Source organism: Lepisosteus platostomus, chromosome 7 (assembly GCF_059453375.1).
Source record: "Lepisosteus platostomus isolate fLepPlt1 chromosome 7, fLepPlt1.hap1, whole genome shotgun sequence".
Lineage (NCBI taxonomy): Eukaryota > Metazoa > Chordata > Actinopteri > Semionotiformes > Lepisosteidae > Lepisosteus > Lepisosteus platostomus.
The window spans coordinates 39659865-39889682 of NC_142617.1; the positions used below are offsets into that span (position 1 = coordinate 39659865).

The 229818-nt window shown below is 42.6% G+C and overlaps 12 protein-coding genes across 35 annotated transcripts; 8 read left to right on the top strand and 4 right to left on the bottom strand.

Moving 5' to 3' along the window:
- Window positions 1-778: 778 nt before the first annotated feature.
- Window positions 779-14156, top strand: LOC148658714 (uncharacterized). 2 transcript variants are annotated; one of them, XM_088640232.1, is made up of 5 exons: window positions 779-916; window positions 7917-8137; window positions 8634-8739; window positions 10811-10906; window positions 11383-14156. In XM_088640232.1, the coding sequence occupies exons 1-5, from the start codon at window positions 881-883 to the stop codon at window positions 12886-12888; spliced, it is 1965 nt and encodes a 654-aa protein (XP_088496358.1). In that variant the 5' UTR covers window positions 779-880; the 3' UTR covers window positions 12889-14156. The 2 variants fall into 2 exon arrangements, with proteins under 2 accessions (XP_088496358.1, XP_088496357.1); XM_088640231.1 differs by lacking the exon at window positions 779-916 and adding an exon at window positions 3960-5867.
- Window positions 14157-15817: 1661 nt separating this feature from the next.
- Window positions 15818-17929, bottom strand: tmem81 (transmembrane protein 81). Its single transcript, XM_088640235.1, has 2 exons — window positions 17326-17929; window positions 15818-16932 (listed from the first exon to the last, which is right to left on the bottom strand). Exon 2 carries the CDS (start codon window positions 16790-16792, stop codon window positions 15956-15958), a length of 837 nt encoding a protein of 278 aa, XP_088496361.1. The 5' UTR covers window positions 16793-16932; window positions 17326-17929; the 3' UTR covers window positions 15818-15955.
- An 827-nt stretch (window positions 17930-18756) lies between these two features.
- On the bottom strand, window positions 18757-31959 carry rbbp5 (retinoblastoma binding protein 5). Of its 2 annotated transcripts, none has more exons than XM_088640234.1 (14): window positions 31800-31959; window positions 31286-31311; window positions 30560-30732; window positions 29763-29903; window positions 28947-29109; window positions 28340-28449; window positions 27897-28016; window positions 27409-27562; window positions 26674-26745; window positions 26141-26258; window positions 25604-25673; window positions 25056-25300; window positions 22427-22504; window positions 18757-19606 (listed from the first exon to the last, which is right to left on the bottom strand). In XM_088640234.1, the coding sequence occupies exons 1-14, from the start codon at window positions 31816-31818 to the stop codon at window positions 19554-19556; spliced, it is 1542 nt and encodes a 513-aa protein (XP_088496360.1). In that variant the 5' UTR covers window positions 31819-31959; the 3' UTR covers window positions 18757-19553. The 2 variants fall into 2 exon arrangements, with proteins under 2 accessions (XP_088496360.1, XP_088496359.1); XM_088640233.1 differs by having other exon boundaries at window positions 22313-22504.
- An 862-nt stretch (window positions 31960-32821) lies between these two features.
- Window positions 32822-40393, top strand: LOC148658717 (ras-related protein Rab-29-like). The gene is made up of 5 exons (XM_088640236.1): window positions 32822-33467; window positions 34172-34243; window positions 35442-35623; window positions 36475-36596; window positions 38919-40393. Exons 1-5 carry the CDS (start codon window positions 33305-33307, stop codon window positions 39025-39027), a joined length of 648 nt encoding a protein of 215 aa, XP_088496362.1. The 5' UTR covers window positions 32822-33304; the 3' UTR covers window positions 39028-40393.
- Window positions 40394-42361: 1968 nt separating this feature from the next.
- Window positions 42362-86874, top strand: cry3b (cryptochrome circadian regulator 3b). 4 transcript variants are annotated; one of them, XM_088640238.1, is made up of 15 exons: window positions 42362-42817; window positions 46971-47134; window positions 66680-66788; window positions 67303-67445; window positions 67792-67976; window positions 68378-68466; window positions 68957-69097; window positions 69983-70294; window positions 71779-71930; window positions 78305-78507; window positions 78877-78978; window positions 79399-79500; window positions 79799-79894; window positions 80687-80820; window positions 81906-86874. In XM_088640238.1, the coding sequence occupies exons 2-15, from the start codon at window positions 46977-46979 to the stop codon at window positions 81942-81944; spliced, it is 1965 nt and encodes a 654-aa protein (XP_088496364.1). In that variant the 5' UTR covers window positions 42362-42817; window positions 46971-46976; the 3' UTR covers window positions 81945-86874. The 4 variants fall into 4 exon arrangements, with proteins under 4 accessions (XP_088496364.1, XP_088496366.1, XP_088496363.1 ...); XM_088640240.1 differs by having other exon boundaries at window positions 80687-80799; XM_088640237.1 differs by having other exon boundaries at window positions 42363-42817; window positions 81903-86874.
- A 2171-nt stretch (window positions 86875-89045) lies between these two features.
- LOC148658719 (26S proteasome non-ATPase regulatory subunit 13-like) lies at window positions 89046-105776 on the top strand. 5 transcript variants are annotated; one of them, XM_088640244.1, is made up of 14 exons: window positions 89046-89139; window positions 96640-96752; window positions 97385-97463; window positions 98317-98351; window positions 98504-98559; window positions 98849-98892; window positions 100323-100409; window positions 100848-101019; window positions 101511-101590; window positions 101865-101989; window positions 103991-104057; window positions 104303-104383; window positions 104717-104833; window positions 105429-105776. In XM_088640244.1, exons 2-14 carry the CDS (start codon window positions 96649-96651, stop codon window positions 105522-105524), a joined length of 1143 nt encoding a protein of 380 aa, XP_088496370.1. In that variant the 5' UTR covers window positions 89046-89139; window positions 96640-96648; the 3' UTR covers window positions 105525-105776. The 5 variants fall into 5 exon arrangements, with proteins under 5 accessions (XP_088496370.1, XP_088496369.1, XP_088496367.1 ...); XM_088640243.1 differs by having other exon boundaries at window positions 89069-89139; window positions 96632-96752; XM_088640241.1 differs by lacking the exon at window positions 89046-89139 and adding an exon at window positions 95444-95953.
- On the bottom strand, window positions 91299-95265 carry LOC148658720 (transmembrane protein 263). The gene is made up of 3 exons (XM_088640247.1): window positions 94826-95265; window positions 92637-92715; window positions 91299-92327 (listed from the first exon to the last, which is right to left on the bottom strand). Exons 1-3 carry the CDS (start codon window positions 94832-94834, stop codon window positions 92041-92043), a joined length of 375 nt encoding a protein of 124 aa, XP_088496373.1. The 5' UTR covers window positions 94835-95265; the 3' UTR covers window positions 91299-92040.
- A 2388-nt stretch (window positions 105777-108164) lies between the features above and the next one.
- Window positions 108165-115937, top strand: lrif1 (ligand dependent nuclear receptor interacting factor 1). Its single transcript, XM_088640248.1, has 5 exons — window positions 108165-108262; window positions 108529-108997; window positions 110856-112344; window positions 112900-113157; window positions 113746-115937. The coding sequence occupies exons 2-5, from the start codon at window positions 108918-108920 to the stop codon at window positions 114628-114630; spliced, it is 2712 nt and encodes a 903-aa protein (XP_088496374.1). The 5' UTR covers window positions 108165-108262; window positions 108529-108917; the 3' UTR covers window positions 114631-115937.
- A 10203-nt stretch (window positions 115938-126140) lies between these two features.
- LOC148658722 (uncharacterized) lies at window positions 126141-132365 on the top strand. The gene is made up of 5 exons (XM_088640249.1): window positions 126141-126272; window positions 127165-127222; window positions 128162-129128; window positions 129730-129951; window positions 131344-132365. Exons 3-5 carry the CDS (start codon window positions 128385-128387, stop codon window positions 131743-131745), a joined length of 1368 nt encoding a protein of 455 aa, XP_088496375.1. The 5' UTR covers window positions 126141-126272; window positions 127165-127222; window positions 128162-128384; the 3' UTR covers window positions 131746-132365.
- A 4298-nt stretch (window positions 132366-136663) lies between these two features.
- igf3 (insulin-like growth factor 3) lies at window positions 136664-144237 on the top strand. Of its 2 annotated transcripts, none has more exons than XM_088640250.1 (4): window positions 136664-136834; window positions 141305-141452; window positions 142471-142670; window positions 142959-144237. In XM_088640250.1, the coding sequence occupies exons 1-4, from the start codon at window positions 136763-136765 to the stop codon at window positions 143157-143159; spliced, it is 621 nt and encodes a 206-aa protein (XP_088496376.1). In that variant the 5' UTR covers window positions 136664-136762; the 3' UTR covers window positions 143160-144237. The 2 variants fall into 2 exon arrangements, with proteins under 2 accessions (XP_088496376.1, XP_088496377.1); XM_088640251.1 differs by having other exon boundaries at window positions 136667-136834; window positions 142519-142670.
- Window positions 144238-161957: 17720 nt separating this feature from the next.
- On the bottom strand, window positions 161958-205607 carry cry4 (cryptochrome circadian regulator 4). Of its 7 annotated transcripts, none has more exons than XM_088640267.1 (11): window positions 205469-205607; window positions 173540-173991; window positions 172949-173065; window positions 169178-169328; window positions 168379-168519; window positions 167671-167841; window positions 167124-167264; window positions 165986-166137; window positions 165549-165646; window positions 164541-164651; window positions 161958-163842 (listed from the first exon to the last, which is right to left on the bottom strand). In XM_088640267.1, exons 2-11 carry the CDS (start codon window positions 173950-173952, stop codon window positions 163643-163645), a joined length of 1695 nt encoding a protein of 564 aa, XP_088496393.1. In that variant the 5' UTR covers window positions 173953-173991; window positions 205469-205607; the 3' UTR covers window positions 161958-163642. The 7 variants fall into 7 exon arrangements, with proteins under 7 accessions (XP_088496393.1, XP_088496391.1, XP_088496388.1 ...); XM_088640265.1 differs by lacking the exon at window positions 205469-205607 and adding an exon at window positions 180983-181140; XM_088640262.1 differs by lacking the exon at window positions 205469-205607 and adding an exon at window positions 180663-181140.
- dennd2db (DENN/MADD domain containing 2Db) lies at window positions 190463-226254 on the top strand. Of its 8 annotated transcripts, none has more exons than XM_088640254.1 (17): window positions 190463-190606; window positions 200443-200524; window positions 202291-202380; window positions 203616-203723; window positions 211200-211277; window positions 211468-211566; window positions 213355-213533; window positions 214437-214549; window positions 216785-216854; window positions 217282-217359; window positions 219662-219802; window positions 222448-222596; window positions 223173-223344; window positions 223711-223761; window positions 223965-224046; window positions 224829-225071; window positions 225664-226254. In XM_088640254.1, the coding sequence occupies exons 2-17, from the start codon at window positions 200455-200457 to the stop codon at window positions 225729-225731; spliced, it is 1791 nt and encodes a 596-aa protein (XP_088496380.1). In that variant the 5' UTR covers window positions 190463-190606; window positions 200443-200454; the 3' UTR covers window positions 225732-226254. The 8 variants fall into 8 exon arrangements, with proteins under 8 accessions (XP_088496380.1, XP_088496379.1, XP_088496381.1 ...); XM_088640253.1 differs by lacking the exon at window positions 190463-190606 and adding an exon at window positions 193320-193642; XM_088640255.1 differs by lacking the exon at window positions 190463-190606 and adding an exon at window positions 193320-193642 and having other exon boundaries at window positions 203619-203723.
- Window positions 226255-229818: the final 3564 nt, after the last annotated feature.

Sequence of the window (229818 nt, forward strand, 5' to 3'; positions counted from 1 at the left end):
TATCTTGCCTTTAAAGCAAAAAGCACCAGCCCAGAACTGTCTTACGTGTTTTACTTTCCATCGCCTGGCTGCAAATGACATGAAGATCTAAATGTGTGCTGCTTTTTTTTAAAGACCTGGACAGAAGTTTCAAAAGAACAGGGTGGATGACTTGATCTGGACGAATTCTTCTCCCTTCAGTATCAGTCTTATGACTTTGGCAGAGAATTGTAATTCTTTTTTTCTTGGTGGTTTAAAGTTGTGGTCAAAAAGCACTGTGCAGAATTGTGAAAGGTGCTCGCCCCCCTTCTCCTAGAAACACAGCCAGCTGGAGGGAGGGGGGTTGATGGAACTTGGGGTGATGGTGGCAGTGGGGTGGGGGTGCTGCCCTGCTGTAAGATTTCCTGTCCCTCCCTTCCTTTTAAACTTTTTATCCTTTAACGGAGGCTGAACAATGAAGAGTTGCTTGAGTGACGGACCACATAAGAAGGAGATTTCCTTAATCTCTTCCTAATGGGCTCCGTAGGACTCCTGGCATAGGCCAGAGCATGGGACATTGTCTGTTCAATCTGCCTTGAGCAGTGGGGGGTCCTGTTTGTCTGTTTGGAGGGGGGGGGGGGGGCACATTGTAAGGGTGTTTCGGGAAGACAAGTTTAAACATAACCTGATCCCTTCACGGGGTGAGAAAGCTCCCTCCCTCCCTGCATCCACACACACTTGAACAAATGCAGGACTGCCTCTCGTCTATATAAGCCTGAAGGATGAGCAGAGCCCGCTAGCTTTGGTTGTGTGTGTGAGACTTTGCTGCTGCTGCTCTTCACTGCTCGTTGGTGTCCTTCTCAGGCCCGTTCACCCACGCTGCGCACCCCGGGGACAACAGAAGAACACAACCTGAGCCGTCATGATCATCATCATCCCCCCATGGGCTACCGTCAAGGTGAGCAGCTAATGATGCTTTGCTTTTTGAAATATCTGTCCTTGTGTTGCAGGTGGTACCACACGATGGTATATTATCAGCCCCAGCTCTGACACTTGACTGTGGGTCATTCCGAGAAACTTCATTAAAGACTTTGTTTTGTGAGGTGACACGTTCTCGGTGAAATAAATTTGGACAAAAGAGACCGAGAAACGACTAGCTGTCATTATAGAAGTATAATTTGCTACATCCACTCGCGAGAATCTCCCACAGATGCCACATTTTGGGGAGGCTGCTGAAGTTTGCAAAGGGCTGTGAGGCAGGCTGGCAGGTGGGATTTGGGTGGTCAGGGTCCGAGTCTGGGTCAGGGACTCTTGATTGAGCAGCCTCGACCTTGAGAATGTAGGACTGGTCTTTTCCCATTATTGAAAACTTTAACTTCTTGCAACCCAGAATTTCCACTTGTCATGTGAAATACCTCATCTATTTTCTTTTTTAAAAGCTAACATTGGATCATAAAGTACTTTTTTTCTAAATTTGATCATCTGGCAACATTTCATTAATTGGCTCACATATAAGGAAGTGTCTGGAGTAACTCCTCCACCTTGCCCTAGCGGCTACCACTTCTCTGATGGCTTGAAATCCAGCACAGTGTTCTCCTGGATGTGGTATACAAAACACGAAGCAGAAAAGGAGAAGTAACCATAGCTGGCCATTGAGAAGTGTGCTGTTTGTGTGTTACGAGAGACTTAGCGATGGTGTGTGTGGGAGAGAGAGTGCTCCCTGATCTCTCTCCTTCTCCTGCAGCAGTTCCTCGGGGCAGCACTCCGTGAGCAGGCCTCGTCCTCACTTGCCCTCTCTCCTGCCTGCACCAGACCCGTCTCGCTCGATGGGCCCTCCATAAGATCCCTCCAGGCAGCCCACAGCATGAGCTGTGTTCAGCCACTCGGATGCCTTATCCTGTTCACCTTGGGATTTCTCTGTATTTTTCCTACATGCAATATGCCCTCTCTCAACCTTTCGAACCATATCCCTTGCAGTGCTGAGCTCTGTCTAGCAATGTCTTTACGGTGTTTTCCCATCTTTGATAATGCCTGATTGTGCGTTACCATCCCCGAGTAAGAAATTCTGTGCTCTTACTGTCCCTTACAGTGCCACCCCTCCACGCACTCAGTATTCATAGATAAGCCATGCTCATAAAAAAGAAAATGCCCTGGGCTTTTACAGCCAAATTTGAAAGAGAGTTTAATATGATCCTTTCAAGGGATGAATCACTGGTCAGGGCAAACAAGGATACTGCTTTGGACACAAAGTCCAGTGCATTTATTGCACAAAGAGAGGGAAAGGGTTAAATTGCTGTACCTTCTCTATTTTAATCTCCTATGTTTTATTCATGCCTTGTTTCATTTTGCCCTTGTAACATGAGGAGGAGGCCTCTACTGTTTAAAAATAAAAGGAAAAAAAACAGGTCAATTTCAATGCAGTCAGAGATGTTCAAAAGAAGAGAGAGGATCTCTGAGTTCTGGAAAAGTAGAAATCCTTGTTCTCTGTATAGGAGATGTATCCTGACCTCTCTAAGCAATACTGCCTGGAATCAGGGTTTTTCCCTCAACTGTTCTCTTCTACTGAAATATTTATTGACTCAATTGGAAGCTGTATTCTGAGAAAAGCATTTAACAATAGAAGGACTGCTGGGTTGCATTTTCAAAACTAATGGAATTAGCATTTTTCAGCCTTTTCTCTCCTCCTAATCTGGAATGATCAGTTTTTGATCAACTTGGCTTGACCATCATCCTTCTTATTGCTACAGTGAGGGAAATCATGCCGACTTTGCCTCCAAAGGCCTCTTTCATCAACCCCCCCCTGATTTCCAGGCTGTGAGCCCCACTGGAGAGACAGAGACATCATCACATCACAGCGTCAGGCAAGCCGCAGGCGATACTGCTACTTGGAAAGCCCAAAAAAGCCATTGTTGGCAAATCTCAGCCAAGTGTGTGCTTGGGGAATCCCCTTCCTAGTGGGTCAAAAACATGATTCAGACCTGATCTGACAATATGTGGATGACAGGGTTCAGCAATAATGGCAAAGCTGCTCTGGAGGCCATACTGTATGTGAACAGGTTTTCTAGGCTGTTTCCTCAGAGCAAGTCTTCAGAACAATCCTTGGATAGCAGATGGCAGTTAAACTTCGTCGTGTCTCCTGTGTCCCCAGGACTTTGTCGCCTGACCTCTCACGTGCTCTTTAGTTGTCATTAATTATTCGCCCACCTGCTCGTTATTGGAGGCTGGCAGTACAGTACAGCAATCAGTAACGTTACAGACAGAACTACAGTCAAAGTTAGGGGTCAGCAGAACCAGAGCTAGATTTTACCAGAGAGGATAGCCAACAGATCACTTGCGAGGACCAAGCTAAGTCTGAAGTGTTCTGATCTGAGTGGGCATCTTGCCCCCTTATGTAAGGGTTCGATATATTTGCATTCTGTCCAGTCACGCATGGACAACAACTTCCATATTTTCACACACATTCTTTGGAGGTCCAACTCTGGCCCTTCACTGTGGGACTTGCAATGCTTCTGGGAGGGATGGGAAACTCACCAGTGTGCTCTAGAACCTGACCCGGGGCGTAATTTATACTGTAGAAATATTTCAAAATACAAGCGGATCACTCTCCATAGTGCAGGCACGTCAGTGGTGACCCAGTGTCGAGAGTGGCAGGCTAACATCAATTTAGAGAACCTGTCAGTAACCTGTAAGTAGCCTTAAAATAACCTAAGTCACTGCGTCTCCTTTTCTCCATCCTGTCAGACAATTAAGGGCATCCAGCCTGCAGGAAAAGAAAGTGTGTGTGAGAGAGAGAGAAAAGAAAATGCAAAAGAACAGCAAAAACAAACAATCCAGAAAAAAAGAGATACAGCCTCTTTGCTAAGTCAGCTGTCAGGGGTATTTGCCGAGCAGAGGAAGAGAACGTGATCAAGGGTGACAGGCGCTCAGCTCTCCAGCTCAGCTCCTGGTAACTCCCGGCACTCAGCACCACAGCACAGAGGAATGGAGCAAGCCTTGGAGCAGAACCTGCTGCCATAGGTTCTTACGGGCAGGTATCTGGGTCACCTGTCATGGATAAGATGACCATATGGGCCAGCTTACCGATGGGTCACTTGTAGCTCCAGAGAATGCCAATCTAGAACCTGGTACCAGCTAAAGTCTGAAAAATTTAGATTTCCCATTCCAGAAACACATACAGCTAAAGGTTCTTTAAACTCAGAAAAAAAGGCCTTATTAAGTTACTTGACTACAAAAGGGGCTGCTTGAGGGAAGGTTCAGCAATGCTTGCAGAAAAGAAGCAAAAAGAAACTGGGTCATTCGAAATGCTAAATGCTAAATGCTAGCAGAAACTGAAACCCTGGTGGAATGACAAATCTTTCTTTGCAAGAGCAGGATTTCGAAAATTCAGTCCCTCAGTGCGGATTCGGTTAGGGCCACTGATCGAGCCTGCTGAATGATCCCGAACTCGACCTCCTGCCCCTCATCTCTCACCCTCTATTATCAGTGTGTTCTGCTCCTGCCCCTCATTTCTCACCCTCTGTGGTCAGTGTGTTCTGCTCCTGCCCCTCATTTCTCACCCTCTGTGGTCAGTGAGACCTGGTCCTACCCCTCCTTTCTCCCCTCTGTGGCTGAAGGGCCTAGTACCTCAGCTGGACTGGACCATGCTGCTCCCTGACCTTCTGAAAAGACAGTTCTGAAGAGACAGTGACTCACGCAGCTCTTCCAGCACTCATGCTCTAACACCCACTGGAACTAATGCAGGAGAATTATCTATAAGAAATACTGTTTCATCGAGGGTTGTTCTTCATATCTGGACAGACAGAAGGACAGAGAGATACACACAACCAAATAAAGAGGTGAAATAAGATGCCGCAAATACAGAAAATCTTCTAGCACCACTAGGCTAATTCCCAAATTCCCTAACCTCATTTGTCACTCCCCCCCCCCCTCCAAACCCTTCTCAAAACCCCAGGACAAACTGAATAAAAATAAAGACAACAAAAAACAACGCTGTGAAAAGACCAATGCCAACATGCTTAGAATAAGACTAATGCCTCACGCTCTCTGTGACTCAGTGATAGGAGCCAGGGATTAAAAAAAAACAAACACACTGAACAAAAGACGATAAAAAACACACACACACACACACACACAGAATGAGTCAAGCAGTTGCAGAGATGAACACATCTCTCTCACCCTTCTTGAAGTGCACACAGCAGCAGCCTCGGCTTTGAAAAGCAGTGCTGTGCAGTGCACTAATAATACCCCAAAGCCACTGTTTCCCAGTGACTGTGCACAAGGACCAGGCTTCTCTAACTCCTATACTTTTTTTTTCACCAAGCTGTCCTCCATTGCAGAAATACAGACATTCTGTGCTGGGGAGAAAGGGAAAAAAGAGAAAAAAACCATCTTCCGAAACCTGTCATGTACAGTACGTAATTCTTTTATTAGGACTAGGCTGGAGCTAAGCTGTGGAGTGGCAGTGCCCTCTCTCTCTGCAGGCCACAGGATTGGGAGAGTAGTAGTAGCCCCTCCACCAATGGGAGAAGAGAAAGCACAGGAGCAAGGTTACTATGCATGAGCAGAGAGGCTGGGCGAGGAGGAGCCTGAGTCGGGCTGTACACTCACAGTAGGCAGCTGAGGCTGAGCTGCGGCGCTAAGCTGTCACATCCACACACCGATCAGCAGCTTCGCACTGGCTCTGACTGGCACTGTGCTGCTGCAGTGTGCCCATGTAGTGCCTGTGCCACCACAGTGCCCAGATCAGTCTCCCTTTATTTTTGGGGGCCGGACTGTCTCTCTCTCTCTCGTTGTATTAATATATATCCCACACTGGACTGGACACCTAAGTTGGCACCAAAGGCTGGCACGGGTTCGGCAGGGCAATGGGCTGTCGGCTCTCTGGGCTCTGGCTAGGTGATGGCTTGGAGGTGAGTACTGGACTGGGGTGAATGGGGCTGGCTTGGGGGGAATGGAGGCTTTCGGGGTGATAACCTGAAATCAATGTGTGCAGGGAATGTGTCTGTGGAGGAGAGACTTGGGGGGGGGTGCATGCTGTTGGGGTTCTGTGTGGCTCATTGTGTGGCTGAGTTGTGTGTGAACTGCAGTGTCTGCGTGGGTCTGGGCAAAGACATGTATTGTGCAGGACTTTTCTCCTGAGCACTCCAGCAGAAGAAACACATGCAGTGTGGTGTCTTCGGTACTTACAGTCGTGACTGTTTTTGCACACGAAAGCAAACATGCTTAAAGGAACTGAACGCTCACAAGTGCAGTTAAGACTTCATTTCTACCCTGGGTGTGTAAAACAATTTTCTTTACACCATTCAGCTAGATTGATCAATCAATACACCAATTTGAAAATAACACATCACAAGAGTAGTCAGTTCCCACATGGGGTTTGCAGTATCTGATTGTCATATGCACTGTATGTGAGTATCTGGTCCATGTGGAAATCAGTGTGTGAATAGGAGATGTTCATGAAACTGAAACAGCCTGCAGACTATTTAGACTGAAGGCAGCAGTTCTAACATATCTTCCATTCTTCATTTTTGGGATTTAGTTCTTGGTCCATGTGTGGCTGGGGTTGCCTGAAGATGTTATTGATAAAAGCTGCATCCCTTTTATTGCTCGAAAGTGATGATTGCATCTTCGCTCTTTTTTCTCTTTACTTGCACCTTAAAAAAAATCTTCACTTGAGCCTTGAGCAGGGACATGCCATCTTATCAGGCTAGTTCCTAACAACCTCTGGTTGTATTTGATGAGACCTTGCCTGGCAGTATGAACACTACTGTTTCAAAAAAGTCTCTACAAAGATCCAAAGTGAAGTTTGGGTTATTGGCAGCTTGTTTACTGCTTCTTATTAAACCATTTGTTAATCTGTTTTGTTTCCCCTGTTTGAACAGATCCCCTCTCCATGCACACACGTTCTATCTAATGCTTTAGAGATAGGGTGAAATTGAATGAGTAGAGTGGTCAAAGGTTCTGCACATCCTTGCTTACTTACATCCACAGCTGTTGTGTGTTAGCCCTGCCTCCGTTTTCCTCCTGTGGTCCTCTAAGAAGTAAATGCCCCTGATACTACCAGTTTCCTCTTGTCCCACACCTTTTAAATCTCCCAGTGATGTTATACGTGTTGAATCAGGGGACACTGACAAACCCTGTCAATATTTTGACTCCTCTTGTGCACTGCCTTATTATTCAATGGGTCGTTGAAGCTGTGCTTTTGTGCTGAGGAGGTGTTTAAACAGTCATATCAGCAAGGTCTGACTGCATGACTATCCCAGAACAGCAAAGGCAATTTAGACTAACTTAGACTAAATGAGTTTGACTCTTTTTGTTCCTAAGACTGCAGATTTTTTTGGGTGTAAGATTAATGAGTTTTGCAGACAATGACTTACATAAATAATGAAACCAGTGGATGAGAAAGATTAGGTTTAGGTTACTGATGTGCTTGGTCTACTTAGTGCTGACTCGTAGGTTTTAATTTTCTCTAGGAGAGATTCTTTGCATCTTGTTCTGAACTTAACTAAGGGCCATTTAAAGATAAAATCATCACTAACCGGTGCTGTAGAAACCCAGTTCGATTTTTGTCGTGTTGATGTTCATTTGGATACATGCCACAAACATCAAACAGCTGTAACCGGGAGAACACAGAGTTTAAACAGCTGGCAGAAACTGGCACGTCAGTCAAAGCAGGACTCTTCCTGATGTAACCCTGATGTAAGCACTGTAGGGCTCTCAGTGTAAAAATATGTGCCAGTGTACATTTCAGAACAAACATGCTCTAATGCCCCATCGGTATGAAGGCCACATCAGTTTAATTAATCAGCTTGGCTTTACTAAGGGTTAGACAAAGCAAAAGAGATGGCAATTACGAATGAAAAAATCAAACCATCTGATTTTATATAATGTAGTATAATGTAAAACTAAGAATAAGTGCCAGGACTTTGAATTTTTCCCATTTCGGTGACATGTTTCAGATAAACGGGCAGGATTTTTCTCAGGCCAACCAGCAGGAGGCTCTGAGGATCTTTGGCTGCCGCCATGAGCCGGTCACTCTTCAGATAGATGGCTGGAAGACCCACCCTCAGAGGAGGCAGACATCAGACTGCAGCACCCAGACAGAGAGACCCTGGGACACCCTGAGAGGCCTTGGGGTCACCGTAGGGTCATCACCCAGGCTGAGCACTTATATTGACAGGTAAGACAACAGGTGTTTTGCCAAAGTAGAATTAAAAGCCCCTTTCAGACAAAAAGGGCATTTTACCAGTTCCCATTGCCCTGTGACAGCTGTGGTGCAAATAGCAGCTTTCTGAACAAGCATATCCGTCAGTCCCTGTGTGATAGACAAGGACAAGGTTGCAGATACTGATGGTTTCATGCCTGGCACTGTGCTGTACATGTATTAACTCAACATCAAAGCAAATTGGCTGGGGTGTCAATTTCCATAGTACATTAACAACAGCACCTCCCCGTGCAAAATACTGCTTACTGCATCTCCTGTGTGTCATACCAGAGTTTGATCACTGTAGCTGGAGCACAACCTGATGACCTGATGCAAGAATAAAAAGCATTACACATCCTAGGGGCCAAAATATGATATATTGAGACTGGCTCTACAATCTAAGGATAAAGTATGCCTTCTGTTACTGTGTTGGGTTCAATTCTGGACTCAGGGAATATCCTCTCTTGTGCAGGCCCTGCTGCAATCACATGACCCTGCCACGTGACCACTACAACGCCCATGAGTACCTGCCCAGCATTCCCCATGATGTAGAAACTATGGACCGACTGGGATACAAGGTAAGCTTCCGGCGTCTACTTATTTATACTACTTATTATAGTAGCCATATCACCCTGCAACTCACAACTGGCAACCCACTGAAGCTAAGCAGGTGTGAGCCTGGTCAGTACCTGGATGGGAGACCTCCTGGGAAAAACTAAGGCTGCTGCTGGAAGAGGTGTTAGTGGGGCCAGCAGGGGGTGCTCACCCTGCGGTCTGTGTGGGTCCTAATGCTCCAGTATAGTGACAGGGACACTATACTGTAAACAGGCGCTGACCTTCGGATGAGACGTAAAACAGAGGTCCTGACTCTCTGTGGTCATTAAAAATCCCAGGACATTTCTCGAAAAGAGTAGGGGTGTAACCGTAAAGCGTCCTGGCCAAATTTCCCATTGGCCCTTATCAATCATGGCCTCCTAATAATCTCCATCTATGAATTGGCTTAATCACTCTGCTCTCCTCCCCACTGATAGCTGATGTGTGGTGAGCGTTCTGGCACACTATGGCTGCCGTCGCATCATCCAGGTGGGGCTGCACATTGGTGGTGGTGGAGGGGAGTTCCCATTACCTGTAAAGCGCTTTGAGTGGAGTGTCCAGAAAAGCCCTATATAAATGTAAGCAATTATTATTATTATTATTATTATTATTCGACTCATTTGTGCCTTCTAGATCATTTCTGCATTAACATGCAAAGAAAAAAAAAGCCTTTGTTGGTTTCTATCACTTTTTTGGCAAAGACAATCACCTCTGATATTCATCTTGGCTTCATCTTGGCCTAGGAACAAGTGACTACCTTTCAGGAATGATTGTGTGTCAGGGTCTTGCCCTAGCCCTCCAGATGACATAAGACCATAAACAATCCCTCCCCCCTACTCTGCTCTTAGCTTACATTTTGGAAATTAGATTGAGATGCATTTGAGACTGAAAACAGAGGGCACTTCTTTGCACAATGAGTAGTAAATGTCAGGAGCAAACTAGCGTGAGTTGAAGCTGACTGTGATTGGTCAAGAAATGGGTACACAGACTCTTAGATTAACCAAACAGGCAGGATCATCTAAAATGGCCTCCCTTTCTCATGCCCCCTGCTATAACCCTTTGATTCCCGTCTAAGAAAATCTTCCAAAACTGATACACAGGTGGTAGTTTTCGACTGCTGCCACAGCCACACACAGCATGCAGGCTGCCTGGCATGTTGCACAGTGTGCCGAGCCTAGCGAATCGAATTTTTTTCAACTGAGAGCTGTGCTCACATGTGCAGTGGGAGGCTGCAAGGCAGATTTTAATGAAATCCCTTTTGAGAACACGAGAAACCGCTGCACAGAAGAAAAACACTTTCACAGCCTTCCGCAGCAAAAACAATCTACCCTTCACTAGCTGATGGAACTTAAAGTCTTGTACACTTCACTTCCAGGTATCAAAGAGCTGCACCCTCAACACAACATGCACTCTCCTGACGTATCACAGTAGACTGTCATAGGAATACATATTACTAAAAATAGATTAACCCAGCACTAAGCCTTTTTTTAGCAGTGTGAAGCAAAAAAATAGATTTAAATTTGCGCTTCATTTTCAGTAGAGGTAAATACTGTATTATTAAAAGTATTTAAAAACATAAACATTCAGCCCTCTCGCTACCTGGTTTAAAAAAGATGGGGAGGTCTCTTACCTGGTAGGGCTCTATTTGTTCAAAGCCAGTTGGAGAAACACTAGCCTCCTGGAGCTGGCTGAATTATTCTGCTATTATACTGTACATGATTAAGTCTACCTCTGCAATAGCTACAACAACGCAGTTTTCATGCACCAAATCTCGTCACTCTTGTACTGGTAGTTTAACCCTGTACCTTGCCGTTTTCTAGTTTAGATAAGCTAGATCTTGAGTTGGTTCTACCTACATACGCACAGCGGAGGCTCAGCTCGGTCCAGAGAGAGGACGTTCTGTATAGACCTGTATTCTATATGCTCCACAGGCTCCTTCTTCACATTGATTGGTTTTTCCGTGATTGATTAATTTACTGGGTAATCACCCACGTTTTCTTCTTCTAAACTTTAGCCAGGCTGACTACTAGTGGTTTCTTCTGCTTCCTCTCTCAGGACCCTGAGTTGTACAGGTATGCACCTAAAGGAAGGGGCTATCTGATTGGCTGTTGCAACACTAACATGGAGGATCCAAACAGCTTCCTGAACCAGGTAAAAAGATCTCCTTGGCATAAGTAGATCTGTGTCATGGTGTCAGTCTTACAACCCACCCACGTAATGTGTTAGCCTTGATGGTAGTTAATGAATGCAATAATTAATCACTTTACACAACAATGCAGTTTCCTACAAGTCTGTTCCAACAAGCTAAGGCTAAACAGTTAAACTGCCTTTGGGACACAACTGACCTATTAGATGAATCACTGTTTTTCTGAGCTTCATCACCAGGCCCTGAAAGCTGAGGGGCACAGATCTGTGAATTTCATTAACATATGCTATAGATATGTTTTTTTTAAAAAGAACATTTATGCTTTTAGCTAAGACAAACACAGACTGTATTATACTGTATTATGTCTGTATAAAATAAAAACAATACGTATTTGGCCTGATATAAGATTTTAGGAGAACATTACACATCACAGATGGAACATTTCACAATTTTGACCTTTTCCCTCCAATCTGTGTTGCAGACTGAAGAGGAGGAGGCAGTGCGAGAGAAACGACCAGGGTTCCCCCCTCCCCTGCACGAGCTGGACAGTGGGCTGGGCTGCACTGACGGCAGCTTCCACCAGGGGGAGCTGTCGGGGCTGGAGACGGAAGAGGGGGCTGAGGAGCCAGGCTCTTCCCCGGTGGAGCGGACCAGCCGGGGGTCGCCCTCCTCTGAGTCCCTCATCTCCTCCGAGCTCAGCGACTCCGGGTTCTACAGCGTCAGCACCGGGGAGTTCCGCCGCTTCCAGCGGCTGCTGGAGAAGAAGATTCGATTGTACCGTGCCAAGATGGCGTCCAGGGGTGCTGGCGACGGGGCCAAGAGGGATCAGGCAGCTCTGAGGGATGGCTTCAGGACACGCCACGACTTGGAGTCCATCCCCGAGGCTCTGACGTGCCAGCCAAGGGGTGGGTGGCCACAAGACGCAAGCCCCACCACTGTGGCTCGAAGGTGCATGATGGGGGTGTCCTCTGTGCAGTACATGAAAGCAGAGAGCCCTCACCTGAGCAGGTACGGCTCTAGCACCAGCCCCAGGCTTTCCCCTAAAACAGGGGCCTCCCCCTGTGGCTCCCCCTGCAGCCAGAACAGAGCTATGCAGGAAAAGGACTCACTAGCAGACGTGGGAGGGAGAGGCAGCCAGCAGGGGGAGCCCCCGAGCTCAGAACGACGGCAAGCAAGCCACTCTGCTGCGCAGGAGTACAAAACTCCCCCCGAGCAGCCCCATCACAGGAAACCTGCACAGGACAGCACCCACAAACCAAGCCAGGATGATAAAATCAAACACAGCAAGGTGGGCTGTCACAGTGGCTCCTGGCCAAGAGGCACAGCTGAAGACAACAGGGGAATACTTCCGGGGGACATTTGTAGACGTGGTTTGAGCGACAGGCTGGGCCCACTGGAATGCAGCAAGAAAACGGATAAGCTCCCAAGCAAGGGGGCTTCAGCTCGTGGGGAAGGGCGATGCCAAACATCGTATCAAACCCAACAAGACTGCGCTGCCGGATCCTGGCCCAAGGCTGCAAGAGGCTGCAGCCAGAAAGCTGGCCTTCACAGCACCCAGGAGGGGGACTTACCTAAGTCAAAAAAGGGGCTTCCCAACCCTCGGGTCCTGAGGAACCAGCTGCTGAAGGCTCGGGCCTCGCGGCTGGCAGATGAGCGAGGCGGGGTGACCACAGACGAGGAGATGCGCAGCGAGGTGAAGATGGGGCGCTACTGGAGCAAAACAGAGCGCAGGAGGCATCTCCTGACGGCCAGGGAGCAGAGGCAGAGGCAGCTGGCGAGGGGGTCGGGCGGGGAGGGGGCCAGGAGGAAGGAGGCGTCCAGCGTGGTGCTGGAGCTTAGCAACAGGAAGCGGACTCAGCTCCGCAACAGGAAGTTACTGGACAGCTGGACCACAATTGAGGAGCTGCTGACCCATGGCACCAAGACAGCTGTGGGCACCAGTGAGATCATGTGTCCCAGCCCTCTGCTCTCTGTCACCACCGTGTAACTCAGGGACATGGAGGGAATCAATTCAAGTTGCACACAGCCCTTATGAAGCCATGCCATGACAAAACATGGTAACTTCACACAACCTTACTGGGGATTGTCCCTATGTTTCCTCTAATTTAACCTACTTTTACTATGGTTTCAGTACACTTTCATTGTGTGTGCATAAAAAGATGGGACAATGTTAACACCACAATTTGCATAACGAGGCTTTAAAAGGGTAAGATCAAAGAGTGCCAACAGATTTCATGCACATTTATTACAGTACACTAGCATTTGAGATTCACAGACCGATTCTAACAGTGCTGTTTTATATACAATGATTTATGATTCTTGAAGCATATCTCAGATAGCCTGTTTTTAAAAACCCATACTGCTATTTTTACATGAAATGCTGCAAATACTATTTAACATGCTGTTTCAGAAGAGTCAATGGCTTTCAGCAGGCATGTGATGTTAAAATAGGATCAAATGTGACTTACAGAATAGCAAGGATATGAATTCTCAATAAGCCACTGATAAGATTTGATTAGAATCTCAGGAAAGCTTTAATGCGCTAGAGTAGTGTGTCTTGTTTGTGTATCTGCACAGGCAATCTATACTGTACAGATCTTACAAAATGACAACTGAAACACATCTGCACCTGGGTTAGCATGTAATAGTGCAGAATTCCACCACTGTCATGTTTAGTGTTATAAACACACATACATAGTCATGTAATGATTTCTAAACCAGACATGCATTTATAACTGGAGACACAGTTTGCATAGCCTACTGTACATCCATCACATTGTATGCCCTACAAAATATATCAATTATCACATCACAACTAATGACAATTATGCAATGTTTTCTGAGTTTGTAATATAGCTACTCTGCACAGTGGCTCCAATAAATATCCACACATCCTAATGCCATCATTTTTTAGCTAAATTGCACATGTATTCTACCAGTATCTAAGCAGCATAAACAGCAAGGATACACTGACATCCTCGGATGATTATAACATAAGTGGGCTGTTCTCAGTCCATCTCGAGAATAGCCCACTCTTGAAAAGTACTTATAATCCTACAGGGCGGTATTTAATGTAAAAGCCAGCAATGTACTGTAATACTGGTCTAGAACTTCTCATGCTGATGTTGTAGATAAAACCACCTCTTACTAATGGTCTGTTAATGGTATATGCTTTTGAAGACATCTTTGTATATATTGTACAAGCAGTTGTAATAAAATGAGATTTTAAATGATAAAATAAACTTGGGGACCGTCCATTTCATTGTCCCTCTACTTATTTTGCTAGAACACTCTACAGTCCTAGAAAAACCTATTTTGATGCAACAGGGTAGTGGTATTCAGTTTGATGATTGTCATCTGCTTTCTAATGGCTTTAAAAAAGTTTACATAAAAGTGCACCACAGAACACGTCTGGGACTTAAAAAAATAGTGTTGATCATTAATATCTCAGCTGAATCAACAGTGAAAACAGTTTCCCTTCAAATCAATCAGGGCCCAGAGCAGTAGACGCTTTTACCAAGAACTTAATCTGGAGTCTGATATACTGTATCATATCCTCACTTTATCTCTAGAGAGACTCCACTTGATACAAATTTCAATATCAAAACAAGGATGTGGGGACTATTTGGTTTTGAAACATCAGATATCTGTACTAAGGCTTGCATTATGCCCTTGAAGACAGAAATCCAGCTGGCCAGATCCTCCATCATAGTTCTAAGCATGCAGAGCTGCAAATAGCTGTAGGCACTCCTTTTAACGTAAGAGTGATGTGAAGAGTGCTGTTTTAAAGCAGGGATTTTCAATCTTTTAAAGCCCTTGACTGGGGGACTCCACTTCCAAAGAAAGCATCTCATCAACAAGGACGCCCAGTTAAAATAAGGACAGTCCCTGGGAAACCCAAGATTGAAAATCCTCGTTTGACCTCCTGGTATCATACCTGAGTGAAGATAAGCCCTGCCACAGCCAGCCTTAGCCAAACATCACCTCAGAGCTCGAGATGTACGAGAGGTTTTTGTCATCTAATGAAAGGCAGACCAAGGGATTTGTACTGCTCATCACCCTGTAATTCAGTTCCACAGACGCTTACAAAACAGCCTTGTTAAGTTGTCTTGTAGGGGGGGACAACACTAAATCCTCCACAAAGAAGTTTCATCATCACAGGTCCTTTCAATCCTGAAGGGATTGACCTAGCCACCTTGGAGGATTTCTTCAAGATCAGCATAACACAAGGGCCTGGGGACACTTAGAAGTAGAAATTCAGCGTAGGGCCATGTGAGGCAGAAGAAAGGTGACATGTCTTTACACAGTGGTTTGTGGGAGTCTGAAACCAGTTCCAGAGCTACTGTATGTGGTTTAAAACTGCCTTCATGTAATCCTAAGACAAACAAAAAGAGGTCTTACAACATTAAGCCTATTAGTCCTAGAAACCAAACAAGAAAGAAAAGTTGAACGGCTTCTCATCTGCAAGCTTTCTTGTGTTCTTAAGAAGAAACTTATGTGGAGAAAGGATGCTATTATTAATTACCCTGGCTTTGTGGAGAACCATGGGCTGTGCCAGTTCCGTTTCACAGAGTGCTCCTTATCTCCTCAGGTTGTTCAGCTTCTTATGAAAGCAATCATTATGTTCATCATTAGTGTGTAGGAAAGCCTGCTTGTGAATATTCAAACTATCTCAAGTGGCCACTATAAAAGCCCCCATGCATTATATACTGTATAGCAGTCTCCCCCTTGTTTAACTTCTCGGGTATTCTCGGTGTTCATTAAAACATACTTGTCTCTCTTTCAAGACTGTATTTGAAATTGCCTTGAGTGGCAAACCCTCAAAACAGACACAAATTGAGCAGGAAAAGCACTCCACACCACTCATAAACAGATTTTGCCAATCGATCAGAAATTAACCACTGTTTTTAAATCTGTGAATAGAACTGGTCAATTTATTGTGCAAAAGGGAGGCTAATGAGAAAGAAAAATGGTTTTGGTGTGGAAAATATCAGCCGAGCATGACCAGCACCAACCCACTACCTCCACCAGGTCTGGCTTCTGGTTTTAGGACCTTATGGATCTGCACGATTATCTCTCTTCTCTTGGAAGACGAAGCAAAGTAACAGAAACATGGTCGCTGCCAATCCTGATGAGATACACAGGCTGTACAGGATAATTTTCTCGACTTGAGAGAAGGCAAGGCTGTCAGAGGTGGCGATGGAGGTGCTGTTGAATCCGTCCCCAGTTTGGTTGTCTTTCAGGGCATCCCATTGAGAAAGAGCACCAGTGTACTGCAGGTGCACGACCTTTGCAGGCAGCACCTTGACCCCGAAGAAGACCCTCTTGAGCATCCTGTAGCGGCTGTCTTTCACGTCACAGCGGTAGGTCCCCGCGTCGGCCTCCCTCACCGGATCCAGGACCAGCCTGTCCAAGGGCAGCACCGCGTAGCGCCTGAAGAACGAGTCGTCCGTGGTGACGACGCCCCGGGCATACCTCCAGGAGAAGACGAACCTGAACCTCCCCATGGTCTCCATCACCTCGCCGAGGCAGTCCAGCTCCTGGGCGTCCCCCGCGGTCACTGTGAAGGTGCTCAGGCCACAGTCCCAGGACACCAGGCACTCCGCCTTCCTCTCCTCACAGCCCTCGTGCGCTCCACCACCTCCTAGCAGGCACAGCTCCTCCGTCCGCAGCCCCAGGCCGCACGTGGCGCTGCAGGGAGAGCTGCGCACCACCACCTGCGCCGTCACCGCCTGCAGCTCCTGCTCGAGCACAGGGGGCAGGGTGACGGCACCCAGGCCAGGGCGGCACAGGAGGCACCAGGTGGCCACTGTCAGCCAGGGCAACCTCAGAGAAGGCCAACAGTGTTTCGTCCCGACCCCTGGCATAGCACACAGCGGACGGCAGGGCATTTGTTTAACTGGAGCCCACAGGTTCAAAGACGGCAGAGGTGAAAGAGACAAGCGAAGTCTCGAATATTTTATTGCCAATCTCTGGCAGAGTTTATGACTGAGTGCTTGAGGGACTGCGAAAAAAAATATACGATGCCCTTCTGGAATTGAAAAACAAAATAAGCAAAATGGACAGATATTTTGAGAAGACAATAAAACAAAATCCCCCCCCCAGCATAGAAAAAGAGACCACAAAAAAAAATTCTGCGAGACAGATCCGGACAGAATTGAAAAAAAAAAACGGTTTGGGAAGGCTATGATTTTGACATGTTTGGCTTTGCTACAAGGAAATACCCTCAAAACCTGCCAGTTTTAAAATGCTGCAGCACATTCATACATTCATCTAGGCCTCACAGCTGTTTATTTTTCAGGGGACAGCATCTTTAAGATTCTATTTGATACTGTAAAGCGCCTCATCAAAGGAAATGCTTCAGTATAATTTAGCTCTTTTTTCCACAGAGATGCTGAATATTAAATCCTGTTATGCACCCTACCTACTTCAAGCCAAGTCCTTGATCTCCTTCTGCATAAAAAGGCTCACTGAGCAGAAGACAGAAAACGTGATTTCTGTTGTCTGACATTCTAGAATGCAATAGCTCTGTAACAATGGACGCCCGATTCCATGGCAGCAGCAAGATCATTCTTTTTCCAGCAAACAATAGCTGAAAAGCCCTGAGACAGACATTGTACACAGTATTCATAAGACTATCCTGTTAAGAGTAAAGACAGAGGAGTCCATCTGAATTGGATACAAGGCTAAAAGTTGAAAAGCAGACTAAGCTGAATGGATATGTAATAAGAGTTTGTTATTCTCTAAGTTTCTGAATTTTTTACTAACCGATATCTGAGAATAGACAACAGTAATTGAATTGTCTTATATAGTTTTCCTGAAGGTCACGTTATTTTTAAAACTGGAATGCAATGTGTTTGTGTGTAATTTGGCAAGTCAGCAGGGTTTGGAAATCAACTCCAAAGTCTTCTGGCATGCCTCATACATGGGCAGACCTTGCCGCTCACCCTTGGGCCTGTGGCTACACAACCACACTGACCGGGACATGCATTCACATTTCCAAATCTTGGCGGTAAAGATTTGGTTAAAACTTAAATGCCATTTATATCATATACCTTCACTCCAGTCTGACAACTTGAGCTGTTTACTGTAAACCTTCCCACAATTGCCAGCTTTTACTACTCACTATCCTATAAGTGAGCCACCCATCCAGCTTCAGAAATCCTCTCAATCCTCTAGTAAGGGCTGCAGAAACCTAGAGCCTACCCCAAAATCACATGACATCATATGGACACTAGTCCACTGCAGGGCACACATGCAATTAGCCTAGCCAGCGTGTGACCGGAAGTTGAGAGAAAATATCAGACATGGCTAATGACTGCCTTCTCAGTCCGTCAGAGCACCTACACAAGGAACACCTGTGCTGATCTAGTCTTTCCAACAATCATGACAGTGCGAGGAAAACAGAAGTCAGAGAACCATTCGATAATAGAGGTGTGGTCATAATATAGAAGGCTTCGATACTGTACAACCATGTGCAAGATCCTCAGATCAATTAGTATTGCTGAATACCCTCCTCGTTTGTCACCTTTCTAATGTTGTAAAGATCTTTTTCTTCTTTTGCAATGATTGTTATACTAGAGTTGAACATTATAATGTGACATGCAGAATTATAAACACAAAAAAATAATGGTATAAGGTTTGTAAAAAAGCACCACAAATCTTACTCTCACTGTATTTATAATATGTCCAGATTGCTTTCTAGAATCTCAGACTCTGCATGTTTAAGGAAATGAATCTTGATGTTATTTTGCCACCTAGTGGCACTAATACGCAAAGCAAAACCCCGATGAACAATGAGGAATGGAATCATGAGCTTTCTATTTGAAATCTCAATTTCCACGAACAGGTCCAGTTTTTTTATATATTTTTTTTTAATTTGCACTTGAAACCTTTAACATCTGCTACAGACATAGGTCCATGATAGATCCAAAAACATCCAAGCAGCACGTAAAAGATTTTCTCTGAAAAACAAATATTTACATACAGAAAAATACACAGTACACATTACCTTTATCTATATCAAAAAACAAAAAAAATGGACTTGCTAAAAATTATTAAACGTTCCCATGACCTTAAAAAGAAAAATAAAAACTGTTCTGGCTTCATGGTACAAAGTTCTTTGAAGGACTTCAAATATCCACAATGAAAAGGTTTCCGTTTTCAAAACCAAGAGGAAAGGGGAAATTTTTAGACAGAAGTTCACGCACCCTTATCAGGGAGAGTCAGCTGTGCTCATTTAAACCTTTTTGTTAATGGAGGAGTTTGGGGGAAAAGAAAAAAACTGCCATCATGATCTGCAGACTTGGAAACCCCTGCCTTTGGCCGTCAGCTGGTCAGGTCACACTGCATGAGTGTGAAAAAGTGCCTCCATCGATGGGCTGGGAAACCTCATCCTCAGCCACAATGGATTCTGTCGCTGAACTAAAACATGGTGGTTTGACCCTGGGTTCTGTTTTTGCAGTTCCTCCCAAGCATCCATCTGATCACCAATTTGAGTCTAGAAGGGGGAATAAAATGAGAGACCCCGGAGCCAGGAATGTCATCCATGCCAGAGCAAGAGAGATGTCTTTGTATTGCAGGTCCGCATAATCAGAGACCGGAGAACACCGATCAATTCCTCCTTGAGCTTGTTTCTCGGTGGGTGGCAATTCAGTCCAATCCCTGCACTTCGTGCTGCTTGTACTGGGGCTGCACCAAATTCCCTGTAACATGATTGCAACATAATGACAGAGAGTGGCAGGGGCAGAAAGCAACACACAGTAAAAGGCTATGCGAACAGTGTCTGCAGTAAGCTGGTCGGCACATTCTAAAATAAGGCCCAAAAGTGAAAAAGCACTTGGAATACTGCAGGAATACAAAAATGAAGCTGTTCTTTAAAGAACGAAGGAACTTTTGTCGGTATCCCATGATGAATTCCCTTAGTGTTTGTGCACCACCCCGTGCATCTCAGGGAGGTGGGAAGAGCCTGGACACGTGTAGCTCACACGGACACAAGGGGAACGTGTGAATTTCTCAAGAAAGACACCCCCGTTGAGTTTAATATGTTGAAAAGATCAGTTTAAATCTGAGTTTAATTTTGCAGTGCACTCAAAATTCACCTAAATGTTTTTTTATAAGACGCATAAAGTTAAATGCCAGAATATTTTCATCTTGTAAAATGTTTTTTTCAAATATTGTCCATTCCCTTTTTTATTCTTGATCCCAATAAGTGGTATGAAATGTTTTCATTTTTAAAATGAAAGAAAATTAAGATGACACGTTTGCCAGTGTCATCTGACAAATGACTTTATAGTTTTATGATATTATGTATCTGTATCAGTGTACATTGTGAACTAACAGGCCACACTAGGAGTTGACACGGGATATTCCCTTTAATAACTGGTTATATTGGCACAGTGATTTCCTGAATTATTTTTCATAGAGAAAGAATGCATTTAATTAATTAATATTGAATATTAAAAACACACTCCTTATATTTTACAACTAGTAGAAGCCAACTTGTTTTGAGGCAAACTAGATAAGTTGCACACAACACTGCGGAACTGGAGGGCTGGTGTTATTTCCGGTCTCTTCAGTAGTACATGGTAATGGCAGACTGTGGTAGATGGATCCACTTAAAACAATATCAAGCTAATTTAGGTCACATAAGAGCTCAGATTGAATGAGAACCTACACAGACAACACCCCCACAGAACCAGAGATAGACTATGCTAGTGTATATGGAAAAAAAAAAAATTTATGTTACATAATTTTTATGTTTTCCATTTTATGTTCTCATTTTAATGTGGCAGGGATCTGGAATTTAGCAGGGATCTTGAATTTAGCCTGCAGTTTCTTTTTTCAAGGAGTTTAGTGTTGCACTATGTCACCATCTGGTGGACTAGGCATGCCTCTGTCCATACCGACGTTTTATGATCCAGACCAATACAATTTGGTGAAAAATGTCTCACAGAGCTACTTTTTAAGGTCTGTATATACATTACATTTACAATTATTCTCTTGTGAACCACCTGCAATTCTTTGCCTACATTTAAACTTAAAATACAACCCTGCTGGCTGCCAGATACTGTATTTAAACATGGCCAGCTATGCATTTCATACAGTAGACAAATTAATGTATGATTAACGAAGCTTGTAATGAATATATAGACCTTGCAAAGTACCCGTTGGACAGATACACAAGACACTGAAATCCAGACTCCAAACCTTCGACGGTGCAAACAGCTGGGTAAAGCATGGCAGGAACAGAGCAGGAAGGGCAAGGAGCAAGCAGGAAGTAGGCAGGACCAGCCACAGGAAGTGACACGGAGAGGGAGGTATCAACTACCACTGGAGTCTAAACCTAAGCTGCAAAAACACTTGGGATCATTAAAAAAAGGTTTGACCAACTGCAGTCTGAGTGTGTCTATAAGGGTGCGTTTAAAAACAAAATTAGGGGCAAATGCAACAGCTTTGCGATCCTTGGTTTGGAAAATGTCAAATTACAGCAAATCTCAGACCTTGGGCATGAATATTGATATGCTACCAGGGGGACAGTACAACTGATCCCAGTAGATCTGATAATTAGGCTACCTTGTGTCAACAGAAAATGAACAGGATTTATCTCTAAGCAGAACTGTAAATTACTTCAGCTATCTGTCACAGTGCCCTGTTTTAAAATGAAAACAGCTTACAGCTTCCTTTAAGCAAAATAACTGGAGCTGGGTTTTCTGGTGAGTCTAAATCACAAATTACCACCTTGTTTAGAAAGACAGGGCTGTATGCATTACATGTAAATCTGGGGTGGAGTATTGAAGAATAAATATTCTATCACCTTACAGTGTCCTGATGGTGAACTAAGTCAAAATGCATGGCTCATTTCTTTCGGAAGAAGAGCAAATTCAATTTAGTAGCTTTCGACTGTGACATAATTTTACAATGCTACCAAACGGAGAGAAGAATCACTCTTCTGAGTGTCCTAAATGCAATATATTTCTCTGAATAGGAACTGAGAATTAAGAAACTGTGACTGTTCAGACAACGACATTTATTACACTTGGAACACAGCGAGTCCAGATCAATGGCAAGGCAGTGCACAGCTCTCTTACTGACAACTCAAGAGCTGAGGAGCGCAGGTTTATGCAAAATACTGAAAGACTCTGTCCGGCAACAAATATCTGCAAATACATTTTGCAGACGGAATGGACCTCTGCCGAGATCAACGCTCTGAAGAGAAGGAGGCAGAAGAGTTGCTTTCAGTATTCTACACACAATCTGTGGTTCTTCCATGTGCTGCGTCTGATCACCGCACTGGTAAGAGGGCGCAGGAGCTAGGAGGCAGGACCAGTTCCCAGTGAAAAGGCGTGGCAGCTCTCTACAGCGCAGCTAAGAGGCAAGCGGCTAGGTAAGAGTTTCTCAGGGGTCCTTACCTGTTGTGGGCTGTCCCATATCTGCCTGCGCTTTGCCCTTCACTCCTCCTTCCAAAGGCAAACCTCTGTCGCCCTTGTAGATTTTGGCTTTAAAGGGAGAATCTTTCTCTTTACCTTTTGATCCCTTTGGCCGACCGGCTGTCTTCTTCTTGGACTTGCCGTCCCCCTTTACGCCCAGCAACGGGTGCACTTCTGTGGGGTACAAGAGAGAGACACTAATACAGACCTCGGGTTCCTACAGAGTTCCACAGCCAAACGCCTTCATCAGTATCTTTCTACACGTCTCATTCTGCATCACTGTCACCCGGATTTGGCTTTGAAGCTGCACGCTGTTGTTAAATATGGGCCGGCTGTTTTAAAAACCACTAGCAAAACCCACCAAGGAGGAGCCATGGGTAATAATCAATTAATCAGAAAACCAAAACAAATCATTCACATTTTAAGTTTATCTGTGAAGATACTTCCTGTAAGCATCCCCGTAAAATGTTTTTTTCAGATTCCCATCTAATCTTATCTTTGAAAATCCAATGCATGAATCACTTAGGATTTGGGTCATTTTCCCCACAATGATCACCCACCGTGTAAATAATTCATTTCAGTTACAAATGTTTCCACTGAAATGCAAAGCTACGGAAACCCAAGTGACTTGTGTGGATGATCTTTGATTCTCCACAATCCCAGCTTGAATTCACTGAAAATACAAATGAGAGCGCATATGGCTGCAACATAACTCTCTGTTGCTCTCTAAATATGTGTGGCAGGAAGAAAATGATACTCCTTTGCACATGCATACACAGGGGGGTTAAACATGCACATACTATGCATGTAGGCTAAGTGAACATATGCTGTGATGTGCATAGAGTGTGCATACTGAGGACAAAGTGATGTGCACTGATTAACAGGGAACACATGCATACCTGCAAGTCCATATGCACGTACAAATAACTAATGCATCATTTCTATCAACCAATATTACATGTAGTGATACTGGACCATCTGGCTACCTGAGTTGCCACTACAACTTCCTAGGTGACCTAAGAAATACTTGTGGTACATGAAAGGCCAAACTGCATTCTAACAAGAGCGTAATACAATCACAATAGCATTTAGATGACCAGGAATATTAAAGTTAGATGACCAAGCTATGAAGTTAGGCAAACCCCATTGTTACTGATCAGATTACTTTTCCACCATTTTTAAAATCCTATAACATCCAACCTCCCAGATGAAAGAAAAGAACATTTTCCAGGGCTGTAAGGTAGTTTGAAAAGTAAAAATTACTCAGGTAGGTTGCATTGGTTAGACTTTTCACTTTGTTGTTCATGTTAAGCCACATCTACATGGCTGTGTTCATGGAAAGTTAAGTAGTTAGATGGTTAGTGGCTACCAACATGGATTTGGCAAAAGACACTTGACTGGATTCTATACCAAACATACTTTGCAGAATGAAGTTAAACCTGGTTTTCATAAAGCAGGGTGTACTAAAACTGTATCAATGGGTAATTTACATATACTGCACTATATCCGAATAGTGCAGAGTGGTATTCATGAAACTTCATTTTTTGTCTTAGAGCTCTCAGGGATCTACAATGAATATGAAAATGAAGCTGTTGAGTCTCATAATTTGGTCACATGGTAACCATGTGTTCACTGCCCTATATAGAAAGAGACACGTTTCTCACAGTTTTTTTAAAACCAATGAAAGTACAGATTTTGAAACTTGGTGCACAATGCCATATCCAAGATGTAGATTTGTTTGGTCAATTGGTCACATGGTTTGGTTGCAATACTGAATGTAAAAAAAGATTCAAATGTACTGTTTTCATTCAATTGGAATGGAATTTAGCGTATATAAACTAGAACAGGTTCTCTCTCAAACTCATACAACAAAACAAATTGTTAAGAAACATGACTGATGCAAGCTGAGTATATTCCAGGTGTGCTTAATTTGCAGATCTTTATGTTGCAACAGATATCTATAATTGAACGCTGAAGGATTGTCTATAATCTCTAAATTGTAGCACGATATGGAAATGATTGTTCCTGACTTAATAAAGCTGGCTAAATGATCTGATATTCAGTTAAGACTTCTGACAGATCATTCTGGATAAATAAAAAATTAGCTAATAGTTCCCTGAAGAATGCAGGTAATAAAAGTTATAAAAGACTGCTGCTCTTTTATGTTATTGATGCTTATCCACTATTTCCCATGTTCCATGGCATAAGTTCCTAGTTCTTTCACTTCCATTTTAAATCATTCACCTGATAAATATCTTGGAAGGTGTTTCGCATCTCATTTTACTAACACTGCAAGGCAGTTCAAAAGAAGTAGGCCTGTACTATATGCCCTATACTCTGTATGAGGATGCTTCTGCTGGGAACAGCCGGCGCTCACTGAGTATTTCACATGACCCTGTGAGTGTACCTCACCTTGGGTGTAAATGGGTGCACCTCAAAGTGGGATAGTAGAAAAAGGGCGGACATATGCGAATTACGGTCATGTTTTTGTACACAGTTCTGCCAAATAAAGATTATCAGACATGACAGATACAAAAGGGAGCTGGAACACACATATTTTCAGTGGGTTTGGTCCTGTGCATGAGCATGGCCTCATGCAGATGATCATGCAGAAGGCACAGGGATTAGAAAAAAGGAGTCGGATGCTGTGTGAGAAAATCACACTATACCACCGGGCCTCAGGGTCCTTGGATTAATATGGCACAGATGTGAACAAGAGGCATACCATCGCTGGGGACACCCTGTAGCTCGATGGTAGTGGTCCGGGCCTTCTTCTTCGGGGGAGCCCCTTCAGTGGAAGGTTGCCGCTGCTTCTTGTCAACCCCGCCTGTGCCAGCAGAGGGCTCGTCAGAGGCATTGGTCTGGCCGGCTGCATCTGGGGGCGGGCCGAAAGGGTTCTCCTCTGGGTCCTCCACCTCCGGGGCGATGGGGAGGTACAGCAGGGCCTTATAGTCCTCCAGCTCCTCGTCACTGGTGGAGACAGGAAGAGATTGACAAGATAGAACTGACATAGCCCCTTCTGTGGCGGGTACCCCAAAAAGCATTAATCAACGATACATGAAGGAGATACTGTTTTTCAATCCATATGGACAATGCTCTTTTAAAACACCAGCTGTGTTTAATAGGCTCAGCATGAGAACATCTTGCACAGGTGCACCTGAAGAACAAGTCCCAGTTCGTGGGAACACTATATATAGCGTGCCTTGTTTCTTTCTATGGTGCTGCTGATGGGCAAGAGTAAAGTAACCTGGAGGCGGGAAATTTGAGCCCCACCTGCTGCAAAAAGCGACGATTGGGTCCACAGAGGTCACATCTACCTCCTCGTCCTCCGCTGCATCAGCACCTGTGTGACGTGCAAATAAAAAAAAAAAACAGCACTTTAGCACTTTGCATGAAGGTTTACTGAACATACTGTTCAGAAGATGTGCCCTTTTTATAACTTTCTTCCCATAGAACTGCAACAAAGTATATCAAAGCACGTGCATTTATTAAGCCTTTAGATGCAAACAATGGCTCAAGATTGAAAACAAGCACATCCATTAGCCTTGCTGACAGTGTGACTAACTATTCTACACACAGCTATCTGTTCAACCATAACAACCTGCATTATCGTTTGTAATTTCTGAACCCAAGACCAGCAGATCCTGAAGAGTCATATCTGTGACTTCATATTTATATACGATATGCATCTGCAAGAACACTGCTGTGCATCACCTGAAGCTTTTGTTTCACAGTTAAGCAGAAACTTTACATTTTTCTCTGTGGGATGACAAAGCTGCTGCACGCTGCCACCCTCTGTCTGTACAGTACCTGTCTGTTCAGGTTCACTTTTGTCTTCATCCTCAATATCAAACTCGGACTCTCTCTCCTCATACTCCACATTTTCATCCAGCTCTTTGAAGTCAGGTGCGAAGGCACTCCAGTTTTCCTAGAGACCAGGAAAAACACGGCACATGCATACTGTAATCTAAAGTGGCCAAAAGAAGGAGCAAAACAGGTGTTAAAAATGCTCTTTGTGGCCTGGCTAACTGCAGCCCACTGGAATCCACCAGTACACTGTTTTCCAAGCTGGAATTGATGAGCAGCGGAAACGAATCAGCACTTAAACTCACCGTCAAGCTTTATGGTCTCTTCCAAAAATTCTGAACAGCTGTCATTTTGTTCCAAGTGTTACACAAAGGCAGTTTTACTTTAGTTTTCCACAGCTAATTTGTAAGTTGAAATATCTCCCTCACATATGCTCTGAATTCTTGCACACTGCACACACCTCTAGCCTAAAACTTTAAGCACTCCAGGTCATTACTCTTCAGCCCAGACTAGCAGGAATGACACTGCACACTTACCACCTGGTTCTGGGCCCAGATAGACACCACTCCGCTGGAGATAGAAGCAATTATGGGCCGCACCGGGTGCCACTGAAAAAAAAGGAGTGGTTTGTATGATTTCCAATGTCTAAAGAATATAATTGACATAGACACTGCAGTACTAATCATGTGTCTTAAACACTGCTTCGCTCCAGAAAAGATCTGGCAAATAAGAAGCACACTGTATCTTTCTGGAAAAGATTTAATAAATCATGAATTGATGCACATTTCTATTGCCAAGCTATACCCGCGGATAACATAGTGCAAAAAAACAAGCCATCCATTGTAAGCAGTAGTTCTTTACAAAATAAATTACTTTGTAGCATTACCTATGGAATTACTAAAGTAATTGCCTTTAATAACACTTTCATTTTATTTCAGGAAGAATAAAATAAACTTCGCCAATTTTTCTAGTGGAACTGCAGGTATTGATCTAATTTTGTATCGTGTCTGAATTTAAATTCACAACTAAACAGCACGTAGTGGAAATGAAAAAAATAATGTAGGTTAATTGGCTTCTGTGGAAAATGGCCCTGGTTTGTGTCTATCTGCCCTGTGTTGGACTGGCATCCTGTCCAGGTTGTCTCCCGCCTTGTGCCTGTTGCTTGCTGGGATAGGCTCTGGTATACCCGCAACCCTTAACGGGAAGAGGCAGTTAGAAAATGGATGGATGGAGAAAGAAGAAAAAAAACTCGGGAAGCCTTTCACGCTTACCGCTACATCCAGCAACAGCTCTCCGCGGGTGCCGTGAAGGATCTTGACCAGATTGCCGATGCTCTTCTCCCAGATGTAGAGGGCGTGCTGCCGGGCCGAGCCAGCCACAATGTACTCCCCGTCTCCCGAGAAGCAGCACTTCTTCCAGGGCGTCCTGCCAGAGACGGAGAGGAGGGTGAGACCAATGCAGAGATGTTCTGCAAACACACTAGACTTTACTGAGTCTTGAACAGCTGAACTGCTGTCATATACCATACAGCAAACGCCTTCAACCACTTGAGCAAAGTACTGAGTTCAAGACAGCGGCAGTTCAACGCCATGATTCTTCAGCAACACAACGGTTACAAAGGGCAAAGGCAGTCTAAAAGGCTAATAAAACTCAGGGGATTGCATCTCTCACAGACCAGTATTGTGCACCACTGTGCACTGATGAAACAGTGTTGGGACACAAGGGGATACCCTGCTTGCAGTAAGGACAAGCTACAGACCTGTTGACCAAGTCCTGGAGCTTCTGCATGGGCTCCGGCTCTCCGTCACGGCCACACGTCAGGATCTCCCTCCCATCGTACACCCGGATTATCCGGTCCGCTGTGTTAATGAGGAAACAGCTGGGATTGGGAGGGGAGGGATGGTGGAGGGGGGTTAGCAACACAAGTGTTGTTAGAATCAACAACTCTGATCAGCACTTAAAAACTCATCTTTTTTTTAAATGCCCTCGAATGGAAGGGGCACCTCCACAGAAAGTCACAGGAAAAAAAAACATTGCCGACAGGAGACACTGCAGAATTTGTATTTGTTTAAATTACTGATGCTGTTGAGCAAGAAACCCAACACATGGATAGGCTCAATGGTTTCTGAAGTAAAATACTGTATTTGTATTTACTGGCCATGTGACTTTGTGCATCAAGCAGCGCACGCTGCTAGCGCTTACCTGCCCTTGCGTGCAAACTCGATAGATTTGATTGCTGTGGTGTTGCTGGTTCCTGTTGTCACTCGAAAAGAAGCCACCAGATCCTGGGTGTCTGTCTTCAATACCAGAATCTGAGAGAACATAAAACAACTCAGAATGTACAATCACTTGTGGTCAATGGGGCCTTAGTTTAAACTAAAAAACTTTAAAAAAAACAACTATTAAAATTCCCCCACAGGTATTGTTAGTAAAAATAAAATGTATTTAATCCAAAGTTATATGCACCTGCAAGTTATATGCAAAGTACCTATCTATACAGCTTGGCTTTTTAAGCGTGTTGTTCCAGAGTGCAACAGCAGTGACCCACCTGTGATACAAACCCAGAAACTTTCCAATTCTAAGTCCAGATTTCTATGCCTTCTTCAAAACTGAAATTTCATCCATAAAATCCAACCCCAAGTAACAGAAAACGTACAAAGTAGAACACATCTGAAAGTAGTTTCATGCAGACATGCAACTACAGTTTAATCTCGGTATGTATTCACATAAGGAAGGAAGGATGTTTAATTTATCACTTCTTTAAAAGGCATTTAACCACCCTGCACACAGCGCTCTGGCGCCCTCTGACCTTTCCCTTGGCATTGCCCGTGTAGATGTACTCCCCACGACGGTCGAATGCTGCCACCACATTGAGGTCTGAGTCATCATCCACCGGAAGCACCACATGCTTGGAGTCAGACAGCGTAAGAAGTACTGGCGCCGACTTCATTGGGCACACCAAAACTCTGTTCCTAAAGTGCATAAATAGGGCAGACTCATACACATGCCAAGTGTGGTACCAATATTTATATATCTCACATCCACATCCAATGCCACTCTAATTTGGATGTAAAAATATTGATTTTACAGCTGGGTGGCTCAGTAGCACAGTGGTTCTCATTGCTGCCTCACAGCGCTGTTTCCCTGGGTTCAGTTTCAGGGGTGCTTTCTGTGTGGAGCTTGTATGCTCTTCCCGTGTTTGCATGGGTCTCCTCCAGATACTCCAGTTTCCTCCCACAGTCCCAACACACACTGGCAGGTTAACTGCCTTCTCGAAAAATTGGCCCTGGTGTGAGCGTGTATGTGTCTGCGTCTGCCCTGTGATGGACTGACATTCCGTTCAGGGGGTATCCTGGCTTTTCGCCTGTTGCTTGCCAGGATAATAGGCTCGGCATCCCCAGTCACCCAAGTTTTAAAAATGGATGGATGGATGGATGGATGCATATGTTAAGTTTCTTATTTACTCTACTCTAATCAAGAGTTAAACATAAGCAGCGGCCTTTTTCTATGTAATTTATTGCAGTGGTATCACTGGAATATCCTCCTTTATTAAGACATGTGACATCGATCAATAACACAGGTTGTCACCCCAGTGCAAGGTTTCAGGAGGAAGGGCTGTACTCACTGGTCACGGGGATGAAACTGCACTTTGAGGATGGGGGAGGGGAAGCGGAACCTCTGATCACAATCCCCGGTCAGGACGTCCCACAGGGATACAATGTTGTCTGTGGAGGCGCTGACTAGCTTGTGTCCGTCTCGGCTCCAGCTGAGGAAAAAAAGGGGAGCAAAAAAAAAAAATATCACAACTCTATGTTAGGTTTCAAACTTTTAATTACCTGGACAACGAATGGAAAAAAAAAACTCTATCCAGGGATCTATTGCTTTAAAATGAAATGACGTAAGTTACAAAAATATCTATTCTCAACTATTTTTATGCTCAGCATTTCCTTAACTGTTTATACCACCTGATTTTAAACATTTAATAAACATTTCAGGACAGATCATGGAAAAATAGCTTGTAATATTCATTTTGGCACACATTTCTGACAGAAACCCCTAAATTTCATAAAAGAAGGCAAATTTTCTAAGTCATATTTGTCTGATTTTTGCTCCCTCATAAAAATATATTCATAGTAAGTGCAAGATGCTGTCTGAAGCATGTGAGCATGCTGTGTGAATGACAAGCATACCTTCTACCCCCAAACAATGCATCACCCAAACCCCAAAACAAGCTGCAAAACACTATAAGAGACTGCCTTACCTAAAACAACATGTTTCGATATCTGTCTTCTAGGGTCATTTACAAGCACTCACAATGAACAGGTTCCATTCAGTTTCTAATTAAATTTAAAGTTTGTGTTTTCCCAGTGCAGCAGTTTGGTTTAGTAGACACAACACTGCCAGCAGGTTCAGAACACTCACCACAGTGAGCAGACAGGATGGATATGTGCGCTGATAATTTTGGCGATGCCCCTGGTGAGGAAGTCCCAGATGACGATTCGGCCATCGTTGCAGCCTACGGCCAGCAGGGTGCCCCAGCGGTTGAAAGTGCAGGTGAGCGCCATACTGATACAGTCCAGAGTGCCATCTGCCTCCTAAATGGGAATCAGCACAGAAATTATCATATATGCAGCACTGGGCAAACAGTTAACCTAATGCTTCCTCTTACCTGCTGTTGAGCATCTTCAAGCACTATAAGTACCTTAAACATGAGTGGCATTTATTTCAAAAGGTCTGGATACGTTTACAATCCAGTCCCATTCTATCCTCCTAAGAGGATTGCCTTCAGCCTTCAGGCTGTGACAAAGGTAATGATGTGCCAGACTGAATCACAGAAATATCCAGAGATAACTTCTTAATTATTGATCAACTTTCATCCAAGTCAGGACATTCTCATATAGGTATTTCACAAAGCCAAAGAATTGTACAAAGCAAATGTATGCTACAATATTATAAAAGTATATTAATGGAGGCTTGAATAAACAATAGTTAGAAATCTGCATGATAAACAAATGCAGTTCTACAAAGAAATAACTACTAGGACTTGGTTCAACATGCTTCTGAACTTCATGCTTTACCATGTTATTTAGCAGGAGAGAATATTTTAAAAATACTACGCTAGAATGCTAAGGAAATCCGTTGACTTACCTCAGGATAATTCTGCCCAAAGGACTCTGAAGAAAGACAAAGAAGATGTTAACAGCTCTGAATCTGACATTTGCCGTCTGATCAAGCATCACTTCTCATACTTGTGCACGACATATTCAAGACAATTAAACTAAAAAATAAGCAAATATAATTGCTTATTAGAATGTTGTGTTAAAGACTAGTATATTCTAAATATATACCTATATCAGTTTCTATCAAATCCGTTCAAATCAGATACTAGTTCCACTGTGAGACCAAGTTTAGTTCTCAACAACAACTATTTCCAACGTTTAAAAAAATACCTCTTTACCATTTGACGTTAATCTTTTTTCGATTCTGGCAATGTTTTTTCCAGAACTTACAGTGGGAAGGACTACATGTGAAAAAGCAGAGGTTAATTCCTCACCCAGATGTAAAGACATCGTTTCTGCTGTGGAGCTTTCCAGTACTCTACTACAACATCGGAACCGAGAAAATAAAAAACAGAAAATTAAATATATATATATAGACATACCAAGCAGTTCTAGATTCATCGTGAAGTCCTCGATTCCAATCCCAAATACGACAGCTTCAAAAAATAACAAATACAAACAATAAAGACCGCACCGTTCAGTCTCCAGTTATCCTTCAGCCATCAAAACAAACCAGAGCGACTGGCGCCTAGTTGCGACGAAGGACCCCTAGTTCGTGGGTCGTGTTAACGTTGCCGGAATGTTAAAAAAATGACAATAAAAGTAAATGACACAGTCGAGTTATCTACATGTAGAGCTGACAATTGTGATTAAAAATTGTTTGTTTTAGAATATAAAGCTAAAATATTTATCTTAATAACAAGATATTTCTGTCTGTCCAGCAGGCTTTCTCGAAGACAGCCTACCGTTCTAGTACGCTTACACGCCGCGCTTTCAGCATGGAAGTTATGAATAGCCAACTGTCATGATTGTCGAGCATAAAAATAGTATTTGCTGTACTGTCGTTTATCCTTTCCAATTTTTAACACATACTGGTAGCATCAGGTGTGGCATTGTAACAGTTTCGTAATCGCACAACAAACGATGTCACCTTGGAAAAGGATGTTTTGCAATTTGACATTAGTTTGTAGGATTATTTTAATACAGTATACGTATTTGCGTTTATGTGGTCATTTAAAATGTAGCTATAGGTAAAGAAGGGTGACTGGAACTTTTGTATACATGCTACATGACTCCGCTATGTACTGTATTTTTTTAGCTCAAAGTTTTCAAACGTGACTTAATAGTCGGTTTTATATAGTTGATTAAAATTTCATAAGCATTTACGTTGCAGTAGGTCAGCGTCACTTTATTGTGGCAGTTAAGAAAAAATGCAAAATACACATATTTTAAAGAGAACGGGCGTTTACATATATCTTCTGATATTATATTTCGTTATAGATTCTGGGACACTTAACTATTGAATTACAAGATTGATATAATGGATACAAATTTGGGAGAGACCTTTTAATTAAAAAAATCGTACACAGGTGTGTTGGGGATATGATCTATTTCATTTAAGATATTTCCTGATTAATGCATTTTATATTCATTATCACCCATTAATGAACTACCAGACCCATAATGCCTTTCGGTACTTACAGACCATGAAATCACATGATCGTGCTTGACTGGAGCAAACGAAGTGTTTGGCAAGTGCTCAAGTAGAGTTTATAACTTCTGCATTGGTCGAGGACGGGAGGCAATGAAGATGAGCATTTCTGCCACTTAGGCTACGTAGTCTGAAACTGACATTCCAGAGTGCAGGACCAATTAATTAGTAAGAAAAGCAAAAACGTTTTATTTCAACCGAGAGTAAAACTTGCGTAGTATATCTTTATAGTGAAAGTGAAATAGTATTTTTAATATGAGCATACTTTGTCAGCAAAGCCCGTTTTAATGGTGTGGGAAACTGAGAAGTTTTATACTGAAGATCCAAACCCTAATATTTCTAAACAAATTATACTCGAGTACAGTTAACTACTGTATAGCGATGTGTATTTGTTAAATGTTGAACGACGATTGTCGCCCTATTTCTGATAATATCATGGAAAGACGTGACTACCTATTTAAAATCCTGGTCATCGGCGACGGTCAGGTTGGAAAGACATCTCTGGTGCAGCGATACGTCAACGACCGATTCAGCAAACACTACAAATCGACAGTAGGCGGTAAGGATCAATAACGAATCGAGAAAACGTCTTGCCTGCTTTACGTCTCGGGCCTCTTCTGGCTGTTTGCCCACAGCACACGGTATCATTTTTATTGAGGTGAGGGTGGAGGGATAAGATTTTGTTTTAGCTTATCGAACACCCCATGCGTATTTAATAATCGAGGTTTTATTGCACTGAAGCTGAGAACGACAGGTAGGGCTGGCGCCTTTCTCTGTAATGCCGAGACCCATCAAGAATGGATGATTTGCATAGATCTTTCAGCAGCAAAGTGTAACCTGCGAAAACGTTCCTAAATTGATATCTATATTACCAGGAGGTGACATAACACATAGTCAAAAAATATCAAATCCGTTTATTTTTTTCTACTTAATCAGAATACAAATGTACTTTTTGTCTCCTGTGGATAGTTTATCACCCTGATAAGATGTACAACACTCCATACTGGCTGTTAGTGTGTTAACTGTAGATTTTTTGAAGATTCTGGTCTGTGATATGAAGGTGGCTAAATTCTGTATTAATAACAGTCAAAGCTGACATGACAGTAGAGAAAACAAGGGGAGCTCTGATGCTCATGACATATTGAAACTCCAGAATGTGTCTTAAGATGTCTTAAGACTTGTGTGCACATGATCAATTCAGTCTCTTCAGTCACACTTCTCACTTTTTGCTCTCTTTCCTTTCGGCGGTGTCTCTCCCTTCAGTGGATTTTGCAGTGAAAGTTCTGCAGTGGTCCGACACTGAGACAGTCAGGCTACAGCTCTGGGACATAGCAGGTGAGCACTCCTCAGGTGTGATGGAAATGACTTATGATAATGACATGCATTATAATTCATGATGTGTAATTTGGGCTCCATTCTGGTTGGTTGTAAATAGAGGAGGAAGCTACAATTTAACATGGAGATGAAGTGAAGTTCACATGGTGAAGTTATAAGAAGTGGATGGCTTTATTACAATAGCAGCAGGTAGGTAGGCGATTAATAGACATTCAGCATGGCTATGGTAACAGGTAAGGAGAGGTGACCCTGACTCCTGCCTCCACAGCAGTATAAAGGAGAGCTCTTTCCTTTGGCTTTTAGAAATTTAGATACAGCACAGTGGTTTTAGAGAGACCTTCTGCCATGAATTGATCAAGCAGGACAGTGTGATTGAAAAGCCTTTCAGTTGGACATGTTTGTTCACTTTGCATTTACTGTCATAAAGAAACAGCCATTTTGTGTGATGATAGTGCTCTGCTAGAGGAATTCAGTGTCACTCAGGTGGCGCTGTGTGTAATCAGTGGACTTTTCTGCCCTGCTACATTCCTAAGTATCAGAATCTGGGCTATGTGGGTGGTATGAAATGCAGTACTTTTGAGCTTTCTGCCTGGTATTTTTTTCTGTGTCATCCTTTACTCAACATACAAAGCATTACTGCCACAAGGCTCTCGGTTTCTAAATGCTGGATGAAGACAGAAGGGTATGATAACATTTGCCTTTGTGAGCCCAGAGCTGACAAGCTGATACTGCGTGTCTCATATCTCTTTTCTTACTCCCAGCTTTATCTACCATACCAGGTTCAATTGGTTCATAAGTGAGGATTTTATTCTTTTATTGCAGTTTTTATAATGATTTTTAAATGAAAGGAAGAGTTTTACTGAGCAGATCCAGCGGTAGTGCTTACAGCACCATAACAGCATATCTGATGAGTGGTGCTTGTTGGGTTTGTAAATAAATACTGATAGCTTGAAATATTACTCCTTGCAGGCACTGTCGATTTTTTTAGAGAGAGCAGCTCTTTATAACCATTGCCTTTGTGGGCATCAGGAAGAAGTACTGATAGAAACAGCTTTTGATGTTGATGAAGGATGCAAGTCATCAATAAGGGCTAATGAGCAGATCAGTAAAGATCTTCATTTGTTTGTTGTTCTGCGGTGGTGTGAGTGTTCTGATGGTGATGCCTCAGCTCTTCTCTGGTGTGTGTTGTCCCTGGCAGGTCAGGAGAGGTTCACCTCAATGACCCGAATATACTACAGAGAAGCTGCTGGCTGCATCATCATGTTTGACGTTACAAACCCGACCACTTTTCATAACTGTCTAAACTGGAAACGGGACGTGGACAGCAAGGTCATGCTCACGGATGGAAGCCCAGTGCCCTGCATTCTGCTGGCCAACAAAGTAAGGGCACAGATCACCATTATAAACTGGCTCTGTTCTAGGGTGCAAAGGGCATTTGGACGGGAGTTGAGACAAAGTACATGGCATTTGTTAGAGATTAACAACAGCAATAACATTTTGTGTTGTGTTAAAATGATCCCAAACTGCCTAATGGGAATGGAAATTAGCGCACAATAAAAAGACCAAAAACAATATCTTGCCAAATGGGAAGACAACGGGTCGTAGCATGAAGGCCAAGGTATAGAAGTGTATTTTCCATTTGGATTTAAAAGTGCCAGCACTACCACTGTGTCTTGTCTCCTTTGGAGAGAGATTTCTATGGCCTGCTCACTGAAAGTCCACCTGCTTACAGGTGTAGAGAGAATGCCGGGGCATGTCACAGCGCAGGAGATTATGATGAGAGTGGACAGTTCAAGACTCTGGAATAATTCAAATGTGCTAAAATTAGCTTGTGATTTTCAGAAGGTTTTGTTTAGGCAGCTGACTTGTTAACATATTTCTGCCTGTTAAGGACTTCTTAAAAAAATGCTTGCGTTGTTATCATTCCATATGAAGCACTATGGTATGCTATTCAGCTTGTGAAAAGAAAAAGATGTGATCGATGTTACACAAGTGAGGAAAAGGGCAGATTAGGCACATTTAAAATGTAATATTCAAAAGATTAGGGCTGAAGATAACACCAAGCTTCTTCACCTTAATGCTAAGCTGAATCTCAAAAGCTCTTGGTCTCCGCCACAGAGAAAGCTGGGGAAGTTGGTTGGCGTGACACACAGGAAAGATCACAAACCATGATGAGTGTGCGGACTCCTGTTAATTTCCTCTTTTTATTTTCTTCTGTCTTCGTGGGGCAGTGTGATCTGTCGTCCTGGGAAGTGACTCATGACAGCATAGAGCAGTTCAGCAAGGGGCATGGATTCATCGGCTGGGTGGAGACTTCGGCCAAAGATAACAAGAACATCAATGAAGCCATGAGGTACGAGACTGTCCCCTAGCCCAGGGGTCCCCATCCCTAGTCCTGGGGAGCCCCCCAATCCAGTCAATCCTAGGGTCTTCAACCCTGGTCCTGGGGAACCCCAGTCCACTCAATCCTGGGGTCTCTAACCCTGGTCTTGAAAATCCCCCTGTGTACGCTGCCGAGCTTCTAATCACTGGTGCTCACAGATGCCTTCAGTTGACCCACTTGCTTGTTTAGACCATTTCTTACCATTACCCATGTCTGCACTCAACTCTTGCTATATCCTTGCAGTACCCTGCTTCAAGTGCACTGTTCCACATACAAAACGTTATGCTGTTTCTACAAGAGTTTGTCCCTTATCTTGGTCTCAATGGTTCTTAATAAACGGCCAGCTCTTGAAGAACAGACATAGATGGGAATGTCAATGTATAAGATATTTCCCAAACTCAGTGATGTTCCTCCTGCAGAGGTGAAGGTGGATATATGTCTTTTTCCACACCTGGATCTGATCTTTTTTTTCCCCCAAAGTGATTCTTGTTTTTAAAGTTTAAATTAAGTTTCATAAGTGCTCCAGTTCTTGAAAGTCTTCTGTAATTTTACTGTTTAGATATACTTCTGCTTTTGACAGGGGAGTGCTGTCTTGTGCTGAGGAGATGATTTTGCTGCAGTACTTTAGATCACAAAGCAGTACAAATAATGACCCATGCTTGCCACATTCTCCCAAAGACAGATAATAGGGGGGGAAATATGATATCTCAATGAAAGTTGAAAATTTCCATTCTTCCTCGTGTGTCAAAGCATAATCCAGCTAAGCATCGAAAAAGCAGAAATTCTGAAACTCTGAAACCCTTGCACTTCCTCTCCAGCTCAGACCCGATCTTTCTGGATGGAGTTAATCGCCATCTGTGGCATCTGGGCTGCTCTTGCAGTTATTACTTGGTCTGGGCCCTCTGGTGTGGCGGGTTCCCTGCCCGTTGCCCGCTCAAAGTATTCCAAAAATAAGTGCGAAGAAGGAAGTTTGAGGAGTATTTGAATGTTGCATTGGCTGCAATATAGCTCTTAATAATAATATTATTATTATTAAAAAAATAAATAAAAATAATAATAATAATAATAGTGCTTTGTGCTTTTGACAATCCACTCAAAGTGCTGTACAGGTAATGGGCACTACCCTCCAATACCACCAATGTGCAGCCCAACCTGGTTGATGTGACAGCAGCCATAGTGCGCCAGTGCTCTCACCACACACCAGTTATCACTGGGGAGGAGAACAGAGTGGGCTCTGTACCAGTGGGCTTCAGGCTATCAATCCTCTCCTTCTCACTAATGGAATAATGTGTAGATTGATAGAACCTGGCACAAACACAGACTGATGTTTTCAGCTACAGTCTGTATATTCCGAATGACACCTTCTCAGGAAAAGTATCCAAGGCTTCTGCCATCTGCTGTTTGCTCACCCTGCACTTGAAGACTTTCTTTTATTAGACAGAGATTTCTGCGTGTCCACTGTCCCTCAGCCTAGCCGTATTAAATCTGTGAAGTTTGCTTGGACAAGGAGGAACCCTGTTTGCCTTATACCTGCTGCAGGAGAAGTGCATACACTTGGAGATTTGGATGAAAAAAAACTTTGGGGAAAAAAGTTCCTGGGAAAATACATGACAAGTGATGCAGGTCTGTGTTGACATAGTGATATGCAGTCTGTGCACATGGAATGTGTGCTGTCGCAGCCAGTACTGTAGAAGCTGTCCGTGTATAAAAAGTGTTCGGGAGAAATTTACAAGATGTTGAAAAGATATGAGGTGGGAAAATTACTTGCTAGTTGCCCTGTATGTTTATCCCACTTGATCCATTAAAATGTGTCACTACTGGAAGAAACTTAAAGGAGGTGAGAATCATCTCTCAATGTCCCAACAAGGCTGAGTTGCACAAAACTAAAGGCAAACTGCCAAAGTTGTTTTGGAAAGGTGAAGGAAAACTAGCCCAGAGGGATTGTAGGATACATGGATGTTATCACATTACATGTTGGGACAAAGCCTTATACCTTTAGTTGAAACATTTAACATCTCTACCTGTAAGATTAAGTGTCTTAAAGTGTCTGAAGTGTCTTGATTGCCATAATCATTTGGTCATTTTCATTTCTGTTACAGGTTATAAAAACATTTGCTGAGACTTTAATCAATATAGAATTCCCTGCCATTTTGACTTTATGAAGTGCTCAAGAAAAATACGCAAACAATCAAATAAGTAAAACAGTGGTGAATTTAGATTTAGCTAAGGCCGTAACATGATTGGACGGCCTTTTTCCTTTATCTCATGGCATCCCTGTGTGTGTCGCTGCAGTGTCCTGGTGAATAAGATGATGACCCAGCCTGGCGTGAGGAGGGAGGCACAAGGAGGACGCATCCAGCTGGATGTGCCAAAGGGATCCTACGAAAATGGTTGCTGCTGATCCCTGAGAGACGGTGACAGATCCCTGGGCTTCCGGACTGCTGCCTTTGTAAAAAAAAAAAAAAAAAAATCACTCAAATGTAAATAAAGACACATCCTTTCGGCACCGACTGCTGACGGCATACTTTTGTAAGTCGTGGGTAGGAGAGCTGGCACGCGTGAGTCAGCGGACTTCCAAGGGGATGAGATTCCTGGCTTCGTAAGAGGCTGAGACACGGACTGTGATGCAAAAGGCTTCTGCTACCTTGGAACAGTGAAACGGCGGATGAAATCAGTTGGAGACACTTGACTGTCATGTTGCACCGCCTTGGTCAACTTGTACTAAATGGGTGTTGGTCAGAACGTTCCATAAGGGCTAGTGAATGAGTAGGTTGGCGTGGGCATCCTTCTGGACACAGAACTGGAACAACGTACTTGTGTCCAGAGGGCAGGCCGGCTATGATGAGCTGCGACCGATAAGATGCCAAAATCATGGAAGGAAATCGCTCCTGACAGGGCAACTTGTAAACTCTTAACTATATCTTGCAGCCCACAATGATGGGTGAGCTTCTGAATTTTAATTCTAGGGCCTGCACCGAAATAACATGTACAGTAGTGGAAGACAGTGAACTTTCATGGTTTGGAACACAGGAGTATAATTTCACATTTGTAAAACTGCTCTTTCAAAACTAGGTCCTCCGCCTTTATAGTCTGGAATGAACTTTTTTAAAAGAATTTGAACCTTTTTAATCACAATTGCTTTGTACAAGATTTACAGTCTATGGGTGGGACTGTTAGTATTGATAAAGAGCGTTGTTTATAAAACAGGGTCAGGTCCTTGCTCTGAGCAGAGTTTATTAACCATGCAAGATCCTTTTAACCTGTGTCAGAGCAGAAGCAGGCATTCCCACATCATTTTCGAACACAAGCCAATTTGGGGTTTAGCCCTCAGACTTCAGGTGTCTTATTGCAATGCACTATTGAAAACATGTTACATCCACAATAATGTTTGTAAGAGCTTGTAAAAGGCAACAGATGTATTTTACTTTTTTTTTCTATCCCTCCTAGAACAGTGACCCTGGACAGACATATTTAAATGCTATAGATGTGCCCACTATACCTGTGCATATATTTGTATGTTAAACTAGTGAAAGTATAGTGGTGTGTACTATATGATGTTTTTAAGTCTCATGTTACATCTTATTTCTAACAAAGGTTGAACTGGATGAACAAGTTTGGCAAGAGTCTTGATTCACACTTGTGATTTGTAGAGTCCTTGTCTAACAAATTTGAATGTCCCCTCCACACACACACAAACGCACCTTGGTGTATAAAGGAGAATTTGTTAAAGGTGACTTTTCTCAATAAATATAAAGGTTAACTTTCAAGGCCTGATTTTTGACTGGTGCCTGGGGGAGGGTGTTTACAGCTTTGCTTGTCTGTTAACTGTTTTTCTCCTTCGTTTTTAAAATCAAATTCACACATTCTAAGTGTGGGTAAATATTGTCTTTCCATATGTGTAAATATATGCTTTTCCAGTCGTTTTGTTTCCATTAATAGAGAACTTCCACTACCTTTACCTACTATTAAAGGCTAAAGCACAGGCAGCCAACTTCGTTTTAACAATTTAATTGACGAATTAATTTAATAATGTATTTCTGTTAAATGTTAAAACATAGAAGCAGTGATTAAGAGCAATTTAAAGCTCCGCGTACGTGCACCATGTTTCTATTCTCCCATACATCCTGCACGTGTTCGGGATTAGTATTGAAGTCTGTTAAATCCATCGATTTCCCCCCCTCTGAAGTTGAAACGACGAAGCCATCGAAGTCACTTCAAATCTTTAAATAGCTTTTTGTTCCGGAAAGCTGGAACAGTGGATTCTTAAGAAAAGTTAGGAGAGAGTGATTACTCCCACGCACATAAAGCTCCTGCTAGTATTTTAACTCTGGATTTAGGTCACTTGCATGAATATAGCTTCCTCTAGTAAAGTAATAACGGTGAATACTGGCACTTTGTAGTTTTATTTTCGGCTTCTTGTATGTATAACGCCAACTGCTAGCTGCTAAAAAAAGAGAACCAATATATCGAGCTGATAAATTAGGCTCCCTGACGCTCGGAGAGGAGTTTTATCACGAGGCGTGGGCGGGCAGGAGGGCACCCGGCGGTCGACTCTAACTGCGTGTTAAAGCGCAGCAGCGCTGTGGGTGGGACAGGGAAACGTCACGCAGCCTGCTGTTCTGCTGGTGCGCAACAAGTTGAGGAAAAAAAATCACACGGTTTCATTCAGAATTGTGCTGCGCAGCGGCGTGATAAAAACCGAGCGCTAGTCTTTTCTTCTTATTTTAAATACAATTAATATTATTTGCTTATTACGTGAACGTGGAGTGAAAACTATAAATAAACAGTAGTAGTAGTAATAATAATAATAATAATAATAATAATAATAATAATAATAATAATAATTGCTTACACTTATATAGCGCTTTTCTTGACACTACACTCAAAAAGCGCTTATAATATATATAATATATATAATATTAATCTAATAATATACTTTGAAGTGTCAGTGTCCGCAAACCGCCACAGTCCGCTGTGGAAAATCGGGCCTCGGGTCATTTTTTACTTCTGCATATTTTCAGCTCGGGTTGAATTATTTACAGTTCTGTGTCTGATTTGGTAGGATAATAATATCCCCTTTTGTTCTTAGTAACTACTAGTTATTGACAGTAAATTGCGTTGTGCTATATTCTGAACGTAAGGTGGTCTTCGTTTTCTCGTGTTTCTCTTCTATGAAAAAGAGGTTTGAGATTATAGGCTATTTTCACTTAAACTCATGGTACCCCAGAATAATCCAGTCTCGTATGAAGAAAATGATCAATTTATAGCAACCTTTGTTATTTTGAACCGACACTAATATATGAATAAATATATATATTTATGAATAAACGTTTAAAAATAAATGTTATAGGGTTTATGAAACAATACTGCACCATACAATGAAACCACCGAATAACACTGAATTTAAAACCATACATTAACGGTGAGTTGAGACAGGGTTTGGAAGTGCTTACTAACTTGTTCCAACATGCAAGGTATAACGACATGTGATTTTTTTTATGTTTCTGTGACTAAGGAAAAGCTCTCAAAACGATCAGCACCATTTCTTCCGATGATGATTAGAAAGCTCCAAGCAAAAGCTTAAACTATCGCTGAGGTTCTGAAATCCTACGCAAGTCCAAGAACCGGAGCGCCGCTTCTACTTGCTCTTTAAAAACATACTACGTGAGCACCCGTGCTCATCCGGGACTTTGAACAGCGGCCCAATCCCATTCGCAATACAGCGGCTGGGTGGGGCCACGCCATGTTGAATGGGTCTGCAAGGACCTTTAAATTGTGCGTTTTTTGCGCCCTTTAGGTCTTAAAAGCATATCTGAAACGAGTCCCGCCAGTTGAGTTAGCATTACCAGGCGTCCCTAAGGCGGCGGAGAGTCTCGGTGGGTGCGCTGGGTCCATGCCGTATAAACGTGACTCAGTGCGCACCATGTGGGCAGAGACGCGCCTATGAGAGAGCGCAGTCTGTGAGCACGGTGCCTTTCACGCAGTAGAGCCCCGGCCGGCTGATAGGAGGACTGAGCAGGCGCACTCCGCTCAAGTCTTATGAAACCATCTGCGAGGAAGGAAAGCTGCAGGATAATACCGGTGCAGGGCGATTCACCATCACCCGCAATAAAATATAGGGGAGAAGAAATGGTGCGTCTACCGGGGAAAACTTAGGCATCACCCAGGGGATCACATTCCGAGGCCAAGAGGTAAACCCGCACGATTTACAACATTTCAGAGTGCCTGATTACAGCAGGGAAGCTGGGGGTAGAAAAACAATCATTATAGTTTTCGCGTTACATAACTGCTCTGGTGACCTCTTTTTGTTGTGGCCCTGTTTGGTTTCTATTTTTATTAAAAATACGGAGATATTTTCTGGTTAGGTAGCAGTCGGGTCCAAGAGGGACTTTTCTCGTTAAGTGCGTCTTTCTGTGGCCAGGCTCAGAAAGTTTATGTCTAAATGATCTTTTTACTTCGTGAGCTTGGCGTGACCCAGTTTTCATTTGGCATCCGTTTTAGGAAAACGTGATAACTTGTACGGTAACTAAGACTTTAGTAAATATTTTTTGTCTGTGATGCATAATATTAACATGAACACCTCTCATTTTAATTCATTTTGGTCTCCATTTTAGCGGACACGCGCGTTGAGTAAACTAGAGGTAGAAATCTTTTTGGTTTACTATTGAATCCCCTCGGAAGGATCAGCAACCGTGTCTTTTTTAAGGAAAGATGTGTATTATTATAGGTGAGAGCTCGGAACCTTGGAAGGGCAGACAATAGTCATGATATCACACCGATCCTGACTTGTATTGGATCGGACCGGTTACCGGGACCGCTGGTAGACAGACACATTTAGTATATCCCCAAAGATTTGTACATATTTAAGAATGAATAGAGTGTTATTGTACTTTAACTGATGGGACTTTTTATTGCGGGTTCGGAGTGAATCGTACTCGGATTGATTTTGAGATAAATACAAATATTATAGATGTATATTTACACGGTGTGCAGGCGTGAAACCTCTACTGTCTACTTTATTCCTACGCAGGTCTTTGCTCCAGCCGCTCCTTACTTATGGAAATAATGTGCACCTGAGTTAAACATTTTAGGATTCAATCAGTAACTTGCTGAACTCTGCAAGGAGGTGCTGGAGCGGTAGTATCCAGGGTTCATTTATTTGAGCCAAAAAGTGACGCGCTCTTTCCTTCCGACTGAAAGTGACAAGGAGTGAAGAAGTTCGGAAAAAAATGTTAAACGTGGCACTACAGGATAAAATAACGTTTTGTAAATATTCGAAGCACACACTATTTCCAAAGTTGATTATCCCTCCTAAAATATAGCAGGTGGTCAAAACGGAAAACGTATCGAGTATATTGAAATACCCCAAGGGTATGGATTACTCCTGCGTCCTTTCTTTAGCCCGGCTGCAGATGCTGAGATTGACCTGGCTTTCGTAGTTGCGGTTCAATCCGAGAGAAAAAGGCGCTAATAAGGGGTTTCTAAAATGAAAGCATCCGAAATCTTTCTTTAGTTGTTGCTTCTTGAGCCGCCACAGAATGCCGTAGCCTGTGCACTTGTTGAACACCTGTGACCTATAACTTTTTTCTTAACAGGTTCATTTTCGCAGCCAGCGCAATTAAACCGCAGCCCCCTTTTACGCAAAGTGTTGTTTGCTCTGTCCGTAGTTTCTTCGTTCATTGTGTCTGCCTTACCTAGAGGGATGAAAATACACGTTTTCGTCAAAAAGGGATTTTTTTTCCGCCTTTGTGAGTGTAAACTTAAACCCTGTTAGTTGAGGTAAGCTCCAGGCTGGAGGCGTGGTGAACACAGGCGTAGCGCTTGGGACGGGGGCGGGTAGTTCGCCCTCCGAATATGGGTATATCGCTTAGTACAGTACTGAGGAATGAGGAATTGCTACGTACTAAATATAAAAGTGCTAGTGTCGTAAGCAATGCTGTACTTAGTCCGTATTGCTAAAATTAGCAAGAAATAATTTTAATGCTATATATTACCTCCATCAGACGTCTTGAAACGCGTACTTAAATATGTGCTCTTTGCATTCACTCTTGAAACTTCTAGGCACGTCTCAATTTTGTCAGACCAACGAGCATGACAAGTAAATGTAGCCACGATTTATGCCGATTGCTTGTTGAGTAGCTGCTTGTTTAACTTTGCCTAGCTTTACGAACGGTGTGCTTGAATCAAAACCTTTAGTCTAACGATGACTTCTCATGTCTAAAGGCTTATTCCTGCAGTACTGTTAAAATGCGCTGAATCCTTGTACGGCGTTGCAGATTGGGCGTTATTGACACCAGTACAGTTCTGTGGCGCCCCCTCGTGGGCAAGTCTCAAATGCTGTACCACCTACAAGTCATCTTATCATAGGAACCACAGAAAATCTCAATGACCAACATGAGCGCGCACACATCTAATAGAAATAGCCCTGAGAACTTGGTTAATTTGAATCGTACCGCCTTGTAGCCGTTTTCCGACGCTTGCTAACACAAGCAGTGCTGTCTGTTTCAGGTTCAGCAGCAGAGCTAGTTTCGGTGGTCGTCCTCGAGTTTCCATACTTCCCGGACATATCCTCTATTTTGATCCTTAAATCTCCGCCCGGGGGGGGATTTTCAAATATCCCAAAATGTCCGGGATTCCGAACACTTTATTTTCACCATGAAGAATAATTAACAAAAGTTTTAAAGATAGTAGTTAAGGAGGTTAGAAAGAGAGCGAGTGAATGTATTAACATCTCTAGTTCGCTTCGCGACCTACGTTGTCGCTCAGTTTTCGCCCTGTACGTGTATGATTGTCATGAGAGAGCGAAATCAGGCGTCAATATCCGTGTCTTTACTCCGAGGACGGAGTTTGTCAACCAAATTAACAGATGATTTTGTAAAATCTGGCAGCAAAACAGAGGAGATACTGCTATTGCAGCAGAGGGGATTTATGCATTTCACGGAGTTAAACATCATCACAATTACTTTACCAATGAACAGAAGACGTGGGATATTTGGAAAACCCTCTCATTCCCGACCCCCTTCCCAGACAAGGCAATAAGAAAGTTCCTCAGGGTGTCCTCTTTTTTTGATGTACAAATATGGTAAAACCCTAGTGGCCGATGTATAATCCTCTTTCTCAACAGGTGTGTGTGATCTATCAGAGCTGGCATCAGTACTCTTGGCCTCTATTCCTTTCAGCCACGAGATACAGTCATACTTGATTTTTGTGGGGTATTCATTATTGATCACTTGTTCTGTTAGTGAATGTGGCACTAAGCTGTGTCTCTGAAAGCCCGAGAGGAGTATGAGCATGCTGTATGAGTATTAGCACATGCTGTATCAGCGTAGTTAAGTACTTAGGCTGCACAAATCAGCAGACATGTTTCTGTTCAGATTCAGATTAATTGAATTTAGAGCTCCTGCTTCAGTGTCAATTCATTTCCTGGATACTTTGAATTATGATACTTCTACTTGAAGATGTATTTATGTTATTCTAAAAGGGATTATAACAGCGAATAAAGACTTAACAGAGGAGGCAGTATTGTACATGAGCAAGGGTATCAAAGTGAGTTATCCTCACCGATACACACATTAGACTGGTTCCCCCCCCCACACACAGAAAGGCCATAACGTGACACATTTCATTTCAACATGCAGCAGACAAACAGATCTCGGCGTCTTGCTGCTCATGATTCAGCACTTCTCTACTTCTCAGTGTGATCTGACAAGTTTGGAGAAGTGTGAGTCATTGGAGATAGTCCTCATGTGACTCATTTTACATGAAAATGGCACAGAGACCCTCATTAAGTAACTTGTTGACAATCAAGGCTTTTGTTTTGCTTTTTTATTAGCACTACAGTATCATTTGACGTAGAAGAGCATTTCACAGGCAGCTCTAACTGCACAGCCTTCTGTGTCACCTTTGTCATCTTTCACATTTAAAAAGTGATTAGAGCATTGCTTTCAATACCAGTCTTTTCAAGACGTGGTTCGCGAATTTTATTCTAAAATTTAACTTTTCAAAGCATCTAATCTTCATGTTGATAATCTATTTGGGAACAAGATGCTGAAGGTGTTCAGACCGCTGAGTAAAATGTTTACTTATATCTAACTACTGTGTCTTAATGAATAAAGCCCAGCCCTGGACATCTGTATAGTAACATCTGGGTTTTCCTTGGATCCGTTCTGGCCTAAGATGCCTTCTGTATGGAACTGTGTATTTATGAGCCTTTACTGGACTTGGGGGGGTTACAAAGCCTGGAATAAGCCCTGCAGGACCAGGACTGTCAGCCTTGACTTTATTTCTTCAAAATGAAGGTGAAAAAATTGAGCATCTGCCTCTTTTCTTTTTTCCTCCCTCTAGTTGAGGATGGGTGCGAATTCCATCCACTGGTTCCGGAAGGGCCTGCGTCTCCATGACAACCCAGCCCTGAAGGAGGCCATCCGGGGGGCCTCCACAGTGCGCTGCGTCTACTTCCTGGATCCCTGGTTTGCCGGCTCCTCCAACCTCGGAGTCAACAGATGGAGGTGAGTGGTGCTGGGGGTGGCAGGGCAGTGAGACCTTAGCGTGCCGTAGGCTGTTGGATGTGGATGTGGCTGTGAATGAAATGAGTTGCTTGCATGTTTCCAGGAGGAGACTGACTGAGCTTCAGACTGGAGGAGAAAACTCCAACCTTCAGGTTAATTCGTTCAGAAGGCTTTGTAGTTACAGGAGGGGAGCCTGCTTCATCCAACATGAAGTATCTCTCATTCTAGTGGCAGTGCAGTGAGAGTGCCAAGGCACTGTTCCTTCCTAGGGTTCGAGCTCTCCTTTTATAACAGAGCGCAGTTCATGCGTTTCGGCCATGTGACCCAACAGCCTTGAGCTGTGGAATCCCAGTCCCAGATTAAATGTTTAGCTTTAAAACAATCAACGCATCTTTCTGGGGCTACATGAAAAGCTTTCTCAGAATACAAGTGCTTTGTTTTTTTTACAGGAAGTCCTACAGTGCAGTGCGCAGAAGAGTGCTCTAATGGCATTGCATTATGTATAATTGTCTACCTGCTGTGACATTGTTCTCTGTTTTATCTGAATGATGGATTACTTGGTGCACAACCCCTGCTAAATATAGTTGTTTTGCATTCGCATAGCAGCTAAAATTCATTCAGTTTGTCAGTTTAAATACATTTTGCATAGGTTTATGGATGTCATAAGCTGCATCATAGCAATTATTGTAATGGGCAAATTAATGATGTTCTTAAAAGTCTTTTGCATCATAATTCTCAATCGGTTAACTCTTTTTCATGTTAATGCTGAAAAACTGAAAGGTCTTGACATGTAATATCTTAGAAGCACGGCAGTTGAGGTAAATGATGCTTTTAAAATGATAAGATCCACTTATACAGGTCAGAATTAATGGAGCATGGAGTCAGAGGCAAAAAGTGTTTTTTGTCTTGTGATTCTTCCTTTAGAGTCCCAGTGTTTTGTTTCCTAGGAGCATATTAAGAGAATCATTGCACCCCCCTTTTCATTTTTTACTGTAAAAAAAGTTTTTCTGGATTTCTTGAGTTAAGGATCTCAATGAGTTTATAAATGTGGAAGCAGTTCAGCCCCTTTGGTTTGTAGTGTATTTGCTCTGTGGGTCTTGTCCAGCTGTATCTTGATGGAAGCTGGGGTGTCAGCTTGGACATTGTATCTGGGTAGCTTGTTGCAGACTCTCACACCTCTTTTTGCCTTGGGGTCATATTGACATGTACTTCTTCCTTGCTGCTTGCCCTTGTGTTCTGCAGTTGGTCTTCCAACATGTCAGTCTGCCTTCAAGGAATTTGAATTTTTGAATGTGGGCACCATTATAGTTTTGCCTTTGGAGGCAAGTACTTTGAGTAATCTCTCTCCCAGCAATGTGTGATGTGTTGGTTTTTTTTTAAATTGTCCATCAGAATTCTCAAAAAAAGTAATCTTTATGCTACTTTTGAGCCCCCAATGTAGTAGTAGTAGTAGTAGTTGTCCTAAGCAACATGGAGCTGTACACTAAGTTGTGCTGCCTGTGCCTGTGATCAGGCTGTGCAGCAAGCCTACAGGTTTGCTAAAGGGCCTCACACCCCTGCTCTGTCAATGATAGTCTCGGACCAAAGTGTTGTCTTCTCCTGATGACACTTGTACCTCAGCAGAACACCTGGTGCTGATGATAGGCTTTTCACATTTATGGTAGAGCCCAGTAAATGCAGTGACATTTTGGCCATTTTTCTTTGAAGTGAGACGGCTCTCTTGGCGTGTCCAGGCTTTTACCTGAACAATGTTTTTAAGGCATGCTGGAGTGGTCTGATTTTCCAGCAGGGATAGTGAGCGGGTTTCTGTCTTTAAGCAGTTCTGAGAAGTGCACATTCTCAAAGCTTGCACACTATATACCAGTGAGAGCTGTTACTCTTAAATGCACAGTTCTTTTTACCTTATCCGACAACAGGAAGGCAAACAAATTGCTTAAAGCAGGGCTCTTATTTATCCACTGTGACAAACTGCCTGCTTCCTCGTAAGTAAGTTAAACAATCGTCTTTCCATCAGTTCAGTTAGGATCCCAGGTACAGAACTGTAAAGATTCTGTGAGTGGACAACACCACGTTTTTATTTTGTAGGCATCAGTAAGGAATAAAGAGCTGATAATGCTTTTTTTTAAAGTGCATTTGCTTAATGCTTTCAGGTGATGAGCAACAAGCCTGAGATACAAATGTCTGCCAACTGGATAATCTTGATTTGACATTTCTTGAAGGACATGGAAACCAAGAGAAATTTGTCGGCTGTTTATTTTTGTGTTGCTTCTTAAGCATGTCTTTGTTTTGGCCCAAGTTGTGCAAGATGGGTGTCTTTTCCAGAAAGCAAGCTGGTGATTCTTTAATGGGATGTAGGGAGTAATTTGGAAGAGGCAGCTGTCTTCCCTTCTGTCTCGGACACCTGGAATGGAAAACTGACAGGCTGCTATCCTGGGAAATCTGCTCTTTAAACTGGTCGAAAAGCCTGTAAATAAACTTTGTCAGATGGCCAGTTTCAAAATAAATCCCGTCGTGAATACTTGACGGCCAGCCGCGGTATTTTTACAGCTCACGTGTGCTTCCTGGTCAGAGGAGCAGCAGATTAGTAGCTTGGAGGTACCGAGACGTGGAGGATTAGGTCTCCCGCCGAGTCCTGAATGCCAGAATCATGGGTGAAAAAGGGATCATTGCTGAAGCCCTTGGCTGTAATTTTTTCTTGTTCAATTCGGTCATCAAGAGGTCTTGGAAACAGTTCACGCCTATGGGTTAGCAGTATCTAGCAGATTGCAAACCACTCATCCATCCTTTTGTGTGAAGACACCGGGTGGAATGCTGCTACTGCTGCTTGGAGGTTAATCGCTTCTTTAGTATTCATTGTATCTGTAACTTCCCTTCTGGACAGTTTGTCAGCTGGCCTTTTTTCCTATTACCATGGCTTTAAGTAAAATAACACTGATGCTCAGCTTTTTCCAAATTATGTTTCTCTCGGAATGTCATTCCTCCCTGGCATGTTCCCGATTTTTCCCATTCACAGAGCACGTCGGGCTCAGGCTGTGATTGTGATGTCTGGCAGAGCTGCTTCCAAGTTTTTGTGCTGCACATCTGTCTGCTAAAATTCCAAAGCTCTGATTGAGTGGGGGGGGTGATGGGTTTAAGAAAATCATTTTTTGACATTCATGTTGTGTGTTGCTGGATTTTAATTGCAAAACCGAAAGCTTTTGAAATTTGTCGAGCTAAGCTTTTGTGTTTTAAATGCTGTGTGTGTGTGGAGAGGGAGGGAAGACGGTGTGTGGTAGTGGTGTCCAGCAGGAGGATGGGTGTTGATTCACTCCATCACACCCTCTGCTGGGATGTGTAAATGAATGCAATGTGCAATGCAGGAACACATGCATCAAAGGTTCTGGACAGCCCTGAGCAATCTGCTCTTCCAGAAAGGGTTCCTACAAATGGAAAAGTAGGTCAACATTTCTATAAGTGGTAGAGCTGTGCGATTTTTGGCAAATTGACCATATCCCCTGCACAGACATCACCGTCTGATATGCCAGCCAGCAGTGGCGCTCACCGATTTGGCTGGCATGTAAAAAAGCCGTGGTCTTGAGCGTGGAGCAGTAAAAGAGCAGCAGGGCGGTCATTAGGAGTTGAGTGCCTAAATCGAAGATTTAGCCTGGTCTGATCCAGGGCTCAGGTGAACTACAGCATCCATCCCTCTGATCTCCTTAACAAGGCTCCTGTCCATGTTTTTGTTTTATATTGATCCTGCTCATTGCTTAATGGGCATCTGAGGACTGGTACAAAGATTTAAGCCCGTGTTCTCTCGGTGCATCCAAGCTATTTTTATTCTGTGCTCTGTATAGTGCTTATTCTGCCTCGCATCTGGCCCTCAGTTGGGTTAAAGGCTAAAGTTTCAATCCCATCCCGGTCATTTTTTGAGACTTTACAGTAACAGCTTATCTGCTGCTACAGGGTAATAGCGGACACCTGCTATTCTTTGTGCCAGTCCTAGTCTTTTGGCAGGCTTGCCTCTTGCTGATGTTGCCACTAGCTTGCAGCTGTCCCGTGGGCAAAGCCATAACTCTGGCATTCACGAGCCCCCCCTCACACATACCTAGTGACAGGTGGGAAGTGCTGTGCTTTTTGGAAGAATCCAAATTAATAAGTGGGTCGCAAGTTGCTTCCACACATCCTTGCATACTATATCTGACCGCCTAGTAAAGTCCTGGACAGTCTAACAGCCATGTATGTAATCAAGTAGGTAGCTGTGTCGGCATGCATAGGCTGCAAAGGAACAAGTAAGGGCTTATGCCATGCTGAAAAGAATAGAAAAGCCCTGATCCGATATCATCATTTTTAAAAATGTATAAACCCCAAAGGCGGACGGGTCGATGACGGGTAATGTCAGGGAGAAAAATGCTACTGCAGACACCCTGGAAATCTCTATAGTAATGCAGTAATGACGTAAAAAAGCTGTAATGTCTTTGTTTATCTGGCTGGTGATTGCCTAGTGCTGGAAACGGATCAGCTACATTTTTCAGTGATTCAGTCGCTGTTGTTACATGTGGGTGTTGATGAAAATATTTGTTCAGGTTTTTGGCAGTTTGAAATTACACATGGGAGCCTAATAAATTTGTATCTCCTACACAGACCTTAATAATGTACGTAACAACTTCCGATTTATTTCTTTAAGATGAATAATGTTGTTTTGATGAGCTGTGCAAAGCTAACAAAAGGCTAGTGGCTCGTGATCTTGTGAAGTTAAGTTAATCAAAGAAACTAAGTTTCCTATATCTGATGTTTTTCGTTTTGAAAAATGATCATGATAGTTTTTAAATTTGGAGGTTTAATCACCTGATATTCCTGGATGACTCCTGTGGGATGCACAAGCATCTAGAATACTGCTGCAGGGAGACTTTCACCTGGACACAGATCTAGTTTCTCCAGTGTGATTTAAAAACCTCACGTGACTGCAGGTTGACAGGTCTTACTTTAGTGGAGGAGAAGAAAGCAGATGAGTGTTGGCCTGCTGTTTTCAGGCTACAGTAGGTGGTTGTGGTTTGCTATAACCTGCTTATAATGAAACTTCTGTAGTGGTAGACTATAAGTTGGATGTGGTATCTTGGCATTCTCAATTTCCAGATTGGTAAGAATTATTGCACCACTTTCAGTGTATTTTGAGGTCTGTTATTCCTGTGTATTATTGGTAAAACGTAGCGGTATATTGTCAGTAGTTTTGTTTGGTCAGTGCTTGTGTATAGTAATGGGTAAGACATACCTTTAATTGTATTAGTTTATGAATCATGAGCAAATAAAATAAATTTACTTTTTGAAGAGCAGGTCCACCTGGAACTGTATAATAACCTTTTTGTTATAAACTGTGTCTGTAAGATTTTTTTTCAAATGATTCCTCTTTAAGTGGCTTTTTTTGGTGTGCGTTTACGTTTGGATTACGTACCTTTTAGGCGTTAAAAAAAAAAAAATCAAACAAACGCAAAAACCCTACCATGTAGGGGATGTAGGTTAGTGTGCCAGAGCATCAGGTTTCTGTGAGTCACTAGTTGTTATGGTGATGACCCACTTTCCACAGGCTGCTCCCAGAGGCCTGTTACACAAGGAAGACACCGCCCCAGCAATCCAGTTACACTCGGGAGCTGTGGAGAGACTGGACGTTGAACCCGAGCTGTGAATCAAGTCCCAGTATTTTACTAAAAACAAGAAAAGTTTGCTTTTTGGGAGAGGGGGGGAAAAATCAAACATCCAACTTCTTCCTCTCTCTCCTATTTCAATGTATTTATTTCAAATTCCTCCTTTTCTCTCTGTCTTTAGTAGTGACACTGGGATTCACATCAGGAGGTACTAGTCTTTCAGTAGCCAAATGTCTGAAGGCGTGGTTTTCATTTTTTGCTTTTGTGGTAATTTTGAGTTCAACAGTTTTTTTTCCCCCCTACTTTTATTATTATTCTTAAACCCACACTGTTTTCTAGGCCTGTATTGCTAAACTAAAACAACCAACACTATAACTGGCTTTCCAACTCAGAATTAAAATGTTAACCTTGGTTTTTTGTTTCTTTCCTGTGTAGTTCAATCCACAAAAAAGAAGTACGCTTGTCTTAAGTGTATGTCTGCCGCTCGTGCCCTTTTGTCTTGTGGGGCTTCTTAATGATTTCTTGGCTCAGGTCTGTCGTTTGTCTCCCTGGTGAGAGAAGGGCATTTAGAACTAAAAGCATGCGGAGAAACTCTTTCACAACATCCAGTTCTCTGCAATGGCCACCATATTGGGCTCATTTCTTGGCATGAATCGTACAGGGGAAGTGGGCGTTGCTTTGGCACAGGGTGGATAAAGCCCAGAGTCCCTGGCGTGCTAGTGCAGGTACGCAAAGAGTGTTTGCTTAACGCCACGCCTGGAACTAGGGTCGCGGGTGCTGCTGCTGCAGGAAGGCCAGGCCTTGAGCGTTCCCTGCGAGTGCAGTGTGCTGAGGGGCAGGCGCACACACACTCCAGCGCCACTCCCTCTGCCACTTTTCCGAGCAGTTTCCAAGCCAAGAGCTTGCGTGCTGAACCACACTCGCCTCAAAAACCAGGCTCGCCATACGTGCAGTTGCGAAGTACTCAAAAAAAAAAAGTCTCTCTTTATGCACGTAGCTCTTTGAGCTCCGTCGGAGATCTTATTTTTCAGTTACTATTGTGTTGCGGCACCACTTTTGACTTTCCTGTGCGCTTCAGTGAGAAAATGCTGTGGAGTCCCATATTGTACAAGACATACTACAAGCAGAGCATAAAAGCAGAAGGGCCTAAGATCCAGTATGTTCTCTGAACCTGGAGAGAGCATGCAGACTCCCCACAGAAGAGACCCCTCCAGCCAGAATTGGGCCCTGGAGCTACAAGGCTGCAGTTCGAACCTCCACAGCATTGTATTGCCTGACAATTAATGGTAATTGATATCATTGTGAGGATACAACTTAAAAAAAAAAAAACTAGAGGTCAAAGAACATTAGTCTTGATAACTGTGTGGTCAATGAACCATAAACAAACAAATCCCAGAATGAACCCATGTTGGTATCAAACTTAACTGAAATGTTAAGAGAGCTTTCCTTTAAAGGGCAATAGGTACTTTTGCTCTTAAGCCCTTAGTGAAGGCCAACACTCATTTTTCAGTGTTTTTGGAAATGGAAAGCAAACTGTCATTTCAACAACTGAAAAAAATGCAGTCTGTTTCTTCCCCTTACAGCTTGTTGGCGCATTTGCTCATTCTTTTTGTTTTTATTGTCCTGTGTTGCTGTAATAAGGTAATTTATAGTGTGCTGTTGCCTGAAGAATATTCTTCACTCCTTGCAAGTATTAAACACAGATTAACCTTTGATGCCACCAGCCTTGTACTCCGTGTCAGCCATGATGTTCTGCACTAGTGTCCAGGAAAAGGCAAGCGTGCTTTCTTTCATCAGCATTATGATTTTGCCAGAGCTGACGCACGTTCTTTCTGGGAACAGATTTTATAATGTGATCTGATCAAGGTTAATTCTCAGAGTTCACACAACAGTTGTCAAAGCAATGCCACTCGGTACAAAACATGTTCGGGTTTTCATTCTCCAGGTGCAATCCCATCAACACTAAATTGAATGCTTTTTTGTTTTCCAAGCCTGTATCTTCTTGGCCTAGATTGAATGGATGTATTCTAAATGTTAGTACTTTACTTAACAGCAAATTGGGAGCACATTCTACTCTGATCAAACATGTTTTGCAGATCCCCCTGTAAATCCTTAATCTTTCTGACTCTCATAGGAGCCCCTGTTCCCCTGCATTATAGGAGCGAGTCTTCCTTCTTTCCTTGAAATCATTAAACTCAATCTCCCACATTGACAAAAACATTTAAAGGAGACTCACTACTGTCAGCAACCACCATCTCCCAGTTAAAGCCAATCTCATTCTTTTAATCAACTATGAACTAGGGGTGGGCGGTATAACTGGTATAGATGGTATGTGCCACGATATGGATGTGGCTTTACCTTTTATACCGGTAGAGAATGGATTTTGATGTTAACATAGATTACGCCGCCAGCACCGTCGCAAAACAGGGTTAGGAAATTTTTACTATTGACCTGTCGTAGTTAAAAAATTCTGCCGTATTTTACCCCGATTATATCATTCTGAAAATGTTCATCTTGCTGATATTTGGAAATGGGATAGGTTCAGAATTATTGATCTTTGGTGGTTCCGATGTCCGGTTTATTATCTGAGGTCATTGCAGCCAATAAAAACACGCGGGCGTCCTCTTCCCAAACGCACGTGTTCGGTGTGCCCGTCTGCAAAACGCCAATAAGTGGAGAAATGGAGAAAGGCAGCGTTGGCGAGATGGGAACAAGCAACGAAATTGTTGAAAAAGTGTCTACCCCACCAGCTGCCATGGGAGACGCTGCTGCAGCTGAACCAGAGGTAGTACTGGAAAAGAAAGGAAAGAAGAGTCTGAGCAGATTCTTCTCAAAACGAAATGTCCCAGGGTCAGGGCCATCTGCCTCTTCTGACAGAGATACAGTTGAAATGGAGCTGAGGAGCTACCTGCAGACACCCAAGGTGGTCTGTGAGACAGGTCCACTGGAGTGCTGAAGGCTGCATGAAGACAATTTTCCAAGAGTGTCCAAATTGGCCAAGAAATACCTCTGTATACCTGCCCCCAGTGCACCTTCTGAGAGGGCATTCAGCCCTGGTGGCATCATTGTGACTCGTCACAGATCTGCACTCAAGCCAGACACTGTTGACAAGCTGGTCTTGCTGGCACTTAATCTGTAACCTGAAGTACAGCTCTTTTACCAATTTTTACACCAAGCAGCTGTTTGAATACTTCAGGAGTTATTACTTTAATGCTTGAATATTTTTTAAACTTATTTTTGTAGTATTATTTGAAGTATTACATATTTACTTATTTAATTTATGTTCAAGTTTATTGTATTTTTTCAGTTCTGCAAAATAAAAATGTTCTTAATGTTCGACTTCTACTTCAGTTCAATGTGAAATTTCAAAAATACTATAGGAACAACACCGTAGCTAACCAACAGTTAATAATAACCTAATAGTTAACTCCAGGCAATAAAAACTTACTATTCAAGTCTTGTACTCCTCTTAAAGCATGTTCTATTGAAATTGAGAAAAAATTCTATATCATGATGTATATTGTTACCGTCCAAAATTAAAATTATACCATGATATCAATTTCAGGCCATATCGACCAGCCCTACTATGAACTGGTTTAACAGTGCTGGTTCCAATGAGGTCCAGGCAGCCCTGCAGCAGCAGCCTATGGGATGTGGTGAGATGTGGTTGTTTGAAGGGCTGGCCCCTCAGGACACTGTTAGCCTGGCTGAACTTCATTAGGAGTGCTTGATTATTTTGAGTGAGGGTTAGTGAAGTGAATGAGACCATGTTTCTTTTGTGCCTGTAACCAGGACTGTCTTCTCTTAAGATGGGCCCAATTGTTGTTGACTTCCTGGACACTGGAAAGAAAGTTAATGCTTTCTCAATAGTCCTGTACGCCTCCAAAAAATTGACAAACTGAATGTGTGAATATTGCTTACTCACCTGTCTGCTTTGGACCTGTTTGTCTTAGGATATAAGAAATGTTCACACCCTCCTTTGGTATTTTCCACAATGACGGTAGGCATCATGAGTACAATCTAAGGGTAAAATACTTGTGCCCTGGGTTTTCCAGTTTTATTCTTTTTGGACTCCACTCAGGCCCTGCCCCTACCCCCTTGTTTATGACTTGCTTTGTATTTATGGAATATACAGAGCAGTCCATAAGTATTTGGAAGGGGACACAATTTTTGTTGTTTTGGCTCAGTACTCCAGCACTTTGGGTTTGAAATGAAACAATGACCATGAGGTAAAAGTGCAGAATGTTAGCTTTAATTTGAGGGTTTTTATGTCTATATTGGGTCAACCATATAGAAATCGCATGCATAAATGAGAAAAACGGGTCAAAAGCTGCCAGACTGCACTGTATGTATTGTGAAAGTTCAGTAGCAATTAGTTAAAAAGAATTAGAAATACTTTGAACAAATTTTGTAGAGTAAAAAAAAAAAGTTGAAAGTTTAAAACCTCAAAGAATCCAGTTTTGGAAGGGTTTGCAAACTGTTTTTGTGTTTCACTGAAGGAAATGGTTGGATGCAGTTGGTTGGTAACCGAGATTAAATTGTCAAGTTCAGTGCTTTGCTCGATTGAGAAATATGCAACGTTAGTTTTTTTTAAGTCTGACATTTAATACCCATTCTTTTCCCATTTTGCTGGCAGTAGCCAACTCCCAGTGTTTTCCTCAAAGGTTGTCAGGCAACCTGCTGTTTGGATGTGGGTAAAGAAGTGGTCTACTCTAACAGCACCACTCCCTTTCCTGAATTATTTAGTCCTTTCATGATGGGAAATGAGAGACGGACTGGACTATTCAGGGAAGCAAATAGTCTAGGAGGAAGCAGTAAATGGGATTGATGAGGTCAAATGTTGTTTTCAAAAGCCAATTATTGCACCATTAAGTATGTGTAAGTCGCACAGTCAGGGCGGTCTACACATAACCTTGAATCAGAACTAAAGAGATTAGTTTTGTCCACCTGAGGTGTCAACCTCCAGCATACTGATGGCACACGGGCACTCTCGTGAGAAATCAGTTCCTGTCTGCATTTGTCATGTCTGGGGAAAGAAATTGAACCAGTTAAAACACCTCCTAACTGGCCACAGGTGAACTCTTACTAATGAGGTCATTTAGTGCTTATGCAACAAAGTCAACAACTCTGTATTATTAATGACTGACTTATGTTAATGAAAATAATGCCAAAAACATCACTGTGCAATGTTGTATTTCTATGAGATTTTAATGGACCACCTATTTTCTTTGCGATTTGAAAGCTTGATGTCTGAGGTGAAATGTGATCACACAGTGTTTGGGGGTGGGGAGTCACCTCAACCACTGCCAAACTCCAGTATGGTGTAATGTGGCTGGAATGTCTGATTTTTTTTCTTTGTGTCTGTTTCCAGTTGTGTGCTTAAATCTTTGCCCTTTTTTCCAGTCTCTCACACGGTTCAGACAAGGCTGTTTTGCCTGGAGTGTGTGTAATTTCCTTTGTTGTTTCTGGACACTGTTATTTTCTCTGTTTTCTTACTGGGTTGCAGGCTCCCCATTGAGAGGCTGAAATGAGGTTACTGGGCTAATTTTGCTCCAGTCTGAGGCTGCACCTGCGCAGTGCTATCTAGGACAGGCCTGTTATATAAGGGGTGAGCTATTGTTGGCTCTAGTCCCAGAAACGTGACTAATGTTCTTAGGATTGCCTTTGAAGGAATGTCCTGAACAGTCTGGTTCACAGGAGCATACAGTGTATTCTTAACACTTCGGCGAGAGGCAAACAGGACAGGCTACATCCTTTGGCCTTAATTAGCCCCTCTGTTGTCTGCTTCTTAAGATATCTTTTGTTTAGCCTTTGAATATCCTGGCCTATCCTGATTCCCAGTTAAAAGCTTGCAGCTAGAGGTTGTCCTAACACCTGTAGGATAAACACTTTTTTATTCTACATTGTTTTTTCCCAGAGGGCCTGCTGTTCCCTTGATTATTTTTTTTTTCCCCCAAGTACATCGCTGGTTATCTACCACACCCTTTCCCCAGGACTAACGACCATCCCCAGCTGTCTGTCCCTTTTACTGGATTGTGGGTGAAATTGCTTCTGATAGTTTATCCTAGAACGCTGTTGTATCTGCAGTAGTGCGACTGCACTACTGCAGATTAAATCATGTACACCTGGACAGCACCTTCAAATTAAGTAATGCCATATAAAACACCACTCCTGCAGTTTGGGCAAAAATTTTATATTAATTTTATATTAAAATATTAATTTTCTTTCCAGTGTATGCTTTTTTTCTGGGACCAATGTTTCAAAGTCTGTTTTTTACAGACATGCAGGGCAAATTAATTTTCAGAAATTAGCATACATACTGAAAGAGGCTTCCATGCAAAACAGTTGGAACTAGCAGTAACTAATGAAGATACTCTTGCAAAAATAGTCTGTTTTTTTTTAACTTATTTTACCCAAAACAGCTTAACATTGTTCCCCGATTGTACAGGTTGGTGTTTTTCAGGAGAAATCGGAGTGAGTGCACATCAGCAACATACTGCCCAGAATTCGAACCCACGACCTTCCAGTGGGAGGTCCAGAGTCTCTAAACAGCTATCACCCACTGCTTCCAGCAGCCATCATGGCAAAATAGTACATTTTTGTTCATGAAGTCCCTTCTGTATTTAGATGTCATTAAACGTTCAGAGAGCCTCCCCTTAAGAAAGATTCAGGCAGAGTCATGTTCTTAACCAACTCCTTGACAAGTGAAGTAATGTAGCCTTGCCATGTGCTCTTGCTGGCTGCACTTTGCATTCTTTCTTTTGTGAGCACCCAAGGAAAAATTTCACTGCACTCAGGTAGGCAAAACGGGACCAACCTTGTTTTCCCAGGGGTGTGTCAAGAGTTCTGGGGGAGTAGGAATAATCATCTTTTGCTTGCCTGACTTCTCGTTCACAGGATGTTTACGCTGGAGGACCGCAGCAACTCTTGTGCATCATAGCAGTAAATCAGTGAGTTGAAAAGTTGTGGCGAAAGCTAAAAATATGTTTTGAAATGTGTTTTCTTAGCAGGAATGCTGAGGAAACTAATCTTATAACTCCAGAGACTTTCAGGGCTGCTGTGAGAGTCCTTTAACCTTTCCCAGCCTCGTGTTTCTAAAGTTGGGCTCATTCCTAGGTAAGAGGGTGCTTGAGCTCCATGTGACAACTGGAGGGGTCTCGAGCAGGTCAGCGAGAGACATGATTGTGCACACACGTGCAGGTATCGTTTAAGAAAGTGTCCCCATAGAGACAGTAACTCCAGACTGACAAAAAGGGACATCCCTACTCTGTTAATTACTTTTTGTATACATTATCTTTACAGATCTACCCATCTTGTTTAAATTCTGTACTTTGGTCTTGAAGTATGAAATAGTAAGTTACAACTCCTTACTAGGTCTTGGGTAGATATTCGGATAATGAGAAAGAGGCACTGTGAGACAATCTGCACAAGACCAATTGATAAATCTAAAACTAACCTGTGCCTTTAAAAATTTCAGTGTACCTGAACATTTGGTATTTAGTAGAATAGAGTGGTAAATCAAAAAAGAGAGTCAATGGGAGATCCACATGACCACAGAAATAAAACATTTGTGTGTGTGCGCATGCACAGTGACTTTGTCCCAGGATTGGGAACACGGGCAGCTTTGTAAATCTTTCAGTAATCGGGGCTTGTGGCGGCAGAGAGTCACGGTCGAGCACGCGATCAGAAAGTAGAGCTGTCTGTCACTTTCCCTCAGCCGTTGGGGAGAAGGGGGTTGATCACCCTGTAAGCGCATAGTGTCCTGCTGGGGCTTTGCATTGCAGTCTAGACTGTGGGTCAGCAGCATGCAGCTCAGGCCCACTGCTGTCTGATACCCCCCCCTTTCATTGATTGACCTTCAGATCTCCCTGACCAGCATGGACAGGCCAGTCCTTCAAGGGCATCATCTTCTGCTTTGTGTTCCACCTGAGCTCCACATTAAATCACTACCTAATCACTAAGGTGTGAGTTTTCTTTCCCAGTTCTTGGGCTCCAGTGCTGTGGCCCTGCAATGAGACACCGAAAACGGATTGGTTCCTTCAGTAGAATAAGAAGTGCAGGACAACGCATGACTATTTTTAAAGCGCAGTTTTCTCTCTGTTTCCTGGGTTCCTGACGGCTTTTAAACTTGCACGTTTTCTGTGCCGTTTCTCTTTGGAACAGCCGCGTTTCTATTTGGAGTTCATTTTCCTTGCCACCTGTTTCCACCTGTGTTAATTAGATGTATTGTACAAATCTGGAATTTGAACATCTGCATCATAGACGCTTGGACTGATTCTTAATACATGCTTCGCCCTTGGTGTCTTATTTTTTTCCTATATATAAAATGTGTGGTTGTGTGTGTATATATACATGCACACCCAGGATGAGCTTAAAATAAGTTTTCCATTGTGCGTGCTGTCATGACCAGAACTCTGTGCTCTGCCAGCTCAGTGGCTCTGTCTGTGAGAGGAGCAGCAGGTCATTTCTAAATTCATTGAAAATGGAAGACAGGGTCACTAGAGAAGACAGCAGATTAAAATGACACCTCTATTCAAATGACCACCTGAGACCACGACCAGCAGTTAGAATCGCTGTATACACTGTGCTATCCCCAGTTTCTTTAGTAACTTTGGTTCCTTCGCATTTTAAAAAAACCCCGAAAACAGGTTATACAAAAAAAAAAGGCTGATGGAGATTTTTTTAGGACTTAACAGCTCTTTCCTGGTACAGCAGTGATGTTGGGAATTGGTAAGGTGGGCCCGGTTCCGTTTTTGGGTCTTGTGGGTGTCTGTTGACAGGTACTGAGTATTGACAGCTGTTGAGTACTGGTGGGAGGTATGAATCAAGCTCCACTGTTTCAGACATTTTGCGTTACCACTGTTGAAGTGTTTTTCTTCAAGATGAAATGCACTAATAGGAGTGCATGTTTTTAACTTTTTTTTTAACCCAGCCACCCCCATTGTGCCTTCAGTTTGAGACCAAGCATTGCGGAATCTGAGGCATCTAAGAAACTTTTCTGATTTTGCAAGACATACAGTATGAAGAGCATAAGGCTTTGGTGACCTGTAAACTTGCATTCTGGAAATGTTCAGATAATATTCTGGGATGATTCTTTTGCTCATGTGTGAAATGCCAAGGGGTATAACTTGCACCAGCAGAATATGGGCATGTTCTTTTTCTATTTATTTTTTTTAACAGGACTGATGTGCTTGTGAAAAAGTGAGATTTCTTACACATGCTTTACCCAAGGCTGCTTGTAGTGGCATTTCTGCCTGGTGTACTTTCTTTCCAAAATACACCCTCGGCAAGCTGACACTCAAAAAAAGTGTCCAGTGTCCTAACTTGTGTTCTCCACAAAAATACAAACTCCTTTTCTGAGAGTGTAAGAGTTAGGATTCTGGAAGGTGTGCTTCGCAATCCATCCTCTTGTTTGATTTGGAGAATCTATGCTGTTTGTACATATCTTTTTTTCTCCCAGTACAGTGTTCTTGTGCTGCTGATGGCTGTGCTGTAACAGTGTGGTCTTCATTTGCTCACACTTCTACATTCATTCATCTGGCAGATGTTTTAACCGGATGTGATTTTGAGTTACTTCTGGTAATGTTGGAAAGAGGGCAGGAAAACTGCAGTAAATGGAAGGTGCAGCGTTAATGAAATGCTGGGATGATGCACAGTGCTAAGGAGTTTCAGTGATGCTTGACAGGAAGTAAGAGCAGAAGAGCATACAAAGTCAGAAAGTGGGGGGTAAGGCAGGCTCTTCTGGGGTCAGGTGTATCCCGAAGGATTTTCCTGCTCCACCTGGAAAAGGACGAGCACGTTTGCAGTTCTGATTGTGGCAGGTCGGCTGTTCCATTTCCACCTGCAGGTCTTGGACATTTGCCATCCCTCCCACTTCAGCAGCCTCCGGTGGACACGTGCCCTGTGATTTTTTTCCCTGTGACGCAGTGCTTGTAGGGACTGTGTCTGGGAATGACCGGTCTCAGCCCCAGGAGATGCCTGGCAGCTTTCTGGTGTTTGATCTTTCTGCAGGACTGTGTGAGCCGCCTTCTGCCGTGAACAGAAGGTGGGGGTTTAACCCGCACAGAAATAGCTAGCATACATCCCCAGGCAGATGGGGCTATGAATGGGCTGCAGTTTCGTGAATGGTAGCTAAACCCAACACGTTGAGCTTTCCGAGAGGCTTGATTGGCTTTAAAAATCTGGATCCTGTACAGCTGAAGGGACTGCTGCTCTCATTTGAGATCAATGAGCCTCTGAGATAAGCTAGTATATTTTAAACTGTGATTTAAACATGCAGACTCCAAGTCCAAGGAACTAATGCTGCAGTTCTGAGGCTAAGAGTAGAGTTTGCCCATATAGTGAAGCCTTATTGTTTTTTACCTAGAGGAGTCCCAAAGCACATTACACTCAAGTACAGCCCCACTGTAAGGGACACCTAGCAAGCCCCATAACATGGCACATCAGGTGGAGAAGCAGCAGACTGCTAGCAGTCAAGGTAGACCAGATTGATACAGCCTGCATTCGTACTATTGTAGCTAGTGCCATTGGTAATTTTTAATTACCACAGTCAAGACCCTTTTTTAGGGTTTCAGACTAAGAACAGTATTTTTGTCCAGCATTCAGCGTGCCAGGTTAGAGTGTCACATACAGGCCCAGCAGCAACCTGATTTTTCCTTGGAGGTGTCTTTTAAGGGTAATGTCAATGCCTACCTTTGCTTATATATAGAGATCTGCTTTCAGGATGGCAGCTGACCTGTAGATTATGATGTAGGCCTGTAGCTAAATAAAACAGGCTTTGGAGATATTAAATAAGGCTCCCGCTGCCATGCCAGTATGATCCATTTCAGGTTTTATAAGATACAGGATTTTGTGCAGCCTGAATTGTTAAAGCACTACACATCTGTGTTTAAGTAGCAGATGGGCTTGATGTTCGGTGTCGAGTGTCAACATGGATAAGAGCTTGCTACATGTCAAGTCTTAAATGACTCAAACTGCCATGCAGTGAGAGTCTTGACTTCATACCTCGTAATATCTTTCTCCAAAGTGAGGATGAGGAAGAACATGTAGATGACCATCCTGTTAATGTTCACCTTCCAAACTCGAGCAGGTTCTTTCAGAGCAGACCCTGCAACACGCGCCTACCGCAGGCACATTGGTTTTTTTTTTCCAGTGGCTAAGATCGGATTGACTTTAATTCAATCGATCCCTTTGGATGATGCATTGCGATCTCCTCCTGTTCCAGGAGCACAGCTTGACTGCTCTGGTTTTATTGGAGATCTGGACAGAGCTAGTGAAGGAAGATTGAACACCGCTCCAAAAATAAATGGATAAAACACAATTGAAAGTCCCCGAGGACACGTTCTGGCCTCAAAGCTGTATTCTGTGGTCAATTACAGCTGGACGGGAGTTTCACTATCCATTGAGAGCATACTGCATGTAGTCTGTACTGCCATGGTGTTCATAGGTCGGTTGTCCTGGATTTCCAGTTAATGAAGTGAGATTGGGAGGTAGCTGTCTAGACTAGGGGGACGTGGCATGAAAGAGAGGCGCGTCACTGGCCATTCATCCAAGCTGTGCTCTCTTCACCCACTCCCACAGCCCTTGAGGTCTGGAGTGCAGCAGCAGTGGCTGTCGTTTTGAGATCTGAGCCAGATGTGGCCTTCATGTCATTGCTTCCCAGTGTCAGTAGAGGGCGCTTTAGCTAGCCATCAATTCTTCACAGAGATTTTTTTCCAAAAAGCTTGTAATGGCATCACATTATTACTTCAGCTGTTAATATTTTGAAAAAGACGTTATCCAATGCGACTGTGAAAAAGGGAAAAGTGCAAAAGGATAAAATGGAGAGGACTAACATGTTCACAATAATGCACAAAGCTACCACAATTCTTACAGTAATACAGTGATTCCTAAGCTCTAGAAGGACAGTTTACAATACCACCCTCTGGCCAAGAGCCAGTTGAATTGATTACCCATCCATCCATTACTAGAAAGTGGCTTATTCCTGCTACGTGTTGCTGCAACCTGGTCTGCCAGTCCATTGCTGGGCACACAAGCTCAAATTTGAGATGCCAGTTAACCTTTGAAACGGGGTCTTTTGAAAGGTTTGGGGGACACCAAAGCACCTGAAAAAAACGTGGAGTGGGGCATAACATGTGAACTCCACAGAGGTTGCCCAGTCCAGACTCAAACCCAAGTTTGAAGTGCGTCACTATGCTTCTCTTTGTTACTGGACACTAGGGATCCACTGGTCGAAGGCAGGGAATGTGGCACCTTGAGCAAGAAGAGAATGAAATGCCGTATTATGGAGCTGCAGAGGAGCAAGTGTGCTGATTTTAGACCTGCTGTACACACTAACTTAGTGGAAGGTTTCCAAGGTCCTCCAGTGCTTGTGCTGCTCTGCCTTTTTATTCCTAAATCTGAGACAAACAGCCCGATTGCATCACTACATGTTTTGTTCAATTAATTAACAGAACGCTTTCCTCGTATTGGATTTATTACTGAAAGGTCAGGGTTTGTTAAAAGGAACAAAAACACTTGAAGATTAAATAGATGGGAGAGTAAACAACAGATTATTGCTTTAAATATGAAACGTTTGGAGCTTGATCGTATGGGATGCTTCGGGGAAAAAGCAGGGCTCCGTTGTGAGACGCAATGTTTTTATGCAGGTGCTGGTAGTACTGTAGTGTGGCTTCCCTCTGCTGGTTGCTGGTGGTACTGCAGCATGTTTATTTGCAGCACCTGAAAAAAAAAGTTCTGCATGAAATCCTAATAGAACTCCGGGGAAAATCTTCAGACTGCTTTTTTAGTTTAAATTCAATCCCCTTTTTTTAATGGTACTGAATCCGAACACAAGCAAGTGGGTGTTTATGCATATATGTATATTTCTGAATGGGAAAGGGCAAAGATCCCTCATATCTTGGCCATTTAAGTTTTAAACTTGAGCGCCTGTGCTATTTCAGAGCATTACGTCTTTGGAACTAATGTGGTAAATAACGGAAGGTAGCGATTTCCTGTGGTCCCTGTATGACGCTGAGAACCAATTAGAGATCGCATTTGGACGGTCAGTGGCTGCCTGTTTCTAATAAAGACGCAGGCTAAAAATGGCAGGATGGTAAGGTAGCTCTGCAGGAATGGAAGGAGTGCATCCAGCGCTGTGAATATTAATGTTCTTGTGACGCACATCTATCTCGCTGGGAGCCGGTTGAAAGAGACCCAGCTGTGCGGAGACGCAGGAGACATGACGGCTCCAGTTCAGCCTTGCAGAACGCCTGCGCTCGCACCCACGACGCACTTCAGCCACCCACGTGCCGAGGGGGGAGTTGTTTTCCTCTCTCGTCCTCTCGTTTGCTCTGATTGTTGTTCCTGTTTTGCATCTCGGCAGCAGGCAGTGGGAGGAAGCACTGTGTGGGAGAGACTCTACTTAGGCTTTCATTTTGAAAGCCTTTTGTCAAAAGTTTTAAATGGGGGGGGGGGAGGAAAAATAGTCTTTTTTTTCCAAGTTTCTTTAATACTACTTCTGTTCCAAAGAACCGACCAAATTTCACATCCGCCTTGCACTCACTTTCCTCACTTCAGCAAGTGAAGTCTGTGCTGTTGTCTCGGGAAGCAAACTCAGGAGTTCCCCTCTCTCAATACTCTCAGGACCCTCGACCAATTATCTGCTGCTGCTTTCACCAAAGACTCCCATTGCGTGGCCCTTCAATCCTTCTCATGTTATATGAAGGGCAGGTTCGTTAATAAGCCAGTGCCTGGTACAGATGGCTGCATTTGGTAAACTTGGATTATTATACATGTGAACTCATCCAGGTTGCCTTTCTGTGTCATTTGTAAAAGCTGTTGCATCCTGTGAACACACTGGTGAGCCGGTGGAAGTGTTTGACGCAGAAATGGACAGAGCAAAGGGGAACTGAAGTAATTTAAAGCCATTTTTCTGCTATCGTTTCAGGTTCCTCTTACAGTGCCTGGAAGACCTTGATGCCAACCTTCGAAAACTCAACTCGCGCCTCTTCGTCATTCGGGGACAGCCTGCCAACGTGTTCCCCCGGCTCTTCAAGGCAAGTACCCTGTCCCCAGCCCCTCGAGCAATGTCAGGGCAAGGAGCAGCCCACGAGCGTTTGGTTAAAGGGAGGCTTACTGCTTCCAGTTACGGGCCAGCAAGCTTCGCAGACATGAGCTTTACAAGCATCCCTAAGATAGTAAAGAGAACATCATTCTTTTGAGTTTTTAAAATTTCGAGGTATAGTTTGAGCACTTTTTCTTACAGAATTATAACTGAGAAATGAGGAGCATCAAATCCTACTGCCCTTTATATACTCAGCACATCTCTAATTAAACCAATGAGAATGTCCAATAAATGCTTTACCAGTAATTCACAAATTAACACCCAGTGTGCCTATTTACAATGGCAGGTTGGTTGTTACTGCAGTCCCTTCATTTACTAGGCTGCCAGACTTGTCTTGCACATGAGTGGGATGCTACTTAGGAGCCATCGTTCTGACTGAAATGTTTGAAGGCAACTTTAGGATTGACTGACTTGACATCCCTGTCTGCCCTCTCCCTCATGGACAGGAGTGGAAAATCTCCCGCTTGACCTTTGAGTACGACTCTGAGCCCTTCGGCAAGGAGCGCGATGCTGCCATTAAGAAGCTGGCGATGGAGGCGGGGGTGGAGGTGATCGTGAAGATCTCCCACACGCTGTACGACCTGGACAGGTGAGATGCTCCCACAGACTAGGTCCATGTTGATGATGGATTCACAAACCCCATAGCTGGGATCCTTTTTTCCTGATAGTGTGCTGTTCCAGGCTTCAGTTAGTGTTAACATACAATGAGGTAGAGTTTTAATGTTGAGAAGGTTGTCAAGTCAGTGCTGAGCTGGTGATCCTGCCCAAGCAGTAATTCTTTATTACTCATTTATTATTAATTTATTCCTTGACTTTTGGGCCTGTAAACTTGGCTTGGCCGCTGCGCCGTGCTGTACGCCCGCTGTGTCTGGCTTGGCCTCTGTGCTGTGTTGTGCTATATTTGTGCATTCAGCCCATCTAACTCCACATTCCAGAATCATCGAGCTGAATGGGGGGCAGCCCCCACTGACGTACAAGCGTTTCCAGACCCTGATCAGCCGCATGGACCCCCCCGAACTGCCTGTGGATCCCCTTTCAGAGGTCTTCATGGGGAAGTGCGTCACCCCAGTCTCAGACGACCATGGAGACAAATATGGGGTGCCTTCGCTAGAGGAGCTAGGTGAGGTGTCAACCAATAAGGTGCCCAGACAGCCCTCTTGAACATTTAAGGACTGATTTATTGAAATATTGGGTAGGTCTTAGAACTGTTTAGGTTTGCTTTTAAAGAGGGTGAACGTGTAAATTACATGTATAATTACACAGTTTTTACATCTTTGAATGTAACCTGTCTTACAGTAAGAGAGTGGTCTCATTCATGGGCTTGGGTACAGTCAGTAGAAAAACATGCACGTCCATGTACTGTGTAATACCTGTTTCAAGGTGGAAAATCTGGCTTGCTAGATTTCTTTGGGAACTCTTTTCCTTCTGTGTGATTGTTCTCCTTAATGAGGATAGAGAACAGTTTTCTGTTATGCGAGTATGGTGCTTCAGGGGGGTTCTCTGATTTGTCTTGTGCTTCAGGGTTCGACACAGAAGGCCTGCCTTCAGCTGTGTGGCCTGGAGGAGAGACCGAGGCCTTGACCCGGATAGAGAGACACCTGGAGAGGAAAGTAAGTGTCTGTCAAATCCAGTGTCGAAAACCAGTGTCCATTCCTTTGGGAACTGTCAGGAGGCGCACTTCTGAGATTGGTGGTTAAACATCAGCACTGTGACACAAAACGCATTTAGCAGAGGACTGGAAAATGATGTACTTTTCATTCAGCTCCATTTCCTATGTGAGCGCCAGTTTAGGTAGTGTAGAAAATTCCCCTGGATCTTCAGAAAAATGTGATGCTTTTATCCACTCATTTTGCGCCCATATGTAGAGCTGGGTATTGTACTGGGTGAAGTCCCTTGCTCAGGGTTACAGCAGCAGTGTCCAGAGCTCTAGCCACACCTCAGTGCTACCCTTTTTTATAAGAATTGGCATTTATCTAGCCATGTCCTAATGTTTTTGATCTCTTTTTATCACTCTGGCTCTTTCAGAATGAGTCTCACATCTGCACTGGAAGTGTCCCATGGTGATAACATTAATTTCTCTCTTCCCGCTGTCTCTTTCAGGCCTGGGTTGCCAACTTCGAAAGACCAAGAATGAATGCCAACTCCCTGCTGGCCAGCCCTACCGGCCTTAGCCCTTACCTGCGTTTCGGCTGCCTCTCCTGCCGCCTCTTTTACTTCAAACTCACCGACCTCTATAGAAAGGTAAGGGGGAGGCCAGGTGGTCATTGTGAGGGAGGACTTGTTCTCAAATGCTGTGGGCAATAAGGGATGAGTGTTTGTTCTGTTAATGCACCTGGTCCTGTAGAATGGAAACATTTCTGGATGTGAAGGGTCAGAGTGACTAGCTACGTGGAGGCAATCGTGATTCTGACACTCAGATACTTGTGCCTACTTGCATCTTCTAGAAGCCAAACTACAGAGAAGCTGTGTAGTAGGACTGCTCTTTTTAAATAGGTTCTAGGTGTCCATGCGTTTTCTAAACAAAAGAGGAAATTGATGCCAAGAGGATTTAACAGGAAGAAGAGCAGCTCAAGCTTACGCTGTGCTGATCTTAGTGTGAACACATGGGAACAATTCAGCCTGTTGGACTTGGCGTTGAGGTTTTGTGGGTTGGGTTAGTTAATCCCAACCCAAATTAGAAATCGAAAGGGGGAGGCCAACATGGTCACCCTGTGTTGGCCATCTAATAGAGATGCTCACTCCAATCGCTATCAGACGCCTGTAACCAGGGCATCACTAGTTTGGCAGGCTAGTTGACTAGTTTGGGTGATCGGTTTTGGGGCGATTGTATTCGGAGTTGCTCAAGAGCAGACACATGTTGGCATGGAATTAGCTGACCGGTATTACCACTGAAACAGTGACCCCTGCTGGCAACCTTGGCGAATGCTATGCTGCCCTTCTTATAAGTTGCAAGCTGATGAGCTGATTTGATGGCTGAGCAGGTCAGAGGAGCTTCTCTGCCCTTCCTTGCTCTTCCTGCAGGGATGCAGGAGTCGGTACGGTGACCTGAGAGTAAAAAAAGAACTGTCCTAATTTTTAAAAACGAAGAGAAGGATGGGTTATGCATTTTCCCCTTGTCTCCCTCAGGTGAAGAAGAACAGCTCTCCACCCCTCTCTCTGTACGGGCAGCTCCTGTGGCGGGAGTTCTTCTATACGGCAGCTACCACCAACCCGCGCTTCGACAAGATGGAGGGCAACCCCATCTGCGTGCGCATCCCTTGGGACCGCAACTCCGAAGCTTTAGCCAAGTGGGCCGAAGCCAAGACTGGTTTCCCCTGGATCGACGCCATCATGACCCAGCTCAGGCAGGAGGGCTGGATTCACCACCTGGCCCGGCACGCGGTGGCCTGCTTCCTGACCCGGGGGGACCTGTGGATCAGCTGGGAGGAGGGCATGAAGGTACTGGCTGGACTGCATAGGGTTATGGGAAATAGGGGTACCAGTATGGTACCTTAGTCCTGATCTTTGGGGGAGGCACAAGGCTTTGTAGTTCTCTTTAAAGTTTGACCAGTAAGGCAACCATGACCACTTCATCACGTGGCAGAACAGGTGTCAGTGCGCTGCTAGGGCTCTTGATTGGCATCATTTGACCTTCGATCTTGGCATCTCCTGCAACTGAGGTACCTGCAGGCTTGCGGTGATGTCAAGGAAGTATGTGCCGCTCCTCACATTTTTAAGAACACAGCTGTAAGGCACTTTGGGTTTTGCAGAGTGCAATGTGTGGGCTGGGTGAAGTCTATCTCATACTGCATATTCATCGCTGCTGTCAAGTGAAATGTACGAGAATTGTCTGTTTCTAAACCAAGTGGGTATAAGTATATAGTGGGTATATATATATAATGAAAATCAAATAACTTCATTTCCACTCAGTGAAGTTTCCTTAGTTTCATACGTAGAAGGTATACAGTCAGGACCTTCATAAACCTTAAGCATTCAGAAGTCTCATAGAAACAGGTTCAAATCGAGAGGAAACCTTTCATTTTCACATTAAAAAGCGTATCCGTGTCTGTGTCCACTACTGTCTTAGCCTGAGCTACAGGTGATGAAGTAAGTTATACATCGCTTAGAATATTTCTGTGCAACACGTGAAAGTCCTTTTTAGGCAGCAACAGTGAATGATTTCTATAAAATCATTACCAGCTCAAGAACTCTGGAGGAGGACTATCAGTCCACCTGAATTGGACACATGGAGGGGTGGCGCAGTGGTTAGAATTGTTGCCTCTTGGCACTGGGGCCCTGGGTTCAATTCCAGACCTAGGGTGCTATCTGTGTGGTGTTCGTATATTCTCCCTGTTGAGAGACCTCCGGGTGCTCTGGTTTACTCCTTCAGTCCAGAACATACTGGTAGGCTAATTAGCTTCTGGGAAAATTGGTCTTAATGTGATTGTGTTTGTGTGTCTGTGCCTGCATGTTTAACCTGTGATGGACTGGTGTCCCATCCAGGTTGTACCCTGCCTTGTGCCCATTGCTTGCTGGGATAGACCCCAACTCTGGCACAACCCTGTATTGGAAGAAACAGTTAGAAGATGGGCAGGTGGATAGGCGCATGTAGGGTTTTCCAATCCATCTGAAGCTTTTTAGGAGTAATTTAGACCTGAATAGCAGACACCAGGATTAGGCTGGGGCCACATGTTTTATGCACCTAGTTTGGGAAAACAACAGTCTTTACACCAGTACTGTAGAAAGTCACCTGTGTCCCTTTCATGACTGCAGCTCCTTGAGAGAAATGGGTTTTACTGGCCATGCTGCCCAGAGATGGATGATCTTTGCGAAGGAGAGTGATGGAAGGGCGAGGGTACCCCATCTCCCATGCCGTGGTAGTAGCTCCAGTATTGGAGACCTCTGTGTGAGCCTGGTTTCCTCCATGTTGCCCCCCCCCCCAGGTGTTCGAAGAGTTGCTGCTGGACGCAGACTGGAGCGTGAATGCTGGGAGCTGGATGTGGCTGTCGTGCAGCTCCTTTTTCCAGCAGTTTTTCCACTGCTACTGTCCCGTGGGCTTCGGGCGCAGGACAGACCCCAACGGCGACTACATCAGGTGGGTTGCTTTCCCTTTGGACGTACGGAGTCCACCCGCCTGCTTGTACCTGCACTGCTGCTGCTCGCCACCCGCCGCGGGACTCGGCTTCGGGCGTCCAAACAGCACCTCCAGCCCCCCACCGCCACCGCCAAAAACCACCACCCGACCAAGCACACGTTGGCAACCGTACACGCTCCAGCAGCTCGACAAGCACCACGCGAGAGTGCGCTAGAAACACAAAATCTACTCCGCTTACCTGCATCGGAGCAGCCGAGCCGTTTTAATTACTGTAAACGACGTGCTGACATGCTGAACAGCTAAGCTGTCCTGTGTGTGTCCGGGAAAAGGGATCGTTTTACCTCAGGGCTGTGAAGGACAGGTGCTCGTCCTGGCAGTTTCAGTTGCAAGATTTTTTTTTTCCCCTGTGTTTGATGTTACAGGTGACACAGTGTGGGTCTTTTGAAATTGATTTTTTTAGGACGTTCCACGCGTTTCCAGTTTCCTCGGCTTGCAACAGTTTGCAGTTTGAATAAAAGGGGCTAGTCCGTTATTCGCTTTATCTTCCAAGACATGCTTTTGTGGAAGCACATTGTCCGTGTATTTAGGCTAGAGGTGTTTGTCCGAGCTACTGTGAGGGAAAAACAGGAAAGACTAGTAACACAAACTCATTTGTCACACTTTTCTGATGCAAGTCTTGTAGCGTTCCACCTGAATTTAATCGTACGTGACGCAGCTGAGCGTTAGGACTACAGATTTTCGAATCGTGTAGCTGTAAATATTTGTGAACGTGTGGCAGCTACAGAGGTTGTTCGGTGCACTGAAAGTTGCTTGTATTGGAGGAGAAAGTTCTAAGGAAGGGGGTTATTCTGAGCAGAGGAATGTGAGGATTAATGCTCTTAAATGTCAGTTCTGTATAGGAAACACCTGCATACTAAGAAAAGTTGGGGGTCATTTCGTTTACATTACAAATCGGACACGGGCTTTAAACTCGTTTGAGAAACTCTTGTTAACAGTATGGGATCGCCAGGTATCCTTTAACATACCAATCGTTTTCGTCATTGGATCACATTACAGAGTCACTCATGATACGAATGCAGTCTGTCGTGGCTGTGGTGCAGTAGGACCTTCGGCTCCAGTGAGGGAATAGGGGCATTTCTAAGCAGGTTTTAGGAGGACATTTCCCGAGACTCTGGCTTTGAGAGCGGAGAAACGGCGGCTTGTTCCTTCGGCATGGAAGAGCAACATGCCAGAGCCACTGGGAATGTCGCGAGCCCCTGTGAGCCTGAGAGGACAGTGTAAGTGGAGGTCGCGCCAAGGTAAGTGCAGCTCAGTGTGTCTAACAAGTGTGTGTGAAGTCTGTGCAACCACACGGAAACTACACACCAAAACAGAGTCGGTGGTGTTACGTAAAGGAACCCACAGAAAAAGCTCAAGTCCACTGTTCAGTGAGTGAAGAAGCACAAATTAAGCTGAAATCTCTGGTGCCAGGCTTAGTCAAATCGCGATCTTTTTCCCTCTTAACATTTTTTTTTCTTGTAAAACCTTGATTTTATTCAGGTTGCAAACATACTTAAAATAGGACCGTAGGCAAGGCTACTGAATTATCGGATCTCAAGCATCTAAGGAGCTGACTTGGGGCCTTAACCCTTTATGGCCTGAATTCTTGTTATTGTGTAAGTTGTAGGATTTCAGAAATCATACTTTTTCTATTGGGAGGACTTTCCCAAAAGGCCTCTTGCCCACGAAGGCTTAAAGGTTAACTGCCCAAGCTAATTGACAACACTTACTCATTTTCCAAGAACAGTTTGGCTGATAAGCATATAAGGACCGATTTTGTATTTCCATTTTGGATGGCTGCTGTAGCCCAGCCAGTAAAGGTGCTCACCTGGAAATGCAGGTTGAGTTCTTGGGGTTCAGACGCCACAGGTTCGACCCCGGGTCACGTCACTAGCTGACTGACCAGGATTCCCAGAGCAGTTGGGCACAGGGCCATTTAGCAAAGATGGATATCGGTCAGGCAGACTTCTCACAGATCTCTGCGCGGAGACCTCCTGCAGCGCCTGGGGAAGGGTGTCCCTCCAGTTGGGCGCTGGCGAGCTTCACGGTTCACCATGCAGTGAATAGATCTGCAGTTGGGCATGTCGGAGGAGTGTCTTGTTCTCTCTTGTGCAGGCAGCAGGAGTCGATACCAGAGAGCCATGTCTTCAAACAATTGCAGATTCAAATTTGGGGTAGTGTAGAAATAAAACTGATTCCAAATAAAAATTAACAGAAGTATGTATTTATAAGAGCTGTTAGGGTTAAATCGAAAAGCTTTATTTTAGAATAATCATCATATAAAAGTTCATTTCATGGTATCGAAACTCGGTGATCTATTTGGTTTTCCCTGTGATGGTCACCTGAGAAACCATATTAGTTGCAGCAAGTAGCTTTAGAATTTGGGTCCATGAGGGACTCGATAAAGGTAATCTACTACACCACTGTACTGACAGCTCATTTCTGCTGTTCTTAATGTGGGGTTCTGGGAATGAGTGAAACGTTCAGCTTTTCCCGTCTCCTGTTAAATTGTAATTGGTTGCTTTTAGGACGAGAGCTATTCAGGACTGAAGCTTATGGAAGCCTGTCAGCCGTGAAGCAGGTTTAAGCGTTTTCACTGCACAATGCGGTGGTCTGTTCTTGAGGTATAGTGGTTTCTTGATTTATCGAAAGGGATTTTAACTGCTTGGTGAGGAAGTGAAAAACCTGCCTTCTCGAGAGAGAACACAGGGGGCTGAGGTGAGACAAATGAGCCTGGCACGAATAACACTGCAGTGCTTCTTTTTGTGTCTGGACTGCCTTTTTAAACGATCATAAAGGTTTATGTAAAACTAGCGGTGTGTATATCATTTTGCTGAATTGTGGCTTTACTGTTTTAGGGATATATGGTGATTTACGAATAACGTTGCCTCTTAGCCGAGTTCGAGTTGGCGGGTTTGGAATATTCCCAGCAAAAGGGTTCCGGTCCCTTTCGATCAAACAAGAGGCTATCCAGCCGCAAAAGCAGACGATTGCATTACACAGCAAAAGCGCTCGACTGGTTTCGTGGTTAGCAGGTTTCTGTGCTTGCGTTTGTGGATTGCTGTCGTCTCAGAAGCGATCAATGACCGTTTTAAGGGCTTGGAGCGAACCTGAACCTCTTACTCAGCCCTGAGTTTGGATTGGGTTTGGGTGGGGGTGGGGGGACGGGCTGGGGGGGTTCACTTCCTCTTTGCCTTGTAACACGTTGTTAGTAGGATCTCCGTAGCCCTCAAAGCAGACAGGACTTCGAGTTTAAACCTCGCCTTTCGCCGCTCCGCGTCACCACACAGCCATGGTTGGGGTTCTGGTAGGTGGACGAGTAGGTAGGTGACTTTCCCTGTTCAGAATTCCAAAACCGACCTTGATGTGACCTCACGCCCAAAGCTGAGTGCCCTGCTCCTAAAAGCTGTCACACACAGGATCCTTCTGACTGTTTCACTTCCATAGGTCCAAACTGGTGAGTTCTTGCCATAGTGTGTCAAACCAGCCAGTCAGATGGCAGTAAGGCTGTGATGTAATTTTCTGCATTCAGAGTACGTATACTGCACACTAGTTGGAGAAAACTGGAGCAAAATCTCAAGTCAATTTTGCAAGTACCTGCTGTAAAATAATGGAATCTCATCCTTGCATAGATGCAGGACTAAAAATACAGCAACTTGAAACTTCTGAGCACAGAGTATCTTGCAGGCAACATTGACTGCGATCAAGAGAGCAGCGACTGAATGGATCCGGTGTGCGAGGGCCTTCACTAATGCAGTAGTACTGCTGAACTGGGCTGTCCAGAATAGCTTCCATGGTTTGCTGAATTTCATGTTATGTAATGCTGATTTCACCCTTACATTGCACTTTAAAAAAAAAAATCTCAAAGCGGACAATGACTTTTTCAGCACATGGGCCCGGATTCATGCAAATGTGTGTGCGCCTCTGGTCTCTGGATTTGTGGTAGTGTTCTCCTGCTCCCCCAATTGCTATGAAATTGTGCTTGTCCAGACTTCCTTTTCAAACCTGTCCACTAGTCCTCAAAGCATGCTGTACATCTCTCCTCTTGTGCCCATCCAAATCCAATCGGATAGTCCCAGGTGGAGCAGTTTACCCCTGGAGAAGGCAATGATGGAAAGCTTCACAGGCGTTGATTTGCCTGTTGGTCCCAGCTGTGGGAAGGATCTTCATTTTCCTTAATTGCCCATTAGGTTTGGTTAGATTGTGTCCCTTCATACTCCCAGAACAAGCATGCTATAATACTTAGTGAAAAGGGACTTATCTGCAGTTTCAGATATGTAGGTAAGAATTGCCCTGACCCTTGCTAGGAACAAGTAGCTTTCAGATGCATGAATGTTAGGATAGGAAAATATGAATTATGCCCATCTGTTCGGCAAAGTCTAGGTCTATTGACAATGCCCAAACTGAGGATCATAGTCTTGAATAGCGATTTTGGCTGCGGTACTGCTGTCAGTCCTCTGTAATGACAGCAGTAGAATGGCTGTCGGTTTGCCAATGGTTCCTCGGGCTCTGATAAATGAATGAGCTGAAGGTCTATATGATTTTCCTCTATACTTGTAACAGTTTTCAAGGCTCTTGTCCTGAAAATTCGAAATTTCATGTCTCTCGCCATTCTTCATTTAAATGGGTTGTCGGTTGCTAAGCTCCAAAACCTGGTAAACAAGGTGCCGATGTCCTGACCTGACTTGAGCCGCAAACTTGGGAGAAAAAACTTTTTTTTTAATTGGCCTGAAGTTCTTCATTGTAGACCAATCAGCTCTGCAGCAATTACAGGAGACATGAAAACACTACTTAAAATCCCCCCACAGGCACAATAACGTCCTGTGTGAAATGACGAGCCTGTTGACCTTAGCCTTGAGAGGCGGTTATGGGGACGAGAGAGTGTGATTATTATTGTGTCTGAGTGCAGCTGATTTGCCTGATCCAAGGGCTCTGCTTCGACACAAAAGTGGAACATGTAGCCTCCCCAGATCACAGAGCAGATGGGTCTGCCTACGCTGGGTTCTCAGTCACTGTTACAGTATTTCTATTAATCAGACGGAGGCTGAGGAGAGAGTTGGTGGCTTAATTAGAAAGCAGACGTCTGAAGGCTTAAAAGCCTTGTTGCAAGCTTGCAGCATTGGTTATGATGACGTGAAATGTTTGTTGCGTCTGCACCAACTTTATTCTTATCTTGTGTAGGAGGAAGAATTCGTGGGAACTTTGCGAATTTTTTTTCCTTAACTTTGTTCTTAATGAAATGGCTTCTTTCTGTTGAATGCCTTCCCCACAGTGGAGAGAATATTAGGTGTCATAGTTAAATGATTGCAGTCCTCTTGTATTGCTTTAATAATGTCTGACCACAGTGATTCTCTTTGCATTGATATTTAGTATGGTTCTGGGCTTTCCTGATGAACAACTTACTTGGAGACCATTCACTTATCTGTCTTTTCCTCCTGCAGAAATTTGTTTTTTTGGTAAATTTTTCCTGTTTTTGTTTACATCAATAATGGTCTCTGACTTGCTGGAATATTAGGCTGCACACTGGTGGCAAGGTACTTGGATAGGGGTGTGGGTGGTGTAGCAGAGAGGGATAAAGTGTCCCCCATCACCCCCTAGCCCAACTAAGGATTGCCTTTACAGTGGACAGGAGGTTTCCATGTCCTTGTGTAATCTGCTACCAATCCAGCACCAGCTACAACTGGTCTGCTGTGCTGCCTGTCCCTTTGGCTTTGGAGAAGAGCATTTAAAACTGAGGGCAGAAGTTACTTTTTTTGCACAGAGTTGTTGGAGTGTGGTACAGGTTTACTAGTTGCAAACTTCAGATCCTAGTGTTGCCAGACTCAGGAGGCCGGAGCTCAACTCAAGCAGTCTCTGCCCCCTTCCCCATTAAGCTGTGTATGAGCTACAGGAGTTTCATACCAGTGCTGACGGAATTTTCCTGTATTGATATATGGTGTACATCATGACTTAGACCTTGGGTTTTGAGCTGTGAGGCCCCTAGCTACGTCACATCCTACCTGGAACTGCAGCTAAGGAGCAGCTGGTAGCCATGCTGGTCCACCTCGTCATGAGCTTCCTGTTGGAAGCACTTCTGCTGCACCAGGAATAAGTCTGGGAGACCCTTTCCTGTGAGATTTCTTTGCCCAGTGCCCAGTATCTTTTATTCATCCCTGCAGCACCATGACCCAGCCCTGGGTGTCTTTCTGTTCGGCCCACACACGAAGCGGAGTAGCCCAGCCGGACTGGACACGGCCCGATAAACGCCCTGCACCAAGCTGCCCACCCCCAGAGTTCTGAGCATCTGTGGTATTTATGATGAGACTCTGCGGTTTAATCTCTCCCTATGCTTGCAGACGATATTTACCTGTTCTCCGAGGTTTCCCTGCCAAGTACATCTACGACCCCTGGAACGCCCCGGACTCGGTGCAGAACGCAGCCAAGTGTGTCATCGGCGTCCATTACCCAAAGCCCATGGTGAACCACGCGGAAGCCAGCCGCCTGAACATCGAGAGGATGAAGCAGATCTACCAGCAGCTGTCTCGGTACCGCGGGCTCGGTGAGAACCTTCGCCACATGCCTGCCCTTGCCTCACCCCCTCCTCTTGAGCGGCTTCTCCTCATGGTGACGGGACTCCCGTCGCGTAGAGATCCGCTCTCGTCTCCGCAAGTGCAAGGAGAACCTCAGTTGTTTGCGGATTTCCAACGACTTTCTCTCTAGAGCTCAAGTTGTTTTTGATGGGTTTGTGCTTTTTGCACTCTTTTATATTACAGCACTTGGTTCATCTGGTTTAAATGGCACCGCGTCTGTTTCGAGGTGCTCGGTAGCTTGTGTGAAATCCGAGGCTAGCACCTCGTGCCGGAGGCTTGTGGGACACGATGCTGACCACACTGATCTGATCACGCTTTGTCTCTCCCTCCCTCGGCAGGCCTGCTCGCCTCAGTGCCTTCCAACCACAACGGCAACGGGAACGGGGGGATGATGGCGTACTCTCCCGGGGAGCAGCAGCCTGCCCACGGCACCGCGTACGGTGAGTGTCCCTCCCCCTCCCCCGTCACAGGGAGAGGAGCTGTCCGCTCGATAGAGGCTCGAGATGCCCATTGATGGAAATGTCAGTCCTGTTCTGGCTTGTAAGAAAAGACATGGCGTGTGCAGGATTGTACATCTGTGCAAGCTTGCGGTTCACTGCAGTGCTATTTTACTCTTGTGTTTTGCATTAATTTCCCTTCACACCGTGTCCTCTTATGGTAGGTCCTTGTAAGAAAGAAAAGGCAAGGGTGCAGATGAATTATGTGGGGTACTGTGTAGAAGGCACAAGCTACGCTAGTCTTTAGACGCTCAGAAAAACAATTGCATTAAATGCATAAGGACACAGATGGAGAATTGCTCCGGGCTTTGGTGGTGCCCAGGTTGCCCCGACGAGCTCTGCCCTACCTTGCTCTCTCCACAGGGGCAGCGCCAGGCAGTTCTGTAGCAAGTGGGAACGGGAGCAGCAGTATTCTCTTGAACTTCGACGGCGAAGAGCAGCCTGGACCAAGTGGAGTGCATCATGGTGAGGGCGCAGCATGCAGTCACACCCTCGCGAGCGCGCTGCTTTTCTGTTTGAATCAACGTCAAACGAATGAAGTTTGTTAAATGGAATTGGTCATGCTGCCTCTATTGGGTTTATTGAAACGGGCGGTAGTGAAGGAAGTTACTTATGATACAGAGTGGACATACTGCAGTACAGAGTTTATGCTGCAGCTGTTGACTGGAAGTGTAAACCCAGGATCAGGTGCTGAAGCTGAGGGCAGCAGAGCTAAGCAGCTCTTTCCAGTGGGACTCACAGTTTGGCTTTTTTTTTTATATAGGCTACCACACAGTTTCTGAGCCTGGCCAGGGCAGTACCAGTCACCGCTTGTACCAGTCCAGCGGGTCCCATGAGTTTGCTGTGCCCCAGCACCCAGGTATGACCTTCTGCTTGCCCGAAGGAAAATTCAAATTCTGTTTCAGGTTGGCTCTCATAAGCTCTTCCACCAATGTAAGAATCAGCTGCCTCGTTTTTCAAAATGTTCAGATAACCTGAGAATGAACATTTATCTTCTACATTCTCTTGTTAAACCTGCTCATGTTACAGTTCTGCAGGGTGGCTTCCCCCCCCCAGCTCCAGGCTCCTTGGGTTGATTACTGATTACTGAGGTAGATGCCCCACTGGCTCAATGGACTGGGTGCCTGTCCCTTCCAGGGTTTGATCCCTGGAAGAGATCCCAGGGTTTGAGGAAGGGAGTAGCTCATTTGGAGAAGAGTATGGATGGCATACATAGACTGCACTACCTTGTGGGAAAAGGGGAGCAAAGCTGACTCTGGAGCAAAAGGGTTTGAAACTTGTGCCTTGAAAATAGCATTGTAGACGTGCACATCTCTGATATCAAGCAGATGTTCCTTTGCTTCTCTGGCAGCAGGAGCTCCTGCTAAGATGCCTTTAATTTTGCTTTATTTTTAGGTTATTGTATTTTTGATATTGTATTGTAAGTGGGTGTGGGGGACACCTAGAATTGAGGTGTTCAGTAGTTAAGAGTGTGGTAACTACATACAGGGGGAAAAGCATACAAACCTGAAATAAATTTGGGGGAACAACCTCTGTGGCTGGGGCTTATTCCCTGAGCGTGGCCTTATAGTGGGTGGGTGCTTCGGCGCCAGTTTGTTGGCATAAGGCAAGGGCCGTACCCTCTCTGACGCTTGCATGGTTTGGTGAGCAGGTCGCTGGGCACACGGCGGCGCCGGGGGCGGGAGCAGTGCGCCGGGAAAGCGGGAGCGAGAGACTGAGCGCGACACGGCGGGTGACGAGGAGGCCCGCTCCTCCGCGCTCAAGGTACAGCGCCAGTGTAACGAGGTCAGTCCGCCCCCCCACCGGGGGACAGGAGCCACCCGCTCCGTACCGGGCAGAGCGCGGGGCGTGGGGTTGGTGTGGTGGGGGGGCTGGGGGAGGCGGGAGCTCGCTGCATTGCGCTGCTGCTGCCCCCTCGGGGTGCCTCACCTGTACAGGCCTCCAGAAAAAACAGCCTTCGCTTCAGCCACCTCCTTTGTTGGCATCCAGATACCGTAGCCTCCTGTTTCCAAGGAAGACCATAGCAACGATGTGTAGAATTTCACTTTCGCCTCAGAATTTCGAAACTGAAGGGAGGAAGGCAGCAGGTAGAAGTCCACAGCTGTGTAATGTTAAAGAAATGAGGCAGTAGGGCAAAAGTCTAAAGCACGGTGTGTTGAGTGTAATTGCTTAAGAAGAAGGCTACCCTACTGACCTGCTGACAGCTCAGAATTGCTCCTTGTTTACCAGACGGGTCACGTGGGCTGAATGGTCTCCTCCCATTTTGTAATCTTTGTTCTTGGAAGGCAGAGTCCTTGTGTCAAACACCATTAACAATCATGAATGAATTGAAAGAAGCTGAAAGTTTGTCTTGAGTATGGAGACCATATTAAGGTACAAGGTACAAAATGCTTCTTTGAGGCTGTTAATTTCTTCATTGTAAAGGCAAATGCTCAGAAGAAAAAAAGTTGTTCAAGATTATTGGGCTTTTCTTTGTGTTACATATAAAACGTTCAAAAATATCTCAAGCTTCTCAGCGTCATGTTGTTGATAATGGGGGGGAAAAAAACCCAAAAAGGGCAAAATCACACTGATTTTTCTGGTCAGAAAAACATTTAATGCACAAAGTATCAGTTTCTTGCCAGGAAGTGGCAAGTTTCCTGTTAATCTGTCTTTGCTGGAAAAACTGTGAATAGAAATGTCAAAAGCACCTTTTACATGCTGAAGATTTTATCATCAAGTGCTTTGTAGGTTAAATTGCATTCTGTGGACAATTAGATTGAGGTGTGGGTTGTGAATTGGGGAGACATATGAAGCACAAACCTAAAATAACAGAAATGCTGGTGGTGGTGATCGGTTTTCTAACAAGTCTGTTTTTTGTCTTTCAGAAGAGTGAAGATCTGCAGGATGTGAACATGGCGTCTTACTGAGTTTCATCCCCTGATCAGCTAAACCTGGAAAAAATGAAAAAAAAAACTTTTGTATATTTGTCTTATTTTTCAAGAAAAAAAAGAATGTCGCAGATAGTATTTAATATTCTGTACACTTTTGTAACAAAACAAATCTTTTTATTTCTCTGTGAAAACCTTGCTGTCAGAGACCTCTCAGGTCAGGAAACACTTTTTGTTTTGGTTGTTTTGGAAACCCATGGATTCAAAGGTGAAAAGCTGTGACTTAGCTCTTCATTGATTCTATTTTTTTTTTACAAAATACAATAAGTTTCTTGTGAAGCAGTGCCAGCAGTTAATGAGACCTCAGTAGACTGGCCCAAGACAGAGTAGAACTGTGAAGTCCTGTGTGTTATTTTTATAGCGGGGTCGAAGCAGGAATCAAGAGTTTTCAAGGGAATCCAATGACAAACATGCAGAACATGTGTGCACCCTTCTTTCACTTGTGTCTATTTTGAATTGCATTTTTTAAGACGGTTCTTACACAGTGGTATGAGCATGATTTCATAATTGACCAGCTGAGATTCATAGTTTATAGTTTAGGCGTCGGAGGGGAATGTGCATTGCGATAATGAGTAGGACAGGGTTCGAAATGGTGAGAAGAGCCTCAGGCTGAAACCAGAGGAGGTGCTAAAGCCAGCAGGCCAGCAGCTAGAGGCCTGAAATGACAACCTCGGCGTTAAATATTTTTTTTGACCAGGAAATGGACTTTAATGTGATGGATACTTTTGTGAGATGGTCCTTCAATTTAGTGAAGATTAGGGGATCTTGAAAGGGGAAATTGATCGAAGTATAACCGCAGGCAGTTTTTCTCGCCAGAAACTATACAAGCCATCGTATATCACATGATTACAATAAGCCCCCGTTCGTACGAGACATTGCGCTTCTGAAAGATGTACAACTGTATTGGCGTTGTTCTTTTAGAAAACTGTTGCGTTCCTAACCAGTGAAGCTCCATACAAAAACAATCAAATGAATAAAAAGGTTGTGTAAGAAGAATACACTTTCATTGCTGGCATTAAAACTGTAGGATGGTGGTAAGCGTCAAAGTAGAAAAATCTACAGGTAGAGTGGTCATACAGAAGTTGAAAGGCAGTTGGTTTGCTATGCTGGTGCTGCCATCCAGCTGTCATTTTGTTTGGCTGAGGCCTGGTGCATGTGACTATCTTGCAGGAGCTTGGTTTGTGCTGTCTTACTACTTGATTAAGGCTCTTATGTACTGTATGAGCAAGTTAGTTAATGTTAGGTTTGTTGTTTGTTTTCTAATTTATTTATTTATTTTTTGTTAGTACAACGGGATTTGGGTTGCTTGAGTTGTGTTCAGCCACCAAAAACCCACACAGGACCTGCTGTCACCATTACCATAGCTATGATTTACATGCCGGGACTCAGAATCAGGAGGCAAGTGCTTGCACCAAAACTCAAAATTCAGCAGCACGTTTGCAGGGGTACGTGCCAGATGAAGGATGAAGTGGCTTTCCAGTGTTATTGTCAAGGCTTCTTCATCAGTGTTCTTAATCGTCAAAGCAGAACAGAGCAGCTGAAAGGCAAATCTTCAAGCACCAGCAAAACTTGTCTATGTGGCCTGCTGATTGCAGGGGGTCTGAAATAGCTAGTCTGAGGTATTGAAAGAAAACTCTATATCACTGCACAATTATGTATAGAGAGCAGGAAAGCTGAGTCAATTAAAGGTAGGAACCACCCTCTGAACTGATTTTCTTCACAAAACATGCTGTACAAACTAACTAAAATTTAGGCAATAACCTAAATTGGTCCCACAATTGCTGTTCCGGGAGGCAGTTCATTTCTATAGGGTACTGGGGAGAAGGGAGGAAAGGGCACAAGAAAATGCAGAGATGCGTTTTGTTTTCTGCAGTCAGCTAGTGGGATAGCTGTATTAACCAGAAACTGAGATGGGGAGGTTATTGCTGATGTCCCTCCATTTGTATGAAAACTGAAGTAGTTTGCATTGCAAACTGAGCTATGGACTTGAAGCAGATTAAGAATTTAAGAGCTACTTGGAATATTGTACTGTATGTCTTCTGACATTTTTTAAAATAAGATGGAGAATGTGACTGCCCCTAAGGGGTCATTTTCTATTTTTAAATTTGTCAAAAGGTCATGAATACAGTTGTGTAAATACATATGCAGTAATCTTTATTTTTTGAGGTTATCAAGTATAGGCTTTTTGTAGGATTAGTTTACTCTTAAGATGCCTCTCTACGGAGTACAGATGTCCCCACAGGAGCTCTGCCAGAGACTTAAAGAAAGATGTGAGGCTCTGATCAAACATTTACCTCACAGGAACATTACTGATTTATAAGCTCCCCGATTTTTCCACCCAGTGGAAAACTATATACATAACTAACTGCTTTATCTTCTGCCTTTTGCAGTGGATAAAGAAGTAATTTCAGGGTTCTTTTAAGAAGTCTCTTCACACATGGAGTAGTGTAATTTGAACATTTTTTGTTTTCCCTGTGTTGAAGGTGTTACTGGGCCCTTGTTCTTTTCTGCAGCTTTTTTTATTGTAGAGAACTTTTGAAGAATATCTTTCTTCACTGTTGTAAGATGAAAAATACCAAGAGATTTATACTATAAATTACATTAAGAGCTATGTAATATAGAAAAAAAAAAACAAATTGAAATGTAGCTGTATGATCAAGGGATCATGGCAAAAGTAAAATTGTTAGCACAGCAAAGCCATGAAAAAACACAGCCAGAAGGACACTGATGCAGAGAAAATGGGAAATTGGTAAATGTGAGAACCATATTCAAGTTCATAAAAGCTCTGTATGGAAATGTCATTATGTTGTATGTCTTTAAATTGTCTTACTGTCTGGACAGTAGATTAGTATATGTTTTAAAAAATTAGTCTGTGTGTTCTATTTTAAGAAAAACATTTCATGTTGTGAAGGAAGTCACTTTTCACCTTTTGTTTCCAGAGAGATAAAAGCAGCTTTTTATAAGCAACAAAAAATTTGAAATGAAAGTTAACTTGCACCAGTGTCACTGTAACACATTATTTAAAAACTGGGAAATTAAAGTGAATTATTTTATAATAAAAATAAAAGTACCAAAAATGTTTTCAGCAACTAAGAAAAAAACAACAAAAACTGTCCAATCTGGAAGAACAAGCTTTTAAAAAAATAAGTTGCTTTCCATAGCACAAGTGTGGTGCTCTGTTTTTGTTGCCCTTGACGACAAAAAATTCTCTAATTTGAAATGCTCCCCATTTTTATTTATTTTTTGCTCACAAGTGGTATTATTGAGCAACATTCAGTCTTTTATACAGTCTATACATTATATAAGAGAGATCACTTTATTAGCCATATACAATTTCTTGCATTAGGAATTTGTCTCTTCGCATACATCAGCTTGCTCTCCATGAGAGACACAGGCACACAGACAGGGAGAGAGCCCAGGGTCAGCCATTTATGCGGCGCCGCTGGAGCAGCTGGGGTTAAGGGCCTTGCTCAGGGGCCCAACAGAGTAGGATTCCTCTGCCCGATTTGAACCAGCAACCTTCCAGCCACAGGCGCAGATCCTTAGCCACAGTGCCACCGCTCCGCCTGGTATTGATGTAGGTCATCATACCTTAATTTTTTTTTAATTGCCAGTTGTTACTGTGGTGGTATAATATTGGTGACCTAGCATGGTGTTGATAATAAAGATCCAGTCTTTTTTAGCCTACCTGAACTTCCTGCATGAGTTGGACTTATGAGGGTTTATTTCTAAAAAAAATTCCCCAAGCTTCTAAAACACTGCATTCTTATACAAGTATTTACTTTTTGTTCCATGACGCAACATAAATTTGAGTATAAAGTCTGGCTTGCACTATGGTCCAGCTCTGAAAAGTTTTTTAAATAAAAATTAGCATATCAACTTTATTCCATGCAGTGAAAAAGTAAGGTTCCTTCATTTCTCCTTTAATTCATTATTCATCTATACATTAGTGAGAAAAATTAAATTTGCATGAAGTTATCTTTAATTTTTAGTTCTAAGAGTATATAGTTCATACAAGACACTACTGTATGTAGCGAAAATGATATAAGCCAGCCAGACATACAGGTGTAAACATAAAATCTGCACACTTCTCCTTTTGCTTTGATCTTCTCCAAAGCCACCTCTTGGACGATAGGAACATGAACAGATCAAGTATGCATGAACATCTGATCTGAAATAATAAACATTATTTCAAATACTGAAGTTTAAATCACAGCTTCTGAGAAAAGGTATTCTGATTTCTTGATGAAATTTTGTTTTCAGAGTATAGCCCTTAGTAAAGATAACAATAGTCATCATCAGGACAAAGGTGGCATAATGATTCCGTTTTGTGTTTTGTTTTTAAGATTTAATTTTCACAGTATTTCTTCAGAGGGCTGGAAAGGACTGAGCTTGAAGACATTTCTTGCTTTGGGCAGGCATACGTTCATGTCCTAAGGGGTGGTCATGTTGGTGGAAATACAAGCTCTGATAACGGAGTTCAAAATTGACCACAAGGCAAATTCTGCATTGTGAGGAGGGAAGAGTGTGCTATTCTTCATCTTCAACTGTATGTGCGTGGGAAGATTTAGGACAGGATGGTGTGTAACAAGTGAGACATGCAAGGTAGACAGTCACGGTAGAATGTTTCTGTGTCGTACTTCGTAGAGATACTGTATATACATCTGCTTGTGTTATTGAGACTGTACCTCATTAATGTAGATGTTTCTTCTTAATTTCCAGAAATAAAAAATCTGAGCTTTTTTTCTTGATTTTATTTTCACTTCTTCCATTTCCAGAAGAAGCACAATAAAAACAAGAAATTATTCTACTGTGTAAATAAGACATGATTCTCTGCCCTAGACTGTACTTTTGTCATACTATTGCTTAATCAGGTTGATGACACCAAAATAAAATTGTTGTAACAGCTGATATGTTTTATTCCTTTATTTTGTAATTCATTAGGTGCCCAATTTTATTTGTAGATTATAACAAGACATGTTCATATATTCTGATATAGTCCAGACTTTCATCACCTAAAATAATATGGGGGCATCAGTAATTTCTGTTAAAGAATTACTGGTCTATTGACACCTTTTCTGGCTGGTAAAGAGTAAAAATGCATTTTTAATTCAGTGTGGATATTTTCTCATCATGCTATTCCACCCTTCAGATAAATTATACGACTACTCAACTGCCTCTAGCTTCCCTGCCTGTGTGAATTGGATGACCAATTAAAGACGTTATCGGCCAAACAACTAATGAGGTGTGTCACATCACCTGTCAGGACGTGTTGGCTGAAAGGTCAAGTTTGAGAATCAAAGATAAACAACTTAAAAACATTAGTGACAGCTAGGGCTCTTCATAAAAAAGACATTACAGAAAGCAAGATCTGCAATATCATTTCATCTGCAGTCAGTGCACAGCGAGGGTATTGTATTTAATAAATTGATAGTAATACAATAGTAGTAGAATAGTTTAATTAAAAGCAGTAATTTGTTGTCTGTGTATTAATTTGGGTTTTTGTACTAGATTTTGATAGAATCGTTGCTCTATTAATGATGAAAGTGAATGAAACCGTAAAGATATTTGGTATCTTATTTGTGCAATAGGCAGCAGAACTGAATAGTCCTGGTGTAACCAGTGTAGGTTAGCAGATGCATAGAAACGCTATGTGAGCAAAACACACACATCGTAATCTGTGGATTTGATTTCAGGCATCTTCCATGTCAGTACTGGCTAGGTCCAACATTACTCAGATGCTGAGAGATGGTTACAGGGTGGTATAAATTGTTTAATTTATGAAGCTGTTTTTTCTCTGCACTTTCTATGAGCAAAAACAAAGTTACAGTGTATATATGATAACCTTTATCATTTCTTAAAAACCTGGGTTCCTGGTTGCATGGTTGAAATGGCTTTTAGACCAAGTAATCCAGAGATAACTCTTAATGCATCCAGTCTAATGATCTGACTGCGACCACAGCCACAAGTTTGGCTAGTTTGAGTCGACCTGTGTCTTGGTGCACAAAAGTGACCCCTTGTGACAACTTTGAGCATAACATTGTCAGTGATGGGGTTACTGAGTGGCTAAACTCTTAAAAAGCACACAAAGCTCAGACTGAAGATTATTATTAAAATGTATTGTATTTCTATAGCACTTTTCATCCTTATTTAAAGTGCTTATAGGTGGGGGCCCACTTCACGACTTTGTGACTAAAGCACAGCACCTACCTCGGTGACCTGTGACAGAGATTAGTGAACCACCTGCCCCATTACACAGCAGGTAGAGAAATTAGAAATTGCTTCACAAAATGAATTATGAGGGACCTTTAGGGAGATTAGATTGTACATGCCCAGAAGCTGTGACTGAATGAGACTCAGTTCAAAGTCTCATCTGAGGTTCAAAGTGACACCTTCTACAGCAGTGAATCTCAGTCCTGATCCTAAGGGAGCTTTATGTCAGCTGATTTTCATTTTAAATGGGTCCTTAATCACCAGTGCTAATGTATGCCTGTAAATTATATGGTTGTTTATTCAGAATTTTTTTTTCAGAAATACCCTTACTATAAAGTACATTATTGCCAAAAACATCAGCTAAAAAAAATCTCCTTTCTTTTAAACTAAAAGGCTCTTAGTAGGTGATTGTCAGATGAAGAAAGCTGCGAATGACAATTATGCATTAAACACTCCCACAATTAGTGTTTTGTGTAATTCCTATATATTTCAGCTAAGTCTTGTTTAAGGAGGAGTTCAGATTTATTGGAATTGGCACAGAACTGATACCAGTTGCTATTCACGTACAGATTAAGAACAGATAAAAATGATGGCAAGCATTTTTCACTCTTATGCAGTGTGAAATCTTCAAAAAGTCTTTAAAAATGTTTACTACACTTGCAATCCTTCCACATTCCTGTTGGAGGCACTGTTGCATGCAGCAGGGTACCAAATTCTGAGAACCCACCAAGTTTAGTTTTTAGTTCAGTCCCCAGTTTGTGTTGCTGAACAGAATTGTGGGCAATGTAGTCTTTTTCAGCCACTGGATGCAGGATGTTCATTTAGAGAAACCCTCTCCAGAACTACAACTCACAGAGTGCTTCTCTGCACAAAACAGCATTTATAACTCCACGCCAAACAGGTATTCAACCCCCCCAAAAGAAAGAGCCTTGGGATGAGGAGCTGCAGAGTGAACATCTAGGTATGTATCCTTCTGGGTTTTTTTAAGTGCTGTCTTCTTAAAGCAATATTTACAGCTGTGTGAGGCAACAGTAGCTCAAAGGTAGCTTTTTGCTGAGAAAGCTATTGATTTCTTTTAAAATGAAATTATTCCTCTGGCTCTACAAAAGCGCTGTGTCAGCGAGGCTGAGAAAGAAGGATGGCTGCTCACAGGGATGAATCTGCACGCATTTCAAATACCAACATAAAACACAGCAGTGTGTGTACAGTATACAGTATACGTTCCTGAGGCTGTGCACTTCATAGTTAAGTCAGTGGGGAAAACAGTCCTAGTTAAAATGCCTGTAGAAGGGGAAATTATAAGCATGGGTCGTTTTTGGAATATAGTCTGACTTATTTTAAAGTGGATTGCATAGAGTTACAGCAGGGTCATCTCCTAGCTTCTGTGCCTTACAGATACAGTTGTATTTTTCTCACTTACCATTAAAGCTTTAAAGGGAGCCTGCAGTGAAGCCTCTGTGAAGCGCACTGCACTAGAATCCTAGACTGAGCCCATGATTTAGATTCTTTTTCCACATGGTTGGAAATTATTTCTCCTTGTCTGCGCCAGCAATGCCAACCCCTGCAGAGGCACGAGGTTGTACTTTTATCAGGCAGCTGGAATGAGACTCCAGGACACCCTCCCGTACAAACGCTCACTCTTTTGTGGCCAGTTGTCTTGCCCTGTCATCACTCCTGATCGGGGGATTAATCACAGTCTTTCCACCGCCGAGCGCCAGACCTGGTGGGAGACACTGTGCCAGCTTACAACAGCGCATTCTGAGGTGCACTGCTGCAGCTGAAGATTCTTAACCAGCCCTTATTAGACTGCATGGCTTGTCCTTCCACTATGTTAACGGGCAATACTTAAAGCAGGGAAAGTACATTGTGACTCTAGGGTCACAATCAAGCATGTCTTATGAAGATTTTGATAAATGTATCAAGTCAGTTTATTCCTGTGAATTTGTTCATGGTTTGTTGTGATGTATAGTGTCCATATTCTGTTTCCAATTATTGATGACTGAATTTACTAATCCTCTCTTCATTTAAGGGTTCTGAATTGAGATGTGATAGCTATTAAGATAAGTGTGTTTAACCTTTTTCACTGGAGCACTACAAAAATATTGCTTGCCCAACAATGCTTAAATGAAACTTTTAGTTTTAATGTACTCTTGGGGGGGCAGTTAGAATTATATTAGCATTACTGGGTGGTCATTGTGGCTGCAGTTATTCATTCCAACACATTTATTCTTTTCCAATAAATATCCTTAATGCCAACATCTTTTCATTATTAGCTCAATTAAACTAATTAAAATGACCTGCAGACACATCAGATCTCTGGGACCAAGATCTGACAACCACAGATTAGATAACAGTTGCTTAGACCTGCAGGGTCCAAACCTGATCCTAGAAGGCTGGTGTGTTTGCAGGCTTTCTAGCTCTTTTCAAAACCCCAACATGTGAAGAGCTGTGACAAATTCATGAGTCCCCACTGAGCCAATAAACGAGTTAATTTAGGTCAGTGGTCCCCAATTCGGGTACTAGGGACCCACATAGCTGCTGATTTCCACTGCAGAGGAAGTCTTAAATGATTCCTTAATTGAACCAACAAATTGCTTGATTAGAACTGTTTATCCTCAAATGTTAAGTTAGCCTGTATGGACTTTGTACTGTATGTTCTCCCCATGTTTGCACGGGTGGGACAGCACCTTTAAAATGAGCATCTCAAAGCACTTGCAGGTGAATTGGCATCAGGGAAAACTGGCCCTACTTTGAGTGTGTGTGTCTGTGTCCTTCTACCCTACAATTTTCTGGCATGTCCAGGGAGTACCCTGCCTTTTGCCCGCTGCTTGCCTGGACAAGCTAGAAGAATTAGAAAGAAGCATTAAATTACATTAAAGCGTTAAATTAAGATGTGTTAAATTACTTACGAAGCACTCTAGTTAAAAAGCAAACTCCTTCAGGTTTAGGAACTGCAAACAAATAGTTCAAATCAAACCTATTACTGTATGTCCATTAAGGGTTTAATTATTTGAGTGGTCGGGTGGGGAAAAAAACAATATACTGATTATATGCAGGATCTCAGAAAAAAATGAAGTATGAATCTCAATCCCCTACCCAAAATGAAATCAACAAGCACAATTTTCTTCAAACATAATTCTTTATTATATTGACAGTAAACAAATGTTCACACAACTGTTTTAAACCTCCAGTATACACAATTGAAGATGGCTTTGCTTAAACAGTGTGCTCCTGCTGGAGACACGCAACATACAGTCTTTTCTGCATTCTGATAGTATATCAAAGGACACTTGCTACCAATGAAACCCGCGGACAACACATACTCAACAAAATGGCAGTCTGTAAGTAAATGAAAACTAAACAACTTAACACTGAGATGCAGTCTTTAAATAGAAAAAAATGAACAAAAAACAGAGACAACAGTAAAGTGTTAGCCCTTCGCAACCTTCAAATATATATATTTTTTCTCTCTCAGAAATTAATTTTAAAACCCAATACATGTTTAGTACACCACTCACTGATGTGCAACCACTGGCACCAGGTGGTGATGAAGGTCCTTTGCCCAACTTAAAACCCACACATCTGTGATTGAGCCTCGTTCACATCTCTAGAGAGGATGATAAACTGGTGCATTGCTTGTGCTTCTGAATTCCCAGTACATCCAAGCCTGGAGTGACTGTACCGTAAAACAATTTCAGTCTCATTCCCACAATCATCCTAACACTGGAAAAACACAAAAAAGAAAACTAAATGACACTATCCTATACATGCTCAAAAGAAACAGTTTACCTTCTATCTGTATTAATGTCGCAATGTCTTCAGTCTTTAAGGTAATGCTCTTTGGTGTCCAGATTTTTGTTCTTCACTCTGCTTTGTCTTTCCTCTTGCTTGTGAACGGTACTTTGCTGGCCACTGTTGAACCCACTGTGGACACGCCCCCGGCCACAGCAGACACGCCCCCCTTCACAAGGCCAACGCCCACTGCAGGTGCGGAGGTGACTGCCGATTTGGTGATCTCCAGGCCCTTCCCCCCCAGCCATGCCACGCCTCCCACTGTGGCACCCACGACGCCCTTGGTGGCGCTAAAAAGCCCGCCGGTGACTCTCCATATCATCCCTGGCTGTGGGGCTTGGTGCCCCTTCTCATCATCTACACAGAAACAATCACACAATATGAGCCTACACATTTGACTTCCAGATCTTACATCTTCTCTTCACTGATCTTATAATGAATAGGGATGTCTTTTTCCGCAAAGTCATTATACTAATATAACATGGATATTAAAATATTTTATGTAAAAAACAGGAAAATCAAGTTTTCACTGTATGTAAAGCTAGCAAGCACCACAGGGCGCTCTTAATTACTACCTAATACCTAGGGATCATCTTGCATAAGAGCATAACAGAAAATGTACCAACAAACAAGGTGAAATTAACAAATAAAGGCACATTTTCTTACCTCCCACAGGTTCGTTAGCAATGTACTCTGTGATGCTATCCTCATAGCTGGGTCCCCGCTGGGTCTCTGAGCTCACAATCTAACAAAAAAATAAAGAGCCACAATCACAATGAGGGACGATCCTGTTAAATTACAGACACAGTATTTTTAAGGTACTGAGGCCCTTTTTCCCCCCCAATATAGCAATGTCTTGGAGACAGGAAATTTCAGTTCACATTGAATTAGATGACTGAAGAAAACAAGTGGAGGCCTTCCAGCTTATCTGGTCAATAAGCAGCTTCCATGTCCACATCCCCAAATTGTCCGAAATAGCCACACACCAAGCATAAGAAAAATAATGAGTCAATGGAATCTACCTCTAGCCTTCAATACAATACAACAATGAAACAGCAGGTGCATTCATTCCTATTCCTGGAAAGCTGCTGTGACTGTAGGCTTTCAAGGTCTGTTTAGAATTCCTGCACCTGAAGACCCAAGGGAAGCTATTAGATCAGTCCAATTAAGCCAATAACGAGCCGGTGCTGGTTTAGAATCCTAGCCTTCAAGGAACAGGACTGGAGATCCCTGGACTACTGGAATTCTTTTCTTATGAGACAGCAGCCAGTCTCCTGGACCTGGAAGGTGTCTCTACAGGTTTCCATTCCACCCAGAAGGGCTCTTAACATCCAAAATGAATTACTGATTTCACTGGACCAGTTTGCTAGCTTTCCCCAGCTCTCTTGGAGCTGGTGTTTTCAACAGACGCCAGGCCTCCAAGTCCAGAATAGGGGACCCCTGATCTGAGACCTTCAATGACTCCAATGCAGGACTGTGTGCAAAATGTTGGCAGTGAGGAAGAGAGAGGGCAGTTTGTTTCAATCTTAAAACATTATCTCACATTTTCAGCAATTATTCCTTGTGTTTGAGAACATTGTATTTTTAACATCAGTCTGACGGTCCTACATTCTCTTAAAATTATATAGCATTTTCTTTGAATACTGTAAACTCTTGTAGAGTGGCTGAAGTTATACGTATCTTCTGCTTTGTTCGTCGTTCACTGCTATTGAGGCTGTGCTTAACTGAGCTTCTGTCTCAGGCTATTTTTAACTGGTGTATTCTGGTGTTTTCTAACTGCTCTGCGCTTGTGCTCGGTCTCCATAGAAATAAGTTAAAGCGCAGCCCTCTTTCTGTTCATCCCAGGAGGCGCATTTCCGACGAGAAAAGATATCTGGGATGAAAATGGAGATTGTGTAAGGCAGACGTCAATTGCAGGCTGGCGTCGTTAATGCAATTGCAATGTTTTGCTAAAAAGTTCACTTCTTGGCGCAAATTTTGCATTGCGATTGTGCAACCTATAGCGAGTGAAACTTGGCACTCTTAATTGAACTACTGTGCAATTTAAAAGTAATAGTGTTATGTACCATGTTTAATTAAACCATTGCTTCAGCTGCACTGCAAAATCCACGTTTACACATTTTTTATTCGAATTTTTGGTTGCGTTTTTATGGTGTACCCTATAAGTCCCGTTTAGCACACGAAAACGCGAAGCTGCCCAGCCAATGTAGATACATTTATAAACAACATACCCAACAAAAACTCTATACACTAAAATCCAACATTGGGAATATTCAATATAGTGAACATATTTACTAACGTAAAGAGCATTTTATCAGTGCTGAAAATGCTTTGTCACAGAAATTTAATCTTTATATCGATAAATTACTGCCGAGTGATTCGTGGCGGCGATGTACAAAAAATATCCTGGCTAAACCGGTTCAGAGCTGCCCTTTTTTTTAAGAGACAGCAAAACTTTGTGAGAGCGATACAGTACATCATCATTAAGCAGAATATGAGCTGTGACAAATGGCATTTAAACACTGCTGTCATTCTGGAATCTAGATTGTTCCTCGTAACTCCAGGAAGATCAGTCTTTAATCCCGGTGAAAAAGAACTGCTGTGATAATTAGAATGCGAACGTCGTGCTCCCCTCTTGGTAAAAAGCTTCGAGATTTTATTGCTACTATGACTAAAATCGAAATGTACAATGGCTGTAAATCCAGCTCCTTGCAGAGCAATGCCTTACATGAGCAAACAAAGTAAACTACATACTGTAGATCTCGTTAATAAAACCCGACCACGCGTCACACCATTAACTTAGTGCAGTAGTGCTAACCATTTTTAAACGAAGTAGGTGATCAAGCAACCCCTACCTTTACCATTGTTCCCAGAAATTTCACGATGCCTTCTCTCCCAACTCCTTAGTATCGCTGGCAGATCCGCTAGGACGCTTCGCAGACAGATGTGTTACGTGTAACAACAGTCCCAGGTGAATCCCGCTGGCAATTTAAACCCAGCAGGGCTCGGGTACAGACAAACGCGATAAAGCCCTTTATGTATATTTAAGAAAACAGCAGTAAAACAAAAGCGTTCAACTCCAGCAAAACAGTTTCATTCGCATTTGCGCTAGTATAAATGTGCCAGTGGACGCCTGCAACTCCGATTGCGCCTAAGTTTATAGTTTTTAGCCCCGTTTCTGCCAACGTGGCGCTGCTGCTCCGATTCTTCTCTCCGGATCTTGCGTCACCTGGAGCAGTTTTTTTGGCAGCGGCGATGAGCACAGCTTCGCAGTTTTGTTTTTTTCCAAAAAATGATCCCGTATTCCACCCCAACTCCGACATGCGTCATTCTAATTCATCCAAAAATAATCCTGTACCTAACCAGTCAATGTTGCTACTGGCAACATGTTTTGATTATTATCCTTTAAACTAACACGCACAAGATGAGTTCTGATTAACGATCAATATTGTTAAACCAAGATATTTCCTTTCCAAGAAATCATCATGCACTAGAGCATATTAGTCCTTTCAAATGTATAACGATAGTAAGCTTTCAAAATGCAATAGCAGTTGAATCCCCTTGTATTTTGTTAACCGTGTTCCCCTTTACAACGCCTAAATTGTATTGCTGTCTTCCAAAACGGAGGTTTATTCAAATAATGACACTGGAATTTAAGGATCCTAAAACTATAAATGTGTACAATTGTCAAATCTAAACCAGTTTTATAAAAACGTGTCCGGTAATAGCACGCGAAGTTTATTAAAATTGAGTGATACCTCACACTCAGTCCCGTACGAGAACATTTTAATAATTTGACAATTTTTCTATTTTTTTTCTTTTAATACAAGCAAAAACTATTCTGCATTTTAAAGTTTTTCAGCCCTTACATCCTATTTAAACGAAGCCCCGCTCCCATGTGTCATCGCGGTAAAACAGCTAGGCGGGTAGTTCCACCGTTCAGCACCAGGGGGAGATTTCTTCGGGTGGAGCAACGTGTAATGGTAAAGTGTTTTTTTCTCTTAAAACACGTAAATGAATCGGTGTTTAGAAGTGATTATTTTGAGGAGGTGGCGTATCTTGCGAGATTTACCGCTGTGTTTTATAGAAACAAGAAAATAAATACCTAGGCTTGCTTATTCTGATTAGCTTCAGGGGGTTACAGTATATTTTAATTGTACGTGCACTTTTCAGACGATTTGTACTTACCGTAGAGAAAACCGGGCCGATGTTCCCGTCTGTACACTTGAGCTGTTAAACGCGAAAAACAGACAAAAAATAACGGAATTACGATCACAATCAAAGACCGGAAGTAACCTAAAGTAAAAATAAATAACTAATAATATGTAAAGACAACTTATGTATTTTACCGAGTACCTTTACCTCACGAGTTCAAATCAGTTTTTTGTAACCGTTTCGTAGCCCGCAGCTCAGGTGAAACGCTGCCACCTACAGTATATATAGTACAGTACACAGTAAATACTAATACATTAAGTTAGGCCTAAACAGCACTTTCACGGCAAGTGCGATATTGTACAATATTTTTTTCAATGTCCAAGATATTCAGTCACAATTGTGTCTGGATCTCTATAATTCAGACACAAGCAAACAAGTAGAGGTCGAAGCTGAGTCAATATAGTAGTCATAAACACCAGTTGTTTTCTCTTCTCTTTTTTTGCAAGCTGTGTAGGCTGTGGCCATGTCTGGGAAGGATGTTACTGGTTACCTTCAGCAGCAGCAGGAGGAATTCGGAAATACTGAAGGCGAAAGATGGAAGAAACTGGAAACTATGTACAATAAGAAGTAAGAATCTCAACTGAAACAATATCTTTGTGTTTACTGGTTTGTAGTTAATTTCTGTTGCCCTGTACAATGGTAGTCATTCACGTTGAAAGTTGTCATAAATACATCAGTGCTGAATAAAATGGAGAAAAAAATCACCATGTATATCGATTTTCTCGTACAGCAAAGAATTCCAACAACTGTTTCCAAATGTGTACTAGCTCTTTGCAAAAGATGTTATTTCAGTGGCGCTTGTAGTTAGTATTTATGTTAATGTTTCCCACATCTCGTTGGTCTAGCAAGCACTGTTTTTCAGTCAATATATTTATATTCCTGAAAATGACATGCACATATCATCTGTCAACAGTAGCTTGCGTTAGTTTATTGCTCACCTTGTCTACATTAGCCGAAATGATCAAAGTGGGACAGAAGCACGAAAAAGATGAAATGATGTTGGACCAATTGTTAATGTTGGACAGGGAAAGAAAAGAGAGGAAGTGAAAGAAGGAGAAAAAGGACAGAATTTAAGAGTGCTAAACACTACACCATTGTGGGTGAGCTCTTGGACTTTTAGGTATCAGTACAGCCAATACTGTTTCCAAGAACTTGAGTACAACAGTCCTATATTAAAAACTCTTATTTCTTTTTCACAGATTTTGGCATCAGCTCACTATGGAATTGCTAGATTTTGTTCAGAGTCCAGCATTCGCCACTGGTGACAGGATCATCAAGGTATCAAAATGTATTTTACATAATGGTAATCAGGTCACAGTCGAGCCCCAATCACTACCAATACTGGACAGCTAATTCACACTTTGTTCCACTATAATACTAGGGTTGTTCTGACATGCTTGTCTACCATGAACCTAAAGAGACACTTGACAAACATTTGGTGGTGGAGAGATATGAATAATTGTGCCAGTTACTGGATATTAGATGTGAGATACCCACGTTGATCACTTTTCTCTTATTGTCCAACTACAACAGCTCAGTTACGAAGTCAGAGCTTGGACCATTGTGCAGACCTTTTAATGGGTGTGCAAACCAAACCATGAGGAAGATGTTTCTTGGACAAAGAGAACACCCCTCAGTAGATATTTATGATAATTTCCAGCATAGCATCCACTGTGTTCCCAATGTATAAATAATTGCGTTTTTGTTGCACTTTTCATTCCAATGGATGTCAAAGTTCTTCACGTATGGAAGGGGCACACCATCATCCACCACTGTAGTACAGCCCCCAACTGGCTAGTAACTCGATTAAGTTTTTTTATAACAAATGGATATATTCATATGTACAGTTCTTGACAGAAATAGGCATTCTTTGTTTGAAGTGGTTATTCCCTAAATTATTTGCCAAAGCTTTGCAAATTAAATTATAATCCAACACGTTTATGCTATTGAATATTTTTTTTAACTGGTTAGTAAATATTTCAGATGATTTGGTCTTAGCTAAGATGTGCTGACAAATAAATCTAATCTGTCTTGCCATTTATAATAGTTTACAATTGTGCTGTTCTGCCTTGAAACTGCATCCTTACAGTATTCATTTTCTAGTTTCTGAGTTTCCTTATTTCTCTTTCAGCTGTATGAGAATTTCGTTAGCGACTTTGAACACAGGTTAGAATTTTTATTCTCTTAATCAGTTGTTATATTCAGACAGTTATGAACTTCCTTCCCCATTGATCGTTGGTTTCCTAACAACAAAACAGCTTCTGTCTCTTTATTTACTTCTTCCTTCTTTTAATTTCCTCTTCTTTGGTTTATTCTAGAATCAATCCGCTGTCACTGGTAGAGATCATTTTGCTGGTGGTGCGTCAGATTTCTGGTAAATTCTAGCATTGTGCAAAATCGGGCCTTATAGGCATTTCTTTTTTATTTTTCTGCTTAATTAATGATCGCACTACAGGTAACTAAAACTCAAACTTAAACGTGTTTTAATGTCATCTGTAATTATTTTAATTTACTTATTCATTACTCTGTTTAGGATCCCATCAGCCTCAAGTTTGGCCTTATATAAATAGACTGTGTGTTTGTTTTTTATGTTGAAATAATTATGAAACACGTTGTGGCTCTAAGTAAAAGAACCTTATATTTATCTTTCTTTTGTAAAATAGAATCTGAAAATGCATTGGTTCTACTGGAAAAAACCAAAGAAAAGGTAAGATTTAAAATAAAAATCTTAATACAAAATGTTAGTCTTCCTGTATTTTTGTTCAGCAGATGTACAGACTCTCCCTGAAAAATATTCCAATGCAACAATACCAGTGCCTGCTTCTAGAAAGCCACTAGTTTTATAACACAATAATCACTAACACACTGCAGTAATTCAGACAAATTAACTCATTAGAAGCTTGGGGGAAACAAAAAACAGAAACTGTGGCTCTCCAGGAACAGGTTTTAAGTATGTCATAGTTCTAGTAACACAATCTTGGTGACATAATTTTAATAATACATCCTGATTCCTATGTAGAGCTTTTTCTGGACAGTCTACTCACAACACTTTATAGGCAATGGGGACTTTCCTCTATCAACCAACAATATGTATCACCCACCTTCATGATGCAATGGCAGCCACACATCAGCTATCAGTGGGGAGGAGAACAGAGTAATGAAGCCAATTCATAGATGGGAATTATTAGGAGGCCATGACTGGTAAAGGCCAGGGTAAGATTTGTCAAGGACACTGGTGTTACACCTGTACTCTTTTTGAGAGACGTCCTGGGATTTTTAATTACCACGGGAGTCAGGACCTCGGTTTTATGTCTTATCTGAAGGACGGCACCTATATTACAATATAGTGTCCCCAACACTATACTGGAGCATTATGACCCACATACATGGTGGGGTGAGTGCTCCCTGCTGGTCTACTAACACCTCTTCCAGCAGCAACCTAGCTTTCCCAAGAGGACTCCCATGCAAGTACTGGCCAGGCTCACATAGGCTTAGTGGGTTGTCAGTTTTGAGTTGCAGGGTGATATATTGTTAGCTTGTAGAATGTTGCATGCAAAGAGATTAAGCCAATAAAATGTATTTAACAGCCAAAGCCATCAAGAAATTGTGATAATATAGAATGGATAAATTATAAATAAGTAAAGATATTGGAATTTAAGGCAGCAATATGAAAAGCACGATTAAAGAATCTCTTGAAGTAAGTTACTGACATCTAGTGGCCAATATCGGAAAATCTTTTTATGACGCATGTTGCTTGAAGGTCATTTTAATCCTTGACAGTTGCATGATTTTAATTAGCACAGCAAGTCAACCCTCTTTTTAACCTCTATATCTAACCCAGATGTTTGCATTTTTAGTAAAAGTTTTAAAAAAAGTCTATAGTCAAGCTTAGAGACTCATCTGTCCAAACCTTATTCCAGTTTCTGTGGTGTTAAGTGTACTGTCCTAGATGGCACAGTTGTTCACTGGTGAGTTATCCCCAAACCTGATTAAAATTAAGGACTGCATTGTGTTTAATGGCACAATGTTATTAAATATTTCTAAAAGAATTATGTTTCTAATTTCCTTTCATGAGAATTAAACTCACTAAGAACCTATGACTGCAGTTTTTTTCACTAAAATCTCACTCTCTCATAGGTCAAAAATAACACTGAAGCTGTCATTCTGTGCTTCACAGCAATAGCAGCTATCAAGTTAAAAACCGGAGATCTGCCAGCAACCAAAGTAGGTGCAACAACTCCCATGTGTTATGTGTGACCCTGTCTTCTTGCTTACTTTAGCATATACATCAGGATTTTGGGTTTTAGTTTAGTTTAGTCAAGTGATTAATTTACTTATGTCAGTGTTCAATGAAATGTTTGTGCAAATGCTACAAAAAGATTCATTTTCTTGGTGAAAACATTGTACAGTAAATTTGTTGCAGTAATAACTGATAGTTTTTTTATGCTCAGTGCTGTATATATGCAATAATGTATAATAGTGTTGTATGTTGATTTAAGAAAATGTATATTAGTAATCATACATAAGGAAATAATATTAATGTAATTATATATTTGTGCTTCAATTGTTTTAATACCAATGGTATTGCATTCAGACTTTGCTAAGTGCAGGTACCGTAGTAGTAGTAAGATCTGCTTTGATTAAACTGTTTTTTTATATCAGAAAATCCTGAATGAAGTTGAGGAAATGTTGGATAAACTGCCTGGAGTCACCTCCCTTCACAGCCGTTTCTATGACACCTCCAGCAGTTACTACCAAGTCATGGGAGAACATGCTGCTTACTACAGAGAGGCCTTGCGCTACCTAGGCTGTATTGACCTACAGGAGCTTTCAGGTAAAATCTGTGAGCCTAGTTAAAGCCTGTGAATCAGCAGACTTCATGGGCTGCAGCGCTATTTGGTTTTCTGCCCATCAAACAAGTACTTTCCAGTTGCACTTGTGACTTTCAGCTGTGTATATCTAATTTTTTTTGTCAGATCAATTGAAAGACAGTTTAAGTGGTATTAAAGGGATACCTGCAAGTGGTTTTGAGACTCCGCTAAGACAATATTTAACATGTGACTTGATTGTGAGAATGGAAGTAAAATTTAAGTGCCGTGCACTGGGGGTATTTTCTATTCATGGTGAAATTTTGCTGCTCTTTTTCTACTTCCAAATTAAAACCAGATCTAATTATGAACCAAAACAAATACAACTGAATTTTAGCAAATGAGTTATAGAAAAAAAGTGTGAACATGGATGGTTGATCTCTACTCCCTACTTTGCAATGTTATTCCATATTTAGGTGAAAAATTCCTCTTTAATTTCCATGATCATGTTTTTCAGTGGATGCACAGCAACAGAAGGCCTTCACTCTTGGTCTGGCGGCACTTCTTGGCGATGGAGTATATAATTTTGGGGAACTGGTGAGGCTTGATTAGCTGCTTCAAGCTAGACACAGATACAGTTAATTACCAAGGTCAGAAATAGGGTAGAAAACAATAATTGATAACAGATAGTGCTGCTTTATGGCCACTGGAAGCTTTTTATAGAGTGGGCACTTCATTAAATATTGCCTTGGTTGTTATTTTGAAAGAGTTTTGAAAGTTGAGAACTTTAAGACGGCCGTAAAAAAGGCAGCCAGTAAGGCAAATATCAAATATGACCACATTCAAAGATAAAATTGTGCTGTTTTTTAAGCTGATGCACCCCATCTTGGAGTCACTACGGAGCGGGGATAAAAAGTGGCTCATTGACACACTGTACGCATTCAACAGTGGGAATGTGGAGGACTTCTGTGACCTTAAAAGCTTTTGGGGCAATCAGGTAGGATTGTATTTAAGTTAATAGCAAACATTGCGTAGCACTTAGAGCATCCTGATATGTTCAGTTGCCAAAAAGCCTCCAACCCATAACTCAAATTGTGTCTGAAAGACAGAAGCCGAGACAGATTTCAACTGCAGGTTTGGTAGGGACCTCTTTGTGGCATTTGTGTTGTAGATGCAAGTGAATGCCTTCGGCAAAGAGTGAAATGATGCTTGAACTCCTGTATATCGGTGGAAATAGTAGATATTTTGTGTAACATTCCGAGTCACCCTTTCCAGTAAAATTGACATGGTCTGCACAAAAGTGGTGGGACTGTCTGTCTGGCGAACTTAATTAAGCAGTTGCCTGTAAATCCTATAATCACCAATAAGAAAAAGAAACATGCTGACCAATGTCTTAAAAGAACATGGAAATCTTACCTTTAAGAAAAGGCCATTTGTTCCTATTGGTTATTTATCTGTTAGCATCTTAAATATCCAAGAGTCCTGTCTAGCTAGCTAATTTCTCGAATGACCTAAGGGAATCTGCTTCAACTATGTAGTTGGGCATGTATGCTGCTTCATTCCCTCATAATGTCTTGTGGGACAAACACAGGTGAAAGAGTATGTTTAAGGCAAAGAACTTTGTTCACTGTAAAATAACTAACTGGTGTTTACCACTAGATGTCAGTAGGTTGCAATATCCATACATTTTCTTACATCCATTCTCTTCATCCAATTCATGTGTCGGAGTCGGAGCCTATCCCAGCAACCAGTACATGCAAGGCAGGGTACACCCTGGACAAGATGCCAGTCCATCACAGGACACATATACCGACATGCACATACTCATACCAGGGGCCAGTTAACCTTCCAGTGTGCCACCATGCCACCTAAATTTCAAATCTCACCCATCTTATTTGCCTTCATTAAATGCAGTAAGTTTTATTAACAAAAAAATTAGAAAAAGAAAAAATAACTTAAGTTCTTCACTGAAGTCAAGTTGTATTCTTTATCATACACTGTATGCAAAACTAGTAAAGTTCCTAATCATATATTTATGAGTCTTCTTTATCAGCAGCCATATCACCCTGCAACTCACAACTGGCAACCCACTGAAGCTAAGCAGGTGTGAGCCTGGTCAGTACTTGGATGGGAGACCTCCTGGGAAAAACTAAGGTTGCTGCTGGAAGAGGTGTTAGTGGGGCCAGCAGGGGGTGCTCACCCTGTGGTCCATGTGGGTCCTAATGCCCCAGTATAGTGATGGGGACACTATACTGTAAACAGGCGCCGTCCTTCGGATGAGACGTAAAACCGAGGTCCTGACTCTCTGTGGTCATTAAAAATCCCAGGGCGCTTCTCGAAAAGAGTAGGGGTGTAACCCCGGTGTCCTGGCCAAATTTCCAATTGGCCCTTACCAATCATGGCCTCCTAATACTCCCCCTCTATGAATTGGCTACATTACTCTGCTCTCCTCCCCACTGATAGCTGATGTGTGGTGAGCGTTCTGGCGCACTATGGCTGCCGTCGCATCATCCAGGTGGATGCTGCACATTGGTGGTGGTGGAGGGGTCCCCATTACCTGTAAAGCGCTTTGAGTGGAGTGTCCAGAAAAGCGCTATATAAGTGTAAGCAATTATTATTATTATTATTATTATTATCAACTCCATCAATGAGACAATCCCATTTCCCTGCAGTTTCTATTTTAGTTTTGACTGACTCATTTAGGCTTTTTATATTTATAACCGTATTTGATAATTTCAATGATTGTTTACTTCATAGGAGCTCACTGTCTTCACAGGTAGGCAACTCCAGTCCTTAACTGATACAGTATGTTTAAATATTTTTTTTCACATCTTCAACCTTAATGGCTCAATTTCATCAGGTGGAAGTAATTTAACTAAATGTTTTCCAGGTATTAACTGAGTGTTAATTGAAAGGTACTGTACGTCTTAAACCTGCAGAACATGCCTATCCCTGTTCTACAGAATGATTACATTTCTCTGATTTGTTTTTCTTTTGGGAGACTGATCTGGCCTTGAATGAGAGCAAACTGATGGAAAAACTACAGCTGCTGTGCCTTATGGAGGTAATGGAAGACTTTGTTTTTTGAAAGTTTTTGCATGGTGAAAGGATTTAACAGAAGGTTATTAACAATATACTGTATAACTGTTTCATAATCTGTATGGTATTCCATAAATATTTTGGAGAAACGGCTTAACGACTGTCTTAAATTTCAAGGTAGACAGCACTAAGTAAGATATAGAAGTGCTGTAGTGACGTATAGGATTATAGTACGTCAATAGACAGTTAAAACACCTCTGTGCTCCCCAGATGGTATTTACCAGACCAGCTCATCACCGACAGATTACCTTCCAGGAAATTGCAAAGGAAACCAAGCTGCCCATCACTGAGGTGAGGCTGAAGAGACAGCGAGAGTCTTGAAAAAGGCCATGCTGTTATTTGCTGTTGTTGGTAACCTGTGAAAATCCAAGCACAGTCTGCAAAAATTATTCAGTGGTATCATGTTTCAAAGAAATATATTCTGCATCTATAAATGTATCTCCTTCCATGCCTAACTAAAAACCCAAGGAGAGGAGACCTTGGTGTAAGACATCACAAACATAGATATTACAGACAATATAATTAAGCCTATATACATGTCTCTTCAGGATAAGTGGTTTCTTCAGTGTCACTTCCTTTTGTTGATTTGGTTATGATGTCCCCTTGAACCATATGCCTCTGCAGGTCGAGCTCCTTGTAATGAAAGCCCTGTCTAATGGTCTAGTCAAGGGGAGTATTGATGAAGTTGACCGGAAAGTGCACCTCACTTGGGTTCAGCCTAGAGTAATGGATTTAAAACAGGTAAGTTGCCTAAAGAGACCTTACAAAGAAGAAAAAATACTCAATCATTAGAAGAATCATAATTTTCTGATTCAGAAGTTTTTTACATTTTCATGTTTTAATTTTTCAATTACTAAACATTGTGGATAAGAAAGAAACACCTTGTGGCACCATAAAGAAAATACAAATCTGGCACAAAAGTTATTTTTTCCTGTAGTGGAAAATGTCTCTTTTTGGTTTCCTCCTGTAAGTTTCTTTTGGGTAAGGGTTAGGGTCACTTGAAGCCATTTGAATTATTCATTTTGATACTAAGACAGTAGTTCCTATAATTCCCATAGTTAGGTATATGCATTGAATCATTTACCTTGTTAAAACAGTTATGCATGGAGATATCCTGGCATGCTTTCATCAGTTTTTGTGAAGGATTTTGTCTATTATTGCTCCCTGTTGTCTCATAAGCACATAAAAAAATTTGGAGTGCACTGGGTAATGTAGTATAAATTACACTCTCAAGAACAAGCTCATTGATGACATCACCACACGGCACTTCAGATCTGAAATTAATTTCACAAATATGTTTTGATCAAAGAGTGTTTTAAGGTGTTTCTGTCCTTAGATTTCTGAAATGAAGGACCGTCTAGAGAATTGGTGCGGGAGCATCAGGAAGACTTCTGTGCTGGTGGAGAACCATGCTCATGAAGTCCTTGGATAAGGGGTGATTGATCACAGATGTTTATGTTAGCAGTGTTCGGTGTTACCAGGAAATAATTAAGGGCTTTTCAGACATCAGTTTATACAGCTGAAGCAGATTAATGTATGTCCTGCTTTTTATTATTAAAGAATTAGATCCAAGCTCTGTCTTTCTGATTATTTGTTTGACGGTGTGCTCATTGTTCCCAGTGCTCCTTCTAAAGGTGTTTGAATTTAGAGTATGTTAAATAAAAACGGCAAGAAAACAACTGAATCTGTTGTGTTGGTTCTTCATTTCTACAGTGAATTTTTCATGGCTTCAAAGTTTAAATACTAATTTATACATTATTTGAATCCATTCGTTGCCCTGGGTTGTGCACTACATTCACATTTCCCACTTCAGCTGGCCAAGATAATTGTCGAGGCTGCAAGGTTCAACTTGAAGGTATGTTTTCAGATGTCAGTGTGAATCCCTCGTCTGACCATTAACACTACAGATTTCAATTGCAAATATTTTTGCATAACCTTGCTCCTGTAACTCAGATGAGGAGCATTATTCATAATTTATAGGGTCAATAATTTTCTATCTTATTTACTTTTACAGTTCCAAACATTATGACTGTCATAATACTGGTCAATTTCAAAAGAAAACAGAGTCTTGTGTGGTGTACCCGTGACTTCCACCTGGACATGATGGCCATTGACATTTTATAGGGTTTTGCTATACAGTAGTTATCACAATTCCACTTAATCTTTAAAGCTACATTAAGCTCTGAAAGGTGGGTTGTGTTTGTATGTAATCATTATTAGAGATATGATTGTCACAGTCATGCCCGCATAACATGAAAAAACAGTGAACTAATCTCTCTTTTTGTTATTGTGCCTTATCAGCAAAATTTTATTGTGACAGTGCCATGATATTGATACACTTTCACTATGACAAAACATGATGCCAGACTGCCGCCTTCTTAGATCGCCATCTTCTGTGTCAGTGTAAAAAAATTGGCTTTTCGGAAAACTTATAAGTATAATTACACATGCTGACACAGGTACCTACTCAAACTTCTAAGTATAGTTGGAATGAATGACGAGGAACAATATCAGTGTTTCACATTGTCTGCCTCGCTGAATCCTATGATTTTGTACTACATTGAAATGCTTCTTTTGTTACTTTTTCATTTGGTTAGAGAAGCTAGGCGTTAGAAAAATAGAGACCTGTGGAAGGCACGTATGAATAGAATCATTCAGAAATGATAAGCAAAATTCTTGAAGGCATGAGAATTTTTTTAAATTTCAGCAATTAAATATTTGTGAAACTGACTTTGGTTCTGGCAGCCTATGAAGGTTAATGGCTAAACCAGCCTGTGCTGTAGAATTACAGGCAGCATCTTTGCTTTTGTTGTTTGTTCTTATAAATAAAATAAGTATATACTGTACAATAAACTCTTAGTTTCAAGGACTAATAGGGGGAAAAGGTGTCTGTTTAATCATGAATAAAGTTTTGCCGCTACACAAAATGAGACGAGAAAAATATCTACATACAGTATATGCTCTCTGGATCTTTTTACTTTTTTTAACAATTGCAATCAACACAGTCAATGAAAATTGATTCGGTGCCTTTTTTACCATAAATTAACTAGCTCTTTATTTCATGTGTTGGATATATACTGTATAAAATTCACTAAAACATACAAAACAAAATACCCATTGTAAGCAACTGACCCACCATCAATATTTCTGAATTTTAAACTTGTGTATTATTTTATCTTGTTTTATTGTATGTGCATTTTAGTTTATTTAAAAAAATGGTTTATACAAAATGTACTACAGCATGCAAAACACAAATAACATCCATCATGAGCAATTCACCTATCCCTATACCACCTGCTCTACCCATAGGGGGCACCATTGATATACATGCCTATTCAAAGGTGTGCTGTTCAAAAGGTGTTGTTTATTATTTTAGATATTTTTTATTTTTCTAAGGTGTATTACATAATAGTCTTTTTTTCAAAACGCATAAAGCATTGTATCATGTTATGTTCAGTCTTTTATTCTTTTATTCAAACAATGTCAAACCACGATGCAATCACTGTTCAGTAAATGTACTTTTAACTGTGTTTCAGATTAATGTATTTTACCACTCACTTATACTTCTATTTCTTCTTTTTTGTCCCATTTATATGAATAAATCAAGATTTTTGTTCAGAATATCTACCAGTCTGATTGTACAGACAGAATTTATTTTAGCATATTTTGTCCTTTAAAGCAAAGTTAATTAAACTGAGTGTTAACAGTAATGTACAGTGTCATCATATTAATATTATTCAGTTTCCAGGAAATGAATTGTAAACTATCGACTGTCATATATAAAACAACTGTAGTAAAGTGTTTACTAGATGAGTAAATAATCACCTTCTTTGAAATGACTACTTTGTTATCTATCATATAAAATGAAAGTCGACGTTTTCTCATTTGGTTTCCTGTCCTAACGTCTAAAAATATGGAAGTTTTGCTGGTGGTCTATAGATGTCGCTGTTTCTGCCATGAAGAAATCTACTTGGGGATCTATTTTACCACCGGAAGTTAATGTTTTTGATCCCGGAAGAAATAATATAATTTCGATATAACATCCAGGTTAACCGGAAGTATAAATCAGTTGAAGAAGTCTGGTCTTTTTTTAGAGACTGGTTTGTATACGGCTATCCAATTAGAGAAGAGCATATAGTATTTACAGTCTGACGAGTGTAATATTGGGAGGTAAGTTAAGCTTCAGATAAGATGAAGTACATAAGTAAAAATATTACAAACTTAATGAGATCATCTGGAACCCCAATATTCTATGTTTTAACCCAATACCTCAATTTAGCTGAAGAGATATCATTAAATATGGCGTCTCAGTGGTTATGCTGATTTACAGCACTGGGCAAATAGTCCGTTTTTGATCTGTATTATATTTGTAGATTATGTATTTATGGGGGATTTAGTTTTTATTGTAATTGGTTAAGATATATTTTTCTTTTCAGGGATTCAATAGAAGTGGATCGAGTGAAACGGGGCGGGCGTTGCTCTCAGGTCCGCCATTTTGCTCCGAGAAATTTCTTCCTGCGCTTCACTGGTGGAGGTTTGCGGTACTGCAGTAGGAGTGGTGAAAGGTGGTCTGGAGAGGAAAGGACATGAGGGGAAGGGTTGCTTAATAGTGAATTCAGTATGTCCCAAAAGAAAGCCATTTATTGTCCCAAAAGTTAACGCAGTTAATGCTACAGGCATCCCTGGTGTTATTTTGTGATACAAATTCTAAGACGGTAAACACTGATCTTAACTACTCAGTTCACCCTTCTGGCTGTGAGAAACGGAAAACAGCGCTTCTACTGACAAAAGGTTCGCTCTCCCTTAACTTCAACGTAAATCCTACATGATCATGAATAATAACTTTGTGAGATTTTCAGTACCGCTTAAACCTAGCGATAATCTACCGGCATCTTCAAATCAAAGGTAAGGCGTGTGTATTTGATTAATATTTTAAATGTATTCGAATCATAATGTTCCTTAGCACTGTATCAGATGAGCAAACGAATATTATTTAGAATATGATCCAGAATAATTGGAACTGCGGGAAATACTGTCCAGATCGTGTGTGGAAATTGAAGAATAAAAATCTATGTGATCGGTGTGTATGTGACTGCCATCGCAATTATGGTGTGAAATGTACTTCTACAAATCTCTAGAGCAACCGCAAAGGTTTTATCGGTAGAGAATTTTCATGTAATTGAAACAAAATACTAAACAACACTTAATTTCAATCACACATTCAAGACTTACTAAATACCGTTTGTGTATTGACAATTTATCTCCACATTTTGCTGTGTAAAATGTTTTTTAAAGTCACTACAGTAACATGTTTCTTTCGTATTCGATGTTTCACCTACTATTCGCAAAATGATCGTGTTTAGCTGTACGGCCATGGACACTGATGATAAAGATGGATTGATCGCAATTTTATTTCTGCTCATTTAATTTTCGTTTTTATATGAGGCAGAAACGTGTTAGTATGACATAAATAAACGCTATGATTTATTTTAAAATGCGCTTGAATAAGCCTAAGAGTTACAGTTATTTACTTTGTTTTTCTTATTTAAAGTAAGGCAAAACTTTAAGATAAAACTCGAGGGTTTTATTTATGAGTGGATTGTAAATCAAGTTACATATAAAAAACACTGTAACTGAGTTTCTCCTGGCTTTATGTAGCTCTAGTATTTACACTGCAAAACCTTGATTGTACAGTGTTGTAAATTGATTTTGCAGAGTAAGATTTTAGAACATTTACTGTTAAGCCTTTTTTTTCCATAGGGTTTCCTAAAACGCTTTACATATGTTATTGATATTTATCCTGAAAATGAAAAGTCAGAGGGCATTACCTTTTTTCAGAGCGGTGAAAAAAACTTTTTCACCATGTGTGTGAACCGCAGCAGGGATGCAGAGCTTGGGTTTTAAAACTCTGTGAATCATGCCATCTTTGACCTAAGCAGAATGTTTTTGGCCATACTTTCTGTTGACTTATTCTTTTATACTGCAGTATAGTTTTAACAGTTTTGTATATAACAAGAGCAGTGAAGACAAATCAGAACTGTTTGTCAAAAATGACTATCAGACACTATATTTTTTTAAACTATTATGTTGCCAGGTTGTGTATTTTTACACTAATTACAACTGAAATTAGGCCTAAAAGCTAGATTATAAATGCTCCATCTGGAGCATATTGTCCAATCCATATTGGACACTATCTAAAAGAAATACAAAATGTCTATTTTTTCTATTTTATTTAAATTATTATAGTCGGGGTGTGCCCTACTGTCTGTACAATTGAAATCTTAAAAGTCTTTAAATAAATTAAAATATCAGTAAGGGCAGACTAACTTAGTAGACTGATTTTTAAGCAGGCCATCATTTAAATCAAGTTTTGGCTTTTAATATGGTGTAAATAGTTTATTTATGAAGACTTATGCCATGTAATTTTCTACATTTTTAATTAATTGTTATTGTTTTATTTTTATTTCATTTTTTATTGTAGCTCATCATTTTGGTGGCATTTGCATTGGATTGCGCTACATACAAAGTGTGCTCACTACAATACAATCTAATGTTTGGTTTTATGTCATTGTATTGCACAAACGACTATAATATAAAATGGGGGGGGGGTCAATATTTCCATAATTTGTAAATAGTTCTCTGTTATAAATATACATTTATTTCAGTGTATTGTATGATTGACTTTTGCAAGAGAAGTTTAGCTTCTGTACATGGACTTTCTTGTGGTTTCATCTATTGATATATTTCTCTTTTTTTATTTCAGTGTGTCACATGGATATTATCAAGTAATGCCTACCATATGCTCCAATGGGCAAAATATTTTAAAACTGATTCCAGTTCAGAAAGTTGGTGGGCAGTTTCTTCAGATGCAAGCAAAAATTAATTTGTCAAGCACTTATAAAAACAGTGATGCTGAAGCACTTGGGACTACCAACCAACCCGCCATCCGTTTCACCCCTACTACAGTTTCCCCTGGACCGATTGCTATTTTACAACAGACTAGCCCTGGCAAATTCATTCTGAAAAGACAGTCAGATGGGAATGTTTTAGTAAATCCAATTCACGGAATGGGACAAGTCCAGGAGAAAGTTACTTTTGCCACAACATGTTCTCCAGTTCATATTCAGGTTCCAGTAACACCACACAAGCCACAGCAAACCTCTGCTCCAGTGGAAGTGCTTGCTCTAAATTCTACTAAAACACCTTCTGTTTTAAATCTGAAACAGCTTCCCGTCACTGTTAAATCACCAGTACTCCCTAATGGCCATTGTCTCCAAATCCCTGCTAATGCAGAAGTTAAATCATTTCCAGCCTCTGCTCTTCCCCAGGCAATCAAAAAGAAAATATTACCTCCAACCATTAACTGTAGTGTAGAGGCTTCTGATCCTAGCAAAAACGCTCAGACAGTAATTTATGTGTCACCAGTCAATACTATTAAAACTATGAGTCCAGTCCAGACTATCCCAGTGTCCTCCGCTACAGAAGCACTTACACATTTATTGAAAGTTGCTAAGCACTCAGTTGGTAATGATCCTGTAACAACCACAGCTAAATCTGCTCTGCCGAAAAGTAGTCAAAATACAGCTTCTCCAATCAAATGGGTTGTTCAGGAAAATCCAGATGCACCTGCACCATGTCTTGTTCCTGTAACCACCAAAGACATAACTACTGATATTTTGAAAACACTGACACGAATTGAGAAACAAGGAAAGGATGAACAGAACGTAGCATCAAAATCAACTGTTTCCCAGGATATCCAGCCCAAAGTCACTGCAGGAAAAGATAATGCCTTAGTCATGTGCAATGGAAAACTGTATTTTGTAGCCAAGAAAACATCCGAGTTCAGTAATATCTCCTCTCAGTCACAGAAAGTGAGTGAAAACATTGGTAAGGATTCTTCTGTAGCAAGCCATCAAAATCCACCCTCATCGCAGAACCTACCTGCTGCTTCAAGTAGGTTGCGAACATCAGATTTGCATTGCCAACATATGGAGCCGATTTTGATTAATGATGGTCCAGATGATATTGTTGACTTATGCAATGAAGGATCACAGGATGAGCCTAGACATCAGAAGAATGTAGAAAGTAACAAGGTGCAGTCCCCTGTGAACCAGTCTTCTAGAAACGATGATGACGATGACTCAAATGTGATATTTGTGTCCTACATACCACCAAAAACAGCTGTGGAATCAAATAAGGACAGGGAGAGTGTTCCTAGAACTTCACCAAGTGCCTGCAGTAGACCTGAGAAGGTATTTGTATTCTAGTGTCCCATTTGTCATAGAAAAAATATTGTGTACTTTTGTACAGTGTGAACCTTAAAGTTTTTTTTGTGCTAGTTAATTCTTTGAAAGCTAAAATAATTTATGTTCAGTTCTCACATTGCATATTACTAATGAGGGGGCTCTCAAATCCAGTCATTATTTCCATGTTGTTACAGTCCAATAACACTTTATTGAGATGATCTGGCAGATTAGAGATCCCACGGCTGACACCAAATGCCAGATTTAATTGGTTTATTGCCACATATTTGAACAAGTTAGCTGGGCATCTATATCTAAAATGTTCTGTGGGATGTACTCTTATCGTAGTTTTTAAAATGGCATAAATTCACTACAGTGATCAGTTGTAATTTGTTTTATGGGGATGTATTAACTGCATCTCCCTTCAAAATTTTTACTTTCATAGAAGCTGATTTTAAAACTGTGTGAATTGACGTGTTTTATTATTGATACTTGTATTGTAAGTGCGAAAGGCCATGTTGGCTCCCTTGGTTTTCTTACAGTCTTTTTTTGTTGTTTTTACAGAGCACTGTGGATTCAGGTCAGCAGCAAAGCATAGGCAATTTCTCAGGAAAACGTAAATGTGAAAGTGATAGCCAACTGAGAAAGCAGTTTGGGATCACATCAGAAATTAAAATCTGTTTGCAAAGAGCTCCTTTGCATGATAAGTTAGTTCGAGATAAGAGTCAACGAAGTCCTTCCACTAGTAAGTGCACATTGGAGGGTATCCGGAAGTTAATCCAGGGATCAAGGATGGAGATGAAAACAAAGAAACATGTAGAGGTAAAGACCAAAAGCTTTTGAAGACTGAAAAGTAAATTCAAGGGGTTAATCATTTTAGTTTTCTTTTGTATAATAAATGTACATGGAGGTTTTGAAGTTATTGATCTGTTCAAGCTGCTGCATGGAGCAGGTTTTTCACAAAACAGTAACATCTATAGAATTTAATTGCTCCATGAGAGAATATGCCATAGAATACAATTCTTTGTATAGGCTTAGTCATTTAATCTTTTTGAGGTATTTATCATAATCAGTTAGAAAATGTACCTCAGTATATGATCGTTAAAATTTAAATTCCATATTCAACCTGCAAGGTAGAAATAAAAGATGATTACAAAGATGTACATCAAAATCGATTGATGCAATTTATATCATCCAAAACCCCCTCTCTTAGGGGATTTTCTGGTCAGTCAGTGAATCTTAAACCAGTGATATCTAGACTATATGACTGAAAATGCACAGCAAATAAGGATTTTATAGATTAAGCCGCTAAGGGATCATATCTGTTTTCTGATATTATACACTTATCAAGTTGTTGTCATTGTAGTATGTTTGAATAAGAACTGATAATAAATTCGAAGTATTTTACAGGTTGCGGTGGTACCTGACCTTGATGCAACCCCAAAAAGGGAGCTTGAAAGCAGCCCATGTGAGACCAAGAAAAGGAAACTGGAATTACCTGAAAATATTTCAGACACTGCCTCTACTTCAGGAGCAAACCCAATAGCTCCTTCAGAAGAAAAATTTGCATCATCAACAAGCACATCTTCTGGTGTACAAAGGCTGGAAAAGAAAGAGGTTCAGTTGGGCAAAGAATCAAACACTTTGAGATCAAGTGAGAGATCAGTACTAAATGTAACTATCTCAGATTCTGAAGTGATATCCAGCGGCATGGCATGTGCAGTGACAAAATGTGACACCTTTTCTCCAATGAAGGCGATATTACCTGCAATTGCAAATTCTGCAATGGACGAAATCAAAGAGACTGAAGAGCTTGGTCCAGCCTCGAGCAACAGTGTTACAGAGGTCACTGGGGTCCAGAATGCAGTGAAGTGTAATAAGCCTCAGGAATCATACACTAACAGTAGCGTAAGAAAGGAAATTCATGCACCAAGTAAGACAGACCCTATCATGGAAAAAGGAATGCCTAATCTATCATTGTCAAGTGCTATTAGAACGGAGTCAAATCGCATTGAGGCCCTGGTCAACATCAGTTTAGAAGCAGCAGCAGGAAAGAAAAATGTAGCTAAATCATGTGAAAGTTCAGACTGTTCTGTACCGATGGAAACTTGCAGCTTGTCGACCTCTTTTGAAACAACAGTTGAACACTGCACAAGTGATGACCTCTATACCGTAACGCCCATGGATGCAGAGGAAATTGTACGAGATGAGAAAATCAAAAGGCTAAGAGAACTTTTAAAACAGAAGGAAGCCGCTCTGGAAGTGCTGAGGAAGAACATCATAAAACAGCCATAAATGAGATCGATGTGGATCCTTTTTTACAAAATTTCACGGAACAGTTTCTCTTTATATTAAATGAAAATACGTTTTTTAACTTATTTTTTTGGTGGACGTTCTTTTAAGACTTGTTCCTCTTCATATATTGTGAAAGATGTTATTTATTCATTTTACCAGAAGATAACTTAAATATGATTTCTTTGTTATAGTACTTATTAGAAAATATGTACTTTAAAAGCAAGTTATTCGTTAAATGGTCACTAAAGCTCCATCAGCTTCCTTTACTCTCAGTATGGTAAAAGTTGTTACCATATATTTTTTATTCTTATTTTAACATGACCGTATTGATTTTCAATTGTCTGGATCTTTGTGCATGTAAAAACTCTTTGAGACTGGTATTTTTTCCCAAGGATATTTATTTTTAACTGGCAAATTCATGTGGTCATATATGCCGGCTGTTTGCAGAAATACGGAACGCAGGGAATCCAATGAGCAGAGGACTAAAAATGTTTTTTTTTCTATCCTTGTGCAGAAGATTGGAAAACTGAAATGTGTTCCGTTCGATATTTGTCACATCTTTAGTTTTTTCCAGAGATCTTGTAAGAATCTGCATTAACACAATATAACTTGGTAGTTTTCAACTCGTGAGTTCAAGAGCCTCAATCCAGTGTGTTTTATAGATAACTTCAAATTAACAATAAAGATACCACCTTCCAGTCTGATCTGATCTTCTCTGATGTCAGAAGCCAGACATTGCAGTGTAAGGAGTGGAATGGGAGACTGTAAGGAAAAGCAAATTGCTTATTTAGGTGGTGCTGATTGGCCACTAGGTGGCACACTTACGTCCGGACCAGAATTTCTAAACCAATGGTACCATGTTAATGGTAACTAGGGACATTGTGATATATGAGGTGCTAGTCCTTTGAATGAGATGTTAAATCATGACATCCTTTGCAGGACTTTGAACCTCCCAGTGTAATAATTGACTCAGTTGATCCTTAAATTGTTCTATTAACCAAGGTGCTTAAGATGAACTGTGTTGCTTATTATTTGGCCAGTAAAGATTCCAGGACACTATTTGTAGTTAACTAGAAGTGGTTAACTGTAATGTCATGGTCAAATATGATCTTTGGCTGGCACAATGTGGCTCACTTAAGGTTGCTTCATAGTTGAAGGTAGCAATATCTCACTTCTCTATGCAATCCTCTGGGTGGTAGTAATGCAGGCTCTTCAGTGGTTGATATATTGGGACCCCTTAATGTAAAATGGTTTGAGATCCTTTGGGATAAAAAAACATGAATTATTTAATAAATTTTTGAATAACACTTCCATGTTGTTTTTTTAAATGTTATTTGTTAAATTATACATTGTTTTGCATTGGCAATTTTTCTGTTTTATTTTAACTCAGTGGAAACATGCAGTTTCATCAGTTAAATGGTCTTAATGCTACAACCAGTATCCAGTAGAAAGAACATCACACAGCTCCACACAGGAGAATTAGGCACAATTCTTATGGACAATGTTGAATGTTCACTGGCACTTGTAAAGACTGACTTTTTTGCGGAAAACTGAAGGTACCTTAACCGAACATAAATACACACAACCCAGATTCCAGGTTGTGTGATGCTGCTTGCACTGCTTGCAGTGTCTAAACTGAGCAGCTGAACCTTGCATTTTGAGCAAGTACAGTATCTTTACAAGACAGGGTAAAGTGAAAGAAAAATTGTAAAAACAAACTTGTACTGTTGAGCAATTCCAGTTAGTTTACAGCGAAATTGCCTACAGTTGGGTTGGGTGACAATTCAAAATCGTCAAGGAAAAATGTACTTTCAGAATTCAATATTCATTTTGCTCTTTGGAATCTACAAATCCACTTTTTTGATTAAACAGAAGATCTTTGTAGGCTGAGACATCACTTTGTCAATTGCAAGTATGCAATCAAGTCTGTATCATGGGTATAACTTGCAGAGGTAAAGGCCATACTGGAATTTCTTTTGTGGGTGCAAGTTTTTTACTATCTACTTATAATAGTAAGTGTTTGATAAGAGGAAGAAGGATAGTGCAATATTTTTCTCTCAGGTACTGCTAGAGGGTGCTATTTTACCAAAAAGAAATTCATCACGTCACTACATCATATCCAGTAATAAACCTGTATATAGAGTGAAGATGTGTACATATACCCATACACCTTGAACTTTCATCCTATAAGAAAGTGTTTCTTATCCTATGTCCTCTTTGTAGTAAGTATAAATAAGTATTGGAGTGTTATTTAAAAATAGATTATGGGCATTGTGAGTATACACAGGATGTGTCCGTATCGAGACGGAGCTCTCACTAGAGAGTGACGCGCTGCCCTGGCAACTACAGCTGAGAGTGTGAGTGGTGTAAGACCACGCCAAACATTTGCCCGAGAGAGAAGCAGGATTCGGTCCTGAGTTGGCTGCAGATGTGAGAGGATGTGGGTGATGTCTCTAATATGCGAACGTTCTGTAGTGAGAGAGTCAGGCTGGAGCAGCACAACAGCAGGTCTGAGACGCTGCTGATGTGGGTGCTGTTAGGCGAACATGTCTGCCTTATGAGATCGAGATACAGGACAGTGCACTGGCAGGTATAGGTTCAGGCACAGAGAAGGTGCACCAGCACCTGCAATATGAGAAAGCAGAGGTGGCTGGGAGAGGGTTCGAGGTGCACCAGCAGCTGCAAGTACACAACCTGGCGTGTTCGAGTGAGATGTCAGTGAGGGACAGTGTGTTGAGTCTCAGCATGAGAATCAGTTGTCAGAAGAGACTCAGAATGTAGTTTGCGTTTGAGACCTGGCCTTGTGGCAGGTGTGGGCAGACAAGGAAGTCCAAGGGCTGACTAATTTAAGAGCCAGTAGCCATCATAGAGTGGAAGCAGGAGTCTCCTAGCACAGCACCAGATCAGGGTGTAGCTCGTTGAGCCCAGGTAACCACGAGTTAAAGGCTCGGCAAGGCAAGGGTCCCCAAACAAGACTGTGGTGTGGTTGTTGGGGAGACTCTGGGCCTGGAAATCCACAAGTGAAGGACCCAGTTCTCAAGTGAAGGACAGAGTTTCAGTGTATGTAATGCCACATGGCCGGGCTATCCCGAAAATGGGGCCAATGTCAGCACCACTCTCGGCACTTGGGCAAAGGGGGCATGTCTGGAGTGTCCATACCAAGTCCATCCCAAGAGGCGACGCCTACCTCCAGGGTATCACAGTATATAAAGGCAGAAATTTCCAAAGCCAAATAAGGGCTCTGAGGTATATTATAGCAATGGTCCATTTAAATCCCGATTTGTACACATAACTAAACATCCAAAACATATGTATTATTAAAAATAAAAGATAACCCAGAATATGACTCAACAATTAAATCAAGAGTTCCCAACTCCAGTCCTCAGGGTTCAACATCCAACCGGTTTTTAAATTGTACCCAGATCTTGGCTTGGGAGAGGAGTTAAATTGACCCAATTAAGGCATATCTGGACTGATTTATTCCTTCTCCACACACCCTCAGATGTTGTTGATTTAAAGAGACATACTGTAGAAAACCTGATGAATCTGGACCCAGAGTTAGGAACCTTTGGTATGAACTTTTAAGGAAATACTGTTGAGTCATTAGCAGAGAAGCAATGCTATGGCAGATTAAACATTGACTTTCAAATTTGGCTTAACATCTCTGCCACTGCAGATCTTTGTTGTATCATCTTTGACATCCGTCATTTACACTACCTGCTTTCCACCTCTTTTTGTGCTGCAAGACTGGGTATGAACAAGCAACAGACTGGTGAAAAAATCAACTTCATAAGCTAAAATCGTGTTTCATAAGATAATCGTGTTTGGTCAGCGACACCCCTCAATCCTGGAATCCCTGACAGTAGTAGTTCGTTTGGCAGTTGCACCTACAGAGGACCAGTTTCTTCAGCCTTCTGGAACATACTTACGCTCCTCACCGTAGAATATTTTTTAAATAAAACGTATTAATTATTTACAAGTCGAAGTATGTGTTTTATGGGACAATAGTTTGGGCCTGTGAAGGAGTTAAAAACAGCCCCCCCCCCCCCCCCCCCCCATACTCTGGTGCATTTGCAATTGTATTTGCATTTGTATGGTCTTCAGTTTGGGAATCCTGAATGCCCACTGATGTGTCTATTTTCATCCTGTTTTGCCTCTGAAACTGAATGTCTCATCGTTCACAGGACCTAATTTCACCAGGACGACTTGTTGTCCTTTCTCCTTAGCCTTTGTATAAGATCATTGTTCCTTTTTCCATTTTCTTTAGCAGTAGCAAATCCCCACTTGCAAACATCCCTTTTCATCCTTTCCCTTAGGTCTACAAGGACTATCCCCCCTTCAAGTCCTTGATTTCTCCCTCCATGTTGTTAAGTATGGAGGTATTCTTTCCATTCCAAAGTCCCTTTTTTGTAATGAACATCAGTAGCCAAAGCAGATACTGTCCTTTTGTCCACTACTGTCAATGCCATTCCCATCATTATACTGTGCTAAGTCAGCACTGTCTACTCTTTGAGAAGCTGGTTTATGATATCCAGTCTCCCACTCTGCACTCTGCTTTGGCATAAGGTCCTGTGTTTCCTCAGCTCAGCACAGGCTCTGAGGGCAGTGCGAGTTTCTGGTTAGTGATTGCCTGTAGAGGATCTTCCTCGCTGCAAGTCTTTTGTGAATTTCCATCAGTTGAGGTACTTTCGTTTATTGTCCACTTCCTTTGGTTGTGTTCTTTACCAGATTTCTCTGGGAACACTTTATCTCCCTGATGACCAAATCCTCTCTCATATCTTTATTAAGAGATTTATGGTTGTTCCAGAATGCTGCTTTTCTGCTGGCCTGATGTTTCTGACACCACTTGTCAGCTTGAGTGTCTGGGCACGGTAATTTCTCAGTCTGTGGTCCGGTGTCTGACTACTGGATCAAATGTCTCATCAGTATGGAGAACCACAGCCTGTTAAAGTATGGGAACATAAGCTTGAATGGGCTTTGTAATGCCTGGCATAGGTTACAGAATAAGGTGCAGTCCAGATTCAGGGGGAAGTTGGGTATATCTCTCCCTCTGTTTTCTAATGCTTGGCATGTCTGCTTCCTTGTTGTACACTCTTACCTTCCCAAACGAAAATGACAACCATTCCCTGTAACACTCATCTGAGTCTAGGTCATATAAAGTACACCAATGCCAGGTATACCAAAGCTAGTAGGATGTCTGCTTTTAACACCATCATTTTCCCTATGAGGGATAATGACCATGCATCACGGAGACCCATCTTAGAATTCACCTTGGCTATTGTCCCCATCCAGTTTGGTGATTTGTTGTCTTGCCTCTAAATAAAAATCCACAGAATATCGAAGAGCTCTGTCACGTGCCTCAGACCTTCTGAGTCTGTGTTCTTGTCTCTCCTAACCATGGAGTATGCCTTAAGAGATAGCTATCCATGCTTCCTCCCATCAGCTTTCCTTCAAACAACCAATCCTTTATAATCTCCAAGAAATTACTGTTACTCCAAATCAAACATTGTAGTATTTCCTTGGAGAACAAACTGTGGTTCCCTGCATATGATTTCCCTACTAAAAACCATAAACGCATATAACCTGAGACTCCTTTGATGAAGAGTTTAACCTAACCAAGAAAGAGACTGTTCTATCTGCTCTGTTACAGGGAGTACACCTCAGATGATACATTTATATAACACTTCTACCAAGGGATACGTTTTCATTTAAAACTGAAGTCTACAAAGTTAATGCATACATGAGATCCCCACCTGAAGATCTCAAAAACAACTGATTTCAAAACATGATCACATAGAAAGAAGATAAGTTCACATCCAAATTGTTGGTTGTCACCAGTGTTTCCAAGTTTACTGTTGCATTGCCATTTGAGGAGTAATGCTATGAGCTCCTTCTGCGGGGCTGAGGTGAGTCCTTCACTTGATGCAATGTAAAGGAGTGATGCTTAACTGTTCATCCATCTTCAATATTTCAAGGAAATTATGATGACTTCCAACAGAATCTACAACATTATTAACTGGTACATTTTTGATGCAATCAGATATATGTAAGATGACATGATGATGACAACTGGCAACTTCACACTTTATACTTTTTTCACAGTTTTTGACTGATGTACCAAGAGCACTCATACCTGTACTGTACTTCCACAGTGATTGCAAACTCTCTTCATTGGCAAGGATCAGCAAGTGGACTTGGTTTGCTCTGATTTGGTTGGGGAGCTGCTGTCTGATGTTTCTCGACTTCATTCGTGGTGAAAAGCTACAGGATCTGTCTTACCGACTATGGAGCAGTGTGTGAGCAGGAAGTCTACTTCTGTTGATGACACTGAGGACACCGAGAGTGGTATGCATCTGGTCTGCAGTTACATATATTTTTGCCAGTGTCCCTCACAGTGTTGGTGGAGTTGTGTTCACATCTGCGTTCTGCCTGTGAGCTGTCCCAACTTCCATCTTACTTCAGGATCCTTGCCACTTGTTGTGTGGTAATTGCTATACCTCTACCACTTTATTCATGAATTTGTAAACTGCACTCTGGGTACAGCACCCCTTTAAGAAAATATTGATAGACTAATTTTTGGGAGGTCTGTCTGGCCAAAGTGTTGTGTCAGCTGTTCCGCAACATGGAAATAGTAATCTCTAAAGTGCTCCCAGAGTGAACACGAGTAGTGGAGCTGGTCCTCTGACCACTTATGTAGCCAATCCATTCTTTCTGCACCTGTCCAGGAGTGTCTGTCCTCTTGAATGGGATGAAAACGGAGTCGGGTCCTCTTTGTCATTGAAAATAAGCAACTTCCCATTTACGAAGCATGTATCTTCGGAATGGTTTACAGATCAAGTTGTAGACTGTAGCTGTAGGAGTTACTCTGCAGTATTCTGTTTTTTCTTAACTCACAAAGAATGGGGAGATGGGATCATGTTGGAGTGAGTTGCTTTAGTATATCGACAGTCGAGGATAATGAGCAGTGGAGTTCTTCCTGCTCAGGTTGCAGTGTCACACACCAGGCTCTGTGGGGTTGTCTGTTCCAGTTTTGCATGCTGGGGTCTGAGCTGTGGGACCACTGGCACGTGTTTGCAGCACCAGAGTGAAATATTGCTCTGGCTTCGTAGGTACAGCCTTGGGTGTAACACCATACATGGATAGGGTCATGGATAGTCAGAGTACTCAGATACCAGCACAGAATGAAGCATTATGTCTCCATGCAAAGGAACCAACTTGTACAGTATGTATGACAATGACATGTCACAAACAGCCTTATGTGCCTTCTAACTGGCCTGTATTTACACAGTACAAATATAAACATCATAAGATGGAAGTAGCATTCCCTACAGTATTGAGTCACAAAGCAATCTTTGAAGCCATTTTCTAAAACATCAAACAAAGGAAACTAAAACAAGTAATCTTTGCATTTTGTTAGTGGGACGCACTATCTTCTTCTGATTTTACTGCCAATAGGGTAAATAATGAATAGCAAATCACATTTTGGCTTCATAGTTTTATTTATATGGAATACCTTTGGTGAACATATTATGTGGAATTTTCTGTTAACAAATATAATTACAGCACAACATGGGCTGACAACTTTAGGGATTGTTCAATGCCTAACCATACAAATTCCAGTCAGATCCCCATAATCAGAGAAACCTACACATTAACTGAGACATACTAGGATGTCTAGAGCAATGGTTCCCAGCCCAAGTCCTGAGTGACACCTGTGTCTGCTGGTGTTTAATCCAACTGGGCCCTTAATCACCAATGCAAAGTGATGGAATTGAAGTGCTTGTTTGTGCTTTTTTTCTGCATTCGCTTCCAAAAATACCCTAAGAAAAATTATGTCCAGCAACATCTGCTTACAGATCTTCATGCAACCCCTCCTCGTTATTCCTATTAACAATTTTCTGCCATACTTCTGACTTAAACACTCTTAATAAGAGGTTAATTTAGTTTGCACAGACACCCTCGGCCTAAATATGAGAACCACTGTTATCACTTCTCTATTGGCCGCTCCAGTGCAGAACTTGCTATGACGTTCCTTAACCTGGTGACATTTCTCTGCTTTGGTCACCCAGACAGCAGAGGCAGGTTTTCTGCAGAATCTGCTGCAGTGGCTGCAGGAGAGTGGCTGGGTGGCACTTATGACCAAAATACTGTAATGCAGAGACCTGGAGTGGTAGCACTGCCCATCAGTGGGCTATTTTTGTTATACACCTGTATAGTATAGCAATACGTTGTTGACCTTGGCACAGTGAAAATAGATTTTTGCATAGTGTTTTTATTCAATTAAAACATGATCTCCAACTGCCCAAAGCAGAGATTCTGAATATATTACTCAACAGGCTTTAATTTGCCACGTGTTGAATGGACACACAGTATACATCAAAAAACATTCACAGTATTATCGGCATTAGTCAATAAACGTTTGTTTCTGGGGGGTTAAAATTGCTAAATCAAACTACCAAAAATATAAATCCATTTTAAACACTTTATCCAATACAGGGCATCATAAGGCACTATTGTTAAAAATTTGCTACTTACCCTCTCCTTAATACTATGCATTTTACCCTCTCTCCCCCCCCTTCCCTCAATGACCAGATATTCCTTAACTGGCACCAAAACGGGGTTGTGACGAGTCAGGATCTGTTTGAAAATAGCATTTTTATGTAATTTCAACAACTAAGAAATGTAATCTATCCCAATTTCACTTTTTCAATATTTACAACTAAGGCACTTTATACAGTATGTGCCCAGTTTACCCAGTACCCACTATTCATTATTTCTTTCATTACGTTGTCTATCCTTGTCCTTAGTTAAAACTTTGTGGGAACAAGACCTGGACACAGTCAAAAGGGCCAGTGGGTGGTCCATTTTAGGACATGTTCACTCTTCCTCCATCTAAGCCAGGCAAGGTCTCATACAGGACAATTCCGGATCACCCAGACAGCATCTTGCACCTCCAGCAACCTTATTTACTGTATCTCTTGCAGTAAATCCCCAGCCATCTACATTGGAGAAACAGGAAGGAGACTCAGAGACCGCTTCAGAGAACACGTCAGGGCTGTGAAGATTAAAGATCTCTCCAAGCCCATTGTTTCTCATTTCACCTCTGACGGCCACGACCACTCTAATCTCTCCGTCTGTGTTCTCAAAGACGGTTTTCCGAACTCATACATCAGAAAGACCACCGAAACTAAAATTATTCTGCAGCTAGGATCACACATTCTCCCTTCCCTTAACGACAGACTACTGTTCTTTTAAATTTTCTCCATTGGAAGTTTCATTTCACACCTCTCTGCACCCATTCTGACTTCACACCTCTTGACTGGCCTCTCTTTCTGTCCCCTGCTCCCGCCTCTCACTCCTCCTCCCTCCCAACCTTTGTTCTCCCGCTACTTTACCTTTGCCTACTGCCCTGTCTCTCTCACACCTGAAGAAGGCTCCACGGCCGAAACGTTGTGTTCTCTTTCTTCTTTTTTTTAGCATGGAATAAACCTATTACTTGTTCCTTTGCAGCCTACGCATGCTGACGCAGCTAGCTACCCACCTGAACTACTAAGGTCTCATACAGTTTAAAATGATACACCACTTACATACTGTTTGTCTAAACTAAAGTGGGCACAACATGACGGATGTGGGCAAGCTCCTGCCACTCTCATACATATGTTTTGATCTTGTCCTAAGTTGGTTCAATTATGTACAAAATTCAGCAGCCAGAATCCTGACCAGGTCTAGTGCAAGTGTTCACATTACTCCTATCCTGGAGTCCTTGCACTGGCTTCCAGTCAAATTCCGTGTAGACTTTAAAATCCTCATGCTCACCTATAAGGCTCTGCATGGCTTGGCACCTCAGTACCTGTCTGAACTATTATTGCCCTACTCCCCACCTCGCAACCTCCGCTCTTCAAATTCTGCCCTCCTTACTGACCCCCAAGCCCGTCTACATTGTATGGATGACAGGGCCTTCTCCTGTTATGCCCCCAAGCTCTGGAACTCTTTGCCCAAGGATATCAGAGAGTCACCTTCTCTAAACTCCTTCAAATCCAGACTCAAAACCCTTTTTTTCAGAAAAGCCTTTACTTAACTGGTTCCATTCTCCACCCCTCTGCTCTTCTTAGTACCACCTTCCACGGTCTCCTCTATTGTTATTGTTGTATTGTTGTAATTGTATATTGTAATTGTGTCTTATCTTGTGTATTCTTCTTATTTATTGTTGTATTCTTCTTATTTATTGTTATTGTCATCCTGTAAAGCGCTTTGAGAAGCCACCTTTAAAGGCACTATATAAAATAAAGTTTATTATTATATTATTATTCTGGTCCTCCATTTTTTAAACTTCCTCTCATATTATCCAATTTGAAATTGAACCCACTTCTTTTATTGCTGTTTTTGGTGTACCAACCTCACCCTCTCAAAACTACAATCTGACAGCGTGGATTTTGCAATTATGCTCTTTTTTGCGTTCTCTGTCTTTTTCTCCTTTGTTTGACTTCTTTTTGTAAGGGAAGATGTGGGAAGAGATTCGGAAATGCTGTACTTTTTCTTTTCATAAATTATTCTCAGTTTAACATACTATGTTCTTTCTGCATCATGTATTTTTTGGTTTAAGAAACAATAAACATACTTGTAAAACATTACTACTTGTTGAAAGGAAAGGAAACTATAAGATAAGATTACTGACATAAGACAGGACCTCTCCCAGGACTGGAAACCAGTCCATCACAGAGCACTCATGTGCAAGCACATGGGATGAAATAAAACAACGCCTAAGCTAGTCATCTTTGTTAGGTGGGAAGAAACAGAAGCATTGAGAGGAATCCCACCTGAACAAGGCATTCATACTCTACATGGAGTGAGCATCAGGCCAGACGTGAACCCCAGACCCAGGAATTGTAGGGAAACAAGCCAACAACTCTAACCCCACACCACTAAAATGTGTTAGCACTTCTTATTGTATTTCCATGATTGTATAATTGCTTTTAATTAACTGCCTATTTTGTTATTTACATATCATATCATAATATATCATACATGTTTTATATACATGTATTATTAATGGACATTTTAAACGGAACAATGTGGATATGAAAAGATTTTTTCAGCCTTTCCATCCAGCTTATAAACAATCTTAAACGTACTCACAAAACCAATATTCAGCGCTTTTTGTTTTAAGAAATTTCTTTTAATCAAGCGAGGTCCCTTTAAACGTATTCTGTGCTGATCTTCGAAAATTAAAACCTCACAACTTCTTGATTAGGATAAAACTATAGAGTTTGTATATCAATCCCGTACTGTATTTTATTTCACTTAAATATTGTCTGCGTTTTCCTGTATAGACGTTTTATTAATATTTACCGGGCGAAACATTCTAACATTGATACAATCTGAGAGAAAGAAGGTCACTAACTGAGAGAATGAGACGTCTCCCACTTACTAATACAGTATAGTGTACTTTATGTCTATGATCCAAAGATTTTCCAAACATCTGTTTGAAAATTACCTCCGCAGAGACGAATCAAAATGCAGCTATTTGACACGTGTTCTTCCTGGGTCAAAGTTTATTTTAGCTTCAACCAATGAGGTTACGGCATACTCGCCATTGCTGATTTCCTATTATTTCTGATTACAAGATAAACAAAGCCTCTTCAGTGAGTATTATTACTATTGTTTTTTTTTTAAAAAAAGGTTAACCGGTATTAATCTGATGCGTAAGCGAAGAAGTGAACTTAGGCTAGTTTGTTTGAAAAAACACAAAGTTTCAAAACGGGTGGTTAGGACCAAACTCATTTAGGAACAGTATCCCTTTAGCTGTTTTAAAATAATCTTTCAGTTTTTATCAAGTAGCGACTTAAAAAAACCTTTACGACAGAAAACAAAATTGTGTTATTTTAATATTAGTTATTTTAATAAACTGTTTTAAATTACACAATAGTAAAATATTTTTCTTGGGTTGTAATCAAGCTATAACACCGCGGTGCCACGCTGTTTCTTCAGTAATCGTCTTTTTACGTTACGGTTACAAGTAATATTTGCTTCACATTTTGTTCTACAGCAACAAGCTTTTTGAAGTTGAAGCGATGCTTGTGTATCTCCATCCTCCATATTTTTTTCGTTTTCTTCCGTACGACAGGTGGCGTAGTCGGACTTTTATTAAGCTACATTATTTTTGTTGGAAGTAGGAAACGGTCATGTTTTGCTCAGAAGCAGAGTCTCGTAAAGTATTTTAGGTGATGCTATTCCTTGAAACTCGGAATAAGTAACTGTATAGTAATGCATTTATATGTGCCGCTGATATTTATGTTTTTTGTTCAGTTTAAAAGTCAGTTGGGGATGTAATCCAGAGTGTTGTCAATTTAAAACATTTAATTTTAAATAATTTATTTACTCGTGTGCGCTAACACTTAAAAAATATGTTTGTAAGCAATACAAATTAACAATTGACCCCTATACTTTAGATGAGAAAGCACTGCTCAACTGGCAAATGCATCTTGTAATGGCGACGTTTTTTAAATTAAAATATATATTTTTTTATTTCTGTAGCGGAGCCAAGAGGTAACCTCCAATTTGCCTTGAATGAAAGGGTGAGCGGAAGAGAAAGGTGAGAGCATTGTATATTCTAAGTTAGAACAGTTGAATTGGGTAGATGAGCCTTGGTGATCTTCTGGATCACTACAGTTGATCAGTGTGCAGGAGCAGTCAAGGGTCTGGTGAGTGGTTTGGGGTTCATATCCTGGGTGCTGGACTGTTTTATTCAGTGATGTGTACAGAGACACTGGAAGTATCTCTGGGGAGAATCTCCCTTAACACAACACCTTTGGTGTGAATTGTCTATGGTTACCAGATTGAAGTTTACCTTATTGCTCAGCAATGCATCAGTCAAGTCCCTGTACCAAAAGCTTTGAAGTTTCTGCAGACCAGTCCAGAAGCATCATTGTTTCACGGACTCAATCCAACAGGTATCTTTGCCTTAAATCGTTTGCAGCTTGAGTCCAGTAGTTCAAGTAGGTAGCTGCGTCAGCATGTGTAGGCTGCAAAAGAACAGTAAAGGTTTATTCCATACTGAAGAGACTTTTCTTCTGTTTTCAGCATGGAATAAACCTTTACTTGTTAATTTGATCCAGTTGTGCAATAAAAACAGAACAGAGCTGCTGAAGTGCAAAGCACACAGTGAGCCTAAATAAGTATAATTAATGGATCCTGTTACATTACTGCCCATGTTATGGAATTTATTTGTACCTGAACCCAATAATGAGGCAGAGAAGCAGCTATTTCGTTCATTAGGATCCCACATGTCATGAGGGTCTGTAGACTCTACAGCCTCACAGGACCAGCGCTGAGCCTCACCGGTTTGTCTAAATCCAGTTTACCTATGTATAGGATGATCATTAAGCAAGGCATAGCTTTGCTTAATTTACTCAACAGTTTACTCAGCAGTGTTGAGTAAATGATTTCAATCAGATGGGATTACTTCTGTTGAAACACCCTATAAGCCAAAAAAACAATCTTATTGACTTGTTTTTTTCTATATTTTTTTCAGCTTTAGAAAAATGTGAGCACTTCTCAATAGAAAGATAATTCTTCTTGGATTTGGGGGGAGGGGGGACCCCCGACTCGTAATCTGACCACATCCCCTTGAGATTTTTAATTTGCATTTAAGGAGAGTCTGTCCCACCCACCCCACCCTCCACAGAAAAGGATTGGCTGTGAATTTAACACCTGCAGCCTGGCATCTGGGACAGTTGAATAGAAAACTAGTTAAGATGTGTTCCAGCCCTGCAGACATTGTTCCCAAGCACGGTGGCAGTGGATGTCCTTCCGGTGATGTAATAGATGTAGGGGACAGGAGGCTCTTCATTGACAGAATGCAGATCCAGATCTCGGTAGAAGCAGAGGTGAAAACCATTCCTCTGAAAGCCCTGCCACCTTCCTTCATTAAGAGGATGGGTCTGTCCTTTAGAAGTGTCCAGGACCAGACGGGAGATCCAGACCCGATAGTGCTGTGCATTTCTCCAGTCCGCGCCATGGAAGCAGAGGAATTTGGCAAACAGTCTCAAGCCGTCGACAAGAACGCAGCTGGCTGTGGACTTGAGGGTGACTGTAAGCGGAGCATGTGCCTGCTTCCAGTTAAAACCTCCAATCTGATGGCTTTTAAAGTCTTGAAGAACCTCTATGACAACCAGAGCTCTGATGCCATTGACCCGCTTAAGGAGATTCTGAAATCGTGCGGGGCTGCCTGTGTCCCCCAGGGCAAAACGTTCCGGTTCAAGCAGGATGCGCTGATCATCCACAACAGAAAGGTGTACCTGTTCATTAACAAGGCAAAGGGGGTGCAGGAGAAACTGCAACTCGGGAACCCTTCGCAGGCAGGGCCCACGCCGAGCTGTGCTCCAGAATCCACCCATCCTGTTACTGCCCAGAAGAGTCTCTCCGTTTCCCCCACCAGTGAGACACAGCCTGGTCCAGTGTGCACCACCCCTCAAAGTTGCTCTGGATCCCCGAAGCAGGTTATCTTGAGCTACTTGTCTTCCTTTCTGTATTCATGTGTTTTGAATTCTGTAGTCATTTTAGTTAAGTAGGCTGGCGAGTCAGTCCCATAATCTCATTCAGATCCTTCTCAGGCCTGCGTTGAAAAAGGCACTTCTTAATCTTTCAGTGGTTTACCTCCAGTTCAAACATGTCACAGTCTGCTTCTTTTTTACGTTTGTCACTGCTTTGTGCATTTTACAGAAGTACATCTGTTAAAAAAGTTTCAATTGCAGATTGACACTAAAAGTCAAGTACTGTCTTGACATTTTAAACATTTCAGTGTCGAAGTATACTCTTCACTTTTTCCTACCTGCAGTTTCTGCACTATCTTTAAACACAGCATACAGAGTAATCAAATAAGTGTTTGCACTTGAAGTGAGTGAATAAGATATTGAAGGAAATTTGTGTCTGAAATCCCTTGATTTTAAAATCGAGTGACAGACTTTTGCATTTTATGTTTGGTGAGACAACTGACACGCTGTAAGTTTCTGTTTGTATAATCTGTGTAAATCTTTAATGCTGTTTGTCACTGCTGAAGCTCTAAAATGATATTGATTAAATGGGACTGTCTTGTTGCAGGGCTTGTCCAGTGTCTCTAGTGCCCCTGTAAAAGAGCACGCCAAGCCCTTTGACATCAGGGTTTTGAAGAAGAGGTTTGGAGTTTCCCAGGAACTGCAGGTTACAGTCGCCAGGCTTCCTAATAAGAACTTGCGGGGCCCAATAAAAGAACAGAGCACCTCCTCTGACACGGGAAAGGGTGGTGTGCAGCAATGTGAGCTACTGGAGCCGTGCCATGTAGAGGTAGGTGTGATAGCTTTGTGTTTATACCCCTCTCACCCCCAGCCCCAAATATCAGATCACCAAGTATCCAAGCCATCTGACATTCTGTAGCTGTGTGAGCCCTGGAAAACCTTGTGGCAGATTTATCTTCAGTAGGAGTAGTTTATTTCTCAGTGTCATTACAGATTACCTGTTACCTGGCAAACCTAAGAGGTTTCAAAACAGGGTACAGTATGTCACACAGTCATTACTCCATATCTTCACAGTTTCTTTAATCATCTTAGCACCAACAGCGCCTACATCAGGACCTCACTAGACTAGGACGTGTTTTTTCTTTTAAATCTCACTGGTTGTAATCACTTGATAAGCTGAGGGATCCTTTTGCTGATTCTTTTTGCATCCCAGTCAGATTGGCCTGGGTGAGAGGGCTGGACATTCCACTCCAAAAGAGTGCTTTTCCAGGCTCACCCCCCTGGGAGCCTGACCTCCCTCATCCGAGAAAGAATCAGAAGGCTTCTCCTTTTTTTACATCAGGTTGTGTTGTGTTATAATCAGCATAAGATAAATTAAGACAGGGAGGGTGAGTATGTTAAATAAACTTGGTCTTGGTTGCTTGGGAATATTTGGACAGTTTCTTATGGAGAATTAAGCTGTTACTTTCTAGACTATAATTACTGTATTTCGAAGGTGAGTGTATTTCCACTTCTGGCAGTTTGTTTATTGTATTCTAGCAGTTTTAATTTTAAAAAATCTTATTTATATATCCCAGTGACCCTCTGAACCAGCCATAGTTTTGTGCTTTTGAGCTGGCTTTGTGCACATCTTTGAAAATCTAATACTGTTAATTGTAATGGAGCTCTTTCCTAGTTAATAATTTGTCAGTAGCACAACAGAGCAAAATTCAGGTATGATGATGAGTATTTTGCAGTAAAAATGCAGGGCTGAACACTGCACTGGGCCAAAGACATCAAATATTCTGTCTCCTGTTTCCCATTAGTGCTTATTAAGTTCAGAGTATCTGGTATTATTTAACAGTGGAGCATATAACCATGTTGGGGAAATGGAACTGGTTATCACTGAGCATGAAATTCAGACAATGGTAATATACACAGTTGCACCTAATTGTGTTGTTGGAACAGCTAACTTGCTTTGAACTGAAAGCTTGTCATTAAAGAAAGACAAAACAAAAACTGGTCTGTACACCCCTAGTACATACTGTAGTGTGGATGGCTATTTTGTGTGTTGAAAAATCCTGATTTATGTCAAGTTTACTGTATAAGCACACCCGTTATTAAATGCCAGTGCCCTGTAAGAATTTATGATCAGGAGAAGTGTCTTGCTTGAAAGTCTGTTGTCTTGATATTAAAAGGGGAAGAGTTTGAGCAAAGCCTCAGATTCCGTTCTCTTTACCAGAGCCAGAGCCCGGATGCTGAAGAACCTACTGCAACCGAGGCGCCGGAGGCTGACGAAGTGGAGCAGAGCGCAGTGGAGGATCCTGCGGAACAGGCCAGCAGTGAGGATTTGGACGACGAGCCTCCTGCCAAAAAATCCAAACTGGACTCGGACGGACAGGAGACCTGCTTCCCTGACCCTGAGCCCCGGGAGGCGGGGGCTCTTTTGGCTGAGCAGGCAGGGGGAGACGGGGTGCAGGAAAGCGAAGTGGGGCTGGACTTCTCCTTGTCCGACCTGGGGTTCACCACGGTGTTTGATTTTGACCAGTCCGTACGGGATGAGAAAATCAGTCGCATCAAAGCCCTGCTGAAAGAGAAGGAGGCCGCGCTGAACAGACTGAAGAAGCCAGATTCTTTGCCGTGATCTGACCTGTGTGCAGCCTAGGAGACTTTCCTCATGTGTATATAATCGCAGAGAAGCTATTGAGATCCTAACTTATTTTTGCCTTTGTAATCTCTGCGTGAATTTAACATACACTTCAGATTCCTTCGTTAACCTAAAGACTGAATACAACATGGACAACTTTGAAAAACATAAAGGTTTAGGACAGAAGGCTAGCTGACGAAGCTATAGTTTGTCCTGATATTAATAAGCAATGTTTTTTTTCTTTCTAAGTTTTTTATTTTCTCTTCAAAGAATGTACAGTAAATGAACATAGTTAAACAGCGCAGCTCAGGCAGTATCTGCATCGTCAGGGTTTTTTACCCATATTGTCAACAGCATTCTTTTGTAAATACTTAAAAACTGGGGTTTAAGACGTGGCATATTTGTCTGCGGCTGCTAGCCCAGATCAGATGCTGTATTCACTGAGTTTTAAGTCTGTTTTCAGTTCTTTATTTTGGTGTTAAAATAGTCAGTTTTGTTTAAAATCAAAATTTCAGTGGAAAAAAAAAATTGTTCCAAACTTTTTTCTCACTTTTGAAATTAAAAAGAACCACTTCTTCACAGGCAGTTAATAAAATTAAACGGCTATTTCATGAAAACTATTTTTCCTCAGATACACATTTTTGAAGCATTATGTGATGTGAATGTGAACAGATGTCAAACCCATGTTCAAAAAAAAAAGTAGTATCTAACTTGGTCCTGGAGGCACAGTTCTTAAATGCTCTAAGTCAACTCATTTTTTATCTAATTGGACCAATTTAAGTTTGAGATCAACTTCAGAAGCAGCAGCCCTCCACAGACCAGGACTAGAGACCCCTGTAATTTGTCATCGTAGAGAAATTCCTATAATTTGTACTGTTTCTGGTTTGGTTTTTTTCATCGATCACTTCAGTATCAGTAAGCTGTTTACCATGGTGAAGGTCACGACAAAGCCAGAGCCCGTCCCAGAAGATTAGTGCTCAAGGCAGGGCTCGGAGTACACAACTGCTTTCCCCTGGATGTGTGCCAGTCCATCGCAAGGCCACAGAGAAAGACAATAGCAAATGAAACCTAGGAAACAGGAGCACCTGGTAAAAACCCACATTCCTGCTCGTTGGGGCACCTATCTGGCATTTATATGTGGTGTAGTTCACTAAAGAAGTTTGTGAAATGTCCTTAAGCACTGGACATTTGTGTCCTATTTCCAGACCTGTTCAATTGTTAACTGTGTTTCCCTCTGTGTTCAGTCTTGTTCCTTGAACATATACCAAAGTATATGCAATGACCACTCTAATCTCTCCGTCTGTGTTCTTAAAGAGGGTTTTTCGAGCTCGTACATCAGAAAGACTACAGAAACCAAAATTATTATCCTGCAGCTAGGATCACACCTTCCCCCTTCTCTAAGTTTCATTTCACACCTCTCTACACCTATTCTCACTTCACACCTCTTGATTGGCCTCTCTTTCTGTCCCCTGCTCCGCCTCTCACTCCTCCTCTCTCCCAGCCTTTGTTCTCCCGCTACATTACCTTTGCCTACTGCCTTGTCTTTCTCATACCTGAAGAAGGCTCCAGGGCCGAAACGTTGTTTTTTCTTTCTTCTTTTTTTCAGCATGGAATAAACCTATTGTTCCTTTGCAGCCTACGCATGCTGACGCAGCTACCCACCTGAACTACCAAAGTATGTCCATATGCCTTGCCATTTCTAGCTGGAACAGCGCTAGAGTTTCTCAGTCTTTAACTGTGGTGTAACTGGTGGCTTTGAAATTAGCTTCAAATTAGCTTAGCAAAATTCTGTAGCTATACACTAGCCGGACGTGCTTAGGACTCCAAAGCTATATCTTTGCCATTTCCAGCTGTTTCTGTAATATCTGACAGGCTCCTGTGAGGGTGGATTTTTACAGTGCCCTTTTGTTAGGTGTGTGGCTTGGTCGCTATAATAATGTTTTCATTAAACTAGGTGGTGATGTTCCATTAAACCGTTCTCCGGTCAAACACATTACCTTGAAAGTCTTGCCAGAAATTTTAGAATGTATTTTTTATGAGGAACTTTATGAGAAATTCTAAATATCATGTGTTCTCTCTAAGGATTACTGCTGTGGCTTGTTCAAAGAACTCTTTCATTAATTAAGCAAAAATTGACTTTTCCTAAATTCACCTTGTCTATCCCCTAGATTCCTAGAAGTCAAAACCGATGATCAGTAAACTGTATTGGTTAGTAAGTATCTGGTTTCATGTTTGCTTGTTTTATTCTGCAAAGGCCCTGTAGTGTAAACTACACAACATTCATTCTCCTGCAGCAATGAGCAAAAAAAAAAAAGGAAATGACCTCCTTGAGATCCTTTTTATTTTCTCATGAAATGAGCTAAACCAGGGGTTCCCAGTCATGGTCCTGAGGACCCACACATTTGCTGGCTTTTATTCCTGCCAAAACATTTAACTGTATCCTTATTGAAACTGCCAGCATGCTTGATTGGAAGGCACTTTTGTACTTGAGTTAGTTTTAAACACTGCAGTTTAAAGGTCCTATGTTTAGGAACTGACAAATCAAAATAAATTCAAAACACCTCTAATATTAGGTCAGTTTGAGGTTAAATTATGTAACGGGGAGCTCAGCTGGAAGAAAAACCAGGTGTAACTTCGGCTCCAGAGCTGAGAATCCCTGTGTTAGACAAACCTTTTTCAAATGGTAATGAGACATTTTTGTGTTGGTCACTCAATAGGCAATAACAGAAGATTGGAACCATGGTAAGTTTCAAGAAGTTGTTAGATGTGTTGTCTTTTAGATGCAGAGGAGTCAGCAGCTTGCAGCATTGTACTCCAGTCGTCTCTAATATCGTGGTAACGATGAAGGTGATGTCGTTTCATTTCTCTAGGTGTGATCACCCGGTGGCTGTTCTTATCTTCGGTTCCCCACAGAGAGCTGCCGTTTGTCTGCGGCCCTGAATGATTGTCGTCGAAGATGAAAGCAGCGCTGTATTGAATCATCCACATCTCATTGTTATCTGGTGTTTTCTGTACCCTGCATTACAATGACCTTGTTATGTAGTCAATCAATCAAGGAACATCTAAATGATGGCTACCTTTTGTAAGAAAATGATAGTCGTTGCAGAGCTCATCACTGTTAACTTTGACTTAATCTCTACAGATTTGCGTCCTAAACTGTGCATTCAAACATTCAAACTGCTAATCTTTCCAGGGTTAAAGTTCAGTACCTCCATTCAATTCCACCCCACCCCCCCTTTCAGTTTGAAACAGGCCTTAGTTTCTTTTGTGCATCTGAGTGGTGCAGCAGTTTATTTTTCAACCAACCAGAAATTTCAAAACAACATGCGTCTGCAGCTATGTTTTATGAAGTACTGAACACTGAGCAGATGTTTCACTGTATCTCTTTACAGATGATATAGGTGGTGCTATTTGCATGAAATAAATCCACAGGTACCAAGTAGCAAAATTAATTATCGCATTCCTAATCCTAAAGATGTTTCTATTGTGATTCAGAGGGACCACTTCATTGTCTGAATTGATGTGTCACAACATAAGAAAGCATACCAACAAGAGGGGGCATTTGATCCATTTTTATCATGTGGTCACTAGCTCATTCTTCTAATGCTGTTGTTCAGCCATTTCTTGAAGGAATTCAGGAGTCTGCTTCAACAACATGACTGAGTAGTTTGCACCAGATTTCTCCAATCTTTTGTGTGAAAATGTTTCCGCATTTCAGCCCTAAATGTGCCTCATCTAAGTTTCCCTTGTGTTTGCAAGTCAAGATCAATAAAGTTGTCTTACAGCTTCCTCTAAAGAGATTCAGTTCCTTTGACCTGTCCATACAAAGCATGTAAATAACCTTGTTGCCTTTCTATGGACTGAATCTAGAGCAGTAATGTCCTTTTTATAGCCACAATAACTGTTCTAAAAGAGGCCTTACCAATGTCCTGTTCTGACTGCAGAAACTTGAACTGTACTGTTCACAGTTAGTTATCATTAATATCTTTCTACATTACATTTAGTTTGCCAGGTAAATTCAGGAATGCCTTTGTTGCTTTTAAGGTGTTTGCTGTTTTGCCTGTTTTAGTGTCAGTTGACAATTTGTGGACTGTGGCAGAACATCAGTGTAAATCAGAAATGTTTTACCTATCGGGAAAAGATGAAAAGGGCTTTTGAGAGGCAAATGTCTGTAAGAGCCTTACATCTCAAACTTGTGTTCCAGGTTTAAAAAAATAGTTTTCTTTGTTAAACGTCCCTCCACCACCCCCATTGTTCTTGTCACTGCAGCAGCCTGTTATCACACATCGCAGTGACAGGGGGCTGTTAAACTGCCTTTTCCTCATACCCAGACTTTCTGTGGAAAATAATAAACCCCTCACAACATGCAAGCATCGTGGGGTGTTGTCTGTGCCTCCTCAGGTCCCATATTTTCTGTAACCCAAGTTAAAGAACACAATTGTTCTTTTTCAGTGTTGCAGGCCAGGCTGCCAAAATTCAGTCCAGACAAGGGGTAATTCCTCCATAATAACATTAACAACAAGCAAAGGGAAGCTTACTTTACGAAAAGCAAACACACAGAACACAGAAATGCCACAAGGCCTGTATCACTGGAGTTTACAGCCCCTTGGGTTAGTCATCTCTCAGAAAGCACTGCCAAGACATGCTTGACCCCATGCAGGTTGGAAGCAAATGGGCACCAAGCTGCAGATGAAGGAGATGAGTTAAACCACAACCCGGAGGCTGAGCTCAGTTTAATACAGACATTCTGACATGGAGATAGATTGAGAGTTGGAATGCAAAACAAACAGAAATGGGAAAAAAATGTTAAAAAAGTCATCTCTTTGTGTACATAGAAATGATTGGTTGTTACATTGTCTTTTTTTTATTCTTGTGAACAAGCAAAATAACCCTGCTGGGAGGGTACAGTTTGCTCAGGCCCTTCCCCTTCTGCTTAAAAGCTCCAGGACAGCCTGAGTGCTCTCAGCTCTCAGTGTCCTGATCTTCTGCTGGGGAGGAGACAGGAGTGAACAGAATGAGGTCTTCAGGGCATGCCTCCAAACCAGTCTGCATGGCATCCTCCTCCACAGGGCAACGTGCACTGAAGGTAGATCTCTTTTGCTGTTTGCCTTTTTCCTCCCCCCTCCTCCTTCTATCTTTCTATCAGCCATTGCTGACAAATGGCATTTGGTCAGGTTCCTGTCAGCTTTTTGATGGGCTGCAGTGTTTATTTATTGTCCTGCAGTGCTGTGGTTTGCAAGTGAAGCCACATCCTGTGGTCACAGTCAGCTTTTTGAGGTTACCCAAGCCTCTGTGGGTTTGAGTGCGTGTGGTTGATGGAATTCTTTTTAGTACAGAACAGTCCTGCTTCTAAATTGCAAGAACTCCTGTAAAGAATAAGATGGCAGCATACCAGGACACTTCTAAGTCTTGTCCATGCCTAAAAAATGTATGCATTAAGAAAATATTCATTTGGGTAAATATATAGGGATAGAGCTCATACTTTGCATAGCATCAATATTTGGTTAATGTGCACAGTTCAACACATGACATCTTGAGCAGCTTATGACTTTAGCTTTCCAGTACGTAAGATCATAGACACATTTATAAAAAAAACTGATGTGCTTGTAAGTCTAACACACAGGTCTTAAAACACAGTTCTAAAACTTGTCTTGTACAGTTTTATAACAGTGATAATTATTTACATGTGTTTATTTCTTACATTTGGAGGAAAAAAAAAACATTACAAGTCTTCCAGCTGAATTCCTTGTCAACAGTGTTCAAATTGCTTGGCAGTTATACACTACAAGGCTGAGCTGATAGAAAGCTGTTCATATTCACAATCTGTCTGTTTCTTACAACCAAGGAAGATGAGCCAAAACATGTTGCCAACAAAGTTAATTTGACAATTGCTTGCAAAAGACTCATACGAACAATATATGCTTCAAAGACGCAGCGCTCTCTTGATGATAAGAGAATGAAGTCTGACACACAGTGAAGAATGATGTACTGTATGTCATATGAACTACAGATGTGCTGTGAGCTGCATGCACTCTCAGCAAAGGACAGAAATTTGCATGTGCTTTGCATGAAACAAGAAAAGGCAAGATTCTGGCAACTTAGAATCCGCTTTTCTCCAAAAAGTAATTCATGTATGTTGTATGTGTATATATTTGTGTGTATGTTTTTGAGCTTAAAGAAAAAAGGGCATTGTTCAGTTTTTTTGGGTGATAAGGACAGATGATTAGCACATTTCATGCTCTACAAGAATGTAGAGTGGCTTACCTAGGACTGTTTGAATACATAGAATGCCTGTTTTTTGGATAAAACCGTAGTGAAACCAGTTGGGACACGTCTCTGTCCACTCAGCGCAGTCACTGGTTTTGTCTGGAAGAAGAATGTTGGAAACTGAATTCTGATTCATTCTTTTATCTGTGCAAGTGTGGCCCTGGTTAACTCAGTCAATTTCCATACTTCTAATTTTCTTGTCTGCCCCATTTATAATGAAATAGATATTTATATTGCAGCTTGCTATTCCTGACGGTTTTTCTCCGGTTAACCAACTTATCTCCCTCTACCATGCATTTCATAAACACCTAGTTCAACATGGGCTATGAGCATGCTGAAATAACTAGGCATATTGAGAGGAGTTTTTATTGACAACTATAACTAGAAGTTCATTGTTGGAAAAAGTAGTCTTGCAAAAACCTTTTTTTTGTCTTCTGATCACTTTTGCAATGTGGAGATCACCCATGTTTAAAACTACAAGACCCTGTTCTCAACATGTTCTAAGAATATAAGAATGGTTACAGATCCAAGGAGGCCATCTGCTCCATTAACCCCCTTTGGGTACTCAGTAGTTCATTGATCCAAGGATCTCCTCCCATCATTTCTTAAAAGAATCCAGGGTATGGACTTCAGTAGCTTGTTCCATACCCCCTCAACTCTTTGTGTAAAGTGCTTCTTGTTCTCAGTTTTAGGTCAAGGTCTCAGGTCTGGGTTTTAGGTCACTTATATTTCTTACCTAAGTGAATTTCTTGTCAGGTCCTGCAGTATGATGTTACTCTGTCAGATTATGGAATGATATTAGTGTTATAACAACTGGTAGGTGAAAAATTAAATTTTGCAAGCAGGGAGACATTTTTAACAAGCTCTTTCTCCATGCAACGAAATCTCGGGCTTTTGAGCTTCTGTTGTTCAGTAACCTGCAACAAGGCATCCACTCAACAGTGTTCAGAAGCGATGCACTGTGCACTGATGCTGTCAGGTTATGCAGGGAACTGAGACTTGGTAGTCAGTGGTTGGTGAGTGCATGGTTTTTGAATTTCTCTGCGTTTGTCCTCACATTCAGCAAACATCTCTGGAAGCATTTGAAGTTTCCTTAGCCCAGGCCCACCAACAATATATGGACCTAAGTTTCAATATCCATTACTTATCTTTATTTCCCATCTTAATGAATTACACCAGACGGATAATTGCACAGGTAAGTCTAACACATAGGGTATCCAGACTAAGAATAACATACCGTTCTCATAGACTCAGAAGGTGCTGCATCTTGATTTAGAGGGATTATTCAGTGTTGTTCGATGTATGGAAACAGGCAGTGTGATGGCTGTAAGTGAAAAGTTTCTATAGCCTGCTGGTGATTTTAAGCCCTTCACTTTCACCAAGGTTTTGTAAACCAAAATGTACAGGTCATATATTTATAATTGATATATATTGCATTTGTTGTTTATCCTGTGACTTGATATTTTCATTTCGGTCAATGGAGCATGATAGGTTTGTAGGTAAAAGAAACCAAACACATGTGGCAAATGTGTAGATATGTATCTGTGTACATATTTATTTAATAGACCTATCAAATATTTTGTTTGTGTGAAAGTGTTTGATTTCTGGCATTACTCATGCAATACTAAATAATCATTAGGTATAGCTGTAATTTAACCTGCAATTATAAATGGTCAGGAAAATCCCTCAGATGGAGCCAAAAACTGTGCTCCTTGGTTTGCTAATGACCACAACTGGTTTCATTTTATTTTGCTCTGACTAGTACTCCAATTTCTTCAAGGGCCACATAATTCCCAGCCTCGTTAGCTGTGAGTCCCTGGTGAAATTCAGGGGCAGCCGTGCAGTTTAATAAGGTTTATAAACTCTGCTGAACCTTATTATTCACAGAGCTGGAAAGGACTATAGTCTGTCTTGGGTGTCAGATATTTTAATGGTCTACTTAACTTCACTGGGGGGTTTGAGAGAGAGCGAGTCAAAGCCAAGGAGAGTGAGCAATTGTTCGGTCATTAACTATTTAATTAGTTTTGATTCCTAAATGCGATAGTTACGTCTACCTCTCTCTTTCTTCCCCACTATTACAGGAAAATGTGCTAATTAAATTGATATGACCGATTTCACACAGGAACAGAATGTCTAGAAACCTTTTTATTCCACCTCATATGAATTTTGAAATGAGATAACAGATAACATTCAGTCTCCGCAGACATTGTTTATAATGCTGCACAATTAATTTAGTTTGTTTTTAGATTATATGTGTTTGTAAATATTCCATTTTGTTTAGTATGTGTTTAATCAGCACAATGTGTGTTGCTGTCTTTGTATCTGTGTAGCAGCATTCAAACAGACTTGCTGTCCATGATTTCATAGTCCTTTGGAAGGCAACATTTAAAGCACCAGACACAACAACAAAGTAAACTTGTACACAAAGAAATGTGGTACAAGTGTTGAACTGCACAAGGGAACTGTAATTCAAGACAGTGTTCATCAGTCTTTCTTTTTGTGCTTTGATAGCAATTCCTACCAGGCAAGTCTGTCCAGATTTGTGGAGTTAATAAATGTGTTGGGGTACCTCTGAAAGCTAACCTTTCTGTTGCACCATATCGGTGTGATTACTAAAGGCATATTCATATAGGGCAGTCTAAAAACATGCAATATACTAATACTATACAGTTAATACTAAAACTACAGTGTGTTTGCTGCTTAATACAAACAGTAGGTGCAATGTATATATTGAAATAGATCTGGCACGGCATGGGAGTTTCCTCTGGGCTTTTTAATCACTTTTCCAAAGTGGTTCAGTCAGTCAAAGGTTAAGATTGATTTAAGATCTTGGGGGTTAAGATTGAACTGTCGGGGAGTGAACACATCAGCAGCTTGCTTCCAACTGCAGTTAGGGGATCATTTTTTTTTGCATGTTTTTTTTTTCTTAAAAGTTTTGAAGGCCACGATCTTGCTGACAGTTATGCGTGTAGAACCCTATAGAGTAGATTCTGAATGCATTTTTTGAACTGTATGAAACTGTACTTTTACCTTTTGGGGGGAAGGGGATTGTGACTTAGAGGCGTTCAGTTTTCATCTCACACAGGGGAGCTTCTCACCATTGACTCCTCTGACACCAAATGTCTGAACCAGTGGTTGTTCTCGTAGTGAGCAGGATTACCACTGAGCCACCTCAGTATTTCAAACAGACACTGTCACTCTCAAGTTGGGGCACCTCTCATGAAAGGTGAGGGCTGTCCCAGCATCATGTGGCCAGTTGCGTCACGTGCTCCTCTGTGTTGTCCCCCAGGTGTCCTGGATCCGGAGGCTGTGGGTGACCTACGCTGTTCTGTGCTTCCTAGCGCTGCCACAGAGGAGCACAGCCACAAAGTCCCGCTGCGGCCGGGAGCTGCTGGCCGACCTGGAGTTCGTGTGTGGGGACAGAGGCTACTACAGAGGTATAGTCATTGCTGCTTAGAAGCTTAGAAGCTTAGAAGCACAAGACGGGAAAGATTGACATCTCAGTTAGTAAAGGCCAGGGCACAGGCTGAGGCCATGATCTTGGCTTTGTTGTTTGAACCCAGCTTTGAACCTAGGTCATGACACAAGCTGACCAGGATAGGGATCCACAAGCGATGACTCATGACTGCCCCCTGGAGTTATGGTTGGGAATAATCAGATGGGGCTGTTGACATTGACATTGACATTGTGAGTCCCACAACTCTCCAGACACTACTGCTTCTGTGTGCAAAGGATCTCTTCCTCAATCATTGCCACTCCTCCCCTACGGGGTTGCGTAGCTTCCATTACACAGAAACTTGAGCGGCTCGCAGGCTTGCCCGCACTTCCTTATTCTCCCCTGTGTGCGGGGGCGGGGTTCATAGCAGTGAGCCAACCTGGTGATTCTAAATCAAGTTCAGAAAACTAATTGGGGTGCAGAATTTAAAAAATAACAGCCCTGAAGTTTACTGTAGCACTAGGATTTTGTCCTGTACGTTCTTGTGGTCTGGCTCCACCATTTCTTAGGTTCTTAAATGCAGCTTCAGTCTCAATGGCTAAGAATTCCTAGTATAAATAAATCAATGATTGGATGTGTGGAGCAATTAGAGTTTAGATTTAAGGCTACAAATTTCCTAGGACAGGCCTTAATCCAGAGCCAAAATTTAATCTGCAGCACATTTCTCAAGGCACGGACAAAAGGGATGAACATTGTTAAATGAGTAATATCAAAATGACAAAAATAAATTAATTATTCAACAATTACAGTAACCTTTCATTAGCTATATCATACAATCTGTGAATACTTTGAGGTCTTTCTTAAAGTGTTTCTGAATTTGAGTAAACCGAACCCAACAAGAGCAACTGATGATAAAAAAAACTTGTTCTTCTTAATCAACCATGTTGACCATTGACAGGTCATGGCTACTTGACTTGCACAGGGCCTCTGATGCATCTGAGAATCATATATGCCCATAGGAAGCAAACCGCTGGACAGACAGGTGCTCAGCCTGCCTGTCATTGCAGGGAATGCACAAGGCTACGGCAGGAGGCTGCGAGGGAAGGGCATCGTGGAGCAGTGCTGCCTGCGCGGCTGTGACCTCCAGCACCTGGAGTCCTACTGCGCCAAGCCCCAACGCTCAAGGAGATCGGCACCCAGCGTGGAGCCGCACAGCCAGGTGAGGATCTGAAGGGCAGAGCAATGAGGGGCCCTTTCTCCGTGGGGAATCATTCGCTGGGAGGTGCCTTGAAGAGCTTACAAACGAGAGGAGGCCATTCAGCCCATCTAGTCCTTTTCCGACACTAGGATCAATCTGATCCTAGTAACCAAGCCACCAGGATAAACCGTGTGGGGCTCCTCTCAGACAATATGAGTTTGAAAAGCTATAGAAATTTACATTCGCTGTCACTGCCTGTCCCACTATTCTGAGAGACCCTATTAATGAAAAGGCTGTTGTGATTTTCAGGAGGGAAAACTGCGGGAAATCTTCAGAAAGCATGTCCTGGCTCCCTCCAGGACTTTGGAATCCATCAGGCTGAAGAAGGTTGTGGCATTGGGGAATCGGAACCTACCAGAGCCCGGGGCAGCTACTTCTGTGCCTAGGATCTCCAGGCACTCCTTCCTGCTGAAGGAGATATCCAGAAAGGATGTGGAAAGACAGCCCTGAGAGTGATCCCCTGAGTGAAGAGGAAGAAGGAACGTAGGAAGAGACTGTTTTCTCAGAGCCGGTAGACTTTTACAGAGACAGTGTTCTATGCTGCTTGCTGTTTACGGGATTGTGAAGCTTATCTTTGATGACCATATTAAATTGGCATTTTACTGGATTTTTTTAATACCCTGAGTGTTTTTCCCATTGTTGTGCAAAAACAAATCCATTGAGGATGTTAGATGGGCGCTTTTTAGTATCTGCCAGGGAGGGAGGAGATCCAGCAAGGAAGACAGGAGACACAGTGTGTTCTTCCAGCTCGTTAACTTCCATGTTCTTCAGATGCCAACCTTAAATAATCAACATGTTGCTCATTTAAACAGAAGAAGCCTGTTTACTGAATAGCACTGTATCACATGCAAGAGCTTTTCATCTTCAGTAGTTGATGGACTAGGTTGCCCACACCACAGATGCCATACTTCAGCTGTAACTCTGGGCTGACTGGTGTGCCTGGTATGAGATGTTTTATCCAGAAGTCACTGCTCTGCTTCTTTCGCTCCACTGGCTAAGAAAGAGTAAAACCACTTACATACAGTACATTTGTCAAGGTAAAATGTAGCATATCTCTCTTTGGCAATGTAGAAAAGTGGCAGGTCTGTAGTTTTTTGTGACTCCGGTGTACAGTTTGTAAGTATCCTGACATATTTTAGCTTTGTTTTCCTGTAGAGGAAGCTGAATGATGTGCACTAAAACAGAGTGAATGTTTTATTGTCTTTGGTTATTTTCCACATTTTGGATGTATTTTTTGAGCTTGTATGTTAAGTTTTTATAAAGTTTTAAAAATGGTAAAACTTGAAAAGTCCTTGAAGAAAGCACGTGCACTTCAGCAGTTTGTCTTGACATGTATTCTCTTGTTTTTGAAATGCATACTGCGTCATATAATATTTATACCGCATATTTAAATTTAGGTTGCACAGGGAACTGTGACTTTGGGTATGCTGTGTAAAAACAATTGTTGCCAAAAATTGTTTTTTTTTGTCTTGTTATTGGCGAGCGTGCCTTTGAGAAGCTGACATGAATTAAACTTTTTTTTTTCAAACCACGGGTTTGGAGTTTTTTTTCTTTTTTTCCTTGCATGTGAAGAACAGAATAAGCAAATTTTGTCCTGGTTTTAACTCAAAGCTTTGGTGTACCTGCCAACCCCGAATTCCTAACCTGGCTCTTCGGGGCAAGTTCTCATTGGATAAAGACGAGCGAACCCTGGCAAACAGATCCCCATCAGGCCTGAGTTTGAAATCCGTCGCTGGCTGGAGGGTCGAGTTTCAGATAAATAACCATTTCTCAATGACTAAGTTCTAAGAAGTAATGCAATACAGTTACAAGTTACATGTGGAAAATATTACTTCTTGAATTAATAAGTTGTGGGAAATTGCTGTTAAAGAGGTGTTTTGCTAATTTATGTTGATTCTTCAACACTTCACTGTAACTGAAGTAATCCCTTAGACCAGTAAGTGGTTACTGTAATGCATACTTTTTAAAAGTAATGTTCAACAACTGTTTCCATTAACACTGAAGATCTGATGTTCAATGCTTTTTTCTCCTTTAAGATTCTTATAGCATACCTATATATGGATTTGACACCCAAATTATGCAAAACAGAGAGAAAGTTATCTTTCCCTAATGTTATGAAATCGCCTCTGAATTGTAGCACATTGATTCAGTGCTACAGTTTATCTCAGTTTGGTCAGGCTTGTCAGATCTTCACTTACTGAGGTGTAACAGTAAAGGGTGCTTGAAACATCTGTTTTAGATTGCTCAGAACAATGCAACATCACACGCAGCTCCTGGAAAAGAAACGACTGGGGAAACAGAGGTGGGCTGTGGGGGGGGGGGTTCATCTGAACTCTGCATACTGTCACATACTGATGAAATTGCACAAAACCACAGTAAATATCTCACAATAGAAGTATGCACTATGCACTACACACACAGACAGTGCTGGCTGAAAGCCAATCGATCACAGCTCATCCTGTATAGGGTTAATGCAAACCATGTCTCCTGGCCGCTGTGAAGTCAAGCTCTTGTGTGTGCTGTGGGGCAGATGAGTGGCACTGGGGTTAGCACAGTGAGCACAACACCCAGCTACAGGTTTATGGACCCAGGCCATAGTCGCATGTTGTTTCAGTAAAGGAGTACAGAGGAGTAGGAATTCAAGCCAACCATCTGGGCAAGAGCCCTGAAGAGCCTGCTGTACAGCAAAATCGAATCGAATGTCCACAAAAAAACTTTACATGCATGTTCACAGCAGGGACATGCGATCTTTTAGTTCATATGCACATGGTTTTCGTCTCTGTCTTTTCAGTCCTGTCCTCTGCATAAACCCAGTCTAGCACAGAAGAACTGCGCAGTTTGTTTTGGGCCTCGTTTTTATCCCAGAGCTCCTCGATACATGAAACCCCACACAGCTGTTTAATGAACGCATTCGAGCCAACGTGCTGCTTTTGCGTTCGAGCTCTGGCGCGCTGCACCTTTCGTGAAAGAAGAGCAAACCCCCAAGGTAAACAGCTTCCAGAGCTGAGGTGTTGCCATGACACTGCGGCGAGGGAGGGGGCTGGAGAACCGGGGAGGATGGGGGGGTGGTGGCTGTGGTTCTGTGGTTTTGGAGCCCCGCCACTCGATCACCTCGAAAGGGCAGGGTGGCTACAGCCCCAGCGAAGAGGTTCTGCCCCGCAGTGTGAGGCAGTCTCCAGCAGAGACTTGTTAAAGAAATACAAGCAGGCTGGGGAATCACAAATTGGCCCCCCTGTAGTCACCAGACTAGTTAGATGTCTGAAACAAACTAAATTATACATATTTATTCTTTGTGATATGTCCAGTCCTGACATTAAGTTTTAAGAAACAAGTTATATCTCAATTTCCTTTCGGATTATGCATTCCACTGTCTGCACTCAGCGCAGCTCTTGGTTGCTGAGTTTTTGTTGTCGTGGTGATCTACTTTTCCAGCAAAAGGAGCGTCTGTAAAGGCATTTGGGAGGAAGTGAGCAGGGGAGGGTTATGCCCAGCACACTAAATTGCCATCCTGCGCGACACCAATATACGTCCCCACAGATCTTTCACCTTACCGAAGTCTTTGGCAGGAACTCCCCATATATTTTTTATCACCTAATCAGCCAGTTTGGATTCCAGACTTGCTGGCTGAGAGTTCCACACTCTCTTGGGAGTGAATGAGCTGTACAGATATGCTCCACACGCATGCCCACCTATAGAGCTGTTCCTCTCTCACTGCTGTCAGAGCCAGCCTGCACGTGAGTTTATTGGTGGATGGTGATAGGGCACAGTGGCTTCATCAGTGTGAATAATTCTATTCTCTGGAGGGGAATGGGGTCGTGTGCTGAGCAGTTCCAACCTGGCTGGGATCAATGTAGTGGCAGTTCAGTGAAGCACTGGCCGGGTCATGGTAGTTTACGAGGGTGTACTGCCCACTGCCCTTGAAAAGAAATACTGGTGCTCTGATAAGGCAGCTCGCAGAAATAGCAGCTATCTTGTCTACTGCAGGTGAACAGCCTTCAACACATGGCAAATATTGAGTGTTTCAGATGGTACCCCCAGAGGGAGATAACATAGTAAGAGAAATAAAAGTTTCCTTGTTGTACAGATACTGAGGGATTTAGAAAATACTTTTTTTTTTCTTGTGTGCAGCCATTTCCCTTTGCAAAAAGAAAGGAGAAACCTGGAGGACCAGGAAATGATAAACTGCTTTGATGGCTATGGATATTTTGTTACTTTTTTAGAAGTTGGAAAGGCTATAACAGACCCCTCAAATAAACAGAAAGACTGTTTAGAATCTGAACTGCACTTGTATGATCTGCTAACGTTAAGTATCAGAAATTGGAGCTCTGTCCAAAATTGAACACCATTTCCTGGCAGGTCACACATACAGGGGTTCAGAGAAAACCATGATTTTTTCATTTAAATCCTAAAATTGACAGTTTTCCATAAGGACATGAGAAAAGTTAGCAATGAGAAGAAGCCATTTTGCACACTTAGCTCAATTGGTACTGTAGGTATTAATTAGATGACTCAAGGATCTCATTCAGTTGATTCTTGAAAGCCAGGGTACGGGCTTGAATAACATGGCTGGAAAGCTTTTTCCATATTAAAACATCCCTTTGGGTACAGAAGTGCTTTTTTACTCTGTTTTAAATGCAAGTCCACACAGTTTCCATTAGTGCATTCTGTATCATATTTCATTATTGATTCTGAAGACACTCATTAGGTTGACCTTATCAATGACTTTGAATGATTCTGACTACAGTACGTGCATCATGTTCCTGTAATGTTTTTTCAGGCTGCCAGTGTCGCCAGTTCTCAAGTTAAGATCTAATTAAAATGCATTTTGACTCCACTTACACATCATCGACTACCTGAATTAAATTAATATGGATTTTGGATAGAACCACTGTTAACAAAATCAAATGGTGAATGAATTAAATCGAGAAACAACTCCCTTTTCTAGTATCCCCTCCAGGGACCCCTTTCTTACATGACAACCTACTTCTAAATGTAATTCTTCTACCATAGAACACAGTACCTATGTTCTGACAAATTTTACATCCAATTCAATACCTGGTTTTGTCATTCACCATTCTCCTTCTCCTCGCCCACAGGTGTAGCCAAGAAAGAAATGGAAAAATTACTTCCTTCAACCCTGAACTCACTAATCTGGGGCCCAGGGGCAGCATGTAAGCAGCAGAGATAAGGATGAGCACAACAGGCAGATACAGAGCTCAGACTCTGCTGGGCCTGCCCAGTGTTTTGCCTTCAGTCAGCCTGGAAAAGATAACAGGCTTGGAGGCCCCAATTCAGGAGAGAGGTTATCAGAGAGTGGTAACAGCAGAGAGAGAGAGAGGAGGAGGCATTTGAGGGAGGAACACAGCTCTGGAAATATGGAGTTGGCCAGGATGTGGAGACACCTGTCACAGCTTTTCCTAACTGCCCAAGAAAAAGATGGTTAACCCCTAGAACTGTGATGGTCCCTGGACAACCCCTACAAATATATTCTCCAGTCCTATGACTTTTAAAGAGCTCTTTAATAAGCTCAGTTGTTGGAGATTTGGAATCAAAGGCCAGGTTATTAAATAACATCAGGTCTACAGCTGGTCACCACAGGCATGAATGAGCCCTGTCTAGCCAACCCTAAAGAGCCACAGGGCCCTCTCATCTTTCACCTCACCTGTCCTCCCAGAGCTCGCAATTGGAATGATCTGATCAATGAGATGCGCTTGTCTTCAAACCTTTAACTAAATGAGGGTCTGACAAAACCTGGAGAAAAAGGCCAAGACCATCTTCCTGCAGGACCTGTCAGACACCACTGCCCTGTAACAAGGAGGTCATGGACTCCAGTTCTCCGGGGGGCTGCGATGGAATCTACTGTAGGTGTCATTTCTGCTCCCCAGGACTCCCAGAGCAGCCAAGACCCGCTCAAACTGATGCTCTAGCCTTTTAACACAGGGATTGTATGCAGTGCTTGTGTGTACTATGCGGGTTGTTTGGTGCTCAAGAGAAGCCAGCTCAAATCCAGGGTTCAGCAACACATGGTATATCAGCATCCATGACCGCTTATGCGTCAAGCTTGCCTTGCTTTAGAATCTTTGACTACATAGCCAGACAGAAAGACAAGACCGTGAGAAAAGGAGTATCATTCTGAGATATAAACAGGGTTAGACGCAGGATTAACATGTTTAGGCCTATGTTTTAGTGTGTGGCACAACAACACCTAATGTCTTAAATGGCCATAGCCTCTGATCAGCCTCTGAAAGGCAGAAACTGGCGATGAATACCTTATTGATCTCTAAGGTTCAACCTTACTGATCTCTAAGGTTACTTTTACAGTGAGCAAACTGCAGGCATTCTGCCTGATTTGCAGTACATTAGGAAAACAGTTGTGCTCTAGTTTGTCCATTACAAAAAAACCTGTCCTTCTTCTCTCTGTGCACCTTGGCATCTGTAGCGTTGGCCACAAAGACAAGTGGGGAGCACGAAAAAGACAGTGAGAGAGAATGAAGAAAAAAGGTAACAGCTGTGATTTCTAGCTCAAGGGCTCCTTGGTTTAATTTCCCTCTATCAGAAAAGAAAGAGAAAACTGTTTATTGCCCTTTTTAATAACAGGCTGACAGCTGGTCCGGCAATAGATTGCAATTCTTCTAAAAGGTCATTTTTTTTCCCTTTCTCTTGTGCGTCATTCATCCGGCTATCAGTTCCACTCCTCTGTTTCACTTTAGCTCTCTGGAGATAAGTCTTTGTGGTTACATTCATTTAGAGGGCCTGAAATAAGGTTCCATCTCCACTCCAGCCAGAGAAAGAGAAACTGAAATGACCCTTTTATCAGTCCAGTGAGGGGGTTAGGGGCACACTGTGAATATCCCAGAGTAACATTAACTCTGTAACAGTGCTTAAAGTTTGTTGTTCTTTTCCCCATTTTAGATTCTGCTGTGTCGTACAGATTACACATTGTAACAAAGACCTCTGTCTCATTATGTTTCAGAGTTGAAAAAGGGGAACCTACCCACATTCCACCCCCACCCACTAAATCATAAATCTAAGCTATCCTATATTCTGACAATTTTCATTTCACTGTGTCAACTCACTGGGCCAGGATTATTTCTATTGTGGGAGCATTGGAACTGATTATTCAATATAAATCAAAGCATGCATTTTATGTTCTGTGGTCTGTCACTCAGCTAAGCACCAAAGGAAGTGAGAGAGAGAGAGACCCCCCAGAACCCACAGAGAAAAATAGTCACTTTGCTTTCAGAGATTTTTTTAGGACTCAAAATTGAAAACAATAAAATATGCTCAGTAAAAGTGATACCCAGCCAAAATCTAGCAAGATACGGTACTGGAATTCTTTTGGAAAACAAATGGCTTTTTGTGAACATTTGGTTTGAGTTATGTGTTGGCTCAATCGATTATTAATCTAATTTTACTTGGCGATTCAGTCTCTTGCCCTTTTCCGTAACACGTCTCCACCACAGACCCAACAACCTGGTTAGACCTCTGTCACATAACTAAGCAAACTAAACAATTTAGTCGTAGGGTAAGGGAACTAGTTTTCCCTACTGGTTAGTTGTTGCATTTAGTCCTTTTCCAGCACTTCATGTCTCATGGCTTAAACTCCTATCCCACTCCAGATAAGAAATGACCTGACTTTCTTGGCTAAAGCCGAAACCAAACAGACAACCACAAAAAATGAATGTATTCAGACACAAACTGAGCACACCGACTGACAAAGAGTGGTTGGCCTTTCCTGTTGCTTTTTTATTATGTTCAAGGTGACGCAGTTATACCTTATGTCTTTTAAGGTATCGAGATCTACCCAATAAGCAATAAGAAGAGAATGAAAAGCTGATTGCAGAGTCCCTGAACACAAACTAATATGCCATGTATGTGGCATTGTGGTGGTAGACCAGGCCCCAATACAGACAGCACTTCTAACAGTCCTCAGTCTCCCCTGGGTTCACGTTTCAAACCGCATGGAACCCCATCAGTCTGCTGTATGGCTTATTTCATTTAGAAGTTAGCCCAAAAAAACAAAAGAAGAATAGATGAAAAAACTTTTTTCAGCTCCTTAAAACATCATTAGTCCTTCTGAGGTTTGCATGCTGCCCCTCCCATCTAGGTAAACAATGCTTTGTGATTCACACACGCTCTGCAACAATTATTGCATTTTAATCGGGTGGCACTGCAATTTCATGTCAACAGGGACACAGTGACACACATAAATAAACTTTGCGGGAAATCCGAGAGAATAAAGTAATGAGCTGTTTTACTGAAAGATGCGCCTAGAATTCCAATTAAATTCTGAAATGACTGTCAATCACGCATTCCTCTTGTCATTAAAAAAAGCATTGTGGAGCAAAAACATCTGGTTTTCTGACGCAACTTTACATTGCATAAACACTCAGAAGAACAGCTTCAAATGGCCCTTTCTGCTAATTTTGTTTGCTACTAGCTTATTGATCCCAGCATCTCATCCAGATGTTTCCCAAAGGATCTCTGCACTGTCATTTTTTCAGCGTGGTCACCACAGCTGCACTCGGCCTTTCTTAAATTAGGTCTTTCCAAATCATGGCATCCATGGGTGGCCACTAATGTTGTCTTCAAAAGCAACTCAAGGCAAGACAAATTCTCTGAACTACTTAAACCGTTTCTACCAGTAGATTTTCTGTGCCTCCTTAAATTATAGTTGCAAGTGTTTAACTCCAGTCTTCAAGGTGTCTTGAGGTTCCTAAGTCATAAGAATGTTTAGAAAGGTGAGAAACTAAAGGAGGCCAGTTGTTCCATCAGGCCCGTTTAGTAGTTAGTAGCTAATTAAACCAAGGATCTCCTCCAGCTGTTTCTTGAAACAAGCCAGGGTGTCAGCTTAAACAACATGGTTCAACAGTTACTGAACTAAACAAATTAGCAGTAATGGGCTGCTTGTTCCATATTGGACCAATTTAGCTTTTCAAAGGCCTTCAGCCAATGACAATTTCAAGAGACTTATAAAAGCAGCTGGAATGCGACCTTCAAGGAGTTTTCTTCATTTCCTCAGGTTTTAAGATGCTGATGATTCAAAGAGGGAGAAAAAAAACAGGACTAAGGCTGGGAAACCCTGTTTTAAACAGTGCTATTAGAATAAAGCTGAATTTAAAAAAAATACCATTACACTTATATCAGTTGTCTTGCTGCTTAATTCCTCCACAAATAACGTTTCACTTTTTTTTTTCAATTTTGTCTCACAAGCCTAAGAAGGACGGGGAAACTTCACTGTAAATGATTATAGAACATACTACCAACTCTGAATTTGACCATTATGTCATGTATGATATCCATCCATTTTCTAACCACTTTATCTAATACAGGATCACAGTGGAGCTGGAGCCTATTCTGGTAAGTGGGCACCAGGCAGGGTACACCCTGGATAGGATGCCAGTCCATCACAGGGCACACACTCACACCTAGGGCACACAATTTTCCCCAAAGCCAATTAACATACCTCTACGTCTTCGGACTGTTGAAGGAAACCAGAGCATCTGGAGGAAAACCACACGAACACAGGGAGAACATACAGACTCCACACAGATAGCACCCCAAAAACTGACCCCAGGGCCCTTGTGCTGTGAGGCTGTAACACTGACTGCGCCACTGTGCCACCCATTGAGAACATCAGTTGCATTTATGAATTTATGAAGATTGACTGATACAAACCACAAGGTGGTATTTTGCCATTCTTAAATTCACAAAATATTTCTACATGCGTCTGTGTAGATTAGCAAGGTGTCTGCACAGTTCATGGAGCAGAGACAAGCTGTCCTATATGGTCATCTTTCAGGTATCTATCTATTGTAGGTGCTGTTTTACACCTTCATTAGGAACCTACTGGCTAAAACAGCTGCTGTAAAATGCCCATTTTCATTTTTCAGAAACTGCTTGGTATTATGATAATGATTGCAACAGTGTTTTGTTGGTCCCTCGGCAGGTTCCAGGCTCAGCCTGTGGCGCATCTCTAGCGTGCTCTCTTCCGTCTTGCGTAGTTTCCAGCCTTGCGACGGGGAACGGCAAGTGACTGACGCGCACGACTGTGTCTCAGCTGTGCTTGTTTTCATTCAGGAGTTTCTCAGTGAACTTAAACAGCCTGTTGCTCGTTCTGTGTGAAGGACAAAGTAAATAGATTAGCACTGTCACTCATAAACGGCCGACAAACGCTATCTTCCCAGGGGGCCTCTATGCTACTACAAGAGGTGTTCATTACAGGAGGCATGGCGCTGTTTTCTGAGGCCGTCCATGTTCTCTAATGAGTACACGTTGTCAACGCATATGACTAGGCTGGGAAACAAAATGATTGATTTTACTAGAGCAAAACTTAATATACAGTCTACTCCCTATTTGTGCCATCTCAAACACAGTTTAAGTGTTGGATGTGGAAAGATACAACACATGTCTTTAAGTGTAACTGTGTAACGGAGAAATTCGTCATCCCCCCCAAGTGCATTGCCAATAACAAATTAATTTGATTTTCGGCAGAAGTCCCTTATCACAATGGCGACCGGTGCAATCATAAATCAAACACCCTGTTGTAACTAAGTAATACAACAGTTGCTGAAAAAACAGAACACCAAGATATTAATGCCCAGTATTGTAATTCCATCTGATTCATAAACTGCTTTATCCAGTACAGGGTCGCAGGGAGTATTGCAATTACTGAACTAAACTAAAATGAAAGGCACAACTCTGCTGTTAAACATTTTCAGACCTAAGTGAATTTCTCACTGTCCAAAATTCTACATTATTTGTTTTCAATTTGGCATTGATGTCACCTACTTCATGACTGACTGCCTGGCTTTCATGCTGGAGTGAATCGATAGAGGCTAAGCGATGGATATCTGCCTTGTGCTTCCTAAGCTAAGCATGCACTGTCATTGATACTTTACAGTTCAGTAGGTAACCTCATTTTACCCTGTCTGGCAGCACCCAGGAGAAAAGCTTTGCATATTACTTTCACATTCGAGAGCTGCTACTCTTTAGTGTTTGTCTCTGTCACAGACACTGAATAATGGAACACAATGTCAGAAACCAGTGAATAAATACTATTTTACTGCTCGTACTATACTTGCAGATGAAGCCTGCATCAGCTCCTGTGAAGCAGATGGGCTTTACAAGTCTCAGAAGCAATGATCTAAAAAACCAAAAAGAGAATCGAACATCCTGGAAGCATTGCATGTAACAGTTTAAAAAGGATTTTAGTTGGTTGAATTCCCGAGTGACAGTTTTACAAACGGTAGGTAATGTTTGTTGCTTCTGCCACGTATTTCAGAACAAAGCTCCCTGACTTGCAGAGTTGGGAGTGCAGTTGACGTTCACCCCACTGCTGCAGAATGCAAATCTAACAATCGTAGAAGGAGAGCCCCCTGGTGATGGAAAGCTGTGTTAGTCATCTCTGTTGTTCGACAGGCTGAAACGTAAGCGTCCTTCCTCTACTGAAGTCTACAATGCAAAAAAGCACTTGGATGATCGTGAAAAAAAAAATCTAAAAAATCTAAGTGTAAAAACACACTTTGACAAGACAAGATTCTTGCCAGCGGGCATCCTGGCCAAATTTCCCCATTGGCCCTTACCAATCACGGCCTCCTAATAATCCCCATCTATGAATTGGCTACATTACTCTGCTCTCCTCCCCACTGATGGCTGATGTGTGGTGAGCGTTCTGGCGCACTATGGCTGCCGTCGCATCATCCAGGCGGATGCTGCACATTGGTGGTGGTGGAGGGGAGTCCCCGTTACCTGTAAAGCGCTTTGAGTGGAGTGTCCAGAATAAGTGCTATATAAGTGTAAGCAATTATTATTATTATTCTCCTGAGCTCATGTACTGAATTAGAAGACCCAACCAACTGACTGTGATCATATTAGTGCTTTCATCAACGACCAGTGAATACACTCATTTGCCTAGATCCTTTATGAGATCAGAGAGCACACAAGGTGCGGTGATGTAAGTGGTCAGGGATGCACAGTCTGAACAATGCAACCTCACATCTCATCTCCAACACTGCCGTCATGACAGCATTCAACCTTGGCGACAATGTTCGTGCAGGACACCTTAAAGCTTACCAGTCAAAATCATGACCACAAGTTATACATACAATCAACAGAATCTGCTCCCATGGCAGGCTGGAAAGTTATTCCTTCAAAATGTAATTTAAAAGGCCTGAGCAGATATCCCTCCTATCTCTCTGGACTACTGTGCTAGAAGAGAAGACTTTCCCCTCTGTGCCAACCTCCAGAAGCTGTGCAAATCCTAATGAGCTTACTCTAATGGACATGCAAATACTTAGTGACGTGACTGGAAAAATAAAAGACATCTTGTCGGGCCTAAACCTTTTTACAATTTACTTAGCGAAATTGTAAACCATTTTAAAAATACTCTAAATCTGCTGAACCTAGTCAACTGCATTCTTTGTTTAAAAAAAATCTTAGAAACATGATAAACAACCTCTGTAAAATCAACTGTAAAAAAAATAAAATACACACAATGGTCTCTTGGCATTCCAGCGAACGTCCTGTTCGATTCGCGAACTTCTTGGGGCGTCGGCATGCTCGAGGTGGCGTCAGTGAAAATGCTGACACCGCCGTCCTGAGTAGTGGAGATGTCCGGTTATGATTGGGCTTCAGTGCATATCTAAAGACTTAAAATGTGCACCGCTTTGCCGTAGTATTTCAGAGGGATGTGTTTTTCCTCTGAAGATTTCTCGTCTTCTTGTCGATTTGCTGTATACTTCACTGCTGTGGAATAAAGTGATTTATCGTAATTAATACATTTGTAATTGTGGAGGTAACTGATCAACAGCATGATCGCGATGACGCCTAACGTCGTGAGGGTCGGATTCCAAGTGACAAACAGCGCCCTCAACGGGAGAACACTTGGTACTGCTGTTACCACAGGGGGGTTCTTGGAGTGTCTGAACCCCAGCGTTCCCCGCTGAAGTTTTCCTTGCTCTTTGTCAGCTCCAGCTTCCAGGAAAAAAAAATCAAAACGGCGAGAGATATCATTATCGCTGGTGCACCCACCTGCATACAATATTTATAAAAACAAACTGTTAAGTGTTGAAGTGAATAAAACCGCATGTCTCATTTTTTTTAGAAAAAATAGCAGATACCAGCAAAGGCAACAAGCCTCCTTGTTTAACGGGAATCTGCGTTTTCTCCCTGTCTTTGCCTCCAAGTTGTGTGTGATACAGCTCAGGGCTTGATTTTGTTGATCACAGGCCCCAGGCACTTTCACTCTGAACTGTGCAAAAAGAAGGATAAACGCCAGTTAAATTACGTCGATTGACATGACGCACTTTAAACTATTCTAATGCTAAACCACGTGATTAATGGAGGTACTCGAGTGACCATCACTTCAATACTTCTAGTTTCTAGAACAGCCGCTAGATAGATCAATGATTACTGATTTGGAGCACCTAGAGTAGATGGCAAGCTTGTTGTTTCAACTCGTTTTTCGTTAGTCACTAGTGTTTCCCTCCTTCAAAGGCCCTAAAATTATCGAAGGCCATAGGCACTGTGCCTACAGCGCCTAATGGGAAATCCGGCACTTATATAAATATTTCCTATATTTTGTTTGCAGCTGTCCTGAAGGAAAGGGAGAGTTTTTCCGCATTACTCTCTCCTTTTTGTACAATATGGACTGTTCCGCTCCAATCATAATGGTACAAAGGATTCCACTCATGAAAAAACAGGATAGTGACTTTTTTTTAGTTCTGTTGCAGGGTACAAGAAGAATTTCAAAAACAGTACACAAAAAAATACACAACAATTACAAAAAGTAAAAATCAAATAAAAGGAATTTTTATCAAATGCTAAAAATCAATTTTATCAGTTATAACTAGCTAAGTCACATTTAGCAAGTGGTCTTTGTGCATGTCACACATGAATGAAACAGCAGCATATCTGTTGCTTCTACATAAGAAGGTTGTGTATTTTTAATTGCATTATATAATGCAGAAAAATGACAGGATACCTCTAATCTTGGATCATTGACTGCCGATTTCCAGTGTTGATTAAAACTGCAACTGATGGAGATACGGGACTGCTCGTAATGAGATGTGAGTATGAATTCAGTACTTTCTAGCAATTAATTGCATCTTTTCAGTAACTATTTTTAATTTGCCACTGGGTGTAAACACTTGAGGCTGTCAGAAATGGTACATTAGCCAGGTCTGCTGCTGTCTTCAATAGCGCTCAGGTACATGCACCAACAGTCATGTGTTTTCTGAAGTTCTTTACAACAACTGTCTTATAGTTGAGCACACTGGAAGAGGCCTGGTCTGCTACTACATCACAGTCCTGAGAAAGCATGGGACAGCTTTGATCAGAATATGTCACTGCTATTGTGTATACCAGTCTCTGATGTTTTGGTGGTCAAATCGTGATTGAGCTGTACCTAGCAATGCCTTATAAACAGAAATTTCAATTGTAAAACTACAGTGAAGCAACTTGAGTATGGTATCACACAATGAAGAGTTTGTGGTTAACTTTCCCACTGGCTGTTATGAGGTCTTCATTCCAATTAAATGAGGCATTGATGAACTTAAGCCAAACACCTCCTAGGGTGAAATAGGCCCTATCCGGATGTTATTATTTTTTGAATCCGAGCCTAGATGGTACTACAGACCACAATGTGATTAGTCCAGGAACCACAAGTGTGACAAAGGAAATATCTGCATGTATTTCTCAAACAGACCCAATCCAACTGGTGATTTTATACTGGGGTCATCCTAATGTTCATTTAATGATATGGTCTTGGACAGTGACTAACATTTTTACCCTTAATGAAGTTCACCATCAGTAAAAGAGTACCAAACTTTTAAGGAGATTTGTGACTCATGGGTATTAAAAAGTAAGGTCAGGGAAAAGTTGGCACTGCACATGTGTGAAGCATATGTTTCTTCCCCTCTGTTGACAAATGTGGTTGGTATGTTTGTAGAAAAGTGTATGTGTACAGACGTGAGTTTATTTATGATCCACATGTTAATGTGTGCATAGAATTATATGCACAGAAATCTGTGCTTCTTCAAAATTTTGGGTTTTAGCAGTCACGGGAAGAGCTGGAAAGAAGATTCTTTGTGAGGATCCTTATAAGATACGATAGTAAAAAAAATTAAAATAACACTTGAAAGAATTTATCCAATTACAGCAGATCCCAACATTATACATGGGAAAAAAGGTGAAAGAAATGAACTTTCTCCTTTCACATTAGAGCCTTTCAAACAGACGCTGGCTCTGCTGTAGAACATGCCCAGAGTGTGCTGGGATTTGCGGTCCAGGTGCTGTTCACATTGGAATTGCTAGTTTAAAATGGGCCCTTGTGTTTGTCAGCTTGTCCAAATCATTTGGAGTGGTAACCTTCACACCAGTCTGAGGCCGAGGTCTGGGAGCAACGAATGGAACTAATATTGCCTGATCGGAGTCAACAGCTCCCTGGAAACATAATCTCACCCCTCTAGCAACAAATCTTCCAGCCGAGATTACGTCACTGCTCCGTGGAATCAGATCCCTTGTGTGTGTGCTGGATTTGCTCCAGGTGCGTGACTCTATGAGCAGGTAACGTTCAGAAGGGGTTTAAAAATTCTCCGTTTGTTGTGGAACTGAATTACGGTATACAAAGCAGTCAAGCCAAGAGTCAAGTCACAGAGCCCAGAAAGGGGTTTTGCAGTTTGTAGTCAAAGGTGTTCTTTCCATATTTCAAACTGTATGACTAAAATCTAATTCAAGATAGTAGTAATAAAAGGATACATAGCCTTTTATACTCAAACATTAACTCACTGAGGTCTTAAAATAAAAATGTTTTTTTTATTTTTCGATGGATATCATACAAAATAAGTAAATGTCTTCTTAATTCAATTCTGAAAAAAAAACCGGAGCAAAAAACCTTTTTATTTTAAAAACAATTTGGAATGTTACCTATGCATATTTTCATAACCAATATAAGGAGCACTGCTGAACTCAGGGTTTGTCATTAATCAACAGCCACCTTAGGTCCCTTATTGCTTAAGACTCAAGTTGTTTTTAGTCTTGCCCTAGACTCTAAAAAATAGTTGACAGGCCTTTTTTCCCCCAAAAAGGCTATGGTGTCAACACTGTAAAAACTTGATATCTTGTAAAAAATATATATATATATTTCATAGCACTGCTGTTAGAGCAATTCACACATCTGTTAAGATTACATTATAATTAAAGGGGTTACTTCAGAAATTTACTTTCAAGGTGCTGTTGTAAAAAATAAAACATTTGGATATACAGCCAGAAGCAACAATGACCAGGTGTCAGGCCAACCTACAGAGGATAGAAAAAGTCTACACCCTTATTGAAATTGCAGGTTTTTGTGCTGTAAAGCCAGAATTTAAGAAAAATCATGTCAGACATTTTTCCATCTTTAATGTGACCTCGCAACCAACAAAACAAGAGAAAAACAAATAGATAATTATTAGGAAGAATTATTGAAATTAAAAAAACCTACAGCACCCTGGTTGCATAACCCCCCCAAACTAATACTTTGTGGAAGCACCTTTTGCATTTATTACAGCAGTAAGTCTTTGTGAATAAGTCTCTATTAACTTTGTACACCTGGACTTTGCAATTTTATCCCAGTCTTCCTTGCAAAAAAGTTCAAGCTCCTTCAGATTGCCAGGGGATCTCCTGTGCACAGTCCTCTTTAGGTCATTCCACAGGTTTTCTATGGGATTGGGGTCTGGGCCATTCCAAGACTTTGATCTTCCTTTTCTGAAGCCATTCTTTGGTTGACTTGGATGTGTGCTTTGTGTCATCATTATGTTGGAAGGTGAAATTCCACTTCATCTTCAGCCTTTCGACAGAGGCCAGCAGGTTTTGTGCCAAAATATCTTGATATTTGGAGCTAGTCATTATCCCATCTATCTTGACTAGAGCCCCAAGCCCAGCTGAAGAGATGCAGCCCCAAAGCATGATGCTGCCACCACCATGCTTCACAGTAGGTGTGGCGTTCTTTGGATAATGAGCGGTGTTGTCTTTGTACCAAACATATCTTTTAGTATTAAGGCCAAATAGTTCAACCTTTGTCAGACCATAAGACATTTTCCCACATGGTTTGGAGTGATTGAATCTATTTTTTTTGCAAAATGTAGATGGGCTTGGATGTTCTTTTTTGTGAGAAATGGCTTCCATCTTGCCACCCTACCCCTTAGCCTAGACGTGCAGAATACCAGATAGTGTCATCACATGCAAGGAGTGACCAGTACCTGTCAGAAATTCCTGCAGCTCCTTTAATGTTGCTGTAGGCCTCTTGGTAGCTTCCCTGATAGGTTTTCTCCTTGTCCTGTCATCACCTTTGGAGGGTCATCCTGATCTCGACAATGTCCCTGTGGTACCACGTTTTCTCCACTTATTGATGATAGTCTTCACAGTGCTCCATGGTACATCCAACGCCTTTGATATTCTTTTATACCCCTCTCCTGATCAGTGCCTTTCAACAATAAGATCCTGTAGATGTTTTGTCAGCTCCTTGCAGACCACGGCTATCCCAGTAGGATGCAACCACGAAAGTTTCAAGGAAATCCCACAGCAACAGCTGATTTGTATTTGGGGTTAATCAGAATCACTTTCATTGATGGCAGGTGTATGCTACTTACCTTTGGACATGATTTTGAATGTGATAGGTTAACTCTGAACACAGCCACAGCCCCCATTATAAAAGGGTGTGCACACTTATGCAACCAGGGTGTTGTAGGTTTTTTAATTTAAATTATTTTTCCTAATAATTATTTGTTCTTCTCTTGAACTTTGTTGGTTGCAAGGTTATAGTAAAGATGGAAAAATGAATGACATGTTTATCTTGATTTCTGGCTTTACATCACAAAAAACTGCAATTTCAATAATATTTCAGTATTCACTGTACATCCCAATGGCTGATGACCAGTCTGGACTTTCGGAGACACAGGCCATACACTCACAGCCCACTCAGTATTGATGGAACAGAACAGTCACCAGCTTTATGTTTTTGGGAATTCACATTTCTAATGAACTACCCTGGACTGTGAACACAGACATTATTTTGAAGAAGGCTCAGCAGCGCCTCTATTTCCTGAGGTGCCTCAAGTGATGGGGGATGCCAGTACCTGTGTTGGTGAACTTCTACCGCTGCACCATTGAGAGTGTCCTCACCAACAGGATCACCGTGTGGTATGGCAACACCTCTTCTCGAGAGAGAAAGGCACTGCAGAGAACAGTAAATGTGGCCCAGAAGATCATCGGCTGTGGTCTCACAGAGATTAAACAGCTCTACGAGGACCACTGCCGTGGTAGAAATCATGGCCAGCACAGAGAAACAGAGAACAGTCACCACCCCCAGTAGGAGCTCTTCACCCCACAGCCCTCAGGCAAAAGATACAAGAGCAATACAGACACTTACCACCAGATTCTTAAATAGCTTCTACCCACAAGCAGTGCGATTGGCAAACAGATTTGGCCACGCCCCTCGGACCACACCTACACCATCTACCTCATTATAATTTTATTTATTGCACATCTGCAGTCAGTGTTTACATGTCTGCATTGTTTACATTTGACCTGTTTACTTGTACTGTCTACTGTTTGTTTGGATATTGTCTGCACTTTGTGTTTTACACTTTTTTAACAATCTAGAGACTTTCAGAAGTAAGAATTTCTTGTACCAGTACATGTACCGGTTACATATAGGACTAAAGTTCAAAGTTCAGTCTAGCAAACCTAAACTGCATTAAGTGTCAATTTATACTAGATTAAATTTGATTTGCTTTTAATTTTAATTTTTTTGATGGAGAAACTTTGCCAAAATTGTGTTCCTTACATTTTGCACAGTCAAGATAATGGTTTCAGACAATACATTTTATTCTATATTAAATGCAGTATGGCTGTCAAGCCTAGTGGCCTATGAGCTTCATTTTGAAAACATCTATAGAAATGCAAGAGCTTAGTTTTGTAAACCCAGATGGAAATTAATTTATCTTACATTTTTATTCAAAACAATTAACATTTGCACCCCTTTATAAAGCTGGGTATTTTACTGTTATTTCAGGTGAAGTACCTTGCTCAAGGGTTACAACAGCAATGTCTCAGGTGGGAGTTGAACCCACAACCTTCTCTTTACTGGTCCAATGCCAGAACCAATGACCAACACTGCCTCCACAGGATGGACTACATTTGTGACAATGGGTCTTGTATTGTATGTAATATGCAATCCTTTCTGAGCATCCAAGGAAAACATGGCAATTGAATTGATATATTTTATTTGTGTAATTCAAGAATGTACAAAAGCTTATCAATAACAAAAACACTGAATATGGAAAAAATGGCCAATTTACAGAAAGACTCCAGCCATCAGCCATGAGGATATCACTCAACCTCAATGGCAGCCCTGGTCATGGAAAGCCCCAAGTCCAATAGGTTCTGTATGTCACTATTAAATCACCAATTTCTGAAGATATAGAACAAGTCCATTGTTGTCAATTATGAAGGCGATTTCATAAAACAGAGAATTTAGGACTAACATTTAAGAACATGTTGGCCTTCAAGGACCAGTGTTCTCTTAAATGAACAGATTACCTGTTTGGTTTTGATATGTTAAAGATCGATTTCATCTCAGGTGACGTAGGAGACTACCTGGATTGGGGTACTCCAGAACCAGGCCTGGAGACTCTGGTTGCGTAGATCTAATTTTTTTTTTGAAAGGTGGGCATTTTTTAGCACACCTGCTGTAAGTGGAAGCATTTTGTTTTGCCTTGGTGAATGTCTGTATCCCGTTGCCACCTTCCTGAGTCTGCTGGTGTACAGGGACCTCTGTACAGGTGGTACACATCACCTGTCCTGCAAATAAAGGACGTCTGAAAACTTGAAAAACTGCTGCATAGTTTCTGTTGCACTTCCTCTAAGCTGAGAAACTGAACGTGCATGGGACAGACTTGAAGCTTGAATTGAAAGCTGCTTGTTTAGAGCAGATGCCTGACAGAACGGACTTGATTGTAACGCTGCCAGAATTACTGCCTCACTGCCTGCATGAAAATGCTCTGCATGGGAGGCCATTCAATGTTTAACATTTAGAGCTAACAATGTACTTTGTTTCCTGTGGGCCAGAGAACAGCTGAGGTGGCAAAAGAAAGTACAGTATTTTATTTCCCCTGTATACCATTTTACCCTTAACAGAGCAGACAGAAGACAACAGAGGTTATGGCAAGAATTCTGCTGGCTGTTGTAGTCTTCACACCTACTGCAACCAGCCAGCCTTTGCCAACTTACACTTGGAAGAGGTGTAAGATCCCACATCAGTGTGTCCGGAGCCTGCTTACATCCGTGCACTAATGCTACCAGGACCGTTTCTATTTACAGGGAGATTATACCCTATACCAACTCTGGAATGTTTTTCATTTTGACATTGTGTCACATTTCATGTTGAAAACTGACCTGTGCTTATTCCCATATTGAGATTGGTTTTGGTAAAATATTTGATCCATTCCATAGCTGGGTGAATCCATTAAACCTGAGTGTTGCATTTCTTTTGTGCATCAGTATATACAATTAATAGACATGTACGTGCGTACCAAAAAGGTTCACACCAAAGAAGAGGAGACCTCGAGGGAATCTAATCCATGCTCACGTACATGAGAATGTGACCTGACTTTGCGCCAGGCACCCTTGCATCTTACAACATCCTTCTCCAGCTTGAACACCCATTTCTAAGTCTTCCGATTCTCAACTTCTGGATTATGAAAAGGGCGAAGTGCACAGTTTATAATGACTGTCTACTCCGCTCTTTCTGTCCTCCTTCCCCCTTCCCTGATGGGAAGATTCACAGTGGCAGGATGACTCAACGAGCATGTGAGGTCCTGAAGTCGGGGGGGGGTCCATCCCTTGTGCACACAGGACCCCCGCCCCCACTGGACTGGCTGGTGCCCCTGTGATCACATGACCTCCCTGCCCAGGGCTGGCAGCCTGAGGGTCTCGCTTGGCCAGCTGCAGGCCAGGGCCTTGGCCTCTCCCTCAGCGTGGCTGAAACGCTTGGCTCTCTCCGGTTTCTCCAGGAAGGCATCCGACCGGTCCGTCTCCGCCTCCCTCTGGCAAGCCCGCTTCTTTCCGACCTCCATGGGGTCGTCTGCCGTATCTGAAAGGGAGGTGGCCCAGTGAGGATCGGCAGTGGCGACGTCGCAAAGTAAAAGGCCTCCAAGCGCAAGGGTGCGAAGTCAGATACACTACTGCCAAGTGTTAGAGCCCGAAGTGCTCAACTACAGCCAGAACATCGCATATTCATACGAACCACTGGTTTTACTTATTCAAATGTTTGCCTAATCAGGTTGGAGCGCAACTCACAATACTATTAAAAAATATACATTTCCTGTCTGCACCTACCTCCAATCTGCCCTAAAAAACCCTCCTCTTTTCTGCCATTTACTCAAGAGTAAAAAATGAACTATTATCATGACTAACCTTTCTTCATAACATTTTTAACTGGAGTAGTTAAAGACCGAGAGGGGGACAGCTTTTGGGAAGGGACTGAAATGCAGGGAGGAGTCTGACTTCAGTATGGCCCCAACAACAGGCTCTTCTCTGATCTCCTCAACATGTCTATATTGTTTATTAAAACTGAGCTACACCACTCAAACAGTCAATACTGTTAATATGAATAAGGTCCTAGAGTGGTGGCAGTTAATGTTGAAATATTATGACAGGAATGAGCATATTCATTATTCCTCCTGAGCACAACACAACAGCAAATGCAATGATCATTCGGGGGTGCTCCCATGGTGACTGGCCATGCATCACTTGTTGCTGGTGCCCACATGCGTCCCGAGCTCGACTGACCTCTGGTGAGCTGTGCGGTTTTCTCCTGCTCGCGGCGCACTTCTCGCATCAGCGCTAGGTTGCTCTCGCTCACCTCCCTGTGGTTCACCATGGGCAGGGGATAGTCCTTACCTGGAGGATCGGAGGCAAGCCACTGCGTCAGGACCAACATTGGGTCACTCTTCCCTCAAAGGCAAACCCTGCCATCACCCGTCCTCACCACGGCAGACGGGCTGCGAGACGTTCAGGGCTCAACCAAGGATCCCTGTCTATCAGCAGACTTCTAACTTACAAATCAAGGGGAGAGTTGCCGTCTTCGTTTGATTTGTTCTCCCCCAAAAGACTGAAAAGCTCATTTTTTAAGCCCTTTCAAAACTTTAAATCTCACTATCCCATTCTGCTGCAGTCCTTTGTGCCTACTAGGCTCTTGCTTTCATCTTTATTGAGAAGCTACACCTTGAAAGGTACAGTGTATCTATTATTAACTAAAGGTTGGAGAAGGCTGGTGACATTCTCTCCATCTAAGAGGACCTGGAGCTGCTAGGTCTCAAGCAAGAAAAAGCAAGAACAGTCTAGGTCTTAAGCAAGAAAAAAAAAGAAAAATCAAGCCAAGGAGAGTACACACAGCATCCTTTCTTCACTCAAAGTTATAAAATGAACACCTAACAGCCCAATAGGCTACATGAGCTAAGTTAGATGCTCTGGTTTGTAAGCTTTATGTTCTTAATTCCCCTTCTGGACAAAATACTTAATTACTTTGGGGTTTCTTGCAAAGAATGGGATGCTATATCTTTATTTGCCAAAAGAAGGCAGTGTTGTTAACTGTGCTCTTACTTTCAACTGTCCTGTTTTGAGGATGCAGTATTCTGGATCATGTTATAGCTAACCTTAGAGATTTCAAGTTCAACATGTTATGCAGTATGCAAAGCTAACATGTCACTCAAATCTTTTCAATGTACATTTTTACAGTTCAGGAGGAAGATGTCAAACGAACCAGAAATCCATTTGAGATCATGAAAGCAGGCCTACCGATGATGCAGCCAGCATCCAGCTGCACTTGCTGGGGGGCAGTCCAGGGCTCATAGATGTACTGCGAAGGGAAGTTCTTCAGCACGGGCAGGTACTTCCTATAAGAAAAGGAAAAGTTAAAGATGCACCATCGTTCACTTCAGCCAAGCACTGGAGACAAAAACACTCAGGAGGACAGGCAGTAGATAAAATGCACCTTATTTTTCAAGTAACTCATTTTGCTTTTATTTCACCTCTTAATTAGACTGGTAATAAGCTGTCCCTATTACCTGACAGCATAGGTCATAGAAAAAAATGGAAGCAAAAAAGGCCTGTGCATCTTTACCAGCTCTAAAGCTCTGTGAGGATGGATCCTGGGGGACAGCCGTGACCTCTGTGCATGCATGCCCCCTGTGAACACCGTTTCTCCTGAATCCCCGATACCTTTCCAGACCCACCTGAGATAGTGCCCCTCGGGGTCGGTCCTCCTGCCGAAACGGACCGGACAGAAGATCCGGGTGTACTGGTGGAAGAAGGCGCTGGCTGAGAGCCACATCCAGTTCCCTGCATTCACACTGTAGTCGGCGTCCAGCAGGTGCTCTTCAAACACCTGACAACCAGGAGCACAGTGAGGAAAGCCTGGGACAGATGGAACTACGTCTTCAGAATTCAACCCTCAAACAGGAAATCAGGCCCTTTATTTAAAAATGTATACCATCACAGCCTGGCCCTGCAGGTCCAACAGGCTTGGTTAACCCCTTAATGGTGGCCTGGTGCATCTGTTATCACAAAGCTGAATTTCACCAATTTACTTAGCTGAACTTATAAACCCATCCTTTTCATATCTGCTCCATAATCTTCTTGAAAATCTCAACTACACTGAAATTGTGTGCTACGATCTGCTGTAAGACTTTACCTGCCATTTAATCCATTATTTTAAGTTTCTAATGTCATAATTTATAAAAACTATTAAAATAAGCAAATCTATAAAATGCCAGAGGTAAACCTTAGAAAAGGCTTCCAACAAACACCACAGACAGTTAATTGAACCATCACACCCACGCTGTGAGCCTCTTCCCTCCTTTGCTACAGTTCAGGTTGTATTTTACTCTTCCAGCTGTGTTCCATCATAGCGAAAAGCATAGAAATAAGGTATGATTAATAAACCTTGAAGGCTGAAGCAATTATGGTACAATGTCTAGCTTACTTAGTTTAACCCTTCAGAGCCAGAATTAACCTCTGGCAGCCTACAATGTAAAGCTGGCCAGTGCTGCAGTACAACAACATAAAAGTTACAAGCCCTTCAATTTATCTGGTCCATATGGTAGTAGCGTATTAATTCAAGGATCTCATTGAGTCGTTTCTCGAAAGAAACCAGGGCACGAGTTTCAACCACATGGCTAGGTAGCTTGTTTCAGACTCCCACAGCCCTTTGGGTAAAGAAGTGCCTCCTATTCTCTTTTTTAAATGCACTTCCACAACATCTTCTCTTTCCCTCTGGTTGAATTTCACTGTTCATTCTGAACTTACGTGTATATATAAGGTCAACCACTGAAATGAGGTTTCCCCATGCCCACTCTACAGTCCAGCCAGTACCTTCATGCCCTCCTCCCAGCTGATCCACAGGTCCCCCCGGGTCAGGAAGCAGGCCACCGCGTGCCGGGCCAGGTGGTGGATCCAGCCCTCCTGCCTGAGCTGGGTCATGATGGCGTCGATCCAGGGGAAACCGGTCCGGGCCTGTGGGGAGCGCAGACACAAACCGGATCAGCTCTTTGCCACAAAGAGCACATAAACATCTCGTAGCCTTTCCCAGCCACGGGTCAGGGGACCCCTAGGAGAATGTCCAGGGGCTCCCCAGGAAGAAATGTTTCACCTACAGGACTTGTAGTTTATAAAGGCAATCACTCACAAAGTTGATCTATTTCGATTTGCTATCTACTTCTGGGCTTGCCAGAAGTGGATCTGGGCATCTGCAGGTAGCATTTCAGTACTTTCCCACTAACCATATTTGCTGCATAATTCAGTTTAATTGTTGAAGTGGAGGCCCCTCATTGGAAGCAATTCACTGAAATGAGGTCCTCCAGTCTAAAAGGCACAGGCCGAGAGCCCCTGATCCATCAGAGCAGCCCATGCTTGAGCTTACTGTCTTCCATCTGTCCAGGGCCTCCTGGTCCTTGTACCAGTCTATCTGCAGGCAGATGGGATTCCCGGCCATCCTGGTGAAGTTGGGGGTGGCTGCAGCCACTGTGTAGAAGAACTCCCTCCACAGAACCTGGCCCTGCAGCGACACTGGCGGCAGGGAGTGGTTCTTGGACTGGAAGGGATTGAAAAGACGCAAAGACTTGACAATGAGTTTGATTCGCATTATAAAACGCAGAGTTAAAGTTATTCAATATGGCTTGGGTTTACTTGCACAACTGATATTCATTATTGCAGGAAGCTTGATTTGAATACACCATAATAATATAACTCTTTCAAGAGGGAGAGAAGGATTCTCAGAGCTCTAATGGTAGTAAAGGTAAGCAGGTTGCAATTATCACTAAATACAAAATTCAGTAAGGCAGTTATTTAGGGGAGATAATCTTTAGGTTTGCTGAATGCTAACTATTTTGTCAAGATGTATAATTTATACTGTAGTATAACGGACTACCTATTTGCGAAGAATGCTACAGCGGTTACTCTCTCTAAATTGCCTGAACCATTTCTAACTCTTGAGTCCATAACACTTAACACTTTTCACACTTAAACTGATTCCAGAAGGAACACAAAGCGTTTGCGACCCTGGGGAAATCATTGTGATGTGTGCTCAGCTGCACATGCTGAAGTGAACTGGGATCGCACTCCTCCTCACCTGCGCATTAATATTAGACAATCTGTGGTAGAACATGCGGACAGACAGACAGCCAAGGCTGAAGTATGGACTGAGCCCAGTTGTGCTCGGCAACAGGGAATTCGGGATTGTCCGAGGTTTGGTGAAATTCTCTATCCATCCCTGAAACAGACAGTATGAAAATCTACATTATATCCTCTTCCAGACACTAACATCAGCACCACAACCATTACTTGCTGGAATATATACATAAAAGAGCATCTGATGACAAATATTGTACGTTGTAGTTATTACATTAGCTCCCAAAACATTTGCAGAGTACCAATGTTTTATGTTTGCATAAATAATACAATGCATCAGCATACAATGCAGGTTGTGCCAACACTGCATGCAAACCAAAAAAATGTATACATCAGTCTCTCCAGGACAACACATCATGTAATAAATAGCGATGAACACAACTTTATTTCTCCCTCAATGATTTTACAACCCATTCTGCAACTTTTAGGATTCGTACAGTTAACTTCATGATGAATTCATTCAACTTTTAGGATAGAAATGGAAGACTCCTCAAAAAGCATCTAACACGAGGACGACTATTTCACACACAAGGTACTCATTTTAAACAACATGCAAATATACTGGAAACTCATACAAGACAAAAAACAGAATGCCCTGAGGAGGATTTAAGTGTAAATAAATGTTTAGACTAAAAAGTATTTCTGATAGCCTTCAGTTTTTTAATGTCAGATGTTTTCCCCTGTATACTTTCCCACTAAGTGGCAGGGAAAGAGCCCCTGCCTTTGTCAGTCCAGTGTACCTGGTTTTGCATGTGCTGCTCCAGTCGCTGCAGACCTTCTGTCTCCCCACCAACCCACAGGGCCTCGGACTCCACCACTATCCCAAGATCCTCCAGGCTAGGCACTCTGTATTTCTCCTCGCTCTCTTCTTCTGTGGGGGTCCTGCACTGACTGATGAATAGTAACAAATATGGTCACTAACTCTCAAGCTTTCTTCCGGGTCCAAGCCAGGACTGTTGTATTAGTACATTATCCTAATGTACCTATCAGTAATCCACTTCAATTGCTATTGTACAAAAAGGAAAAAAAGTTCATACTACCATAGCTCTAAACACACCTCTTAGTTAAAATAAACAATTTAAGTTAAATTAATATGTCTTAACAATGCAGAACAGCATGAAGTATTAATCTTGCATATAAAACTGTTCTGCTTTTCACATTTGAACAGCCATCGAGGGCAACACACAGGTAGGGAAAGAAAAGCACCTGAACTGATAAAACACGGAAGTCCCTGTGTTCCTGATCCAGCATCGAACAGATGCTTTATTTGAGCCACACACCTACCATCCAGGAATGCTCTGAGGCTGCACCCTGCAGACCTGCCCTCCTTACTGCTTAAACCTGCGCTGCGAGGCAGAGCTTAGACACAGACCCAGCAGAGAAAACAGCCTGTAAGGCACCAACCGGTGGGGGGGGGGAGAGAGAAGCACAGATGGCTTTGATCTGGAGCCCTTCGGAAAAAGATTCAATACAAAAATAAAATAAATAAAAGCCCCGCTCTTTCAGAGACATCCTCTACATCCTCTCTTTGATCAGAACAAGCAGTACAGACCTACAACAATGACTAAAGTGCCCTTTTCAGTGTATTTACACAGTGAAATCCATTCACTGCAGGTGTGAAGAGAACCATGTTCATTATTATAAGCAGACAAGGAACATACCAGCAGAATGGACCACGTAACCTGCTGCTACTTTCTACATACTGTGTGTGGCAGCTCTGCAGGACAGTCAATGTAGATACAGATCATGGCGCTAATTTTCTCCACATGGCAAAAAATGTACTAATGCATATGACAGGATCTATGGTCATTTCAATCTACATTTTATTCCCCAAAGTCATACTCTCAAAAAATGAAGTATGCCATCCAGTGGACTGACAATATATACTTATCCATGGGTAAATTGTCCACCAATTTAGGAGCACCAGGCCCTGTACGTACAAATTTCTTACTGGCACGACCGTGAGAGTTACGTATGACAAAGATGGCTCAGTGTGAAGTGAGCCTCTTACAGTGACATTAAAACAAACATGACAAAGGTTACACACAAGAGGAGACCATTCGGCTCATTTAGACGGTTTGGTAGATGGTAGCCTACTATCCTGGAGTTCACCACTACTCCTCCTTAACAGCTTTTCAGAGCACAACCTCGAAGAGTTAGCCAACTGTGCGGTTCAGGCACAGCTGTGGCATGTGGGGTCAGATCTTGAGTTCACACTGCTTTCAGAAGTACCTAGAGTCTCAAAAAAAGCAGCCCAGCAATGGTCAGGCATTTCTTTAGAGCTTGGAGAAGAGACAGCACGACCATTCTCAGTATGAGGAACCGGTTACTGCAGTTCTGACGTTCACTAGCGAGGCACAGTGGGGCTGTGGGGCAGGTCAATCCTGGAATGTGACCACAAGCACCACTCACACTCACACACACCCTGTCTGCATGCATCCAATTTCTGGTCCTGCTGCTTCTTCATTGCCCTGATCTGACCCATGTCCAGTCTCTCCTGTCTCCTCATATCCCCCTCTTATCGCCCTGCACTTCTCCCCTCCAGCATCCCCACTGTGGACCTGCCAAGCTCAGGACTGGACCATCTCTTCCCTCCACTGCCTGTTCACACAGCACCTTTCAGCCTTCTGACTCTCTGCGACTGCTGTGCCATTTATTGCAGTATTTTGTGCACAGCAAAATAGAAACTTGAGCTAGTACCAAACCACTTATTGTACAACGATGTTAGGTACTGCATTTTAAACTTTTTATTTGTACATGGTGTTATTTTTACTAACTAACCCTTAGAAACATTGAGAACTAGGCCATTGTGAAGTGCAAAATCATATTTACGCCTTCCAAATTACTGTACATTACCAATTTCCTTTTCATTTTCCTTCTAAGGGTTAAAGGCTAACAAAGATGCTAAGAAACTCTCTTGGGACTACAGCATCAGCTAAATAAAAATACATTGAATCACAGGTCAAATGACAGTACAGAATTGTTGTACTGTGGCTCCAGTAAGCATTTGCATCCACAGCAGGCAAGCAAATGCTTACTGGAACCTCAGGAGCAGCAATAGCATATGGTGAAGTTCACACATTGCTCATTTGTTTTCAATTTCCATGACCTTCTTTTCAGCTACAAGGGGGTTTTGGCAACATACACATGGCATATAAAGAGCCGATATATGCAGATGGCCACAAAATAGTCCCCCCCCAAAAAAACCCGCAGTTTTGATAATCCAACCTCTGAGCAAAAAGATGCCCTGCGGTGTTTTACCACTTTCCCCCTTCTCCTTGCAGTTTTGAAGATCTTGCGTGAGAAAGTGGGTCTCCCTGGCTGCAAGCCTGCTGCTATGACGCTGAGCTGGACTTTCCCAGACCACCTTCGATCCCCCCCGCTGTGCCCAGTTTTGATTAAATGACTGTGCTTCTGCAGCACACTTCAGGGTTTCCTGATCTCTCCGTCTCCGACCACAGGAGCTCTGCGGCAGTCCAAGAAAATAATTCCTGTACACACACACACACGTCTGCTGTTTACCCAATATAAACAGCTTGCAAAGCCACATCTGTTCACTCGTAGCTTTCTTTCCCAGGTTACAAAAACACTCTCTTACTTTCCCGTTTCGCTTATGACTGACTTCCAACACACTCCGCAACAAAATCACCAAAAACCCGAAGCCCTTTCACTCTGAACAGGAAGATACTTTCTAATAAAGCTAAACGTAAAATAGGAGTTACAGCATAAAAACGTGTTCCCACTGCTCTAAAATGAAGAGTTAGAAAGGATTAAAGGGGGACGATATGGCTTGCATCGGAGGCCTTGGCCATTTATTTCTCAAACCTCCGCTACTTCAGACAGCTAAATCAGAACTAGCCCTGCCTGCAACCGCTGTTCTTCTGACAGGCCGACGGCTAAACGCTGGGACAGCAACTGGCTGCCCTGGCCTTACCAGTTACTCTGCAACTCACAACTGGCAACCCACTGAAGCTAAGCAGGTGTGAGCCTGGTCAGTACCTGGATGGGAGACCTCCTGAGAAAAACTAATGTTGCTGCTGGAAGAGGTGTTAGTGGGGCCAGCAGGTCACCCTGCGGTCCATGTGGGTCCTAATGCCCCAGTGTAGTGACGGGGACGCTATACTGTAAACAGGCGCCGTCCTTCGAATAAGACGTAAAACCGAGGTCCTGACTCTCTGTGGTCATTAAAAATCCCAGGGCGTTTCTCGAAAAGAGTAGGGGTGTAACCCCGGCGTCCTGGCCAAATTTCCCACTGGCCCTTACCAATCATGGCCTCCTAACAATCCCCCCTCTATGAATTGGCTACATTACTCTGCTCTCCTCCACACTGATAGCTGATGTGTGGTGAGTGTTCTGGCACACTATGGCTGCTGTCGGATCATCCAGGTGGGGCTGCACATCGGTGGTGGTGGTGGTGGTGGAGGGGAGTCCCCATTACCTGTAAAGCGCTTTGAGTGGAGTGTCCAGAAAAGCGCTATATAAGTGTAAGCAATTATTATTATTATTATTACCGAAAGTCCTCGCGTGTGATCCTCCGTGCGGGCGTCTCGGGGGCTCCCAGGAGGGCGAGCACATGCAGAAACTTCTTGTACGTCAAAGGAGCCTCCCCTCCGTTCGCTTTGATGATCCTAGACAGAAGTAAAACAAGTGAGAACAAAATCGCAAAACCAGAAAGAAACCAAAAAACGCACGAAACGCCTACACCGCGAGCGCCGCCGGTTTCAACCATCTCAGGAGTTCCCGTTTTTCCCGCAAGACCACAGCAAAGGCTGATGCCTACGGAATGGTTTCAAGACGCAATGAGATTTAAATGTAGTGCTGTGCTCCTCGCTGACATACGAATAAGAAAAATGGGCTGCAATAAAAAGCACTAAATGGGCTACAATGCACGATCTGTTGCAATGCATGGATGGCTGTGAATTCATTAACCCATAAGTACAAACTCCACGAAACCAGGTAACGGACAAGGAACAAAGCAGCCACCAGAAGCGGAGAAAATCCAACGACATCCAGGCGCTCACAGACTCGTTCAGGAAACGAAGGCCGAGAGCAGTGCATGTTGATTTACAGCACAGCAATCAACCAGATATGAGGGTCCATACCTCTGGACATCGTAGAGGGTATGTGCCACACAGGACTGGACACTGAAGCCCATCTCCTGGCCCAGAGCTCGGATGTCGTCGTCCAGGCGGGTGAAAAAGGGTTCCACCTCGGTGTCGAAGGTGACCTGGGTGATGCCCCACTGACGGACCTTCTCCCGCAGAACCTGATCGTAGCGGCCCTGCACCACGTACAGCCGCGAGCCCAAGGCAGCCAGGCTGCGCTGCAGGTCCTGCAGGCTCTGCAGGATGAAGCGCCAGCGCAGGACGCCGCGCGCCATCGCTTCTTCCATGAATGCGCGGTCCAGGATGAACACAGGGTACAGCACCGCCGAGGACTCCAGGGCCCCCAGCAGCGTGGGGTTGTCATGGAGACGCAGGCCCTTCCGGAAGAGGTGGATGGTCCTGTGAGTCATTATGATGTCACTTTGACCCCACCCCAGTGCAGCCAGATGCTACAGGACAGGAGAGAGAGAGGGCGGAGCCAGTGAGCGCCTGTGAATGATTGACATTAATGATAAATAGTAATAAAAAACATTAATAACCTTTAAAACTGGCACTCCATAAAACAGCTGCTTTGGCACAAAGCAAGTTACTAAAGTTCAGAATGATCCCTGATCGTAATCAGTTTTGTATGAAAAATGATAACCACTGCCGAGTACTAAGATATACTAAAATCCCACATACAACATGACATGTGGAACATATCTGAAAGATACCCCCCAAAAAATGTTCTTACATTTTTCCTACAGCACTCAGGTAACAATTTAGGATCATGCTTCATAGAATTCGTCCTTGTCTTTATCATCGATTCCAAGACCAAGCAATCCAAAGTCCTACTTCTTCCCAGAGAAACAAACTTCAGGACATGCGAGGAGCTAAACCCTCGACCGGGATGGGAACAACAGGCCAGCAGTGTCAGCCAGGAAGGCACGGCCCTCCGTTTGAGAGACTCTGATCTGCCGTACGCGTGGGCGATCCAGAGTACGATCTTGAGGCCGAGAGCGTCCCATGTGCAGCGGGAATGTGTGACAAAGCCCCTTGCTCTACACTAAGCTCTGGGCTCACCTCGGCACGGGCAGATCAGAAGGGCTTTAGAGTTCTCCGACCCCGCCAGCTGACTCAGAGCCTAAAGCGTGCTGGTCGGTCAGTGGCTCACATTAGGGAGACTTACAGTAGGGCCTGAAGACTGTGTGTGTGGGGAGTGAGGACTGAAGGCAATACGTGCTCAAACTGGGATTTCAGAATCCATACGGCATGGATAACGCGAATGGACTGCAACACAAACAAAACATGCACACGACATCGCTCAGGTCAGAAACCAATGTCACTCCTCATTGCCCCTGGTCGCACGATAGACCCGACGAAACGAAAACTTGCGCGACAATGACGCTCCTCGTTTCTTCTGCAAACCCGTGAACAACACGCCACGCCAGGTACACACTCTTAATCCTGAATTATACACGCACACAATAGCGCCAAATCACACCAGTGCACCTGTAACAGCAACTGACGTATAACCTTTTAAACAGGGCGGACACGTTTTAGACAGCAGTGAATTGTTCTATACAGACGCACTCGAGTGCTGGAGCCCCGCTATGAAAACAAGTTACGATTTTCTGTTATTTTTTTTCCGGTTTACAGTTTGAGGATGCGTCATGCTATACCTTACTCAGTAAATATGAGGACAGTACTAAAAAGCAAAACAAATTGACCAGTCTCCCTCGCCATCGCAACGAGGTGCACAGACTCGAAAACATTAACCCCTTAATGAGAAAAGCAAATTGCAGTACTTTACAGCCATGACCCCCGTTTCTGACTGTACTACTGCTGACAGCAATAAAGGGGAAACTAGATAACCTTTTTAACTCGGAAAAAAAATTGGGTTATAACAAAAGGTTTGCTTAAGACCTTTTCCGAGACAAAGATCCTGACCCCACGCTTCACCACTAATGGCTACTTCTCCACTACCCCTTTCCCAAGTGAAGCTAATCTAGCTGCATTCTAAATTAAACAACAAGGATACTCGGGTAGGGACTGCCTGGGTCGAGTTATCGCACCATGGACCGTGCATGCATAGTGCTAAAAAAAAGAAATGCTCGCAACCGGATTTGTGACCCAGGTTAAACACCGTTTGTCCGCAGATGTGCGTGACTCACTGAAGATCGGGTGCAGTCGGCGGAGATTTCGCCTGTACCCCGTGGATAGCGCCGAAAACTGTCAGGTATAGAGACGAGAGAGAGAAGAAACGCAAGTTGATGACTCCTCCTGCCGTCGTATGGCTCTTCAGCTGGGTGAGCCCATTCCTTCGCCAAGTGCCGAATTAGTAAATGGATGCTGACAAGCGCCACTGCAATTCCAAGGACGATCGGTGCGGGTGGGGGAGAAACAGCAAGGCAGAGTCCCCCATGCAATTCTAAGTATCCCCTTTCAAAGCCGACGTCAATATGCTGTCAGGGTACACCAAAGGACACCGACATTAAATACTTTTTCTGAATCAAAGTCTGAACGGAGATGAAAATGCTTTTCACTCCCGAGACCCCCCAAGAAAAACAAGAAACACCACTAACCGTGCAAACGCAATGATTTGTCAACAACCTCCACTTCGCCCCCCAGGCATCAAGATTAAAATGCTATTGGTTCAAATCCGGACGGGGATCTGTCAATCACACGAAGGTTCGCTGGGTTCGCCTACTCCGGGCAGTGAGGGTGGGGAAGGAGGGACTCCAATACATCACCCACTGGATGAGCGCCTAAGTGCTCGAACCCTCTGACACACATGATTGGCTAACTACCCTGTCAGTCATAACACTTACCCGCCCATTTCCCCCCTTCCCCAAAAAGCTACACCTTTCTAACCCCAAGGGCAATTCATATTTCGAGATTTGCCATGTTTCAAAGTAGTTTTTCCTTGGTTCAGAACTGTATCAACTATATAGATTAGTTTTTAGTAGTAAAGGCGTTGTCAATATAGAGTAATTAGCAAGCAATTCACAAATAAAAATTCTGCTGGATCTTAATATTTAATACGGGGGGGAATCAGCAGACTATTTCTGCACCTGGGTATAACCATTTCTTGAAAATTCAGATTTCGTTATTAGAGGGTCTACGGATCACCTTTGGTTTATCTATAATTTCACCTGGTTTTAAATTCTGAAAAAAAACACCACTATTTTCAGTTCTTCAGTACAATTCTATAATAGGCACTGGGCAGGAGACAAAGCGAAGAATGGGAGATTGTAGGTAAACGTGACAATAACAGAAGTAGGTCAAACCTGTAAAGTAAGAAAGTAGGTCAGTTTCGCTCCCACTAGTGGCGAGCGAGCGCCGGCGCGTCTCTGCACGATTCTCCGATTTTACTTTGTTCCTCCGCGCCGCTCGGATTCTCTCAGGCATAAACCGAATCCTCATGCAGAGAGTAAAAATAGCTCGGCGCCTTATTTTTAGCTCAAAACAAACGACCGAGGAGGACATAACGGTGACGAAAAGAAGCTTCCTCTTTTTTTAGCGCACATCAGTCATCATCACCTGCGTCGTACTCGCATTGACACCGGCTTCAAGACAGTCACCGTTCCTTCAGTCCTGCTGACATTTCTTCCTGCAGCCTTGGAAGGAATGAATCTAAACTCCCTTTTCTTTCCTTCTACGTTCTTAAAGGTTCATAGATCGCCCCCTCCACTGACAAAGTCAGCGTTCAAAAAACACCTTCTCATCTGTTCTTAATAGGATACAGATGCGCTCTTTTCTTATAAAAAGAAACTCTCATACTGTACCAGGAACAGCAGCTTATAATATCTGTTTCTTTTCTTCCCAGTTCACACACAGCGAGCAAGGGTTTGGCAGTCGGAGCAGTGTGGCATGGGGATCTTGGTAACAGCCCCCGAGCCAGGCAGGTTCCCAGTGAGTCACGTTGCAAGCTTCTGTGCTCAGACTTAGCCTACCCCCCCCCCCCTCCCCCTGTGCCTTCTCCTACAAACAGCCAGAAACCTGATAGCCCTGGCTCGTGTCCCTCTGCTTATCCCCCTGTTTTGGGGTGGAACCCTCTCAGAAGAAAGCTAGATAGGAAAACAAATCTCTCTCGTGACACCCCCTCCTTGTCTGTCCTCCTCAGAACCACTCAGCAAGACAGTAGGAAAGAGAGCGCAGCAAGAGAAAAGTGTCAGAGGATTAAGAGAGCTGAGGGATTCATGCCACAGAGGCTGCAGTGCAGGCGTTACCCTGCTGATCTGCATGGTGTTTAGCAACAACAAACAACACTGGTAACATGGCGAACAGGGGCAGGGTGTCAGTATAGTTCCCACCACAGAGAAGACGTGCATTTTCACAAGAAGAGCTGTCCTACGCTTAAAGCAATGCGATGGCTCAAGGCGTTTGCTGGACTAATACCGTCTGGTAAACAACTCATCTCAGGGGCTCCCTTTGAAGCAGGAAAAGGATGCCACGGCTCACAGAAATACGCACCCTTTTCAAAATGCGCCATTGCGAAGCTGAACCGACAACGTTTTCAACAGCTGAGCTGCGCAGTTTTGTTTCCACTGGCCTGCTCTGCGTTTTGCCCCATGCAGACCCGTCACAATGTGTTTACAGTGGAACATTTCTCCATTGCCCCTCAGGTCAATAAACATTCTTCCAGTGCTCATGTATTTCATTTTACACAGCTGAAGCAACAAGGGCATAAAAATAAACAGGCAGCACAGTGGCACAGTGCTTCCCAGTGTTGCTTCGTAGTGCAGGGCCCAGGGTGTAATTGCTGGAGTGGATAACGGGCTTTTCTCTGGGTGCTCCAGTTTCCTCCCACAGACCAAAAACCATACTGGTAGGGTGACTGGCTTCTCGGAAAATCGGCCCTGGTGCAAGTGTGTGCACCTGTGTCTAACCTACGATGTACTTGTGTCCTGTCAAGAGCATGTTCAGCCTTGTGCCCAGTGCTCGCTGGGATAGGCTCCAGCTCTCCCACGAGCCTGTACTGGATAATGTGGTTGGAAAATGGACAGATGGGTGAAGAGCATAAAACCAAAGAACAGGGTTATAGTTCAACACAAACCAGAGGGTGCAAGTGGAAACTACATGGCCGTGCTTTAAAACCTAGGACGTTAACAGCTAACTGCAATGGCTCAAACTCAGTGCACGTCTGCATTATGCACTTTTTGCATGGTCTACCATGTTGTTTTCACTATTACATATTTACTGTTCTGTTTTTATTATTGTTTGTAATGTACTGTCTACGTTGTGTGGCATTGTCTGCTGTACTGTGTACTGTATGTCCCAAGAGATCAGGGCAAATAAGAATTCAAAGGTACATGTACTGTACATATGGCAAAAAAACTCCTCTACTAAAAACAAGAGCCACATCTTTCCCCAAGGGATGTAGGAGGGTGATACAGGCTACCCAACCATGCTGCTGAAGCCCAAACTCCAGTTTTTCTCCAAAATGACCTGGATGAGACCCCCAAACAAGCAGGACAGACGAGCTGACTAGCCATATCTTGTTTGTACTGTAACTTTGTATGTTCTTATGGGTAAGATAAGGAGGCTATCTTCATACCAACACTATTATTGGTGAAAATATTATGAGATTATGATAATTATCTTTGCTTTTGTTCAATCCAGCGAGTGTCACAACCAAGGAATACTATGATAACCTAGGTGGTTTTCCTATTTTCTCTCAATTAATCCTAGATTCATTTAATCCGTCTTGCGTTTTTCGTAGCGCAAACCTTTCTGTGCTTCGAATTTGTCCGATACCATCCTCAAATTGGAAATGCTTAAGATGGTAAGAAAAATGTTTTTTTTTAAACTGAGACATAAAAAGACACAATCTCCGTGCAGAACACACATACCGCAAGCGTTACAGTCTTGTGAAAAAAAAATCACATGATTTAGAGCCGAAATAAAAGTACAAAAGCACTCTGATGTTTGTATAAAACCAGATAGTGAGCCAAGTTACCATAAAAGACTTCGTTTTATGAAAACTGCCTGAGACAGTCTACGCTCTAATGTAGGTAATTGAATGTATTCTGGGACTCGGGGGACTGTCACGCGGATGTTAAAATTAGAAGTAACCCGAGGCGAGCTTCAGAAAGAGTACGAGGAAATGTTCCGTTGAAATGAAAGCTTGCAAAACAAGAACGACCTTTTATCTATAGGCGTCCTGATCTACAAATCAATTTTGAATTCGACAGGTAGAGGTTACATCACATCAGAAATAGCTATAACCTGCGAGCTGTACAGCTTTTAACCTATAATAATATAAAACTTGAAGTCTGATCTTTCTATATAACTGATATACCTGTATATATATATAACTGTATATAATGTATATGAAAACCGAACTAAAATATCAAAAAGGCACTCTTCTAGGCAATCAGATAGCTTGTTTCCCTTGGTATCTGCAACACTTTAAGATTTTGAAAACAAACAGCACTGACATAATGGGAAAATTGACTCCACATTTGACGAACAAATGAGCGATTTTCAGATTGAAATTTTACCTCCTCTTGCCTGAGCTAAGGACGCGGAAATATGAACAGAAAACACAAAGAGACAGGTCTTTCTTAACCTTCACGTCTCAAAACGCCAGTTCTCTATGAGAAAAACGCGACTTCTGACTGCTACCATATTGAAGTGATCGCCCGTCTTTTGGGATAGGAACAGCCATTTCTTAAATTCAGTACATTAAGTATTTACAAAATAAACCGGTAAACAATTATTTATAAATTGTAGCCATGGAAAATAATCCCTTTCGTGCAAATCAAATATTTGAAGTCACTGATTCCTAGGGGTTAGCACTGCGAAGACATCCGCTGATGATAAATCATTGTGTTCCGTTAGTATTTTGCACTGAGAAGGAAAATTCACTATTTTTTGTACTATTACGCCAACAGTTAAGGTAGTATATTTGGGTACTAAAAATCACCACATGAATCAAGCACTGGAAAAGTCCAGTTAAAAAGGAAATAGTGAAGTACCACACAAACCACTGGTCACATCACCGCGCCAACTTAAAATATCGATCCCCAGGAAAATACACCCAGCATCATTTAGTAAGTGCTTAGACGGTTCTGGTGGACTTTTCAATAAAACTGGCACGTAATCAATTAAAAACTCACCAGATAAAGACAAATACCTTAGTTGTTAATTCTGTAGCTAAATATAAGACTTCTTGTTTTACATAGTTCCAAATGTAAAATAAAAATAATCTTCTTTTTTAAAATCAACGTCCTCCCGTATTCTTTTACACCCCTTCGAGTCCTCTTGCGCTGCTGAATACAATCCCAAAACGGAATAATAATTCAATATCCCAGCTGCGAACCGTACACCACTGGCTCATCCGGTCTCCCAGCTCGACAATGAGGCTCCAGGCAGGGCGCAAGTTTCTCCGTTTCCAGGTGAGACGCATTTCTCACTGTGGGGAAGTCAGGTGCCACCTGGGCTCCCCTAACGTACTTTTACAAGACATGGGCCACAGCTAATTATGCTGGCATAAATAAGAACCGCTCGAATTCCTTTCGTCTCGGTAGAGTCACAGGGAATGGAGTATCAGATTGTACTAGTTTTAAAGTGTCTTTAACAGTATCCCCCGCCTCATCAGTGTGTGTAATCTTGTGTTCTGCGCTCGGTCCAAGGTCACGTGTGAGTAGCATGGGCAAATTCCAGAGCGCTTCTCCTGCTGTTCCGCCCGCTACTCGCCCTCCCCCGGCGGGCTCCGATCTCACACAGCACTGAGAGCACCGAGAGCGCAAAGGACTAATAGACTCAGTTGTAATAACGTGTTTTTTAATTGCATAGAGAAGATCTTGAATTTAATAATCGGCTCGACGCAGCCTAAACTATAATTTAAACTGTTGTGGGTGAAACGGTCATTTAATATTTCTACGTCTTACGTGCGTACATTTTTTTGTTTTGAAAGTTCCATGTTAGACATTTTCAGAATGCGATGAAAAAAATCTAAAAAAAAGCCGAAGGGACTGACTTTCACAGTTGTCCTAGACGAGTTTACCTGAAATAGTGCTGGTAGATCGGCGCTCCACAGGGTTTGTGAAACCACGGGTTGTTAATCTGAGTCCTATGTGAAATTGCAGTAAATCAGCGCAAAATTTTAAATAATACGGGCTCGAATTGTAAGAGAGACAGTTCAAGTAGGTAGCTGCGTCAGCATCTGTAGGCTGCCGAGGAACAAGTAAAGGTTTATTCCATGCTGGAATAAAACCTTCACTTGTTCCTTTGTAGGAGAGATGCTGTGTGGTTTTACTTTTGTAATTTTACAGAAAGATCAATAAGACGTGACGCTTATCATCGTGTACAATAAGGAATACATTATCTCAGACGTGTCCTTGTTATTTAAGTAGCTATCACCACACTTATACAAAAACATGTTCCTTACTTGAAAAGGTCAGGAAAGCGTAAAATGCATATGTTGCCTCTGTTATAGTTATTTTAATGCTTAAATTCAAAGAGGTATACCGTCCCATGATCCATCTCTTCAATATCTTGATGAGGAACGTCTACTTAATTCATTTAAAATAAAATAATTCTATCGGTATTTAAGGTCTGAACAGTAATCGAATAAGACAAACCGGATATATTCCCAGACTCAAAGGATTCTCTTACGCGGTCTTAAAGAACTATTTTAGCTCCGTGAAGTTGCTCCCTACAAACAGCACAAACGATGAAACCCCCTCATTCGATACTGCTGCGTTTGTGCCGGTTTTTGCCGTTGAAAGTAGCATCTGTGCTGCTTTCGTTTCCGAGATATAGCGCCTTGTCTTTTTGGGGTCATGATGTCTCTCGGCTAACCTACAAAGTCGTAGGGGGAACCGGACCAGTTTCATTCGTTAGTGCTGCGTTTGTGCCCGTGTGTGCCGTTGAAAGTAGCGTTTCTACTGCTTTCATTTCCGAGATATAGCGCCTTCTTTTTCGGGTGATCACGTGACCATGCACGGCGACCTTGACCTCCAGTAACCCCGCCTGCCGAGTTCAAGCGCTCTGTTACGAGTGCGAGAGTAACAATCATGCAATTTTGTTTCTCTGGTTGACCAGGTGGAGGCGGCAGTGGATTTTGCATTTAATACTAGTATCTTCTGTGCGTTTGTGTGAGCAGGAAAATGAAATTCGTGACGAATGTCCTACCCTAATCAGAAGAGTTGCGGGTGTAGTCTTAAACACTAGCAAACAATTGCATGTTCTTAACAAGAGGCTTTAACGAGCAGGTCTTAATTCTTCGTAGCGGTGTCCTTTTTAAAAATCTGAAGAAGTTATCAGTTTCTCGCCGTCTCCTTCTTAAACATAAAACGATGAGCTCAGAGTCCTTTTATCTTTGTGTTTCTGGTCAGTCCTTGGTGTAGAATACAGCGTCGGGGCACACCTTGACCTCTGAAGACGCAGGTATGAGTGCCTTTGTTAGATCGTTATACTGTATTTCTCCCATGTGAAGTTGTGTCTTTTGGAGTGTGCAAATGTGCTGTTTGTTGTGGGGGGGCAACTTCATGGAGCTGGGCAAGCAATCATGTCCTGGGTCATAACATTGCAAGAAGGCGCTATATCTCGGAAACGAAAGCAGCAAAAACGCCACTTTCAACGGCACAAACCGGCACTAACGAATGAGACCGGTCCGGCTCTCCTACGACGTTGTAGGGGGGCTCAGTGACGTCACGACCCCGAAAAAACAAGACGCTATATTTCGGAAACGAAAGCTGCACAAACGCTACCTTCAACGGCACAAACCGGCACAAACGCAGCACCAACGAATGAGGGGGGGGGGTTCATCGTTTGTGCTGTTTGTAGGGGGGGCAACTTCACGGAGCTGAATCTTTTAAGTCTCTAATACAGAATGGAGTACAGCGGACATTATTCTTAAACAGATATGTACAATCTTTAGTCTTCTCATTTAACTTTAAAGAAATGGCTGGATGGGACCCTCAATTTGTTTAACCTAACGGGTTAGATGGTTGAAATGGCCGTTTGCATCTTTTCTTCTTTTTGGGAATGCAAAACAGCTCAGAGCTGAGGGCACAGGCCTGCGCCCCCCAGAACACTTTAAAAAACGAATATTTCTGATAACTAGGAACTAATATGGGCCAAAAACCTTAAGGATCCTTTCGATCATCTTGCTACACTCCTTAAGAAATCCATTATGTTTCCGAGTCCCGTACTATCGTATGATGAACTTAAAAACAAATCAAGGACGATAATAACTAGAATCGACAATGGTTTTGTCTCCAAAGCTTTGCCGTTCTTTCCTTCACGATTTCTCCCAGACTTTGAAACACGGTCGCGCAGCAGGCGAAATGTCCAGGTTGGCACTAGTTTAAATCAGTTGATGTGAAAACCTATACCAAGTGATAAAAAAATATTTGTCAACAAAACCTTGAGATGAAGCAACAGCTAACTTATACAGAGTGTGAAACTGGAAGATGAGGAACCTCATTTTCAATCCAAACAAAGTTGCGGTTTAACAATGTCTTGTACATTCTTCCGCTACACCGAAACAACTTGGCGATCAGCACATTTCCACAAGGGGGTGCTGTTTCATCTCGCAGAATCCAAATCTCAAGAAATACACAATATTAATGGGGCAAACATAAAGAAAATGAAAAATGTGTCATATCTTTCTCTCTTTAAAATATGCCATCCCATTAGTAGTTTCTCTTTGATCTTTTGTCAAATTATATAATGCATTGAAAAGGATTTTTTAGTTTACAAAACAAAAATGTTCAACAACCGCCACGTTCTTCTTAATCATGGACTTCCAACTCCCTGGATGCTCTTAAGAAAAAAAAAACAGATGAGATCCTTGGATTCTGGATCTATCACCTGGTGGAGCAAATGGCCTCCTCTTTTAATGTTGGGAATCGTTAGTCTGTTGTGCTTCTATGAATCCTAATAAATTATGAGATAAATATTCCCTTTTCAGGTTGTTTCCATGGAGCAGGTGTGATGCCTGAATGTTATGTTCAGCGACCCCGCAGAGCTCAAGTTCCCAACAGGACATGCTTGAGGAGACTGGATATTGCTGTACGTGCCGGCCTACGACAAGTTTCTGTGTGTCTGTAGAAAATAAACCAGTCCAGTCTGTGTCAGTAGGTTTTATGTGTCATGCCTTTGTCTACACGACAGCAGGTGCGGTGCTCAGCTGGATAAGCAAGGCTCACGGGTTTCTGTCTAGAGCTGAGATCCTCTGAAAGGAGATTCCGAACCTTGGATTTTTTTGCGGCTGAACTACAGAGTTGACCTTGGCCTCCTGTTGGTGAGAGATTCCCAATCTTGGGGTCAGCTTTGGGAATGAATCCGGAGGATCTCCTGATGGACAGGATGATGCAGTGTGTGATGGAGGAGGCAGGACCAGTCCTAGTAATGTGTGCAGCGTCCTTCTCCTTCAGGTAGCTTTTTGTCACGATTGTCATCCCTTCTCTTAAGGGTGCTCCGACCCTTTCATATTTTAGTTTATTATGTGCACCTGCTCCCTGTTTTGCTGGCTTTTATTTAAGCCTGGTGCTCCCGCTGCCCCTGGCTCAGCATTGGGAGACGGACACTCAGAATCCCGCCTACCAGCGGGTCCAGGAGAGACCCTACGGCATAGGCTTCATCACGGTGTCCTGAACATCTGAGACTGGGGCTCATAGCACCTGGCCTCATTACCCTGGTTTTAACTCCTTGTTCCTGTTCCAGATCCCGTTCCAGATTTTAACCTTCGTCTGTCTCGGATTGTTCTCTCAGTTCCTGGACCCTGGACTGTGCCCCGGATTCCCCCTTGGACTGTTTGAACTTGTTTGCCTGCGCCATGCCCCCCCGAGCACCGTATCACTGTCGTCACGCCCCCCCGTCTGTCATCCCGTCCTGATCCTCAACGTCTTTTCCCTTTTGTCCTTCTCCACTTACTTCCAGATTATACCGTCTGCATAGGGTCCCAGCTTTGCACATCACGGGAGCCTGGACCGGCTCTCGTTACACTTTTCCTGGAGCCCTGAGCTGTGCTGAAAAGTACTGCTCCAGAGGTCATCAGGTCATGAGCTCTCCACTCTTTGGAGGTCACAATCTTGGCTCTTTGCAGCTGGAGTAGCCTCTAGTTTCTTTGAACCAGCTTTGCTGGCTGTCCTCTTTCTGCCCACAGTCCTGGAAATACACTTCTCTAGATTTTTATCACTTTGAATTCCACTTCAGGTCAGGAATTTCCACGTCAGAGGGTAATGATTCAGCTGGTGTCTTTTGTATAAAAATAGGCACCAGCAACTCTTGAACTCATGGAATTCATTAGTTGGAAGGAATTTGTTTTAAAGAGCTGGGCCTCCTCAGAAAACAGCTTGCACACCAGAGCTCTAATAAAACACAGGACAGCGACAGTGTTGGTAAACTCCAGACCAGCACGCAGACACAAGGAAGGAAAGTGTGAATGCTCAAAATAGGAATGAACAGGGGGTTGAAATGCCACAAATTTGCAGGAGAAAAGATAACCAAAAAATACAGAAAAATCCTGCACCTGCTGACAAGGTTTGAAAAATAGTGGAAGGCTGTACTCCTCATAATCTTAGATGACATTAAACAAACAGTATATCTCACTTAATGGTGTTCATAATGAAAATATGGGAGGGATGACAACAGCCACGTTCAGTCAGTAATCTGTAATCACTCCTGAAGTTATTTCCTCAACTAAAACATTATAAATACAGTATGTATTCTCTCCCTGTTTTTTGTATCCCACCTCCACCCCATCTCCACCTTTGCAGCTGCCCCTGGGTCACTCCTCAGTCTACGTGGAGGTTTCAGCCTCATCGTCCTATGATTAGGAGTCTAGCCCTCACCAAGCAGGCTACAACAAATGTATTGACGTAAGCACTCCATAATCCTTTCAGTACGCTTAATTCTCGGGTTTTGTTATTCATAGTGAACCTCAAGTTAAATTCGCTACACACTGGGTCTGTAATGGCAGATTGACCCGCAGAAGATACACTGTCAGAGGGGCTCCACTAGAGGTCGCTGCGGAGCTTCCCTGACAGACTAATAAATTCGACAAAATGTACATTTGTGAATATTCATACACCTGTGTTCACTTGTAGCGAGTCATGCAATTTCTATAAAGGGAAATGTTTGCGGCATGTTTTGTCAACAGATCAGGCTGTTTCGCTGATGGTAGCAGCTAGTTTCCAAATGAGCTTGTGAGTTTAGGGTAGTTTTTATCTCTTTCGGCCTTTTGTTTTGTTTATTTTGTTACAGCAACCAGCGAAGCCATGAAAGTCATGGGGTATTGATTGAGTTCAGATTTTGGAGCAGTTCATGGGTGACCCTGGTGCCATAAGCTTGTGTTTCCCAGTTTAGGTCCTGGAGTGCTGGAATGAAACCCAAGACACAGGAGCACTCCAGGGCCAGGATTGGGAAACACCGTCATAAAATACGCCACCTGTAACTGGGATCCTCCACACCCCTTTTATAGTCAATCTGATACTTTAGCAGGATCATTTGGCATGGTATTTTCACCAAGCACTCCCATGTTAGTTTGTTAAAAAATTCAAATAAACAGAAACATCTAAAGCCCCCCGAATCAGTGGTTATCAATCCAGGATTTGGAGATTCCTGGGGCTCCACTGGGACTTTGCTGGGGTTCCCTAAAAACTAAGATAAACTTTTGACCTTTTTAACTTTTTAGACCAGCAGTGTGTAAACTCAATACTCTCATAGCAAGTCAGGCCAGATTCATTATGTACATTTCTGCTTTTAGTTTCCTGCAATTAACAGTAGCAATATTTACTATTAATAAAAAAATAATTTAATTAATGAACGTGGAGGTACATTCTGAGAGTGAACTCTTCATTCTCTTGAACCCACAAGTGGGAAGATCTTGAGAACTGCTGCTCCACCTTTGATACACAATCGTGTGTAAAACATTCACCAACATGTTTACATGCTCCAAACATATTTCAGAAGCACAAAATAAATGTCCTGTTTTTACTGTGGTTGCTCTCCTTTATTTTCTGTGTTGTGCTCTGTTTCATCCAATGATTGCACTATGCTTTACTGCCCGTTCTTCTGCTTTCAGCAGAGTATAACAGCGTGCACACTCTCAAAGGAGAGGATGTCAGATCGAGAGAACAAAGCTTGCTCTCTGACCGTACAGACCTTGCAGGACATCCACAAAAACAGGCCAGAAATCAACCCCATGAGAAATTGAAGCAGAGCACTGTTTTGATGAAGTGCATAAGAAGATGCCGGAACTGTAACGAATGATGTGAAGAACCCTATGCAGGTCGGGTAGCGAACGAATCCAATGGGGCAAGGTAGGCAGGCAGTGTTGTATCCAGGAGGCTTGAAGAGAGGGTTCGCAAAAAGGTTTCGAGGGTGAAGAGCTCAGGAAAATAGTAGACTGTTTAATACCAAGTGTTGAAGCGAAGGTTGAGGAGGTTTAAAAGAAGCGAGAGAAGTGATAGGATGATTATCTTGTGCGTTGTCGTTTTCTGGAATTGGATCGGGCTGGTGTCTGATTGACTGAGGTCGTGGGAATGTGCTGGCATTGATCAGAATTATGTGACTGATTATGTGAGAGCATGACATGAACCTGATGCGGAAGAGGTTACATCTTGTGAATCCCAAAGCCCCTCTGTGAGACACGTAACTAAAAACTCCACTGAATGTAAAATGCAACTTCAAATTCAACTCAAAAGAATGGCAATGCTCCGGGTTCTTTTTTTTACATTTTGATGTCTTTTCAATGTTTAAATTCATGCCTAGGAGGATGTCAGGCATCACCTCCCTGAGCCCGCAGCTTGGTAGAGCTGTGCCCTGTTACCAGTCCTAGAAGTTACCCCTGCACCCTTCATTTTCACTGGGGAGCTCAAAGGATCACCCTTGAAGACTCTGTATAGCAGAAGCAATGTCCTCTCCCACATGGCATTTCTATCAGCACTGAAGAGATTCAGTTCCTCGAGTCCCTCTGTGAGTGACTTTCCTTTAAGACCAAGAGTTCCTTCCGCTCAATCTTCTTTAAAGTCTTTCCTGGGGAGCAGTTTCCGTTTTTTTATTGTTTTTGTTGTGTTGTAATATCTGTTGTGCAAGACACAGGAAGCGCTTTGAGAAAGAGCGGTGATTAGAAATAACCGATCAGAAGCAACACATGTATGATCAGGTACTCTTCGGAATGGGAATGATGCCACAAAATACCAGAGAAGACAGAGTTTGGAAATCTCAGATATCAGAGTGTAAGACTAACTCCAATCCAATTAATCCACTTTAATGAAGAATGTCCCGTGTTTAAAAGTTCAATTGCACTAATTGGTCTAACTGTCTCAATTTGTTAAATCCAATATAGTTTCTAAACCTCAGTAGCCCATCATGTGTCATTCTACACAGTTTCACAATTTCACCAGCTGACTCAGTTTGGTTTAATGTTTTTTTGCAAAGGTTTTCTCAGATTCTCATTATTGAAACAATGTTCTGAGAGGACATCTGAAATAGCATCAGCATCATTAGACCTGGAATCTGAAACATATGGCCACTGAAATGATTTATAGAGCGAAAAGATAATAATGCTTAGGTTTTACCGGATCAAATCAGAAGACAGTAGCATTTGTGAAAGACATTTCTGTGTTACCAGGGCTCGCTCACTGACAGCACAATTTTAGCAATACAACCAAGCCTGAAGAAGGCTCCACAGCCGAAACGTTGTGTTCTCTTTCTTCTTTTTTTTCAGCATGGAATAAACCTATTACTTGTTCCTTTGCAGCCTACGCATGCTGACGCAGCTACCCACCTGAACTAAACACCCTAGGCTGCAGATAAATACTCATATACAGTATGCACTTTCTGTTTCTTCAGAATAGATAACACAAAGGTTCCTTGACATGATAACACAGGCAGTCTAACTGTGCTTCTCCTTTGTAACAAATGTTTTGCTGGCTGCAAACCTTAACTTTGGATTCATAAGTGGATCTCAGTAGCCTTAAGGTCGGGTTTTGGAAAAGAGAGAGGACTCTTTTTCTTTTTAGTAAAAATAACATGGTAGCCAGGACCCTGGCAAGAAATTATAATAGCTATATTTGTAAATAGGAAAGTGTTTATTTACTTGATAAGTGCTTGGTGTAAAATGTACTGCATTCTTTTAACATTCTTTAAAAGAGTGTGCAATGTAACTTACACCTTTTCTCACCAGATTTATTTGGTTTCATTTGATGGTAATTGGAACAATACAAAAAGAAACACCACACAAAGCAGAAGATCAGCTTACACTATTATAGTTACATTACAATTGTAGTCTATTGCACTAAGTGACGCAACTGACTTTGTTTTTGAGACGATAAGGGATGAGACCCACCTAAGCCATTTTCTTCTTCTTTTCCTTCAACATTAGCAGCTCTATACTAACTCTGCCTTGTCCTGACATGTTCCAGGAAGGGAATCTTGTTAACACCCCTAAAGCAGTCTTTTCTCTTTTTTTGACCAGATCTTTAGAGATGTGAAAGTTAACACAAGCGTCAGAATGAAAGGAGAAAAACAGGGACTCCAAATTGAAAGTTCAAGCTACAGCCAGATACCCACAGGCTGCCCAAGTTAACCCAACAAGTTCTTTAAGAAACCACAAGATGTTTGCCTTGATCAAAATGCAAAAGGAAGCTTATAAAACAGAAAACGTGGGCACTGAGTGGCCATAGAAGGAAAAACAATGGTTTTCCCTCTATGTGAAAAGCTGTTAATAAAGCTCCACGCCATATTTTATCTTTTGTGATCTTTACAGCTTCCCACAGTAAAATCACCAAGTCATCTGTTTTATTTTTTTCTTCTTTCAAACAGCTACAGTTCACTTTATTTTACACAAGAGCGATAAAGGAGAAACTTTAGAAAAGGAGGGAAAGGCGCTGGTGCATGAGCTTCCTCAATGCTCAGTCTGTGTGTGAGTGTGTGTGCACTGTACACTGTAAGTGTGCGCACAGTGGCACATTGGTTAGCATTGCTGCCTCACAGCTCTGGGGCCCTGGGTTCACTTCCAGACCTGGGACGCTACCTGCAAGGAGTTTGTATGATCTCCCTGTGTTCCCGTGGGTTTCCTTCCTGTGCTCCAGATTCATCCCAAAGTCCAAAGACATACTGGTAAGTTGATTGACTCCTGGGAAAATCGGCTCTAGTGTGAGTGTGTGTCTTTGTCTGTGTTTGTGTCTGTGAGTGTCCTGCTTTGGACTGGCGTCCCATCCAGAGGGTACCCCACCTTGCACCCGTTGCTTGCAGAGATAGGCTCCTGCTCTTGTGCGACCCTGATCTGGATGAAGCAGTTAGAAAATGGATGGGGATAAGGAATTCAGCCATCAGCCAGACATCTTGCCCCCTGCATAAATATGGGCAGTAATCTTTCCTTCCCACCTTTTATTGCATCACAACTCCTCTTTGTGGAGAGCTGACAACCTCATTCCTCACAGCCATGTCTCTGTACCAAAACAGGGTATATAGACCTATATATGATATAAGATATATAGAATACTGTCCGCTAAACTGCAGGGTATCGTCACTTTTAGTGTGCTTTCCAAGGTAGTTTTGCTTTGTTTTACAATTTTCTCTCTTTGTTTAACATCCTGTTGCCAGGTTTAAGAAAAAAAAAACATTTCTTTCAGTTTTTGCTTGTTTGATGTAAGCTTTAATTTGCCAAAGTTACATTTTATATTAAACATTTCATGAAAATGCACCGCACAAGCCAGGCTGTGGCAACGCATTTCTTGTTGAGACAACAGGATGCTGTTGTACACATGTTGAAACTCCAGTGAAGATTACAGATAAACTGTTAATGAAGTGTGATTCATTTACGAGAAGCAGAAAGATCAGCTGCAGGTGGAAATTAACATCCTGCTGAAACGGATGGCAACAGAAGAAGATTGACGTGAGTGAGCACTCAGTGTTCAGTTACAGAACGACAAGGCGTCCTGCGGTGCTGTGCTTTCTCCATACCTGTTGTGCTTTTTGGATGACACAAGAGACATGCAAGTTTTGTTTGCAATAACTGAAAAGAAATTGTTTTCTTTAACTCTCAAAGTGCACAAGAATGTTAAAGGATATATGCATGAAAAACATTCCCCTTTGAGAGCAAATGCAAATCTGGTTTTGCCCTTTTGCGTTACTATAATTTAGATTTCTTCCGTCATACCCATTTCAGCGCTGAGTCATGAGGTTTTCATATGTCTGATCGCTTGTGAGTTATTCTTATACATGTCAGTCTCAACTTGTCTCAACCCAAAAAATCAGAACTGAGAAACACAGTTTCTTTCTTGAATGAAAACCCAGTGTGTCTAAACGATAAATCAGCAATTATTCATTTTAACATTCAAAATATACAAGGCAGTCTAAAGGTATCTAGTGTAGTATACCGACATTGGGCATTAAAGAGAATTGCAAATTGCTTATACAGGATGATTTTTTTCCCCTGCAAGACAGAGCTTGCTTTGCAAGCTTTCTTACAAACACTCTAATGTATTTACAGCAGCGACACATGCAGAACCCTGATCACCACTCAATTGTGTGAAAGAGGTGGAGTTCAGTGTGTCAACAAAAACCCAGCAGGAATAGACATGTCTAGAGCTGAGGCAAAAAAAAAAGTGAAAAAAGAAACAATTTTCCAGGCAGATGACTTTGACCTCAGTTACTGTTACTCAGTTACTATTACACTCAGAGGCCAAAATCTAACGAACCATTTAATATTATGTTGGAGCTGTTGCTGCACTGGGCAAAACTGGTACACAGTTTATTCCCTATCACACCACTGATATGTGAATAAAGACAGAAGTTGCACTGTTTGGCTGTCCTCATCAGCTCCGTAACTGATGCTGAATTGAACAAGGAAGGTGCTGAAGTCAGGTCAAGCACTCAGGTCAGGAATCTCAGTCTCCTTGTTCATTCAAGTCTTGATTTTGTGGATCATATTCATAACATTGTGAAAGCCTCCTTCTTCTCTTTCATATCATTGCTCTAACCTGTTCATATCTCGCCCAGCCATGGATAAGCGCAAACATTTGTCTTTTTCAGAATTGTTATAGTAATCCATTGCTCACTGAGGTATCCACACCTGTTCTTAGCAAGCTGCAATATGTTTGAAAAAAACAAAGCTACTAGGATTTGAATTACTCTGGATTTCTGATTAATATTGAAGACATTACTCTTACTTTACAGGCCTTGAACGGTTTGTCTCCAGACTGCCTCAGTGAGGTGTGAGCTCCCTGTAAAACAGTCCCCCAAATCAGACTCTGAGCTCTGGGAGATCCTGCCTTAGGCTGTGTTATTGCAAGGCTGTGAAATAATCACTCAGTCCACAAAGATAGATAATACAATTCTCTGTTCTTTCAAATACTATCTTAAAACTTTCTTTTGTCCCGACGATTGTCATTTTGTTTTCAGTTTTGTGTTACGCTTTGTCTCCATTCCGCTCTAATATCTTGGTGCTTTCTTTTGTTGTGAAACTCTTGTTGTGAGATGCCATCATGCAATGTGCAAAACAAAATAATGATTCCTTTTTCCATTATGTTAAATACTTATCATAACAATATTAACAACAACAACAACAACAACAACAACAACAACAACAACAACAACAACAACAACAACAATAATAATAGTAGTAGTAGTAATGCCCCAGCATAAGTAATCATCACAGTTTTAATGCCAGATAAAAGCGGATGACAGCTCGAAGGATCATGTTCTCAGTCAGTGACACTGATGGCCCTCAGACACAATCCAGCGACACAGGGGTGTCACAGGATGACTGTGATATGAGGATGTGGCTAGAACAGTGCAGGCTGGCCACGACAAACTGGCTGTCAGTGTCTCCCCTGTGAGGGAACTGTGCAATAAGGGAAATGCTCCTCACAACACAACAGTCTAAAGTCCACTCCTGACGTGTGGCTTCGTTAGTGCGCTCGTGCACACTTTGTTTCCTGCAGCAGCCGGGCGGATCGGGTTAGCTCGAGTCAGCTACCGCACTTGATCCCACGAAGACACCGAACGCTCTGCCGCAGCCTCAACTCATCCAGCCCCGTCTTTTGAGAAGCTGACTCTGGCTTTTCTTCAGTGACTTGACGGCCCTGACTGGCAGACCTGTATGGGTTTCTACAATTCGAGCTGATCTAGAACAGGGAAAAGGAACAAGGGGTAGGTAATTACCTGTCCGTCTTTTATCTGTAGCCTGGAGGTCTACGTTTAGCCTGCTGATATAGTACAGATCTTTTTCTTTAAAAAGTGAAAAAACCTGTTTTGAAATCTATAGCTCAGAGGTTGCTATATGCAAGAGGGAAGAAAAAAAACGTTAAACTATTGATCTGTCTAAATTAAGATCTGTGATCTAAAGGAAAACAAGCTTTCGGGCATGCATGTTAATCTGTGTCACAGGTGTGAGGAGATGCTAAAGATCATTTTCAATTCCTCAGTTTGCTCTTTTTTTGCTATCAAGATCTTTGCCCCTGTGACTGGTCAGCTCTCTTCCTGTTATCTGTGAAATTTAGTTTTTGCAACTGTTCACAATAAAGAGGATCTCAGTACAGGGTTACACAGGGGTCTGGGTGTGTAAGTTACAGATTAATCATGCGATTTTCATTTACTATGAGAGGAGGGGGGGCTGCCTCCTCACAGTGAAAGAGAAACCAACTCTAGCTGACCTGGAAAGGGAACTGAGATATTCTTACAGAGAGTGTACACGGGTGTACAATATGTCACAACATACAGTACTTATCCCTTCAACATGGTTTCTCATACACTTCATTTCAGTACATTGTCACCTATGTAATTTTCCCTCCCTCCAAAAAAGTTACAAAGCTGTGCAAACGTCTTAGACATTTTGGCATTGCTGTGCTCTTTTCACTGATGGTTTTTTCTTCTTTATGCAGAAACACAATTAAGATCTTTAGAAACACTTCTGCAGGTGCACAGCTGATGATGCTCAGAATTGTCAGTTTTTTTGAGAAGGTGTTTTCACTTCTTAAAAAGAACACCACCTCCGCCCACAATGGGCCAGATGACCTCCCCTTGTTTGTAATCATTCTGATGCACCTGCCTTCTTGTGTTCTGTGTGTTCACATGTGCCTGCCTTCCTGTGTTTTTGTGTTGATGTTGACGTAATCTTATGTTCTTTGTCTTATGTTCCTGCACTCTTCCATTCTTATGTTCCTACGTTTTGGGGGCTTTTGTGACACAGCTTTAAATGTACTGTCAAACATGAGGGAGAGGAGGAAAGCTGGACCTTACAACCCCCAAAAGCACTGAAAAACAAGCAAGAATGTGATTTCCCACAGTAAAGCATGTCAACACCTTTCCGTCAACACAAAGAAGCCCTCTGAAGTGTTTCCAAACTGATTCCTTATGTGATACCAGTAACAGTGTCATGATTTGCAAGGAAGCAGACATTCAACTAATTTCTTTGTGTATTTATTTATTGATTGCACTGGGTTGAGGGATGTGACTGCCTGTGGCTTTCGTATTTGACAGAGAAATACTGATAGGAAGCATTGGTTAATTTGTTTCCTTATTTTCCTGAGAGAGTTTTCATTTCCCAGGAGATTGCTGGAGCTGTCAGTCTGCTGAGCTGCCCTGGCAGTGTTGGGAGTTTGCAAACCCACACAGCTGTGGTGTTAGGAGAGACAGAAGAGAGCACTGCTGCAGGCAGCTAGCTGGACAAAGATTTCATTTACTTGGATAACTTTGCTATATCTTCCCAGAAACCTGCTATCCCTAACTGCCCAGTTCCAGACAGCTCCCAACAATGGGCCTACAGTAGATCTAGAGAACATGGCCAAGACTTTAGCATGTTTTTGACAGTAATTTGAAGCACTAACAATTACAGAGCCAGATTATCCCTACTTTCTCCTTATGAGCAGTGTGTTGTGAATTGCAGTTGAACTGCTAAAATTGCAGTTTAGCCAAATTGCTAAATCTGGTACGATATAGCTTCTCTAGCCCAGGTGCCACGCATGATTGCAAGTGCAAACAAACCAAACTAAAACAGGGACCTGGAACTAAGAACATTAGTGTTGTGGCTTCACCAAGGCAATAGGGTGGGGACTTACAAAACATAAAGCAATTAAACTGTCTGACAGAATTTACTGTAGGACCTGCAAAGTATGTGGATAGCATACACATTAAACCAGGAAACAATATGCATCCAAGTTTTTCATTGTTGAAGCCATTGAGACGCTGTTATGTTTGTTCAGCTATTATTCCTAAGAAAGGTGCTTTCCTACAGCTCCCTACCTAATATAAGCTGGACAATGCTGATACAGGGTCAGTCATGACCAATCCCATCAGTCTTCAGCAAAATCTTTAGAACCTTCAGGTTTCCTCTTTGGGTGAATTGCAGGCTGTCATGATTTTCATATAGTTTATATTGTCTTTGTGACAGTTACTCCTCCTATTCTCTGAGCAAGGAGCAGTTATGATTTTGTATGTAAATCTCATCCACAACTCGCTTTAGGAGGAAAGGAAAAGGGTATAAATATAAAACCTGGGATATAAAGAACTGTCGTCACTCTGTGGACATAAAAACAGATTATATTTGTCATGCAGAGAGTTCCCATAGCTAACCTAAAAATACTCCTGCACTGTTTGTTTTCAAAACACAGATTCCCTGGAGGAAGGTACTCCAAGTGTATGTAGTGATCATACATAAACTTCCCACCCAAATAACACCCCACCAGAAATAACATTTAATAATTAGAGATTTCATTTGACCAAAACCTCTGATAGTCTCCTTCAATACCACTTTCAGCGTTACTGATGCCATGATTCATAGAAAACACAAAGGAATGTTCTAATGCTGTGTGATACACCTTCTTGCCCGTTGCAAATAGATATATATGTATGTATTAATTTGTTTCTAACAGCAGCTAAGTTCATTTGTGCCAACTCACTAAGGACATGACTGTATATGTGGTCCTGCTGGACTGGAGGCAAGACATCGTTCATCTGTCTGTCTCATTTGTCAGTCCGCAACTAGGAGAAGGCAGGCGTCCTCACTGACGTAGCTCTTTCAGAAGAAGCAAAGCCAAAGACATTTTGTACAAGAAGGGAGCAAAGATGTTCTAGATCAGGGTGCGCAGTTTTTTTCTTTCAGTCAAAAGGAGTGGATGACAGGCAGCCCAGCATCCTGGGAAGCCCCAGACACACCCCAATAATCAAGCTGTGGAAAGAGTTACAAATACCTCCACCCCCTCTCGTCCCTGTCTCCGATAACCCCAGAGGCTGCTGCCTTGGTGGAGGAGTTGGGGGTGTAGGTATGGCCTGTTGACGGGGTGCTGGGGGACACAAAGGCTAGGGGAAAGAGTGGTCCAGAGGCCCATATTTATACTTTAGAGCCAGTGATTGGAGGAAACGTTTCCTCCGAAACAATGACTTTTCCTTTGTTCAAGGTTTCGTTATGATTCCATTGAGAAAAATAACCTCCTGGCTATAACAGCAGATCAGAACAAGCAGTAAAGCATGCTAAGAGAAAGAAATAGAACCATAACAGGTATTTTATTTCCTTTCTGACACAGCTGCCTCTCTGACCATGCCTCTACTTGCACAGATACCTCTGTATGTGTGAGAAGTTAGGGTTAGGGTTCTCTCCGGGAAATACAGAAGAGGTGAAAACTGTCAGTGTCTGTGGCTTCTAGCACCTCATACTAAACAAGAGTTTGTGCCCAGTTCTGTGTTTGAATTTGGCAAGTCAGTTCTGTGATCCATTACAATTAAAAAACGTAAAGACAAGCAGCTGATGTTTTATAGCAGCCTACTGAATAAACAAGAAACCTCTGATGAGTAACAGAAAATCAGGGTCACTATGTTTGTGACTGACTGCATACTCAGTCATAAATCATAAATACACAACTCTCTTGCCTGGGTGAATGGTGCAGAACTCGAATTAAAATGTAGGTGAATGCAAGACACACTTCCTCTGAGCACACTACAACACGCAGGAACCCATAAAACAAAAACGCACAAGTCACCTGCCTTTGTGCTGAATAAGGATCTGTTGTGTTGCTCTAAAACGCAAACACTTACTTTCTGGGACCAGCAGTAACACTGATAATATTTGGACAGTTGACATTCTATTAATAGCTTGGAGGCCTTCCCGTGCAGTGTTGCAATTTTCCTGTTTAGCTCTATCACTCACTTAATAGCAAACCTAAGTAAACCATCGCAAACAGAGAGAGACTTAAAAATTAAACAGTCCTCTGGGAAAAAGCTGCTTATGGTCTAAAGGGTAAATAAAGAAATAGGCTGTGCATATTGTATTGCGTCATCAAGGAAAATCTATAGAAACTGCCAGAGGACTTTTTTTTTTCGCTGCTGTGTTTTAGAGCATGATGCCCTCAGTGTTTGGCCAGAGTTCAGCCGACAGCTCCAGGTTAACTTCTTCAGCAAGCCTGTCTGAGGTTTATAGAGATGTGGGCCATAGGGACATACAACAGATAATACAGAGGAACAAGCAGGGTTTCTAAAACATTTTTAGTGACAGAGAATATACATTTGTATTGTTTTACTGGGCATTCACTGAATGAGTTCAAAACTTCAGGGCAAATGTGCCCTAATCATGTCTTAATGAAAATGCAATGGTTGCAGCAAGATAAAGGCAGTCTGCTGAATGAGACTCTGGAGAGCAGGAATGTCAGTGTCCAGGGCTGCTGGACATTTCGCTGTTGCCTTGCTCTCCAGTATCATACCAGTGCAAACTGATTCTCCTGCTTGGCCTGGCAATGAAAGCAATCATCAGTGACTAAATGCAAAATGAGCATAGAAGCCAAGGCTTGTTTTCAAGAGACAGCATAGGAGGGTTTTCTGAGCCATGCAAGTGTTGGACTTTCGATAAAAATGTCACAAGGGGTACTACAACAATCTTTTTAAAATGCTTCTAAAGTTAAAAAAACAAATAATATCAAGCTGCCCTATAATTGTTAACATTTCATTGACACACTGACACATGACTCACAACAGTCGTAGTATCTGAAGGAGAGCAGTGATCTTCAATCGTGATCTTAAAGAGTCTCCATCCACCCAAAATCAACATTTTTGTTTAATACATCACAAACATGTTATTGGCATCTAAACTTTGTTTTTGTAGCACCAGCAAGCAGAATGCAACACTCCCTACACTTCTAGTGACCTTTGGAACACTCCAGGACTTTGTGACTAAAAGTCCTCAGTGGGTGGAAGTCTCAGTGCATTGACACATCACTTTGACTCGGGACTGATTCACTGAGTCAGTTATTGCCGGTAATACTCAAGAGCTTCAACTTCTGATGTCAAAAACAATAGTTTCACCATTTTGTCTTTTGCTTCTTACAACAATCTGAACTGCTCTCCGATATGTCTTGCAATAGTAATAGTAGCACAATCTGTAAGCAAGTCCTAATCAAAGTTAGAATGCGTGGCCTAGAATTCACATTCTGCCTTACTGTGCTGCTATATTGGCCTGAGTAACCCTCTCTGTGTAGTACTGTGATTGATGTTCAATAAGAACTCTGTTGTATGGTTTCTGCTCCACACAAGGGTTGACAATGCATCATTTATTTCACAAAATAAGGGGACAGCTTCAGCAGGATAAAGGTAATCTTTGTTGAACACACCAGACATATACTGTATGCCAGTGTGGTCTTGTGAAGGGGTGGATCAAGTCTGATTACAATTTAACATTAACAATAACAGCAAAGGATAATAAAAGCTTTAAAAATGCGTTGGATATGAAAAATAAATATGCTGAGAGATGCTTTTAAAATGAAACAATTTTGGTTTCCATATTTCCACAGAAGAATACAAGTTATCAATATAAATGATTTCATTCACTTCATTTCTGAACAATCAATCGACCAAACCTGAGAAAATATATCTTGGTCACCTGCATATTTGTAAAACACCACATACAGTAGAATGGACAGCAAGTGTGCAAAGGTGATCATGGTGATATTCACATGTCAATGCTCCTGTCACTGTAGGTATAAAAAGCCACACAAAACCTGCACTAACAATGTCACAACTAAAATGCAAAAACTCCAGACAGATGAAAGGAATATGCTGGATGTCCAGGGTGTCTAGACATCTCACTAAGCACTGATCACTAGCGTCATGTCTGCCATCACAACACAATACCGTCTCTCTGTGAGTGCTAAACATGACACTACTCAGGACTGACAGAGCAACAGCTGGCTTGCATTTGATCAGCCCATGCGTTGTCGTGTTGTATAGTAAATCTACACTACTACTACTCCACATTTCTGAGCTGTGTGCTGCACCTCTGGCTCAGGGTCATGATTTCTCAGAGAGAAATAAACACACTCATAAAGCTGACACCACATCAGCTACAAACACTGCAGAAGGAAGACAAACGAGATACTGGAGTCGTTTATTGAAGAAACAAGCCCCTCAGCATTTAACTTCGGTTGATTTGCTGCCCCGGCGTTATGTGCAGACCAGTCGGTTCTGCACAGGCAGAAGATGACATGAATCAGCCTGTTCACGTAGTGGAATTTCACACTAAATGCATGAGTTGCAGTTTTAGTGCCTCTCAATAAGTATGCGCACAAATCACATCAATTGAGGTTATGCACAAACATATTTTGTCTGGAAAGAGGCCTTGTGAATGCAATTATAAAAAATAAAAACAATGCGAAAAACAATTTGACTTGTCTGTGAGAAATGCGAAGCACCAATTTACTCTCTGATTGAGGCCATTTCAGCTGCTACGCGTCCAGTGTTCTAAGATTCATTATATTGTGATCTGGTGAACAGGATTAAACATTACCTCCTGTTCGTTTTCTTCATTATTAAAAGACCAGCACAAAATGAAAGAGTGAACCACCTGCTGTGGCACAAACAGCCAAAGTTTTGACAGCCCAATCAGCAGCTAATCCAGTGAAGGAGGGGCTCTGCTTGTAGAAAGTGACAACACCAGGATATTAAGGTTTCACATCTCTCTCGTCACTCAGAGGGCAGCGAGGATGGAAGGGAGAGACCAGTGTAGCACGCCGCAGAGAGGAAAATGGGGCTTTTCTTCACTGCGGAGCAAGAGTGAGTACAAAACAACCCTCTGTCATGCTTTCCCACAATGGGCACAAATAACGACACTAGATCCCACCACTGTAAGAAGAATGGTACAGTGTAAGCGGGCCCTGCAATCTGGGCACAGCGGGTTTTGACAAACTTCAGTTCTGCAGATGCCCTGTCATTGCTACTATGAGTCTGAAAACCATCTCAGATAGATTGCTGGCATCTTATTGGGGATCTGCTACTTGAGAGGGGTGGGGGGTATTTGTTGAACTGGTGATAATCTCTTTGGCTCCGAGATTCAGATGCCAGCAGCCATATCACTCTGCAACTCACAACTGGCAGCCCATTGAAGCTCAGCAGGTGTGAGCCTGGTCAGTACCTGGATGGGAGACCTCCTGGGAAAACAAAGGTTACTGCTGGAAGAGGTGTTAGTGGGGCCAGCGGGGGGCGCTCACCCTGCAGTCCATGTGAGTCCTAATGCCCAAGTATAGTGACGGGGACACTATACTGTAAACAGGCGCCGTCCTTCGGATGAGACGTAAAACCGAGGTCCTGACTCTCTGTGGTCATGAAAAATCCCAGGGCGTTTCTCGTAAAGAGTAGGGGTGCAACCCTGGTGTCCTGGCCAAATTTCCCATTGGCCCTTACCAATCATGGCCTCCTTACAATCCCCATCTATGAATTGGCTTCATTATTCTGCTCTCCTCCACACTGATAGCTGATGTGTGGTGAGCGTTTTGGCGCACTATGGCTGCCGTCGCATCATCCAGGTGGGTGCTGCGCATTGGTGGTGGTGGAGGGGACTCCCTATTACCTGTAAAGCGCTTTGAGTGTAAGTAATTATTATTATTATTTAGTTTCCTTTCACACTCATGACTGCAGGGAGCTGACGTTTGCTGTAGGAGGTTTGATGTTCAATGGGACTGGGAGGCTCAAGTGCTCCGAGATTCAGATCTTGAAACCCAACCTCATACTCTGGCTGTGCAGCCCATCCTGTAGTGCAAGGTGGGACTGTGGCATTGGTGTCTCTGCTCAGGACCAAAGCCCATGGAGAGGCGCAGGCGCTTATGACAGAGAGACACAGTCCGATGACACAATGACTTTCTCCTTTGACCCAGTGATGGGTGGGCCGGGCACATAGCAAGGATTATCCCAGCTGATATCCTGCCTCACAGGTCCTGCAGTACTGCTCCCTGTATGTATGCCTTCCTGTTCAAAATAAACCAATAAAGCTCAAATGCACACACTGTGTGCTGTGACCTCTCTTAACCTGTTCTAGCCAGTGTAGTAAACTTGTTTGTTTTGCAGTATTAAAGCTGACCTTGAAAGTCTTCTCCTTGAACCTATTTAACTTCCTTTAGTATAGGTAATAATGACAGCACACCTGGTTTTGTCAAGCTGGTTAAAAGAAAGCAAAGCTCTATTGAATTTCGGCTCACTTTCAAATCCTGCCGTACCTTTGTACTGAAGTTAGCTGCAGGGGCTGATTGGCTAGCCTTTCACTGTATTCTGTGTAATTTCATCCTTTGTAGGATTCTAGATGTATCGATTGAGAAGAAACTCTCATTTATACAGACCTGGAGAGTATCTATTTATACAGCAGGTCATATACCGGTGCAAATTGCTCAAGATAACAGCAGTGTCCCAACTGGAATATAAATCCCAAAACTTCCAGCTATGAGTCTACAGCTTTCTCCACTGGTCCATGCTGCTGACTTGACCAAAGTCACGAACTTTGTGCAACAACAGGCAGGAGGAGATCTTTCCAACATCTCCTGGTCTTCTAGGCAAGGGATCACCTGATGAAGATCCAGGGACCGGACTGAGGACACGGGGGTCAAAGAAATTCATCTCTCTACGTGGGGATCCCAGAAAGTGTGAGTAGGCTGCGTTCTCTGGAGCCTCACGGTTTCAATCAGTAATTGACATATTTAAATTGTATAGAAATATTGTAAAATAATTAAGCCCATTGCACACAGTAGCCCATCACTAGTCCAGCATTTCAAACATTCATCCATGAGCTCAAACTGCTCTTCCTTGCTTTAACTTAGTTGTTCCCAAAACTAGTCCTGGATGACCTCTGTCTTCTAGTTTTGCTCCAGTTATATTCTCAGTGATAGTGATAATTGACTTCAGATTTCTATCTGGGGAGTATTTGTAAATCTGCTGTCAGCCCTTCAAGGGTCAAGTGGAATTTGTAATCGGTATCGGCCCTGTACCAGTTTCTGAGTTTCAGATTTGCCCTCATGCAGATATGTTGCTTGAAATGAAACCAAACTAATCTCTGCAGAAGGAAAAAAATCTCATTGTAGGCATGACAGTATTATTCACTGCTAGACACCTACGCGCTTGTCACCAGTTGATCAACTAGTAAGAGCTGTTCAGTAAGAAATAAAGGCAAGCCAGCTGGGAAGAGGCTGGGTGAATTTCTGTGTGCTTACATTTTTAGAAGCTGCATCCTCGAAATTAGGTATTTTTAGCAATCAGGACTTAGACATAAGAAACAAGTTAAATAAAAGTCTAAATAAGCAAGCAGATCAGTTCAGTCACGAATCACAACTGGAGATTCTGCATTTGGATTGAATGAATCCCATCTGAGATTATGTTTTTCCAGTACCAGGGTTGGAAACCACCAATCTAACTCACAGCTCCCATTTTCACCCAGACCTCTGAAAATCCCACAAGAACCTCCTGCCTTAGACTCATCCAAACTGCAACACCACTACTGCTGACCTAAATTACCAAAGAAGAAGTTTGAAAATATTAATGACCAGCTACTATGCTTGCTTTGCGTTTACTTACAAGTCTCCTGAGTGAGCTCTGTCACACTAGAGTTAGGAAAGTACTTTATTAAACAGATACTGCTTTGATACTGGTCTTCTTTAGAATGACTGTCTTTCAACCTCTATTCAAAGGGGATCTAATCTGAAAGCATTGGGCGACAGATACAGACCCTCTTGATTTTGATCATTGCAGTGATCCACATGCCCCAACCTTCACCCTCTTCCCCAAGGCCACCTTGTTTGAATATACAACGCATTCATGCAAATAGAAGCAGCTGTAATTCGGCGCTGATCTGAAAAGCAAATATTATGTCTCATTCTGTTCCCAGCAGCGGATAAAGAAGCAGCCTTCGGGGACAATGGGGAGGAACCGGGCCAAGGAGTGAGAAAGAAACGAACATTTTCTCTTGGGCGAATGAATTTATCAAAATCTACCGGTAAGATTTAAGTCTGTTTTGAGCACTCTCTCCGAGTGTGGTATAACTCATTGTCGTTCGGTGTTAACGTTTTTAAAAATGAAACCCTCTCCTGTGCTCCCGAGGGATGCTGGTTCTTCCACCAGGTGTAGACGTTAGCGGGCCAGTCGGAAGGTTTAACAGCTGGACAGTTTTAAAAGGCAGCGGAGGAGACCTGGGCTGAACAGGACGCGCTTGTCCTCTTTAATCTATGAACTACAGCATGGCGGCTGCACCGTGCAACAAAACACACAGAACCTTTGTATTATCGCCTGTAGACTGCGTTTCGTATTCCTGTCCATACTAACTCTTAAAGCTGTGTCACATTGCACGAGTCCTCAATACAGCCCGCAAAAGGGCTAAAAGCACATTAAATGCATGCAAAATATATTTGTGCTAATATCAATAATTTTTTCCCAGTTTTCTAGGACGAGCTAGGCTTATCTCATACAATAAAAGCTATGACGCACGTGGAATTGAAGACACCTGCTGCCTAATACACCTTTTGAGTCTGAGAGAGAAAGTCAGGTAGTTCTCATCACCTGTGTATATTTGACTAATCAACCGACAGGCTGGGTGTTCGACAGGAATAATTGCAGCTTTGTAGTTAGCACACCATGGAAATGCGGTGTACTTTTCACAAGATACGGTTGAAAGAGAGAGGTTTACCACGACAAAAAATCAAAATACTTTTGCCCCTTTCGTTGGCGAGAACAAACAAAGCAATCCAGAAGGTGTATATGTAATAGTCCGACGTTATATATCGATCCTCGATGATGAAATTCGGCCAATTACATCGTGGCTTTAAATAATCAGTCACATGAGCTTTTTAATATGACCTAATTTTCAAATAAAAATGTCTCGATAACGGCTTTGCCTATTAATGGAACTACCAACGATCACCAACAAAACGTTGTTGGCTTTGCTTCCTCCTCTTAAATTCTTGTCGCTTTCACGGATTAATTTCTGATTATTTTTTCAAGGTGGAATTGACCAAAATAGATCATTCTTCTATGAATACATGACTAAATTCCCAAACCAGTATAAAAGTCAATCATTTTAAGGAAACTGTGAATCACTTTGTGGTTAAACTTTTCGGCAAAACTGATTTCATCATTACAAAGCCTACGTAAACTAACAGCATGAGTTGCCTTTAGCGGTTTTCGTAACAAGTCTTCGTTCGTCTTTTAAGAGATAAACACAAATGTATACGCTAATTAAAAACGTTGGGTCGATGTGGTCGTGTTGCCCGAGACCCTCAGACGACCTAAATGGGAGTCAGAATTATTTCACCGTGAACGACCCGAACCCAGCAGGTAGGTGAACTGCTCACTTCTTTTCGCCGTTAGTAGAACCCTTCCATTGTCAATTTGGCAATTTAAAAGTAAACGTCTGGTTTAATTATTCAGAAAGTAATGGCGTAGTTCATTTAATTTTAAAAACAAAGCATGTGTCCTAAACTGTGTAAAGTATTTTTTATATGAGTCATATTATTTTGAGTACCTGGGCTTTTATGAACCTAATCGTACTGTCGCTTGAGGTTAGTATAACAAAGAGTACCGGTATTGTTTTTTATTGCCCATTATAATCTCGGTGTTTATGCGTATCTTGCAACAACCTATACAAATACATATATTTACGATTAAGGTGCATCCGACCTTAAGCCATAAACGCGGAAATATGTGACAGACGGGAGTTTTACTGCATCAGGCTGGAGGCGTTCCTACCTGTCACAGGTGACGGGTCCCCGCCTCCCAGCATAGGGCCCGTCTGCTAGGCACGGTCTGTGCTCGTTCGCTAAACCCCACTGTCAGGCGAGCATTGCCTTCGTCTCTGGCTGTCAAATGTTTTCTCCCCTGTTTAAATAAGTTCTAATTAGGCTCCCCTCTCTTGTGTTCAGTCGGAGACCGAAAAACGAAAGTTGCTGATCAGGAAGTAGAAGGAGAGAGAGAGAGAGAGAGAGGAAAGTGCAGCCTAATGAGACGTAGAGTCAGAACTGCTTTTTCTCGCGTGTAGTTAGCAGTCTGACCTGACAGCCGCAAAGAGAGTTTGTGTTTTCCCTACGCAGACGGGGAAAATGGGATCGGCGAGCCTGGGATAGTGTTAAGTTTTCAGCGGGTCTCTGCGAAAACGGACGCCTCATGTATTTTTAGCCAGTATATCGAGTAAACTATGAGCGAGGAGCAGGCAAAAGGAGGCAGCGGACGGATTGTCAAGGCTTTGACACATTTTGGGAAAGATGCGACGAAGAGTAAGTAAGGTCTCTTTAATCGTATTCTGTAGGAGAGTTTTTTTTTTCTAGGACAAAAATGCGAAGCCCCAGACTGACAGCTCTGGCCGTGTTTGATATTGCATTTCAAGTACCCAGTAACTTTCCCTTATCCTCTTTGAATCGGCTGGAAAACACCGTCTTAACCGTTGCGCGCTCGCATTGTTTCAGCTTTGATCTCAGCACAGAAATATCCCGACCATAAAGTCAGAAGCAGCGCAGCCCGAGGAACTCCATAGAAACTGTTTCACTTTCTCCTTTTATTTTTTGGCCAGCATTGTTTTTAGCGCTAATGACTCGAGAGAGCAGAAAATAAAACTCTGGATTCAATAATGTTTCTTGCCGGGGCTGGTAATCTGTGCAATGCTAACCTTTACACGCATTTTGTTTGAGAGTCTGGTATAGATAGCACGTGTCTTCCAGCAATGTTTTTTTTTCTAAAATGTTGCTTAAGAATGGGAAACCCACGTTCAACCCCACACCCCTTTTTCTGTGTTCCCAGGCTCTGAAGCTCTGGCGGCAGACCAGCTGTTAATAACTTGTACCTGTTTCACATACTAGTTTCCCCAAGGAGTGTCCTGCCTAAGGGTAAATGGCGTCTAGCGACAATTGAGTCTCTCTGATTAGTTCGTGTCCCGAACTTGTGCGCAATGATCTATTAGTCGGACGCCTTGGTCTCGATTCACCCGGAGAGCCGTTAGCGAGGCAGAATCAGGTGTGGATTCTGGTCTGGTCATGCCAGGTATGGTTTCTGCATTTGGCGAAATCTCCCCATGATCTGTGAGAGTCTTGCACAGCTACTGTATGACCTGGTAAATACCCTGGCCTTAAAGGAGTGGTTTAATTTACTTTACACTCTGCTGCCAACTAGACAGATGTCAGTCATGGGTAAACAGACACTCCTTTTTAGAAGAAAAAAAATGTTTCTAAAGGTGCTGTTCGTGACTTAGGAGTGGAACTGAACACTTTGTATTATCTTCATTTTCCCTTATGGAAGACTGCAACTGCTGTATGTAAGAGGGTTCCTGTCTGGTGAATGGATGGGTGATGGACTTTGACTTGAATTGTATTTGATGCAGACAGGTCACGGGTCAATCACTTCCACAAAAGGCATGTTGCTTCTGCCCACGGCCTACATGTGTCCAAAGAGGACTACTTTTTTTTTTAAGCTTTTCTTTCTGGGAAGCAGTGTGTAGCCAGTCTGTGCAGTGCGGGGCTGGACAGAGATTCTGAGGAGCACAGCTCTGGGCAGGCTGTAATAAATCCCTGGAGCATGTGAGGGTAGGATCTCCTATCCAGGTCCCTGGTAAACTAGTCTTCCCAGGGCTCTGTCACACACAGTCTGTGCTGGTTAATCCACAGATGGGGTTTCCAGATCTTGATCGCATAATCCAGAACAGCACTGTTGTCCTAGGGAAGGCATAGGACACTTCCATTCTGTTGGACCTGTGTCCAAAAGGATCACTGACTAGCTCTGCTTTCAGGTTAAACTGGTGTTTTGTCTTTTCACTGTTTGGGTTGTTGTCCATGTTCAATGTTTTTTACAGACTGAGACAGAGCATCATTAATTGCTTCCAAAAATATTCTCAGGCATACTGGGTCATGATTAAACGTGAATAGGTATCTGGGTGGCTCAGTGGTTAGCGTTGTGGCCTTGCAGTGCTGGGGCACTGGTTTCAATTCCTGGAGTGATGTGTGAGTGGCAGAAAAAGAGGGTTTTTACTGTGATTATTATTATTACTGCTATTGCATAGTAACATGGCAATTGTTTGCTCAGACCTGCTGGAATTGATCAGAGAAGAGCTATAAAAGCAGTTTCCATTGCAGGCAAAAAAACAAAACGGTGGTGTGAAATTGTGTACAGTGGTCCCTGGTGCACAGATAGAGGTGCAGCTAGCGGACCTGTCGGGGAGGCAGCAGTCAGTTTTAGAAAGCTGAGATTGAAGTCGGCTGGCTGTGTGAATCAGGAGAAGGAACAGTACAAACCGAAAGCTTCACACAAGCTAAGGAAAGGTTTGAAAGCTTTGTCCTCATGAGCCTGCTTGAGATTTTTTTTTTGGGGGGGGGGGGGGTTCTTTCTTAAATGCTCCTGGCTGTGGTCAAAACAAATGCTGAATTGTGCTGAGAAAGGGATTCAAAAACAAATAAGAGCAATTTTTATTAAAAAAAAAAGAGGGAGGGCTCAAGTTGAGCCATGTCCTGGAACATGGTCACTTCTGAAATGAGCAGCCAGATGTCAGGCATCAAGTGCTACAGGGATTAACAGAACACACAGACTAACTGCATGTGCGTGGCTCTAGGTCACAAACTGGCAATCCAAAAAACCCTCGCGCAGAATTTCAGCAAACATGTTCCCTTCCTTGTGCCACAGCAATCTGAAGGACAAAAAAAAACTTGCCTGTTACGTGGATGTTAAAATTCTGAAATCGGTGTAGATTCCGGGAAGACACATTCAAAAGCAACATCTGCTGAGTTATGACTGTTGGACCTGCTGCAGATGTCAAGACAGAAGATCTGGAGAGGATCTGTGCTTGTCGGCAGCCCCAGGGGCTGAGAAGAGGAATCGGAAGGAAGGTGTGAGAGAGATTTGGGTGCAAACCTGTGAAGAGCTGGTTTTTCTGTTATGTGGCGGCTGGTAACGGACGCTCATTTCTGCGTTCTTGACACTGCTGCGTGTGCAATGCAGATATGGTACTGTATTTTACACACATGACCTGTGCAAGTGAGGAGTAAGTCAAAGGCAGTCTTTGAAGGACCAGACCCTCGTGTCTGTTCGAGGTAGAAGTCTGTCTTCACTAGGCTCAAGGATCACCCCTAACAGTGTTATCATTTAAGATAGTGGTTGCTAACCCTGGTCTAGGGCAAGACTTGTGCCTGCAGGTCTTAGATCCAGCTGAGCTGTAAAATACTGATGCTGATTCACTGGGAATAATGCCAGCCAAGGATTAAGTGTAGGTTTCAGTGTGTCTGTGTTTGAATCTGTCTGCCCTGGGATAGACTGGTGTCCTGTCCGGGGACCATGAACTGGAAGAAGCAGTTAGAAAATGGATGGATGGATTAATTGTATTGTGGGGGATGTCTGAGTGTTTTATTCACTTAATTTACTATTTATGTGGGTTAAACTGCTTGGCTGAGGACCAGCCGCCTGTCCATTAGGATGAGGAGGCTTGGACCCCCTGCAGAGTGAAGAGTGACCAAGGGGCAGCTACGCACGTGATGTGTTAGAGGATAGAAGCAGTATTTCAAGTTTTTATTTTTTAAGTTAAGGATGTGATGTTGGGAATGGATCCCAATTAGGACATCTGAGGCCAATTGAACTTGGCTGTTACCCCTGTCGAGTGTTCATTATAATCTATGTAATAATTGATCTCTTTGCTTAGACGTTTGTTCACCATATCCTGCACATAGTCCTTGGTTTCTAAAATACCCTACTTCAAGCATGTTATTTCAGCAACTTCAACATAATTGTATGATGGGCTTATGATTAACAAAGAGAAATTACAAGTTTCCACTCATTGACTTTATGAGGGCTCTTCATGTCCCTTCGACAGGTGTCTGCTTAGTTACATTTTGGGTGATGTGATGGTTCAGTTACCACAAATGGGGGTACTTTTTCTGATGAGAATAAAACTTTAAAATCAGTCCCATACATCAGCATATTTCATATTCTGGTCATCTGTCTGTGGTCGGTGCAATAACTCAGGTAATGGCTTACTCCATTGCTCTGCATACTGCCTTATCCATAAGCACGAGGTGATCCATCACTATCGCGGAGGGTGCAAGATGGCAAACTATGGCTACCCATGTAAAGGATGGAACTGGTGTTGTTTGTTTTCGCTCACTTTTTTTTTCCCTGCACACCGTTCCCTTACGTGCTTGAAGATCTACAGTACACACTGAAACATTTTTCCAGTAACATCAGGTTTTTTTAAATACTGTGTTTGCAAGGGATGTGTTGAATACCTTTAAAAATCAAAGTGGTGCTTTTCAGGGCTGTGTGGATTATATCATTGGATATTAAGGAGTTGTGGTTTACACAGGAAAAGCTCAAACTATTATCTCTTCCATCTGTATATATAATGAACTGTTTCAAATGTTACTTATTTGACAACATCAGCAGAGTGGCCAAAACATTGCACTATTTGGCAGGGTCTTGAATTGTATCCTCAATCCTCAACAGTTCTTTCCAAGCAAAACTAGGGCAGAAATGTCCCTGAGGGGGAGAATAAGAGTCCTCTTTGTATAAGAAACTCAGGAACTGTCCTTCATTCTTACAGAAATGGCAACTGAGTAGACACAACTGAAAACCTGGAAAGACCCTTTGCCAAAAGATTGTAAATCTAATTTTCCAAGTCATTGGTCTCTTTGTAAAATACGTTTGGCTGTAATGACTGTGCAAATTCATCCCTTGTGAACACTCTGAAATACAAAATCAAAGCATTGCGTCTGCCTTTAAAGCTCTGCCACTTTTACAAAACAAACAATTCTGCCTGTCACACGGGCAAAACGAAACCAGTACTTCCAGTTTAATAACTGCCAGATATGAGGAAGTTGCTAGCTTAATAATTCTTTTTCTTGTTAGACCTTTTCTCACCTTCTCTATTTTAGGAAAGCCCCTAATATGTGAGAAAGAGACATGTTTTTTTTTTTAAATCTGACATAAGCAAAAATATACTGTAAACCTGTTTGGCCACAAGAGAAGTATTGATTGAATGAAAGTCTTTCCTGCAGTGACTGTGTTTTAGGCATGTGCAGCAATTCATTAGGTGATTCACCTAATGCAAGACAAAGGCCTAGATTTACACTGACCTCCCAAAGCCATGAGCGGTCCTACAGTTTATGTTCCCTGTGAATCATGGAACCATGCTAGGTGCTTGAACATGTAGATGTCTTTTCCCAGACAGTGGAGGCAAGTAATTGCAATGATTGTAAGTACGCCACATGTTTTACAGATAGGACTGCCAGACATTTGCTTTAAATATCTCACTAGAGTAGGATTACAGATCCTGACCTGTCACATTCAGTTTTAACACCAGCCAATGGTTGCTGAAGCTATTGATCAAATAAAATAGCAAAACAAGGTCACTTGCTGATGAGTGAAAGTGCCTCCCCTTCTCCTTTGGAGTGGATACCAAAGCCGTTTTTTTCTTAAAGACTGATTTTCTTTTGATCTTTTTTTTTCTGTGCAGATGAGAAGCCCTGTGTTGAGGCTCCCAATGCAGCTCATGGGAATGGGAATAACCTTGGGCCTTCAGTGGCTCAGCACAGTGAGTTCAAAAGGGTCGTGTGAGTGGGGTCTTGGTACACAAGTGCACAAGTGTAGAGGTTAACCCTGTGATAGGCTAACATTTCATCCATATTGTCAGCCTGCTTAATGGCCTTTTGGAAACCAGGATGAGCTCTGGCCCGAGTATGAACTCCACTTGATGGTTTGTCTCTCTCTCTGTCTCTGGACAGCAGATCCCATGAAGTCCAGCGAGAACGATGGTGTGGATAATATATCGAAGAGGTTTAGTACGCTGTTCTCTTCATTCCGGGGGAAACTGACCAAAGAGAGTGAGTATCTTAAAACTATCTGTGTCCAAGCTGTCCAGCTGTGGTCCTGGAGGGCTAGTCTCTGCAGGTTTTATTTCTAACGTGGCTGTTAATGACCTGCATCAGCTTGTTACTGGCTTAACGGGACCATTTTACCAACTGCTACCTGTTCATCAGCTGTTGCTAAGCTAAAACACGGGTCGGAGGATGTCTGTGGGAACTAAATCAAAGTATTTAGAACTACTAAAACATGGTGTTTCTTTTCACAAAGGGTTGTGGGAGACTGGAACACGCTACCCAGCCATGTTGAAACTGATACGTTGGATTTTCTTTAAAGCAAATGCTGGATAAGAAGGTCAATTAGGTTCTAACTACCTAACCAAATGGCCTCCTGTTCTTTGTAACCCTTGTAACGTTTCAAAACCTTCCAGGACTGCAGCTGGGTCACCTTGGTCTAAGGATCATTCATAGTTTTTGTGTGCTTAACTGAAAAAGTATTTTTAAGAGGGGTTATTCTATTCATGCTGCAGTTATGCCCTTGTAAAGCAGTTATATTTTGTGTGCAAAGCAAACTTTGCCTGCATTGCTGAAATACCAGAGCAGTCAAGCCCCACTTTTACCTGTAGTTATGAATATAACGGTGTGGAGGCTCTGTGGGTAAGGATCTGCACCTGTGGCTCGAAGGTTGCCGGTTCGTATCCTGCATCCAGCAGAGGAACCCTACTCTGGGCCCCTGAACGAGGCTCTTAACCCCATCTGCTCCAGGGGCGCCATATAAATGGCTGATCCTGTGCTCTGACCCCAAGCTTCTCTCCCTGTCCGTGTGTCTCATAGAGAGCAAGCTGGGGTATGCGAAAAGACAAATTCCTAATGCAAGAAATTGTACAGTATATGGTCAATAGAGTGATCTTGAATCTAGACTAGGAGTCTGTATGGGAGAGAAGGACCTGCCAGGTTTCATGTAAGCACCGTCCTGCTCTGTAGAGGAAGCAGGGGGCAAGCCCAGTGCAGCCATTCCACAGCTGACTGCAAAGAGCTTTGCTAAGAGGTTAGGTGTAAGAGGATCTGATGCAGGAAACAGTGGGGTGGTTAAAGAGAGAGAGGAGGCTGCTTTCCAGGGAAGGTGCAGTTTTGGTGGAAAGGCTGGTCTCACTAGATGGCTCAGGTGGCCTCCTGTCGTTTCTAACTGTTCTTGAGTAGATGGTACCATCGCAGAAGACTTTTGCCAGGGATTTGCATCGTTGGTTGTGGGGAAAGTGGCCTTCAAAGGTTAATCTCCCAATTGTGATGTTCTAAAGCAGGGTTAAAATAATGCCAATCTTATTTTCGCACATGGTTGCTGTTTTTGGAATATACATGTTTTACAATTTACATGTTCACAACAAGAGCGGTTTCTGATGATGCTGTATTGCAAGCAGGAGCGCAGCAGCAGTGAAAAAAGGAGACCTTACCGCATATTGTGCTGTTGCTGGGCTCAATTAATCTGAAGAGTGTGACACTTTCACTTTTAATGCGCTGGACAAAGGGTGGCTTTGTAGCTAATGTGACCACAAGACATCCTCTGTCCAGTGCTCTAGTTTTTTACAAACCCAAGTAAATCCTCAGAAAGGTGGGGGTATTTAACATTTCTGGGAAATCTTATTCAGTAATTTATTCCAGACAAAAATACTCCAGAGTTATAGGGTGCATTCTTAGGATACTTGGCTAATACTCAATTGTGTGCTTTGCTTATCCTGAACATGGCCTGGAGCCCAGGGTCTTCTGAAAGGTTCACAGAAGCCATCTGATGCAGGTTATGCTTGTCTCCAGAGCCCGGGAAGGATCAAGCTCCACCAGTGGCCACTGATGAGATCACCAGGTCAGGCACAGAGTCCAGAGAGCCACGCTACGCCAGCGGGCAATTTTTCTTCGAGTACCTGGTGGTTGTGACTCTGCAGAAGAAGAACGATGGAGGATATGAGCCTCAGATCATCTATCAGTTCCCAAAGGTGACTATTTTCTCTCCCCCCCCCCCCCCCCCTTAGCCTGATCTGTGCAGAAATCAATAAGCAGGCACATGCTGCTGACAATGTGACCAGGGGGATAGTGTTGAGATGAGACAGTTGGGGGGTGGGCCCTCTTGGAGATTTGTGGTGACTCATTGGCATCTGCAGGCTTGCAGTGATGTTGACCCACCTTTCGGATACCATGGAGCTTGCAGAGTGTTGGAAGATGAATGCCTTAGCTTGTCTGCTCTTCCTTATTCTCTCTGTGCTGTGCAACTGTTGTTTAGGTGATCTGAGATGCAAAGAAACATTCCAAAATCGGAGCCCACCTCCCATCTAAACATTTTGTATTGGAAAGCTATCGAAAGAAACTGTGGGCTTAGCATCAGATCTGCCCTGGCGATTAAAGTTTTGCTTTTCTGCAGAGCAGTCTGCTCTAGGGTTTCTCCTACACATTCGGTCCTGTTGCAGCACTTTCATGTGACTGATGGTTTTCACACAATTTTCATTACAGATAAAGTGCATACCAATAACCACTTCTGCAGAATATTTATCTGTGTTTTGATTAAATTGCTTATTTGAGCCATTTTCTTGCTGTTTTTGTGGAGTTTGTAGTTTTGCTTTCTACAGTTCACACCTTGCTGATGCATATCTGATAACTGTAGCGGTTTGGACTGTTGGTGTTCGTCACACTGCCACTTGGTGTAATGTTACAAAATTAAAATGCCAAGACTGACTCTTTTTTTCCACTGGTCTTGAAATAATCATGCTGGGATTACACTGAGCCTGAATCAGTGGAGATGTGCCTATTTTATGTGTTGAGTTCTAATAAGTTGAGATGTAATGAATGGAGATTCCCTATGCTGACCACAACATCTCTTTTTTTTGCCTGTCTTGGCGCTGTAGCGTGATGGGATGGTGAGATTCCAGAAGGAGGAGGAGGAGAAGACACTCAAGGCCATCACGCTTTTCTGTTTCCCTGAGGGGATCAGCTGGGCACCCCTTACTGAATACAGGAGGTAAATTGCACAGACCACTGACCCCCTCAGTCTGCTATACAGAGGACTCAAAATATACCGCTAACACTCAATCCATGTTTTCCAATGAGTCTTCTGGTTTTGAGATGCAGCAGGTTCGGATTAAATGAAAAACTGTTACTCAAACAAGTCAGACCGTTTCTACCCTGACTCTAGCTGTGCTATCAAGAGATGAACAAGACCTTTGTTTTATATAGCACCTTCCATGAGGCATTGTCTCAAGGTGCTTAGTGGGCCTGTGCTCTGCAGGTGGCCTGTGGGCGAACAGAATATCAACCCGACTTCTAAGAATCTCGCTTCCAGCCAAGCTTTTAATGGGCTGAAATTGGTTTTTATTGGTTGGATATTTCAATTATCCATGCTGGTCATTTCAAATATTCCACACATTGAAAAACTAGATTTAAAACCAATCCTTAGACACTGGATACAGATACTGTTGCAAAGTAGTGTCGGTAGTCACTGTAATGTGTGTGAACGTATGTGATCTTGAAAACCCAGACACGTGCCACTTCCTGTTGAAGTATAGGTGACGGCTGTCTCAAAAATAAAAAACAATGTTTTTTCCAGTGGTTTCTCGATACAACGCTCATGAAAGCGCTGCTTGAACAGCTGCTCTTAAATACTTTCTGTGCTTATTATATAAAATTACTTTGCATAACCACTCTTGTAGGGAAGTGTGGGTTTAACAGCTTCACACACTGCTTTATCATTAGTGAGCCGAAGGTTGATTTTCTAACTGTAGTGTACCATTTCTGGCATTCGGGCTTTTTTCTTTCTGGTGACTTTAAACACTTTTGTGAGCTTGGTTGTGCATTTATTTTAATTGGAATTGTCCTGCTTGTTTCTTTCTTTGTCACTTTTAGAATTGGAGCTGCTTATCCTGATCTGTACGCGTTATAAAAAGCAGCCTTTTAATAGTGATTAACATCCCAGACCTTTCCTTTTAGAACAGCACATGGTGGGGGTGGGGGGGAACATTCCGGCACAGCTGGTACAGAAAGCAAAATCTATCGAAATGTGATGACGCAAAGCTATGCAGCCATAGATACAGGACACTAAAATTTGAGTTAGTACAAGGAAGTGGTAAATTCACAAGTTTCAGAACAATTCTAAGAGTCCTGAGCTTTTAGTTGCAGAAGTAGTAACTTGGTACATTTTCCAAAGAGAAATCGGAGCTCATCAATGCAGGGACACTCTTGTCAGAGCAGGTTAACCTCACGTTGTGGGAAGCCCCTGGTAGCCTTGTGATAAAACCGAAATAACTGTGCAGTTGACTGTATTTGACTGGGCTGGGCTGGAGAGAGAATGATTGAACACAGATGAAGACTAATAGTGACAGTCAGTCAGAGCTTATTGCATGACTTGGGAATTCAGTGCAGTTTGGGCATGGTCTTTCGTTAAAGGGTAGTTGGTCCTGCAGGATATGTGACTTGTAAGAAAATAAGGGAGGCTGTTGTAACCTCCCACTCCTTTTGATTAGCAGTTATGTGGTCTACAGACTTTGTCTAGGTGTTCTGGAAGGAGGCCAGGGTGTTGAGTTGAGCATCATGGCTGGTTAAGCTCTTCCAGACTCCCTCAATCCTTTGAGTAAAGTAGCAGCTTTTGGTTTTTCCAAAGATGTTTTTTATCTGCATCCACCTCTATCAAGTATAATTTTAAAAAGTCTCCTGGAATGTTGGATGATTTTGGGATATGGAATTTTGGCATCACTGTACAACAGAAGACAAAATCCCTTATCTTGATCTCTTCAGATCTCAAATACCTGTTGAGTTTCTGCCTTTCAGGGACAGGGTCTGAAGTGCTAGAAATCTGGCCTGTGAAAGGTGGCTCCTAGTCATATAGTTGTTGGAGGTAGAATGGATTAAAATAATTGATCATCTGATGGATCGAGCTGGTTTCCTGGTCTGGCTACTCAGCTCTTACAGTAATGAAATCATAAACTATTTTAAAGCAGCTTTTCTCTGCACATTTGTACCACCTTCTCAAAGAAGGGTTTCAGTTTGGCTTTCTACAACAACAACAACACATTTCTCCTTTGTCTCTGTTGGTTGGAGTGGTGATCACAATCCTCAGTCCCTATATGATAATCCTTAATACCTGTGTGACATGCTTGCCTATTAAGAACAGAGGCCCCTACCAACTAGAAAAGCCTGCATATTAACAGGGGTGGACTCGTTACATGCTTGTCTCTAATGGTTTTTCCACTCATTTTTCCAGTGAAACCTTCTCGTTCGTCCTGACAGAAATCGATGGGAGCAGGAGAAATGGATACTGCAGACGCTTACTGGTAATCATTTCCTATGTTACTGGAGCAGTAATTACAATATAGAGAAATATGAACTACATTGCTGCATAGGCAGGGGAAGATTTAAGCTCAAATTCCTTTTTTTAAAGTATCTTGTCCTTTTATGATTGTGATGAGAATGCTAATATGCAGTTTGAACAAATGGCTTTGCTCTGCACCTCCAAGAGGGCCAAAGCTGTACTCTTTCCTGCTATACTCCAGGAAGCCCTTCAAAGATTCTAAACACAACCCGTTTGTGGGATAGTGTCTTACAGAATTGCACTACGATGTTTTTTAAATACCCAGTTGTATTAGTCTAACTCTCTGACCTGTTGTGATTTTAGTTATTGTCTGATTCACATGATGGTTGATTTGTTGCCATCAACAGACGCCCAGTTTAGTAACCAGACTCTTTTCTCTTGTCTCAAAGCCTCATGGGAAGGGAGCGCGGCCACCAGAGGCCTACTGCATCATCAGCAAGCTGGCCTGCTTCGGACTGTTCTCCAAGGTACAGGCTGGATCAAAGCTTATAGGTCACAGTAATTGCAGGTTTACATACTGTAATGTGGCACTTCATTCCCTTCTATGCATCAAGTGTAGTCCTTTACAAACATGTTGGAGGAAAATGAAAGCTTCTCTCGGTCTCAAGGGGGTAGTTATACAGCATGTTTGGCCAGAGTGTTTCATTATTACTGCTAGAGCATTCCTGCCAAGGAATTGCATAACTTTCTGTTTCTATGCTGTTGTTTTCCATTAAATGACGGCAGTGTTATTTTTTTTCTTTCTGCTTAAGAATTTAGTCTGCTCGATGATCCCTTGACCTGCAATGTGTAGTGGTGAATAACCAAAGGCCAATCTTCCAATGCCTTGCCTCCGGCACAGTGCCAGGAAATGAAGGAACCGTTTCCTCTGAAAGTCCTGGGGAATTCCAGCTCCCTTTGTAAGAACTGTCCGAGGAAATTAATGGCCTTAACAAGAGATTGGATGCCCAAAGTGTCGATTTTCTCACTTGCGATTTCTTGCTTGTCTCAGCAAGAGTCTGTGTGAATGCCAAGCCAAAGTTTAAAGAGAATAGCTGTCCTGATACTTGAATGGTTTGTCAGCTACTTTGTGCTAGAAAGAGCAGTACAGAAAAGATTGAAGTCTTCCTATTTTGGGCTCTTCCCATGGCTCATGGTTAATTATGTTGCTAGGGGGGGGATGTGCAGTGAGCAACAGTCACTAGCCAGCCCCCTGGAAAGGGGGTGAAGAGTTAGGATACTGCCTCTATACAGGTCCCCCAGAGTACTGTAATGTAATTAAAAAAAAACAATTATTTATTCACTTATGTGGTGGAAAGGAGAATGGTGTTGAATGGTTCTCATAATGACCTTGACAAAGTACCATCTTACTGGTGAAGGACTTTGATGTGGATATCATTTTAACATATCATTACAGAGTGCGTCTGCCAATTAATAGAGGTTTCTTTAGATCCATTTTCAATGTGTAACTGCCATCAGCGTTATTGGTTTCTGCTTTGGCAACACTGTAATGCATCAGTCATGCCAGTGAGGCTCTTTGAATTTGAATTGGTTGTATCTACAGTATTGGTGGTACAGAAGTGACCTCGCCCATCCCCTCCCCTCCCACGTTTGAATCCCAGATGGTATAGAATTCTGCGAAAACAGAGGACCTGGCCGTTGGCATTGTGGAATTTGCCATTGTATAAGGTCCTGTGTGTGGCTCTGAGTCCACGAGTGACCGTGATTAAATCCCAGCAGCACCAGGGCTCCATGCGTCACATGGGTGCTGGTTAGAATTTTAGGAATCCCCCAAAAGTAAACGTTGAGCCTCTACAAGCAGCAAAAACAGCTTAAACAAGCTATTTCTCTTCTTTCGCAGTCCAGTTTTTGCAGGGTTTCCTTCAGCTGGGGTGGGGATAATGGGGATAGTGGCTTGTTCCCCCGGTCAACAGAACTGGGATCTGGGGAGTCTCCCGGCTCCGAGGATAATGGAAGTCTGTCTTGTGCTCTTTGAGCCACCCACCCATTGCCTGATACTGAGAGAGCCCATTCGTTTCAATGGGGCTTCCAAAAGTTTAGGTCCCAATCTAGAATTGTGATCGTTGCCAGACACAGATATTCTAGAGGAGTGATCCTCAGTCCTGGTCCTGGAGAGTCACAGGCTTGAGGTGATGTACCCCTTGGGGCCCCTGACCTCAGTCCTGGTCCTGGGGACCCCGACGCCGGATTTTCACAGCACCTGAGCTCTTAAATGAGCCCTTTTGCTGAACTGACAAATTGCTTGATTAGAACCTTTGCAAGTTTGGCCGGCAGAGGAATCCTACTCTGTTGGCCCCCTGAGCAAGGCCCTTAACCCCAGCTGCTCCAGGGGTGCTGTAAAATGGCTGACCCTGCGCTCTGACCCCAAGCTTCTCTCCCTGTCTCTGTCTCATGGAGAGCAAGCTGGGGTATGCAAAAAGACAAATTCCTAATGCAAGAAATTGTATATGGCCAATAAAGTGATCTGATCTTATCTTAAAAAGTTCAAATTAAGCCTTTGCAAGGTGTGTTTAGGGTGTGATTATTTTGAAAGCTCTGGAGGAACAGAAGCCAGTGGCTGTGTGTGGGTCCCCAGCACCAGGACTGAGAAATGCTGCCTTAAGAGGTGTAACTCAAACTGAAGTGCTGGAGACCAGGGTGATGTTGGTAACAGCATCATAAAGTCACCCGGCCTTTAAGAGACTAATCCCTGGAAGTCCAGAGGCGAGACCTGCTGCTTCCAGAGGGACCCACGCGGTGAACAGCGCCCCCTGTTGGTTTCCGTTGCAGATTTTTGACGAGGTGGAGAAGCGCAGCCAGATTTCGAAGGCGATGATCTACCCGTTCATGCAGAGCCTCCGGGAGGCGCCCTTCCCTGCGCCGGGAAACACCGTCAAAGTCAAGAGCTTCATCCCCGAATCCGGCACGGAGGTAAACCAGCACAGAAACCAGACGTGCGGCTAGATTACAGAAACAAAGTGTTCCCTTTATTTTACAGTAGCTCTCCTATTGCGTTGCATTCACAGCACACATCCGTTTATTTAAATACCCAGTTAGACTAATACAACTGGGTATTTAAAAGGAGCAAAACATCATGTAGCCTTAACATTAAGAAGAGAATTAAGAATCCTCACCGAGGATAATATGTTGCATAATTAAGACAGCAAATTGTACCCTGTTTCAATCGTGGAACTTGTTTGTGGTGCCCCCTGTATAAATATTTGTAACCCCCCCCCAAAATATCCCCTGCTGACATCACAGGGGACACTAGCAGCACCAAGATAAAAAACCACCTCACTCTTTTGACATTCAACCTCTGAGCCTAATGCTCTCCAAAGTCATCTGCAACCCCAGAGTCTTTCATACGATGTATACAGCCACTTCCCCATCTGTTACTCTTTCAGTCAAGTGTTCTCCCTCAGTCAGATAAACACGCCCTGATTGCTGCTTGCTGTGGTTTATTCCTGACCATCACTCTCATTACACTGTTTCCACCCCAGTCTCCACAGGGGTGCGGCTCAGTGCGTGACCAGCAAGCGCTGAACCAGTGTGAACTAGGTCATGGGCTGAAGCTTTGTCAGTTACAACCTGTTTTAGGTTTGTCTGCCCCCTCACACTGCTGTCTTCTCATTTTCCTGTCGAAAGCACCAGTCATGTTTTTGTGGCTTTGGTAACCTACTTTGACTTTCTGTACCATGGTGATGACCCTTGGCTAATTAAAAAAATTGCAATATTTTTTTTTTGCTTTAGCATATTTAAAGACCTTTAAGTATGAAACTATGGACTAAGTTGGAAAGTATGTTAAAATGGTATAATGTGGAGGGTTGGTTTAGCTGCTAGATGTCACTTGAGTGCAGGTCAGGTGCGGGTTTGAGCCTGGGTCAAGTGCTGCTGAAGGTGGGTGGGTTTGGTCACCCATGCCTCTCTTGGCGAAAGTGACCCCCTGCTGGCCTCCTGGTGAGCCTGTGGGGTAGTGCTGCTGCTGCTGGTGGGGGAGGAGGGGTGTTTTTCCTTTTATTGCCCCGGTCTTCCAGTTCGGGCTGTGTCACCCACGTTTTGGCTGGAGGGAGTCTGTGCGTTCACCTTCATGCCTGTGTGTGTGAGGTCCCGCGGCTTATAGTTCTGGGCCAAGGCCCAAAAACACGACTCGCTGTTCCAAAATGGGGTGGGTATAACAGAAATAACACATTCTTAATTTATTGAGGAGGGGGGGGGGGTGGACTGCAGACAGTGCGCCGGAGTCAGAATCTCCGGGATGCCTCCGGATGGGAATATGGGAATGCTGCAGTTTCCCGGAGCTTGTTTTGTGCCCAGGACCCATTCTGTCTGCGTGAAGAACTCGTTAAACTTGAAAGCTCGAGGATCGGGGCGGCGACCAACGAGTCTCGGCGTGCCGGAAATCGAAGTCCATAGGCATGGAATCCTAAGGCAGGCCAAATGCGCATATCCTGGTCTGTCTGAACTTGATTGTGACATCGGGAGCGGTCCCTCTGCACGCCTTTCTGAGCCCGATCCTGATGCTATTTTAGCTCTGACCCTCTGCATGTGGGAGGAAGGAGTCTGAAGGCTGGACTGGCTCTGCGTGATTTTTGCTCCCTTTTGTTGAAATTCCGAATGATCGCTGTGGTGCTCCAGCGAGGAGAGAGGAGATGCAGGGTCTCCGGCTGCAGGTGGGTGGGATGACCACAGGCTGCTTTGAGAGCTCCAGTCTTGGCTGTCCTGCACACCGTCCAGCCAAGAGAAGCTCACAGTACTGCATTTCTCCAGCCTTCTCGCCCTTCCTCCTTTTGTGTCCCAGAGTCCATGTTCTCCGTCGTTCTCTCTCTTCTGCTGAGGTGGTATCATAGAGGTTTGGACAATGGTTTGTTGCTGCAAAAATTGCTCTAAAGACTTGGAAGAAAAAAAACTGAATGTTGAAAGGAGAGGAAGTGTAATGTGTGAAGTTTACCGTTGTGCATATTTCCTCCCCAGCGTTGCTCAGTTAGTCTTTGGTTTTCCTATCAGATGTGCTGGGGTCTGTCATATTAATCGTCCCCTTGCTGTTAGATGCATTCAATAGCAGTTCTGTTTAAATAGCTTTTGATAACTTTGATTTGTTAAAAGCTGCTACTTTGTGAAAGTATTTTTTCAGGTTATAGTTGAATATATTTCAATATGACAAATGGGTAAAAAATGTAATGGTTACTTACGGCAACAGCGCCTTGTTACTCAACACTTCCATTGATGGGACATAATTTGGTATCCATGAGTTATTAATGTACTCATTATTGGACTGATGTAAAGCAGTAAGTGAAAACATTATTTAAATTTCAACTTGTTCTATTGACTATTTTACTTTCAGGTTTTTGAAGAATTTCCTTTTAATCCCCCTTCCTGGGTCAGTCATTTAAAAACAAATCAAGAGGTCAAGCCTTTAAGTTCTGAAATGCATTGAGGCCCAGCTCTGCCTTCTTGGGTCTTTGGCAAGCTGTTGCAGACTGAAGGAAGCCTGGAGTCCAGTTGGTGACTGGAAGCTATAGAGTGTTGTATAGAGAGGAGGTCATAACCGGCAGGAGGGCTGTCTGCTTCCTCTCCAGATCATTGAGCTGACGCGCCCCCTGGACTCCTGGCTCGAGCACGTGGACTTTCGCACCCTCTTCAGCTGCCTGAAGGACGAGGAGCTGCTCCAGGTCTTCGCTTCCACGGTGCTGGAGAGGAGGATCGTCTTCATCGCTGAGGAGCTGAGGTAACGACCCAGCCCTGTTCTCGTCCGCAGAGACTTCCTGTCCTCCTCCTCCCAGCAGCTGTGCGGGGTGACCTTTCATCTGTCACTCAGATGCTTATTTCATAACATCTCATTTCAATGGGTGGTACTACATGGAACCAGCAACCTCTTAAAGAAAAAAATCAATACAAAATGGAATGATTGGGCCCCCTCCATATTTTGTCACCCAAAACTGATTTAATTCTCTGAAGCCTGCTGATGCCTGGCTTCAGCCTCCACTTTGGAAGCCCTTGATTGTTTTAGTTTTGGCCGGTCTGCACTTGTAAAAGGCAAACCATTGTCCTTCAGACCCAGACGTTAAAGTAACATTGATTACAGTGAGTAGATGAAGTGAAGGTCATTGCCTGTCCCAGTCCTGGGTGACATCTGGAGTGTTTAATAAGACTGGCACTACTGTTAGATTTGCCCTGGCAGCCTCGGTCGTCCTAAAGCATGTCGCCCCCAGAGGCTTCTTGGGATGGAGGAGTGAGAAGCTGTCTTTTCCCTACGAGGACTTGGCCATAGCGCTCCTCTGGATGTCTGGCTCTCTCCCGACAGCACGCTCTCTCAGTGTCTCCACGCGGTGGCGGCCCTGCTCTATCCCTTCACGTGGCAGCACACCTTCATCTCCATCGTGCCCGAGATCCTCATCGACGTGACCATGGCGCCCACCCCCTACCTGCTGGGCGTGCAGAAGTGCCTGCTGGACCAGATTATGGACCAGAGTGATGTGAGTATCGCCAGCGACGCGAGGAGGACTGAAGCACGGAGCTGCTCCCTCTGCCAGTCTGATCCGCCTTATTTTATCCCATCGCCACGAGAGCAGGAGAAGAGCAGTATCCCTTCCCTTTGGCGTCAGCAGATTTCTCTGTCAGCACTGAACGATAACGATCACGTTTAGGGAACTGTGCACTTCATGAGGAGGAAGTAATGAGGCCAGTGTTTTTTTAACTCTAGCTTTTGAAATTAGCAAGCTGTTGCCAACATTTGTATTGCATTATAGTGCATTGTGAGCAAAACCATTTGGTACACCTGCACATGGGACCATTGCAGCGTGGGGAAATTCAATATTTTAATATTGTTCTTTATTTTCTAGTTGCTCATAGTGGATTTGTCCGAAGGAACCTCCAAAAAGTTCATCATGACCGTAAGTATTGTCCGTTTCGTTTTGTCTTTTTTTTTGTGATAACTGTTGGGCAGCAATTTACTTACTAAAGAGGAAAGTGTGTGTTTGTTGGGGGGGGGGGAATCGTGAAAGCTACCGAAAAGATTTCATCCCACAGGTAAAACTGAAACAAATCTTTTCTCTTCTGTTCTCTTTCTCCTATTTTTTAATACTCGCTCACCTAGATCGGAGATGAGAAGAATATTCTGCCACCAAAATTGCAAGAGGAGATCCTTCAGGCGCTCAGCATGAGGAAGGAGAATTCGAGTGAGTAGATGTTCCTGTTCCCCCTCTTTTTTCCCCATCAGGTTCTCTACTTAAACAAGAGGTCCAGTATGTCGGTCAAGTCCAGGAGTTCTCGGGGGGGGGGTCCTTGAGTGCAGAAAACCAGCTTTTCTTCAGGACCTCGACCAGTGCAACCCCAGGAATAGTAGTAGAACCAATCCAGTAATATTCCCTGAGGTTCATGTTTTAACATTTCCTGCCCTGTTTACAAAAGGTCAAAGTTCACTGCGGATAATTGTTTATGCTGCTGGTGGAAGCTGTTGATGAAGCTCATTTGGATAGGTGACCCAGATTTTAGAGTCCTCCCCCATCAACCTACACATGGCCACAGCTTGAGAAAGCATTGCTGCACGTTTCGTGGTTTCGATAGAACTTCTGCTTGAGAGTGTGGGGTTTTCACTTGCTGGGCTCCAGCCCGTCTGTGCTGTGGGGAGGAGAGGAAGCTGACCCTGAGCTGTTGACGTGCAGGCTGCAGGTTCGAAATAGTTTGGTTTGGCGGGAATGCTGTATACCCCAGACTGAAGCGCTCAGGGGGAAAAAACCAATGTGGTCGTAGTGCAGCGGCTTACGTTTTTGCAGGTCGGATTTTAAAAGTTGCACAAAGGCCTGCGAGAGAGGCTGCTGTGCATGATGTGCACGCCTCCTGATATCCCTTGTTCTGTAACTGGTCCGTCTGCAAAGTGAAACGCTGCTTGTTTGGTACGAGACGCACGAGCGCGGGCTTGTTGAAGTCGCCGCCGCCAAGTTCGTTTTTTTCTGCGCAGCCCCGGAGGAGCTCAACCGGCTCGTGTCGGACGCCTTCCTGCCTTTCTTCGTGAAGACGGTGGGACACTTTGCCTCCTACGTGAAGCGGAACGGCAACGGCCAGCCGGGCGTCTTCCAGAAAAAGAACTTCTACAAGGCCATTGAGTCCAAGAGCACCCGCAAGTTCGTCAAGAGATTCATCCAGACCCAGATGTTCGACCTCTTCATCCAGGATGTGGAGCAGCAACAGGCCTCTCAGGATGGTAAGAGTCCGACTGCTCTGCCCCCAACTCTCCTTCCCTCGCTCTCTTCTCCACTCTGGGTTCAAGCGAGGCGCTCTGCGGATCAACTAGCCACAAAAGACTCTTTTTAATTGGGTGGGTATTATTAAAGGTGAGTGAAAGATGCGGAGCACTGAAAGCATTTTGCTAATTGGAAAGACCAGGACCAGATGTCTCAGCATCGGCCTCGCAATAAAATGTAACACAGCTGGAAAGAGTTCAGCAAAAGCAACTGTTGTTCCCCTGCAGAGAAAGAAACCTCCCTGCATGATTAGAATGAAAAAAGCAGCACATGATGGAAAGTGTATAGGGCAACAGGAAGAGGTGTGAGTAGACTAGGAAGGAATTTACATCTTAATAGATCCGGTTGAAAAATTGGTATCTACTAGATAGTTTCTCAGACTAATTTATGGGTGCTAGGAAGCTGTAAAAAGTGAAAGGCCAGCCGTTGTGCTAAAGTTTTAGCATGGGACTACTTTCAAAACTGAACAAAATTTAAAAGCTCGTGTCTTCTCTGAATGTGGAAATGGCAACCCCCCAAACCAAAAACTCTTCTCTTTTTTTTTTTTTATAGGATTTTTTCAGAAAAAGATTGCGGAATACCAAGAGAAGAAGAAGAAGGAAAAATCAAGGAAACAATAGAAGGGACATGTTTGCTCCTGTCTCTGGCACATTGTACATAATCTAGGGTGGGAGGCAGTGGTTTTGGGGCACAGATGTTTACATCCTTAATAAAGTAATATAGATATTTTTTTGTAATTAGTTAGCTATGAGAGTAAATAATTTTATGTTCTTTAATTCCATTCCTGTTAATTTTAAGCCTTTTGTAGAGTATGGAGTAATGTTTTGTCCCATTACAAGCTAAGTGCACATTTCTCTTGGCCTACTCAGGAAAGGGGCTCACTCTGTTTCATGCTGTCATAATGCCTATGCTGCTATTTTGAGTGACTCTGCCAAAAAAAAACTGGGTTCTAATTGGCCACAACGCACTGTCTTGTCCTGGAGTTATCGGGGTTATTTTAAGTGGGGGTACGCACCAGACCTGTGTGTTCTTGACTGAAGGAAATGTGGTGAGGGGCGGCTGTACTAGACACTTCAGTCTATGAATGTGAGCCATTGTACCCTAATGAAATGGGCCAAATAGTAATAAATGCTTTTTGAACAATTGTTTTTGGCCTGGTTGATTAAAAGCATCCAGGCTACTGGAAAGCTGCCCAGAACTCATGGGACAATTAGGAATTCTTTTCTTAAACGCCCTTCTTTCCTTCCATGTTTAAAGTTTGGGGACATGGCCTTTCTTCGGGTGTACCACTGCATTCAGAGCCCCGACTCTTGACTTCAACAGACAGACGTGTGGAATGAGGTGATCCAGAACCTGTGAGAAGTATCTGCCGTCGCAATTTGGCCACCGCGTAGCTACAATGGGTTACCATGGGGATTGTTGTCGTTTTTTTTTATAGAAATAATTCGTGAAGAATACTTTGTTGCAGTAAGACTCCGTTACAAGCAGAGAAAAGGGTCATTTCATTTATTTCTAAACTGTTTACGGACAGGGAGAGTTTAGGGCATGTCAATGTCTTCGCAAAGGAACGGCAGCCTTGGGGCTTCCCTGCGACTGCCTGTTCGGATTCCGTCACCTGGGCGGGACCCCAGAGCGCCGGCTGTCTGGTCAAGTTCCTCACCGTAGCCCCGCTGGGCTTGTGCTTGACGCGCCACAGTCTGGACCCGAGCGGCAGGGCTGGACTGGCCACTGGGGCAGGGGGGCGGGCATCCCGGCGTGAGCAGGAGAGGGCGGGGAAATCGCAGGATCAGGGTTCACTTTCGCAGCTGTAGGAAGAGGCATTCCAGCATGTGAAGGGAGAAGTGGAAGGTGGTGACGCAGGCGGCGCGAAGGGGGCTGGCGTATGGCGGGGTGGGTGCTCTCTGCTTCTGGAGTCCCTCTGGTGGAGAGCCTGTGGCATCGAGAAACCAGATCTGTGGTCACACAACCGTTGTCTGCCATCTACGCCTGAGATACCCATCGTCGGGTTGAAAAGATAAGGTGGTGTGGCTTTGGTAAACTCTGAGAATAGGTCATACTAGAGCTGAAACGGCTCCCCACCCCACCTCCTTCCCCAAAATGGCGAGCGTGATCATGCGGAGACTAACGCTGGCAAATTCACCATTCCGGAAAGTTTTGCCACCACATGCTTGTAATGTTGCAGTATTTTTGCACGTCTAAACGAAGTAGAAGAGAAAGAAGAATGTTTTCTTCCTTTCTCAAGGTAAGGAATTGGGGGGAGCGGGAAGATATTAGAGGTGCGACATGTCGGATAATGGCTGCAGCTCGTTAAGCAAACCCATAGTGCATGCTCTGCTCTGAGCTGACCTGGCAGGGTGCTCTTAACCCAGTGAGCGAGAGTGCTTTGTGCTGCAGTAGGTTGGGATACTATAGATGAATTGATAAGATGCAAATGGCCAGGATTGAACTCTGTGTTTTGGTTTATTTAGCCTGCTGAAACCTGGCTCTTCCTGCCCACAACCTCTGTACAAATGACTTCTCCGGAGTGAGGTTACGAGCTGTGTTCCTGCAGGTTCCATAGCCAGAACTTCCACCATTCCCATTCAGCTTCCTTGCCAATACCTGAAGGGTCAACTGGGTCTCCTCCACCGTCTGCTGCTGCTCTGAGAGCAGTGTGGCACGGGTCAGGGCTCTGGACTTACAACGGGAAGGTTGTGGGTTTAAATCCCAGGTGCGACACTGCTGTTGTACCCTTCGCCAATTGCTCCACTAAGCGACCTAACTCTGTGGATGCACGCAAATGGCAATGGCTTAAATAATAAAAAATAAAAGCATCAGACATGTTTACTGATACTTGTTGCAGCCCCGCCTCCTCCCAATTTGATTTTGGAAACTTGTGGAAACGTCGGGAATTTGATAAGCAGATATTACTCTTGTCAAGGATGCCAGCTGGCCCAGGATCAACTGGATTCCGAGACAGCCCGGGACTTGTATGCTTCCTCGAAGGGAACGCCTAAACGGACCACAATTTACTTGTTCGTTTTTGTCAACGAAAGGTTTCGCCAAGCAGATGACCTAGTGGGGTGACTGAATCCTTTGCAAAGGCTATGTGTAAGTTAAGGCAATGTACTAATTAACAGAAGGGCAATTCACAAAACGGACAAGGGAAATTAATAAACAGTGCAAACAGAACACATTCTTAAATTTATTGCAGGCAGGCAGTGTCTTTATTATTTATGTCCTGATATAGCCTCATTAATTAAGCAAATGTTTCCTTTTACTTTATACTTAAATCATAGCACTTTGTTTATAGTGTGAGGCACAAAGGAAATCTCACCGTGTCTTGATCCAACTGTAGTTGGGAAGCCTAGGTCATATCTATTAGTAACGGGTAATGCGTTTATTCCATGATGAAAAGAAAAGAGGAAACAACTTTTCGGCTGTGGAGCCTTCTTCAGGTATGAGCTTTTATATCTTTTATACAGTATCTATTAGTACCGCATTCGGAAATGGGTCATTTGCCTGACGTTAGCGCCCCCTATAATCTAATGAGCGTGTCTTCTATTATGTAAAATACTTCCACCTAACGCAATCACCGTCTAATTAACAAGGTGTAACTGGATAGATTTATATCTGCTGTGCTGTAGGGTATCTTATTGTAGTTTCAAACAGCATGAGCTGATAACGTGATCGTTGTAGGTCGCACGGAATACAAGTTCTTTAATCCCTGCGTGCTTGTTACCCGGGTTTGTAGGGGATCTGCGCTTGAAACGTAACTCTCGTTTTACGGATTTGCTTTCTGTGGAGCGCGGTGCAAGCAACGTTACGAGCACCCGCACTCACGTGAAGAGCGATAATGGGAAAAAAACGTAGGTGCCTTTTCTTTGAAGAAGGGAGCTGGAGCAGCTGGAGGCTCTGTGGTACAGCCTTTGCGGTTTTCCTGTTTGTGAAACTTTGCACACAAAAAAAACTAACCGCCTCATCTGCAGAGCAGCCCTCTGTACGGGCTCCTGGATCAGCAGCGCCCTGATGTGGAATGGTGTTCGAGCGCCCTTTTACAAGCAGACTTCCAGACATCTAGGGCACGGCTCTGTAAACAATCGTTTTCAGCTCTTAAAGGGACACACGGGATTTGCAATTCGATGTCAACGCTGTTATCAATTTCTGAGTGTCAGCACTGCCCTCGTTCAGGTGTGCTGCCTGAAATGTGTCCAATTCCAGAGGGGAAAAAAAACATACTGTGGGCGTGTCTGACAACGTCACTCGAACCCGGCTGTATAATCAGTTGCCAAAACTAGTAAGAGTTGTTTACTCACAAAAAACTGCATGTAAATTTAGGAGAAGCTGTATAAAGTTGTGTCCCCCTATAGCTGTCTAAAACTACCTTTAAAGACGGGTAATTTTTCATCCTCGGGACTAGAAACCAGTTAAAAGTCTAAATAACCAAGCAGATTAAGTCAATTAGGACTGGCACTCGCATTTAAACAGCAGGGTTCCACCAGGGCCAGGGTTGGGAAAACACAGATCTAGGCAGTAACTCCCCATCCAGGTCCTGCAAGTTCTCATTCCAGGTGAATTTTGTTACCCACCAAACTCTCATGTGGAACCTTCTGTCAGCAGTTAACAAGGGTTTCACAACTTAAACTCTCTCTCTCAAATCCTCTGTCCCCAATGCTGTGAACACACAGGCCACCGGTAATCAGTGAGAACTGTTCAGAAAGCTGCAGG

Bases quoted from the DNA above. Each gene is read 5' to 3' on its own strand.
- LOC148658714 (XM_088640231.1), top strand. From the start codon at position 5,823: ATGGGCTGTCGGCTCTCTGGGCTCTGGCTAGGTGATGGCTTGGAG. The intron at 5,868-7,916 runs GTGAGTACTGGA...GACATGTTTCAG, and splicing joins GGCTAGGTGATGGCTTGGAG to ATAAACGGGCAGGATTTTTC. The intron at 8,138-8,633 runs GTAAGACAACAG...TCTCTTGTGCAG, and splicing joins CTGAGCACTTATATTGACAG to GCCCTGCTGCAATCACATGA.
- tmem81 (XM_088640235.1), bottom strand. From the start codon at position 16,792: ATGCCCTGCCGTCCGCTGTGTGCTATGCCAGGGGTCGGGACGAAACAC.
- rbbp5 (XM_088640233.1), bottom strand. The intron at 29,904-30,559 runs GTGAGTGTTCTG...TTTTTTCCTCAG, and splicing joins CATCCTGTCTGCTCACTGTG to CTGGAGCCGAGACGGACACA. The intron at 25,301-25,603 runs GTGGGGCTCAAA...TGTCTCCACCAG, and splicing joins ATCGTCGCTTTTTGCAGCAG to TGACGAGGAGCTGGAGGACT.
- LOC148658717 (XM_088640236.1), top strand. From the start codon at position 33,305: ATGTTGAACGACGATTGTCGCCCTATTTCTGATAATATCATGGAAAGA. The intron at 34,244-35,441 runs GTGAGCACTCCT...TGTCCCTGGCAG, and splicing joins ACAGCTCTGGGACATAGCAG to GTCAGGAGAGGTTCACCTCA. The intron at 35,624-36,474 runs GTAAGGGCACAG...TTCGTGGGGCAG, and splicing joins GCATTCTGCTGGCCAACAAA to TGTGATCTGTCGTCCTGGGA.
- cry3b (XM_088640237.1), top strand. From the start codon at position 46,977: ATGGGTGCGAATTCCATCCACTGGTTCCGGAAGGGCCTGCGTCTCCAT. The intron at 78,979-79,398 runs GTGAGTGTCCCT...CTCTCTCCACAG, and splicing joins TGCCCACGGCACCGCGTACG to GGGCAGCGCCAGGCAGTTCT. The intron at 80,821-81,902 runs GTCAGTCCGCCC...TTTGTCTTTCAG, and splicing joins TACAGCGCCAGTGTAACGAG to AAGAGTGAAGATCTGCAGGA.
- LOC148658720 (XM_088640247.1), bottom strand. The intron at 92,328-92,636 runs GTAAGAAAATGT...GTTTCTGTGTAG, and splicing joins TGCTAACGAACCTGTGGGAG to ATGATGAGAAGGGGCACCAA.
- LOC148658719 (XM_088640241.1), top strand. From the start codon at position 95,867: ATGTGTCATCGCGGTAAAACAGCTAGGCGGGTAGTTCCACCGTTCAGC. The intron at 96,753-97,384 runs GTAAGAATCTCA...TCTTTTTCACAG, and splicing joins GAAACTATGTACAATAAGAA to ATTTTGGCATCAGCTCACTA. The intron at 101,591-101,864 runs GTGAGGCTTGAT...CTGTTTTTTAAG, and splicing joins TATATAATTTTGGGGAACTG to CTGATGCACCCCATCTTGGA.
- lrif1 (XM_088640248.1), top strand. From the start codon at position 108,918: ATGATCATGAATAATAACTTTGTGAGATTTTCAGTACCGCTTAAACCT. The intron at 108,998-110,855 runs GTAAGGCGTGTG...TTTTTATTTCAG, and splicing joins CCGGCATCTTCAAATCAAAG to TGTGTCACATGGATATTATC. The intron at 112,345-112,899 runs GTATTTGTATTC...TTGTTTTTACAG, and splicing joins CCTGCAGTAGACCTGAGAAG to AGCACTGTGGATTCAGGTCA.
- LOC148658722 (XM_088640249.1), top strand. From the start codon at position 128,385: ATGTGTTCCAGCCCTGCAGACATTGTTCCCAAGCACGGTGGCAGTGGA. The intron at 129,129-129,729 runs GTTATCTTGAGC...GTCTTGTTGCAG, and splicing joins GCTCTGGATCCCCGAAGCAG to GGCTTGTCCAGTGTCTCTAG. The intron at 129,952-131,343 runs GTAGGTGTGATA...TCTCTTTACCAG, and splicing joins TGGAGCCGTGCCATGTAGAG to AGCCAGAGCCCGGATGCTGA.
- igf3 (XM_088640250.1), top strand. From the start codon at position 136,763: ATGAGGTCTTCAGGGCATGCCTCCAAACCAGTCTGCATGGCATCCTCC. The intron at 136,835-141,304 runs GTAGATCTCTTT...GTTGTCCCCCAG, and splicing joins CAGGGCAACGTGCACTGAAG to GTGTCCTGGATCCGGAGGCT. The intron at 141,453-142,470 runs GTATAGTCATTG...ATATGCCCATAG, and splicing joins GGACAGAGGCTACTACAGAG to GAAGCAAACCGCTGGACAGA.
- cry4 (XM_088640267.1), bottom strand. From the start codon at position 173,952: ATGACTCACAGGACCATCCACCTCTTCCGGAAGGGCCTGCGTCTCCAT. The intron at 168,520-169,177 runs GTACACTGGACT...TGTCTGTTTCAG, and splicing joins AGCAGCACATGCAAAACCAG to GGATGGATAGAGAATTTCAC. The intron at 167,842-168,378 runs GTGAGGAGGAGT...AATCCCTTCCAG, and splicing joins TGTCTAATATTAATGCGCAG to TCCAAGAACCACTCCCTGCC.
- dennd2db (XM_088640254.1), top strand. From the start codon at position 200,455: ATGGAAGGGAGAGACCAGTGTAGCACGCCGCAGAGAGGAAAATGGGGC. The intron at 222,597-223,172 runs GTAACGACCCAG...CTCTCCCGACAG, and splicing joins TTCATCGCTGAGGAGCTGAG to CACGCTCTCTCAGTGTCTCC. The intron at 224,047-224,828 runs GTGAGTAGATGT...TTTTCTGCGCAG, and splicing joins CATGAGGAAGGAGAATTCGA to CCCCGGAGGAGCTCAACCGG.